Source organism: Argiope bruennichi, chromosome X1 (assembly GCF_947563725.1).
Source record: "Argiope bruennichi chromosome X1, qqArgBrue1.1, whole genome shotgun sequence".
Lineage (NCBI taxonomy): Eukaryota > Metazoa > Arthropoda > Arachnida > Araneae > Araneidae > Argiope > Argiope bruennichi.
This window is the reverse complement of record NC_079162.1, coordinates 45,430,771-45,719,128: the sequence shown is the minus strand read 5'-3', so window position 1 is coordinate 45,719,128 and position 288,358 is coordinate 45,430,771. Positions and strand designations below refer to the sequence as shown.

General features: G+C 29.9%; 5 protein-coding genes and 1 long non-coding RNA gene across 13 annotated transcripts; 4 read left to right on the top strand and 2 right to left on the bottom strand.

Annotated features, from left to right (window-relative positions):
- Positions 1-30,557: 30,557 nt before the first annotated feature.
- Positions 30,558-31,004, bottom strand: LOC129959210 (uncharacterized). Its single transcript, XM_056072033.1, has one exon. The coding sequence runs from the start codon at positions 31,002-31,004 to the stop codon at positions 30,558-30,560; it is 447 nt and encodes a 148-aa protein (XP_055928008.1).
- Positions 31,005-40,431: 9,427 nt separating this feature from the next.
- LOC129958085 (uncharacterized) lies at positions 40,432-49,007 on the top strand. Of its 2 annotated transcripts, none has more exons than XM_056070271.1 (4): positions 40,432-40,593; positions 44,031-44,099; positions 44,714-44,784; positions 46,173-49,007. In XM_056070271.1, coding segments are annotated over exons 2-4 (984 nt in total). In that variant the 5' UTR covers positions 40,432-40,593; positions 44,031-44,097; the 3' UTR covers positions 47,084-49,007. The 2 variants fall into 2 exon arrangements, with proteins under 2 accessions (XP_055926246.1, XP_055926244.1); XM_056070269.1 differs by having other exon boundaries at positions 44,710-44,784; positions 46,173-49,006.
- Positions 49,008-68,563: 19,556 nt separating this feature from the next.
- On the top strand, positions 68,564-69,340 carry LOC129959209 (uncharacterized). Its single transcript, XM_056072032.1, has one exon. The coding sequence runs from the start codon at positions 68,564-68,566 to the stop codon at positions 69,338-69,340; it is 777 nt and encodes a 258-aa protein (XP_055928007.1).
- Positions 69,341-73,069: 3,729 nt separating this feature from the next.
- Positions 73,070-96,826, top strand: LOC129958084 (synapse-associated protein 1-like). Its single transcript, XM_056070268.1, has 8 exons — positions 73,070-73,706; positions 79,107-79,189; positions 83,623-83,763; positions 87,018-87,157; positions 87,465-87,556; positions 90,397-90,450; positions 92,307-92,465; positions 93,286-96,826. Exons 1-8 carry the CDS (start codon positions 73,337-73,339, stop codon positions 93,417-93,419), a joined length of 1,173 nt encoding a protein of 390 aa, XP_055926243.1. The 5' UTR covers positions 73,070-73,336; the 3' UTR covers positions 93,420-96,826.
- A 13,003-nt stretch (positions 96,827-109,829) lies between these two features.
- Positions 109,830-266,986, bottom strand: LOC129958091 (uncharacterized). Of its 5 annotated transcripts, XR_008783133.1 has the most exons (6): positions 266,853-266,986; positions 252,339-252,571; positions 238,032-238,115; positions 128,973-129,063; positions 125,291-125,353; positions 109,830-109,961 (listed from the first exon to the last, which is right to left on the bottom strand). It is a non-coding gene; the product is annotated as an uncharacterized LOC129958091 (long non-coding RNA). The 5 variants fall into 5 exon arrangements; XR_008783135.1 differs by lacking the exon at positions 252,339-252,571 and having other exon boundaries at positions 266,853-266,950; XR_008783132.1 differs by lacking the exons at positions 252,339-252,571; positions 266,853-266,986 and adding an exon at positions 240,831-241,086.
- LOC129958087 (uncharacterized) lies at positions 157,269-210,503 on the top strand. 3 transcript variants are annotated; one of them, XM_056070275.1, is made up of 3 exons: positions 157,269-157,395; positions 206,188-206,526; positions 209,170-210,503. In XM_056070275.1, exons 2-3 carry the CDS (start codon positions 206,308-206,310, stop codon positions 209,554-209,556), a joined length of 606 nt encoding a protein of 201 aa, XP_055926250.1. In that variant the 5' UTR covers positions 157,269-157,395; positions 206,188-206,307; the 3' UTR covers positions 209,557-210,503. The 3 variants fall into 3 exon arrangements, with proteins under 3 accessions (XP_055926250.1, XP_055926249.1, XP_055926251.1); XM_056070274.1 differs by lacking the exon at positions 157,269-157,395 and adding an exon at positions 200,731-201,023; XM_056070276.1 differs by lacking the exon at positions 157,269-157,395 and adding an exon at positions 205,971-206,075.
- Positions 266,987-288,358: the final 21,372 nt, after the last annotated feature.

The following is a 288,358-nucleotide window of genomic DNA, read 5'->3' as shown; positions in this document are numbered from 1 at the left end:
AATAATTTATTTTTAAACTTAAAACTCATAGACATTTAAGCCGTGTTATTTTAGTAGGTTTACACTTTCTCTGATTATTGTGTACATGAACCTTCCCATTTAATTCAAGCCACATCATAATCTCATGAAAAAAATAACTGCCCGCGTCTTCTAACATCCAGTTGCAAGTTCATAATTATTTATTGTATTTTTAGTGCAATTTAATTTTGTGCCATCATTTTATTTATAACAGCATTGTATTCGAGCATATTCAGTATCGTTCAAATTTCATAGCATTTTTTTTAATGTATTGAAATTTGTTCAAAGATCAATATGATACAAGTTTCTTCACAATTGTCAAATTAACTCTCAAATCAAAAGCTCAGAAAAATTTTGAATTAGGGCATCGATATTAGATGAAAAAATATTTTTTTTAACCATTTGATAAAAGAATAAATGAGATACTGAAACCATCTCTCTTAGATGTGAGGCACAATTAAATGTTTTGTTTTTTCAGTTCTTCACAAAATTTGGTACTCAACAACTGTATGCCAATATTAAGATAAAATTTAAATCAACAAAAAATAGTCTGGTTTTGGAAGTCAGAATTTTAAAAAAGTTAGGGAAAATCTACATTGCATAATGGTTTCTACAAGTCTTATTGTATAGGCAATTTCAATGATATATTAGTTGAATTGAGACATGCTGATAAAATTTTTAAAACAGCAAGTATAACCATATAGAAATCCAAATATATTACTCAATTGTTAGAGAGTTTTGTTTATAGATTTAGCAAATATGAAATGAAATTAAAAATCAAAAACTTCTTTTATCATTGCCAAATAATATTTTAAAAATAAAAAAATTTAAAAAACAGAGTCTTCATTCCTGTGCTTTCAACAACAGAAGAAAACTGCGCGATTAAATATTTATAGAAAAAATAAAATCGATTTAAGTTTCATTGCAGCAATAAAAAGTATTATTGCATATTATACATAATTTAAACAAAATTCTCACAAGACTAAAGAAATACTATGCTACAAATAAATTGGAATTATTGGAAACATAATATTTTGAAATTTATGTTGTTGAAATATCATTTTTGTATCAAAATAATTACGAAAGTTATAACCAAAAATGTTAAAATTTTGCTAAGTTTTTTTTATTATTATTGATTGAAAATTCAAAAAAAAAATCCTTTAGAAATGGACATTGCTTTCCTGCAAATTATATTTGCGCCAGTTTGGTTTGTTTTAGGTCCAATGGTGTCTGACTTGTACAGTGCCATTAAACAAATAAACAGAAAAATTCGCAAACATACAAATACACAATTAGCTTTAATAATTCAATCAAATGAAATTAAAATTGCATCGCAAATATGGTTTGTAAAAAACAATATTTTTGAAGAAATGGTATTTCCTTTTTCAGAGTTGCTAAATATCCGGTTGCTGCGACATAGCCATACTTTGCCTTTGTGACAAAAAGCCTTAAAACCCATTCATCCAACTATCCGATTACAATGAATTTGAATTTATAAAAGAAATATACTTAAAAAAAAAAACGACTTCTTTCAAATCCATTAAGCAATTTATGATCAAATAAATAAATAAATACTGTTTGTATTTATGCGTTAAAGTAAAATAGCAGGAAACCGCATTTCTTCAAACAATTTAACGTCTAAACCTTAAAGAAATGGTTTAACTAAGATTCGTAGAAATTTAATCAAAATGAATGAAAAACATGAAGCACTAATGGAAAGCCAAATCTAAAAACAATGGAAGCCAATTCATGTGTACAGTTGCATCATTAGTGTACGGAAGTTAACCGCAAATTTTAAGAATTGCAAAGTGAATTCATTGCATAACTTTCGAGGAAATAATTCACAATCTGAAATAATCAAAATATGTCTCTAAATGAATGAAGTAACTGACAGAGAGGTCCTGAAATTCATATTCTAAAACTTCTATTCTTTTGCTTTGCTGTTTAAAAAAAAACCCAGATTAAATAATGACTTAACAAATGCGTAATACGTCATATAACACAATTAATAAATTCTTAGTTTCAAAAAAAGAGTTAAAGGCTTGTGATTTCATGTTCTAACAGGATTTAAAAATTGAAAAAAGGAAACTAATTAAATTATGAAATAAGTCTTTCTTATATAACTGGAAGATGTACCTGTCTAGATGAGCAATTATTAGTGTGGATTCCTTAGAAATCGATTTTGAAATAGCACAGAAAAGTTGTGCAGTAGCTCCATGAAAACATTCTAAAAATTACATCAATTTTATATAATAATTAGCCACTTCTATTTGACATTAAAAAATTGAAAAAAGGCAAAAATCTGGGGGGGGGGGGTATTAATATCAAACTTAGTTTTAGCATAAAGCGGAATATATATCAAACAGAACTCAATGTATCAAACAGAACCCTCAAAAACGTTCATCAATTTCACCCATTATTTAATTACAATATTATAAAATTAAAGAAAAGTAATGTGAAAAATTGCGTTTTTTGAAAGAAATAGAATTTGAAAAGTAATTTTGAAACTAGCACTCATTAGGAAATTTGTATTTTGATGGGCAGACAGATGAAATTGTTCACCAGTTATCTGGTCATCGAAAATTAACATCAGAAACGGAGCATCTTATTGATAGTCAGTCATGTAGAGATAATAGAGCATCATTAATAGAGGATCCAGCTAGTATATAGGTCATATATCGTTAACTACTTGTGAAAATACAAAAAATATATAGTCCAAGGCATTATCAAATTTACAAAAATGTATATTACCAATTTACAGAACTTATCGGTTATCTGATGTGACGGAACAGATGTTAATAGTGATGAAAAGGAGAAATAATACCGGGTGGGCAAAAGTCTGTAAAAACTTTAAAAATTCATAAAACCCATAAAATTAAGCAAAAATAGTTTGCAAATTTAGCATCGATAAGTAACGGGATTTTTTTTTAGATAAGAAAAAAAAAAAAAATCAAAAAACACCGATAGGTGTCGCTGGTATGAATGACTTAGTTGGAAATTTGCAAAGGAGACAGGCGATTATAAATAATTACGCTCTTGATCCAGAATCAGTCCTCCGTTGCATGCTATGTAAGTAAACAATAATGCTATGTGGAAAAGATAAAGTTTTGTGGGTGAAGCTGTTTTACCTGAACCAGGAATCAACAAATGTTGCATTCCGACTTCAGAAAAATGTGACGAATGGGAAAGGACCTTTAACAGTGGCAGGCCTCTTAAAGCTTGTTCAGCGATTGGAGGAAACTGAATCGTTGGAAGATCGTGTAAGATCCGGACGACCAGGTCTAATGCAGACATATTCGGAGCGTGTTGCAGCCGAAATGGAAACATTAGCTTCCGAAACCGGGGCAGGGGCTAGCAGTGCACGAGAAGCTGGCAGACGCTTGGGATTACCACTATCCTCGATACGCAACATTCTTTATGGAGTTCTTAATCAATATCAATACAAAATACAGTCTTGCCATGAACTTTTAGCATCGGATATTGTAGAGAGAGAGAGAGAGAGAGAGAGAGAGAGAGAGGCATTTGCGAGGTGGGCTCTCTCTAAAATTGAACAATAATATCTTGTGGACAGATGAAGCTCATTTCTCGCTCCATGGCGACGTGAGTACACATAACTCTCGCATCTGGGCGACGTTCTATCCACGAATTTGTTGGTAAACTTGACAAACATCAAAGCACCCCAGGAAACCGCAAGAGAAGGTCAGGGAAGAACGCTTATCCCGTCTGAAGAATCACGGGTCGTTGGAACATGGCTTAACATACAAGCACTTTTCAAGCAGTATTCCCTTTACGGCGTGTCGCTGGACTCTTTCAGGCTCAGGGGCTGTTACTCCCCGCGGTCCAAGGTAATAAATCTGTCATCGTTCTACTTTGAGCAATTGCCTTGTGGTTTTCCGACAACGAGGTGCCTTTCTACAGACCTAAGTGTTTCATTCTAAAGCGGCGGTCCAACGACCTGCGACCTCACGGATTTGGTCATAAATCTGACATCCAACCCATTAGGGGACCACACTCCCCCGTCGCCCGCGGTACGCCTGTAGTACGCCTGTAGTTTCCCGCAAAATGTCGGTAGATGGATAAACATCAAAGAACCGGAAAATTTGTTTGGGCTATGGGGGGGAAGTGAGTCAAAGAAACTGAGGGTTTTGAGCGGTCGAAAGGGGAACGCGTGCCGTCTGAAGATTTCTCTGGTCGTGGGTCCGCTGCCACAGGCGGGGGTGGCACCACGAAGGAAGGGGGACAGTTTTATGACCACATCTGTGAAGATCATCCGGTCGTTGGACCGCGGCTTTAAGCATTGACATTTTCTGCTGTGAAGCATTTCGTTCGTCGACTTTATGGGGTATTCTTTTACTACGAAATATTGGAAATTTATTTTATAATATAACCTAGAAAATAGTTTTTTTTTTAAAGTTTTATATTAAATTTCCAAACCATTTAAATCATTAAAATAAAAACTGGTATTAATATCAATTTCAAAAACATCTTTATTTTTCATCTAATTTTCAATAGATTTTTAGAATATTAATTCAATTTTTTGGAAAAAATAAATAATACGTCATATATTAGTATGTAATTTTTTTACATAGTGTATATATCAAGGCAATTAGGATATTTTTTACATAGTATAGATGTCAATGCAATTCAGTGATAGACGAAATTATGTTTTAAATCTTCATTCAGTACTGAAATAAAAAACATCTGTTGAATAAAAAAAATTGTGAAAACAGCAGCTTTTGAAAGTCATTTCGAAAATAATACATTCTTTTAACACTTGGCTAAGAATTTTTTTAAAATTATTATTAGCTTCAGTATTACATTTTTTTAAATATAAACTGTTATGCTTATTGAATTTTTGAATATAAAATATTATTTTAAATTTTCGATCGTAATGCAAAAAGATTTTTTAGACCTTTAATTAAATTTTTAAAGACTTTTCCACATTTTGTTTCTAAAAACCTTATGCAATCTTGTTTTTACTTAAATCATCAAAAGAGAATGTGAGCTAAATATACATTCCAAAAATATATATAAACTGTTATGCTTATTGAATTTTTGAATATAAAATATTATTTTAAATTTTCGATCGTAATGCAAAAAGATTTTTTAGACCTTTAATTAAATTTTTAAAGACTTTTCCACATTTTGTTTCTAAAAACCTTATGCAATCTTGTTTTTACTTAAATCATCAAAAGAGAATGTGAGCTAAATATACATTCCAAAAATATATTTATTTTGCTACTCATTTTTACTAATCTTTTAAAAATTTTGTAAAATCAAGAGACTACATTACGTCAAACGATATATATCTCATCTATCAAAGCAATTCGACAAATGAGATAACATGTTTTTAAAACTTCATTTAATAATGACATATAAAAAATTGTTCAATAAAATCCGAGGGAAAAATTTATATTTCGCGAATATATTCCTTCAGTTTTCATCCTGAACATTTCACTTTAGCTCATCATAAATATTTCTTTTTTAGTATAAACCGTCATGCTAAATTTTTGATTTTAAAATGTTATTTTAAGTTTTCTTTAGATTTGTTAAGGCAAGATTTTATTACAATGAAATAAAATGAATTTTTGAACGAAAGTTCCATATTAAATTTCCACAAGTTTACTCATGAGTGAATTACGCATAAATTTTTAGTAAATCATTTATCGATCATTGAAATAAAAGTTAGGACATTTATCTACACAAAAAATATTCTTATTTTTATTAAACTTTTAAAATGTTATTAAAACAGAATCGTAGATAATATACCCTATATGACTGCTTAATTTTTTTTTTTTTTTTTGTACATCAAATTAGAAATTAGATGAGATGATTTTAAAACTTCATTTTACAATGAAATAAGAAAAATAAATGAAATTTGAGAAAATGTTTCAAACAATGAGCTAAAACATCATTTTTTGACCAACCATCATCTTCGCTTGACAGATCACTGTCGCCTTCATCAGTAACAGGTAAAATTGTTTTAATTTCTTTATGAGTGAATTCAAGTTTACTTTTACTCATAATGAAGAAATAATAAACGTTTAAATAAAAAAAAAATTACTCTGATAATGCAAAAATCGATTCATAGAACGTAAAATAAAGAGAAGAAATTCACAACTGATAAGAAATTTTCAGAATAGCATTCGTACAAGGAACTCGGCATTTATATAGCTTATCTCGTTTATAACTTATCACAAGCAGGAAAAAGAAAAGAACTCCCAATCTTTTTGAGGTCTTTTAATGGTATTTGAAAGCCATAGTTTGTATCCATCATCAAAAATTCCGATAGTCTTTTGATGATAGAATAAGACTCTGAGAATATAAAACGACTTCCCTCCACAGTAGCAATAGTTGCTACCCATTTCGTGAGAAAATTGCGATGTGAATAGGCCGCAGTGGCAATGCAATAGTTTGTTTTTATATCATTACAATAGTCTTAATAGTGAAAAAAGCTTCTGATGCTTATCAGAAAATTAAATAACGTGTTGGTATCATTATATATCATTCATCGTTAATAGAGCACTTCAGTGGAAAATTTCTTTTATAAATAGCCATAAAATCTTTCCATTTTGAGATAACAACACGTAGAAACAGAAACTAAAACTCTTTCAAAACACAAAATATGTGCAAACAACCTATTTCATGAATCCCTCCCTCCCCAACCCTACCGCCTTAAGGTACAGGGGAATCTTTGAAAAAGCCGCGATCGTCAGAGATAACTCGGACGTCCTCGAGTGCCTAACATAGTAGCCGCTTTTAACACCCATCTCCCCTATAACGGAAGCGGGCGTCCGAAACCGACCCACTTCGACGTTAAAGGAAAATTCCCCAAACGCCCTAAACCACCCCGCTGGAAGTGAAAGGGTTAAGAGGTTTCTGCAGACATTCAGTGCTGCAAATAAATTCCATATGTAATATCCCTTAAACGGATATAAAGCCATAATTACTGTCATATATTTAATATTTTTCCATGACAAACGATTTGATATTCATATAATTAATATGTGCCCGGTTAATATGAGAATTCCGCTGTCGCTAATTAGTGCCTAGTTTTTTAAACAGATGTATGATTTATTTTTATGTCCTTTTAAAAATAAAAGTGATATTTTAAATAAATTGCCACTGATAAATTTCCCATCATAGATATTTAAATGCATCATGGATGATGCATAGAAATTCATCAAAATGTGAATATTTTTTTAAATGTGTAACAGAAAATGTAAATGTTGGCATAAGGTATATATCAATGATTTTTATACATCATTAATAATATGGTTGGTATTTTGGTAAAGAAAACAGTTTCATTTATTAAAATTTCTATTATAATATTCATTTTCAGCGTAACATGGATTCTTCCTTAGAGAAAAAAAATTACATTCAAATTAAAATTAATTTTTTTTTTCAATAAACTAATTTTTTTAAAAATATTTTTAATTGCAATGCAAATAAATAAATTGCCACTTTAACATAAAGTTTCTTATGTTTTTGTTGCTGTTGCTAAAAATTATTTGATAGGTACATAAAAGAGAAATGAAATCATTGGTTTCGTGGACTCGAAAATATAAATTTGCTATAATTTTTTTTAAAAAAATGCCGATAATACTTGCTAAGTCTTAGTATCTAAAAAAAAATCGAATAAAAACGAAATTTCTGAAAATTATAGAATCGATGAAAAAGGGTTGTAACTTGCCTTTTGACTGTCAGTCAACTACATTCTAGTTTGTATAATGTCTACACGTTATTTTTGTTGGAACTTTATTTTATTTTTTGAGAAAAAGTTTTAATAAGAGAAACAAACGCAGAGAGTATGAAAAAAATCATATTTCATTAATTACAAAATATTTATTTGCAAAATAAAAGTATCTTCAAATTAACAATTTTAAATGTTCAAATAAATGCTACCTTAAAAAAAATTCTTTTGTAAGGTTCTTGCAAAAGGTTCTTCTTAACTATGTTTCATAGAAATTTTTTTTACAAATTGGTATCGTGTATAAATAAGGACAGCAAAATGTCGTGTTTGTTTCCTTCAAAACTATATAGTTTTATAGGATTTAAAAGAACTTAACACTAAAGTTAATACTGTATTTCGATAATATAAATAATAATTATATAAAATTAATAATTTCATATTTAAAAAACCTAGAATTGCAAAATACTATTAAACAAACTCATAAAAGATTTTAAAGATCGAAATTTGTAAAGATCTCCTCCTTCCTTTGTGTATTTTACCCTTGAACGAGATAATTCAATAACGAGAATCTCATTCTATTAATATAATTTTCGAAAAAATTTGTCTTTTGTTGCTTAATGGCTCAAATATTCAATTTGTAAATAAAAGCACATTATAGCGGTATTAGTAAAAATTATGCTATCTAGGGCTTGTTTATTCATTAAGAGTCTAAAAATCAAGCTGCGTCTATAAGATACTCTTATGTAACTCACGTAGCACATAAAATTAATTTACACAAATTTAATATATAAGTTAAATAATCCCCAAGTTTGGTTTTTGCAAACTTTAATAAATCTGATGAGTTAAATACTATAATATTGTTACGAAATTTCCGGGGTTCATTTGGATAGTGGGGGTTATACGGTGTGAAGAACGCTCAATCACCAGGCGGCAGTAGAAAATAAAACAACGACGTTTATTTACACGAAGACACACAGGACAGCACAAAGACGAGAACTATATACAGCACAGAAGACGATTATCTTCAGCTGAGACGTGCAGCATACAACAGACTCTAATACAGCCAGTAGCACGCAACTTAGTTCAGCACTAGCTTCACTCCATCGCTGCTCCGCTTATCTCTGGAAGGTCGGTTCCGACTACTCTCCGATCTGGTTCACGACCACTCAATTCACTGTCGATCTCGACTACTCTTCGACTCCACTTGTCCACGAGTACTCAATTCACCACTGGTTCACCACTCAATTCACCACTGCGTGGCAGCTGCGGACGCTTCCTTTTATAGGTCTCAGGAGGCGGGGCTAGAAGCCTCTCAACCAATCAGGAACGTTCGAGGCGTATCTCCGTTCCTACTGGACGGATCGGGAAAATTCTTGATGTTTCGGGTATAATCTATTTTGGCACCAAAGTCGCCAAGTTTGTCGCAAAGCTCTGGGACCTCCCATGTAACCAACTATGCTGGAAAGCCGCATCGCAGATTCGTAACAATATTATCTATATTTATTATTCACATACAGATTTCTAAAAATTGAAAGATATTCAAACCAAAATTTAAATCAGTTAATAATTTAATTCAGTTGAATTTAATGACAGAAAAGGTATACCATCTAAGAGATTTCTAATCTCGAAATATCAGATTTTGTCAATATCAATAAATGATAAATAGAAAAAGTTTTCTTCAATCATTTACTATATATATATATGTAACATTATTTGTTGTGAAGCAGGATGCAGTTTTGAAGACAGTGAAGAGACTTTTTATCTTTTTAAATTCTTTTTAATCCATCGGGAAAGCACAATTATTTACAAGCAAAGACGCGGACATTGCGCGTCCGCCACAGCGCGGCACACAAGCGGAAGTGGGAAAGAAGGGCTGAAATAAATTATCCCTCGCCTTATATAACCTTAGATTTTGATAGGGAAAATATTTCGTCATAGTGCTAATATATTAATAAGATTCTGATAGGGATTTCTGACGTATGTCAATCACATGTAAGGAAAACACAGGGATCTTTTAAGAAAGAATGCCCTTACTGGACATTTTTACCCCTTCACGCCGAGTATGTGAAAGAATCGGCGTTTGGCCAATTCAGCAGTTTTATAAAGCTTATCTTGAATTAATTAAGTAGAGAAAGTGGAATTGGATCACGAAATAAGAGAATATTTTTAGAATGAAGTTACTATGGGCCAAATTAAGATAAAATCTTGGAAAATAATTAAGTTGAAATTAAAGTTTAAAATATCATTATATATATATATATATATATATATATATATATATATCTTTTGCATAAAATGGTTAAAACATTTCTGATGTTAATGGTAATAAAATGCATTAAAAAATTGTGTTATTTAATTGCATTTTTCTGGCAAATGTTTTATCTGGTCGGCTAAACGTTTTCACTCGTGTTCGATCCTTCTGAGTTCCCATAGAATTAATTGACAAAACAATGTATCAATCAATGTCAGGGAACTAAGATCCCCACCGGTAACATCTACCATCAGAAATCGCCTCAGACCAACACCTCCGAAAGAAGTGAGTGTAAGAAGGAAATATAGGAAAAGATATTGTCCCCCGCAGGAGGAGAGAGAACGCCAGGAATAGAACTTTCAACCTGAGGGAAACTATTCTCCCATCCCCTTAATTGAGGTCATAAAGGAAAGGGAAAAATCTGTGGATGGGTTGGAAGGTGGACGGACCAGTTATTTTTAGAATTTCAGAATCATTGAAATAATTCGAAAACGTATATCACTGCAATTGGTGCTATTCACAGGAAGTGTTTGTAAGAGTGAAGTCATTGTTTGCTCAGTGGTATCAGTGATTTCTTGACTTCAGTGACTTCTCGCTTGACAGTAGGAGTATCCCATAGATATAATTTTTAATTTCCTGTGAAGTGACCTTCTATTGGCATTCATTTTGCAAGCACTATCTATTGGCAGAATATAGAACTAAAGTGATAATATTAAAGAAATTACACTTTTTTTTATTTCAATTTTTTCAGAAAATACTTTATTTCAATAAATGAATTAAATAAATGGTTTTGAAAAAATATCAAAATTAAAACTTGAGCTCAAATAGATAAATTAAATCAACCTTACAATCTTAGTAAATTAAGTATTAATTACAATTAATATTTTTTTATTTAAAACTAATTAATAATTTTTAATTATAATATGACTGAAATAACAGATATTTGGAACAAATATTTAAAAAAATGACAATATCAAAATGATTTTGTTATTCAAAAAATCGTGGATTATTCATCTCTAACGGCCGTATTCACCAACCGTAGTGAAACATCAGCTGATGATTAAGCACTGCTCTGCGGTCAAATCGGTATTCGCCAGACCAAACCGGCTCCCTGTTTTGAGTAATTATTATTATTATTATTATCCGACAACGGATGATCACATTCTCATCAACTGTTTTTCGAACGCAGTTGCCGACTTGTGATGATTTCGAGATGGAGAAGTTGGTAATGTTTAGACTAATAAAGATTCTAATATCATTGTTTCCGTGTATTTAAACTGAAATTGGTCGTTTTTGTTCATTACAAGAAAAGTATTAGAATATTATTTTGAAGAAAATAAAAATTATGTTTGCTATGTTTTGATTGAATTTAAATTATACTTTTTACAGTTGCAATTGCTTATTTGGATATTCTCATAAACAAAGGGCATAAATTAATTTGAATTAATAAAATACATTTATTTCTGAGATTAAATAGTCAGATAAAAATTTAATTTCATTAGGAAACTATTGGTATTAATATAAAAAAAATGCTATGAAAATTTACAACCTACCTGCTTAATAAATGAAGTCAGAGAAACAATCCCAAAAAATGCCGAGTTGATACCATACAAGCTTTTCTATGGGATTGTCACTTGACACTAGTGTAGCTAATACATTGCACATGGAAATTTGATTTCTTGTCAATAGAATCGATGAACGAAAAAAAATAGCAAGCGTATAATAACAATAACATTTTAAGGCGCCAACATCCAGGTAATAATCATGTGACATATTTGGACTAATGAAGATCCACTGCCGGAACAAAACTAGGGATGATGAATACTTTACGAGCGGTTATTACGTAACCAATATCAAAAAGTCACACATACCCGTGATCAATACTTTTCAAAGAGGGGTGTGATTCAAATCCTTGATGAGATCTTATTGGTTGATATTTCAATTATAGGTCTTGGATCACGATAGAAGGTAACAATCGATACGATCTGTCCAATGGAAACTCTCGAACACGAATTCAATCATGGATAGGGAAAGTCACTAGCGTCTCAATCGCAACGTAATCCCTATGGGATGGGCGAATCCAACATGAACCGTACTTTTCGCAGGTAGGTACGTTTGCCTGAGAGGGGCAGCAGGGATAAACGTTGGCTTTTAAATGTTGAGTTGTAGCTCAACGCTTATCCCGGTTCAGTTGAATCGTTTTTCGTTGATCACGAGGGAATACGTTGTCATTACTTTAGCATGTGAATGTGGATATAGTTTTCCTCTCTATTAATGTCTATTTTTAAATCACTATTTCTTATCTTTGAAAATGTTTACAAATTTGTTCTTGTGTTGCATTTCATAAACGGATCATATATAATTTTTAGAAATGTATAAAATTACATTGTGAATGAAGAGGTAATGTGATATTGATATTTAAGTTTCATAGTATGTAATATGGAAATAAAGCAAATCATTAACCATTTCATTTTCATACTTGTTGATTTTTTTTTTTTTTTTTTTGTCATTATATTACTTTTGTGCTTTGTAGTTTTAAGTAAATGCATGTTAAATTCTTGTAAAGGTAATAAACTAACAGGAATGAAATAACTTATTGAAATTAAATAACACGTTTTGCGAGTAGAAGACATATAACCAAAACTTAACCCTCCAAGCGGCAAACCCGGAAAAAGACGGAATCTTTTCTCCCTTCAAAACTGCGGACCCGTCTATAGACGGAAACAAAAACTCCCTTAAAACTGTCACTGCCCGTATTTTTACGGGTTCCAGTTTTTCCCTACCCCCAATCTCAAGCTGTGAGATAATGAGAAGGGAATGTGAGATAAGGAAAAGTGAATCGTTATCAGTGGACGATATGATTGATGTCTTCCTGCTCGCGCCCTTTTAAGCATGTTAAAATTTCGCTTACGTTCTGAGGCGTTACTTTTGAGATTTTGATAATAATTACGTATCCAAAATGAAATTTAAATAACGAGAATAAAATTGAACGTATGAAAATATATACCTTAAATGAATACATACATAAACGTATTATTATTAATAATTTGAAACATAAGATTTTAAAGCTTTCTAGCATAAGAAAATAGTTAATGTAAAAAATAAATAAAAAATATAAAATTAAAATTTGACAAGTTTCTTTTTTATAGCGTGCTTTCATTTAAGGATTTTAGAATTGACATTGCTCATGCAACTTATTTTTGAAAATAAGACACTAAACTTATTTACAGAATTTACTTAACGAACGAAACTTTTTATGAATTATTTTTTTTAGTATTCATTAATAAGTGTATTTCAAAACGGGGAGATATATAGAACCAATATATTAAAGTGCGATTTTTCGGAAAGATTAGTATTCGTTACATTAAATCCTTATTTTTATAACGTAATAAACTATATATGAAAATTGAATATTTGTTTCATTCTTTAAACCTTATAGAATTTCATACTCTTTGACAAATTCGAACAAAAATGTAAGCATTGTAGAGATATAAGTTTCATTGTTTTTATATTTTTCCTCTGGTTTTTAATAATACTTTCAAAGTTAATATAAGTGCAGTTTTTATAGGTTCTATTTTTTGTATCGAAATATTAATCTTATTTCACTGTACAATCGTATATATACATCGCACGATTCTGTTTATATGAAACTGGTTTATATTGACATTTTTACTCTTAATGCTGAGTAATTTAATCCACGAATTTTAATCCACTTGAAAGTGAGTGAATGTGTGAGTTAAATGTGAGAATTAATAATTTTAAAATTGTTGCCATTATTTTAACCCCTTGATCTAATTTTATCTCATGTGTTAGCATTTAAAAAATTTTTAATGCGTACAACTGGCATTTTAGCTATTTTCTTCTCCTGTTTGGTCAGTTCGAGTTCACTGGATGTGATTTTTAACAAACAAGACGGGATATGATCTTTGTTTTATTTTATTTTTGATCACGAGAGTAAAAAAAATTTGGAAACTCCCACTTCCATGTAATTTGAAATTCTTTATTCTTAATAACCTTTAGCCTCACATTTTAATTTTTTAAAAACAGAACTAGTGTTGAACAAGGGTGTCAGACATGAAGGTCGCTTGCGAATATTTCTATTAAAGTAGCGAATATCTCTAATTATAATGAATATCAATGTTCGTATTGGCGATCTCCAGATCAAACTGTTTGACTTAGAGCGAACACACTTTGCCATTAAATAATTAGAAAACTGTGAATGTTCACCTCGAGATGAAATTTTCAAAATTTTTATTAAAACTTCTGTTAATTAAAAATTATTTAAAATTTTACCATTTATCAGCGATAAAATACGAAATTATTCTAATATAATTTATACAATGTGTCATTTATACATTTGAATGTATCAAAAAGAAAATTCATTCTTTGAGGTAAAATTAAGATCTTGAACTTTTAGTGTCTTATTTATTGAAATGCTAATTATGGAGCATTCTCTTCAGCCACATGGTTTATTTGTATTTCAGTAAAGAAATTTTTACCCCTTTGCTTTTAGCTTAGATCTTTTTAACCTTTTAACTAAATCATCATCAATGGGTAAAAAGCCGGAATGAAATATAAGGATAACAATGAAAACGTTTAGTTTCAATTCAAAAATAAAATATATTTTTAAAATATGCTAAAATATTTTTAATTTAATTAAAAGTGGGAAAATTACATGACACAAAATTTCGCATCATTGATAAAAAAATTTGAATTCACAATTAATGTACAAATTATTTTTCTACTGTGATATTTTCGAATTAACTTTAAAATTTTAATAATGTTTATTAACCCTTTAAAGGCCTTTTTTTTCCTAGTCATGTTGGAGTAAAATGTTTTTAAAATTAAAATTGGCCTAGGAAAAGTAATTCATTCAACTTATTAGATCAATTTAATCTGATTTATTAATTAATTTTTCCAATTAATAATTAAGAAATAAATCAAGACACTTCATTTTATTTGAGATAAACAATTGAAACCTCTAACCTACAATTGAAACCTTATTGAAAAATTCGTAAGAATTTATGCCAACTTACATAATTTTATTCAAAAATTGTTGAATTTGGTGATGAGCATACTTCCCTTGTCCCTTGAAAGGGTTAATTAAAATTTTAAAGAAATGATTCCCACTGTCCAAAATATGTAGGTGCAGATTTTGGTAATTCTATTTCAAATTTTCTGGTCTGAAAAGTACCAATACAACCAGACAAATAATGACACACACACTCGTCCATCTTTATTATTAACTTAGACGAATGTTGTGCGTGGCGTCTATTAGAGCTTCCATATATCTCTTATTTCAAGATGTTTTGCTGAAGAAAACATTTAATTAAAAATTTTATATTGGCTAGTAACCTCGACGTAACACATGTGCTCATCACCGAAAGCAATAAATAATGTAAAAGTAATAAGTAAAAAAGATCAATGCAATTGTATTTGCAAAGCTTTTAAATTCAGATTTTTCTTTTTAATGATTCGTTTACCCCACGGTTTGTCGTTATCCGATTGCAAAATAGTAAGAGCTTTGATTCTAACCCGAAAAACTTAAAACTGAGATTTTTCAAAAATTGTAATTTATTTTAAAACAGTACTTAATATTCTGTAGGAACTTGATTTGAAGGTATTCAAAAAATTCCAGTTGCAAATGGTTAATTATGAATCTAAATAATCTGTATTATTTGAGGCATTTTTCCAGGCCAAATTTGTATCATGAATATTACAAAGAAATATTTTGGCAATTATTTTTATTTGTTACAGTCATAAGGCGCATCGACTAGTTATTTCAGCATTACTGAATAACTGGCCAATTAGCTTTGCCAATTAAATATTGTAAAGTATATTTAATTATAAAATTTTAATCATGCAGATAAATACTGAAAATCGATATATTTGAAAGTGAAACATCGCATGAAATTCCCTAATTACACAATTATTTTTTTGAATACTGAAGAAACAAAGTTATAACGTAGTGTTACTTATCGCAATTAAAGTTTTGAACACGCATTTTAAAATATTAAAATAAATTGGCAATGCACTGAAAGGGTTTTTTTAAAAAATTAAATCACTTGCACGTAATGTCGAGAAATAATTTCACAGTACTACGGAATAAAATAATTTGCGAAACATATTGCAATGAAAAAAATATTAGACGAGGACTTTCAATTTATAAAAACTAGACAAGTATCAAAATAAACATGATAATAACTTATTCCTAACATAAATTTTATATATTGTTTTATAAAATAATCGAAAAACCTCTAAAAAAACCAATCACATTTTCGCATTTTCAATCGATGTTATTGTCAATCTCTTCCTAAGCACTGAAAGAAAAATGCTCTTAGAAATCGAAAGACTACGATAAGAAACACCTGCTACTCACAGCATGAAATTTGCTAATCACTTCCCACCTGCAGAGCTGAACTGACCGCAAAAGGGGAAAGCAATCTTTTTGACCAAACCGCGACATTTTTAAGGTTGAACCTGTTATTCTGGCGTGCCGCTTTCAGTAAGGATAGCAATCTGAAAGCCGCCGGCAGGAGGGAAACTTAATGATCTAGGTCATCTTTATTTTTAAAAAAATAAGTAAAACAACTTTTACATAAATTTAGAAAAATAATTTTATAAAGTGCTTACTGTAAAAACAACTTTATCACAAAGTTTATTTCCTACTCGGGGTTCATAGTGTAATAATAGACATAGCATGTTGAGTAGGTATATATTGTAATAGTTATTGTATATCAAGTCAAGCCTTTATTCAAGAAACAGTTTTCTTAAAAGGATTCTAATTTTATTAATTTTTGATTGAGATTTATTTTACTATATTATAAAATTTTTATTATCACAAGTTATTTTCCTCTTCTCAATAAATAAAACAAATTGACTTTTATTACTTAACAGATAAATCTCATTAAATGAGCTATAAAAATACGAACCTTTTTAATGCACGAAATAAAACTATTTTCAATTCATATTTTATTGATAATTTAAGTTCTTTTGTAACAAATTAGTCCTACGTAAATGACACAATTGTAAATATATTTAAAATATTTTCATTTGATGAAGTTATTTTATTAGTTCAATTAGTATTATTTGAAAAATAACATTTTAATAATGTCTGTTAGCAATTTAAAGTTGCAAATAATTGTATTTTATAGTGATTTTTTTTTTAACATAGGACTATTTAAATTCAATTTTCTTATGACAAGTATAAGATTATATTCAATTCCATAAAAGTATTAAAATGTAACTCCCTGCAAATGTTTCGGAGGATATAAGTTTTTTTTTTAATACTGGTTTTCTTTAAATTAGGGTTTGTTTTTCTAGTTATTAAGAAATCATGTTCTATAGAGTTTCATGTTCATACTTGCAGCTTCCTCAATATATTTCAAAATATAAATATTCTTGAAAGATTAATATTACGGTCTTTTAAAAGATGTTCAGAATATTCACAATATTGCAGCCTGTTACTGACATTCTGAATATAGGAAAGGAATAAATCTCTATTTTTAAAAAATGAAACTACTAAATTTTCCAGTTAATAACTGAAAAAGAAGTGATATTGAACTAATATATTAGACAAATATAGAAAGCCTGAATGTTCAGCATATCACATGTTCTATTTCTAGTAGCACCAATATGTTTCCATGTCAAAACATTTTTAAAGAGGGTTAGTGGAATTTGGCTTCATTCTATTTAGTTGTAGATGCCTCCAAATGGAGAAAGTTATTTTATGGTCACCCTGTAGTTTAATTACACAAAATTTTTTGATATAATTTTTGAAGAAATAGTTATAATATATATAATCCTTATCATGAGAAAGGTTTTATTTGATTTGTCAAAATTTTTCTTATCTAAATCTTAATGCTTATCTTATTAAAATGATAGTGCAAGTTTACACATTACTAAAGTTTCTACTATTTTAATAACAAAACAATGACAAAATGAGATTCTCATCTTACTGTTTATCAAATAAAATACAAAGATATTCTTACCAAATATGAAATCATGATAAAAAGAATTAAATAATGATTAGCAAGTTCACTTGAATCACAACAAGGAAAACTAAAAGCTAAATTTAGAAGAGCCTACAGAAACAAACTGTTTTTTGAGATGTAATCTAACTGACATTGCTCACAAATGGTAAAATGTTTAGTATGTAATAAAGTTAAATATAATAGAAACGCAATATATATTTATTACGAAAACATTGTGTAATGAAACAAACAGAAAATGGATTAATAAAGGACAAGGGAATACTATGCAATATTGAAACATGACATTGTTTTCATATTTGTTATAGTCTGTTCCATCATTCTGTTATGCATTTCATAGTATATATATTCATATTTGTCACATCAGGTGACCAGTTTGTTCATCAGGAACATTGGTTGTATTTGTTTTTAGATAAATTCTTTAGATATAACTTCATATCAATGAGTCTATCAAATAGTTTAGCATTAAAATTGTGATTTTAACTGACTTACTTAAATATTCTTATTTACTCTGTGTATTGTGATCATAAACTTTTCTGATTGAGACTGTTACTTGACATCATGGTGCTGTTGAAAATGTTAATAACCCTTTCATCTATCTTCTAAATTTGAGGTATTGTAACTTCACTTTTTCTATTTGTTTTATAAATTGCTCAGATATTAAATACAATATTTCTTTACTTGACTTTCAATAATGGGCGAAAACCATGCGATTAATTACATGATGAAAAAATGAAAACGATTTGGATTTCAGGGTAATAATGTAACATTAAATGTGGGGGGGGGATATTTTTAAAAAAAGCAAATATTCGTTCTACAATTCAATTGATATAATTAAAAAATTTCAAACAATGTAAAATTTATGTTTGTGCAGTGATATTTTCAGAAATTATCGTGGAAAAACGGCGAATTTCAGCTTAAAATATTATTTAAAATTTCCAAAAAATCGGTCCAAGGTGCACACATCCACCATTCTACATATGTGTCACATTTGATACATGTGGGTCAAATATTTGGCTTGTAGAGCACCAAAACACACACATTCAACTTTATTATTAGTATATAAATATATTTGTTCCACTTTTTTTATAATTAAATGTTTCGTTATTCGTTCGTTGAAGCAAGTTATGTATGGGGTGGATTAAAAAATGATTCCGTTTTTATCCTTATAATGTATTAAAATAAAATAGTTAAATATAATAATATTAAAAAAAATTATATATATGCAAGTGATACAATAAATGAGTTTTTTTTTTATTGGTTAGATAATGCAGACAAAGATATTTACATAAATACTACAGACAATTCTGTGCACGATGACTTGCAATTCTGTTATTTGGTTAAATGTTACAAACTGTATTTTGATTTATATATTATAATTATGCTAAATAAACTAGTGAATCTGTAGAACTTCAGCTCTCAAGAATTGAATAAATTTGATGATAGTTAATAGATATTTTATAGAAACTTTTAATTTAATAAATTTAAATAATAATATTTTATAAACTTTCTATAGCAAACAACTTTTTTTTTATTATCTTTATTGAATATAGAATAAGAAATGAAATACTTTTTTTACTTAATATACAAATGAATCTAAATTTTTCAAGGCAGATTTTTTAAAAATTTCAAATGCAATTTAGTTTCTCCATTGGTATATTGTATCTATTTATTAAAAAATATAGCATTGTAGTTTTATTAGAAACAAAGATTTTTTCAAAAGCATACAATATATTTCATCATTTGAAGAACTTATTGTGCTATTTGACTTTAAGAGACAGAAAAAAAAACTTAACACAAATTAAAAAAATATAATGAAAATAGTTATTTCCATTTTTTTTATTAGTATTTATATAAAAATATGTTCTTTTCTATGAGAAGAAATATATTTCTATAATTTTATATTATTTATTTTATCGTTTTACAATAAAAAAATAATAAACACAAAATAAAGTTAACTCTAGAAACAAAGTAAACAGAATGAAAGTAATTTGATTAAAACTTGTTTTAAATATTTACATAACAGCTCATTTTTGTGAGGCAGTTAAGAAAATAATATATTTGTTTTCATTAGGTTTGCTTCGAAATCATTAAGAAAACCAAAATATGAATGGCTGATAAGCATAGATAATATACTCTCAATTAGCACTGGAACCATTGTACCTGCATATTGTGCATTAAATATGTAATTTCAATAATTGTGCTATAGGTATACGAAAAATATTTATTCACTTAAAATATAGAAATGTTACAGTGTTAAAGAATATAGTAAAAATATTTACAGATTGGTTACAGAAGGCTACACTTAGCTGAATGCCTGCTAAAAATGTCTTTGGTAAGTGGTCAGTGATTAAAAAAAATAACTATAATTTGTTATTTATTTACTGAATTATATAGGTAATTCTCATAATTTATAAGACTAACAATGAAAAATATTTATACATGAATATTTGACCGAGTTAGTCCAACAAACATTGATATTGCATAATAGGAGATGCCTTGGATGTAGAATATTTTACTATATAACTTTCAAAAATCAAATAATAAAAACAGCAAATTATTTAGCATGTAACTAAATTGAAATACTAATATGAAAAAAAATTTTTGTCTATTGAATTGATATATTTGGCTCTAATTTACAATGTAAAATTTTAATGAAAGGAATTAACATTATCAAAAGGGTTTTGCAATGAATAGACACATATTAAATGCACAAACTACATATAAAATGCTAAGCAAAATGTGTAAACTTTATTAAGAATGAGAACAACGTATAATATATAAAAAAATATTACAACTGAAAAACATAGATACCATAATTACAATTTCAGGATCAATAAAGTAAAGAAAGCGACAAGAAGGAAAAATTTACCTAAGTATTTTAAACACTAGTATATCTTCTCACAAATCATGTGATGTGTCGCATTTTATGGTTAAAAAACGTTCCAAGATTCAAATTGCCAATACTACAATAGATTTTGAATAATCAATTTTTGAATACTTAGTACATTCTAAAAGAGACACTATGAATCTGTTTGTTGTTTGTTTCGTATGGCACTTGCCACTGACAAGCCCGCTGTTACGAAGACAGCGATTTAAGCCTGAGGGAGAACGTCTCTTATTTTTTATAGCAGCGCCAACTAGGGCCAAGAGTACGACTTTGCCACTCACGCATCATTCATTCGCTTGCACAACCCCTTTTTACAGGAGGGCACATTCACACATCTCACAGATAGAACAACAGAAGAACAACCATGCCCAAACCGGGACTCGAACCCGGGACGCCCAGATCACGGGGAAGACGCGCTACCCCTATGCCAGGACGCCGGCACTAAGAATCTATGTGTGCAATATTTTACTTGGATTTTTTCTTTTTAAAAAGAATTTATCATAGCATAATTATTTTTATAAACTATATAACTGCAATTGGCTAATGGAAAATAAATGTAAAACATATGAAGTTCCCAAATAATGTCTTAAATTGTGTTTTTATGATATGAGAACATGATACAGTTTTGGGAATGAAATTTTTATTTCAGAAAAAAATTGGCCTGCTATATCTTTAAATTGGGACTGCAGAAAATGTAAAATATCAGAAAACATTCTAAATCCATTCCAAATTTATACTGTTTGAGTTTATATTCTGAATTAACAACATTCTAATCATATTATAGAAAATACTTCTACAGAAGGATTATATCAGGAAGCATATTCTATTTAAAGTATATATATTTAAGATGCTTCAATTTGTCAATGCCTTTTGTGACTATCTATGGTTTAAAAATCCAAATTTTAGTTTATATTACAAAATTGAAATGTTCTCATGTCATATTTTAAATTTAAAAATAGCAGTATACATTTTTTTTTTCAGTTCATTGTAACATATTAAGACAAATAGAAATGTGAAGTTTAGGAATTATAAAAAAATAGACATACACTGTTTTGGGAATGTAAAGGCAAATATAACCATTGGCAGAATATTTTTTTTCTCATACTATAAAGATATTATATCCATACAATCATATAATATGCACATCTTTTTTATTTACTGCAGAAATAGTACATGTTAGATGTAAATGAAAAATATGTTTCCATATTATTCCGAAATTTTTCTGTAAAGGAATGTTATCATATTACAATTAAATTTTTTTCAAACTCAGTAAATTACCAGTTTTAAAGATGATGTATTAATGGAAACATTCGTCGGGTCAAAAGTACTTTTAAATGATTTTAAGATTCATTAATATCAGGAAATTCAGAACCCTATAAAAACAGAATTAGTAATAATAATAATAAAAACAGTAGAAAACAAGTAAAAGCCACCTCAAAATGAATTGTCTGAAATATTGCTTTCGGTAAAATAAATGGTATTTGCATTAAATATCCATTGAATAAGATGAAGGTCACTGAAAAATATGTTTTAAGCTAATATGTCGACACATTTCTTGGAAAACACATCCTTCCACTCCAGCGGAAAACAATTCAATTGAAGCGGGATAAGCGTTGAGCTACAACTCAACATTTAAAAGACAACGTTTATCCCTGCTGCCCCTCTCGGTCAACGTCCCTACCTGTCGAAAGTACGGTTTGGGATGGATTCGCCCATCCCATAGGGATAGACGTTGCGATTGAGACGCTGGTGGGAAAGTCCTTTATACGCTGATGAGCGTTCCAGGAAGAGACCTCCCCCAAATTGTTGTGACGGGCTACAGAACTATTGATCACATGCAGACAGTTTCCCATTTCACAAAGAATCAGGTCCAAACTCTCCTTATTCTATCACAAGATAATGACCATCGTTGGAAGCAATGTGCGGCTTGTCTCATTGTACGAAAACAAGATTTCTTTCGCACTCAAGTCTCTACAGAAAAATATTTATTTGTTTTTTTAAAGCAATTTTCTGCAGATATTCAATGCTCGAGACAAGTTTCATATGTGATATCCTTAAATGGATATAAACACCATAATTACTATTTTTCCATGATTGAAACGGTTTGATATTCGCATAATTAAATTTTCTGTGCTGATTAGCATGAGAATTCTGCTGCTCTGAATGATTGTCCAGTTTTTTAAAAACAGATTTATGGATTGTTTTCAATTTTAAAAAAATAAAAGGGATATTTTAAATAAATTGCCAATGATAAATTTATCTCCATGGATATCTTGGATGATGCACATAAATTCATTCAAATGTAAATATTCTTTCTTAATGTATAACAGAAGATCTAAATGCTGGTATATATCAATACTTTTGTATACATATCATCAATATTTTGGTTGGCAAAGTGGTAAAGAAAAAAATGCTTCGTTTATTAAAATTTCAGGGATTTCGATATTTAACGGGAAAAATTATAATGCTCGCATTAAAAATATTTATTTATTCTTTTTGCAATAAACTGATTTTCTTTAGAATATTTTTAATTTAAATGAATTTAAATAAATTATCAATTTAACATAAAATTTCTTCGGCATTTTTCTCTCCTTCTACAAAGTGTTCTAGAAGTATATAAAAAAGAACTGAAATCATTAGACTCGAAAATATAATCTCATATATTGAGAAAAAAAATCCTTTCAAGAAAATACCAGTAATGTTTACTGAGTCTCAATCACTTTAAACTAAAGATTTTTTTTAAAAAATCGAATCGAAATTTCTGAAAGTAAAGGAAGATAAATTGCTGAAAAAAGAGTTGAACCAGCCTTTCGATTGTCAGTCATGTATATTCTAGATTGTATTGTCTACACACTATTTTTATAGAAATTGTATTTTATTTTTTCAGAGAAAGTTTTAATAAAAGAAACGCTCGCAAACTATATTAAAAAATCATAAAACTCCATTAATTATTAAATATTTACTATCAAAACTAAAATGCGTTCAAATTAATATTCATATATATTAAAATAAATTCTGCATTTTTCAAAAATGTCTATCGTAAAATTTTTAGCCATGTTTCATGCGAAATGTTTAAAAAATCGGTATCATGTAGTACATAGCTAAATACTCTGTTTGTGTGTCGCAATACTATATACTTTTAGGAATTAAAAAAAATAACAGTAAAATTAATGCATTATTTCGATAATAGAAATATTATAATTATAAAGGTTTTAAAGATCGCAATTTATAAAAGCCACCTTTTATCTTTGTGTATTTTACCCTTTAACAAGGTAATCCAATTGAAAGTAATCCCCATGAATCCCAGTGCATCTACATAATTAAAAAAAAAAAAAAACTGTCTTCCGCAGGATTTTTTCAAACATAATTTTATAGCGAAATTCGTAAAAAAGATACTATTTATGGTTTATCTTTTTCATTTTAGAGTGTAAAAATCGAGCCGAGCCGGTAAGATACTCTTATATGATTTGCATACGACTTAAAATCACCCTAATTTAATACATAAATTAAATAATATAAGCATTTCCCAGATTTGGTTCTTGTAAAATATTAAGAAAACTTAAAAAAATCCGATGAGTTAAATTCGTTAATATTGTCTGTACTATTTGTTGTTCCTATGAGGATTACAAAAAATTGAAAGCTATTCAAACAAAAATAATAAATCAGTCAATAATTTAATTTAATTTAACAACAAAAAAGAGTATCATCTAAAATATTTCTACCCCTCAAATATCCGATTTAATCAGTGTCAATAAATGATTAATAAAAAAATTAAAAGGAAAAAAAAAATGTTTTTCTTTTCATTTTTTTTTACTACAAACAGTTAAAAATCTTTTTTATATCTTAAGCATAAAATAAATTAAATCATTCCTGATGAATATCATAGAAAGCACAAAATATAGAATTATTTATTTTTTTTACTGGCAAATGTTTGATCTGATTGGCTGAACGCCTTCCAACGAGTTCAATCCTTCTGGGTTCCGACAGAATTATAATAGTTGACGAAACGGCATATCAATGATTGATAACCAATTACTGTCAAAGGACTTGGAATCTTACAGAGAAAATCTGTTGGGGGATCGGGGGGACCTGAAATCGCCTTAGGCAAGTAATATGAGTAAAGGCCCGTTGTTGCAGTAAAATTTATGCTTTCTATCATTTTTGGTTTCGCTTATAAGTTTAAACAGAGATGTGAATTTTCAGTTATATGAATTATTTTTATTACTTCGTACTGTTTATAAAGAAATTCAAAATGAATCTGAAATGAAAAAAAGGAAATTTATTTTAAACAACAATGCACGAAAAAAAAAAAGTTGCATTAGGATTTTGCATATTAATTTATAAAAATTTTGAGAGATTAAAAATAAAACAATGGCTTTGAAATTCTTTTATGATAAGTTCGGTTTATAAGACATTTGGAAATTATTTTGTGCAAATGGAATGCTTTGGAATGTTTTCTTCTAAACTTACAGCCTATAAAACTATCTTAAAAATATTTCATAACGAAAATAAAACTTCTAATGTAATGATTTAAAATAAGACAAATTCGTACCGATTAAAGAAACTGTATACCTGAAACCTTATTAATGAGTCAAATATCAAATTTTCTGAATATTTTTTACTGAGAATTGCGTTTCTAAAAAAAGAGAAGGGGGAAAAAATTCGCCCAAAAATTGACAAATATCTTCTCAACATGAAATTAGTAATAATGGACACTGCTACTTTTAAAAAAGTAAAAGTAATGGATTTTGTTTGGTTCCAAGTCAATTCTTTAACTATTATAGATTCTAGACTTTAACTATTACTAATTCTTAAATTATTATAGATAACGCTATAAGGCTATTTCATTCTGAGAATTTGTTATTGATTGGAAGAATTTGAAAAAAGTTCAGAGATTTGGTGCAAAAATTTCAAAGTTTTCTCAAATATTAAAAAAGTGTGTGTGTGTGTGTGTGTGTGTGTGTGTGTGTGTGTGTGTGTGTGTGTGTGTGTGTGTGTGTATACATATATATGAATCTAAAATACTAATTTAAATATGATAACCCTTTTATTCGCGCACGCATGTATGTGTGTGTAATTCTTAGCTTTCTTATATGTACAAACACTTCCGCACTGTATTATTGTTTACACATAAGATTGTTTTGGAGAAAAACTGAAATTACTTTTTAAATTAAATGAATTTCATTTTTGGAGAATTGGTGCTTTCTTAAAATACATATATATGAAGAAGAAAAAACACCTTTTAAAAATCAATTTCCTTCAAAACGCCAATTTTTCTATAAGAATTAAGATTTAAAATGTGGAAGCAGTAGAAAAGTATTATTTCAAATAAAATTTCGTCCTGATACTTTCCCTTCTTTTTTTCGAAGTGAGCTAAATTTGAAACAACGCAATGTTTAAAATGCCTACAGCTGAAATCGGCAAGTGGATAAAAGGTTTATAGAAAATCAGCATATGTTTTGAAGTTGGAAGGTCCGTCCTTTATTCGTCCTTTCCCTGAGTTCACTCGGCCCTTTGGCACCTTTTATGACTCGACTTTCGGGAAAAAACACTATCTGAAAAAAAGGATCAATATCTTTCGCTTAAATATGCAATTATTAAACACATGTGGAGACTTGAATATGTTTTTCCTACACCACTCTTTTTGATATTTACATTTATTTTGTTTTCTGCTTCAATCATCTTTTCATGTTTTTATTTTAAATAAAAAATTGTAACCAGAATAATTTTATTTTATTGTTCACAAATCTTAATTTGATCATTGTTTTAAGAATTTATTTTGAAAACCGCTGATGGATATATTTGATTCACTAATCTTGATTGTGATTATTGTAGATTTAAATTTAAAATGCTCTTAAAATATAATTTTGCTGACTTAATGTTAAAAAAAAATAAAGCTAAAATGCAAGATCCCTGGAGACTATACGGTTTTATGCAAAAAAAGAAAGTTAATAAAGCATTTATTAACTCCTCACATCGAAGGACCATATTATTTTCTCCTCACACCACATTCATTTTGTTAACTATCTCTACTATATAACTCCTCAAAAAAAATCACGCCATGTTAGACACACACATTTATTACAACACAACACATAACAGAGAGAAATATACATCAACGCATTGCGTCAAGTGATTACATCGAGTCACATGATTACATTGAGTCACGTGATCAGACCGGATGGAGAAAAGCGCGCGAACATTCTCCCCCCGTTGATATGTTTTAAACATTCAACTAAACACATAATATTACAAGTAATATACAGTAGAACTCAATATGGTTATTTGAACAACAATCAACAATAATTCAATATATTCACATATTATGCACAAATATATTTACAAGAAAGTCATTTTTGAATGGGTAATACACATATTTTAGTCACAAACCTTTTAAACGTGCCAAATTGGGTTTTTGCCTGAACTACTCGGATTTTTTTTATCTTCCCCATAATAAATTTCTTTAATTCTACTCAGAGCCCATTTGTCAATAGGCAAATGGTTTTCTACTGGCAACACGAGATCTCCCACATGGACATTTTCTTTCTCGAATACCCATTTATTTCTTTGTTCCAATTCGTTTAGGTAACTTCGGTGCCATTTTTTCCAAATTTGTTGCACTAATTTAGTAACTCTTTGCCATTTTTTAAGTTGATGTACCTTAAAACTGGTTAAATCAGGCTCGATAATCGAATTCATTGGTCTTTTGATCAGGAAATGAGCAGGTGTCAAAACTCCAAAATCATCTGCATTGGCTGATAATGGGTAGAATGGCTTCGAATTCAAGATTGACTTTATTTGGATTGTTAATGTTAGAAATTCCTCAAAAGTTAAATTAGCTCCCCTCGAAGCTTTAATGAAATGAAATTTGAACGATTTGACAGCAGTCTCCCAAAGGCCACCAAAATGAGGTGCCCTGGGAGGGCTGAATTTCCAGTCTATTCCTTCTGTAGACAAATAATTGGCCAGAATTTCATCGGCATTTTCCACTAACTCAAGAAACTTTTTAATTATGTTATTGGCACTGTTAAAATTTGTTGCATTGTCGGAGTATAACTTTGCACACTTGCCTCTTCGCGCAATGAATCTTTTTAAAGAGGCTATAAAGCACTCAGATGTCAAGTCTGACAAAATTTCAAAATGAGTCGCCTTTGTTATGAAACACACAAATAAACATACATAAACTTTATGTAATGCACTCTTTCGCTGATTATGGGGTCAATTCATGTGACGTAAAAGTCACATGTAATCTGCGCATGGCATTTGAGTTACATCCGCACCGCTTTCGTCGATTAATCTGCCATTAACGTTCTCCGCCAAGTATGAAGCGGATTTTTTTGTTTACATTTGAAGTTATAATTTTTGAGTCATTTTCTTTCCTCTTATTATATGTTAAAAGAGGAAATACTGGTGTGCTGATGGATGCTTTAATGCGAAACACTAGAGTGACTGTCATGATAAAATGTGTTCTTATTTTCCTTTCAACAGTCCTGCCTAGGGTTGGTACCTTTGGTATAAATTTTTTCAAGCCTTCGAAGTCGGTGATATGCTTCGATCATGCTGAAGAATTCATTCAGTGTGTGTTCATTTATTAAATCGTAAATGGAATTCCAGTAATCGCAAATGTTTCAGTAATTTTTTAGAAAAATTCTTCGAAAAAAAAAAAAAGAAATCGGTAAGCGATTTGCCAACAAAAACAAACAAACAAAATCGTGAGAGCATTTCTAATTCACTTTATTCACATTTGATGAAATTTCTGATAATTTTGAATATGCTTAGAAGGTTTTAAAGTGTTTACATGAATATTACATTGCATTTTCTAAAAAATCTTATCTAAATTTAATTAATGTAAGTAAACAAACTCCTGCTGCAAAAATAACTGCTATAATGCTAAACTTAGGTGGAAGTGAATAAATTTCTTAAAGATTTATTTAATAAGTGAAATCTTTACTAACTACTGAAAATTGAATTTTTTATTGACTGTTATAATATATATATATATAATTTATTAAACGTGCTCTTAATTTTATTAAACGTGCTCTTAATTTGATAAATTGAATGTAATATATAAGAAATATATATATATATATATATATATATATATATATATATATATATATATATATATATACATGTCATTTAATTAAGTATATAAATTAGTTAAGTATAAAAACCATTAATTAACGTCAAATAATTTTTGCATTTGATTCTTAGTTTTTGGCATTATAATAAAATGCATTATGAGGTTTTACTTTTTTATTATAAACCTTAAAGTTTTCTTTATCTTTTAGTAATTCATATTATTCAGTTATTGTTGGGTAATCATGTCTAATAACAAAAGAGCAAAATGGATGGCTCCAGAAAGCCTTATTACTATTTTTCTAATTACATTTGCAGATTTGTGATGGATTCAAAGTGAATTTATATCAAACAACTTTTCTGTTGTTAAAAATGAAATGTCAATAGTTTATTGTATTTAAACTGAAATTGACTTTTATCATAATATCATGTTATACCATTGTGCACCTCAGTGATTTCTGTTTTAATAAATACAGGTCTTTTCATTGAAAATCAATTTCCATATCAGCATTTATTATATAATTTTTATTCCCAACTTCATTGCTACATGCATGTTTCACTCTTTTTTTTTCCCCTATTTTTTTAACATATCAATTTTGAATTATAAAATTCTGTAAAAGCATAAAAGTGTTTCTCCTAACTCATCTTTATATCCTATTGAATGAACTTTGGATGAGCTTTGGATGAACTGTTTTAAATCTATTGGTTGTTTCTGGAGCCACGCAAACACAATAGTACAATCCGACCAATAGTAGATACTAGTCACTATCGTTTTGATTGCTGCCATAACTTTTTTCAAAAGTTTTGACAAAAAGACTGCGGCGTTCAATTCTAGCCGGGAAATCGTCAAGCTTTTAATTGGTGCTACTCTGGATTTACAAGCAACTAATTTAATCATAGTATTTCCTTGTGCATCACTTGATTTGCAGTACACCACTACTCCATAGCAGCGCGTTCTTGAACGTCTGCAAAGCCATGAAGCTCTACACTCGTTGGCTGGTCAAAGACTACTCGTCTGTTAATGAGAATTTCATTTAAGGCTTTGAGAGCAATTAAAAAACGACGCCATTTTCGATATTCTGATTCAAGCAGAACATCATTCCAATCAATGTTTATACGCCATAGTTCTTGCATGATCATTTTGGCCTTAGCTATTACCGGACCCAGAAGGCCAAGTGGGTCAAATATTCGGGCAATAGTTGACAATACTTCCCTTTTAGTATACAACTGTTTTGGCTTGACATCTACTCGAAAAGCAAAACAATCTTCCTAAGAGTTCCATAGAACTCCCAATGTTTTTGTTCCCTCCTCTTTATCAAATTTATAACTATCTTCTGATGGCCTTGATTCATTCTCAAAATTGGTATGCCACTTATGTAATTTCAGACCCGCTGACTGCATAACTTCAATAAGTTGACGCTGTAACTCCTTGGCACCCTCTATAGATAAAGAGCCACTGATTATGTCATCCATGTAAGTGTCATGCAGTAGAATTTCAGACGTTAAGGGAAATCTGGAATTCTCATCTATGGCCAATTGTTTAAGAGTTCTTATGGCAAGAAAGGGAACGCAAGACGTCCCATAAATTACAGTTTCCAACTTATACGTGGTAGGCTCATCGTCAAAATTTGTTTTTTATAGAATTCTCAGAAGATCGCATTGATCTGATTCGATGAGTATTTGCCAATACATCTTTTCTATATCTGCGGTAAAGGCAAATTTGTGTCTCCGAAAACCAGTAATGGTCGTGAATACGTCCTCAATAACTTCTCCTTTCATCAGAATGTCATTTAAGCTAATACCGTTAGTTGTAGGAGACGATGCATTAAAAACTACACGAAGTTTAGTAGTCGACTTTTCTGGACGAAAGATTCCATGGTGTGGTATATAATAAGAGGAAGTTGGTTCAGTTGTCTCATCAACCTTCTCCATGTGACCTAACTCCTCGTATTCTCTCATAAAGTCTAAATATAACGACAAGTAATCTGAATCCCTCGACAGACGATTCCGCAACGAATTAAGTTTTTTTACAGCAATGTCCTTTGAATGTCCCAAGCAAGAGGGGTCCTCTTTCAAAGGCATTGTAAGCACATGCCGACCCTCCTCATTCCTCCTATGGGTTTTCACAAAATGCTCCTCTCACAAAAAGGCCTCCTGACTCTTAGTGACCTCATTATCTATATTTTCAATTTCCCAAAATTTTCTCATAGTACGATTCAAATCAACATCTAAAATTAATCCACAATGAACTTTGTTCTCTTTCACCTCATCTACACTACCACTTGCAACATAACCGAAAACTGCACTCTGCAACAACAATGATGAATTCAAATCACGGATTTGTCCAGGTCTCAACAATTTATAAAATACTTCAGTTCCTAAAAGTAAGTCTATCTTTCCTGGGATATTAAAACTAGGATCAACCAGGGATGGAAACCCTAATACCTCCATATTTACATTAATTACCTTGTTGGGGGGTAACATCAGTAATTTTCTCGCTCAAAGCTCCTATCCTTATTTGCAACAGTTGTTCTAACACAATTATTAACCACCATAGTTGCGTCATTCACGCATGATACAACAGTATTTATTCTTTCCAATCTTAACAGAAGTCGTTCTGCGCAAGCTTTCGTACACAAACAAGACTGACTTCCTACATCCAATAAACATCGAACCTCCACAAACTCTGAATATTTATTTTTAACCAATGCACGGACAGTGCTAAGAAGGACATTTTTGCTTTGGCTCTTTTGAAAACTCGTCGCAACTATCTTAGACTGGGTATTGGCCGATGTTTTTTTATCGTTTGGCTCTGCACTACATCCTCGTTACGGATGGGTTCACGAATCGCAATACTTTCAGACGATGAACTAGAATTATTATTTCCCTCGCGCCGAAAATGTAGCATTCGATTATGAGATTTGCCGCAAAAACAATTTCTATCAGAGCGACAATCACGAATTTTATGGGGTAACAAGCAACGGAAACACAAGTCATTCCGTTTCACTAAATCAACTCTTTCCCATCACTAAATCAACTCTTTCCCCATATAGAAAGCTTCTTAAACTGGGGGCAGTTATAAAGAGGATAATTGGCACTATTCTTACACATAACACACCTTAAATTTTTTATTTCTGACACGAACATTTTAGAAACGGTTTTATCAGAACGCTAATTTAGAAATTTTTGCGATTTATTTCCCATAAATCTTTTTGTTTCCCCTGCTACGATCTTACTATTTATCTCACTTTTACATTTACTTTTCGATGATAAGAAAATGTCACACTCCCTATCGAGCTCATGGGGTTTTAAATAATTTTCACCTTGTTTTACCGCAATGTGAGTCATTAATTCTCGATCAAGAGTTTCGAAAATCCTATCGGAAACTATAAGCTCGCATAGAGACTGGAAATCTCTCATTTTGCGCAACTGACAATAGTAGTCAAAAGATCAAATTAATCTGGATGCAAATTGAACAACACTCTCCGATGGGGATTTTTGAACTTTTTTAAAATTATTTAAACATTCCTGATGGGTGGGCTCAAATTCTTTTAAAACTAAAGTTTAATTTTTTTTTAATCATTTAAATTTTCTTGATTAATAGAAACCAGCAAATTACTGACTTTTTCACCCAAAATATTCAACAGAATTTCTGCTTTTAAATTTTCTGAAACATTTTTCTTTTGGAATGCTTTTTCCAAAGAGCTGAAAAATAAATTAAATAATTCCGATTGACAAGGTACGGGGATGGTTAATGTTTTAATGCTTTTTATTAAGCTTTCTAATTCAACAGTTGATGAACTCTAATCCACGATTTCAGTACTTTGAATATTATTTAATGATTCTTTTTTAGCATTTGCTAACTCGATTTCTTTCTCTATTTGACACAATTTTAACTTTTCTAGTTATAATTTCAATTCATTTTCTATTTTTTCTTTTTCATTTTTTTTCTTTTTCTTGCATTAGTTTTGCCTGAGTATCGGCTATTACTTGATCTACTAGGCCCTGGACTACTTCAGTTTGTGTTTTAAACACTTCACTTTTCTCAATTATCTCCCTCAATTGAATTACTTTAACATTATCAGGAACGGAAAGCCCTAACTCTTCCACGATAATTCGCAACTCCTCTTTCTTTAACTTAGTACTCAAAGGCATGGTTGATATACGTGAAAATAATATTTACATACAACCTCTCACAAATTATACCTTTTTGTACCGCTAATTTTGCAATCACAGGGAAAACTTTCAAATCGAAACTACGACACCTTTAATAATAATTCCACTATGAATTCCAAAACGAAACCGAAATCAACTTTGTCAGAAATGCTACTTTCAAATATAAATCACAATTTGTACAACAAAATACACTGATAGGAATTACTAATCCTAATCCGAAAGCAAAACAAAAAATAAAAATTTCATAACAAATACCAACAAACCAAAACTATTTCTTACATAACAAAATCTCAATCAATCTCAATAAAAAATCTCAAATTCAAAATTAATTCCAATTTCACATAAACAAAAAATAATCCACAATTAAATCATACAAATTATGAATATCTCACTATAATCTCTTTATCCGAAATTCCATAACTCATTACTTCTCCAAAAATATATTTCCGGATATCACCGTAATAAATTCTGTCACACATCTCAATCCTTTTGATTCCAACGAAAACGAAACTAGCTATTCAAAAAAATCCCAAAGGTCGCAAATATTTCTCCTGGCTCGTCATATGGACCAAAATGTTAAATCCTCACACAACACATCGACGGACCATATTATTTTCTCCTCACACCACATTCATTTTGTTAACTATCTCTACTATATAACTCCTCAAAAAAACCACGCCATGTTAGACACACACATTTATTACAACACAACACATAACAGAGAGAAATATACATCAACGCATTGCGTCACGTGATTACATCGAGTCACATGATTACATTGAGTCACGTGATCAGAAGGGATGGAGAAAAGCGCGCGAACAGCATTCTTAAAAAATGTGTTTAAATGACATTTGGATGGACACTTATTAGTGATATTATTAAATTAGTCGCTTATTGTATAATGCCACTGCATTATTCTAGAATTTCAGATTGAATGCTTCCTCAAATATTTCCAAATGCTTTAAATCACACCAGAAAGATTACTTAAAGAAAATGTCTACATATTAAAACTGAAAATGCACAGACAAAAGAAAGCAGAAAAGGTTTACTGCCAAATTTTTAGCAAATAATGCACATTTTTATTTAAAACCATCAAGTGGACGAATATGCAATAGGATAAATGGTATCTGAGACATAGCCATCATTTGTTCCATTTAAATAATTTGCTTTAAAATATGAAATAAACTCATTACTATTTCGTTTTCATAATATTCCTCTCTCAGTGCTAACTCTACCATTCCACCAAAACTCCACCATCTTGATTTTTAATCAATAGCGGATTTGGGTACTTCGCAGTCATAGGCAATTGCCTAAGGCAATGCACAGAATGAGATCGCTTTTTCTGATAAATTGGTCAATTTAACTTCAACGCAATTTATTTAGTTTAAGTTCATCTTTTTTATTTCATTAACTTAATAGAAATATATTTGTTTTTATTGATTTATGATGACACTAGATTTCCCGGCTTTCACATTTCTGCACAACAGTATTGATTCAAACCTTCGGTGTTAATAAATATTCTATTAAAAAAGTAAACATAATGAAACATATAATAAATAGCCCATGACTGATACATGATAAAGTGTTACTTATTCTAGAATTTAATTTCTATTCTAGAATAGTAATTTTATAATTTTTAGAATTTGTACTTTTTACAAAGTTATCAACTATGCAACTAGAAAGTCAAAATCACATCTGTGAAATCACATCTATAAAAGTACGAGCAATACTTTATACACGATAACATTTTTTAACTTATTTTCAAAATATATTTAACAATAAAGAATTTAAGACCTCTTTGTCGTATAATACTTGGAAAATAATCAACTAAAATTTTTTTTCTTTTCACTTTATTAATATAAAATTTATCATTCTGAGGTTAATGTACCATGAAACCTCATGATAAGCACTCAGTAATGCTTTGTTATCAAAAATAGCAGAAATGAGATGGAATTACCAAAAACTGCAATTACAAATTCAAGTAAAATGAATCTCAAGTTTCCTCAGTATTGATATTTTTACCTTGAAATACTGAAAAATGTATTGAAAAAAATGTATTCATAATGCTTAAAAATTTATACAGGATCGATCATTCTTAGGTGGATGCACCAAAAAGACATCGAAGGAGTCAGCCGATTTCAATTTTATGCACGATATTAATGTAAAATCTTAGTCTGTAATAGGCAAATATGTTGTAAATGGAAAAAGAATAAAAGGAGTAGTGGATTTCCTTCAAACTAAAACCGCAAAGGAACAACTCTCGTATTGACATTACGCGGCCCGAGACATCTGAAAGAAATGAAGGGATATCGGCTGATCCCCGACTTCCCCGGGGGAAGAAGGGAAATGCCAGAAACACAAAACATTTTTCTCTTATGTCCTCAGGGAATGAGGACATAAGAAAAGCTCAGTCAGCTGAAGTCATAAAAGAGAAAAGCAGAAATCTGTGAATGGGTTGAAAATTGAACGGACCGGTTATTCTTCGAATTACCGTATCATTGAATCGCACATAACTGAAATTGGCTATCCACAAGAACGCTCCATTAAGCGGTGTGGTGACTTGACAATGCTACATCCTATAAAGATTATCGGCCGTATTCACCAACCGTTGTTAAACATCAGCTGATGATTAAACGCTGATCAGCAGTCAAATCGGTATTCACCAGACCAAACTGATTGTCAGTTTCCCCCCGTTTTGCCCCATTTTTTGATTCACGGACTTCCGATAATCAAATTTGATCAACGGTTTTCCGCATGCGCAGTTCTCAAGAAGGACAAATGTTACATTAGTTTTCAAACAAACATGGAGGATTTAGATACATGGAACTATTGCAGTTGATATCAGATAGGAGGTGAATAATTTACACTGACAGAGTATCTGATTTGGATTTGCTAGATGAATATGATTTTGTTTCGAAGTACAGACTTCCCTGTAATTCTGCTGAATGCATTTTATCTTTGAGAAGGAGAAATTAAGCACCAATATTTTACGAAACAGTGCTGTAACTACTGAAGAGAAATTGTGTATTGCCTTACGTTTATTTCCTTCAGGAAGTCATCAATAAATAATTGGCGATTTCAATCAAACTAGCCAGTCATCATGCTGCCGGGCTATAAATGAAGTATCTAGATGTATAGCTGAAATGAGGCCAAGATTCATTTACCTACCAAATAATGAATCTGAACGACTTGAGGTATGTTTACATTAATCTATTTTATATCCTTCATATGGGAATCCCTTTTTATTATTATTATATCCGAGTCGATTTTTGATTATTATTTTCTAGAATTAAAACTAGAATCTGTCCTTTGTATAATTCCTTGAACATTCAATTTTTTGAAGCAAATGGATTATAATTAAAAGAATTTGCTACACTTATTAATACCTTTTAGATAACTCATCAAGTTTTGTATGATTATACTGTTTTTTGTCAAATGATTGTTCCTTATCCGCAATTTTTAAGTATGTCATGTAAGTATTATTGTTAAATTAGCAATTTTTTTTTCATTACAGTTATTTATAATATTATAATTAATTCTTATTTCACATTTCTCAGATTAAAGACTTGTCAAGATATGGAAGAAATAAGGAACAGCTTTTTCCTTTTGAAAAAAAAAGAGAAGAAGAAGAAAAGTAACAAACAAAGAAATCTTTTTCATCTGTCTGGTGATGATTATACAGGATTGCTTTTTGTATTTTTGAAACTTTCCTGTATGACTCATTTCCATGACTGTACACTGTTTTCACATGGATATATCAGTTTGTTTTAGTAAATTGATTTTTTATGTTATTATTTATATTATAGAAAATGAATTATTGCAGTTTTTATTATGATTAATAATAAGAAATTTAAAGAAATTACTATTGTTACTTATAAATTGTGTGATATAATAATGTGCTTAGTTGCTCAATATAGCTAATCTCTTTTACAATATCAGTTTACTTCAGCTTTAATCTTCAACAATGTGTATAAAATTAACATTTTTTAAAGAGATCAAATCATGACCTTCGTATCTGCTGAAAATTATTCCCAATTTTTATTAATGTTTTCCTTCTCATTATACAACAAATTTTAACATTACTTCTAATGACTCTACCTAATTATTTTTTGAAAGATGTTATTCTATAATTTATCTGTATAGAAATGACTAAATAATTCCTTATTCAAATCTTTGAAAATCAAATATATTTTTAATTTGATGTTGTTCTTTTTATGATTTATAGAAAATGACATACATTTATGGCTCATATCAGTGTACTTCTTTCCTAGTGGTTTTATGTGCTCATTATCTGATTACAATATGTATATGTATTAGAGAAATAAAGACACATGTAGAAGAATTTTGTATTAAGAATCAGCATTAATGTTGCATTTTAAAGCACCTTTATTGACACTTCCTTGTAATTCTTGTAGAAGAATTTTGAATTAATAATCAGCATCAATATTACATTTTAAAGTGCCTTTAATGGCATTTTGTTTTAATGCTTGTAGAAGCTGTAACTTCAGAATTTTCTTTTTTAATTCGTATAATAAGTTACTTTTCGAGTCAGATTTGAATAAAACAGATTTTTGTATACAGAAGTCCTTTTTTAATTTTGCATATTTTAAGATATTATAAGAAGTGTGTAAAAAACAAAGAAAAGAGATTAATTGGGATTTGAAAATTTTCGAATTTTAAAAACAAGTGTAGATAATAACTTATCTGAGTTAATTCAAATGCAAATGATGCAAATATAAAATTTAAAAAAAGAAGTTTTTATTTAAAAAATTCATTAACTTAACTGACAGTTTAATGTAACCTATTAGAATAATATTTAAGATTATTTCAAGAAAAATTTTTTTGTGAAAAATTCTTTTACTTTTTTGAAACATTTCAATTCGGATCATCTTTCATCATATTTTAAATATAGAAAGAGATTCCTTGTTTAAATACACATGATTCTGAGTTGAAAAATTTGACAATTAAACAAAGGAAATTATGCTGACTTAACAGTATTTAGTTAGATAGTTGTGCTCATAGGTTTATGATTTCAGAAAGTAACGATTGTCATGAAGATATGAATAATTAAAAACATCATTGGAAATTAATATAATAAAGTGACAGATATTATTCAAGTATTAGTAGAAACTTAACAATAAAATATAAAAAAATTACAATAATTCATTGTTTACAAAAAGTTTTAGATATGAGGTATAAATGAGCTTCTTCACTTCCACAATAATAATATACTATACAAATTTATTGTATGAATATTTATTTTGGTGAAACAGCTGTTGGTCTTCAATATTCATATACAATTTTCACTGACTTTTGTTTATAATTTGAATCTTCTGATTTGCATTATATATTCTGAATGTATATATTCTTCTAATATGTATATATTCTGACATTTATATCTATAAATTTTTTTAACGATTATATATGTAAAAATTTAATATTTTGATAATTAATAAGCATATTTTTTTTCTGCTTTGAGAAAAGAAAGAAAAAGAAATGTTATTTTGAAAACTACTGAAAATTTAGACAGCTAATACATATTTAAATATTGACACCAAAAGTAATATTACTATTTTTTTCAAATATGACATATTGTGGAAATATAATACATATTGCTAAAATAATACATATTGGAAGTATAATACGTATTGGAAGCTTATACATATTGTGGAAGTTTAAAACTTATTTGTTTTCAAATAAATGCTGAAAGTCAAATAAAGAGAAATTTGTAATATACGTTATAAACTTCTTACAAACAATTATATGGGATTGTCAGAGATATCACTGCTTTTAATTGCAATTAAAATAGCCTTTGGAAATTTAAATGTTTTGTGTAAATGAAAATAATTTACTAATATGAAAGTCATAATACTTTGTAAGCAAGAATTTATACACTACATCCCCCCCCCCTCTTTATTATATTAAAAATTCAGGATACTAATTCATTGCTCATTAAAATGCATTCTAACAAAATAAACATTTTAAACAAAAATGTTATAAACATTGTGTGAATTCCTTGCCAAAGACAAGGAAGTTGCTGTGTTTTAACAATTTGTATGATTATAATTCATTACAATATATATTAAAGAACATGGAAAGATCATAAAAAGGAACAAAGATCAATATTATGATTTGCTGGTAATACCATTCAACTAATAAAATTTTGATGTTAACAAATCAAAAAAAAAAAAAATGCCATATTTTGTAAAAAATGCTGAGGTCTGAAAAAAAATCTACCAAGCTTCAAATTTTTAACTAGTTTATAATTGATAAATGAATAAAGTTATGCTTTTTTTTTTTTTTTTACTTGTTCAAATATTCGTCACATTTCTCAGAAATATAATTTACAGTTAATGATAATTTACTCGAAATACAAATTTTGTTAAATTCATTGTTTAGAAGAAACTACAGTGAATTCTTCACTTTCAAAATCAGTTTGCAGCAGTTTGTTATTTGTATTGTTTATGTATATATTCTATTATTATATATAAAATATTTCCATATGTAAATGAACTCAATTTGGTTAATCTGCATTTCTTTTAGAGATTTAATTTTCAGATAGACCTTTTGTAAAAGTTCAATTCATTTGAAAACTATTCGAAAAGCAGCTAATATGCATATTCTTAATTCAAAAGACAGCAAATGCTCAAATGTTTAGTTACATAATACAGTGGTAATTTAAAATATGCTTGCTTAACAATGTATATTCAGAGAAACGATCCCACGAAAAGCTTAATAATATCATGTAAGAAAATCGATGAGTTTATCACTAGACAACATCACATTGTTTTCTCGCTTGATCGTCCCACATTTCTCATACACATCTCGGAAAGAAACAAAATAACAATAAAAACATGAAAAAGAGTCAACCATCAGCTGATAATCATGTGATATATCTGGACCAATGAAAATCCATTTCTGGCTGAAAAAGGCAGAAAAAGCTGCCTTGATGCTTAGTCGTAAAATTAACGTTCGTGAATACCAATGATCATTGGTTGATGATTTGTCGTTGATCATGGGTTGAACGATCCGATGTTTAGCAACCGGTTTGGTGAATACGGAACTTGCATACCAATGATCATTGGTTGATGACCTTCCGTTCAGTTCTTTTTGACTATGTTCTGTCACGTGACTATAATAAATCATGAGTATAATCAATTAGTTATTACAAATACAAAGTAATTTTTTTTTAATTACAGCAAATAATTATTCATAATTATTTATTAGCCAGTTATTAAATGCTTAAGTCCGTTTGATAAAATATATATTAATTGATGTGTGCTACCTCGAAACTAAATTAGAGAAATTTTGCCTCCTCCTGGCGGATGATTTTTCCGCCGCTTCTCTATTTCAGATTCTCTCTCAGATTCAACTTGCAATCTGTTTGTTAGAATTGGAAACATTTTGAAACATTCCACATTTGTTATTCATTAAACTTTTAATAGTAATATTAAAAATAAATTAGCTAGGGCTCTGAATATTGCAGCAGATAAAAGTAAGTGAAATAAGAAGTTTATAAAGTAGATTTTAAATTCATATTGAAATCTGGCTATCATTGTTTATGCTACAGTGAAATGTGAAAAATGAAGAAACTGAATTGTTGGTTGTAATGTGTTATGAAAACGCTTAAGTGCTGGAATTTTTTAATCATTCGTATTAACCAAAAAGAATGATTTGTTTATGGGTTATATATTTCTTTTCGTTCATCAATTAAAATAATATGCGAAAAATTCATACTTTTATTTATGCTAAAAATATTTCAGTGAGTATAACACCACTTTTTTGTTTTTAGCATTATTTTTATAGCATATTTTTTATCAATTTCATTATATATAAATCATCTCAAGGGAAATTTCAGCCTATTCTTGCCCTTAACTAAAAATTCTTGTCAGAGAAATTCTTTATTGTTCTTTTTCTCTATTTAAAAATTTACTGAATTTTATATTTCTTATTCGTATCTTATACTTCTTTTTCTCAACTTGCTATACGAACTTAGCATTGTTAAGATATCAAATGCTATTTCATTATTTCCCAATCTATTTTTTGCAAGATGTATTTTGAAAGTGAAATCAAAGACTGTTGAATGAAGTATTTCATTGAATTTCTGTAGAATGTTCCATGAAATCGCATAATCAACTGTCTTTCTTATCAGTTTTCAGGTCACCAGTCATTTTTTTAATTAAAAATAAACATGCAAACTACAAATCTTCTGTGCTGTTTTCTAGCTTGTCTTATTTTGAATGCTTTGCATGTTTTAGCAGTTTGCTGTAAACATGGAATATCGTAAAGAATGCCTATCTACAGCATGCGACATAAACTTATCTCCTTTTAATTTATGTTTAAAAAACATGAAATTATTTTATTCAAAATATTAAGAAATGCACACTTACAAAGTACCTACATGTGTTATTCTTAGTTATCAGATTTCTTAAATTAATTAAATTCGATTTATTTTTCTTTCCAGTACAATGGTTTTCATTCTTATCTACTTAATAGTAGGAATTATTTTTCCTTGAATTTTTTGATGCATTAAATATTACTTAGTATGCTAAGAAGAAATAATTTGTTGTATGCTTTTTAGTTTATTTTTATCTTGAGGTAGTGGCTTATTATTTGTTCCTTGTTTTGTTTATGTTTGTTAAATTATGTAATTTACTTTTCTTGTTGTGCAAGTTAAATATTGATGTATTCAACAATTAACCTGTGTCTTGCATCCCCTTCTTTTTAAATATTTAAAATTATTTAGCATTATAAAACTTTTAGATATATTTTTAAATAATAAAATGCGCATTATTTTTAAAATTTTAGAAATAAGTTGTGTTGAAATATATAAGATAGAATGCTAAAAAGGATTCCTTTTTTGAAGAAATTTATTACAATGAGTAGTGTCTGTACATTAAAAGCTTTCTTGTAATTATTTTTCTCTTAGGTAGAATAATTAAACACTTGTAATAGCATTGTATTGCAATATTTAATGTCTGTATAAGGTGGGGGGGATCTAAATATTTAAACATATTGTAAAACATGGAAAACAGATAGAGAAAAAAAAAAAACACTTCATTTAATATCTATGAGCGAGCAGAGGAAGATGTTATATCTGAACAGTACCATCACAACCAGTGCATGCATAGTTTTATGGATTTTGCCTTTGATCTTCATATGCAGTAAGCTAATTCAAGTTCATTCGTAGCATCAAATTTTCCAAATTTATTTTTGAAGCATTGAAATGTCTTGGGAAAAAAAAGTCAACACTTGTCTCGCATGTTCTATGACAAAAAGACAACTTGTGATAAGACCCCATTATATTTCTATGAATTATTCTAATAAAGAATTCAAAATGTATTTAAATTATTTATGCTTTTCAGTTAACATTTGATATTAAAACATGTAAAGTAAATTTTATTTTGAAAATATATTTTATGTAACTAATATTATTTGAATTTATTCAACATTTTTGAATTATTTAAATGCAAAAACTGAAATGAAAGAAATATCATTTGGTTTAGTTATTTCACTTTTACAAGAGAAAATTGAAGCTTATATGAACATTATAGTCCTTCTGGAATTGAAGTAATATTGAAAATTACAAAATTATTTAATTTTTAAAAATTGTACAATTTCCTGAAAAATGCGGAATAAATATGTATTTAAGTGTAGCTGTAATTTTGTGCTTATGAACGTTTTGCTGGAAAGGAAAAGAAAGGAAATGTCGAAAAAAGTTTAATCCTATTTAGTTTTTTACTTGTAGAATTATATATATAAATATAACCTTTATATATATATATATATATATATATATATATATATATATATATATAAACTTTGTTTGTTAGCTTTTTCTATGGTTACATTAGCATTCTACAACAGTTTTTCATTTATAATCATGTTTTGGGTGAAAATTTTTACGATGTCAAGAAATGGAATATAAGGATGCGAATTAAGGTGCTAGATAGTGATAATTAAAATACAAATTCAGTTTAAAATAGACATCTAGCTACAAGGAAATTTTTTATATATATAGATAATACTGAAAGAATTGTAAGAAAAAGATTTTGTAAAATTTTTGGTGGCCCTGATATTGCAACCCCACTTCGCATCCCAACCCCTTGCTTAAGAAATTTTAACCATGGTCATGAAAATTGCTATTATAAGAGACAGCAGGGAAAAACAGATTAGAAAGTAAGTTGACATTGTGATGTACAGTACGTGTAATTATAGTTACATAAAAGAATGATATTTTATTTGTTTTGATATGAAGTCAGTGCATGTAAGTTCGATGTAAAAGAAACCTTGCAAAGGAAGAATTAAACTAAGTGGTCCATCCTAAAGTAATTATGTTTAATGATTTCTTGCTGACAGCTATAAATAAGAAAATGAATTATGAACATAATGTTTTCAAAGATTTTTTTAAAAAATTGATCTACTGACAGGTGATAGAAAAAAGTATTTTTTGTGTTATGGAAGTTTCTGTTTTGTAATAACTTAGTGTTTCGTCGATTTTTTTTTCTTTCTATGACTGTTATAAAATTCTACTTACTGTTTCATTTATAATGATACTTTTCATGAAATTTTTTACGACGTTAAGAAATGGAATATAAGCATGAGAGTTAAGGTGCTTGTTAGTGATATATTAAATAGAAATTCAGTTTAAAATAGATAGATATCTAGCTGCAAGGAACTAATTTTTTTTTAATCGGTAAATCTTAAAGAACTGCAAAAACAAAATTATGTAAAATATTTGATGTCCCTTATAGTGCAGCCCCAATTTGCAACACAATTTCCGATTTTAGAGATTTAAACTCTGATCATGAAAATTTCTATTACGTAAAACATTAGACAAAAAGAAAAAAAGTTTAGAAAATATGATGACATTAGAATCTAATGTAAGTGTAATTAGGATTACATGAAAGAATTTTTTTCTTCTTTCTTTAGGTATGTACTGAGATTTGGAGGGAAAAGAATCTTTCAACAGAAGAATGAAACGAAGTGGTCCATCCATATGTAATTATATTCTTGTTATTTTTGCTAACAGCTATGAATAAGAAAATGAATTATGTACATATCAAAGGTTTTATTAAATGATATACACTGTCAGGTGTTGGGAAAAAAAGTATTGGTATGCCTTATACTTCGTTACCAATTGGAAATTTCTGTTTCAAAATAACTTAGTGCTTTGTTGGGTTTTTTCTATGATTTCATTAAAGTGCTACATCACTATTTCATTTATAATCATGTTTATGGTCAAGTAAAAAGTTTTTTGTTGTATGAAATTAGAAAATGAGGCATGACATTTTAGATACTAGCTTGTGAGATACAAAATATAAATTCATTTTTCAAATATTCAGGCATTTAGCTATACTGAAATAATTATTTATTCATTATCATTAATACTGAAAAGACTTCAAGATGAAGATTCTGTACAACTTTTGGTTACTCTAATTTTGCAATCCCAAGTGGCATCCTAACTCCAGGTTTAAGAAATTTTAACGATGGTCATGAAAACTGCTAAACAGCAGGGACAAAAAGTTAAAAAATTAAGTTGACATTGTAATGTACAGTACATGTAAATACAATTACATAAAAAATTGATTTTTTTTTTTATTTTGTTTAGATAGGTTTGAGAGGGTGAAGAGGGACGAGTGCCCAACTTGTGGACAAACAGTTCAAGGAAGTGGTGCATGCAAAAGTAATTATGTTTTCATGATTGTTTTTCTAACAGCTATGAATAAGAAAATGTAGTATGTACATATCTCTGATTTTTTAAATAGATATACCTGCCAGGTGTTAGGAAAAAAAGTATTGGCATCCCTTACACTTTGTTATCAATAGAAATTTCTGTTATGAAATAATTTTGTGCTTTGTCTGTTCTCTCTCTCTCTCTCTGATTTCATTAAAGTACTACATAACCGTTTCATTTATAATCATGTTTATGGTCAAGAAAAAAAAATTTTGTTCAATGAAATTAGAAAATGAGGTAAGACATTTAAGATACTAGCTAGTGGGATACAAAATATAAATTCATTTTTCAAATATTCAGGCATCTAGCTATACTGAAATAATTAGTTATTTGTTCATTATCATTAATACTAAAAAGACTGCAAGATGAAGATTCTGTATAATTTTTGGCAACTATAATGTTGCAATCCCATTTGGCATCCCAACCCCTGGTTTTAGAAATTTAAACCATGGTTAAGAAAATTGCTATTATTAAGAAAAAGCAGGGAAGAAAAGATTAGAAAATAAGTTGACTTTGTGATGTACAGTACATGTAATTAAAATTTCATTGAGGAATGATTTTTTTTTTTTCAGTTTTGTTTATATATGAAGCCAATGAATCAAATTTACAAGAAAATTTCATTTAATCAAAAAGAAATTCAACAAAGTGGTCCATCCGAATGTAATTATATTCTTGTGATTTATTTATTTTTTGCTAACAATTATGAATAAGAAAATGAATTATGTACATATCGAAGATTTTATTAAATGATATAAACTGCCAGGTGTTGGAAAAAAAGTATTGGTATGCCTTACACTTTGTTACCAATTAGAAATTTCTGTTTCAAAATAACTTAGTGCTTTGTTGGGTTTTTTCTATGATTACATTAAAGTATTTCATCACTGTTTCATTTATAATAATGTTTATGGTCAAGAAAAACATTTTTTTTCCCAATGAAATTAGAAAATGAAGTATGACATTTAAGATACTAGTTAGTGGGATTCAAAATATTAATTCAGTTTTAAAATATTTTGTTATCTAGCTATACTGAAATAATTTATTTTATTTTTCTATCGTTGATTCTGAAGAAACTGCAAGTTGAAGATTCTGTGCAGTTTTTGTCGACTGTAATGTTGCAATCCCAATTGGTATCCCAACCCCTTGTTTAAGAAATTTAAACCATGGTCAAGAAAATTGCTATTATTAAAAGACAGCAGGCAAGAAAAGAGTTAACATTTTTGTGTACTGTACATTTAATTATAATAACATAAAAGAATGTTTTTTTTTAACCCAAGTGGAGAATACCTGAAGGTAGCACTTTTGATGAATTCGTGACTTTTTATTTTCCCCCTTTCTAGGTGAAGAAAGCTCTGAAAGTGAATACATAGAAAGCTCTGAAAGTGAAGGGAGCTTACAATACAGAGAAAGCTCTGAAAATGAAGGGAACTTGCAATACATAGAAAACTCTGAAAGTGAAGGGAGCTTACAATACATAGAAAGCTCTGAAAGTGAAGGGAGCTTACAATACATAGAAAGCTCTGAAAGTGAAGGGAGCTTACAATACTCTGAAGATTTATTGAAAGCAGAACGCGCTAGAAAAGAGGCAGAAGCAAAACGCGCTAGAAAAGAGGCAGAAGCAGAACGCGCTGTAAAAGAGGCAGCTAGAAAAGAGGCAGAAGCAGAACGCGCTAGAAAAGAGGCAGAAGCAGAACGCGCTAGAAAAGAGGCAGAAGCAAAACGCTCTTGGAAAAAGACAGTAGCAGAACGCGCTAGAAAAAAGGCGGAAGCAAGACGTGCTAAAGAAGATTTCGTAGCAGAACGCTCTAGAAAAAAGGCAGAAGCAGAACGCGCTAGAAGAAATGCGGAAGCAAAACGTGCTAGAGAAGAGGCGGAAGCAGAACGCGCTAGAGAAGAGGCGGAAGCAGAACGCGCTAGAGAAGAGGCGGAAGCAGAACGCGCTAGAGAAGAGGCGGAGGCAGAACGCGCTAGAGAAGAGGCGGAGGCAGAACGTGCTAGAGAAGAGGCGGAGGCAGAACGCTCTAGAGAAGAGGCGGAACGCGCTAGAGAAGAGGCAGAACGCGCTAAAGCTGAGCGTCTTTATACTCTCTTTCGTTTTTGGAAAATTAAATTTCAAGTAGCAGAGAAAGAAAAAATTGAAAATTTGAAAGAAAGAATGCAAGTTCTGAAAAAGAAGCAGAGACGTCCGAAACGTTTGAGACAGGGAGCACGTACAAGCCCAGTCCTCACACGGTCGAGAAGCTTTGCATAACTTTATAATTAGCTGAAAATTTAGGCTATGTTTTTTTTTTTTTTTTTTTTTTTGTTTTTTTTAATGTCCTGTGAATATGCAGTATTTTAAGAAAATCAAATGAAAGAACAGTCTTTGTGTTTGCAGTGAACTCACATTGGTAACCATTTAATCAATATACATTGTGTGTCAGATATGGACATTGTTGGAAAATTTATAAAATCTGTAACTGTAAAATGAGGACTTAAATCCTCAATATCCTCGGTTGTGTGCATTGCTCCCTACCTCCACCCATCCTTGTGCATATCACTGTCTCAAAGTTGTCAGGAAACTGTGTAATTATCGAGCTTGCTGACTATCATCTCAGATTTGTACATTCATTTATATTCAACAATTTCGATTAGAGTGTTTTAGCTGGAACTGTTAGTTGTGTTACAAAATTTTTGTGTTTAGCTGTTATAGTGTTACAAAATCTTTCAAAACAACCTCTTGTATCAATATCCTCTGTTGTATACATTTCCCCCACCTCCACCCATCTTGGCATTTATCACTGTGTCTCAATGTTGTCAAGAAACTGTGTAATTGTAAAGCATGCTGACTATTGTCTCAGATTTGTACATTCACTTATATTCAATAATTTCAAATTTGTTGTTTTAATTGAAGCCAGAGGATATTCAACTGTTTTCAAAGACTTCTTTCAGTTTCTTAAAAATAGAACAAAGTTATTATCCTGATAATAAGCTTGTTTCATTTGTTAAATGAAATTTATACCACCAATGAGAATTTTTCTTGAATTTTAAATGTAACTTCTTTTTTTGACATAACAATTTTTATCTCATTTTATTTTTTACTTTTCAATATGTTAATTTAATTCTATTTAATATAATATAACTTTTAATTACATTTTTATCGTCACTAAAACAAATGATGGATGTATTTCAAAAGCTATATTGTTTTTCATTGATATTTCAGACCATTATAATTTCAATTTTTTACTGACTATTGAATAAGAATTTTTAATATTTTCCTTTCCTCTGTTGTTTTTTGCAAGCAGAATATTCATTGTTATTTTGCTGCATCTATTGTCTTCTAAATGCTCCATTCACCCAAATTTTATTCTAATTTATAACAATTTTGTGAGAAATTTCTAGACTTCACTCTTAATAATGAAGAACTTAACAATAATAATAAAATCTCTGAACTTTTTAGTTGATATTTTTATTAAATCCTCTGTGATTTTAAGCTTAGTTAATTTCTCACATTTGCACAATTGTTTTTCTAATATTGTGAAGACAAGGCATACATGACAGGTATTATGACATACGTTTGTTCTTTAAAAGATCTGCTTCTTTTTATTGCAATATAAATTGTATTATTCTACGATGCATATTTATCGATAAATTAGGCTTGAAATAATTTCTCTTCACAATTCCTTTGAATTCAAGTTTTTTAGAAATACGGTAAACATAACAGTTGGTTATCAGAAAAATATTTCACCGCACTTATTTTAATTTCCTGTCTTTGATGATGCTGAAGCCTTATTTGCTATTAATAAAAATATTTTCCATGAATGGAGATTCAAATTTTTTACTTAACACATTCTTTATGTTGTTTAAAATGTCAAATTGTGTTCATAATTTTATGGGGATCAATATATGTGATCATCTGATATTTACATAAGAGCATTTTATTTTTTAATATATTGTCTCTGAAACATTGCAAATTTATTCATGTCTGCTTTTTGTAGTTTTCATTTTTGGCATGGTTTTGTACATTTTAATGAAAGTGCCATTTTTATTCTTTGCTCTGTCAATTGTTTGCATATGTGTAATTTTTAAGATTGTGAGAATCATTTTGTAATTTTTAAAATTTGATATAATCAGAATGTATATTATAATGTTTAACTGTAGTTTCTTTTCTGTACCTGCTGAATTAGTAGATTTAATTAATAAAAAAAATACGAAGAAGTATGGAATTAGTTTTTATTTTTAAGTTTAGCTTTTAATAGATGTGTTTATTGCACAAAATATTACTAAATGCTCCACATTTTATAGAAAATTTTATATATAATTAATATTAGTATAAATTCAACACCCAGTTTTTATATTCAATATTAATTTCGAATTTAATAACTATTTCAGTTATAATGAATAATTACTTGTAATAATTAATTATTTGTATGATAACGAGACAGAATATTCTGCTGAAATGAAAAACAATAATGAAAAAATTAAGAACTTGTTCTGGAAACAAATTTTCACATTATTCGAATCTCGTAAGAATATAATAGTCAAAACGAATTAAAATAATGAATTCATTATTAAATTAGATTATTGATATTCTCACATTTTTACGGTTTAGTGGATACATCTTTGGCTAAGGATCATTAGTTTGACGGTTCTACCCAGAGCCAAGACTTTTGGTTTGTATTATTTAGGTTTAATTTCCGATATCTGCAAATTAAATGTATTTAAATTCATTATGCATGCAGATTAATGTAATTTAAAAATTTTAATTTTTCAGTTGTATATAAGGAGTTATCAAGCTGATGACAGTTCAGTCATCTGAATATTTACTGCTCACATCTAGTGAATAAAGGTTTCTTCCTTCTCAAATTTGACTATGCATAATTCTGCATGACAATATTTTATACTGGATGGAAATGGATGTTATATGTTAAGAAATCAATTAAGTCAAATATTAAAGAATTTTTCAAAATCAGGTTTAAATAGTTCATTTATTACCCTTATTTTTGGAAAAGTATATGTGAATGAACTATTTAACAGAAAAGTAAACTTCTGAGAAGTTTCCTTGGATTGCTATCATGTTTTATTCAGAATTAATTATCAAGTAAGCATACTAAGCAACTGCTTTGGTGCCTCGAAATCTATATATGCTCTTTAGCTATATTTTCTGATTATATTAATGTTATGCTTTTATTTGATTCACAAGGAATGTGTAGTCGAATTGAAATCAAGCATCAGTTAAATGCCAAAACATTATTCTGATATTTTTTTTATATCATTTAGAAGTTTTAGACTATGGTGTTAAGAAACTAAACTAAAAATATAAGGGTTTATGTGTGTTCTTATAATGAAAATTTGATTCTCTTTATTTTAAATTTTATAGTTTATTTTTTCTGTATTAACAAATTACTTGAATATGCCATTTGTGTATATTTTTAAACTCAAACACTTTTTATTTCTAACTAACACGTGCATACCACTGTTTTGACAGACAATATTAAAATTTTACCTTCATTCATTGCTATGCAGTATTAATTCCCTTTCATTGCTTTGCAGTAATTCATTGCTAAGCAGATTGAATTCGCTTAATATTTCTTTAAAAACTGGACATATTCGCCAACGTTGTGGTAATCGATCAGTTATTGTATGGATTTAAGGCGGCTACTTCGACTGCTGTTTGATTTTAACATAGATTGATGTCTTATTAAAATTTGGAATAATTGGACTTCAGAATGGCATTTGAATATGGTTATATTTTTCCTGCTTCAAATTTCATTTCTTCATTATTAATTTTTAATGTATAAAAATGGATTTTTTGTTCTGTTATAATAATACAAACTTAATTTGTAAATATTCAGTAATTTCATTTATATAATGAACCTTCAAATGCGGTTTTGCACAAAGGCAAATAAATTCTTGGAGAAATAATAAGGTTTTTTAAAACTCTTGGAATTTTAGGCCAATTTACATAAAATGGAGTCTGGTGAGTACATCAAAAATAGGGCCCCTCTCCAACTTTTATAAACTTTTCTCTTTTGTATATTTCACTGTGAAATTTTATGTCATTCAGAGCTAGTAATACAAATGCAATTAAGTCTAAATAGTAATGTATAAAACATTTTTGAACTGATATGAAATGTTACAAATTAGACGCTTCTGGCTACAAGCATGTTCTCTTATCAGATTATTTATATTAATTCCATAATGTGGACCAACTTTAATTTAGCTGTTGAATTTATTTCAATTTTTGGTGCACTGAAAGCATTAATAACTATAGCCAACTAACATAAAAACTAGAAACTGCGAAAAAATCCTCAAAAATATATTACTGTTTGAAATAAATTGATCATATAAACACATAAACAAAACAAAAAATCTGAAAATGTTTGCAGTTTTACATTGATAAGTGTTGGACCTATTGACTTTCTAAACAAGGAGGTTTTATTAAGATGAAGTCTAGTATGAATTTAATTTTAGTTGCAATAATTGCAAAGTACTTAACTAATTACAAAGTATAGATTTAAACAGATAACATGCAATTGATTAAGAAATTAACTGTTGTAGATGCTTTTATACTGAAATTAAGAAAATTTTACTATCTTATGAAATGCAGAAATAAATAGGTCTAGAAATTTTTTTTAAAAAACGTGAAAGAAGCCATTTAAATCACTTGTCTACATACTGAATGCATCGAAAGCCGAATAGAATTCTAAAATATAAATTATATGTCCATGATTACAGCATAGAAGAAAATTAATATTATGATCTGTAAAATCTCTAAATCATATTTAATCTAGTCCTATCGTATAAATGAGTACCATAATGAATAGCTGCAGATATTTAACTTTTGATACAAGAAAAATTAGCATTTTTCTTATAAGATCTATACTTATATAAAGCTCAATGTGTGTGTGTTGGCCCTCTACAGGCCAGACCGTTTGACCTACAGCTACCAAATTTGGTACATGTATACCTTGGAAGTCGGGAATGTGCACCTGGGGTCCCTTTTTCTTTTTTTTTTTTTGAATTTTTAATTAGAATTTTAATTATTAATTAAAAACTAACTTTCCCGTCAGAAAATCTTTTCATTTCCCCACCGCCAAATGAGTAAGGCTTCAGTTTTTTTCTTTTCCCACGCAAAAGAGGATAGGCTTAAGAAATTTTCGGCAGATTATTTCAAAGGATTCTGTTTATTTCCTTAAGGTTTGATGCATTTAAAGTTAAACATTGTTAATTAATCGATCTTTCAGATTCATTCTGAAGTACTTTTGAAGTAAAATAAAACAGAATAAAGGAAATTAAAAATTTCTAATCTGCATAGCGTTACCCCAACTGGCGTAGAAAATTCAAGCATTTGCGTTACCGTAATTGGCGTTGGAAATTCACGCATGCGCATTGTGTTCTGATTGTTGACAACGGATACGGATTTGGTTTTGAAGGCTTAATATGTTTTCGACAGATTATTTCAAACGATTCTGTTTATTTTTTTAGTGTTTGATCCATTTAAAACTAAACATTTGTTAATTAATCGATCTGTTCATGATGAACCTGAGAAAATTTTGTTGAAAACTTCTTGAGATATTATATAAATTAAGAAAAATATTCTTTAGTGCCCATAAGGTTTAAATACTCATCGACTCTGTTTTCAGTACTCATATTTAAAAAAAAAAATGCTTCGTTTCAATATATATATATATATATATATATATATATTGCATTGCAGTTTAACCAATTCCACTTTAATTTAAAGCATAAATTCTACGGGAGCTAATAGAAAATTTGAGAGATACATATTACGTTATGGCTGAAGGCCTTTATAATATTATGAGTGAATTATATGACTATTAAAATGTGAAGTTTTAAATATTTTAATGAAGAAGCAATTAAAATGGGAGTTCTATAAATTATTAATTTATTAAAATTTTAACGTGCATTAAGATTGGCGAACCGGCTGGTCGCCAAAGGCGGCTAGTATACAATAAAGCAAAGCTATAGCTTTAGAAGTTACAAAAATCTATTAGTTAATTCATGCACATTTAATAAATCTAATTCTGAAACAAAAATGACCTTATTTTTAAAATCACAGAGAGAGATTAATATTTGTAAGTTACAAAATCACTCACCATCTTTTCATTACTTAAGAATACTTTAAAATTCCTGATTCAAAAATGAGTTATAATGACGTTTTTCAGCAGGAGAAGGGACAAAAAAAGATTTAGATTTGATAAAACCATGAAATAATTTTGACTTAAATTTCAACAATGGAATTAGTTATATTTACATTAATGCTACAACCAAGAAAAAATTGCACTTCTAAATTTATATCTTTGGAAAGATAATTTTTGAAATTTTAAGACCCTTTAAGAATATTTTTACACAGTAATATTTTCAAAAGTTATCATGTTTAAGTAATTAAATTTCGCTTAATTTTTAATTAAATTTACTTAAAATATCTACTAAAAATACCTTCGAGATAGACATTCCCACTCTCAACAGTATAGATGTACCAAATTTCGGGACTGCAAATCAGTAGTTTACCTTATTAAGCACTAACAGATAGACAACAGACATATACATTTGCTTTTAGTTTTGTTAAAAATAACGATACAATGAGCATTAAATATGTACTAAAAAATTTAAAAAATAAACTTTATGAAACTATTTCGAAAGTTTTAAATGAACCTATTGAGAAAATTCGATACGTCTTAAAATGAACTTCTGAAAAAGAATTTAATTTAGAAATTAGAACAGTTGTTTTTGCTGCAATTTTGATAGAAAAATATAAAGCAAATATGAATTTTATTGCTCTCGTACTTAAAAAATTCAAGTAAGGCATCAAACAAATAACGGCCCAAGTAGCACGCAGTATTGTGTAATATTTGGTAAAAATAATATTGTATGATATCGTTTGATATTATTGAACCAATGTTAAATGTTTGACTTTTGCTATATTCATCGATATTGTATAATATAATTTTTTCGGTATTCAGCAAATTAGTTCCCAGTGTTATAAATTTTCTGGAAATTATAAAAAATCGCTTCACTTAATTATAATTATCTATTCGAGTATAAACAATTACATTTCACTTTTTAGAACTCCTAATTATTATTTAACCTAAATTTACTACATTTCTGTTTTGTACATCCAGATCCAAAGACATGGCCATTCGAGTTGTGAACAACGTGTTATCTACAGTCTACCGAGTCGGCGAGACCTTAACCTGTTGAGGACCGTGATCACGTGATTCTTCCTTCAGGATCCACGATATCGTATATGTGATCAGCGTTTCCAACTCCAGGAGCCCATGATCGCGTATACGTGATTTCAATTTGGAATGTTTTATTTAAATTTTTAAATGGCACTAGATGGCGGTTGAAGTCCGTTATAATTTCGAATAATGTTTCACAGAACATTGACCTTCAATACGATCATTTGTTTCCGAGGGCTTTTTTTATTTGATCCGGGTATTTAAACATATAAACAATTACACTTTTTGGGCTCTCTCTAGAAATTGGGCATTTAAAGAACCTTGACTGCCTGCGCTCTGGGTTTACATTTATATTATGTGGATGTAGATTTATGGTTTGCATTTGGAGTTGCTAGATAGGTTTTGTATATTTTGTGTCAGTTTTATTTTAGTCACTATGGCGAAAAGCGCAAAATATTTAAGTGAGAGTGAGATTTCTAAATTGATGAATGAATCAGATAGTTCTTTAAAAGAATAAAAACGGAAGTTATTGTAAATGCACAACTTTCAACGTCGGGCTTTGTCCCAAAATATATTTTGAAATTTATCATAAACTTCAAACATTTTAGATATAATTAGGTAATTTTTTTACATTAAATTTTCTAATATTTTCCATGTTTTGAATATTAGTAAGCAAATGTATGTCATTTTCTGAAAATATATATTATACATAACTTTATTTATTAAAATATTACTCTAATAAAAAGGTTTCTTTATTTTATTTCATTTGCTTTAAATTTCGCAATTGTTTTTTTAAATATCGTGACAATTTTATTACAGTATATTCAGATGCTATCAATCATAATAAACTATAAATTTCAATGTATTTATTTGCAGTAAGGTTTTTATATGAATTTTTAATTAAAATTCGGCTTAGCGGGGAAAAAATCGCCCTGGCCTGTGGGTGCGTACACTCTCGGAGCGCGTGGACCTGGGGGAATGCTTCTTTCTCCTTTCGCCGATCCTGAAGAGGTTAAAAAGTGAAGCTCGATTATGATAGTTGAATTCGCTAGGGTTTTATACAGTTTCGTATCTAATTTTGGCTCGATAGTTTTTATCCAGTTTTATTTCGCACAATAGGTTTTATACATCTAATTTTGGATTGTCCTTTTAATTTAATGATTATTTTAAAATTTCGAATTAAGTATGTGATTTGAAGTCAAAGCGGAAGCAATTTCACTTATAACTGAGATTTCACATTTATGGGAAATAGATTAGATTATGGAAATTAGGTTCAAATGTAATAACTTTTAAACGCATGAGAAATAAAAACGAATTATTTTTCCGAAACTATTTGCCTTTCTTTAGTTTATGAAAATTAAAATTTCAAGATTAAGAAAAATATAAAATAAAGTTCTCTATGAAGTAAGGACTGCTCATCAAAATTTTGAACAGTCTTTTTAAACATATAATTTTGGTATGTCGATTTATAGTAAAAGTTAGATGAAGAATTTTCAAAAACCATTTTTTAATACGTGATTCATTATTTTTAATTCTCTTCATTTTCTAACGTTCATTAACTTTATTTTTAATAAATAAATAGATACAAAACAATATATCAAAAAATATATCCATGTTGCCTGATCATTCTATTATAGAAATGTATTGTTTAGAGTTCATCATCCCTTCAACTAGTACTTAGCTGCCAGTTCTTTCAGAAGTAAAATAACCATAAACCATCTGTTTCTGAGGGTGCTTAACTGTTTGAATAAGATGTTGTTCCCTGATGGGTTCTCCACCACTTCGCCTGACAAATCTTGGTCGAAACCCTTGCACAAGAAAATGCGTTTTATCGCTGAATACAACCTTCTTCCAATCTTTTGTAGTCCAGGATTGATATTTCCTATCCCAATCCAAATGTTTTTTTATTCATTGCAGGTGTTAATAACTGTTTTTCGATTGGTTTTTTTGCAAATCTCCCAGCTTCACTAAACCTTCATCGAACTGTCGATGAATCCACGCTCACACCAGTAGCTAATAATTCTCTCTGAAGATATCTACTTGTTTTGTAAGGATGCATTGTACTATTTCGTACAAGAAATTTGTCTGTTCGAAGTGTGGTCTTGCGTTTGCGTCCACATTTACTCTTTCATTTTGGCTACACTGCCCCAAAACTCTTTTGCTGATTAATAATCCTAGAAACACTGGATTTTCCAACTCCAATTACTGCAGCAATATCCCTCACAGCCATAGAAGTATGCTGACTAAGGGTAACAGTTCTAGTCCTTTTCCTGGGAGTGATATCCATATTTTTTAATACACGTCAGAAGGAGACAATTCAAACAAGCGACCACTTTTTACAGCAACTGAAGGGAAATTTTTTCCGACATGTCATTATCACGTGGTCAAACCGGTTTAGACTAGTCAAGGGCAGTCACACCTTCTAAGAAAATGCAGTTGAAAACGGTTTGAGGCAGAAAATCCCCGAGAAAGGAACAATTTTCTTAAAAACTCTGTTTGTCCCAATTAATTTGCATAGTACTGTAGATAAATGTAGTATTTACAATGTAGATTTCATAATATTGTTCTACATTGTTCGTTGTAGATTTTTCCTTATTGTTTCCACAATATCGTACATTATTATACAATATTCTTCTTTTAATGAAACATTATTCTAGTTAATATTTTGGAATAAAATCTGAAATTAGATTAATTATTAAGCAATAGCTATTGTTTTTGGGCCAGAATTTTACTACTTCAAAGCTAATGAAAATTTCAGTGCCTTTTGAATGTTGCTACGTATTATATACTGTTGTTTATAAAGTATTCGGTATTCTTCGATATTCAAAATATTCCCAAAGGTTATACAATATTGTGGTTCTCTTGGGCTTGGGGTGGCAAAAACAAGTCTCTGAAAAGATCAGCATTTCTAATTGACCTATCGCAAGATTCTTTAGATTTTGAAATCTCCGATTTAGTTGCAAATGATCGCCATGTTTGACGTCAAGAACGCGAATCATTAGTTCGGCATCCATTCAGCATACATCAGTCTTCCTTCACAGGAGACTTACTGCTCTGGAAAGAAATATTACAAATTCGAAAAATATTTTCAAGGTAATACAGTATTGGCTTTTCAATAGATTTCTAAAGGTCATGATTTGATTTATTCGAGAGTATTCAATTTATGTATCGTTTACATTTTAGAACATAATTCTTTTTTTTCTTCATGTTTTCAAATTTGATGTAGATTAGTATGGCCCAAATCTTTGCAGATGGCTGACGAGTGAACAGCCCAGGTAAATTTTGCATTTATGTATTTAGAATGCGTTAAAATTTTTTGTTGTTTTATTTAAAATTAATTTTATAAATTTTTATGCGCGAAATATTGAACCCAATTCTCTTGAAGGTAACAGGAAGTTGAATGTTTAAATATTTCTATTTGTCATAATATTTGCTTCTTAAAAATGCTTATATATACAATAAGTAAAAACCTATAAAAATATCTTGTTTCAAATCGAAAAGAGGCCCCAAATTTTGAATAATTTATGAGCCCCTACATATTCGTTTTTACAAATACGTGAAAGTATTTCTTGATTTTTTATGCTCTTTAAAAATAGGAGTAATGCCATTTTCCGATTCCCGTATTTGAATACGATTTTTAGAAATTTAAGAATCTAGAAGATAAAAGTTTAAAATCCTACCTGTTGTAATACGTGCATGACTCGGTAGTTTCGGTGCGAAGCTTGGTTGTCTTTCTTCGGCCGTATTCACCAAACTGGAGTTAACGTGAAAGGCAAGAAAACCACAGTTACAAGTTGATTCTCACTTGTGAGTCATTCTTATTCTCAAGAGCGAGTTCCACGTTTTGCCAAAGTCACACTAGATGGCGTTGATTTTATGCATTTCATATTGCCCCATCGAAATCGAAGTATATTTTCATTGGTCCAAATGTCTGACATGATTCTCTGACATTTGGTCCCTAATCGGGCTAATGATTGTTCTTTTCACTGCTGTTAATGGCAAATTACTAAAAAACGGACGTAGGACTATCAACATGAGATTTGAATGTGTTCGTTTATTTCTTTCCTCAATATAGGATACTGAAATGAAATTTCAGTAATGATAAATATGCAGACTTTTTAACTTTCAGGTTTCAGATGCTAGTTTGATTACTTTTTTGTGGCTAAAAGCACCAGAAGTAATATTGAATGCATCATACTATTTATTGGATACTTATTAGCTAATATATGTGTTTTAAATAGTTATCTAAATAAAGTCCTAATTTTACAAAGTTCATATGACAATCTATTTCTGTAACAGACTCATTTTACCAAGTTTAGTTTATTAAACATATTAATCAGAACAATTAGCTAGATGATATGCAATTACCAAGATATATGCATTAAAAACAATTTAAATAATAAGCTAAAAACTGTTAAAAGTTCACTGAATAATTAATTAAAGGTACTTCTAAAAAACTGAATGTTTGGTGTTTAATTGTTATTTTGAGGATATATATACACTTTAGTTCTGACAAATCTAATTATGAATGAAATAATTAATCATTGGGATACCTTATATATTTAAAAAATTGCTAATATCTTTACCTGAAATAAATACTTGATTTGTGAATTTTAAGCATCTAGAATTACACAAAGAAGCAGTGCACAATCTATAGTTAGACAGCATTATTTAAAAAGAAAATTTGGATTTATGAAATTTAACTCTTCCAATACCAATATATAATTTGAATACTAAATCAATATATACATATATCAGTATATGCTTTTATATTAAGAGTGATAATTTGAACTCGTCTAAAACAAAAATCTTTTATTTCATTTTTATCATCCATCAGCCTGTAACTCATTATAATATTTGAAACTGTCTATAAAATTAAATATATTGCAATTGTTTCAGTTCAACTATCATCAAAAATGCGAATTTCCCCTTTGGTATTTCAAAACAAAATAAGGTATTATTTTTGATATGTTAACATTAAAATTCTTCTACTTAAAGAATATATGCTATTTCTCATAAAATTATCAATTAATAATGCTTTTATTTGTTTATACTCAAGAGTTCTTCAATGCAGTTTGTTATATTAAGGATTCCTTAATTTAACATTATTAAAGCACAGCAGTTTTTTTTTTTTTTTTTTTTTTTTTTTTTTTTTTTTTGGTTTAGCCAACAAATTATTTAGAGTATTTTAATTTTTTTTTAATTTCAACAACAGTGGAAGGTTGAATTTGAAATATTGTTCAAATTAAAAGTTTTTATGTTAACTTATTTTGATTTAAAAAATTTTATGCTGTTAATTTAAAACTATCATAAATTTCTATTATGTATCATTTACCTGCATCATTTTCTTTGCACCATAAATATTTTATTTCATATAGATTAGCACAAATAAAGAATTTATCTTTTAAACTCTTCTTTCCCTTAAACATGATAATTTATTTTTTGATTTCTAATCACTGTTAGATAACATTACAGAGAAGCTTCGATATATATCTATTGGTGATCAATAGTGGCAATGCATTTATACTGCAGTAACTGAATTCTGCTCAACTTTTTTTTTAGATTCAAAAAGAAGTAAAAAAAAAAATTATATAAAAAATGCATATGCCTAATTTCATTATATATTAGCTCATATTGTGGTATTTTATACTAAAGTCCAAAATGCATATCTGTAATTAAAAGTTCTGAGCCAAATAAGGGTTTCAATCATCATATTCTTAGGAACAACAGGTAATCATGTTCTGATTGCATAGAATAGCACTGAAATTAGAGTTTTTTTCATTGTAATTGAAATTAAATGGGACCCAATTCTGCCATAATATTTCAATACAAACCATGTCTTTGAATGAGTTATTCAAAAAAGTTAAGCAAAACAAGTTGATATAAAAGCACATTACACCAATCAGAACAACTATATTAATAAAATTACAATATAAATTTACATTGAGATTTTCAGTGTCCTGATGCATATGAAAATGTTTTATGTCAACTGCTTAAAGGTTCACATAGAAAAAAAAAACTTTATTTATATCTAGAATGTAAAATCATTAATGTACAATTTTTATCATTTAACCTGTTAAAAAATCAAAACTGCATAGTTTAACAAAGAAATTTAAAAATTGCAAAACTACAGCTAAAACATCGTTATAGGAACTAAGCATTGAATTTCACTCAGATGAATGTATTAATTTGAAAAATTGCTTACTCTACAATCAGACATAAATATTATAACACAACATAACATAATGCTAAACATATTTCCTTCCACTGTAGTACTGTTATATAATCGAATTTAATCTCACAGTGAAAAATATGATACATAAATCTGCAGTACATTTAATAAATGAGGATATTAATTTAGCACACAACAGAAAAAGTTCTATTAATTAATAAGTAATTTTCTGAACGCTTTCTTTGATTCTTTTATAAAATTAAAACACACGAAAGACAGAAATAAATTTAATGATATTAAAATATATATTAATTTTATATCATTAAATAAAGTAATAAAAAATTCGTAGTCATTGAAATGAAAATCATGAAATATGAAACACAAAATCAAACACTACAAGAAATTTAATAAGCACGGATAAATTTTTATGAACTTAGAAACACACCACAGCAAAAAGCGTCATTATACATAAAGGCAGTTTTCTGGATGCATTACCAAGTAAAGAAAAATAAATCCACATTTTAGTAATTTCATCAAAAAGAAGCAATTCTTTTACAAAATATAAAGCACATGAAAAATATATTTAAATAGATTTCAAGATATATAAAAAAGACATTTATTTTAATTTTTTCTGACTAATATGAAAATTGTATTCATTGAAATGGAAATCATGAAGTATGAAACAACAAGAGAAATTTAATAAACAAGGGTGTGTTTTTATGAACTTAGATACACACAACGAAAATGCTTCATTACATATAAAGGCAATTCTCTAAATGCATCACCAAGCAAAACAAAAAAAAAAACTTTTTTTGATAAATTTAAGACAAAGAAGTAATTCTCATGGTATATTTACATTCTACATTCTTTTTTTCATGGTTTTTATTACTTGGAAATATAATTAAATTCAAATAACAAAATATGTATATGTTACGGCCAAAGCCCGAAATCGGCCAATTCGCGTTTTGGCCAATGTTGCTGTAAACTTATCGGCCAATGTCCGATCTTTTCTGGATATCGGGCTTTGGCCGGCCAATTCGCGAAGTGACTTGGGACGATCGGCCAAAGTAGGAAGAACGAAATCAAGAGCAGATTGTTTTACACACTGTTAAAAATGAAGTATTTATAAATGAATACTTCAGTGTACTGTTTTTTTTAGTACAATTGTTTCAGAAACTGGTTTAAATATAAGTGACACCTCTGAGTTAAAAATAAGCTTGTAATATATAAAAATATAATCTCGTGTTATTCTGTTCTCATATTAAAGCCATAATAGAAATTATTCAGTGAATGTATATGCTGTAATAACATGAAGATTAGATTTGCGCCCTTCAAAATGACGAATTATATCTTGAGCAAATGCGTTGCGTATCGTGTATGAATACAAAGGCAAATTGAGTACTCAATTTGTCAATTACCTTTAAGGATGATCCTTAGTCTTTTTCTGCTCCATAGACCTAATGTTAAAGATCCTAGATCACATTGTCTCCCGAAATATCGCTTCAAAAAATATGAAATTTTTTACAAAGGTAAATAACAAGTATTAAGGCTAATTAAAACAAATATGAAGGAAAAATAGTTTTGTTGTTAATATTATTTAAATACATTTCTTTGTTGGCGCCATCTGTCGAATTTCCCCTACAACTTGTCCTTATTTATATTTTATACATAAATGCCATTATTTTTATTTTTATTTACTCTTAATATTGTTTTTTTTTTCCTTGTAAAAATGTTCGTATTTTATGAATCGATATTTCGGAAGAGAATGTAATCTGGAAAATTTAGTATTAGGTCTATGGGGCAGAAAAAGATTTACGAGCACCCTTAAAACATTTCTTGGAATACACCGTTCTTGTGCGAGTTAGCCTAGATGGCAGCGCAATGGGCTGCAGGTCGAACGATCTGTGTTCGCATCCATCTGGGTCAACCATGTCAGTCGAGATTTCTTTTTGCAGATTTAGGTTTGCATAATTTCATCAGATTCGAAAAAAAAAAAAAAAAAAAAAAACCACATACTCATATTTGAATCCCTGTACGTATTAAAAAAGTGAGTCCATGCATATCTCAAATTTAAGTCTATCTTACTCGGAGCTATTATAACAGCATGAAGTACTCAAGAATGAGTACATTTTACTTATTTTTAAGTATTCTGTTTTAATAGTGAATTTTACTATTTTCAAATGATGAAAATAATTACGATAGTGTTAAGCATCATTTATTACAACAAGTTGAATTTACATGGCATTTCAAATTGCATAAGCGTTGATTCTTCCTACATTTACAGATATTTGTTCCGCTCTTCGTTGTGCAATTACATCTACCATTATCACATCGGGCTTTGGCCAAGAATTTCCAGCCATTTCGCGAAATGGCCAGACAAAGTAGAATATACAATATTAATTGTAAGTACTTCGGACTTTGGCCAAAACGCGAATTGGCCGAACTTCGGGCTTTGGCCGTAACATATATATAGAATATGTATTTAAATTTATTTGAACAGCAAGCAATTTCTATTGGAGAAAAAATCCTTTTAGAAACAATGTGAAATTAATCGTATACTTTTCTTCAACACATCAGTTTATTATTCTTAAAATAATTAGGTATTAACAATTAAGATTGTTGATAAAAATCAGTTTGATGTTCAACACTTTTAGAAAGTGGAAAAGTTCTCTTCTATGATCAATTTATATATATATATATATATATATATATTTCTTTGAATGATCAAAAATGTCTTAATGGAAAGAAGTTTATTGAAAATCACGAAAAATCAAAGACGTTAAAATCCAAAATATTCCTCTAGAACGATTTCTTTTGCACTGGGCTTTGAAAATTTGCGAGTCAAATGTCTGACACGCCAAATAAGGTGAATCGAAAATCGGAGTCAACTCTTGACATTTAACTCGCTCCTTTGGCGATAAGAATAACAAATTTGTAAGTTCTTGCAATTGTAAGTTCTTGCACTCTTTTAACTTACAAGTCAAAGTTAACTCGGGTGGGTGATTGGTGAATACGGCCGCGTATCATGCCGATATTTGGTAGACTTGAGTTTATCGAATCCAGGGGGCTTGCGAACGATCTAGGGGAGTAGAGAAAGTTTTTGGATGCGAGAGAGTGAGAAAGAGGGAAGAAATGGAATTTAAACAGCAAAAAAAAAACCAAAAAACGATTAGAGAGAGAAAGAAGTAAAATTAAGATTGATAATGGAATGAATGCTGAACTTGATGAGAAACGGAAAATTGATTTGCATTCTAAAGTACAAAAAGTTGATCTGAAGGTTAGTGATGTGAGCTTCTATTTAATTCTTCTTCAGAGACAAGCAAAAACAGCAGATATTCAGAAAAGATATTGGTTTTCACATCCAATTAGACTATTATCAAGTGAAATGGTATTTGTATGGTATATAAGAAATGGTATAATATATATTATTACAAGAAAAAGAAGGAGAATTAACGGAAGGTTTTAATAATAAAAAAGCACTCTTACAGAAAAGATATAAACTGACACTAGAAAGATTTCGACAGTTCGTAAAGAGCCTCAAGTTACGGGGAATGACTATACATACGAAATAACGATCTACTTCTAACGAGTAGATTCTTTGAGTCAATGTAAGAGCTTTTAAGAGATTATTCAACTTATTAATAACTGAACAAATCAAGAAAAAAATGATCGGAGATTTACGATCCCTTTATTGGTGAATGGTCGCAGTTAAAGACAACAGAGGAATTTGGAAATCAGCTGGATGACTAAAAAATGTTCAAGTAGAAAAAAAGAGACATCTGAGAGAGATCATTCATATGGAGACTACAGCAACGACCATGAGGAACAAAGAAACCGAAAGATTCGCTTGTCTCCGGTAAAGCAAGAAAGATGCAAAGCTCATAGAAGTGGTGAATACAGTGCCAGAAATAATGCTGTCAAAAGATTTTTTTTTATCTATGGATTATCCTATATGGAAAGGGATTATCCCAACATATATCAGTGATCAGCATCAACGAAAAGGGAAAGGAATCAGAAGTGAGATGTGTTAAAAGCTGAAGTAAAATCATACTTCGCGAAATGAGGAGGAATAAAACTACCCGAGAATTCACTTCAGTACAACATTACTTCTGTAAGCGTCATACCAGTTGCAACTCAACTCCACATGGTATAATTCATTCAGATTTCGTTTTCTCGATGTAAATATGCTTTTGAAATTTTTTATGTAAATATTCGCAGTTAAAGTGTTCTCTCATATCACATCCATAGTAATTATTGAAGATTTTTTACAAATTATAATTTTAGATATTCCATTGTCCGCGACAGGATTATGGACTATCTAAAACGGGAGAGAACACAACTCAGACGATTATTTACGAAATCGCTGAAAGAAGTTGAAAATGCTGTGAAAACGGAACCGGTAAGTAATATTGAATTGATATCAATATTTAATATTTTAAGTGATAAAGTTGAAAGGTTGTTGTTGTTTCTTATGGCACTTGCCTTGGACAAGCCCGCTGTTCAAAGACAGTCGATTTAAGCCTAAGGAGGAGCGCCTCTTGTTTTTATCGTAGAGCCAACTTGGGCTAAGAGTACGACTTGACTACTCATGCATCACTCATTCGCTTGCACAACCCCGTTTTACAGGAGGGCACATTCGCACATCTCACAGATAGAACAACCATGCCCAAACCGGGAAGCCCAGATCACGGGAAAGATGCTCTACCCCATGCCAGGACGCCGGCAGTTGAAAGGTTATTTGAATTAGATGAAAAAATTAGAGTAATATGGTCCGAAAGGGAAAATATTGAAGAAGAAGAATTTTCTAATGACATTGATTTGACGGAAAATTATCGCAATCAGTGGATTGCTATGAAAACGAAAGTTGATTTTATTTTAGCTACGAAAGAAGAAAATTGTGATACTTCCGGTGTATCAAATGCAACAAACGAACTTTCCGCTTTCCCAATATAGAATTAAAACATTTTGACGAAGATATAGGATTTTGGGGACAATTCAAAAAATTTCTTGATGATGATAGTATTGATTCGGATGATAAATTTCAATATCTTTTGCAAGCGACAGAAAGTGGTTCATCGGCAAGAGATTTAGTAGAAAGTTTTCCGCCGTCGGGCACAAATTATAATAAAGCCATTGAACAATTGAAATCGTGCTAATTTTGCTAAAGATGAATTGTTGATCCAAATTTATGTTCGTGAACTCTTGAATCTTGTTTTAATGCAAGCAAAGAATGGAGAAAATTTCACTTTACGTGCTCTTTATGATAAATTAAAAACCCAGTTAAGAGCATTGGAAACATTAGGATTGACATCTGAAAAGTACGAAGCAATGTTGTATCCATTAGTAGAGTCAGCTTTTCCAGGGGATCTCATAAAAGAGTGGGAACGAACACATAACAGAGTTGAAAATAAAGTCAAGCCGAATATTTTGGGAAACTTGTTTGAATTTCTTCAATCGGAAGTGGAAAGTGCTGAGAGATTAACTTGCAACTTCCTCGATCCGGTTTTGCAAAGGATCAAGAGTTCCAAAAAATTAAACAGAAAGATAAAATTCCTAAGGCAGCTTGCATTGTATCTAGTGAAAAGAAAGGGCAATGCATATTTTGTAATAAGTCATTTCATAATACAACAAAATGCTTTAAATCTCCTGATATGTCACTGGAAGAGAAAAGAGAAATATTAAAGAAGAAAGGTGCGTGCTTTATTTGTTTGAAACCAGGTCATAATTCGAAAATTTGTATGAACTATTTGCAGTGCATTATATGCAAGAAAAAACATCATAGTATTATGTGTCCAAATATAAATCAAGCAAAATAAAATCCATCACTTGAATTAGATACCAAGATTCTCTTGTCACCAAGGAATTCCTCTACATTATTGTTAACGGTATTAGTGAAAATCACCAATAAAGACAGATCTTTAATCCTCCGAGGATTATTCGATACTGGAGCTCAGAGATCTTTCATAAAAAAATGATATTGTGGATAAACTGGGATTGGAACCAGTAGATCAAGAAATTTTAAGTCATGGACTTTTGGGGGTAGTGAAACTGAACAGAAATGCCATAATGTTTATGACATTATATTGCAAAGCTTGTGTTCGAATTTCAGGCACAACATTTCCGTTTTAGATGAAAAGAAAATATGTGGTGCTATTCCTCGTGTAAATGATTTTCCCCATTTTAAAGAGAAAAAATATAGAATTAAGTGATACAAAGGAAGACACTCCTGAAATAGGTTTATTAATAGGAGCAGATTATCTTGGCGCATTACTGACAGGATCAAGTGAACACATTGATAAAAATTTAGTAACCATAAAACCAAAATCGGATGGACACTTCACTGTAAATAAATGAAGCAGTCAAAATCTTTGGTGAATAATATTTATGTTTCCAATTTAGATTTGACATAATTATGGAGCCTAGATGCCATTGGTATACGAGATCCTGTAGAAATTAAGTCAAGACAGGTAGACGATGAAGAAATAGTTGAATTTTTCCGTAAAATTATTAAAAGAAACGAAGACAAGAGATATGAAGTATACTTGCCGTGGAAAAGTGGATATCCAGAGTTAGAAATCAACAAAAAAATCTTATTCGATCAGGACATTTAAGCGAGTATTATGACGTGTTTAATGAGTGGATTCGAGCGGGAATTATCGAAGTTGTAGATAAAGATAAGAATAAAGGACATTATTTACCTCATCATCCTGTAATAAAGACCGGAGATGCAACTACAAAGATTCGCCCAGTTTTCGATGCCTCAGCAAAAGACTTTATAGGAAATTGCTTGAATAATTGCTTAGAAAAGTGTCCAAATTTATTAGAATTAGGGCCAAAATTGATACTGCAATTTCGTAAAAATGCTATTGGAATAACATCAGATATCAAAATGACTTTTATATAAATCAGCCTGAACCCAAAGGATAGAGATTATTTTAAGTTTTTATGGTGGAAAGCTTTTTCAAGACGAGGGGAATCGATCACCCTGTGACATTGTCGAGTGGTATTTGGTGCTTCTCCTAGCCCATTTTTACTTGAGGCAACGATAGCTCATCATCTAGAGATTGTTCCAGATGGAAGGAAGGAAACAGTTCGTCAATTTCAAAAATCTTTTTATGTAGATAATTGCATAACTAGTTTAGCAACTAGGGAAGAGGCGGCCAAATTTATTTATGAAGCTAAAGAATTGATGTCTGCAGAAATATTTGATTTACGAGGCTGGGTTACTTCTGAAAAAATTGTAGAAAAAACACAAAAGAGATATATTCCGACATTAGGACTTTCCTGGAACACTGAAAACGATGAAATTTCTTGTAACAGTGCTATTAAAATTTTAGAAGAAAATATAACTAAACGAACATTATTATCTGTTGCTCAACGAATATACGACCCAATAGGATTTACGAGCCCAACAACTCTAATTCCAAAGATCATTCTACAAAAAACATGGAAAGGAAAATTTAATTGGGGTGATGGGCTTCCACTAGATATATGTAATGAACTTTTAGCCTAATACAAACATATAAATTTGCTAAAAGATTGCAAGATTCCACGAAGACTCATTTCGAACCCTTTTAAAGATTGTCAGAAAAGTCTTCACTGTTTCAGTGACGCCAGTGAAGTCTCTTATGCCGCATATATTTTTTTGCTTGTGGAATATAACGGGAAAATTTCAGCTCAATTAGTAGAGAGTAAATCAAATGCGTCACCAACAAAGGAAATTACAATTCCTCGATTAGAACCGTTGGGAGCTCTCATGTTATCCCGATTATATTGCCAGGTGGCAGATGGACTTGAGGTAAAATTTAATGAAGTATACTTTTGGACTGACTTGAACATTGTCTTAACTTGGATTAAATGGGATGGTTCTTGGAATACATTCTAAAGAAACAGGATAACAGAAATAAGAAAAAATACCTATTCTGATGACTGGCCTTTCGTGCCAGGTCATATGAATCTGGCAGACCTTCCTTCAAGAGGTTGTGATACAAAGATCCCATTGAAGAGCAATTGATGAAAAGGTCCAGAAAGATTATCAAAGTCACAAAAATTCTGGCCTTTGAATGAGAAACAAAATATTGATGAAAATTTAGTTTAATCGAATAAAAGGAAAACAATAGTAAGTAGTGTGGGGCATGGACCAGTTCACTTTACTGACAATTTACTTTATTTCTCGAAATATACGAAGATTTTAAGAATGCTGGAGTGCATACTACATTTCATTAAAAACTGTCGCCTTAAAGCAAAATGTAACGAATTCGAACTAACCTATGAAGAAGTCCAATTAGCTGAAAACTGTTTGCTAAAGCTAATTCAAAAGAAAAGTTTTGCTGGAAGAAAAATGAAAGTATTGAAAAACATGCAAACTTTCAAAATGGGTAACCATGAAATCATTCCTCGATTGATACAACAGAAACATTGTGGGTTGCAGCATGCCGGACTTCAAACTTTCATTTTCAATTTGAGGGAAAATTACAGGATTATTTCTGTCAGTAAAATAGCAAAACAAGGAAGCTCTCATTGTATTACTTGTAAAAGATTTAAAGCCAAACCTACTGAGTCCCTTTTAGCACCTCTTCCTAGAAATAGAATAAAAGTCAAATTTGAAGTCACAGCGTTTGATTTGGCAGGCCCATTGTTTTTACGTTCTGGAGAAAAGGCATCGATTGTTCTTTTTGCCTGTGCTATTTATAGGGCTGTTCATCTTGAGTTAATCGATTCCTTGTTCACAGAAGCCTTTAGAATGGCTTTAAGAAGATTTTTTTACTTCTTTAAGCTTTGGAGAGGTCGAGTTAGCACTATCTATACTGATAACGGCACCACCTTCGTTGGTTCAAGTAATGCCTTGGAAAATCTAGATTGGGAGAAGATCATGCCGTTTTCCACTATCAAGAAGATTAAATGGAATTTCAATCCTCCAACTGCTGCATGGTGGGGTGGATGGTGGGAGCGGATAAACCGCATGCTAGAAGAAATGCTAAGGGGAATTTTAGGCCGAAAGACTATTGATTATGAAGAATTGGAAACTCTTATCTGTGAATGTGAAGCTACAATAAATTCCAGGCCACTCACATATATTGAAGATAATTTAGAAGGAGATAATTCAGATAATTCCATTGGCACTAGCTTGTTTCTTGCAAGGCATTCCTAATAGTGATACAACTGATTTAGACGAAATCGACAGTAAAAGCCTTAATAGAAGATTACGTTTTATTCAAAAATTACGACATGATTTAAGAATGAGATTTCGAAATGAATACTTAGCAATGTTAGTGCATAAAGGTCACAACCGAGAGGAATCTTTGAGTGTTGGAGATGTAATTCTCTTTGAAACTGATGGAAAACGCCTTCTTTGGCCATTAGGAATCGTAACTGAAGTCCTCCCTGTAGCAGATGTGCATTCAAGAGTCGCAAGAGTAAGAACAGTTCAAGGGGAAAAAGTAAGACCATTTCAGAGACTTTATTGCTTGGAAATCAGTAGTTCTGAAAAATTACCATTCATTGCTCAGCAAAAGGACAAAAATATAAACACTCAACTTCCTGCAACTGCAGTTGTTTCAGATCAAGATTCCAGTGAAGTTGATGATTATATAACCAAAGTAGCTCCTGATGTTGTCACTAAAGCTGGTCGACGTATTAAAATTCCCAATAGACTCAATTTATAGCTTTTGTTGCAATTTCAGGTACTCCATAAAATTTCAAGGTGGGAGATTATGTACGCGTCATACCAGTTGCAACTCAATTCCATATGGTATAATTCATTCAGATTTCGTTTTCTCGATGTAAATATGCTTTCTAAATTGTTTATGTAGATATTCGCAATTAAGGTGTTCTTTCATATCACATCCATAGTAATTATTGAAGATTTCTTATAACTTCAATAAATAACCGATCATTATGAACTCTGGTATCAAATTCCTATCAACAACACAAAATTGACTACTTTAAAAAAACGTTTGCCCAGTTATTCCATATTTTGGTAAGTCTTAATAACCTAGATAGCAAGAAATGGATGGAATAGCAAGAAATGGTAAAAAAATCATATTTTAAAAGTGTTTTACAACTTCAAATGATTTCTATATGCTAGATTTTGACGGGGGGAAAAGTTACTCATATGACAATTGTTTCTGGAAGAACATCATATTCTGATAAAAACGTAAAATTAAACAAACATTTTTAATGACAATTACAGAAACTGTATTGTTAAATAATGACAAAAAATTAAATTACATTTTAACGGGAGTACAAAGGTACATTTTAAGTAGCATTAAAATTGTGCTTTTAAAAAGAAATGAAATAAATGACTGTAAAAATTTAAAAGCTCAGAAACAGATACTGAATGACATCAAAATATCCCCCACCGCAAAAATCCTACCCCCCCCCCCAAATTCCTACCCCCACCGCAGAGAAGAGGAGAATTATCAAGCGAAATGGGGTCAATTAATGTGACGTAAAAGTCACGTGTCATGAGCTTATGCGCATGGCATTTAAGTTTTCATCCGCAACGCTTTCGTCGATGAGTCTGCCTTTAACGTTCTCCTCCAAGTATGAAGCAGATTTCTTGTTTACATTTGAAGTTATAATTTTGAGTCATTTTCTTTTCTCTTATTTTATGTTAAAAGATGAAATACTGGTATGCTGTTGGATGCTCTAATGCGAAACACACGAATGATTGTATTCATAAAATGTTTTTTTTATAGTTTCCTTTCAACAATCCTGATTTGAGTTATTAGCGTTGGATTAGAAGGTTTTACTCCTTCTACGAAATCGGTGATATGCTCCGATCATTTTGAAGAATTCATTCAGTGTTTGTCCATTTACTAAATATAGGAATTCGGGAAATAGATCATGATAATGGGCAATTTCGGGAAATAGATCATGATAATGTTGCTCGGCATTTTGTGCTAACCAGGTTTAAGAGTTGTTGATATTCGAATGATTGGAGCAAGTAAAAATAATTGAACTGTAAGAAAAAATAATTCTTTCATTTATTCCTTTGAACCCATTCAACACTAATGAGCGTTTCCCTTATAGACAGGTCCATTAACATCAAAAAATGTTATTCACAATAAGTACTATCTTTAACTCTGTCGCTGCGTATTACTTTAAAATCACTATTTTGATGCAATGTTTGCAAATAAATTCAATTACTTTTCAAAGAAAGTGAACTGATACTATATGTTACACAATAATATAATATAATAAAATTCAGTAATAGTAAAAATAAACACTCTAAACTTCGAAAAACGCGGGATGCAACAGAAAATGTACTAAACGCCAACCCGCAGAAATCTCGGGATACGCAGCTGGAAGGTCAATTTAATTTTGTATATATATTTAAAATTAAACTTGGATTATGAAATTTTAGGCCATCGAGATTTCATGAAATGAACCAGTGCTTTTATCTATGTGTCCGTTACTACTTAAACGGAAGTAAAACAAAGATTACTCTTCATATATTTATGGGGTCAGTTAACAGTGAGATTATAATTGCCCCAAATCATCCCCACTAACCAAAATTTCAACGCTTTCGGACATATCAGTATATTTGCTCGTAATGGTAAGCACTAAAGTTTTGTTTACTTCACTACGGTAGCGAAGCATATTTAATAAGATCTACGTTTCCATAATCAATTTAATTTTAAATCCCCCCTGTAGATCATGACTGCAATTTAATATGTGTAAAAAGACCAGATTATTACGAGAAAATTAGAGCTCAAAATTTCAAGTTTGTTCTTGAAGTTTCCGCCTTTTCTACATAGCCGGCGATTCACTGGATAAACGCTTTTTTTGAGAGAGCTGAAGTCCCTGAACAGGCTACTTTTAAATTTCTTATTCCATCTTCTACATAATTATAAAAAAAGAATGTCACGATTTTGCAAATTATTGATACTGACTAATGAGTGCTAATTAAAAAAACAGTTTGCTATTTTCATAGTCTTTCTTCATAAAAATCGAACCTTATCTGGAATTTGTTGATGTAATTATACATCAATAAGGCCGAAAACATACATTCTCTGAGACTGCTACACAGGACCTAATAATCTATCGACAGAAGCATTCGCTCTAAAACGTATTATTTTGTTTCTATGTCTATTTTGAGAAGCACGCAGCAGATTAAAAGAAATTTCTAACAGCGAGATTCGATCCAGGGACCTTGCGTTTTTACAACGCTGTTCTCACACACTGGGTATTAAGATGAAATATACTGCGTAGATAAGATGAAATATACAAACACACTTGAATTCTTTTTAACTCGACTTTGAACAGGCTGCAAAAAAAGTATCACAAAGTATTTACGTTCTTGGCATGTTCCACGTATGCTACAAAATGAATTGATAGGGTGGGAGAATTTAGATTTTGCAAGTAAATGATTGATATAATTATTTTCTGCCTGGAGTTTTCTGTTGAAACTATAATATTAGTGTGCGTTTTATTTTTTAATAGGTCTGAACTTAAAAAAGGATTTCTATTTGTCTATTCTACATAAAATTAAAGTTTTATAAATTGGTGATCAATTTTATTTCAATTAATTGGTCGCCGGCACTTGTCTATATCTGAATATCACGAGTACAATCCAGTAATAGAATAACATTAAAAAGTCACATGATAGTCAGTCTACAAACCAATGAAAATGCTTTATTCGTTTGGAAATAGCCCTCTAGTACGAAATGTAGCTAATATTGAAATAAAGGACTAGAAAATGCTGATAAATTGAAGGAGAGAAGATAAAAATCATCATATATTTCCTAAAAAAATATAAATATTTTCATAACTATTTTTTTATTTAGTTTAACTAAATGTTAGTGCTATTGCAAAGCCAACAGAATGACCACACGAATTTTTGTTTTTTTTTACGATACAAGCAGAAATTATCGGAACTACCAGAAGGGACGGAACGACTTTTCAAGACAGAGTAGTCGCAGTCAAGTCAAAACAAACATATTTAATCAAATCTCTTTTCTAAATAATGAAAGCTGTAAATCCCGAGACATTATTTAGAAAAGATAATCTTTCGCTTGCCTAAATATCAACTCCTTCACTATTTGGAGTCGGGTGAAAACATTAATAAAATATTTATTATTTTTCTTTCTGAAATTCTCTATTATATTTTAATTTATAGCGGTATCCGCGCATTATAAACGCAATGGATCTTCTGTGGAAAGTAAGCTCAAAAGCGAAAGAGATGTTATCTCAAAAAGATGAAGCCTCTGAAAATCCAGAGGAAAACAAAGGTGAATCGTCTGCAAATTTTGCTGCTGGACTTGGAAATGAAAAGCCTGTTTCATCTCTGAGTCTTGAAACGCAGCAAGGAAATTCAGACAGAGATGCATCTTCTGAGAGTGAAGGAGTTGATTCTGAGCATAGTGCTGCAACTCCTATGTCCAAAGAATCAGATCGTACTTTTGAAGGCAATGAAGATCCTGAGCGTAGTAGTGGTATAAAAATGGGCATATCAGCTGGGGATATTAAGGACGTTTCTCACAAAGCAGTAGAATCGGCCAAGACATTTGGCAGTAAGTGTTTTTTTTTTATGTTAAATGTGTTTGTGTTTTTTAATTGTTTGTAAAATCTGTAAATATGGCACAGCATATTTTCTGGTTACTGTGTGTTATCAGTTATCATTAGTGTTATATCATTAGAATTTTATAAAGGAATTAATTTCATTATACTGAAATTTATCATTCATCTGGTTATTTTAATGCTTTGAAATTTTTATATGTATGTTATTTTCACTTTAAATAATTTATTCTTTTGAATATGGACAGTAAAGGTCTTTGTTTACTTCTGATAATTCCATTTTAAATATTTGTTGTAGAATTTTTTTTTTTTTTTTTTGTCACTGCATAAAAAGGTATTTAAATAAAAGGTATTAAAGGTATTAGTGAAGTTTACTTCAAATGTGATGCAGCAGTTAAGAAATTTCTAAAATCTTCATTTAAATTGTGTAATTTCATTTGTCGTCATTTAAAATTTACTGTGATTGTTTCTTTTTATTAATGCCAGGTTTTCTAATTGTCATTATCTGTAATTTGGTGTTACTTTGAATCAGCTGTGTAAAATCAATCACCTAGTTAAGATTTTTCTTAGTAATTCTAGAAATCTTGTGATTTTGACATTTTATATGAGTGTACTTTAATTACAAAAGTCCATTTTTTAGAATAGTAAACACTTTATTAATTCAGAATTATTATTTTTTTAATATATTTTCTTTTTTCGTTTCTTAATTTTTTTTCGTATCTATTTTTTTTTTATTTCAAATAAACTTGATAATTCAGTAAGAGGGGGAAAAAAAAACCCATCACAAAATAGATATTTAATAATTTCTAGATTTGTTACAATTTGGATTGCATATTTATTTTTAACTGTTTTATTATTATTATGAACTTTATATCTAGCTTGCTCTCTCACACACACTCTGTGTGCATATTTCTGGCAGATGTGTGACTGAAAAAAAGAAACTTTTGGAAATAAATTCAATTTATTTCACCATGGGAGGTATATTTTGTGCATGAGTAAGAGTGATCACAAAGGGATGCATTATGCATTTGTTTACATTGCGAAATTAAAGCAAAGTGAGAGAAGTTTTCCCCTTGTAGATTTTATGGAACAACTCTTAGATATTTCTTGGAAGAAAATTGAATCTAGGTATCTTTGAAAGGAATGCAAAGCATTAAGGATTTTTATCTTTTTGCTCTGAATGTGGAAATGTATAAGTCATCAATTTTTTAGAGCACACACTAGAAGTAATTAAATAAAAAAAGTGGGATTCAAATCAGGAAAGAGAAAAATTTGAAAATAATATAGGCTGCTTTAAGATAAAAGTCAGGAGATCAATTAAAATATAAATTAGATTAAGAAATATCATTACGCACACATATTTATAATATAGAATTTATAATATAGACAAAACAGTCATTGTTAAGCATTTGGTTTATACCTTGCTATTGGAATTAATTTTTAAGAATTTGGAATATATGAATTAGACTCTTTTCATAAAACATGAATTCTCTGAGCATCCATTTATTTTTATTTAATAATTTAAAACTTTGATACATTAGATTTTAAAGAGTATATATTAAGCTTTTATATGTTTAATGAATCAGTGAAATCTTAAATATATTTATCTATGAATTTTTAAAGAACTTTCATACAAGTATTTTGAACTGAAATTGAAAAAGGGGAGGGGGGCTGTTTAGCCATTGAGAGTGTTAAAACAAATTTGACTGAAAATACAACTGAAAAAATATCTTTAAATATCATGTAAATTCATTTGGAAATATGGATTGAACTTGATAAACAATTTATGCTCTTATTTAATATATTTATATTCACCCATTAATCATGCTGTTCTATTTCCATTTACTATACAAATGTAAAGTTCTGATCAGTGTTACTCCAGCATTCAATACTGACTTCAAGATCTTAAGTTTTCCCTGTTTTCAGAAAAAATATTTTATCTTGAGATCGGCAAGAATTCTTTAGCAGAATAAACATGAATTAGATGAAAAATAGTACAATAAATATCTAAATATAAAGCCTATGTACCTAAAATAAAAAGAAATGTATTAGAGTATTTTTAAAATTTGTACCTCCTTTATATTGTTTGCTTAGATAAAAATTTATTACATTGAGTTCCCCCATATATGTTTTATAATTTTTCACAATTTATTATCATTTTTAATGGACATAACATGAAACTCTCATATATATTACTCAATTATAAGTTGAAGATGAATCATTTTATCTTTTAGGAAGTAATCTTTTGAATATATTATGTGATTTTCCATTTCTGGGAAGGTTTTGTCCTGCCTGGATTTTTTTGATTTTCCCATTTTTTTACAAATGTCCTTTTTGGTCATTTTGTTTTCTATCCATTTGATATTTACTGATGTCCAGAGTATAAATGTATTGCAAGCAAACCACTAGAAGAATTGTTATAAAATATAATCTTAGATTAGTAATTTATTTTCCTCTTGTAAGTGTATGCTTTCAAAATTTGATCAATAGTATAATAATATCATATATAATAATATCCAGGAATTATATATCCATAACTCCTTTACCAGTTTTATAATCTAATATCAGATGTGGGGTTTTGTATGGTCTGTTTCTAATTGATTTATCAAGATGCATTTTGTTCATAAAAGTGACATTCTTGTACTTTTTTGGATGCAATACTCGGCAATTATATCATTTGTAAACTAAAAACTTGAATTATTTATAACAGAACAACAATGTTAATGTCCAGCATCCTATTTATTGGACAATTACAACTGGATTCCATCATTTCCGAAATCGACTACATTCTATTGTTTCCTTTTTTGCATTATCTAACAAATCAATATGTTTCTCAAAACTTCCAAAGAAATTTCAGCCGGGATGTAACTACCCATCAAGCAAATTTTAAAGTTAAACTATTATTATTTTGAATTTTTAAAATATTTTCAGTGTTTTTTGTAATACAAGGAATTTAAAAGTAATTTTGTTTTATTATTATTCACACACACACATATATATATATTTAATTCAATATAGATTTAATAAATTTTTTAAATAGTGTAATATGAGTCATGTATTCTTGAAAATGATGAAAAATACTATGCGCACACATGCACATAAAAGTCAAATATATCTCTATTTTAAATAAATTATAAATTTTTCTTATTTCCTAAAATATTTTTAATTTACTTGTATCTCTTAATCAGCCAGCCACAGGAGCCTCGTTCTTTTATTTTTTTTATTGTTTACAAAATAGAGAGTACCAATCTAAATTTTAAACCTTATTATTTTAACTTTTGGCCTGTGCCCTTGATGAAGGTCAGTTTTGCCCCTTCCATACTGTCTGGCATATCAGTAGGAATTAAAAAAAAAAAAAAAAGCTAGATTTGTGCTAAACAACCAATTTTGAACTATATACATTTATTGAGTGATTTTATATCATGCATAACATATTTGCATAGTAAAATTTTTAAAAATGAGGACTAGAAAGCAGTCAGACTTTTGCTTTTCTATCAGTAATTTTTTATGCTCTAATGTATGACCAATTTATAACCATTATTGGTTATTAAAAAAGAGAGTATCCTGGCTCCATGATCAAAAGCAAAATAATTTAAAAGGCTTTAAGGAAGTTTACTTAGTTAAAAGTAAATATAGTTAGTGAAGGGAAAAAAAATCCATCATTAGCAAGATTCATGAAGATTCAATATTTACAATTTATTCTAAAGTGATTGGAAAGAGAATAATCTGGTTGAACATTGTTAAAACATTAAGTAAAAGAATTTATAAATTTTCTGTGGCAAGTAATGTATAGTGTTTCAAATTTGTTTCTAAAAATTGTATGATTTCAGTAATAATAATTTCATTTTAGAGTTACAGGCAGATATTTTTTAACTTTATTATTTAAAAAAAATTAAATTCCAGACAAAAATGTTAATTTTTAATTTAAAATTCTGGAGGAGTTGGGAGGAAAAAAATTAATATTGTCATCTTCTATTTGCTATTGAATTTTGAAAATTAAATTTGTATTGCTTTGTTTCAGGTTTAATTATTTGTCAGTCAATTCTTGAACAGCTTTCTTCAGTTGTTTATCTAGTATGGATTTTTTTTAATGGAGAAATTGTAATATTTTAGTGGAAGCAAAGTGTATCTTAGTCTAACTATAAAATTACAACATTTGTAATTTCTGATCATAAAAAAAAATCTACTTGTAAATACAAAATACATAGTTCTTATATGAATCAATTCTTTTTTCAAGTAATTGCAGATTATAATCCAGGATAATTTAAAACAATAACCATGATTACAAAGGTATAACTTTCTCATGAAAAATTATAGAAAGGAAATTGAGAACATAATGCAAAAAGAAACTTAAAATTTTGTTTGTGTTTGTGATAATCGATCTATATGATTTCGCTTGGTACACAGGAAACATCCGTTTAATATTTCATTTCATACTAGAAAAACTGTGAAACAAGTTTGTAGCCATGGATTCATTTGATAATACATGCATATCCCACATATAGCTATCAAAATCTTCTGAAATTATTTCATGTGTCGTCATTTCATGCAGATATATCACAGATTCTCTCTTACACTTTCTGTACATGCAACTATGAACAAACTGAAAGTACATATAAGAGTGCTTCACATGATAAATGAAATTGTTTATGACTGAGTGTTGTTTGTGTGGCCAGTGATAGTCATATTAAACAATTATTATTCGCACAAGCAAATTTTTTAGTTTTGTTCTGTATTATATTTATTTTTTTGTTTTTAAAATCATTTCAAGAAAACTTTATCTATTTATAATCGAGACAATTATCTTCAATTACTCCTATAGAAGAACTTATACTGTCAGGATGTAATGCCTAATTTATAAGGAAAAGTCTATTGCTATTTTGAGTTATTAAGAATTTTACTAAGTACTTTAGAATTCTGTATGAAGATGAGGTGATCTACTTATCTTATAAAAAGCAGGAAAAGAGTAAAAAAAAGTTTTCAGTATATTTTTAATATCTCTAAAACCTTTTTCTTAAGTTTTTGAGAAAAGCGTAAATTAAAATTATTTATCTCTATTGAACTAGCATTGCAATTAGATTTATTAAGGAACATTTAGCTTGTATATCAATTGGTTATTTTGAATGCCTCAACAGGAAAAAAGTGTAGCATTTTTTCTTTGATGAGAATTTTCACCATCCACTGAAAAATTATTATCTTCCTAACTGCTTATCTATGTTTTGCCTTTATTGGAGCTTATTTGTAATTAAATTGCAGCAGTGGCAAAAATTGCAAAATATATTTAAAAGGATATTTAAAGAGTTAAATGTACTATGCATATAGAAATTTATGGATGTGTTGAAATTTTCAAAATTTTTACCTTGCTACTGTTTCTATAAAGTTTATTTTTATTACAGGTTTTCTTTATGGTATTGCAAATAAAACTAGTCGCACTCTTACTGAAACAGCTAAACAGTTAAAAACTACAGTTGAGGAAAATGTAAGCATAGTTCTTATCTTAATTGTTTTCTTTTTATCTATTAAATTAATAAGCTTTCCTCTAATTTATTTTTTATGTAGGAAATATTATGTACTGTACTTTATAAATATGAATATGATTCCTAGTATACTGTTATCTTCCTCTTTGTAAAAATTATGGACACCTTCAGTGAAAAGATATAAGCTTTAGGTTGAAGGGTTGTTGGTTCAAAATATGATTTGAAAACATGAAACATCATGTTTTTCAATCATCAAAGAGCACATTAAATATCCCATTAAAGATCAAATGTACTCCTTTTAATGTGATGTTGTAATGTGAGGAGTAGACTGTTTTGGTACCAGGTTCATTCTATGTCAAGGTGTAAACCTCACCATCTGAGATTTGCTTTAAATTTGACACATATATACTATTGGTACAGACTTGGAAAAATATGAAATTTTATTGTGATATGTTGAGTCATTTTTAAACTACAAATTTTTAAAGTTCTCATAATTTGGGCTTAAAACAGCAAACTGCAATTTTTTCAATTGTTGTAGAAACTTTCCTAATTGAACTAGATAGCTAGGATAGGCGTCATTTTACAGCATTTTTTATGCTGTATGTTATGATATGTAACACTATAAAAATTCAGATAAGAAAAAAAAATTCTTAAAATCTAATTTAAAATTTTAATTACATTTTTTTAAAAAGAACATAGTGTAAATTTTTCAAATTAATTCCATGAATAGTTTGCATTGTTGTAAATCATTTGACAATGTATAAATTTGGAGTGATTATAGCTTCAATGTTGAAAAAATTAAAAACTAAGTTTTCTACTAACTTTGAATTAATTTTAATTAATACAATAATGCTAATATGGACATTTTTATGAAAATAAGCATGAACACTGATATAAAGATTCCATTACTAAAAAAATGTATTATCAAATAATAGGATCTGTTTATCATTTTAAACTTCATTTGATTGGTCTTGCATCACTATCAAGAAAAACAGAAGTTCTTCCTTTTGGGGTTGCAGGATTTACTTTTGCCAGAACAGTCTTATCTGAGATCTACAGAATATCAGCATTTCTTTACTAAGAGAAGGATGGAGATGGCCCAGATGAATGAAGAAAAGTTACCTTTATTTCACCAAGTTCATTTTTCTCTAAAACATATCCAAGCTATCAGTTTTCTTCCTAGACAACAGTGATGTAGTCTGTTAATGTAAATTTAATAGGAGATTTTGACACATCCTTTTCAAAAGCATTTGAACCCAAGAGAAGTTTTTCATTAATATTTTAGAAGTAGATATGGGAATGGATGCAGGGTATTTCTGCATTCCTTTGTTAGATAATACTTAATCAAAGTAATGTTTCAAGAAGCTTTCTGATTCAACATAGTCTTGAGTTGAATTTGAAAAGTCTACATTAGTAATGTTATGAACTGCCCATTCAACAAGTTATAATGGCATTTGAATTTGGTTTTTCTATGGTCTTTGCAACGAACTGGCATGAGCTGCCAGTCTCTTTTCAGAAATCCCTACTCCATCATAAGGCCCTTTACCAAGATCTGTTACAAGAAGTACCATTCTCCTTCTACTTTAAAATCTTCTTGATGAAGGAAAGGATTTAAGTTTTTTGTAATGAGCAGTAGATCCAATTGAAAAAAAGGTCTTTTTTTTTTTTTTTTTTTTTTTTTTCAAATTTGGCTGTCAAAAATGGGATAAGTTTCTTTTGAAAGGTGTACAAAGCAACTGTTTTGTGCTCTAAGATGTCAGAAGTATTTATGTAACTGACATGTTGAACTTAGTTTTTTTCTTTGAAATATGTAATCAAAAGACAGATTGTGACCTGTTGGCTTGCCCAATGGGAGCTCTATGCTTCATCTTGTTGGATTATGCTGTAATTTTTGGAAAAATCACAGATGGCAATGCACTCTGATTCTTTCAAATTTTCTTTTTTGTTGTAAAAGACGATTGCTGCTGCTTAGCAGTGAAATCATACTGAACTAAAGAGGACAACCTGCTGCAAGGCAAATCAATAAATTCTTTTAAATCTTTCTCTAAAATCTGTTGGTTACAACAGTCAACTGTAACCCATTTGTGGAATTGTATTTTTTCAGATGAATTTTCAGCAAAGGATTTTTCAATAATTTTGCATATCTCAGCTCCATCTGGACAGTAAGCACATTTTCCCATGTTGCAATCAATAGATTAATGGATTACAAAGCATTTTTGCAAGGCACTGCTTGTAATTTTGCATTTTACCATTTGTTACAATATTCATTTTTTTTTTTTTTTATCATTTGTTTCATGTTTTTGGCAAGTAGTGCATACACAAACAGAGTGTGTGCCATTTTGACCAGTTAACATACAATGTTTAGGCCTCAATTCATAGTGATACCTATTTTTTATGCTGATAAACTTGTCCTTTAAATGTTTATATTCTTCCTTAAGGTTGCACGTTACGGGTCTTTTTGAAATTTTTGATTTGCTTCCATCTGTTTTAGTAACTGTTATGCAATCTCTAGTACCTGGCATTGCCCTTCTAATTTCATCATGCTCATAAAATGAATGTACAATTCCAACTGTCTCTTTTGGAAAACTTTTCTGTAGTTTATAATTTGAATCTTCCAAAAGGCTTTTTTTTTTTTTTTTTTTTTACGAATTCTTTCTGATTACCTGACCATGTTGTTTGGTGCATTAAATTCATACATTATCTTTCTAATGCTGAAATTTTTAGATAAACATGTTAGAAGCATTAACTTTTTTGTCCTACTTGTACAACTGGAAAACTTAATTTTCAGATTTTTAACAACTTCCGATTTCTTAGTGTCATTGTCACTTTCTAATGAAGAACTAGCAGCAGCAGCAACAAGAAGTTTGTTTCATAGTTGAGGAAATTCTTTTTATTTTCGATGTTCCATAAATCTTGCATTTCAATTTCCTTTTAGCACTGGGGGACTTACCTGACTGTTCAAGAGACTAGTCCAAGATATTTTTTGAAGAATCCTCAACATTTTCATCACTTAGATACTGTGCATTTTTAATACAGTAATTTCCTTTATACATTTATCACCCATTTTTGAGCCATTGACTGTTTGGAGATATAATTTATGCATCCATGCTCTGACATTTCTCACCTTTTTATTGTTGTTTCTAACTGGAATGATTTGATTTCTTTAATCAATTTACAACATTGAATTCTCATTCTATTAGTTTCTATATCTGATTAAGACATACACACTTAGCATTAATCTATCAAATCATTTATTAAAAAATTACCAGAAACATTAAATATGAATTTAAAAAAATTATTTTTTATATTCTCATAATCGATTTTAAGTCACTTTAAAATTCCCAATAACCTTTTCACTTATTAAAACTCTCAAATAATAACAGTATTAATTTTAAATTATAAGAAATCTTAAAATAGTAACTTATTGCACACAACCAAATCAGATTATATCCTCCCAGGAATGTTTTGACTCACTGAACTTGTTACAACGAGTTTAAACAGACTGATATCTCTAACATGACTGTTCTTGCAAATTGATTTTAAATTTAATCAATTTTTTTGTTTTTTTACTATTCTATTAAAACATTTTATTTATTATAAATTATACATCATAATAGAATTATTGGAATTATTAATTTAATTAATTTATTATTTAAATTTAATTAAAATCATTTCATGAAAAGGATATTCAGTTTTCATATTTTTAACAACGAAGCCTTCATCATCCAACATTTATATTTTGTTCTGTTTTTTACAATAAATCAAATTATTTATGGAATTAATTTTTAAAAATTGTAATTTAAATATTTAAATTTTTTATCTAATGCTGAGAAATTTGATCGTATCTGAACTTATATAGTGTTGCTTAAGATAGGAAAAAGCAAGTAAATTGCTGTAAAATGATACCTACCCTAAGCTTCTAATCCAAATTAAAAAGTTTTTACAGCTGTTTTTAAAAAATGTTGTTCTAATGCTAATGTTAAAAAATGTTGTTATTTTTATTGCCATTTATGAAAACTTTAGAGCTGTATTAAATGATAGAATAATATACTTATTGTGTTTTGCAATCTTATGAAAAATTGCTATTTTAAGTAGTTGGAAGATAGTACTATTGTTAACAATAAATTTATATTTTTATGTTGCACAAATGGAAATAATCACTTTCAAGAAGAAGAGATTTATGAATGGGGTTCACTTTTTTATGATAGATGTTAGATAATATGAAATCAACATTCTTGAATGGGGATTATTGCCCATTTACTGAAGTTATGCTATATTGCCACAAAGATTTCATTTTAATAAATAATGCTTGAATAATGTGTCTGGGGTTTCTTTAATGGTTGCTTGTATTTAAAGTTTCTCATTTTAAACCTATTAAAATTATAATTACTAAATAAAAAAATAAATATTTATTCTTTGCTTCTGTCTTTTAAAGAGTATATTGGGAGATTTCAACAAAGAGCAAGAGGCTTTTGTTACAAGTAAAAATGCTGACTCTAAAGATGAAGCTCCTCCACCCTGGGCTGGTACAGAAGATGAAGAAAATGTGAAGCAGCAAATTTTATCTTTGTCAGCTGTTAGTAGTTTTTTTACCGTCAGTTTCTAATATTGTGTTGAATGTGCTTTTGCAAAAGTATTTATTGTTTGATTTTTCCCCCTATTTCTTTCTCTCCATTATGCATATATTTTCTAGCCATATTAAATGATTTTAACTTCTATTTTAATTTCTTTTTTAGATATCTTGCAGTAAATGATTCTTGAACTTTTCTGTTTTACCAGTCTTTTGTATTTAAAAACAAATTTTGTTCTTTAATATCAGTCACAGAAAAAAATCATAACTCTTTAAAAAAAAAGAAGGGGGAAAAAACAACAATTTCCTTTAAATATTTTAATTTTATGGATTATTTTCACATGGTTTGACATGTAAATATATAATTCCAAGAATTTTCAGAGCTATCCTGTAGTTCTGTAATCTGGCTTTCACAGAAGCTCCTTGCAAAGTTTCTCAACTTTGAATTAGCATTTTAAACCCTTCCTATATTCTGGACTCTTAAGTCTTTTAACTTGTATCTAGAAGAAGACAATTCAAACTTGAAATTTAACCGGATCCAAAAATCAGTTACTTAGTGGGGGAAAAAATGCATAAATAAATAAATAATTAAAGTAAAATAAACATTTATTGAAAAGTAGACTTTTATCTCAGGGAAGAGTGAAAATAAGGCTCTTACCATAGTACAATTTATACTTTTTCCTTGACACCTGGCAACATTTTGCTGTAACCAAATTTCCCATCCTATAGGAATCTTAACAACTAATATTTTTGTAACTTATCCAAGGTGAAGGACTGATTTTCTTTCATGCTAATATTCCCTTCTTATTCTGATAAATATTTCCAAGTATGATAATAATTTCAAATGCGAATTTTCAATTGTTTTTAAGTTGAACAGATAAATGCTTAAATTTCAGTCATTTAAACCTCCTTGAATTTTATCATCCAATCAGCATTAACACTGGATCTACATAACATCCATTTCCATTAGATTGCATATAAACGAAGAAAATGTTTCATCTAAAGATTTAAAACTTCTAAGCATTCTGCAAATTTTCCTGTTTACTTTTATTGCTCTGTAAGATTGCAATGATATTTTAGGGCTGAGGTGACTTCCAGCCCTTTCGAATTTTCGGGGCATGAAATTGTTGTAACCTAATTTAACATTCCTAGGCCTTTAACAAATGGCCTTTTGTGAAAGGTTTTGTTTATTTAGATATTAGTTCCAACAAAACATGCTTTAACCATTGTTTCAAATTCATTCAATAATGTAAAAAATAGAAATTGATCATAACTTTGAACTCTGTTAATTTATTTTGTTTCATCAGTCTCACAATTGTTTTATCCTGAGTTATGCTGCTGATAGCTCTCTTTTGTGTTTTCTACTTATTGATAGCATTCTTACAAATTAAATAGACGATTTTGACTTTGATTTTTCAATAAATAATGGGAAAATTACTTTAAAGAACCATAGTTTGTTATGAATTAATGAATTAAAATTTATTATTCATTCTTTTTCAAAGTTGTGGTGCCAAGATCCACCCGTAGCAGTATTTCATCATTTGATTTAAGAATTGGATTCAAAACAAGTCCTATTTTGTGGACAATTATTTTGATTTTAATTTAGTGTAATACTACGGCTAGCACTCTTTATGGGTGGTATTTTTCATTTGACATAGAAAAATGTGTTTCTTGTAATGTATATTTATGATATGGAAAATCATTTCTGTACTAGGCAAACATTGCATAATGAGTAATAATAAATCAGATGTTGCAAAAGAAATTCCTTCATCTATTTTTATTTTTAATACTACTCAAAGTTTATAATAATTTTCATATATTTCGCAAATAAAATCTCTAAGTAACTCGTTAGTTTTTTCCTGAGTTGTAAGTTTCTTATTAGTTTAGTTTTCTTCTCATTAATTTCTTTCCTTTCCTAATCTAATAGTCCAACTGTGTCAAAATGCATTATTACTTGTAATGATGTTATTCTTTGTGTGAAACACATTATTGTGGTTGAAATGTAGTTCTTGAAAGCCTGCATTTATCATTTTTAGTACCATATGCCAGTGTCCTGTCGTTACAGCTTAAATTTCTTTGAATAGAAGTATTAGTTAACACCAAACGCTCACCTCCATGCATAGCTACATAGTTAATTAGGGGGCACAAAATATACTAAAAGAGGTGCCTCTCTGGATGGGCTGTTATCTTCTTTAAAATATCTCAGATCTAATTGGCACAGTTAACGAAATTTGTAGGAAATTTCATGTACATGGGCAGAGTGCTTAAGAAATAAAAGAATTATTCATTGTAATTTTCTATATGAATATCATAAGGTTAAAAGTTTTGTTTCCTTTCATTGGAATGTTCTCCATCTATAATGTTTACAAACATTCAAATCAAAACTAATAACTAAAATCGGATATAAGCGAATAATAATCTACTAACAGAAAAAAAAGTTAATGCCTAATACAAATTAAAGCTAATGTTGAAAGAAAATATTAGCTGTAAAATTCCAGTTAATCAGTATAACTATAAAAATTGCAGACCTCGATTCATTAACCTCTACCCATAATTTTTATTGGTGCTTTGGTTTATTCACACTCTGATAAATAAAAAAACTTTGAATTTCTCATCAAAATAGGATTTTGTGCATTCGAATAATAATGCAAAATGAAGGATATATTTTAAACTCCACCCTGTGTTGCAGGTGTTGCTACTTGATTCCATTATAAATGTAAATTGTTATCATTTGATGATTCAACCAAATGTTGTGTAGAATAAGATGTATTTCATAATTACTGGGTCGGCATTACTGCTATAATTTAGTTTTGGGTATTAAGCAGTTTAAATTTTACTAAAATTAATTACTTTTTAGTATTTAATTTTTTTAGGATGTAATTATGAAAATTAGAAATTACTTTATAAATATATGTGCAAATGAATGATTTTTTTTCAAATAAAATTTTCCCTTAACAAAATTATTTTAAGTAAACTCTTAGTATTAGAATGTACATTTTCTGTTTTAGATTTAAATCAAGTTTCTGGTAATTGATATACTTGTTATTGCATTTTTCTCAATATTATACTGAAATTTTTTTATATATTTCTAAATTAGTTAAAATTGTTAGAATTAGTTAATTAGTTAAAATTGATTTTTAAAACTTGGCTGGAAAACATTTGTTAATTTTTAATAATATTTCATAATCTAATTTCATATTTAAAAAGAAATAGATTGCAAATAGACATTCAGAAATATTGTTCTTTTTTTTCTCTAACAGGATAAAAGGAATTTCTTGAGAAATCCACCAACAGGCGTAATGTTCGATTTTAATTTTGATAGCATGTACCCTGTTGCTGAAACTATGTTAAAAGAAGACCCTGCCTTGGAGAAAATGAGATTTGAAATTGTTCCTAAACTGTTAGTAATTTTTAAATATACTAAAAAATTTTAGTTAAAATGTCATTATTCTTTATATTTGACAAATGATGTTTTATATATTTTAAATGACTTGATAAATGCTATTGGTAATTATATTATTTTAAGCTTCTCTGTTTGCTCCTTGAAGTACGATAACACTCTCTTGTATTTTGCATGTGATGATCTTAGTAGATTTGAATTTTCTTATTTTTCTCTCTTTGCTGCTACTATGTATCATTTTTTTAACTCTAATTATCTAAAACTAAAATATATGGTGTATGTAATATATATATATTTCTTATTTCAGCATTAATGAAGAAAATTTTTGGAGGAATTACTTTTACCGGGTGCAGTTGGTGAAAAATTCCTCGAAGCTTAGTAAAATGGCACAACACAAAAGTATGCTATAAAGATTTGCTTTCCCTTAATAGAATAAAACTAATTGCTTCTTATAATTCTATTATTATACATTAAATAGTCATTCTGTATTTTTCATTGACACTCACCTATGATTACCTATGAATTCATATATCAACTCAATTTTGTTATTATTTGATAATGTTTTTTTATACTGTGCTTGATTATCATTAATCTAAATGGCCAATGATACAAACAAGGAAAATGGGATTTGTGATTAATTTTTTAAAAATATAGTAGTTTATTTAAATTCCCATTTCTACAGATCTCTGTGAGTAAAGACACGTTAGTGAACCCGTCTGTATCTCTTGTAATTTCGCAGATAGAAAATTATCAAATTTTTGTTATCTTAAGCCATTTTTAAAATTCAGTATTTTCATTTAACCTCAAATTGAAACTTAAGTTTTTCATATCAATTAAAACGTAAATTGCAGAAATAGTAAATAAAAAACAGCAAAGTTTTTATTTATTGAACATGCTTGTAAAGACAAAATTCCTTCTATATTTTAAATGATCTTGACCAAATTGTACTTTTTTGTTTTTTTACTTCTAACAAATTAAAATAATTTAAAGACCATACAATCTCTTTTTGTGTATGTGTGAGTATGGAGAGAGAAATCTTCTGGTATCAGTTTCAACTTTTGCATAAATTTTAAGAAATGATAATATTTATATTTATCTAAAGAAAAAAAACTTTTCAGCAGTTTCAAAACCAAAATTTACTTGGAGCAAATATGAACATTTACTTAATTTTAAACTTTTTATATCTATAATAATCATTGAATCTTTCAAGAATAATTTTTCATTTATTATAAGTAGCAACAAATATAGTGTAATTTGTATATGGGGAGAGTTGGGAGGAGTGGGACAGGTTTCACAAAAAAAAGGACAAAGAAAAGAAACCTTCATTAGTTTAGATTTACCACAAATGCTGTTTATAAAAATCTAATAATACATTCTTTAATTTATTTCAACAAAGTAGAGAAACAGCAAAATACAAATAACTATTTTTTTATATGGGGGAGGTATGGGACTCATGAGGGAGGAATGGGACAAGATTTCAGTAGATTAAAATTAATGAATAATGTATTTTGATACCCTTTTCATTCAATGATTTATGGTTTTTGTACGTGCTAACTAAAATTTGATTTTGAAATCTTCATTGATGCTGCCACATCTGAAAAAATTGTATTTTCTCTTTCTAGATCCTTTTTTTTTCCCATATACATGATGTTTTTGTATATATAAAGAGCATAAAATTAGTAATTTTTTTAAATTTAGAGTGACAAAAGTTTTAATAAATAACTTTCATAACTTAGCTTTTTTTTTTTCATTATTTAGTATTTATTATATTGCTTATTACTTTATTATATTTACAGTAGAATTTCCCTTAACTGAAATTGAATGGTAAACTTGATTTTAGGTAGAAAAGTTTTGAATGTGAAATGATATAGAATGAGCTACAATATGTATTCATACTTTATGTGATACAATTATTAACAAAAATAAAGAATAATAAAACATATTTGAAGACACTGCTGCTGTTAAGTACATTTTTGAAAGAGTGGAATTTCTTTTATTCTTTTTGTTTTAGTTAATAGAAGGCTAGCTTTTATGTTGTTGTACTTTATTACTTCATATTATTGAAATATATATACACAGGGTGTTACCGAATTCGACCGACAAATTGTGAGGTGTGATAGTAGGCAGCAGTAGAATAAAGAATCACCATACAACATTGGGTCCCAAACGACGTTTAGTAGTTAAAAGTCGCAAAAATATAGAGTCAGAGAACCGTTGGAAACAGTGAAAAATTTATAAAAAAAATAACAAATGGTGTTTCAACTCTGATTTAAAAAAAAAAAAAATGAAAGCACATTCTTAAAAGTTTTTTTTTTTCTTTTTTTTTTCCCCCCCTTCATGTTGGTAACACGCAGATTTGATGATCTAAGGGGTCTTAAAATTGCTGAAAACGAAAAAGTAGTTTAGAACCCATATTTGCAAAAATATTAAAATTTGAAGAAAAATAAAAGCTTGAAAATGTAAGGAATTTTATATTCTGTAATTTGATATTAATGTGTAGTGTGAGAACTGTGGAGTTTTAAAGATATTCAAGAAAAACTAAAATAGGAAACAGAAAACATCGCTACAGCATCAGTACCGATGTTCACAGAGAGCGTTGTCAAATCCAAAAGACAAATTTAGAGCAAGGATAATAGGCATTAAGTAGATGAAAAATTACCAGAAAACATAGAGTCGCAGGTAGCGTTTATTCAGTGAAAATCGCAAAAACAGACGTCGAAAAGACAATGAGCCTGGCGAAAAGAATGGCCCTATGAATGCGAGGAACAAGATAAGCGAGAAGAAGCCTTCTCGTATGTAAATTTTTCATGAGTTCGAGAAAAATAAAAGCAGGGAGTAAGTATTCATTATTAAGGAGCATTGCAGAATTGATGGTCGTTAAACTTCATTCGCAAACAACAAGTCAGATTTCACGTAGATCATGCAAGTTTAGATGTAGAAGTATCATTATTTAATGTGTGAGAGAGAGAAAGAGTACATAAAATAATTTATTTCGTCTGTTTAATATTTTATATTATCTGCAAATTAGACTCATTGCATTGTTATTAGCAGTTATTTAATCTAATAACATATTAGCAGTTATTTAATCTAACATGTTACTTATGAATGCAAAGTTTTAAACTTTTCGCATCTTTTTGAATACTGTCATTTTCCAGATTTGTTCAGCACTGACTCTGAAATTAGTTTAAAACCACTGTAATTGAATCTGTGATACTAATATTCAAGTATTATTATTCTAGGTAGTAGTGGAGACTCGTCCAGTGAGAAAAGTTCTTCTAATGACAGCATAAAAGGTACATGAAACTATATTAATAACAGACAGCTCTAATTATTATTATTATTATTTTTTGGATAAAACAAGCATTAAAGAGTGGAATCCACTATAATCAAATGAGTGCTATCTAATTTAACTTTGGAATTTTCTTTCTTTCCGGGAGGATCGGATTTTACATCCCCTTTATATAATCTGGCATATTATATAAAGTAATGAAATAGAAATTGTAGTATTGTTACAAGTGAAAGAGTGTGGTTTCTAAACCTTAACTTACCCTTTCAGAATTATTATTTCTTGAAATCGTCAATTTCAGATTCAACGGAATAGAAAATGAATTTCAAGAATCCTTAGTAATATCAGTTGAACATTGTTTGTAATCTTATTTTTATTACAGTCTGACATTATGTAGGAATCTGTTCTTGATTTGGTAAAACTGGAGTCCTTTTTCCCTGACCTAATTTATTTGAACTAACTTTACACATCAAATCATGGATATTGTAGTGCGATAATTTATAATTTTCTGTCTGTTACATGGTTTATGGATTATAATTTTCTACAATCTGCTCTTAATTATCAAATGATAATAACATTATTTATCACTTTCTTTTGTTCTAAAAATTTTATGATTATAGTTTAGATGTAAATGACTGCAAAGCATGAAATGAGGGTTTATTTTCTTATAATTTTGTTAACCCTTTATAGTTCTCTGGTATATATTCTTACCACCTGTAAAAGATTTTTTATAAGGATTCAGAAAAATATTTTAAAGTTATAAATAGGGTAATCAGATATGTAAAGTTCAATTGAGCTACCCTAATAGCTCTGAAATACATCAAGTCTATAATTAAATATCATTTAAATTTAAAAGTGGTAAATATACTTATCACTGCCCGTTAACGATATAAGGATTTTCGTAGCGACATTAAGTTCCAGCGTTTGTCATTAAATTTTAACTTCTAAAAAAGTTTTCAGACGTGAAACAACACTGTATTGTGTTCCTTTGTCTGAAATATTCTTATATTTAATCATCATAATTTTTTTATTGAATTTATTTAATTTAAATACAACATTTATTTTAAAAATAAGCAAAAATTCTTGATGCAGTTGGAATTTCTTAAAATTCCGAATCTTTCTGTTAATGATTTTATGCATATTTTTTGACCTATAATTTTAACGTATTGATTATTTGAATACTATAGTTTATGATATTTTAGTTTATTTCTTAAAGCAAAACGTGGCTAAGATATTATTAATAAAATTGCATCTGATTGAAACAGTTTTATTTCTAAACAATGTAGCAATCTGCCCAGCCAGCCTAATAAATGCAAAATTAGCTCCAAACTTTAATGTAAGATATTACTTAGTCTGAGTTGTATAAATTATAAATAAAAAAAAATGTATAAATTACCACAGTAGAGTGGTAAGTACGCTTACCTATGAACATTCGATGATATTTTTACCCTTAACACTCAGTGATAAGTATGCTTACCACTTTCAGTTTTCCCTGAACGATCTCTGGTAAGTATATTCATCACCTCTTATTCATAAATTAAAAGACAAATCAATATGTTTTAGTATTTACATCATCAGTTTAATATGATATAACACTAAAAAAAATTCATTTGTCAATGCCCTTGAATTACGGCCTTTAAAGGGTTAATTTGTACAGTGAAATTTATCAAGTTACCAAATATTGTAACTATTGTATTTTTGCAGCAAATTTCTTTCATAGGATGATTATTTATTATTTGACCGAATGCTAACATTTTTTGTAATTTCAAAAACTATGTCTTCAATATAATCCATTAAAAGAAAATTTTGTATCTAAAAATATTCGCTTCAAAGCCTTACTTTAATACTTTATTGATTAATCAGGTATGGATAAAACAACTGCTGATGGTGGTCCGGATTCTGATGTAACAGATAGTCCAAATCATGAATTTGTAAGTGATGCATTTCAGTCAAACCAAGTATCTGAGGAAGATATAAAACAAGGAATGAAAATGTTGGGTGTTACTGAGAAGAATACGAGAGGTAAGTGTACTCAAGCTATATATAATTTAACTAATTTTCGTGTAAAATTTAATAATTTCTCTGATTATGTTTTTAAGGAATATTTTCTGCAATGAATAGTATCTTTTCTTTTTTTTCAGTGTTGTTTTGTAAACTTTATTATTAAGTATAGTATTTTTCATTTCAATAGAGAAAATTGCAAATAATGTATTACATATTTATTTGTTCTGTAATTCACACTCTCTATTTTTAATCGAACCTATTTGATGTGGTGTTTTCTATTGCTAAAGTTTTTTAAAAAATGAGTTCTATCTTTTGTTGTCCTAACATCTGCAGATTTCATGGTTAAGAGGGAGTATTTAGAGAAATTCGCTCGTCTTAACTAAGTGTTTGCTGAAGTCAATGAAATATTATTTGTGTCATATCTGTACTACTATTTTGTCCAAACACTAAATTTATATTATTAAGCTGAACTATTTGAAACGTCTCAATTGACGTTTTCTCTTTCATTTTTAAATTAATCTTCATTTTATTTTTTGATATGAAAATTACTTTTAATATGATTTGTGAATTTTAAAAAATTCCATAACTTCCTTTTTTATTCTGCATATTGTTTTTATTGAATAAAAAAAATGTATTCTGATTTGAATAATATAAATAAAATACTACTCGTTTTCTGCAAACTTTTTGGTGTGGTTGATGTAATTTTATTACTTTACAATTGTGATGTTGATTAGTTATTAATTTTAGCATAATTTCAAGAGAACACAAAATTTTCTGTAAATTATAATGCTAATTATGTCATTTGATTTTTTGGTTGCTAAATATTATATACTTGCAGAGGATGATTGGGAAAAAGAAATGCAACAAGAACTACAAGAGTATGAAGTAGTTGCTGAAGGAAATGATGAAGATCCAGATTGGGAAAATGAAATTGAGCAAATGCTTGATGACAGAGTCAAAGATGTAGTTTAGAGAAAGAGTCTCTGCTCTTAGTGAAAGTATCTCATTTCTACCAGAGAGTATGTTTATCTGTTAATTATTTTCATATCAAAAGCATCTTGTACGTGATATGGTGTCTTTTGACTCGAAAATATAAAAATGCAATTTAAAAATTGTTTTATAAAAATGGAATTAAGCACAGTTCACATATATGCATTTTTTTTTTTTTTTTTTTTGTAAATACATACAAATGTGTATATTTTCTTTTTTCTTAAATATTTAAACCTATTTCTTTATTTCTAAAAGAGATCTTATATTTCACACTATCTTGATTTGTCTTTTACTACTGTTTTTTTAAAACATTTATATGCCTTTTTAGGAACCTTGGTTTAATGAAATCTATAAAAGGGGATTTAACTTCCTGAAACATTTGGTAGTTATTGTTTGGACCAATGTTATTTCAGTTCATTTATTTACGATCCATAAAAAATGAACATACATTCCTTTGTTCATTACATAATTTTCTTTTTCTTTTTATTATTACTTCTTAATTTTAATTTATAAATATAAAAATAGGTATAAATCAGAATTTCAACTTATTTCGAAACTATCTTTTTCTATATTTTATATAAACATTTGTTCGAATATTTTTCCGTCCCTCTACAATTTTGAAAAGCTCTCAGTTTTGTATCGGATTAAGCAGAACAATTTTATCCTAAATTTTGGAGTTGTTGAATTTAATCTTTAATGCAATGTAATCATATAAATTACTTGTTTTAACTGCATTTCCTGTTTGTTTTTTTAATACTTCTAGTCGTTATATATTCGTATTGTGCAATTATTTCGTAATTTTCTTAAACTTGAGTTGATAAAATGCTTTAAAAATGCAACATGAGAAGTATTTGTATTAGCATTTTATAAACTTTGTTCTTATGAAATTTGTCATAACCTATATTTGAGAAGATTATACGAATTAAGTTCTTTGTGTACACCGATTTAATTTACTGACTGAAGTATTAACGCCTTCCTCTATATAATAGTTCAACTTTTGTCCACAAAAGTGATGGAAGTATTTTCAATTATAGAATAACCTATAGTTAGAGCATAGAAAATCATATAGTGAATAAGCTTATTTTAGCTATTGCACATCCCAAAAATGAATTAACTCTTTTGCCCTGATTATTTCTCCTGTCCTTGTGCAAATGAAAATTATCTGAATTAAAAACATCATTGAAAATACAAACTGGCTTTGTTATAATTTGATAATTCATTTGTTTCCATAAAGTATTCAGTAGATACTATCCTTGTTTCTCCATATTCTTAACTGTATATTGCATAGATTCATCTTGTGAGTGACTTCTTTGTGTCTGTTAAATAATTTTCTGAAATATGTGTCTTACTTTCCTTACTTGTAGATTTAGATACTTATTCTTAGCTGTTTAGGTTTTAGATCATTCAAATGGAAAGACAATTTGATACATCAAGTTGCTGTAAAGCCTGTCATTGTATTTACTAAGACTTCATTTATGCTGAACAAGGATTTGTTCTAATGGATTTGCTTAGTATTAAAAAAAATAATTTTTCACCCTTTGTTATGATCTTTCGGTCATAATTACCATCGACAGCGATGTTTCAAAGTTGATGATATGTCTCCACTGTGTAGTAAAAAAACCCAATGAATACTTGTTGTTCTTTTGATTTGTGTAGAATTGTATACAAATACTTAGTATATTTTAAAATGTGTGTAACTTGTAACTTAATTGTCGTTCCACCCTTATTCACCTCTCTTTTTGTATTTAAAATGTAGGTTGTGGATCTTTTCCCTTTCGATTAGTGAATGGTATTAATAAAATAGAATTGTCTTCAGTTTTTGTTAGATTAAAATATATTAATGTTTCTATGTTTTTGACCAAATATTGCGGCGAAATCTTTATTTCTAATTAAAATTATGAATTTGCCTGGTCACTTTGTGATTTATGTAGAAAAGCATATTTAAATAATGAATGGAAACCTCCCCCCCCCCCTCTAAAGAATGCTTCATGGTGTTTGTGAGAAAAAAATTAGTTTTGATTGTCAGTATTATGGAAAACAGGCTTCGGAAAATTGTGGGTTTTGCGATATAGCATAGCAACCAATAGTATATATAGATCTTCCCATTTTTTGTTAGAAAGAATTATATTACTACTTCTGTATATTTATATAAGTTTGCTTAACAATATATAAGCTTTCTTCAAGCCTTTGTGGCCATAGTCTGTTATGCTGATCATGATACCGTATGTCGGTTTTTAATTGTGCTTCCATCGATTTTTCTTGCCATAAGTAATCTTATATCTGACTGATACAAAAGATATTTCTTAAGAAGTTGCTTGTACAGCATAATTCTGTTTCGGAAACATTATAGGATTGCTGTTTTTATTTTATTACATAATCGCCTGCTTAAGTGACATTATCCAAATTTTTTTATTCAGTATATAAAATATAATCACAGTTTAAATCTTTTGACGACAAAAACAAGATATTTTTCATAGTACTATACAGGATAGATGTATAGATTTTTCGACTTTACGCTTAAATAGCTGACAAAAAAAGGTAAAAGCACTATAAAAAAAACTAGGAAAATTATAAATACATGGGGATAGTCCTCAAAATAAGGTAGTAAGGAGTTTCACACTATCCTTGTCATATAATTTTCATGCTGAGGCTTAAAGGGTAAAATAGTAGCAAAATTGAAAGGAAAAAAAAAAAAAGTAGGGCTTAAAAAATGACTGAAATAAGAAATTTGTCTTAATGCATCAATTTATGCGTAATAAGCACTGAATTAGTTTATTGTATTAATAATCATATATTGAATTGAAAAAATTGCTATAATTTCAAAAGTGATACCACTGTTTGATGGTCACGGTTATCATTTAAAGATAATATCAAAATTTTCTCACTGGTGTGATTAATACCATATGCTCTTTAGAATTATTTTATATATATGATAAAAGTTCTCTGTGAATAGCATAGGCTTAACATAGTTCATATGTAATCTGTATTTTTAATATTATGGCTTTTTTTATATTTTTATAATAAAAATGAATCTGATAACTAGTCATGATACATATTGTTTTATATTCTGTTTTGTAAAAATTTTAAGTGACACTTTCTGTCTTGTATATCTTCATCATTGGTATTATATTTTTTTCATATAAGGTGATTTATCAAGCAATAATATCTTTTGAAATTCAGATACAGTTAAAAACTTATAGGTGTTTAGAAATGCATATAATTCAATGGAGTGTATTTCTATAGTATTAAAATAGACAAGACAAATCAATGGATATTTATATTGCACATTTCGTGGTGTAATGTTGGTTATTATAGATACTTGTAAAATTGTTATGTATGTATAAATATATATATATATATATATATAAAGTATATTTCTTTCTGTAAAAGTGTAAAATATGTATTAAAATTTGTTTTACTTGAAAATGCAATTTATTTAATCAATGCACAGTTGAACATTCATGCCATATAATGAAATATAAATCGATAGTTTCCATGCAGATCATTCATGAAGTCTAAAAATATATCTACTTACTATTAATGAAATAAAGGATTTCCATTATTCTGCAAATTTATGGCCAAGGAAGAGGATATGGTCTTTGATGCATCCCTTATGGAAGTAGAACTATGTAAAGAGAAGAAGACATTTTCGTTTTATTAATAACTACTCTTGATCATTCAGATTTCTGGAATTTTCTGAAGGAAGTCCAGGTCAAATACAAAACAGACCACCCCACTTTCTTTTTTTTTAAACCAATTTTCCTGTTCTACCTATCGAAACTTTATGTTGGTGGGGGGGGATTAAATTTAAAACATCCTTTTAATTAATATGATCCGTCTTCACTACGTTTTTCGCGTTTCTTTTCTTTCTTTTTCCTTCATCAAATTAATCTAAAAAATAATGCATCGATCGATATCGCAGCCATTGAAAATATATATATATAATATATATATATATATATATATATATTTAATCAAAGAGTGCCACTTTGAAATTAAGATTTTGGCACTCATTTTCAGTATATGAAAATATTTAGAATTTTCACGTTTTATTGCTGTTTTGTAAATATATAGAAGATTTTCGATTAAATATTCATTGCAAATACTGTGCAGTCTATAAATAATATATTCAATCTTTTTGCCTATAAAATTTCTTAAACTGAATCAGTTTGTAAAACAGCTGCATCTCCATCAAATAATTCACTTTCAAGCCCAACTTTAGTCTTTTCATTAAAAACTTACCAAGATTTCTTTCATTGTTGTTCTGTTATTTGAACATGCAATGAAATAAGCTCAATCATGTCTCAAGAAGTTGCCAAAAATACCTGATTGATAATTTTTTATTCTGTCCGGGGCTTCCAGTTTGTCACTTATGTTGACTAATGGGAGTGTTCGATAATCAACCCTAAAACATGAAACCTTATTTATATCGAGTTCGATGTCAATTTTTTTTTTTATCAATATAAAATGCATAGACTAGAAAATATAGTTTCAATAAATACTACTTGCATTATCCTTTCCTTTATATCACGGCTATGTATCTGCTTTTGCTTACTGATCCAAAAATTTATTTTAAACGTTCATGACTCATTTGTCAATATTAAAGTTTGAGTAGGAAACTTCGTAATTTGAATTTTTGAAGTTTCGAGATTAATCAAATATATTGATATATTAAATTGAGAGATAAGAATCTGAGGAATGAATTAAAAAGAAATTTTATTCCTTAATTTTACACCCTTTGGTAATGCTGCCCAGGGCATTTGCCTTGCCAACTTCACCTTAGTTACACAGCTGTAAGAAGTTCTTGTGATTTTGGAGTAAAGATATTCAACTAAATTATTGGTATTTAATGGAGCTGAAGAATCTTTGGTGCAATGTTGTACTAGTCATTTTTCTAAAATTTAAAATCGTATTCAGTTATTAATAATAAAATCTCGTCATCTTTAGAAGTTGTTCCAACACATGGGGGTTCAATTAAAAACAAAATTAATACGATACCATACTAAATTAATATATGTAATGTTGTTAACCTGTACATATAAATATGAAAAACCACTAGAAGATTGCAATAAAAATAATTTAAAATTTTTTATTTGTCTTCACATGGTTTTTAGAAGACCAAAGTTATTGAATTTAATGCTTTAGATGGTCCTCGTTTACGATTGTTTTGAGAATAGTAGGCATGAAGCAATGTGTGTCACCTGTGAACTTCAAATTGTGACAGAACTATTTCACACGAGGAACACTCTTAATTTAGGATGGAATAGTTAGTTCACCCTTTTAACCCTCCGGCTACTTTTTCCGAGATTTGGCAATCGGTCCATTTTCTATTGCATCCCACGTTTTTCGCAGTTTAGTGTGTTTAATTTAATGAATGCAGATTTTTATTATATTATTATCGTGTAACATATAGTATCAGTTCACTTTGGAAATAAATTCAAATATTTTTCAAACAAACATCACATCTAAATTGTGATTTTAAAAAATTACTCAGTCAGAGGGTTTAAAGAAGTTCACTGCATTTATTGCAACTTGGCGAATGAACGTTAAAGTAATTAAACTTTGAATGCACAAGTTGAAAACAAAGATATCCGAGATATGGTTAGAAAATAACTGGTTTGGTGCTTTAAAACTTCAATTTTTTGTTGTCATTGCCTTCAATGTACTAGCCTCCTCAATCCACATATTTGCTTCATACGAATTTTCCATCACCTCCTCGTTTTTGCATCTACAATCTGAAATCTAGTCCTTTTAGCATTGACTTCCCTACAAATACTACGATCCTTTACCTAGACAAACATTTTGACAGTGACTTCACTGTTAGTTAAGAAGCCATAATGTGAATCTCTGTTGATCAGATAATCTTTTTTGAATCTATTCACACAGAGCTGTAAAGATATTTGTTCAATATTGCTGTTAGACTCTATGACTTTCTGGTATCTTGTCGACTTGCATAATTTCTCTGAGGATGAGAAACCAACCACAACTATCACACATGCCTATATATGAAATTTATTTAACGGGGTGAGCTGGGCTCTTTCTGGGCATTAATTAGCTCTCAGTTTCAGGATCACAGAAGGTTGTCCCACAATGGATTGCCTCATTTAAAATTAAATAATTCGACAATAGAGATAGATGAATGAAACTACTGGTATTTTTTTTTTTTTTTTGAAAGCCATAAAAGTTTTATGGAGTAGTTACAAATATTGATGACGGTAACGCCGTATGCTGCAGTTGCAGAGTTAGACAGTTACAAAAATGCTCTGAAGCATTTCTTGCAAGACACGATCGTTACTGAAAGTGCATTACGGTTTTGCAATTATATTTCATCACACTATAAACATCATATGATCGATAAGCCTGCATGGTTTATGCAAAGTGGGATCCGCCACATCGTACACCAGCTGTTTTTGTCTTTCTTGGGAAATATTTCCATGAATACAGAATAGAAAACCGTTCCATATTTACCAGAGCAGACATGAATTGGCATTCGTGCTTACCGGATTTTTATGGTTCCGACTACATTTTGTAGAGCACATTGAAGGACAGTGTTTTCCGGAACAATCACACAACACTGGAACAAACAGTTGATTTATGCGGTATGTGCATCTATTTTCGTTGACACACTTGAAATGATGCCGGCGTCCTTGCATAGGGGTAGCGCATCTTCCCCGTGATCTGGACGTCCCGGGTTCGAATCCCGGTTCGGACATGGTTGTTCTTCATCTATATGTGAGGTGTGTGAATGTGCCCCCTGTAAAAAGGGGTTGTGCGAGTTTCATCTTCATATGAACTAGAAGTCAGACTTCTGCCCTCGGGTGCTCAGGGGTCTTTACCTCAAGAAGCTAATGCACCCCCTTTCAGTGGTAATGCGGGCACGACATCATCAACACTTCACATGATGACTGAAAATTTATTTCTTCATATGCGCTATCTCTATGCTGAAGAAAGCTCATATTTTGAATCGATTGTGTTATGTGTGCAAACAGTTTTTAACCTTTCCTCGAATTCCTTAGGGTACTGTGACTACAACGCATAGCGCCATTTTTTAACATCATTTGTAACTAATTTTGAAACTTCTGTATCGAAATTTTACGACTTTAAATATAAATATTCAATGTTCTGCCGGAAATGTGAATAAAATTCTTTCCCATCTTTCTTCAGTTTAGATATAAAATTTTTAATTACCGACTCTGAACACACTTTTTTCATGTTAAAACAATTGTGCATAATCTGTCAAACATTTCTTGGTAGATTCAGACACTTCTCTTATGTTCAAGCGGCAGTTCTTCCTAATAATATTATCAACTTTTTCAATGTTCGTCTCTATTTTCGATTAACTGCGTCGACAAGTACATGGTCATTAGACTCCTTTCCAGTATTTTGAAACTAATCAATACGATAAGCAATAATCTCCGTACGCTTGTTGCAGAAATTGTAAGTTTTTTTTTTTTTTTTTCGTGGGTTTCAAAAAGAATTTCGCGTTAATGCTGCTTTTTCTGAACAATTAGCATCTTTTCCAGTGCGTCGTCACATGATTATAAACAATAATTTAAATAAATCAATTTCCTGATGATTAAAATTACAGTAGATAAGAAATGTTTCGTTACATAATTTTATGTATTATTCATTGATAAAAAATTATAGTATATTTTAATTTCTGTAAAATCAACTGCTACATCCAGGAAATGTTTTTTTCTGAAACAAGGAGACTGCTACAAAAGCAATGCTGAAAAATTCATGTATAAGCCCAACAATTTCTTAGCGGAGATAATGCCATGCCTCGGCTTTTTTTTTTTTTTTTTTTTTTTTTTTTTTGCTCTCTAACAACGTATAATCGCACTACTATTTTGTCTCCATGGTGCTCTATAAGATTGGCGCCGGAGTGGTTTGCATAATCCCCGTGCTGACCGGTCACTACGCTACTTATGCCCCTAGTCTATTTCCATCAATCAGGAAATAAAATTTATTTAACTTCAGTGTTTCCAGTTGCCTTGATATTAAATATTGAAATAAATTATTTTTGCAGTTTATATCGTTAATCGTATAATTCAGTATAGTTAATAGATTTTCAGTCACCTTTTTGAAAAGGCTGTGGATCTATTTCTTCACTTGAGACAGAAGACTCGAAATTCAAATAGTACGTACATTAATTTTTAGGAATAATGTTTGCACGGCTGCTGCATTTATAATTCTGGGGGCAATGGCATGGCAACAATAAATGTCACCTCAACCGCAATTCTTGATGATGATGTCGTGTCCACGTTACCCCAGAAAAGGGCTGCTGTAGCTTCTGAGGGTAAAGACCTGTGAGCACCCTAGGGCAGAAGTCTGACTTCTAGCTCATATGAAGATGACACTCACAGAACACAGGGAAGGAACAACCAGGACTCGAACCCGGGACGCTCAGATCATGGGGCAGACGCGCTACCCCTAGGTCAGGACGCCGGCATCGCAATTCTTGAAATGGCAGATTATGGTAAGTCTGTAGCCGTGTTCTTGCGAGTCTGCATACAGGGCACATTTTCCTCTCTTGCCCTTCTTTTGCGGTTTTCCGGGTTTCTTTGATGCCTGTCCAGTTTACCGACGTCTGCAAACTGAACGAACATCAAAAAACCTCAGAAAACCGCAAAAGAGGGGAAAGTGTGCCCTGTCTGCAGACTCACAGGTCGTTAGAACACGGCTTGTGACATACTATCAAAGGAGGAAAAGAGGAATTCTGATTCCAGAAACATCAGGGTGTGCCGCGAAAACAAAAAACGTAACAAATTTATTGCGCTAAATATGACGAGGGATCGAAAAAAATTATATGTTGCATCATATCATCTTTGCTTTGCCACTGGTGCAAGTCTTCACAAAAATGAAGAAATTTATAGTGTCTGTCAAATATGTATCTTAAATCCGCCTTTCTTCTTTATGCCAATTAAGGCGCTCGCCCACCAAAAAAGACAATTTTTTTCATTTACATTGCATTTTAAAAATCAAATTTATTTTTCCCCATCATTTTAAAAATCAAAGGGGAATAAACTGTAACCCCCCCCCCTCCCCCCGTGCTATCCATCCTTGCACCACTACTATGTATTCCAATCTTAAAATCATGTGGAGATGATACATCTAAATGTAACAGCATTTCGATTGCATATGGAAAAAATTTTTGTGCAACTTTTCAACAAAAAATTTAAATTTATACCTTTTTTTTTTTCCATCAAGCATCTTGATATCCCGGCAATCAACATGAATCGCATTCAGTAACTTGCATCTTCAAAAATCGCTTATGAAATAAATGGTTTGCAAAACCTTTTGGTTAGTAACTGTATATTCAAACTGAACATCCAAAACGTTGAATTTGCCGTTCTGAAAAAGAAGGGGGGGGGGAAAGCCTCACAATGAAAAATTAATAAATAATCGCATTATTTTTTCGCTTTGTTAAATAAAAAAACGAAATTTATTTTATTCACTTTCTTTAGAATCCGAGGAATAAGTTCATTGATGATAGTACCGCCATCTAGTTTTATTTAGGTGAAACTCATTACTTTATTTAAAGCGAAAGCGTGAATATTTAAGTTACTTCATCAATTACTCGTCATTATACCAATTAATGTGAAAGTTAATTACATAAGCGCAGTTTAAAAGTTAACATAGAAACGAGTTTATAATTGGATTTGAACAGAGGGTGAGCTGATTTATCATCAGCTTTAGAATACCGAAGAGACCGTTTTTCCGACCTTCTGTAGAAATAAATGCATATTGATTTTTCAATTTAGGGGCCAAGTACCGCTTCTTCCTTCCCAAAAAAAAAAAAAAAAAGAAGGGAAAAAAATTCATATTATAAAGTTAAAAAAATTCTTGATGATTTATTTTGCAAGTATAAAATGATGAGCTTAAATATTTTTTGGTAAAAAGGCTTCGTGACAGCTATGAAGAATATTAAAATGAATATATTATTCTTTAAAAATGAATATCTTTACAGAGGGAAAGTGGAAGTATTCAATCCCTTCATATATAAACTGAAAATGTTATTTATTTTAATTGGAACTATATTTCAAGATTATAAATATTGTAAAAATATTTCCGACAATAGCAGAATAAAAATATTGTTCAATAATTTCGCATTGCCCAATGTTTGTAATATCGAAAAAATTCGCAGCTATCTCGGAAATCGTCATGCACTATTTGGGTCTGACAAAAATTTTTAAAACTGTTCATTCATTATGAATTTCTGGTTTTATTAAATTTACACAAATTCATACAAAACTTTCAACTCCTTCTTTATATAGACTCTTCAGTGTTTCTGACAAGAGCAATAATGTAAATAAAATATTAAAAAAAAATAGCTATTTTAATTTTTTTCTATTTATTACAAGCCACCTTTAGTGATCGCCATGATTAATGATCACTAAAGTTTTTTGTTAAATATTTTATATGATGCTGTCTTAATGGCTTCTTCAGCAAATACTTTTAAACTTCAAATTTTGATAGATATATAATTCATACAATTTTAGAAGCCTTACACTGTTCTATTTATTTTGTTATACATTTCTGTTATTTTCTGTCAGCTCCTCTAAACTTCGTGAAAAAAAACAAAAACCACTTTGTTATTTCTAGCCACAAAGTAACCTAATTTCTGACCTAAAACGAAGTAAAATTTGGCATTTTTCTTCATGTTAATAGTATTTTAAATATTAGTTCCGGTCTTTTATAGGTTCTGCCGAGGATCAAGTTAATATAACACTTGCTTTTTTGAAATCTGCTTTGCCAATAATGATTTGTTTTAAGGACAGGATAGTAATTCGGATGGTAAAACGAAAACGAAAAAATATCTGCAATTTTAATAGTGGTTTTTAGGAAAATCTTGTGTTCTTCCAGAATTTTCACTATTCTTGTAGGGGAAAAAATTGCTTACAATAGTTTTAGTAATAGCTCTAGCTCAAACGATCAAGTCTATAGAGCGCCAACACACATATTCATCTTTATTATACATAAAGATTACTTTGGAGTTTGATTTTCTTTATTTTACAATCATTTGATCATGTCAGTATTTTTATTTTATTTATTTATTGACAAAATAGATTTGAGAAAATATCTTTCACCTGAAAAAGAGTTCACGTTTAAAAATATATTTAAGAAATTTTATTTTAATTAGCGAAAAATTATATTGAAAATTCACGATATTAACAGCCTTATTTTTATTCTCTGATTTCAGGCAATTTATTCACTTTTCCTGTATAAAATCACCAATTTGTTGAACAGCTGTTTATAATAATATTTACAAATAAGTTCAATCATTTCTGCAATGAGAGATTGAGATGATTTATAATAGAGTTTCCTGTTAAATTATATGGAATAATTAAGAGGCGATTTCGTTGGCTGTGACTTTAACGCCGCGATGGCCTGGTGGTAAGGGCCCGGTTTCGGAACTGGAGGGTTTCAGGTGCGAGACCCGATTCTACCGAAGAACCGTCGTGTAAACGAATCTGGTGCACGTTAAATCTGTTGGGGTCAAACGTCCTCCCTCTGGTGTGGTGTGGAAGTTTGGAAAGGGTGTTCCAGCTCAAGTGTCATCCTCGTCATCTGACCACGGCTCAAAATTACGAGGCCCATCCCAAAATAGCCATAGTGTTGTTTTAAATCGGGATGTAAATCTAACTAAACTAAATTTAACAACACTGCACGTCCCTGCATCTAGAATCATGGAGATTCCCAGTTAGTGGGGATGAAAAGGGAATCGTGTCTTTCTTGAGAAAGTTTTAGATGCCCAAGACTGGTGTTAAAAGTTTATAATATTTAAAAAAAAATGATTCACTTAAAAAGCCTCAAAGAGAAAGCAAAATCATAATCTGCCTATCTGCACCCAAAGGAAAGTAAGTGTACAAAAGAGAAATGGTTTCTTCCGGCCATTGTTTTCGTGTGTAGCCTTTCTACGTGAAAGATATAATGTTAGTCAATTTAAAATTATTAGAAAGCACCACTGAGCGAACAGAACAAAGCTAACAAACAAATAAATGTCTTCTGAACTCATTTTCTAGTAGCACTAGTAGGGTCAGCTGGAGTATTTGGAAACGAGTTTTGCAAATGTAATCTTTTCTTTTTTTTTCACTTTAAAGTGATAGTACGAGAGGGAGAAAACGTTTATATGCTTTGCCAGTGCATAATCCTGTTATTCAGGGTTTATTAAACAATGCCCTTTCCCCGCATTGTCCCCCCAAGATTTTTTTAAAAGTTAATCACGCTTCTTAATTGGGTCTCCTTCTCTGGAGTGATTGAGATTGTTCCCAATACCCCCAGATACCGTGCGTGTAACTGGGAGCAAGTGTTTCGGCTTCTGATCCTAGTAACGAATCGATTTGGAGAGAATAAATCTGAAATAATGAAAGGCGACTGCATGTCGCCTGAGGATGTATTTCACTGCTTATCCCCAATTATCCCAAAACTTTTTTTTTTTTTACTGCCTTCCTTTTGCCTTTCCAAAATACCTTTTGTTTCATGGGCAAACCCCATATAAGTTTTCATAACTAAAAATCCTCGATTTGGAGACCTTCATTATCATTCTACCTTTAATTTTTTGGAAATAAGCCTTTATCAGCAGAAATGACTGTGTATTATGATATCCGAGAAGGAAATGTTTCAAATTTAAGAACTCACATTAAAATTAGTAAAACTTAGTATTTCAGTTTAATAATAGATGGTAGAACTTTTACATCAAGTAGAATGTTTAATCTACTAATCCATTTTTCTTTCACATTTATACTTTCTGAAAAAGGCAAATATTTCTTTCCTTTTATCTATTTCAACTATAGAATTCGAGGGGGAAGCTTTCAATCGGGAACTGGTCTGTTACCGGCAAAACAAAATTTGATTTAATCACATTAACGTTATTCAACTTGTCATATCTAGTTTGACAATGAAATGATCCACTAATCTTGTAGACGTGCGAATAATGGTTCTTCATTCAGCCTTCAACGCTGTTGATCAAAATATAATTATTTGTTGAAAAATTAACTATGGATGATTCGAAATAATTTTAATCCTTTATCTACATAGATTCCATTTCCTGTTGAAAAGAGTCATAATTATCGTCTTTAGATTCTTTCATCCGCATCACGTTTTCTGTTTCCTCGTCAGTCGCATCCTTGTTTTCTTCCATACTTTATGTAATTAATGAATAATCGTTATTAGCAGCTCACTTTCATACGTGAAAAAAAAATATTTACAAGGTAGTTAAATTCAAGTGACCTTTCTCAGATCTATGTAGAACCAATTCTGGGTGACATACTTGAGCGTTATATAAACCATAAAAAGAAAACTGCAAAAAATTTACATTTTTACCACTAGATGGCGAATTTCATGCAAAGTGGGTAAATCGTTATGCAATTTAGAAGCATTTAAAAGTGCCGGTAGTCAGTGCCACAAAATCATTTTTCTCCATACTTTTAAAGAAGAAAGATCGAGCTTTATTGAGCAAGTTTCTTTTATCAGAAGTACAATAATTGTTTAGCTGCATTGCGAGAATACTAATGCTTGGAAGGCTTGAGAAAAGGGCTTATGTCTATGGATTGAAAAAAAAAAATGATTAACAAATTTGAAAAGACTGAAGAACTGGATGTGCTGTCAGGAAGAGGACGGAAATGGATTTCAAATGAAAGTGTGGAAGAAATCACTATTTCTCCGATCTCTCCGATAAAGCGGGCCCGGTTCGCGATATTCTTTGACAAAAACCGTAATGGTATTATTTGATTCGTCTCTCCCTTGTGTACGGCATGAAAGGGTCTGTGATCCATTTTAAAGTGGTATGCATACAAGATCCAATTGGTGTAAAAACTGTACCTTCAAGACCTGGAATAACGCATTGATTTTGTTTACCGATTTCTGGCCAGAATAGCCGTTCACAATGCATAGTTTTGGAACATTGCGTGGTCAAATAGTTTTTAATTTCCTTACAAATGAACTTTTTCAAACTTGTCTTCCGCTTCTAATTTCCTCATGATATTAATTTTCTTTGAGTATTTGCCTAGCAGCTGTGCTTTTATTTATTCCATTGAAAATAAAATTCACCATCAATAATAAACTTCTTTTTAAACATTTGCATGGTTTTCATGTTTTTTTAAATACTGTTCTTTTTTTCTTTCTATAAGCGTGTGCTTTATTTGCGTTATTTATTTACTTTTGTTTCTTTTTATTTCTAAAAGCAGCTGCTTTCAAACACTCGAAAAAGGAAAGCAAATCATATAACAAACTTAATGTACTGACTCTTAGGGTTGCAATAGTCCAGAATATTTTTTGCAGCATTTCCATTGTCAGAAATAAAAAAACAAATAATAATCTGTCTATCATAAAACAATATTCAACTTATCATAAAAGAATAAAAAGGTGAAACAGTAAACGAGGCATTTGTATCTCATTTAGGATATCCGTAAAGTTCGTGAACAATTTTAAATGACTTTAATTTTATTCTATGTAATAGAAAATAAAGAATCTGTAAAACAAGTAAACGCATAAATTTATCTAATTGTGTTTTACTTTTTTGGTTTCAAATTTTTAATTTTAGAAACTACTTATTATTTAGATTTATTGTTAGCTTAGGACTCCACTGAAAGAAAAAATAAGTGTATTCTTTGGTTGGTCTTTTAAAATTTTTATATATATATTTAGATGCAGAACTCCTGCATGTTTTTTCCCCGCTGGTATAAAACCTTCTTATACATTTAAGTTCAGCTACCCCCCCCCCCCGAAAAAAATACACACACACTCTCAGCGGATAAAAAAGCCTCGATGCATGATGTCTAATAAACTTTTATCACAATTTCTTTCGATTCCATTGTTACAACCACTTAAACTATACATGAAGTTTATAAACACCTGGTATGCAAGGTGACGCAGGTGAACTTGCTAATTTAGAAACAGTAAGTGATGTAGGAAACTAAAGAACGAAGGTACCTTCTGGAAGGCAACATATTGCCCTTCATTCCTTTAATGTTATACAATCTTGAGTCGAAAATGGTTTCGTAGTTTTAGCAAACAATATGATTCGCTTTGTAATCTTTACCAATAAAAGCTGTAATTATTTGGCTGGTCATGGTTCATTTTATTCCCTCGCATTATGACTCGTTTCTTTTCACTTGTGTCATCAAAGTGTGAATAGATAATTTTGAAAAATCGAGTAAAATTCTGAAAAAGATGAAAGTGGAAAAAGAGTGAATACACCAGAAAATTTTGCAAATCGTCATCAAAAGTTCGATTTTAAATAACTCTACATTTACTGTTGTATATAGACAGAAAGCATTATATTTGCAAATTGATATAATTGTTTTGAAATATTTCATGTATATAGATATTTTAAACAATTATATCGATGTGCAAATATAATACTATCACTTCATATTTTTTTCATCCAGTTGCAAATAAATAAATGCCAGTGGTTTTACACATTTAAATTCTTCAGTTAGGTTGCCACATCTTATACATGTCAGGAAAGGTATAACATGGATTAAATTAAGATTCTTTTAATTGAAAAATAAAGTATAAGACCTTAATTACTTTCTGAAAAAATTTTCATGATTGTAAATGAGAAATTTGAATTCTTGATCAATTGATGATATAAAAAGAAACAGCATCAATATTGTGAATTAACATGTTTTGGTGAAATAATTTAAGCCATACTGGTTTTATTCTCTATTTTTGCAATAAATAAATAAATAATGAAATAAAATAAAATAAAGAGTCTGGCAAAAAGTTCAAAGTTTTTGACAGACTCTTTATTTTATTTATTACTCCCCAAAATTTACTCATGTATCTTATTTAGGGTTTATATCCGAAATAACAGAAAAAATGAATCACAAAACAGGTTCTAACTAATAGGATTACATATCAATGAATGCAGTATGATAGAGACAACTGTGAAATGATGAAAGAAGTAACGACTCTCGCTTTACTTATTCTAATTTCATTTTGAAACCTTAATCAGTTGGAATTATCTTCACATATTTGCATTTCTGAAAAGAAATGTATCAAAATAAAGGTATACTATTACAATAAAAACTATACTATACTATATAAAGAGTAAAATAAATGTTAAACAAAGCGATCAACACATTAATTGCTCATCAGGGGATGAAATCAATTTGAATCACAAAAAGGATTAGAGCATTATCTGCAAACTGTATCAAGGGCTTAAGGGAAAAGATACTGCCTTCACTCCAAATATTATAATGGATCAATATGGATAGGATGTAAAAGGCAATGCAAAACTGAGATGCAATAAAATAATATAAAAGAAAAATATATAATACACCAAAGTAAATCAAATATAGGTTCACACTGGAGATAGAAAATGAAGAAATTGGAAATATATATATATATATTACAAAAAAGTAAATTTGTTAAAGACATGCCTCTTTCCAAGTTGGTGAAACTGTTTATCGGTTATTCACTGTGCATATAGCAGTTACGAGACTACTGAAGTGCGCCTGGCGAAGTCAAAAATCTGTAGAGTATGTGCGACGAAGATAACAATACAAAAAGTTTCATCTGTAATAAAAAGATATTCATTAGAAAGAAGTTAAAATAAGAAACTTTTGATATAAAAGTTCACTGGAAAAAATTTCATACGCTTAGGCACTTTTCATCTTTACTCTGGTTTACATTCGGTTTTTACTTTATTTTATTTTTGGTGTTATATTTTTACTTGGATTTTCTCCTTCCTTTGCATTTTATTTTGTATATTATACATATTGGATGCTTCTGAGAATCCATGTAAGAATTTCTTCGATCTCATTAGTGGGCAGTGGACTTGTTGGTGTCTTTAGATCCCCAGGGCACCAGCATGGGGCTTTTGAGTCCCATTCGCAGAAAAGATCAATTGTGTACGTGAACCTGGCGCATGTTAAATCCATCTTAGTGGATATCTGATATTAGTAATGGAGCAACGAACATTGGGAACTTAAAATTCAATATTCCAATAAAAAGTAGAACTTCAAATGCCTCGAGGCAGAGTTTGAATATTGGAGTCAGAAAATCACAGGCTGGAGATTCTGTTGCACAATATATTTTTCGTATACTAAGGCCTATTTCAGGTTAAATCCAAAGACAGTCTACCCTTTTTTCGCTGATATGGCGTCACAAGAATTTACATGAGAAAAAAGAGTTGTTACAAAATCTTTCACTAAATGCAACTAATTCAATGTTTGCAAATGTTTCTCTCTTTAGAGTGATCACCGTCATCGATTCACTAAATTCACATCATTGTGTTTATACACAAAATGGAATCACCCATGCAAGATCGGAAACATGTCCTGATAAAGATGGTTTAGGTATTTTTTTAATTACAGAGATACCTTTCTACGGAAACCACATTCTTATAGAGTATGTTTTATATATCAAGTTTCTAAACACAATCAATCGTACAAAAGGGTTGGTTGCTCTCCAGATGATTTTAAGACAAAACATTTATTTAAAAAAAACTAATTTATTATTTCACACACAGTGAAGTGAATTTAAAAACATGTCTAAAAAAGAAGGTCTTTAATCGAAGATTTCCAAAAACAATTTTGGAAAAAAGGATACAGTTTGTTTTTACTTCAATCTCACATTCTTTTAGTTTTGTTTCTTAATCGAAAAGATAAATCCCTAATCGATTTTTTTATTAGTTATAAAGGAATGGCAATAGCATCATTAGTTTTTCTCAAAATCTGATTAGTTAATGGTTTTGCTTGCATTCGCATAAAATTGAAAAATTCGGCTAAATATCCTTTATCATATTGACTCAATATTTCAGTACGTTGGCCCAGAATAAGAAAAAATACGCATGGGCATATTCAGAAATCAAATGGCCATGCTTGTGGCAAAAATGGCTACTTGTTCTATGTTTGGTAATTAATGCTGCTTGAATCTCCACCACACCACTGAAAGGCAAAATTGACTTTTATTTCCCGCCTATATCGGGAAAGGGATGATTAATTTCGATATGATTCTAGAATGTTGTGGGCGCTCATGTTTATGTTAATTGATCATCTTTCCTTTTTCTTTTTTAGTAAAAATGCCCACAACAGGAATGCAAAAGAAATGCAAGAAAATGAACTGGCAACCACATTTGAGAAGGGTCGACTGACCTTTCTTGTTTTAACATTATTTCTACGACTCAAAATCCCAGTGACAAACAAAAATCGCCGCTGAATGCCATGCCCACTAAACAGGGGTGAAAAATTATACTACAATAGATTAGGAACGCATTTTGAAGTGAAACGGGTGTTATTTTTGAGAAAGATTTCATAAATTTGAGATGAATAAATCATTTTGATATATTAAATAAGCTGCAGAGCAATTGTATACGTATATATGCATATTATTATTATATAATTTTATATATCTATCGAAATATATGAAATTTTAACGAAATCTTTATATCATAAATGAAAATGCACCTAATTTCTAAACAATTAATTCTAGGCATGTACATCTAATAGGAAAAAGGGTTTAAATGAAATATAGAATATTATTTTTTGCACTTTGATTCAATAAAAGTTCTGATGAATTACGAATTTTATATTTTTGTACTGACCCTCGGACTTACAAGACTTATTTAGTTAATTATTCTTGAGAAATTAACTTTTCAAATAAGAAGAGAGATCCACAAGGCTGCAATTAAAACTAATAAAGTTGTGAAAATTTGAATATTACTATTTTATAAAAACGCGCGAATTTAAAGTAATCGATTGACCAACTCAAATAAGATACACCAATCAGCTTCCGGAGTTTCCCTAAGGTTGATTAGCCTAAAATTATGAAATTGTTGATTGTCCTAAATAATGTTATTTAAAACTTGATAATTTGGTCAGACTTGGTCGCAGAAAGTGGAAATGCTTTTTTAATTTAAAAGTTGCATCCCAGAATGTAATTGAAATTTACAGCTTCCTTAGGATCAGAAGACTGTATAAAATTTAAAGTTCATAACTTTTTAGAAATATATTCATTGATCGAAACGAAATAAAATACTATTTACGTCATTTAAATCCATTTGAAAGTACAGTTAAAAACTGAATTTTATGATGATTCAGAGATTTTTTTTTTTTTTTTGAATAATTCTTTGAGATGTTATAAAAAACAAATTATAAAAAAATATCCCATAACAAACATAAAATTTCCACAATGAACGATTACGCTTTCTGTACCCATATCTTTAAAAAATATGTTCGGCTTCAGCAAAAACGTTTTTGCATTAATTGAAGTTTAATCTCAGCTGACAGAAAATTAAAGAGATACATAGTGCAGTGAACAGAACGGCGTAAGGTATAGTAGTATGGGTTAATTGACTATCAAAATATAAAGCTTAAAAATATTTTGCTGAAGGCAAAGTTATATAAAATATTTAATTGAAAATTTTATCGAACATTAAGTTGATTAACTGCCCATATAAGAAAGGTAGAACAAAGAAAATTAAGCTAAAAAGAATGAATTTTTATTAATTTCAAAACGAGAGAATAAAGTTTGCAACTGATCAAAACTCTCAATCATCAATAATCCTACTTCCGAAATTTCAAACATTTTTTTTTAATTTCGAAAAAACTTGCAATAGAAATGTAGTTTCTATGATTTATTTAATTACAAAGGTAAAATAAAAATCGCCAATGTTTAAAATTCTCATGATTAATATTTGATGAACGGAAATAACATTTCCTCTAATTTTATGTTATAACCTCTGCATTTGATAAAGTGCCGCAATTTCTAGCCCATTATTATCTAATAAGATAATATTTTAAGTGATAAAAAAAAGTAGAAGAAGGAAAAAAAGTACTGTATGGCAAAATAATAATAAGATTTGGAGATGAATATCTTTCTCTGAGTTGATAATTGACACAGTAAATGAATATCATAATATAACAGGCTTTCAGGAAGTTGACATTGAATAAATGCAAAAGCATTTGTCTCAGCAATTCTTGGAAGGAACTGTTGCATCATAAATAAATTGAAATAGAAATTTTGATTTAGAAATTTTGCAAAACTATTCATAATTTCGATTTCTCTTTCTATTATTTTCTTCATTGTTTATTTTTATTTTACTTTATTCGTTTCAGTAAAAATTGCTAAAATATGAACAACAAGCAATATCTGAAGATAGAATTTTAAAACTACAACATGCATTATTCTTCGGTCAACTAAAGTGGCCAGAATTTTTGAAATTCAAGATAGGAAGGTATAGAACAAGAACTTCCAATCCTTTTCAATTTTGTGCCACAGAAACAATGCTCAAATATATATGTATCATAAAACATTTTGTAATTAAGAATCAATGTATCCTATATGCAATATTTAAAATCGAAGAATAAAGCTTCTAAATTCAAATTATTCAATTATGATCGTAAATGAAACTTTTATATCAGAATGAAATATAAATATACAACATACTACAGTTAATAATTATTATAAATTATTATCTATTATTAAGATTTATTAGTGATAAGGATAATGCAATGGCTTGGCCTGCTTCATAATAACCAGTTTCGACATGACGGGTTTTGTATTAATTTCAGTTATAAGTTAGGTTCAAGCTTCAACCATGTCCTATATTTATTTTTAATCAAAAGCATGTCTAAAAATGAACTTTCTCAAAGATCAGATGTGTTTCAAAGATTTGAAAAGCATTAAAAATTTTATTTTGTAAAAAATGTACTGTTACGGAAAATAATATAATATTACGGAAATTTCTTCAAAAAAAAAAAAAAAAAAAAAAAGCTGCCCGTATGTTGTATGGCGAAAAAATCCAATATGTTCTATAACAAATAAGGACGCTTTATTCTACGCGAAACATGAATATACAGGCAACAAATAACACCCGAAGATCAGTACTTGCAGTAAAAAGTATCGCACAATCAGCAGATTAATATAAATCAACCGTAACAGCATAAAGGGCTCAGAGAAAACTGGCAAGAGAGGGATTTCGCTCAATACTCACTTCTTTCAAATCGTGTGCCACTCTCAATTAACTATTCAGTACTGTCGTCAGCCCTTTTATAATTTCCGTAACAGGGAAATTCTTCTAGAAAGATTGTCGAAACTCGTATTCTAATGGGTTTATTGCCAAGATTCTAGAATATTCGGGATCCATCATTTTTGACGTCAAAGTCTCCAAATGGTAGTCAAGGATGGAAGTCATTGACTCGGTATCTATACAACATTCATCAGAACCAGCTGTAAAACTATCTTCCTTACTAGGAGACTTACTGCGCTGGTACTAATATTAGAAATTCTTAACAATACCAATGTTTATATCGTCTTTTCATTCAAATTAACACATTTTTAAAAAATATCAATACCAAAAGAATAAGTTTTTTTTTTTTTTTTTTTTTTTTTTTTTTTTAAATCTAGCACAATATTTTAGCTTTCAGTCAGTGTGGTTGCCGCCATGGGCAATAATTTCAAGGAGGTACCAATTACGAAATGAATATTTTAGAGCTAAGTGTTAAAAGAGGACCCATTTTACATGCGTTTCAAACATTTTTTTTGTGTTAAAATTGTACCCTTAAAAATAATGCAATGTACCATTAATGGTTCATGTGCTATATGTTGGGAACTTCTACTCTAAAACCCTGGCGAGCAATTAGCGGAGCTAGATAGGCAGGGTATTGAATGAAATTAGTCAATCAAATGAATAAAGGGATGAATAAAATGAAAAATATAAAAGAATCAATAATAATAAAGCAGATAATTATTTAAAAAGGAAAAGACAAGGCAGTAATATACAAATAAATGAAATAAAAAAAATATAGAAACAATGAGAAATTCACTGTTATAAATGCAGGAAGAGATAAAGAAGTACAAATAGTATAATTTATTATTGTTTTTACTATTTTTTTTTCTGGCTGATTCATTCACAATGCTCATATTAGCGTGATAATTTCTAAGTTATAATAAAAAATTGGAAAGAAAATCTTTTAGAACTTTTAAAAAATAAAATATATCCCATTTTTCTTTTTTAATATCAACTATTTACTGATAAATAAAGGAAAACGAGACACTCCGGGATGTTTAATTCTAATTCAAGACAAAATCGAGACAATTTCTCAATCCAAGACAACAACCGAAAGTCTTTGGTAATCCTAGACGTCTAGTCACTTTAATTGATTAAAATCTATCGACGTCATTATAATGGTAAATAAAAGAACTGAATAGATTTTTTTACCGAAGAAAAAATAAATCTCTTTAAAAATTAAAATAATAACTATAACAATACAACGGGAGATTTAAAAAAAAATGTCGCGTGCGTTAAAAAAAAATAACGTTTATTCGTTATGTATTGCATAAAACTGCGCTTTGAATACTTAATTCAAGCGATTTCATTCAACTAAAAACAAAAAGGAAAGAGAAAGAAGAGACGCCAAGGAAATAAAAGAAAAATCGATTCTTTTGCGCACTATCATCTTCCATTGCAGATAATAAAAATAAAACAAAATGTTTACAAACAAAGCATTCGCGAGGAAAGGAAGTTTGTCTGGGAAAGGTACGTACCCATACTCCAAAGCGAAACAAAAACCGCTCAATTGCGCAACAGAACTATTGCGCAGCGTCTCTCCTCTCTCTTCAGTTTTATTCTTTTCTTTTTTTTTTTCTCTCCCGCCTCGACGGATTATACAGGATGAAACTATACGGAAAAATATTTTGGATTCTATTGTTTGCTTTTACTGTAAACTTCGACTAATATAGGAAATCCGGAGGAGAATCAATAAACTTATTGAATTTCCTAGACAGTGCGCGCTATCGCAATTTTTGGAGAGTTTTTTTCTTTGCTTTTTTCCCCCATTTTAATTTGCGATTTTAAAATGCAATTGCATAAAATTTTGTTTGTTATGCGATTAGTAAATTGCTGCTGTTTATAAAACTTTATAATGCTAGTGAAATTTTTATTTCTTTGTTAAAAAGGATAAAATAACCTTGAAATAACATAATAATGAAAACAGTAATCTTATTTTCTAACTCTGCTCATATTCTGTGCTTCTTTTTTTCAGTCGGACTCCGCAATGAAAAAAGTTTGAAAATAAATAAACTTTTTAAAAATTATAAATAAGATTTCGGATTTTTAAAAGAAGAATATGATTAGGTGAGAATTTCAGATAATCGATCGAAAATAAAATAATTAAATGAAAGTATAATAACACTACATTAAAAGCAGTTAAAACTCTGAAATAACAGAAGAAAAAAAAAACAATACATCTTCCAAGGTTTTTTTTGCCTGTCTTCTGATGAAAAGTTTTTGTATAAACATTACAGATATGACGCAGTATTTTGAAGTTGAAAACGTTTTGTAAAAAGGCTTAAACATTGAAAAGGAGATACCTTTAACTCTTTCAAGGGCCATGGGAAGTATACTTCCCACCAAATTTATCAATCAACGAATGAAGAGATTATATAGATTGGGATAAATTCTAACGCATTTTTCAATTAGACAGAAACTTAGATGTTTTAGTTCCTTTATCACACAAAATACCGCGTTTTGATTGTTGCTTAATTATTAATTAACCAAATTAATTAATCAAATTAAATTTATCTCATAAGTTAAATGAATCTCTTTTCTTAAGCCAGTATCAATTCTAAATATATTTTAATATACCATGACTAGAAAAAAATGGCCTTTTAAAGGGTTAAACCGATAGACAGACGCATTTGCCAAGGTCAAAACACTTGAAAATCTTCGTCTCTAATAGCATATATCATTATTTAATGTGCAAAAAGTCTTAAATCAAAAATTCGACTTGTTTAAAATCTTCTAGTTGCCCCCCCCCCTTTCATATCGTCCACGAATGTCAAGTCGCCACTAATATTCCATGTTATTTCATAGTATTGCATGCCCTAACAATCAACATGCAATTTGGCATCCGTTGGCGGCATGAATTGTTACCATTAAGGGGATTTCAACTAAATAAATTTTTGATATACGGTCTTTTGCACTTTGAAAGAAAATATATATAGCATCAGCTTTATGAAATACTTGAGAAGAAAATGATTCAAAGATTTAAAAAAAATCAGATATTACCATGCTAAAACCTAAAAGGAGATTTTTTTTGGTACCGTTTCAATGAAAATTAAATAAATAATAGCCATGATAAGATTTAATATTTCTACGTTGCTGTCTTTTTCATATAAGTATTAATTAATACATATAAAAACTATAATAATTATGGAGTCAATTATGAAGGTCATTATGGGGTTAATCATTCCTATACAATTTGATATCACCAATATTCGGTGCATAAATACACTAAAGATCAGATACTAAAAAATTCATTTATCCAGTTTGCTGCCTCTTTTAATTATAGCGTTCACAATTTTTATGCATATAGACGATAGACTCTACAAACAGATTTCGTCAAATATGTGAAACAAATCAATAATTCTAAGGTAAAGACCATATAGCAAATTTCATTTGTCTATCTTCTCCCATTTTTCAATTAGCGTGTTGCTGCTATTCGGATAGGCATCATTTCTTACATTATATCGGAGTGAGATTAATTTAGAAAGGTCATTGAATTTCATCGAAATTCGAGGTAGAATTTTTTTTACTATTATAATACTTTTTCTTTACATAGTTTCGTATACGAGAAAATAAAAGTTTTCTATTTGTTGTTATTATAAAAAGCCCTCTATTTGTTGTAGTATTGTTGATGTCGTTTTTAGATACATTATTATACTTTTAGAGTAAATGCGCATAAGTAATTTACTACACAATGCACACTGAGTCCATCTTCTAAAGAAAAACTATAAAATACTTTTACCAAGAAGATACAGACAAAATACTTCCTTCTTCAATTTGTCTTGAAAGAGACGCTTCTTAAAAGGTCAGGCAGTACCCAAACAATGAAATAAACATCGATCCGTGATTAATTTTCGTCTGGCTACGAATATTTATCTATAAGTATAGAAAGGATGTCTACGGACATGTTTAATCTAGTTAGTTTGTAACGTACACTTTCGACTTTGTCAGAGGTCCCAAGGTCATCCTAGACAAACAAGAGTTAATTCTATACGCAAAAGATGTTTTACGAAAAAATTATATTAAATAGGAAATGATGAGCCGTAGAGAATTGATAGGAAAATAATTATAAGATCAACAAACCTAATATAAATGACTTTTTAAAAAAATATATTTCTCTTATGTATTATTTATTAATATTTCTAAAGAATGATACTTAAATAAAAAATATTTGGGTAGCATTGGTTTAGCGGTCAAGTCTAGATATAATTGGTTATACCAACATTTGGAACTAGCTTTAGGGCTATTTCGATACGAATATCGTAATTTTGAACTCGATCAGATGACGAGGACGATACATGAGCTGACATCTCCTTCTCCAAACTTCCGTACTACGCCATCGAAAGAGAATTCATCGAAAGTCAGATGATGAACCCGAAACCTTACCACTAGCCCCCGTTACTGTGAAAGTCTCTGTTTTTCTGGACCTGAGAGTTCCAGGTTCAAAACCGATTCCACTGAGGAATTGCGCCGGCGTCCTGGCACAGGGGTAGCACGTCTTCCGCGTGATCTGGGCATCCCGGGTTCGAGTCCCGGTTTGGGCATGGTTGTTCTTCCGTTGTTCTATCTGTTAGATGTGTGAATGTGCCCTCCTGTAAAAAGGGGTTGTGCAAGCGAATGAGTGATGCTTGAGTAGCAAATTCGCACTCTTGGCCCTAGTTGGTGCTACTATAAAAACAAGAGACGCCCCCCCCCCCCAGACTTAAATCGCTGTCTTCGTACTGCAAGTTAAAATATCTTTTCGATGGTACAGTGTTGACGCTTGAGAAGGGATGTCGTCCTCGTCATCTGAGCAATGTTCCTAATGTGGCTTCAAAACGGAACATTAATATGTTAGTATCAATATTAGTATACAAGTTAAACTATTACCATTATATATTAGCATAACTAAAAGTATATATGTTAGAATAGATATTAGTACTAGCTGCATGACTATCAGTTTTCTGTAAAAAGGTCATAAATTTGGTTATAAAAAATTTACATCTGTTAAAATGTATTTTAGCACAATGCATTTATTATAAGACAGTTTTGAGTATCCAAACAATCTTGAGGCATAGGATATATAATTGTTCGTAATGTAAAATTAATGAATTCTGAATTCCATGGAAACTTCAGATGTGATAAACTAAGTAAATACAACTAAAATTTTACGATCAAATTTCTATTATTGAAAGCAATTTCAATTATATTTTCCATTTTAAAAATTTGGAATTTTTCAGGAAAACTTTTAAGAAATACTCGTATTTTCAAACAGTTTTTCTTTTTCTCATAATTAAAGTACGCATATAAATAGCGGTGCTCATTTAGCAAGCAGAAATATATTCATGACTTATTTTCGGTTTAGGTGATTCAAGGTAAATAATGGAAGAAAGTGTGCTTTTAATTATCCGGAAATCATTTTTTCTTTCTTGTATACGAAGAATACAATATTATAATCGTCAACAAATTCGAATTCTAGATTTTGACGAATCTCTGTATTTCAGACCACCCTGCATTTGAAAAGCACATTTTTACAAATATGTCCATTTGTGAACAAGAGAAATATAAAACCCTTTGAGTTAGACGAACGTAATTTGGCATCAGGTCTTTACAACAAATTTGCACATTTCTATCAAATTGTAAACGAAATCCATTTACAGAAAATTTGTTTTCGTCCGAGTGCAAGTGAAAACGATAACTAAAAAAAACGTAAAGAGCTAGATGGATAAAATTTGGCACACTGTTTTAATTACTAAAATTTAGTCCTCCATTAAATTTTGACACTCTACAGTGACTCTGACAAGTACACTCTAAAATACACTTGACCCTCTACCGTACCCGTACTTTCACAAGAATGCAAACAAAAGCAATAACTCAAAAATACAATGATTTAAATAAATGATATTTGGTATTCGATTTTCTGCCTGCAACCGTAGTTCTATGTCAAATTTTGATTGCAATCGATCGGAGAAAAAGTCGTTCAAAATATATTTTCGATTTTCAGGTACTTGTGCATTAACCACATGCCAAAGATTAATCGCCATAAAAAGCAGCGAAAGATATCACGATGGATTCAGTAAAAATGCTAAATTCGTTCCAAAGATCTTTTTTTTATAACTCTTGATCGCCTGTACCATGAAAGGTATTCGTAGCCTTACCTTTTATGTAGGGGAAGGAGATGACACTTTTATTACAGTGTGTGGGAAGATCACTTCCACTGGTTTAAAAGAACTTTAGTATCACTAGAAAATTCTTGAATTATTAAAAATTTAATTAATTCATTAATTCTATCATTTTGAAGTTTATTTTTTTAGTTACCTATGCAGTTAAATTGCTGAAATATTCTGTTACATCTCTTTCATTCATTGTCTTAATAATCTGAAAAACTGAGTTTTTTTTCACTCCTTGTCACACGATTCATTTCTCAGAGAAGCTGTAATCTCTCCTTTTTTTCGTATTAAGATTTCAAAACCAAAACACGCCATCATGCTACCAGTAAGATAAATCGATTCCAACCGTGAACAGAAAGAAGGTATTTTTAATAACAGATATTATTAACTAATATTCATAACTGATTAACAAATTTCTCTTTCCATCCCTTACAAGAAAAAAAAAATAAACGCTTGTAGACAATGTCGATTTTTTTTTTTTTTAGTTTGTGGTTTTTGTCCTTTGAATGGGAAAGATAGCGTCACCTAGGGCCATGAATGGTAATTAGGTTTGTTAAAAGGAAAGAAGAGTAGGTACATAGGATGAAAGAAAAAAAAAAATGGTTATTACGAACCACTTAAAGAGACGCAGTAACGGAAAGGGAGGTAAATGCCCTTGAAACCAATCTTTAGGGGAACTATGAAAAGAAAACGTTACAATGTTTATGTCAATTTTTCAGCTAAATATGATGAGGCGAAAAATAATACCATGTTCTGAGTACCGTTTGCCCTTTATAAGCCATTAATGACGAATAGGAGCGAAAAATCATATTATACCCCAGGCGATACTTTCGTTCACTACGCCACAGGCACTAATGTACTTTCTCTGCCTCATCTTTTTTAAGTATGAGATATATTTATATAAACACTTTCGAGAATGAATATGGTAATCAAATATTTACGAGGGATATCCAGAAATCAAAAGTTCTATTTTCAATTTTTGCCTCTGAAGTGCCGCGTTTGTGATTACTTTATTGAATAAGTGGTAAACAATAGAAGTCATTTTTAGATCGATGGGTATTGCGCAGACTGCATATTGAGAATTTAAAAGATTTTTTAAAAATTGAATATCCCACCTCAAGCAAGTTACGTTTTGTCGTCAGCTTTCTTAATGCTAGAAACACAAAACCAACTGAAATCCACAGACAAATTTGTGAAGTTGATGAGTAATTTGATAGTAAGGAGGTGGATGCGAAGTTTTAATATAGGATCTGAAAATGTTCCAGATGAAGAAAGAAGTGGGCGGCGGTCTCTGACTGAGGATGGTTTGCGTTGAAGAAATGATTAAGAAGAACCGAATATTCATCATCACGACATTGTCAATGCATTTTCCTTAAATTTCCTTTTTTCATTTCTTCATAATTACGGGTGGCCTCTTTCTACGATGAAAGCATATAAAAATAGTTGCCCCTCTAAGATGAGCACTTCATCAATGGCGGTAACAACTTTGAAAGATAATCTAAACATTGCATTTCATTGTATAAAAAAGTGCTTTCCTAATAACCATTTCTTTTTTTTTAACTGCTTATCGGAATTTAGCTTCTGGTTACCTTTCGCATATTTTAAGATGTACGAATGGCATCAACACGTTTGAAACATCGCGGGAAAGATGGAATTAGTTAATTGTAAAAATAATCAGAAATTTCTGCAAGTCTGAAGCATTCTATTAGACATTAATGACTAAGGTGTGCACAAAAATCTATATTTTGAAGCTCTCCTATTTGAGGCATGATATGTATCTGTTGTTCGGGTTCAGAATTAGACAAGAAAAAGCAGTTGTTTAGACAATTTTGCGGACAGTTTTTTAAAAGAACTTCCTTTAACCATGAATTGTTTTTAAGAATTCGATGCTACTATTGTTCTCTTCTACAAAATGTTCGGTTCCATGCAAGAATCTCCTGTTCGGACAAAAAGTTTTCAGCTTTGTCAGAATAATCAAAGTTAATAATGAGATGTATTTTCCGACTGAAACGTAAGACTTTTGTACCTCATAACAGAAATTTCATGTGAATTGATATAGGCAGTTTGTGAATTGCCAACATTTTTTTTACTAGAAATTGATTATTCAAGTTATATTCTGGTACATCGAATAGATCAAATAAATGCATAAAATTTCTTGATGTTGGAACTATGTACATTTAAAAAACGAAGACTAATACCTGTACCTAGTTGGCAGTTCCTATTTGAAAAGCTTTGTGACATTTTTTTCGAATATGACTTGCAATCACATAACATTTTGAAGGCATGAAAGAATAAAAAAAGATTTAATTCTGTAACTTTCTACTATTTTATCGGCAAGTTCTGATACAAACTTCCTTTTTTTGCCCTTTATTTTTTTTGCTATTGTCTATTTTTGTAGCTACCCAAGGGTTTAGTTGGAAGAAATTTGTCATTTTTGTAATTTAAAACTTCCTAAATTTTAAGTTTCAGTAAAGGTCATAATAATTTATTAACATTATACAAACTATAACTAGTTCTTGCTGTAGTAAGTTTTTTGTCTAAGAGACTATAAAATAAAAATTTATCAATTTTCATTGTAAAAATTCCTGTATTGTTATTTATTTTTTAATTTCTATTTAATATGAAATTTATTTCTATATTTGTCATTAAAATATATTCTGAATAATCAAAATCAGTTTTATTTCCCTCTTCCTGTCATTTTCCATATCCTATTACTTTTCTATCTATTTAAAGCATTCACAACATTATTCAGTTTCAAAATATTTTATCAACATAATCTATGCAACGTGGCGTTGTTGAACAAATTATTTGGCTTTGTATGAACATCTAACTCATTATGACCTCTCGTTTTATCCTTTGAGCTGAACCTCGTGATTACGATCGTAAGGCTATGAACCATTTCTTGATAAAACTAGTTATCACTGTATCAGTCAAGATTTTCATATCATCACTAACCTACGCTTTTAGATATTCTATTATCAAGAGTATTTACTTCATGGTAACTGTAAACGAAATGTAACTATCATGATGACATACTGATTTAAATTTTACACAAATGAGGCTTTGTTGACATTATCATATCTTGACTTGCAAGAGATAGTAGCTGTTGTTATTACTTAAAGAATTTGCATCTGCTTTCAGAATGAGTTAACATCTGCTTTAAATTACAATATTAAATAAAGATAAATCGTCACTTTTTTTTATCGATGTATTTCAATTGTCCTAAAGCAAACGATTTTATGATACACGGCATTTTGTTTATGATATAAATATGCAATAGTACTCTGTCTGATTAATACATTTGCATGATTCACATGATAATTCTGTCCTAAAATATGTCAATACATTCTATCTCAAAATATTTTTAATTAATCCTCTTGCTTGACGTAATGCAGATATATATCATATTTCAGTTATTCCATACAATTTGGGGATGACGCTAGTGTAGCTTAATATATAAATAACAATTTTGTCATTGAAAAAATATTTCAACTCATTCTTAAAGCGTTTCTTATAAATAATTCCAGAGTTTTTACAGGAAAAGCAAAATAATCTTTCGGAATATTTCAGTTTGACAAAGATAAACTTGATACGAGTAAAAGATAACAGTATAAAAATAGAAGTTCCGTTTTTACCGATATGTAACAGAAGATGAAGAAGAAAGGTAACAGGAGATTATCCGCTGCAAGAGAATTGCGTAATTCCTGAAACGTTTGAGTACAGGGCTTTAAAAAATATTTCCAGATTATTTCTAGCGGGAAAAATGCTTTTAGCACAGAATTTCAAAAAATAATTTGTTGATCTTTTGTGCAAATAATGAAAATAAATTGATAAGGAATAATTTAATTGCTTTTTTAAATTTATATACGAGAGAAATACACATTAAATAGTTATAAATTTTACTTTTACGAAATCATATTCGTAATGATACAAAGTTATATAAAGAAAACAGTACTTGTTTTTCGTATGCATGACGCAATAAAAATAACCATGCAATGAAGTATTTATGATACAACTATATCGTAACAATTTACCAAATTTCTAAGTGCAAATTTTATTTTTAAAATGCACCTACTTCTGCCATAGCTTGGCACTTTTCATTCGAATATTATATTATATATATATATATATATATTCGTTAAAAGAAATAGTGGCATATATTAGGTAAGGATTCTTTCGAATCAGTGGCGTAGGACTTTAGGACAAGGGGGATTTAAAAGCGTCAACGTCAATTTGGGGGACGCCGAAAAAACAAGATGCACTTATTTCCCCTTTTTTAAACCCACCTATTATGGCGGAGGTGTCGAAAAAATTATACTGACCTCCTCCGGACGCCACTTAGTTTTTCTGCGCCACTGTGTAAAGTGAATATTCACATGAATTTCCCTTATTTTTTTACCCTAATTGCACTGATTAATTATTACTTTTTTTCATGACTACCTATATTATTCACTTCATTACTGATTGCATGTAATCTAGGTCTGAACTAGTATAAAATTCTGCACCGTAATACGTTGTCATCTTCCGTTCGAGTCAGGATAATCATTCGAAATATTGTACCAAATAATACAAAATTATTTTTTTTTAATTATTAAATTATTAAAATTTATTAAAAATTAAAAAATTAGTATTAGCATTCTTTAAGAAAATTATTTTAAAAAGATAATTCAAATATCTAAATTACTTACCATTGAAGAAAATTCTAGATAATGTAAGGTTCCTTAAGAGTTTGGAGCCGTGGTAAAAACAATCTGCAATTGTGAAAAAAAAATCAGAAAAGAGAAAAGGAAAAAAATGAACTAACGAAACAATTTGTACAATTTTCAGTAAAATACGAACAATTAAATTACCGTCAATTTTCTATTTCAAAATGAAACGTAGTTTTATTTTGAAATAAAAAATAACGTGTTTTACGTCATTTAATTTGCCAAAAATACTTCCTATTATATTTCAAAATATTTTATTCGAAAGAGAGAAAATAAGAAAACACGTGGTTCTAATTATAATTTTACGTTTACAATGTCAGCCATTTTTATTAAGTAAAATTATTAAGTAAAATTACTCATTTTTATTAAGTCCATCTTCTCAAGTTTCAAATGGGGGGAAACAAACGTAGAAGTAGAAAAAAAAAAGCGAAAAAATGAGAAAGAGAATAAAGCTTTTCAATTATTTAATTGTCTAATAGTCTGACCAAATGATTAAATCTACCTACGCAATTATAAAACCAAAAGGAAAAATTAATAGTAAGCGAGAAAGAGATTGTTTCCAAAAATTATTTTAAAATAAATAACAAATAAGGTTTTTTGCTTGTATGGATCATTTTAAATGAATTAGATTGATTTTCAATGAAAGCCTCGTTTTCTTTTTTCGAAAATAACGAAAACAACGCAAACTTTATATACCAGCGGCTACGTTTTTATTTTATTTACATAAGATTTACATTTTATTTTATTACATTATCTATATTATTTTATTATTACATGCATGATATTTTTTTTTTTTCCCTTTTTCGCATACGGTATAAAAATATTGTAATCGTGAGAAGAAAAAAATCACACTAGAGATTTTGATTTATCTCCATATTTCAGACATCTTTGAGTCCAAAAACATTTTTTGGAAATATGTCTGTTTATATATGTGAACTCAAAAATGCTTTGAACTAGATGCATGAAATTTGGCATGTGGTCTTTATAGAACGTTTGTAATTTCTATTGAAATTTGAACGAAATACATTAACAAGAAATTTGTCTGTATTTACGAGTACGAAGAAACATGATAATAACAAAATGTAAACAGCAACATAGATGAAATTTGGCTCATAGATAGACAAATCAACTTTATATTGATGTTGAAGTTCATTATAGATCATAAATCTAAAATCTTCTTTAACATGAATCAACTTTTAAGCTAAATCAATCAACGGGTTGTCCATCTGTCGATCTGCGCATCTGCATAAATATAAACGCGATAACTCAAAAACGCAGCATGAAATTTGATATGCATTCTTGTTATTAAAATTGTAGTTCTGAGTCAAATTTTGATTTCAGTCGGTTTACAAAATGCATACTCTATTTTCTTCACTATACTACGAAAACCGATGCGCGGAACTGTGGAAATAAAATCTGAGCACTAGTGGTATTCACGATCTTGCCCTGGGGGGGAGATAATATTTTTATTAGGTAGTATGTAAGAATGTGTCGGAAGATACCTTCAGCTAGTTATAACATTTCCTACTTTTCAAGAAACGGCGCGCTTACACTTTTTGAAAATAATCGAACTTTCGAAAATAACCGAGATTAGTAACAATGGTCATAAAAAAAATAATAGGGATGAATTTAAACGAGTAAGTTCAAAAGTATTTCTTTAACCTTCTTTGACTCTAATTCATAAACAGCACTAATTATGAGTAAGAGCCGATTTCCATTATGGAATAAATAACAATGTGCACAGCACGGCAAACAGAGCTTCTTGAATTAGCTATTAATGGACCTGGAGCGTGCTGTAATGCACAGTAAAGATTTCGCGATCGGAGGATTGCGTGTTCGATTTTTGATTGCTCTTTAGGTATGCCTGGCAAGTGGGTGTAGCGCACGCTAATTCGGGTCTAAGTTCAAATACCCCCACTGTTCCACGGGAGCGTGGAAAGTGGAACATAAACTCAAGCATCGATTACGTCGTCATCAGTCCGGGGTTTAGAATTACAACTCCACTTCAAAAGAAAATGTTTATCTTTTTGTTCTGCGTGTATTAACTAATCAATTATTGGTTATATAAAAGTGTTTTATGATAACAATATTCAGGTAATTGTTATGTTTTTCCAATATTTGAATTTTTTTCTCGCCTAATTGATTTTGATACTGCCAATTTAATTTTGGATTCCATTGTACATTTTAAAGAATGTAAAGGATGTGGCATTACTGCAAAAGATAATACAGTATACAATTAGATGTAAGAAGGCAAGAAAGGCATGGCCTATGTTACAGTGAATTCAGAACTATTAAAAATGATAAATATACATTTGTATTTTTAAAGCTTTTCGGCCAAAACTTATTTCATTTTATTCTATCAAAATGTAGTAGTTACTTCTCATAACTGTAGAAAATATTTAATTTAGACAGATTTCAGTTTAAAATATAAGTTCGGTTCCAGTTCTCTTTTTAGCTACAAATATTTATATAAATATGCAAATTTTATTGATAAATGTAATGCATTTTAAAAGCTTAAGAATTTTAAGCAACTAAAAATATTGCCTATTGGTCGTTTACTGTAATTTTCATTTATGATACACAGTCTTTTTCATTAAGTAATTGAAAGCCATTTAGTGGTAGTGGCAGAATTAACTAATGGACTACCTGCTGTTTTTCTGTTTCAACCAATCACCAACAGAACTCTGACTGTAAAACGACCATTTCATATAACACTTATTTTCAGATGGTTATTTTAACATCATAGCATGGATGATTTGTACTTGAAAACATACCTTTAAATCCTTAAAGTATTCCACCAAATATGTATTAGTTTTGCTGAGTCATTTTTTTTTCTCCCAAAGAATTTGCATCGAACGCCATTCGAATCTCATTTGCTCTGCTTCGAAAACAAATCATCTGCACTTTTTGTTTTCAATTTACATCACAGATGCTTTATCCGGGCATAAATAACAGAAGGGAAACAATTCTGACTCATGTGATACAAGTCAAATGCACCCAGCTGATTCAATTTTTCAGACTCTTTTGTACATCTCGAAGGAAAAAAGAAGGGGGGGGGATCGTAACAACAAAATAAGAGAATAAAATAACTTGATAAAGAGATGTTAGATGCCATGTGACTATCGCATCATGTAAGCAGATTTCATTATCAATAAGGTATAAAAAATAGTGAATGTAATCATGCGCAACTGAATTGCTTTAATTAAAAAATGTCTTATTATTCGACAGATAAAAGGTTTTCGTATAGACATCTCCATTTCAAAAATAAGATTTTTGAAGCAGAACTTGCTTTACGGGATGCTATATTTTATTGTTAAAACACTATAAAGCTAAACTTTGAAAATTTGCTTTTTCCAGAGACCAGAGTGCAATGATTTACATAAGAAACAATTTCAGATTCCAATTACGAGTACCCTAATGAAGCCCAACAATTACATCATTTCAAAAAATTAAAGTATAAAAATAAATTATCCATATTATATATAGGGCGACATGTAAAGTTTGAATAAATCATTCCAACTTTTACCAGAAATTAACTCCATAATCACAAAATCAATTGAATCACTAAATGTAAGAAGTCATGTCTCATGTCTTTAATTTTTAAAGGAATTTTCAAGCAGGGATGATAATATGACGCTCTATGTTATAAAAGATTAAGTCTCACCTGTAGCTGCTGAGAGCTTTATGTTCATCCAACTGCAAAGTAGTCTTAATGGCTACAATGCGCAGGAGCATGGGGCGGCGGTTTGCAGATGCTGAAAAAGAAACAAGAGGATAAAAAAGAATCTTATAGGAAATATTTCGTGACAGTCAGACTGTACACAATGGACCATTATGTGATCAAAATTTATTACAGAAAAACTTGAAAGTAACAACATAATCTATTTCAAATGGTCATCCAATCCACGTAAAAAGAAAGTCTTAAGTCTCCAAAGCAAGGGAAAGAATGTTTCCAAAGAAAAATAAATTGATTCTAAATTACCAAATACCATAAATTCTCTCTGCACGTAAAAATCCTATAGCCTGAAAAGTTCGCATTATAACTATGATAGACAAGATATTGTGTTGTAATATAATTGATTGACAAGATATTGTGTTATACATTGTAACTATGACAGTTAGATGGACAAGAGTTGGTACCCAACTTTAGCTTCTAAAATGGAGATGTCTTCAAAATTTGAACCAAATCCTCACTGATTTTACTCTGTCGATATACACATTTGTATGCAAGTAAACGCATAACAAATGCATGCTCTGCTTTCTTCATTATACTACGAAGTACAAAGCGCCCATGTACGAGGCTCTAAAAATAAAATTTTGAGCACACGGGGCGTTTACGACCTTGCCCAAGGCCTTCCGTTTTTATATGGGTAGCAGGAGTATAACACCTTCAATAGGGAGCATGCAAGAAAATTTAATGGGGACCACTTTCGCTGGTTCTATTTAGCGATTCAAATAGCTCAACTATCAATTATTATTAACCAACATTTCTAAACAAGCCTATAATAACAAGTCATTCATCTATTCTGCATGAATTTCAATTTTGTCAATGAGTGTGACTGGTATTCGGTATGCATGACATCGAGAAAAGCGGTTTCTGGTCATGCTTTTGTGTTGGTGTTTTTATTTTTCTTCATCTCATTTTTTTTTTTTTTTTTTGCCAATATATATTTTATTATAAATAATATTTTAAAACATACTTTGAATCTCAATAATTTAAACTAATGCGCTCAAACTTATTACTGGAATACCCTTATAGTTTACGTATACTTTAGCTGTCATAATAGCCGATATTATAGCCCGAGGGTTACACAAGGTTTTCCCTTTCATGAAGAAGTAACTTGACCTTGAGAAAAGAATCGATGACCGTTTACTTTCATTTCACATTCCATTATTACACGCTTTTTTTTTTCTTCTTTTTTTACAATTGATTAACAGACTTAAAAGAAAATAAAGAGAAACAGAAACAAAAGATCAGACTTTCCTTAGGTGATACCTTTTCTCATAAGCAAAAAAAAAAAAAAAATGAAAGCATCCATTTAATGCCGATGACGCCAAGTACTTTTTCCGTATTAGTCATTTAATCATCTGCTTGTTTAAAAAAAACAATCGCAAAGGCAAGATTGGAACAATTGGTTTTTGCAGGTGGTAAGAGATTTTCTACTCTTTTAAGTTAAGTTTATTTTCTATTTTGAGATGCTTATATAATTATCTTAAAAATGATATTTTTTAAGAATATATATAAAAAAATATATTCATCAAATATTCTGATTTTTTTTTATTTCGATACACAATTATTTAATTTCACTCCAGATAGTGAGCTAATTTTTAAAAATCAATATTATTCACTCGCAATTCATTTTTAAACTGAATCCCCTGTTTTTTTAAAGTAATTTTGCAAATTTTAAATATACAAAATTCTTAGTAATCAAAAAACTTCTTCCAAACTTCTAAAATATATTAAAATTTTTAATCTACATTTGGATCTGTCACATTTTATTTCAGATGTGCAACTAACAAAAGCAGATGCGAAATATTATATTGCAGGTCGATTGAATAGAGAATCCTTTTTTCCTTTTATTTTAAAATTCTATGTATAAATTCAAATTTTCAATGAAATGTAATGATATTTTCAGTTTTTTGAATTCTGAAAAGTTCTTTTTCCTGTCTCTAAAAAGGCTTAGAGCTATTGAAACACAGAAAGCAAGGAAAGAGAATTAAACTTTTAAGATATCAGCTGATAATTAATTGCTTTTGTTTATAGATTTACATCACCCAGCTTATACACATTGATCAATATTGCACAATATTGTGGTATATCATATTATCTAATATTCAACAATATTACGAATATTGTTTAATATCATATAATATTATACTAGTACAATATTGTATATGTTGCTACCGGGAATTTTTGTCGAGTAAGCGCTTTTAATGAATCCAAAGGACTCAGTGGCCAAACGCCCTTACTGATATAAGATTAGATATATCTAAATTTAAATCATATTATCTAAGAGGGCTTGAAATCTAATATCTGATCTGGGCAAGGGCGTGAGAATTGCATTTTTTTTTAATGATTGGTTGCATTTAAATGATTCGAGATATTATCATTCGTTCAAAAATCCTTGATCATCAGTCTTGTGCGCCATTTTTATTAGCACTTTTCGATGACCTCTCTATAATGTCGTATGTTATATAAGTTTTGGACGATGAGATACAAAATTCAACTGATATCCTCATTATTTTATCTCAATTCAGAATCATTTGGTATTCGAAACAAAATAAAAACTGGTTTCAGAGTGAGACATAATTTATCAAATCCCTTTTTCAAGAAGATGTAAGCGACATTTATTATATACTAGCCGCCTTTGGCGACCAGCCGGCTCCCCAATCTTAATGCTCGTTAAAATTTTAATAATTAAATATTTTATGTAATTCCTACTTTAATAGCTTCTTCATCAAATATTTTATAGCTTCAAATTTTGATAGTCATGTAATTCACTCATAATAATATAAAGTCCTTCAGCCATAACATAATATGTATCTCTCTAATTTTCTGTTACCCCTCGTAGAATTTATGCTTTAAATTAAAGTGTAAATGATTAATCTGCAATTAATATAATAATATTTTTTACTGAAACAAAGCATTTTTTTTAATAATATGATTACTGATAATAGAGTCACTGAGCGTTTAAACTTTATGGGCACTAAAGAATATCTTTCTTAATTTATGTAATATCTCAAGAATTTGTCAACAAAATTTTCTCAGATTCATCATGAACAGATCGATTAATGAACAATGTTTCATTTTAAATGCATTAAACACTAAGAAAATAAAATGAATCGTTTAAAATAATCGGTCTAAAACAGGTTTAAAAAAACTACTTAAAAAACGATGTACTTAAAACTATAAGCATATACAAAAAATATATAACTAACATAAATACAATTTACTTGCAAAAGCATGCAACTAACCTAAAAATAATTTAAATCATCCGTTGAAAGTGGTTGTCATGATAACAATCAGAACAATGCGCATGCGTGAATTTTCTTCGCCAGTTAGGTAACGCAAATGCGTGAATTTTTCTACGCCAGTTGGGGTAACGCTATGCAGATTATACATTTTTAATTTCCTTTATTCTGTGTTATTTTAATTCAAAAGTACTTCAGAATGAATCTGAAACATGGATTAATTAACAATGTTTAATTTTAAATGCATCAAACATTAAGAAAATAAACAGAATCGTTTAAAATAATCCGCCGAAAAATATTAACCCTAGCCTCATTACTGTTGGAGAAAAAAGGAATGAAGCCTTACTCATTTGGCGGTGGGGAAAATGGAAGATTTTTTTTGGCGGGAAAGTTAGTTTTTAATTAATAATTAAAATTCTAATTAAAATTTCAAAAAAAGGGACCCCAGGTGCACATTCCCGACCTCTAAGCTATACGTGTACTAAATTTGATAGCTGTATGTCAAATGACCTGGCTTGTAGAGTGCCAACACACACACACACACACACACACACACACACACACACACACACACACACACACACACACACACACACACACACACACACACACACACACACACACACACACACACACACACACACACACACACATTGAGCTTTATTATAAGTATAGATATAGATATAGATAGATTACATACTCTTGTATCTTTGAATAATCACTACTCTTAATAGGCACATTTAACATTCATTTCGAATGATCGAAAATGTTAATCTTCAATAGAAAATTTCGTTGATAGCTATTTATAGCAATACTGAACCAGGAAATTAAAACCAATTAATTGGTAAAAAGCTAAAGGTGCAATTAGCACAAAAACATATGAGATACTGACATCCTCACAGAAATCACTGAAAGTTAAAAAAAGAAAAGAATGCACCAAAACTTGGAGGGGGGAAAAAACACGTTAGAGCTCTAGTTTAAGACTCGGAATTAATTCACCGGTTTGAGAATTTTAAATTCTAATTTTTTTCGGTAAAGATTTTATAAGATAATATAACCTATTACCGGCTACTCCGATCCGCCCGAAGGCAAACGGAAAAATCCGAATGACCGGACCACCGCAATAGCAACACGGGCGGGAATTGTGGTTGAGTCCGAAAGACCATCACTGGCCACGGTACAACCCTTCCCTTGGGAAATACGTGCCGTCATTGATGGGAAACAGCCGACTCCCTTCTTTTTCTATACCCACAAGGATGGCGAGAACCAACCACCATACATTAAGCTCCTCATCCTCCATTATGAGGTGCCCCCAATGGGAGTATAAGAAAATATAAATGAAACTTAAGAATATCTAAATAAATTATTATAAGTATCTACCTAGAAATGAAATACAAGTAAATTAATATACTAGATCCAAAAAAAAAAAAAAAAAAAAAAAAAACCCACACTCTTATTTAAATAGGAACACATGCAATAAACTTTGTTTCTTGTGAACTTATGTGCCTTAAAGTTAAAGTTTTTATGTAAAGCATACGATTCCACGGTATCAGCCGAATTAGATGCTAACAATAGTAATTCATATGATGTCATAATAAATGCAATGTAACTGACAGTTTTCTTACTCTTAATTGCGATGTCACATCTTTTCCCCGACTAAAATATGGGCAGTAGTTTCCGAAACAGAACAGTTACAGCGCGCTTGAGGTGGGTCATGTGAGCACAAAAGGACTCCAGTGCAACTTATTACATCTTCTTTCTAGAATAAAAATATCAAAAATTAAGCTTTAATAAAAGCGCCAAGCTTACTGTAGCACCCTTTCTATCGAGCCGCCGATATTCGATTGCTTCAATATGCTGACAATTGGAAATATATTTAAGATTGCATATATTTAGGAGCACTATTTAATGATCTTCACATTAAAATCTATTAAAAGAATATAATTTTCAAAATGTATATCATAAGTCAATAATGATTAATGCAATCTGAGCGAAGATTAGATTGGACTTCGCTAGACACTGGTGACTGACAAACAGAAAGTTCAGTATCATGTGACTATATCCGGTGATTCATATGGCACTTATGTCATTTGTGATGTCTTCACATTTTATGTTTATTTGTTTGTAAATTTACTGAGATTATAAAACCAAAAGACTTGACATTTCCCAGTTCTATAAAGCTAACCTTCAGTTATAATCAATTGTAATTCATTCCTAAATGTTTCTGTTACATAATTCTAGCTCATTGCAACTTTATATAACCTTTTTTATCACTTTTTAAAATTTCAAATCTAAAAAGAAAACTTAAATAATACTATTTTAAAGTCAACATCTTGATAGCTATATAAAAAATGCTTCATTAAATAGGATGAAAAAAACCATGAAATTCTGTTTATGAAAACAGCGTTGAATTCATTACTTTTTCGTGAGTTGATGGGGCATTTATTTTATTTAAATCCACTCAAATGGAACGCAAAAAAAGAAGAAAAATAAATTGTACTAGAATTTAATTTCGAAATTAAAATTTGGTTTCTTACTCGGTGATGCTTTTTACTTAGTAATCAACACTCATTAATAGCAATTTGTTATTAATATAGAAATAAAAACGAAAATGTCTTACAAAATACGCTTTTATAAATACTATATAAGACAGAAAATATTTTTTCAGCAAAACTGTGGAATGAAAATCGTAAAAGCGTGAAGTGCTGATAGAAGATCTCTAAATAAATTGGAAATTTAATCACATTTATAATATATTTTTTTTAAGTTTGAATGAGTGTTTAGGAATTTTGATTTATATGATACTCATTATGGTTTAATTTTCTTGTAAGTGTTAACTTCATTGCTTTAAACTTTAACGATATTCCCTTTCACAGTTTCACAATTTTATAAAAGAATATTTAACAATCTTAACCGTCATCATTTTATAAAAAAAATATTTTCTACGATTTATTCGCATGTTTCTCAAAAGTTTTTCTTTTTATTATTATTTTCTACTTTTCCGTATTTAACATATTTGAAGACTCATTAGAAAATAGTAACTACAAATTTAGTTGATTATTATAAAAAATAATTCGAATTCATTAATCAGGTGTCTTTCATATAGCATTCAGTTTTAATTACATTTTATTAGCTAATAATTAAGCCATCGAAATATTAAAATCTGCATTGGAAATAATGCACAATTGTACAAAATGTCAAAATTGTAGTATACTAGGAAAGGAGTTAAAATCACTTACAGTTTTCCATTTTCATTAACATGAAATTATTGAACATAAAACAAGTCAAATTAAATAAAAAAGTGATCAAAAATGAAATGAGCTGCGGTAAGATATTAATTACAAGATATCTTAAGTAGCATGAGAAAATTATACTTTCTTTATAAACTTGACTAAAAGCTTATTCGATCACTCAATTTTCCAGCAATAAGCATGTTCTTGTTTTAAAAAAAGAAAGAAAGAAAAAAAGAGCGAAAATTTATTTTAGCACTTAATATAAAACGTATTTATACTTAATATAAAACACTTAAATATACTTAATATAAAACACTTAAATACACTTAATATAAAACACTTGTTGTTGTTTGTAATGGCACTTGCCATAGACAAGCTCACTGACGAAGTCAGGGATTTTAAGCCAAGGGAGCGTCTCTTGTTTTAGTAGCGCCAACTAGGGCCAAGAGTACGTCTTAGCTACTCACGCATCACATTCGCTTGCACAACCCCTTTTTACAGGGGGGCACATTCACACATCTCAGAGATAGAACGGATGAAGAACAACCATGCCCGAACCGGGACTCGAACCCAGGACGCCCAGGTCACGGGGATGACGCGCTACCCCTATGCCAGGACGCCGGCATAAAACACTTAAATATACTTAATATAAAACACTTAAATACACTTAATATAAAACGTATAAACCTTAATATAAAACGTAAATCAAATCTTCTTAAGTTCAAATCAACTCCTTTCAAAAGTTACTACATATGAAGAATGAATTGAAAAATTGCTCCAAATTTTTTCTTCATATCTGTTATGCTTCAAACATAACTGTACGAAAACCGTTCTGGTATTTAACTCGTATTTCGCTCAGAACGAGTTCCCTCAACCGTTTTCAAAATCGGCTTTAAATTGTAGGGCGTTCAGGAGCGTCAACTCAGAATCACCCCTCTACTCGTTATGAATTGCACACTTTACATCAAACCACCTTCGCCAAAATCATATGATCCTTTTATTCTCTTTTTACTTTTATCCTACTGTTAAAGATATCCTTTATTCTTTAAGTTCGGTTCAGTTATATTAACGTCCCGTTTTAAGGCTCCTAAGGCCATTTTAGGACGAACCTCATTATTCTGAACCGCGGTCAGATGACGAGGACAACACCTGAGCTGGCATCCGCAACACCAAATTTCCGCACCACACCGGTGGGAGGACGTTTGGCCCCGACGGATTTAACACGCACCAGACCTTCTTGCACGGCGGTTCACCGGGTCTCGAACCTGAAATCCTGCGGGTCCGAAGCCGCGACGTTACTACTTTCAACTTACTTCTGAGAAACTAATATTTTGAAATTGTGTATAATATAGTGTGTCTTCAGAGGCAATATATTTTAATATTTTCGGAATTTATTTATTATTTGAATGCTTACTTTTATTTAGTTATGTTTCAAAACGAAGGCACCATTTAGTAACAGACATATAAAAAAGTTGCAACAAGGTTTCATAATAGTTGTGATAATGTATTATAAAATATAATAAAGATTAAAAAAAAGAGAAAATAATAAAAGTAAAAAAAAAAAAAAACCCTTTCTGAAAACAACTCTTTTTTTAGAATATTAAAATATAGAAAAAGACTTTTTTTTAAATCAAAAATCCGGAAATCGAAACAAAAATAGTAAAAGCTTGGGGCGCTAAAAACTATAAGACAAGGAAATTAAACTATAATGAATTTGAAAAGAAAAAATATTCTTAACCATTCACTGAAAACTAAAAATGTGTTTATTATGTCAGCGCTTAATGATTTTATTATTTTAAGCTTTGATTTCCAGATTTTTGATTTAAAAAAAATTCTCTGTTTTAAAATACAATGAACACGTGGGTTTTAAAATCTTTTTATTTTCATTATTTATATATCATAATTTTATTTACTTTTTTTATATTCCAATAACCTTTAAAATTCTTCCCATTCTTAAGAATTTTTTTTAAATAAGCAATAAAATATGAAGCGTATAAAAATTTAATATTTATCTTTGTTAACAAAAAAATTTACTTTATCTCAAAGATCTACTTTTCCAATTCAAAAATTTCTTATTTCATTACATCCGCTTTAAAGCATCATCATTCTTAAAATCACCCCAATTGTTTTCAAATTAAGTAATAGGATATGACGCATAGAAATTTAATGCCAGGAAATGCAATTTATTTAATAACTTTTACACGCTAAATATTTGGATTCCCATTCATAGAATCCTCTATTATCGAATTTTCAAAATATTTTTTTATTATTTTTATTTTAATTATTTATTTATTCGTAACGATCTCTCTTAAAAACCTTATCTTTCCGCTCTCAAATAAACTTCAAACGCTTCGAAAGTAAACGAAATATCACGTGTACAAAATTTACGTTCAAAAATTGATATTTCCTCCTCGCAAAAAAAAAAAAAAAAAAAAAAAAAAGCATTCCATTTCTTGCAAATAAATGTTTTTTTTTTCTTTTTTTCCAAAATACACTTACTACTTTCATTGCTCTTCTAATTCATTATTTATGAAGAATATATTCTTTATTTATGAATTACTTTTTGAATAAGAAATAAAATAATGATGAACAAAAAAAATTATTATTTTTTTTTTTTAAATAAATACTATCCCCTTTCCAGGGAAAAAAAATTTAGTTGATTATATTTCCGCTTTAAATATTTGACTTTCTACTCCTCAAAAATACTCTACTTTTTTTTTTCTTTCATCTCATTCACAACGAGATTCCTTTGAAAAATTACTGAATTGAATTCATGAATGAAAAGAAATGTTCCAAATAAGGAATAAAATATGCCAAATATTTGACTTGCAAAATAAATAATGAGTCAGACACGAAACATTTTAATTTCGACTCTTCAAATACTGTGTTATTTTTTCATTGTATTTTATTTTTATTATCATGGATTTTTTTTTCCTTTTCACTTTTTTTTTCTTATTATTTCCGTGATGAATCTCTTTTAGGATCTCTTTTCTTTTCTTCAGGGAACTCTAGATTGCTTCAAAATAATCAAATATGACAAAAATAAAAACTTTGACTCAAAATTTCAGATTTTGTTTTTGGCAAGAAGCATATTTTGTTATATTCATTTGATTTATCTCTTATTAGAAACCTATAAATTTCCTATCCCACTCATGACCCTCTTAAAATCTACTTCTAATATTAGCTGTGATTTAAAACATATCAAACTAAGCAATAAGATATAAAGAAATATTACAGATATTTCAGCTAAAAATTTAAGAATTTATTGATGATTGTTTGATTTTATATCATTTGATTCAAAGAAACATATTTTAATTCATTCTAACTATTTTAATGCTTTTTTTTCAAAAAAGCTTCCCATTTTTTTTATCCAAATTTCAAAAATACCTCTTCTGAAATCAGTTCAAATGGGCTTCAATCTTTTAAATAAATTATAATGCCATCAAAAATTCCAACTTACAATTTTATAATTCGTTCTAACTAAAAAGCTAGATCAATTTCAAAGTAATTTTTTTAAACTAATTAGAGATGCAGTGACCTAATGATAAATTTTCAAGATCAGAAGATTGTGAATTCGAGATCAGTTATCACTAAAGATTTGCCCGTTATGACGGCCTGGCATACTTTAAATTTACATTTGGCATATTTTCAGTCCACTTGTTGGCATAGCATGGAAGTTTGGAGAATGGCCTCTGGCCATGTTGTCGCTCTCGCCATCTGACCACTGTTCAGTTTTACGTGGGCCGGAATTACTTAATAGCTAACAGCCGTAGACATTTAGAGTAGCTAAACAGAGGCGTCCTCAAGAAGGTCGATTAAAAATTTTATTTTCCTAGTTGCCATATTAATACACTTATAAAAAATATAAACTCTACAAATTATAAAACATTATGATAATATTTACGCTGTAAGGTATAACTGATCAGACGCTTGATTACATTCAATTAGTTATTAGAATACTTATAAACATTAACCGACTGTTTAAATAATACTGTGCGTAAAAGTAGATGTCGGGCAGTCAAGATTCATAACAGATTTATGTATATTATATATATATATTGTTTTCACAAAATTAACAAAATGAAAAAACGTTAAATAAATTATTAACATGTTAAAAATGTCTAACTAAGTTGATCATTTTATTATATTTATCACGTGCGCTGCCTAGGGCCGCGAAATATCTAAAACTGCCGCTTATGAGGCCCGTTCCAAATATCTTTCATGTAGTTTCGAAGTGGGACGTTAATCTGAGTAATGAAACTAATTGACTTTTCAATGCTTAAAAAAAAATTTTCTAGTTTCTTCTCGTGCATTCAAGTTGATATAAGTCGTAAAATCTAGTTTTCATTCATAAATTTCTAAAAGCAGTTTAAAAATAAAGATAAAAAATATTTTAAATATTTGACTGCCCAATAAATAATACACACCAAATATTTGAGTCAAAATAAACAACACATCGAAAGCCAAATATTTGACTTTATTCATTGGCATTATTTTCGCGACAATAATGTTTTTAATATCTACTTCCCCCACACAAATATGCTTCAATTGTTAACGAAATTTGAATAAATATGTTACGGACAAAACTATTTTCTGAATATATATTTTTTTTTTCCAAAAGAACATTTTTCTATCCAAGAAAAATATGTTACTTCACCCTCAAACATTTGACTTTTCTCTCTTCCAAAAAGGAAAAAAGAAAGGGGGAAAAAAACTTAATTTCTTCGCATCCCACTCACGACAATATCCCTTTTAAAAACCTGCTTCCAATTCTCAAATGTTGAAACGCCTCTCAGTTTGACTTAATCTCGACAAACACGATTACGCATCTAAAAAAAGAAGGCAGCCAAGCCAGAGGCAAAGCCCTTCTTCCTCGTTTTTTATCTTCCACCACACCATTGGAGGCGCTGCTCCGAGGTAGAGCATAGCAACCGACTCTTGTGGTCGAAGATCTCCTTGGAAGTTGAGGAGGCATTGCCCTTCATTGATTGGAGAGCCGTCTACAGACCGTCTACCCTCTCGATCGAAGGAAAGAAAGGAAGGATGAAAGAAAAGGAGCAAAAAAAGAAAGGAAAGAGGGGAGATTCACGTGATTAAGTATTGTGCACTGCGGGATATTGAAATACCGCCTTTGGGCTGCCTTTAATAACTCTCCCCCCTTCCTTTCTACATCATTTCGCGACGCCTTTAATGTTTTGGAGGACTTCACTTTCGGAGTTGGATTCCGAGTGATTTTTATCAGTGTTGCGGTTTGTAGCCGTCATGCACCACGACTCCGGAGGTTTCTTTTGTGAGATCTGATTGCGGAGTTGGAGTTGAAGGAATTTAAATATCTTCACACCCTTTTTATTTGTATGCTGCTTTTTATTTTCCATTCTTTAAAGTTGGAATAAAATGTTAGATGGAATTGGGTCCGTGATTCGTTTTGTTAAAGTGTGCGAGGGGTAAATTTAAAAGTTTTTTTTTTCCCCCGACATACCAGATGACTTGTTTTCTGTATTACTTTAAAGATTTTCTGATATGTCTCGAACAGATGAAGAAAAATTCTGCAATATTTATTTAATCCTACAATCCCGTGATTTCCTCGGGCTAGTAGTGCGCGTAACTCTATTATAGCGCTGCATTTAAATAACATTCATTCCATTTAAAAAAGAATTATTTGGGTCTATCTATAAATATTCCATCTAAATTGAGTTTTTAAAATTGTTGCATTTGGAAGGTTAATAAATTCATGACTTTTCATAAAATGTAAAGCACACTAGTCCTCCAACTTCGGCGACTTTTGAAAAGCTTTTTTGCATAAAATTGACGGTTAATTTTAACCAATTTATATTCCAATTTTGCTAAATTCAAATAGAAAGCATCGAAGCTAATTGTTATTTATATGCAATATTGTTATAGCGTCGCTAGAAAATTTGTACGGAAATATAAAAGCGCGATTTCTACGTCGTTCAAGCCAAGAATGTTAATTTTACTCTCGTGTGTATCCAAAAGATAGTTCCATTTTGCTTTCTTAATTAACAAGATATGCGTTTAGTTGGTACAAAATAATGGATGAAAAACGAAATTCTAGTTCATATAACATGTTCATTCAAAATTATCAACATTAACTGCAAGAAATTTCATCGATAAATTCATAAAGAAATATGCTATTGTCATCAGCGTCTCCTTTTCAAACCCCTTTTCTACACACACACAAAGTGTTTCTGGAGTTAAAACAGTTAATTATTCAAAAAAAAAATGATTTAAAATACCTATTTCACAAATTTCAATACATCTTTTTTAATTATGATGTTTTAGGTGATTACTTTTTATTCTGATTATTTGGATAAAATCACGTGTAGGAAAAAGTTTCGCCATCTTATTCACGGTCGGCAATCTTAATGTAAGAAGCTCTGCTATAGATCAGCTACTGTGTAGACAAATTAGAAATTCTGCTTCCTAGTGTGTCATTTCATTGCTCTAGATTGAAGGTTATAAAATGCTTTGTTCTTTTAATACAATGTTACAAACGAACAAAAGATTTGTAAATTTTGTTTCGCCCTGAATGGAAACGTGAAGTCATGATAACTCTATCTCCCACTCCAATTCTAAATTACAAAGAGGGGAAAACTTCACCCAGCTGTGCTAATTACAGACCTTGAGTGAATGATGACAGCTGCCGTCTGTATACTCTGCTCTGTTATTTCCAAATCTAAAGGCGGATTTTCAAACCATATGAATCAAATTGACGTTAAGGGGGGGAATAAAATTCATCCATGGGATAAAGTTCAACATTCCAAATGTCTTAAAAACACTTTTCTACTTTCTCATTTATGAAGTATAGAGAAAATATTGTAATCGTCAAAAAATTCGTATTCAAGATTTTGTCGAATCTCTTCGTATTAGACCACCCTGAGTTCAAAAAACATATTTTTGGCATTGTCATCAAAGTTCCGTTTTTACTTTCACCGTCTTTTACAATCTTTTACCCCAAAAGGAACAAATTTCAAAAGTCATTAAAAAGTAATGATCTTTTTAAACTCTTGCTGCAAGATGAAGAAAAAATGATATGAGTGAATCTGAACAGACTCTTTCGATGACGAATTTAAAAGCATTATGAAACACAGAATTTTGATTATTTTATCCGTGGTTTAAAATATTGTTCTTCATAAAAGAACAAACAGAAATCCTTTTTCATAACTACAAAAGGCTGGAGTATCAGCTCTTGATATGTATTAAAATGAGCAAAACAACGAATATTCTTTCATTATTTAAAAAAAAATTCATATAAAATTTCTAACATCACATTTACTTTGAGAAAACTGGTGTTATTGTCAACGGGCAATATGGCATTTTCATCTCACCAAAGAACATCTGCCACTTTAATTTGACGCTACATTTCTTTTTAAAAAAATTATTCATATTCCTTTTTTTTTTTTTTTCCACCTGTATGTGTGTAACTCTGCACCAAAGAAAGGCACAATGAAAGCACCTGCGTATTTTGAGAACAGATAAATAAAAATGAAATTCGAACACTGTTCGCTCAAAAAGGAAGCTTTGTTAGAAAAAAAAATAACCATCAAGGGGTAAAAAATTACTCATTGTAAAACTGTCTGACACACTCCGTCTGAGGATTTCCGCGTATTCAACACTTTCTTCTTAACAATTTTACCGCTCTCCTGTTAGAAACAAAACAGTGACACATCCAGCTATTTTTGGAACAAAGTGGAAAAAGATTTACTTTGCAGTTTTGGTTTCTGCATGACTTATCTTCCTGTTTCTAAATATCTTTATGCTTGGAGGAAGACTTGAAAAATGTATGTTTATGGACCGAGGAATGTCTGTCTAGTTCACACCCACACGAAATACCACCAGCAGGTGAACAAAATTATATCTTTCTCACTTATGACATTCTCACTTGGCTTCTGAATGATTTCATCAAAAATTTGGGGAATAATTTTTCTCTCTCTCTCCGATTAGATGGCAGAATAGTTGTCACGCATTCTTATTAATTTAAATATTCGAGCATGATGGATATTTTCCTAAATGAATACTCTTTTATTAAGTTAGGTTAGGTTAGGTTCTTAAGGTTAGTTTCAAACTATCGAATATTTTTCTGATGCTAGATATGAAGAATATTTGAATGTTTGTCTGAAGGAAAGACAGAAATATTTCTGTACATGAATGAAAATTTAATATTTTAGAGCAGGAACCTAAAATCATACCATTTAAAATAATTACTAAAAGAGCACAGTTAAGAAAATCATTTCCAAATTTGCCATTTCTTCTACAGTGCTAAAAATCGGTCATTGAACCTGGACCAGTAACTGGAATGAAATATTTTTAAGCAAAATTAATTGAAAAGTCGAGTAAGGTTTTTTTCTTTCTTTCTAAAGAAAAATGGCGCTAATTTTTTAAAAATTCTTTTCAGACTTTAGTTTTTCATTCATTAGTCTATTTTGAAATTTCAATTTACCAGATCAATGAACAGTGATTGATCATCACTGTTTAGTAATTTCTTTTCCGATTTTATTGTACTTCCTTGGAATTAAAGAATAATAAAAAGCAATAAATTCCAAAAGTCATATTTCATTTTATTTAAAATAGTCTCCAAAATAAAATTGAGTTTCCAGCAAAAATGGAAGAAGATTTAAGAAACATTCAATAGTCTTCAAGTATATTATTAAAACTTTGTAATTCAATTTCGATCTAGTAACTGCTGTACAAATTCAACATTCATAAATGTTTAATTAGTATTAGAGAATTCTTCAAAACCAATTCATATTAATGTAAAAATTGGAATAAAGAATTTTGCAGAAGATTTATTTTAGACAGATTTAAACTTCACTTGAAATAGTTCATATAATCATTAGCCTTCATGTTTCAATAATTATGTCTAAACAGTTTTCTCAAATTCCATATATATCATTAGAATTAAATTTACAAATATCACTTGTTTAGTTCTAACATAGGATAATTTATCATCATAAAGTTGTTCTTAATATTGGTTCTTTTTAAGGTAAAGTTTTAAATGAGTGTTTTAAGTTTTTTTGCATGTACATAGGCTGAACCACCATTTTAAAATTATATACTATTCTGAGTTATTAAAATTCAGTAACATATCAAAGGGAAAAATAAAGTCGCCAGGACTATAGAATTCCTGCTAATTCGTATAAATCCCAAAATACTCTTTATAAATAGAATTACCAGTACAAAAGTCTTAAATTGCTTTCTTAGAAAACTATTAAAATTAACCTTCAAACTTGCTATGCTTTCTTAAAATACAGTAATCATCTTTCCATATTTCATTTGAATTGTCGATCGTTCCTGTACAAATGTTTTCTTTTGCACGCGCAGCAGTGCTGCGGAGAAAGCAAATGAAAGGCATAAGGGGAAGAACGTTATTTGGGTCAAGAGCACTCGCAATTTCTAGGAAACAGCCTAAAAGTTAAGCTAAAATAAGAGAAAAAGAATAATAACAATACAAAGATTCGCGTGATGCTTGCTTTCTGCTTATTAACACGTGCACGTGACTGGAATTTGTTGGATAGGAAATGGATTTTCTTCGCTCAAGATGAAAGGTTGGATATTATTTTCTTGATTTGTTTGGTTGGAAGCGCCTCCTTCATAATCGTGAGCTCATGATTTCGAACGGAGTCAATATTAATGGAGTCGTTTTTCATGATGATGAGGGGACTTTCGGTTCCCGAGGGGTGAGAAGTAATAAGACGCACTATTGCAGAAACAGAAGAAATATGGAGTCATCAGTCATTCGATAGAAGACTGATGATGAAGAGAGGAGGTGAGAGAAACGAATAGACATTTTATTTGGACTGCCCATAGAAATCTTCTCCTTACTTGCTTAAGAGGAGGATATTAGATTTCCGTGATATATAGTAGTTTCGGAATACATTAAGTATCTCACAATTTGCTTATTATGGGTAATTCATGTTTATTTTTTCGTTACTAATAATGGTTTAGCTATATATGAAACTCTTAATGAGCAAAAAACGGAGGAGAATTTGGGCGTAGTTAAGCATGCGGGAGTATGCCCTCAATTTATGCATTGCGTATTCGCTACAGCAAAGTGTACCTACGCCTGTATATCTTGCTGAGCATAAGTGATGCAACTCCTACCCTTTGCAAAACAGACCAGCTATAATGCAAACTTTGATATCAGAAAAACGCAGCATTAGAAATAGTTTCAATAACCTTTAGCCAATACAGCTAAATCTCAAAATATGCATTTTGAATATCGTATCCAGTTGCAAAACTGTATTTATTTGAGCTAGGTTACTGCAAATATAAAGACTTTGGAAGAAATATTAATTAGATTTTTTTTTCGAATACATAACGGTTTTGGAAAATCTGAATTATTTAGACATTATAGATTATTCATTCCAAATTTATTTTGTTGCCACTAGTATTTTAGAAATGTATAAAACTGGTTTATTGAAAAATTAGGAAAGAGAACAGAATCGACAGTTGATCTGAACTATAATTTTTCAAACTATAAAACGCATACCACTAATAGTGCATTATATTATTTTCCATGGTAAAATTTTTGTATAAACGATTTAAAAGAATGCAAAATGGTGTCGTTTTGAATGTTCTGTTTTAACCCTTTCCACTCGAGAAGCGACTCATGGTCACCATTCAAGACGGTGCATCATTTTGACGTTCCATTTATTTTTCCATTTTGATTGTTAAAAATACCTACAGAATGGTAAAAAGATGTAAATTAACTTTTCAAGGAAATTCAACTTGCAAGAATTATATATATTTATTTTTTGGAACAATAAACAGCCCTTGTATTAGGTGAATAATTTTGCATCGAATTATTTTTCCGAGAGCAAAGGGTTAATCTTTATTGTTCTCAGACACACATGTGAAATACCTTTTCTGGGAAAGGGACAGGTAATGAGTTCATTAAATAACAATTTTATTGCCTTTATCTTTTTAAGAAAAAATATTCATTTTCAGACGCGTTTAAAAATTTCTTTGCTAAAACCATGACGAGGTTGTGACACACATCAGCGGCAAGACAGAAAGTAGAAAGAAAACAGGGCGTATTCAGAGCTCATATAGCTTCAAATGGTTTTTTTTTCCTTTAACACATTCAAGGACAGTACAGTTATAACCGTCATTTCCATGCAAGTAATTTAACTGCACCATAAATATAATGGCAATACTCACAACTAAAAAAAAATACAAGAAAGCGCTTTTTGTAGTTATTACACCCACTAGGATATTGCCCTATAAATTTTTCAGATAAAAAAAGTCACTTTAACCCAGAAGATAAAAGTATGACATTGATAGCTCTGCCCAAATTTTAAAACTTTTCGTGAATGTGTTAATTTAACTTAAGTAGCATTTTTATTAGAGCCCGTGTGTGTTTTGACAACATGGGAAAAAAACGTGTACAACACAGAATTTAAAGTGAGGTTTGAAATCAAGTGATAAGTAAAGTAAGGTGTGATAAGTAATCAAGTAATAAGAATGTTGTTAAATTGAAATTATTACATAATGATATTTTTTATCCATTTTTGGCCCTCACATCCTTAAATTGAGGATTTATGGCGGTGGACTTACCACGGCATATAAATAGAATGTATATTATCTCGTATATTTATATTTTATTATAATATAAAAATACCATTTACGAATATTGTTGAATAATATAAATTTAAAAAGTCCAATTTTTTGGTTAGGAACACTGAGTGGGGAAGCATTGGTTTTTAACCGGAAAATGCTTTTATGATGAAACATATATATTTGATTCCAATTTATTTGATAGAAAATTTTAAAAGTTTTAGAATCCCTTTTCCAGACTATCTACAAGTATCTTCCATCGACCACCGTATTATTTACTTTCGTAAAGATCTTTTTATTTACCATATTTACTTGATATCTGTTTACTTGTTGGAGAAGCGGATACAAAGTTGCTGGGATTAAAAGTAACAGCGGAATATTTTTAAAAGTTTATAGATACTGAGATACAGATGATTAGATTCTCATCTTCGTGTTAATAATATTTTAAGAATTAGACTACGGAAAATGAAATATATTAATACGAATAAAATATATGACGTTTTTTAAGACTTGATGACATACAAACGTGCGTGCATGCATGCATACATAATACATACATTGCATAACTTTTAATACTATATATAGTTAAAGCATTCAATTTGATCGTATTCATAGGTAAACTACTAGAAAATTACTCGTCGTTAAACTCTGAACTGGCTCACAGGTACTTCATTTCTTTAAATAGCGTTTAGTTTAAAATTACAGAATGGATCATTTCAGATTTTCATCATTATTTTAAACAATTTTCAGGTAAGGAAGACTTTATCTAAGCTGCTATCCTAAATTTCTTCAATAAGGTAAGTGAGGACCTCTGGTGAATCCCTCCCCCTAAAAATAAACTAAAATATCCATACAAAATATGTCTATAATAAAATCAAGATTTAACAGTTTTCAAGGTGAGAAGATGCTATCGTGCCACCAGGTTCTAATCAGAAATAGCTCGTCAGCACAGAAATTAGCACTGCTGGAGAAAAAAAGTGTTTTTTTTTTGTTTTTTTTTATTACGATCTTTTAAAAAATATATTTTATACATTAGTAATCTAAAATATTCTTATTTCAAATCCACATACGGAGTTTTTTACTTTTCAAACACATTAAATAATGAGTATCTATCTTTATGTATAAGAACTAAATGCCTATTTGTTTGAACCTTATACAGATCCACACACCTTGACTGAATCCAGCGAAATTTGGCACAAATGATCCTCAGCATCTAGAAGGATAAGGGTCTATTAAAAAATGGTTACGTCCCTCTTGAAGGGGTGGAATGAGGGTAGGAACATTTTATGTTTTTCCGCCATAATCTCGAACCCAGTAATTATATAAAAATTATTTTTACACTAACTTAAAATATAAAAAATTAGCTTTACAGTGACAAATTTCATTTTTCTATGAATAATTCTGCAATTTTAATCAATTTTTCAAAATTAATTTAAACCCAATTTATAATAATTCATTTTTTTTGTTGAAATATTAAACATATATATGGGCGAAACGCTGTAACAAGAGTTAGCATATCAAAAATCTTTAATATTAATTATTATTCTCATTAAGGTTGAGGGTTCTAAAGCATTTAAAAAAACATTTGGAAATAAGAATTCGAAAATTATTTGTATTTTGTTTTTGTTTGCATTTACAAAAAAATAAACGTAAGTTTGGCGGCTAGTACGCTATAAATTCCTTGTAGTTTTGTCAATTACGAGAGTATTGTAGTGATAATTTAAGAGCTAAAAGTATAAGAGGCTCCTTCTCTACGCACATCTTTATCTTCGTCTTATCAATGCTCCTCCAAACATGAGTAATAAAATGAGCGAATAAATGAGCAAAAAAAAAAAAAAAAGAGCAATAAATGATTATAAACTTTAATCATATTTAAAATGTAATAATTAATAATAACCGATTCCTCATAAAAAATTTCATCTGAATAACGTTTAGGAAAATTATCCACCTTGTTTTTAAGAAAAAGAAAATGGATATTAAATAATCCAGATGTGTTTCTATCAAGGAAAGAAAATTTGAAACCAAAACTCTTGAACATCAAATGAAAGAGATAGGGTAAAAACCGAGAGAAGGATTGCGAGCTTTGGATGGGAGTGGAGAAAATGATCAGCGCTCCAAGCCCAACTTGCTCTAATTGCAGCTGCAGCGCCTCTAAATTCAAAAGTAGGAAAGAGCTGTTTTTCCTTTCAAATCAATAAATCAGTAATGCGTAATGTGCGCAATGGGCTTTTATGGATTGCGCATATATCGCCACGACATGTGTTTCTCTTGCTTGTTGGTCTAATTAATTGGTCAATTTTTAAGTCTTTATTACTTTTTTTCATGTTCGTTAGTCTTGGAAATCATTGGTTAAACTCTCATAGGGGCAAATAAATCAAATACCTTTAAAACCTCAAAGTGGGAAAATAAGAAAATTTGATTAAAAAAAAAGAAAATTTAAGTTTTAAAAATAAGTTCAAGGGGATCTGAAACTCTGCAGCCCTAATGGACGAGTCGCACTACTCTTGAATCACGATATACAGTAGATGTAAGAAAAGACAAAAAATAAAATAAAAATTTATAAAAACATGGTTTTATATAATTTTTGAAGAAAATCAGCAGCTTAGACCGTGTCCTTTTTTTCATTAATTCTAACTTTTAAAGTTTAATTCTGCATAAATTAGAAGCTATATATTCTTAATAGGACTTTATTTTAAACTAAGTTTTAGGAGCTAAACACACAAGACCAACAAACTATAAATTATGATGAATTATGCTACCATATACGGAAAAATTACGAATCAAGGTCATTTTTACCAGACTAAAATACCGCAAAACATGAAAAAATGATTCATAATAAAATTTAATGAATATGGGTATCAGATATCTTAATAAATTAACTGTTGATGAAAGAGTTTCGCAGAACTGACACCCACTTCAAAGTTTGAGCTATGATAAGTCTTTCAGATTCTTATGTTGGATTAAATATAGTGCAATGTGTTTAAAAATTTTACTTATATTTTTGACAAAAAAATTTGACAGGAAACTAAAAGATTTTTAAAAAACGTATTAAAGTGTTCTGAAAAGCAAGCAACAACATCAAAAAAAAAAAAAAAAGGAAGAATTTAAAAAATGTTAGATAATATCTCGGTTTCAATTAATTCAATACATCATATTAGCGACAATGGAAAGATAGTTGAACATTTATAGTATAATTCAATCGTCCTTGCATAAAATTCGGTTATGATTGTGACCTGTATTAATTTCGAAATGTTAGCGGTAAAAGCGTCCAGCAAATGCCAGTGATTGTAAAACATAGAAACATCAATCGGAGTAATGAATATAAAGTTCAGAATACTGACTACATTACTTTGATTATGTCAAAAACTCGAATGCAAAAAAAAGACTCGTTATATTTATCAGATATTTCTTTTCTTCTTACTCTCGCTCTCTCTTTTGTTATTCATCTCCTAATATTCTGAAACGCTTGCTGCTCTGTCCATCAAAGATTAACTATATACGAGAGTATAGTGCGAGTTCAATCCGTCGTAAGGTAAACACACCTCCACAAATTTCCACGGTGTGGTGTGGAAATTTGAAGCAATCGATCTCGGTTCAAAATTACAAGGCCTGTTCAAAATGTAAGTTTTATCTTCTCAACAGGTTGTTAATGTAACTAAACTAAACATACCACTGAGGTCTGTCGTTCTTAATCCCATTAATTTAATAATAATAATAATAAGATAAGGTGACCCCTTATAGAAAGTCGGTCATTTAACATTTTTAATTTGCTTCAATTCGATTTAAAAATGGTGCCAATTCATGCTTTCATGATGCACGTCAAAAGTGCCACATCAGTTTAGTTTTGAAATTAAATGCGTGTCTTAAAAGATATGACATCATAGCTCAGCGTAGACAACGCACAGTCAGATGTTGATAGCATGCGTAGTTACGTTTATCGCGTGATTATGACGTAACACAAATTTACTTCAACTGGGGAAAATCCTCATACAGCATAGCTTTCGAGAACAAAGTTTGACATTAGTGCGATTTAAGAAATCCTTGAATATAATAATAGGTTATTAAAGCTCAGAAAAAATATAAAATAGCTCTTAAGAATTAAAATTATCCTTAAAATTAATGAATTTAATTCTGAGAAGTTACAAGAAGAGCCATCTGAAATATGTTATAATCCAAGAATAATTAAGTAGGTTAAAGCGAAGTTTATCAGTTTACTCTAAAAGTGTAAAAAAATGCCGCGAATTATCTCAACAGTTGTAGAAATATGAAGATCCAGCAACTGAAAGAAACACAAAATTTAAGAGAGATTTCACAAGAGTTTTTCTCTTTATAACGAAACTTATTAAGACTTCCCAGATAAAATCAAGTAATCTAAAATAAAAGATTATTTATAAAGTGTACTGAAGACAAGATAATACTGAAGAAAATTCAACATCATTTTGGATAAATATATCTTGACAAAATGAAATGCTTTAATTTAACAGCGCTTATTAGTGATGACGATTAATACATTTAATCCGTATAACCTCTCATAATTTAGGGTAAATCTCTCATAATTCTCATAATTTAGGGTAAAAATATTCTTGACAAGAATATTTTCATTAATTATAAAAATGGGATGTTAATCATTTTTAAATTTTTTGAACTTGTCCGCTTTATTTTGTTTTGTTTCGTATAACTAGGATCTGGAGTCAAACTCAGTGCTGAACTAGAGGCCACCAATAAATATTTTACAAATTTTTTATATTTTATTTCCATTCTGAAATAAAATTTTTAAAAAATTAAGGATACCGCTGATGAATTTTTAATTTATTGAATATTTATTTATTAAAAAATCTATAATGTACAGAATTATAGCTATTTATTTTCCTTCAATAAGTATAAAGCTATAATTTATAGATTTTTTTTATTCCTTAGACACGTTTTAATACTTTAAATAAGCAGATGCGTATTTAATAGTAAACTACGCAATAATCATAACTAAAGAAAGTAGCAAAAAGTAACCAAAACTTCACTTCCAAATCAATTATTAACACACTTTTTTATTAAAAAACTTTTTCAAAGCGTGAAAATTATATTTCATTTCAATAAATCATTTTCCCATCCTTTAAATATGTCTTAACATTTCATCCCACGCCACCTCTGGCATTTTGACAACAACCGCAAATGGTTATAAATACGAGCATCTCATGTCTAATAAAGCGACCATTTGAAGGCGGCCTGATATATTGTGATGATTTAGAGCAGTAATTAATCATCGAGGCTTCATCAGCCCCACTTAATTCCTAGGGGCGACTAGAAAAACGTCGTCTGGTCCTTAAGTTCCGAGAGGATAACCTGACAACAGTGTTTCTATGGTAACGGCGTCTGCGACTTGTAGGCATGAAATGTCAAAGGTCAATCGGAGTTTCCTATCCCAACCATCACCCACATTTTGTTAATCAAATTACTCATTCTTCGTGTTAATTTTTTTACATTCCTTTTTTCTCTTCATTTTTTTTTTCTTTTTTTTTTTCCGATTTTTATCTACGGCGGAGAATCCGAGGCGAGTTCGAAATGGATTTCGTTTTCGGTTGCGCAGGAGAAGGAAAAAGTAAAATAGGAATGTATTCCAGAGGAATATAAGTTGATCGAAACTGAAGGAATTTGTGTCAGTGTCGTATCCAAGGGCCGATTTAGTTACAATATAATAAAAGAAGTAATGTCTCCAAATTGCAAATATTAATACACGAGAGTTTTCTGAAGAACTCAATATACTTCAAAACTTATTGTTACGGCATGGGATACTAGTATTGGGGAAAATAGGTAGAAATATTAAAAGATTAACGAAATTTTTCTAATTTACGAAATAAGATTGGTGTAATACGATAGCTGTAACATAGTTTTACGAAATTGCGCATAACTTCAATGTTTGTAGCAAACTGACATCTTCCGAAACGGATGTTTACAAGGACAATATGCTTCCATAATTTATCCAAAGATATATCTATTCAGTTTATCAATTAAATTATTTATCTTGTTAAATGCTTCGGTTTCCTTTTCGTACCTTCAATCGTTATAATCCTTCTTCTTTGCATCTTCTTAGTTTTTTTTCTCCTTTTTTCCTCCCTTTATTGTATTATCTTTTTTTTTCCCTTTGAATTTTTTTAGTATCTTTTTTTTCTTCTTTTCTTCGTATGTTTAATTTTCCCTTTATTTTCAGTTTTTTTTTTCTTCTCTTCTTATCTTGTTCTTTTCTTCTTCCGCGCATTTTTTTCCTTCTTTGTATCTTCTGTTTACTCTTTTTTTTCTATCGTTTATTTCTTCTTCTTTCTTCGTATCTTTTGTTTTCCACTTTGTAAATATGGAAAGATTGTACGGATTTTAATAAAAAAATATTCTACAATATTTTCCCATATGATAACTAGTAATCTCCATCTTTCTAAAAAAGTTACTTCTTTTTCGAGCTGAAACCTTTTACTTCCTTTTTTCCGTACACGCTTTTTTAATTTTTCCCATTTTCCATTCACGGGGAATAATTATCAACTAAAGCCAAAATAAGTTTTGGTTTTACAAAAAATCAGTTTAAATATTACAAAATTTCCACACATCATCAATCAAATGTCATAAAAAATATTTTTCAAAACATTGCTAGGTTGCATTGCAATTTCGATGAACCAGGCCAGAATACTATATTGAAATATCTAGGTGTGAATGACCTGTATAAAAAAATGAGAGTTTTTTTTATTTCGTGAAACAAAAAATTTTATAAAATTAGATACAATTCTTATGAATGTATAGAAAAGTCACAAATGCAGAATTTGAAAGGGACAATATTCTTCACAATTTTGTTAATTAAACAATTTATTTTCCATCTTTAAATTTTTGATTCTCCCTCCCTCCCTCCCTCACACACACACACACACACACACACACACACACACACACACACACACACACACACACACACTTTTTTACTCGTCTACGGTGAGGAGTTTCAAAGATATTCTTCTGCGCGATTTCTGCTTTGTTGTGCGATATGAAAGTAAGTTTAAAAAGGGGTGGGTATTTCCTACAAATGTTTGATTCACCTGAGTAAGAAAAAAATACCCCTTAATGATTGCATTAGTCTGCCATATATTCATCGAATTATCCCTCCTTTACTCTCTTCCTCGTTCGTTTTTTTTTTTTTTTTTTTTTTAATTTCTAAATTCTCCCCACTATTCAAAATTTTCTTTATTCTTATAACTTAAACAGATGTTTTATTTTAGTTGTAAACTTCATTCATAATGTAACTGACCTTGTCATGTATTTATCTTTAAACAGAGATTCTGGGAGGTTAAGAACCGTCGAGTTCGAGAACTCCGTCCCCTCTACAGCATATAGGCATCGAATTATAGCTTATAAGTTATAATTAAAACATTCAGACGCTACAAGCCAATACAAAAATAACACATAATTCCCACACACTTCAAGTACTCTACGGATTTTTAATAAAATTATAGACTATTATCTAATTTGGTGACGCATTCCTCAAAGGGAAATTGCTTTCTAATTAGATAGTACACTAAATAGGTAAAAAGTTGATGCAGACTAATTGAAAATTTCTTAGCAAAAGCTGACGTGCATAAAAAAAATCAGTTCCAAGAAAATTTCTATAAAAATATTCCAATATAAAAATAATTAAAACTCATTATTACATTATAAAATAATCTGGAAGACACAATCTAAGGATAAAAGCAACTTTGCATGTCATCTAAATGAATGTTGCCATAGCTATGTCAAGACATACAGCCTTTTATTCCTTCTTCAAGTATTCTAAAATTAAATTGATGTAACTCATTTGATGTGTATCATCTGAGCAGGAACGGAATATACTGAAGAACGAATAGAATACCAAAACATTAATTTGCAAATTATATTTGAATTCGAAATAACATTCGGTTGGTGTAAGTTTCATGGCTTTATAAAAATAACAATTTTTGAATATTTTAATAGAATATAACAATATTTTCCCGTGTTTTAGTCAAGGATTTCTCATTTTTTTAAAAATCAAATTACTTTCTTTTCATGCTCAAATGTTTTAGCTTTCCGCCTTTTTAACATGATAATGTTTTTAGGCTGGCATGCTTCCTGTAAACTGCATGACAGTGATGAAAAAATGTTGAAAATGCTCTACGGAACAGACTTGAAGCCACTAAATTTGAATTATGAAAATATCATTAAAAAAGGGAGTTTTCAAATTTTTACTGTATTTTAATTAATTATTATTTGAAATTTCAACACTTTGCCTCAATAACTTAGGAGAATATGATCGCATAAAATCACTTTTATCGCGTTTGAAAATTTAAAATACCAGATATTCGGTTGTACAAATTTTATTTCCGTGCAGTTTTTTCTCTTACTTTAATAGTTTATTAAATTTAATCTTAAGGTACAATGTGTAATAATGATTTTTATTGTTGTAATAAAATTCAAACCGATTTTATCATTACATCAAACTTTTCAAGCGCGTCCTTTTATCAGAGTTAAAAAATACTTTCTTTGGAAATCAAAGAAGAAATTTCCCTTTTATGAACACGATAAAATTTTTAAGCTGGCTTTCTTTTTGTAAACTGCCTGATACAAAATTCGTTACTTACAGAATGCGACAGCTAATGGAATCAAACTAGACGAAGGGAAGAAAGACGAATTCTAAAGAAAGAAGAAAGGCGAAAGACAAATATTTTCATGTTAAAATGTTGCAGAATAAAGTTTCGAAAATCCCTTAATTCCTTTCACTAAATTCCCGACATCTTTTTATTATTTACTTTTTCCCAGTTTTGATCTACGGCTAGAGACATCGAAAGCCGATTTTGGATTATGCTACGCATTAGAAGAGAAAGCGGAAAAGATATTTTATGAAATATTTTCTTGGCTTTGCAGAATATAAATAGATAGAAACCGATAGGCAGTTAGTTTATATTTGATAAAGATGAAAGTTTGTATGGAAGTTGTTTCGCCATCGTCTGCAGTCAGAATGGTAGAACTGAAGAACGACGAATTTTTCGTATTTAGAATAATTTTTTAAATATGAAATTTTCATTTATGAATCAGTTGATCGATGGTGTTATAAAATGTGGCATAACGTTTATGACTGCATAAAATAGCATCTTTAATTTTAAGAAAGATAAATTATTTATTTTATTCAAAATCTTCCAATATTTTCTGATCCAGGATTTTAATAAAAAGAGTCATTAGACTTGTCATGCCACAGAACGCTTTAGATGACATTGCCATTGTAAGAGCAATGCACGAAAACGGGCTCTAACAATTCAAAAGAATTGAATAGACAACCAATTATACAATACATTACACTTACAATTACACAACAACAATTCTACATTTAACCAATATTTAAATTTACAGCTTAACATGATTAATTCTCGAGGTCGGTAGGTTTACATGCTCACAGTCTTGCAGCTATCGTACTGCCTTGCTTTAGATTGGCGAGAAGATTGGCGCTTGGTTGGTGCATTGGCATTATTGGAGAGCGTTACATCTTTGAATATTTTTATGAATTTAGTGAGACAGATTTAATAATGCCAGAAATAACAATGCAAGTTGTTAAAAATTTCACTTTTTATTAAAATAGTAGACTAAATCAATACATTTTTATTGTTTTTTAATTCAATGAAAAAATGTTAATTTACTTTTGACTTGTACTTACATGTTTTAGACAAGAAGTTAAAGTTGTTTCTAAAAAAATTCATTGCACTTTGTAGAACGATGTTTAAATTTGTTTCAGAGAACATAGAGTCTTAATCAACACTGTTTAGTGATGACGTGTAATATAATATTGCTCAGAAAAAGCAATTCGTTTCGTTTCAAAGCTTTTTGAATTTATTCGGAAGCCATATGTATAAATAGCGAATTTAAACAGCCCCATTCATTTTCACAGAAAACGTACAAAAAATTCACGAGATTGGAATCAAATTATTTATTCTTCTTCTTCAAGAGCTCTTTTCTCTTCTTCTGCATCGATAGCGAGATGAAGAAAATTATGAAATGAGATGGAAATTGATCTGAGTTGCTAGCGTGCGGTAGAAGTAAAATTGAAATAATATTTATTATTCAGGTTCATCAAATTGCATAGAGTAATCAGACATTCCAACAATAAATTCGCTAGGTTATTAGCAGATGTCAAGTGAAAGAATCGTAGAGGAACATGTTGTCGCAGACAGCGTTTTGAAAATGCGGTAATATGTATGCAGTACGCAGTGGCGGTTTTTCGACTAGGCAAACTAAGCAGCTAGCTGCCTAGAGCAGCTGAGCTGAAAGGGGAAGCAGGTAAATAGATTAGAAATATTCTCAATCTAGTTGCCAAATAAAACTCAGTGAAAAATAAGAACTATGAATTATAAAATATTAAGACTACAATGCGTGTTTACTTTATTTAAAAATGATTATAGTAATTTAATGTATAGTTCATTATGTATTTATAATATACTGGAATATTAATTCTTCATTTAGCTGGTTATGTTATTTCCACTTGACAGTAGGTTCTGAAAAAATAATACTTTTGAAGGTTATATTTGTTTGAAATTTATTATTTCAATATATTCTATCTTAATAATCTATCCTTTTATTTATTATATTCTATCTTAATAATTAAGTTTATTAATAATTATATGCAAAAGAAAATGAATAATAAATGTGGTTATCTTTTAAATATTTTATTACTTTAATTATTTTTTCATAATGTACATTTTCAAAAACTAAATAAAAAAATATTTTCACAGAGTTACTGAAATGAAAACATTAGATTAAAATAAATTATTAATATGTAGATTTAGTCAAAAATGTGTTGAAACATGAAACGAAATTGACTAACTATTTAAGAAGAAGACGCAAAATACCTTAATCCTCCACTAGCAATAAGCACTCCAAAAATCAAAATTTAGAAAAAAAATCCTGTACTGACCACGAAGGGATAATTTATTAAGATATTTAAAGCAATATCTGCCGAATATAAAGTTAAATAGTTAGAACAAAAGTTACTGCGATGGAAAAACACCTGCCTTCAAAACTGGCAATTTAATTGAGATCATGGAATTAATTATCTGCTGAAGAAAACACCTTTAACAATTGCTTTAAATTTTTTTTCTAAATTATTTATTATGACTGTAAAGTAAGTTTGAATTTTTTTCTAAATGTTAATTTTTGAATGCATATTGCATAGGTATTTTCGTAATTTTTATCGACTAAGCTTTGTCTAAGGCAACAGATTTTATCTTAAGTTTTGTTCCTCTTGGTAGTTACTTGATAGCTTTGTGTTTGTCGCCTGAGTGTCTGAAAGCTATTCGTCGTGAATAAATGAAAGTTTATCAGCATTTGATATGACATGAAAATGGAAAACCAATCCATGAAATAATAATAAAAAAAAATTACAAAAGACTTTTAAAAATAACATTAAAAAGTTGTCAAATTTTTCACTGCATCTTGGTATTGAACTCGTGAAGTTTGCGTTGGAAATCGGATAACAAAATAAAACTTGAAATGATTTAGTGAACTGAATGTGAACGGTTTTATTGCGAGACATAATCCATTTTTTTATGTTACAACTTCCACGATTTCATTAAAATAACTTACAAAGAATTTAATAAGAAAAATATTCTTCGTATTTTATTTAGATTTCACAGCAGGAATCTTCAAATTATTTATACTAGTTTATTATACTTTATTTAAATTTCCAGTATCGCTTTCCTTTTCCCTACCATCCTTTATACTATTAACTTCTAAAAACGTGACATTTGATACAAGATCAAAATTTGGGTTGGTTATTCCGTTTTGAAGAAACACGAGAACTATCTTGAGATCGACCCCATAATGTTGAACCGCGGCCTGATAACGAGAACGATACTTGAACTGGCAACCTTCTTCTCCCGCACTACATCAGGTGAGATAGAAATGGATTGTCGTTTTTTTTTTTCCCTTGCAAATACGGAAGGAAGTAAATAAAAAATATTTTCCAGGTTTATTTTAATTTAAATTGATCGAAGCCAAGAAAATAAATGGCTGAATTAAGAAAAAAAAAATTATACAGCATTAAAAATCTGAAAACTAATAGCAGTGTAAATGAATAGTATAGAGCAAGGCTCCCCAACTTTTTAAAAACTGAGATACGCTTTCTGAAACCGAATCAATAGCTACCAACTTTTTCCTCGGAACTTTGAATTTTTTCAGACACAAACAGTACAAAGTTTTAGCATCTAAAGTGTAGATCAGTACAATATTTTGAACCAAATCCATCAGAAGATTGACCGCTTGCCGGTCTGTACATTCGCACGCATACAAACACAATAACTTAAAAACACAACGAGTGAGATAAATGAAATTTGAACGCTCTGGTATTGCGAGACTTTGAAAATAAAAATCTGAGCACTTGGAGCATTAACGATCTTATCCAAGGTCCATAATTTTTAAGCGGTAGGAGAGTGGAAAACACATTTATTAAAGAATATGCAGGAAAGTTTGGTTATTATTTTAGTCCGTATAAGAATCTACGCGATACCCGAGATACTAAAGCGTGATCAAATATTTTTTATCTTTTCATTTTATTGCTATTTAGGCTTAATTGCACGTTTAAATATCATGAAATCTATATTTTAATGTACAAATCAAACAACTCATTATATGTGAAAGGAACAAAATAGTAACCATAATGATTATGTGGGATTTTAAATATAAAAAGTATAAATCATGAATTTCCAAAAATGTAATATCCATATGAAAAATTCCAGAATTATTTGTATATTTTTGCACATTCGTTATCACGGCTTGCACCTGCTATTCGGATCATATATTTAATTAGATCATATATTCAATTTGATCTCTTAAATGTAGTAGAGAAGGGGCCATCAGATATTAGTTGTGAACCAAAACCAACATGTTATTTTTCAAATAAATCCACTTAATGCAAATTTGTTTTGAATGTGAGACTGCAGCAAAGAAAATACATAAAATATTCTAAAGTTTCTTAAGTAGCTATAGAAAATATATTGCTTGTAATACTTTTTTTTAAATTTATGTTTTCACTATTTACAATATAAAAATGCATGGCACAGAAAGTAATTCGAAACCTTATGATATAGTTAGAAACTGGTTTTCTTAATAAGAAGAAAAACTAATGAATACAGGAAATATTTTAAATTTTTATATCCTTATACATTGAATTAATTATAATGCATACAGAAAAGTTTTAAAATGTGCATATAAAAATTATTCTGCATACTTATGTAATAAAACTAGGGATGCAATATGAGCACATATTTTGTAATATGACGATGTAATATATGGTGAGCCAATTGTTGCTTTCTGTTTAAAATATTTTTTGTTACTTTTTATTCATTTTACACATTTTGATGAACATTTTTTTTTATAAAACCACATTAAAAAAATTGGGCACAAAAACTCATAAAGAGTCTAGAAAAACAAATTTGACTGCACTTGCTATTAATAAATCTACTTAGTATTTAATCTGTTTACTCTTTTTCTTGATTTTACTTTTTTTCTCCCTCTAAAAAAAAAAAAAGAGTTTTCCAGTAAAACTAAATTGCTCTCGGAATTTCATTACGTATTTAGAAGAAAAAGTCGGAGAATGAGACACGACGCTATTTTATTCACAAAAGCTTTTTTTTTTCAATGAAATATTTATTTAAGAGCTCTGACTTAAAAGACATTGAAAAAATGGTTATTTATAAAATAAAGTACTTTAAACTACTGAAAAGTATTTTTCCCCAATGTAGACTAGTTTAGGTAGATGAGTATAAATATAAGAAATAGTGAGAAAAAAATAAAGGAAAAATGGTGAATCAAAATAATTGATTATAAAATTGTATAAGAACTCAAAAAATATTATTCAAAATCTCTCCTTAAAATTTCACTTACTCGCATTGGTATTAACTAAAAAATTCGTAATCTAGTTCGAACTGATCATAGGTATAGGTGCTGTCCCTTTGAACAATTAAAAAATAATAATTTGGGTAAATACAAAAGTTGCGCTATTTAAGCTCTATAAACCCAAATATTTTAGAATATATACAACAATTTTTATATGTATTATATTTCATTTAAAAGCAGCAGAATAAAACTTTTCACAACCCTGTAAAGTGTCCCAAGTTGTAACAGATTGTAACTTGGAGCTAGACACGGAAAATAAAATAAACACTTAATTAAAAAAACATTACATTTTTTTTACAACTTTATTAACTAATATAGTAATTATTAGCAGTTTTGATATTTTTAACAATCTAAAGAAAGCCAGGGGTTCGTTGTAACAAACGTTGAGCAATAGTTTTTAAAATTTTTAATCAAAAGTTTTGCTAAACATGATTCCTATGATGGGCCCTATTACGTCAGCACAATCAGTACCCAGCCAAAACTAATAGTGAAAAGTTATGAACACATGCTCCGTTTTAGCTAGTAAATGGAAAAAATGTGATTTCGCAAATTTTGGTTTGATTTAAGATAAGTTCATTGATTTTTTTTCAGATTTTTTACATATTTACTTTATATATTCAGCTTTAAAATGCAGCTTTATTTATTTATTTATTTTACTAGTCGCAATATTTTTTTTTATCAGTCAGCAAAAAAGAGCGAAACTATATGATGGGCAAGCTGTAATATATTGCAATTTGCAACACTTATCTTGATTTGTATTTGATTTATATAGCTAAACTTTTTGCTTTTAATATTAACAAACGTCCTCAAATATCATATTTTTCCCCTAAGCATTCCCCCTCCTCCTCTCTGAAAGCGTCTGACAGAAACCTCATATAATAAAAAAAAAATAAGAAATAAAAAAAATCCTAATTAACCCTCCTGATAAAGAAGAAGTGGGGAAAGAAAATGACGATACAATTATTAAAAAATGAAAACAACAAGAAAGGATGAGAAAAGGGAAAGAAAAAAATCCGAAGAAGAAAAGTTAAAGAAGAGGATTTCTAACTAACATACAGATTCCGAAAAAGGAAAAAAGATTTCGTTCTAGTTTGCACAGATGCCTATAGAAACAGACGAAACATTATTAGTATATTACATTAACATCTCGTTATAATGATAACTCTTTCCTCTCTCCCTTCAACCCCGATAGTTTTAGCAGTGCACTTAATCCGCTTACACAACGGAAACCAGGTACACGCCTGGTTTGAAACAGCCGGCAATTAAAAAAATATTTCTGGTGCTAAAATTGGCAAAACTGTTGAATGTTTTTTGTTGCCTATTATGAATGAATGGCTGCATTTTGAATAAATTCGGCGAGAAATGAAATCTAAGAGTATGAGGCTCTTAAATTAAAACAACAGCTCAATCTGTACAAGTTCCGTTAATATGAAGTGATATTTTTTGCAAATGCATATTCGATTTTCTTTATTGTTACGCAAAAAAAGAAAGGCAACACTTTCAAAGATATTTTGATATCTTCGTAGTAAGTCATGTTGAATGAAAATGTAATATGCATATATAATTATTGCATTTATTTGCTTACACACCACTTCTAGTGGAGGTGTCAGTTATGTTTTATTTGTAAACAAATTACAGTGGCTGCAATTAAAAATTACTGTGGACATCAAAGAAAATTTATCGCATGAATAAAATTGGTATCGATGAAAAGAAAATTGTTTGCATTTACCCCTGAGTTATTCGCATTATTTAATAGATATGAATGCAATCTGAATAAGTTAACCTGTTTGCGGTGGGAGCGTTTTTTTTACAAAATACACATTTACAGTTTCATAAAAACACAGTGATATATATATCAAATCCTGAATGACGTATCAGAATCTATTTTATATCTGCGAGATACATTGGGATCTTTAAGAATTAAAATGATTGCTACTTACAGAAGATTAAATGTAGCATAAAATTTGTTTCGGCATAAAAGAAAGACGCATTTTCCGATCTTCCTGTTTTGATCTATAACAGGATAATGAGCATCCTATCTTCTGATCTTTATGAATCCTGACGATCAATTGGCCATTTTTTAAAGGGTTTTGTTAAACTGATAATAAATATCAAAATTTTTTGTCAGTAAAAATTTAAAACAATCTAAACAGTTAATTTAATAACACCCTAAATTCTTCTTAGCAAAAGATAAATATTTCATTAGGGCGTCTGCTGTGCTTGCTTATAGTGATCCTCGCACAGACAACATAAATGGCAAAAAAATTCCCCTCGGCAAGCTGGAAGGCAAATTTAGATTACATTACATCTAAGTTATTAACTGGCAACATAAATTGTTGATGTTAGAAAAAGACAAAATGAAGGTTTGAAAATCCCTATTCAGCCCCTACCTTCTAAAATATTGCAGTTACCGAAAAACTTCCAAACAAAAATCCAAAATCCAAACAAAATAACTCTAGTTTTCCTGTTGACAAGATAACATTGCTAAACCGTTATACGCATATTATATATAAAAACTTTTGAAGGGTGGTTTGGGGTTCTATGGACCATGATCGGTGAAAAGCTGAACAAATTTTCCCGAAGTCTTGTCATGAGAACCATTGTAATAGGTAGTCTTCCAATAAGAATCTAGGTTTTCGAATATAAAACTTAAAAGGCCCTGATATAAGTCATTCTATTTGAGGCCGGGACCTCCTTTAGAAAGCTGTTATCTGTCTATTATGTGAGATATCTTTGCATTGCATGCATAGCGTAAATAGTTTAACAAATTTTCCCCCAAAAAATTGTAAAACCCTGTAAAGGAATTAATGAATAAAACAATAATTATGCAATTATATTGATTTATTAAAAAAATACCAGTTATACGAAAATAATGACTTCATCTTTTAAAACTTTTAAGACCATTCTACGCCGGAATTGCACTATTACGCTGGAAAAGGGTTATGTTGCAATACAAACTTCACGCTGACATCACTGAATTCATTCAGAAAGATGCAACGGAAGAAATTACGAATTTCCTCCTCACGATGTTGACATCTGTCATTTCTCTTCATATTTATAGGTCAACTGTCATCGCTTTAATCAACATACCATCCAGGCTCCATCACAGCACGGTTCATCTTCGTCTACACGTGTAGATGAATCTGAAGAAAGTGCCTGCGTCATGTATGCAATCATAGATTATTATTTTGGGACTGGTTATTTAGTTTATTGCCTCTATAAATTTAGAAATGCGATATTAATGCATTTATTCGTATGCAATCACTCGCCCATTATTAGCATTTTTGTAATGCAGTTATTGCGCTTAATCAGTGCCTAAATAAAGCAAACCGTTCTTTTTCCATTTTATAGCTAAATTTAATCTAAAAACCAACATTAAAATAGTTCAGTTCAATTTGATTAAGTGGACTTCATCTGAATTAAACTAATATCAACAGAACAAACCAAATTTTACAGAATGGTGATCATCTCATGATTTTTGAGACTTCTGAAGCAGAGGAAGGGTTAATTAAAACCATGAGGGAAAAGAATTATGATCAAAATTCAATTAATTTTAAATTATAGACAACTAGTCACTCATAAATAAGTTCTTATTTCAATTTTTGACCATAACTGAAATAAAATTTGATTGGTAATGAGTGATATAGCATCCCTATCGGTAACATCCTGATCTAATTAATGCTATTATCTAACAATTTACGTGTTGTTGAATTTTTTTGTTATATTTTTAGAATGAATCTTATTAAAGAGTCCCATTAGTGTGAATTCAATCTTTTCGGTCTGCTAATTTATTCAATATCTTAAATGATATATCCTGTTTCGGACTATTGTTATTTCAATCAATATATGAACAAATACGGTCTCGAGATACTAAAGAATGTCAAAACATTTATGCTCTTTAAATTAATAACTGTTTTTATTTAATTACATATGCAAATAAATTATATAATTCGATGCTCAAAACAAAATGTTATTGCACTCGAAAAGGTAAATTCAAACATTCCAAAATCCACGAAATATTAAAAAAATATTGGTACTCTTTTTCAAAATCAGTTAATTCTACAGTAGAATAAAAGTTACCCCTTTCTGTCGTTAGAGTACCGCAAGAAAGTAACTTTTCAATTGTCCAAAGAAGAACAAATACTAATTTTGTATTGGAACATATTCAAACAATTATGATTAATTTAGTGACGCCTTATCTTTTATTGAAAAAAAAGAAGAAAAAATGATACGGTTAGAATTTTTAACCTTTGGACAAAAATGACATGTTTAACTTAAGCACCGAAACTGATATTTAAATGGGTTAGTCAACACATTCCAAGCAATGGCTCGCGCGTTTTATTCGGACCATCTATATAATTACATTACTCTTTCTTAGCTATATTTAAACTGTAATTGAAAAGGGGCCATCTAATCAGACAAGTGTAAATTATAGGTGAGTCACACAGCAGTCAACTTGTTAATATTGTGACAGCCAATGTCTAGATATCTCGGGTGCCCATTGCTTCCTTATATAGAAGAAAATAACAATAAATGCACAAAATAAAATGTGCCATCTAATTAGGAGTTTGAATCAATTCGTAGTTCAGTGTTTTAATCATTAGTGAATAGTTTACATTAAAACATGTTTATATTTTGATGATTTAGATTTAATTTTTAAAAAATCAGCTTTTGAAGATTAGTTCTAATTTTTATCGTTCATAGAATTTCATCATATTTTTGTAATAGTAATTCAATAACATTGTAGGCAGTTCAATATCCGAATATTATTAGTCTTCTTTATATGTAGGATCGTTCTATTATCAATAATAGAAGAGATCAAGGATCAGACATCCAGGTTTCTGATAGATTTCATTTGCCCGTAAGAAGCCTAGAACAGAAGCTTACAAAAATCTGATCTGCTTAAATTAAAGGAAAGTGATGACAAGCATTAAATTTATTTTTTCTGTTACTCTGTTCATGATGACATGGATATCACATAATTCAATTGAATCTCCAAAAGTACGCACCTGCTCAACTTGTTATGTCTGCTAATTTATCTCAAACGTTATCATAGTAGTGCGTGCATCTTCCACCTTTTGAAGCCTCTCTCGCATAATAAAAATGTCCAAGGATTACTAACACAAAATTTCTCAAAGACTAAAATAAACTTCATTTTACACATCAGACACAGTGACACCTGGTAAAGTCCATGGAAACTGATAAGGCAAGGCTGTTGAAAGCGGCTCGACTTCTGGCGTTACGGACATGAAATATTGCAGTATCCCCATGATTTGCGGTTGATCCTTTTACCCTCTTAACAGAAACAGCGTCAAAACATTCCCCTTCCGTTGCCATTCTTGGATCTGATGAAAAGTTACCGTCCTCTTTCCTTTTATAACAATTTTATTTCTTTGTTGCTAACTTTATATAGAGTAGGAATTCTGTAACTTGTACAACTCTTGGCGGTATTTTCGTGTAAAAAATAATTCAGTAACCACAAATGAAGATATTTATAGAAATAATAGTATTTCAAATACGACTTTCTTAACGTACTTAAAATCAGAAAATACTTTTTATTAAATATACGAAGCTCAAATCAATAGGCGCTGATCCAAATACTCTAAATAAATGAGAATTTTAATCATATTTATGATTCATTATCAATTTTTAAAGATCTTTTGAGAATTCTTCATGATATTTATTATAGCGTGATTCTCTAGTAGTACTATTTTCAGTTTCATATTATTACGATTTTATTTTGAACCCTATATTTGATTATTTTTTTTAATTTAACTTTTCTACACATCGATAAAAGAGTGTTTTTAATAATTTTATTGTAATTATTTTCTTTTTAGTCTTAAATATATTTCATAATTCATTATTATGAAATATATTTAACAGGATATTCATATATAAAATATTTCCAAAACATTTTTTTTTTAATCCTTTCTCAAAATTTACAACCAGATGGCGTCACTGCTATGATATTAAAATTAATCAATTAACTGATAATTAAGTTCTTAAAATATTAATGTATTGTATTTCATCAGCAACATGCATCTATAAAAATTTAAGAACTATTGTAAATCAAAACATTATTGGAAAATCGATAACATGACTACAGTTTTATAAACATGAAAAAGGTTAAATAGAACCCCGGTAAAAAGCAGTTATAAAAATTAATATATATAGAAAAAATATCAATTATATACATCATTTAGAAAAAAATTTATTAAAATCATAGATTTAATTCATTTTAGGTAAACTTAATACTGGCCATCAAAACAAGTAGGCAATATCGAATTGCGAGTATTTTCGATTTCATGCATTATGATTACGCTCCATAGTTTAAAGAGATGTTATGTAAGATCATCGCTGAACAAAAATAAAGTATTGCTTTAGACAATTAAAAGTTAAGCAAAGTTTACAAATGAATCAGTACAAATTTTCGTGATGCACATTATACATTCATCTCGTATGTATATTCATTTGCATTATACATATCTTCATTTAAAAACAAATTTATTGAAACTATAGATTTAATTCATTTTAGGTAACTTTAACACCGATCATCAACACAAGCACGCAATATCAAATAATGAGTATTTTCGATTTCATGCATTATGGTTGCGCTGTTTGATACAAGGTCATCGTTGAACAAAAAATAAATTATCGCTTTAGACAATAAATTGTTAAGCAAATTTTACAAATGAATCAGTACACACTCTCGTGATACGCATTAAATGTATTATGCCAGTTTAATTCTATAAACATTGCGATTCTTGCAGCAGGAAAAAGACATTATGTGTTAGTTACGCACAGGTGGATGTTAGATGATTTGACTTTATCTTTTGTTAGCTATCGCTAACTCAGAAAAGATCGTGACTACACAATGGTAGGCAAAACTATGCATCCATTTTAAAATTTCAATTTATAAATTTGATTTTTTACATGCAGATGCGTTTTGCATGCAAATTCTGATCAAATGCAGATGTTTGTGTAACATTTAAAATATAACAACATGCTGAATGAAATAAATAAAAAATGCAATGCAAATAATGATGTTCTAAGCATGCCATTAATTATAAGAGAAAACAAAAAGAAACGGATACGACTGACTTATGAATTCATACCAAATTAACCCCATGGCCAAATCAGAATTTTTGTTATTTTAAATAGCATTAATCTAATTATTTTTTATTTAAAAAAAAATGTTTATCCCTTCTGTGTTAACCCTTGAATGCAAAGCGATGTAGATCGTGTACTTAAAACTTCATATCTCTTTACGTAGCAACCTTTGCATAGTGATTTTTTTAAATTTAATTGTACCCAAACTATTTTATTGTTTCCAAACGCAACTAGAATCTTTGACAGTTTATTTTTTTATTTGTGATAGTTTTCATTGTTGGTGCGCTATCTGAGTACAATTTCATTTCGTCGGGTGTTACGATTTATGATTATTGATATAAAAAGTAATAAAAACATACAGGAAAAAATTTATTTTCGGATAGAAGCAAGGCAAAAGTAACGAATATTTATATGTTTGCATATACTGATAAATTTATGCAAGAAAAATGTAGCTTTTTTTTTGTGATGTAAAAATACATCAATATGCAAAATCGGTTCTACATAAGTTCACTAAATTTAGAAGGTCATCTCAACCTTTGTCGTCTATGGATGTACTAAAAGACAACGTTAGTCACTCTCCTACATTTTCAAAAAAATTGAAATGTAAAATTCCACTATGTAAGGGTACCACAAAGTGGTCATGTAGCAAATGCAATGTTCCTTTATGTTTAAATGTTAAAAATAATTGTCTCATGAATTTAATGAGAGGTATTTGTTTTGTTTGAAATATTGTATTATTGTACGCAGTACATTTGTAGAACTCAAGGAGTGATTGTTCACGATAATGTAGAAATACATCCATATGTTTTTTTTTTTTTTTTGCATATTTTTCCCATTAATTGCATCCATTTCCCTGCTGATTTTAAATTTTATTCATTAAAAATTTATGCATTTAAGGTGTACGTACACACTAGAAGATTTTTTTTTTAAATTTTAACTTTGAAAACCCAGTTTTTTCACAGTAGGTAATTAATATATGTTTAAACTCAATTCAGTGAAAAAAAATCATATTACACAAATTATTAATTAATTAAATAATATTTAATGAGCTAATTAGCATATTTTTTGAAACATGATATCTTAAATTCTAATTTGTACCGACACACAATTCTAGTTGGAAATTATGCCTAATATTAGTCTTCATGTTGTCTGCCTCAATCAAGTTATAAAAATATATAGTTTTTTTAACAATTTTTTCATCAACGATGAATAGAAAAAGCGAGATTTTTTCTGTAATTTTAACTTTTAAATAGCTATTAAAAATTTATTTCTATAAATTTAACTTTGATTGAGGCACAAAACATCTGCTATTTCATACAGATTATTTTGATAGATAAATAATTGTATTTGGTTAATTTCTTGTGGAGTTATGATTGTTTGAATGAAGCAACATAGTGGAAAAATATCATTCTTCATAAAATGAGTTTAAAAAAAACCATAACTAGAGTTTTTAATGAAAGCACCTAAAGAAAAATAATTATAACTCGAGAAATATTTCGAATGTTGAGAACATCTTGGTATCGTTTAAAAGGTAAAGGATCAGGGAACATTATTAAGCAATAAAAAAATATTTGATATTTTGAACGATTTTCGAAGTTTCAAGTGTGTACATACACCTTAAGGGTTGAAATATAAATCTTATTCCGATGAATACTATCAACAATAATGTTTTGGCTATTATTAATATTTCTTTAACAAGATATTTTTCAAAATAACAAATACACATAGCAATAATTATACATTGAGGAGTTATTAAGCGTTATTATAAAATTGCATCTTTGCACTTTTTCCTAATTTTAATATGAAATTTGTCCAATCAGAACATAATTATCATGCTAAACTACATGCACACATACGTTAAACTCATATTAACATACGAGTCTTTAGCTATTTTTAGCATATGAGTCTTCAATTATTTTTAATGAGTTTAATCATTGTCATTCTTATGACAAAAATACTACGGTCGTTTTAAATCTGTTCTTATTTTGAAATCATTATTTAATTCTTTTTAACGTGTCATATGAACAGGGAATTATTGTTCTTTTCAAAATTATAAATTAAAAATAAATCATTCAAAAACACTATTATTCGATACAAATAGCGCATAATTCCCAAATACCTTAAGTGTTCTATAAACTCTTGAATCAAAAGTACAACACATTCTTGAAACAGAAAGCGTCATCTAATTAAATAATAGAGAAAACAAAACAGTTAAGGTGTTAAAATGGTATGCAGACCTAAAAAATACCTGTTAAAGCTAATGAATGCTTCTAATTCACATTGCATCTCATATTATATAAAACAGAAATCATTCAAAATGGTTGAACCTTTCTGAAAAAATCTACCGCAGAAATATAAGGATTGTTAATTTAATCAATATCATTAATTTCTATCTAGAAATTTTTAATTCGCTGCCATCGATATTTCTTCAATCGTTTGATCAGACTGGATGTGCATGAAATTTCATTCCGAAATTCCCATCAGTTTCCAAAAAAAAAAAAAAAAAAAAAAAAAGATCAAATAAATTTTAAATTAAGAAAAATAATCAAAACAATCAGACACGTTGGATAAGGAACGATTATAAAATTATGTTTTTATTATTAAATTATAATAAGATTTCTCCATTTTTCCCTAAAAGACTGGAAATCTTTTGAAATTTCTTGATAATTTTTATTTCAAACTTATGAAATTTAATTATTTTATTGCTTTTTATCATAACGGGATTTCTGTGTAAAATCATCCAAAAAACTTAATCCAATCAAAACAATTGTGGCCACCTCCGTTCACCCCAGTTTCCAAAAACCAATCAAGTGGAACTGCCTATTTTAATTCCTCCCAACAATAAGAGAAAAGTTTTCATTTGCAAATAAACGTAAATATTTAACCAATCAAACTGCATTACCGAAAAACATTCTGAAAGTGGAGGAGGAGAGGTGAATATTTTATAGGGTTACTGTACTTTTCTGTACAGGAAAACTGAAAATGATTTAAAGAGAGTTATTTCAGAGTATATGATTTATTTACGTTTTAAATAAAAAACAAAAAAAGACGGGTAGTTTTTTTTGGGGGGGGGGGAAGCAATCAGCTTTCGCCATTAAAAAAAAGTAAAATGATGTATTACTTTTTGGTTGTTTTACTGAAAAAAATTTTCCGATGTTTATAATTTTTAATGTACATTCAAAATATGATCCAATTTCAAAAAAAAAAAAAAAAAAAATGGCGGAATGATGGAGCTTTTTCAGAAAATTTGTTGTTTATTTTCAGTCTGTAAATTAATTGCCATTTAATTAGATGAGTTGCAATTAAAAATTAAAAAGAGATTCGAGAATTTTCGATATGAATGTATTGAAGAATTAGCTATATTCAGTTTTTAAATATAGTGCTTTATGAGGAAGAGATTAAACCATACATTTTTGTTTTTCAAAATCCCAAATCCAGTAAATACCGAATATCAAAAGAAATCTGAAGAAATATTTCATTTAACAAGAAGTTGATGTTGTTTCAAAAATAGAAAAGTAAATGATTTTCAACAGAATTACATTCCATGCATTTTTTTTTTTTTTTTTTTACTTTTTTTTTCTTACTTTATTTTTTTTAAAGAAATGAGAATGAAAGGAGAATCGGATAAGTTTGGATTCCATATTTAAAAAAATCTGACCTCTCGTGCAGTCAGAAAATACTTCTTGTCTCTTTTAGATATAAAATAACAAATCAGGATGTATCAAACGTCTTCAAAATTGTCACTCGTTTCCAGGATTATCAGAAATAAATTATTCGAATGAAATTCGATCGTTTTTTAGATTAAAATTTCAGTTTCGTTGCAAAAACAACTTTCAAATGGAAAAAGATAATTTATTTGCCTTGGAATTATTTTTTATGGAATGTATTTGGTATGCATTTTTATGCTTTTATTTTCCTTTGTAAAAAAACATTTTAACAACAAGTTTTAATCAAAAATCGTTTTTGGTATGGAAGGCAATAAATTGCATAAAAAAAAATGCAAATACAAAAAAAAAAAAAAATGAAAATGAAAATAGTCGAACAAACAAATGGTGTATAAAACTGACTCTGTCCTTTAAGTTAGAAAAAGACCCTTGTTTTTATAAAAATTAAAAATCGATTTATTCAAATTATTTCGTCTTAGAAACTACATTTTCCCATCCTTTGGGTAAAAAACGTATTCCGTATATCAAGTTGCAATCCAATTATCAAATCAATTTTCAATATCTGCATCGAAATTAAAACTCTTTAGGAATAAACAGAACTCTGCATGGGAAGAAACAAATGTAATCTGAATGAGCTATAACTGATGAATACTACGACTGGGACAAAACATTCCTGCGAATTATTTCTGAAGTTTCTTTCACTGATCTGGCAATGTATGGCGAGTATTGCCGAGTTGGAAAAAAGTTGCCATGTCTTTCGACATATTCTGAATTTATATGTTTAAAAGCTTTTCTCTAACGTCTTGATGACATTTTAAATATAATTAAATGTATGTTACATTTAGTACAAAATTAATTAAACTAGTACATTAGTAGTTAATATGGTTGACCTAGCCGAAACTTTGTTAACAAAATTTTTAAATTTAAAAAAAAAAAGACGATTCAAGGGTTATATTATGACAGAATAGCGATTATCAGGAAGGTCAATTATATCGTTCAATCCACTCAAATGTTTATTTGAAACAGTAAGAATTCCACTGTATATATGGAGAAGGCTCAGACTACAAAGGCACAGTAAAAGATGCGAAGACATAAAAAAAAAATGTCAGAAATCTTTGAAATTAAAGTAAGAAAAGCCGGCGTCCTGGCATAGGGGTAGCGCGTCTTCCCCGTGTTCTGGGCGTCCCGGGTTCGAGTCCCGGTTTGGGCATGGTTGTTCTTCTGTTGTTCTATCTGTGAGATGTGTGAATGTGCCCTCCTGTAAAAAGGGGTTGTGCAAGCGAACGAGTGATGCGTGAGTGGCAAAGTCGTACTCTTGGCCCTAGTTGGCGCTGCTATAAAAAATAAGAGACGTTCCCCCTCAGGCTTAAATCGCTGTCTTCGTAACAGTGGGCTTGTCAGTGGCAAGTGCCATAAGAAACAAACAAACAAACAAAGTAAGAAAAGATAAATTTTGTTAATGCGAAAACATAATCTTTAAAAAGATCAAACTCGCACATTTAGTACAAAAGCTCATAATACAAAATATCAAAATTCTTTTGAAGGGAAATGTGGCTAAAACTGATATTGAAAAGTCAGAAAGAAAATTTACGATCATTCAATTGCGGCTAAATGACATTTTATACACTTCACAAGGTCATGGGCGAAAAAAATCTCAAACAATTCTTCCAAATTCCATTTATTCTCTCAAGAAAATTTCAAAAAGTTTCAATCATCTTAGTTATCACTATGCAAGTAAACATACAGTCGCTACAAGCCAAACGCGGACACCATAAAAAAAATACTTGCTCTGCCAAAATATTTTAACTAAAAGGAATTAGAAAAAACGGGAAAAGATTTTTTAACAGTGAATTTATTGTACAGCTAAAAACAAAATCAAACAGCGCTAATTCATAAATTATAATTAAAAATTTAGACATAAAAGTAAAATTTGTGAAAAAGAGTCCGCAAGCCAAACTCGGACATTTCACAATTAAGCACCAAATAACTGCAACCCTGAGTAAAAATTACTGCCACCTTCATGGTTAACTTTATAATTTGTTCAGGGGAGTTTCTTAATTTTGTTATTTTCATTTACTATGGAATTAAATATTAATTTAATTAAAATATCAAGGCAAAGGAGCGAAACGTGCATTGGGTTAAGAAAGGTGGTTATTAAGCATGATGAAGATGGAAAATATGTGCCAGAAATATCAGAGACTGTCCACAGAAGTCATTAAACGATTAATAACCTCATAAAATGCTTCAAAACCAATAATTAGGTGGGAAATAAGATTAAGAAAACCCATAATAAGATTTTCAAAGAAGCAGATGATCGATATTTAATCAGACAACAATAAAACAATAAAAACAATGCTCATCAACAATAAAAAATGTGCTCCGTAAGGCAGATCTCAATGGAAGAAAAGCTAGACAAAAGCCTTTCATAAGTAAGTGAAATCACACTAAGACTTAAATTCACAAAATAAGGACTTAAATTCACAAGGAATGTGAAAGCAAGGATTTTTCTTTTTGGAAAAATGTCTTATTTACTGATGAGAGCAAATTCGACACTTTTGGATCCGATGGCAAGCGTTATGTCTGGAGAAAATCGAAAGAGGAATTTCCTACAAAAAATATTTGAAAACAGTTGTGAAGCCTGTAGGTTGATCAGTAATGGCCAGGGGCTCATTTTCAGTTACTGGCCCCGAAACCCTGCATTTTATTGAAGTGACAATGGATCAGAATGTATACCTCGACATTTTAAAGAAAAATTTATCACAATGTGTGTTGAAACTTTCTCTTGGCAACAACTGGCTATTTTATCAGGATAGTGATCCGGAAACATTAAAGCTTATCTAGTGCGTTCCTGGCTTCTATGTAATTGTCCTCGCCTCATGGACACTCCATCCCAAAGCCCTGATATAAATTCAATCTAAAATTTATTGGAATGCCTTAAGTAAAAAGTCCGGAAACACGCCATTTCCTGTAAAGACGAATTGAAAATAGTATTGTTGCAGGAATGAGAAAATATTGAACTTAATTTTTGTGAAAAATTTGTGCAATCTATGCCTAAAAGTCTTAAAATGGTTATAAAAAAACAAGGAATTACATACGAAATAATAATTAATTGAAAGTTCTCAAAATCTTCTTATCCGTTCGAGTTTGGCTTGTGCATTATTTTGTTTTGTTTTGTATTTTGACCTAATTTCTGATAAAAATCAATTAATTTATGACTTTTGTTATTTGTTTTTATAATTGCAATAAATATACTATTGAAAATTCATTTAACTATGTTTCTTATCATTTTTAGTTTACAAATTTTGACTATATTAGTATCTTTTCTTTGATGTCCCAGTTTGGCTTGGAGCGACTGTAGTTCTCGCTCAAACTACACAAAAGAACCCCGCTCCCCGAATTCAGCCCTCAACGTTCGATTCAATTTTCTTTAACCTCTAACGTACTTCTCGATAACAATTCAGCTATAACCCTAACGTAGGCCCTTGAGATATTATTCAAGTATTATTAACGGTCCCAGAAGCGGCAGGTGTTGTGAAGAACCCAACAGCGCTTCCCTGATTCAAATCGGTTGAACGTGTTTTGGATATGCAATCACCCGGAGAGAGTTTCGCTTCCGGTTCAGTACTTAAGGGGCCAATCTTAAGTTCAAATAGCAAGTAGTGGATCTGCGGGTTATTATACAAAACCACATGTAAAGTTGTATATAGATAGAGCAATGAATTGTCAGCATTTTTCCCAATTTTGTAGTTGTTCTTTGCACATGCAACAATTTGCATCTTCCACAATATTAATAGTATCAAGTTTTTAGATCTGTAAAAAAACATTATGTATCCTTTTTTTTTCTGCCATAAATCTATAACAGAAAAGTTTACCGAAAAAATATTAAATAGAACTTTAAAAAGGTCTTAATTTGCAGTTCAATTAAAAGAAAAGGCAACAATAGCTTATTTTCTTTTAATTTATATTAATTTTTTTTTGTATTTGTCTTATTTTTTTTTTTTTTTTTAATTTTCTACTTTTCGCACACAATGATGTTTATGGTTTAGCACAGAATTAAATAATTTTATATTTAAATTTTATAATTAAGGCAAAACAATAATTTTGAAAACAACAATCATTCAAACACGAATGAATATCTCGGAGGATCCCTTACCTTCTCATAAATGAATCAACAATAATAAATCTAAAATTAGAACACGTCATCTAGTTAGGAGGTTAAATAATTTCACTGGTAAAGTGGTTAAACAGTTGAAAAAAAAGTGTGTATAAGATATAAATCATAAAAGTTTGATAAAAATCTTACTAACATCAGTGAAAAAACAAAAGAGGTGACTATTATAATTTCCCTCTATCTACCAACTTGCATATCCCTCAATATTTATTCAAACATCAATTTCAAAAAACAAACATGAGACACCCAGTAAAACGCCCACTCCATTATAAAAGACATATTTTCAGCCAAAGCTCTTCCAACAGAGCGCAAGGATATAAGAAATCTTCCCTTCCCCAGTAACAATAAATGATATTGCAACAATCGATAAATTCACTAGAGATTTCAGATGTTCTATTTGGGATCTAAAAATGTCAAATGATCTTGGACCATCTGTTTTCTCTCAGTTTTATTACCTGGAAAGCTTAGTTGTTGATGATATCTTTTCCCAGAAATGTTGCTCCGGACTTTTCGGAAATCTTATTTAAAGAAACGTAAGGTGTTTGAATAAGAAACCTTCAGTAATAACTTCATTTCGAGATGCTCTCTTCTTTCGCTCGTCTAATCGTGCTTTTAGCTTCTGGCAATACGTGATCAAAATCATTTTGAGCTTCAATAATTGGAAATGTTTCCCTTATTGTATGCTGTGCGGGTCTGTTTTTATAGCCAGTATATCCGTGTTTGTTTCCTTTGTTTTCTTCTTATTACTTATTGTGAAATATAAATATTTTTTTCTTTTTTAGTTCACATTGAAAGAAAAAAGAATAAGCTTAAGTATCATGAGACATGGCTAATTTTGACGTTATTAATTCGGATTCGTTGATAATTCGATTATTTTCTCTAGTCCCTTGTTCAGTGTTAAAAAAAAATTATAATTTGAATTTATTTTGGGTTTTTTTTTTCGATGTGAAAATTAAAAATTGTCAATATATATATATTATTCCTGTATTGTTTTTGTTAGCATACTTTTTTTTAAGCACAAAAGGTTTATTGAACTGTTGCTGCATTCAGAGTGTTGTATATTGTTCACTTATAGAAGTTTACTTATTTATAAAAATTATTGTATTTTAAGGTGACTATTTTTTAAAATTACAGTTATTATCACTTTACCTATTATTTGTTATTTAGTATTTTTTATTCAGTAAAACATATAAATTAATCCTTGCTGCCCTTTCCAGCTTAAACTTTGTTTTCTGTTGCTTTATTTCTTTCTAAACTCAACTTTTCTTGAATTTTTAAGCCACGTCACAACAAAGAATTCCAATTTTTGTTTCGATTCTCTCAAATATAAATTCAATTGTAGAATAAATTTTTTATAATTATAAGATGTTGGTAGTGATGTTTCGTGGAGAAGTATTGCCTTTCATTTTAGCCTTAAATACCTTTTTATATGCTCTCCGCGTATTATTTAAAGATAGAAAGATCTTGGATTAAGCTTTTAAGATAAAAATTTAACTCCTCCCAATCGATAATCATTTTAGGAATATTGGGTGTGAAACTGTACGTATTCATGATCGTCAAATTGAAAAAACAAAATGTCACACCAGTGACTGGCCTTTTATCTTTTCGAAATGGATCGGGTTTGAGAGTTTTCTGGCGCGGGAATTAATTTTAGCCATGCTGTGCCGGATTCAAAACAAACAGATTTTTTTTTTAATGGAATAGTTAAGAAACTGCTGATTCGATATTATGAAGAATTTCGAAAAATGTGACACAACTTGAAGGCCAAAAATAATAAGAAAAATTTCAGCTTCAGTAGTTTTACGTTGAATAGCGCAGATGAATAATTTAATAAAAGCAGTTTTCAAAAACACTCTTGTATCAGTGTATAGCTTTTTTTTTACTTCTTACTGGTTTAAATTGTAAATTTAGATTCATACGTATTTTTAAAATTTATTAATATGAGTACGATGGAAATTTGAAATGAAAATTCACCACCAGATGGCGCTATTCGTATGGCAGGAAAATTCAATTATATTAATCGATTGACCGAAAATTAAGTTCTGAAAATGTTTGAATAAGTTATTTTTATTGAAAACACTAAAGTGTACAAGTTTTCAGAACTCTTGCACATATGGAAAAGAGTGAAAAAATTGATAAAATCCCAAATTTACAAACGTGAAACAAATTAAATAAAGATTCCAAAAAGTATGTAACGTACATGTAATTCAACTGGTTAATAATTTCATAGTATCTAATATAGTGGCTATACTATTTATGATATCTCTTTAGAGAATAGATTTTTTTTAAAACACTGGTCAATCGTTGTCGCTTCTTGAAAAAAAGAAGAAAAAAAAATATATATAGATGCCATTTTTGTCCAAAATAATGTATTCCGGCTCTAAAATTTAGAAAGTAATGGGAAAAAGAAGAACTCACAAATGATTAAAAAAATACATTCAATTTAAAATAGTCATACAACAGACTTTTATGAAATGTCCTCAGAAAAACTGATTTTCTAAGAATGTATTTAAAATTGAAAGAAGAAATCATTGCGATTTTTAGCTACCCAATAATTTTTTATACGATCTCAGTAGCTGTACAAGACAGAGCACCTTTTAAGGTCCCTCTTTTAATATAGCCAGTCAATGTTTCCCATTTCAACATATTTTTAATCAGGGATTGAGTTAAGGGTAATTTTAGTTTTATTTCTTACTTCTGTTACTTAGTAAATAATTTTTTGTATTGTTAAATATGTGAATCAAGACAAAATGATTAAAATAAGGATTTTTTTTTAAATGAACAATAATTGAAGATTTCCTTAAAATGAAAGCGTTTAATTATTACTATGGACAATAAGGAAATAGCAAACTTCAAATAAATATAACATCACAAAATATTTTACAGAATCAGACAAGTCGGATGCAACATAATCAGTTTACTAAATAATGTTACAATATATTGTAATTAATAATGCGTTAACTTATTTAATAAAGGTTTAATTATTCAGTGTAGACCTAATACAATTAGGGATTGCAATACCGGTATACCGGGATACCGAATACCGGTATTTTGAGCCATTTGTACAATTTTGAAATACCGGTATTCACAAGTTTAAATACCGGTTTTTCGGTATTTATTAGAAATTTTTAAAATTGTCTCCATTATATGTTTAGATATCGCGAAAATAGCAAAATAGTATACGATTTTGTTTTTATGCCTCCCTAACGGGTGAAATTAATTAGCTAATGAATGGCTTAATTAATTACTTAGATATAAATTAGCGAAACATGGATTATCCCTGAAAGAAAATATTGTATCCATAACGACTGATGGAGCAACAATTATGAAAAAAGTTGGAAAGTTGATTGGTGCAAATCAGCAGTTGTGCTATGCACATGGAATTCAATTAGGAGTAATAGATGTATTATACAAAAAAAAAAAAAAAAAAAAAAAAATAAAGAACAGAAGAATCAAAATACTGTGGATATAGAAACTTCGGATTCCAACTTTGAAAAGAGTAAGAATGAGAGTGATATTGACAAAAAATATAATGACAATGTAATTGTTGAAGAAGATATTGTTAATGAGGATGAAATATTAACCTATCAAGAATTGCTTCCTATAATTTATAAAGTTGGAAAAAATGTTAAGATATTTAATCTTTCCCCTATAAAAAGGATATATTACTTAAATATATACTAACTGAAAATAAAACAGAATATATGTTAATATTAGATTCTAAAACACATTGGAACAGTTTACTTCTAATGATGGAACGATTTTTGAAACTGAGAAATCCAATCCAAAAAGCAATAATCGACTTAAACCTGTAAATTAATTTTTCAGATAGTGAATTCGACTTAATATCCAGAACTATATCAGCTCTACTTCCAATAAAACTGACTATTGTGGCATTATGTCGGAGAGCTTCTAATTTATTAATAGCTAATGCAACAATAAATTTTAGGTTGCAGTCACTGAAAGAACAGCACACATCACTATCTGAAGAATGATATATTACATTGGAAAATCGCACAGAAGAAAGGCATACCGAAATAGAAAATGTGTTATGGTATTTACATAATTATAGGGATTTTAAAAATGAAAATGAAAAAGAAGAAAAGAAAATAACCAATTCAAACCTGATTAAGTTTAGAGTAAATTTTCCTAAAATTTTTTACCCACAAACCTATCCACATTCAGAAGAATTCGGTTCAATTATCGAAGATTATGATATCACTACTGTCGATAGTGAAAAGGAATTGTCTCTTGAACAAAAATTAGAATTAGCGATAAATAAAAAAAATTCTACGAACCAAAATACAATGCAGAAATCAGCTATATCCAAAAGCATCCGATGAGAAATCGATTTATTTGAAGATGAGGGATTTAGAGGTAAATACTTGGAAAAAGTATATCGCGCATTGCTAACAGTACCACCAACTAGCGTAGATGACGAAAGAGCGTTTTCGACAGCTGGTAATTTTTACATAAAATTATTTTTCAGGCCTAATGACAGTACAATTAATGCATTATGTTTTGTAAGATCACATTTCAAAAATCTGTAATAGTACCACAGACTGAATAGTGATATTTACACTTTTTTGTGATTTAAATAAATAAGATGTTTCTTTACTTTTTTGTGATTATATACTGTTATAATTTATAAGTTACAAACTATTTTTTGTGATATTTACACTCTCTAACAAAACTGGCAAATAAAACAAAGAAACACCTGTGTTTTCTTTCTTTTTCTAAAATTTCTAATACCGGTATTAAAACCGGTATCCCGGTATTAAGATTTAAAAAATACCGAATACCGGTATTGAAATTTTGGTCCGGTATTGCAATCCCTAAATACAATTTACATAATTTGTATTTTTTTTATGAATTTATTTATTAGGCAGCTAAGCTAAAAATATTTTTAATCATACCTGCGCCTCTCCTTAAACTGCTCAGCCTTAGGCAGCTACCTATTCGGTTATCCACCATTATGTGACCCCCCCATAGTGTTATCATCTATAAAATGAAGCATGATTTAGGATATGTTTAAAATCTGACATACTGTAAAGCAATTGTTTTACAAGAGAATTAAGGCCCCCTCCTTTTCCTAAAGCTCGTTTCGCTGTTGCAATTATGAACTAAATTTCCGCCATTTATCTCGACGATATAGTTAACTGTTTTCATTTTTTTCCCTACCTTCCTTGCTTCGGGCAGTATAAGAATCGTGTCTCACTCATTTCACAGAATTTAGTGAGGGACGTTATTATAACTTCGCATATAACTAGTAATTCGCTGCGGTGTTCGCCTTGCATGCAATTAACGATTTAAATTGCCTGATTCATAAGGAAAATGTAAAAGAATTCGCTCATGGGTGGAAAGGAAATATAAAGGTTAAGGATGTATGTGTTTAAAATATCGTTCAAATGGAGCTAAAAAGGTAGAACAGTAGCTTTGTAAATTTAAAAAATCTAATTTTAGAACATTTCTTTAATAAGAATAAAAGACAATAAATTTTAGTAAATAATTGTTTGTATTAATACAACCGATAAATAAAATATCTATCTAATATCTGTTTTGTTATGTTTCATGTATTGTTAATTAATAATATTCAGATCTTAATTTACGTCATGGTTACGTCAGAAAGGCAGTTAATTTTTATTATTTAAATTGTATTTTCGATAATTATAATATATTTGATAATTGACAACTACAACCATTCAAACCAGTGGGTAAATTGAATTTTAGATAAGCTACTTAACTATAAAATGCTATTTTATAATGCTTGCTTCATCGAAAAACGCATACTTCGTTCTAATGTAAGTTATTATAATGCTCATATTTGTAAATGAACAACTCATATTTGTAAATGAAAAAAATGTGCCTGGCAAAATTTTTTTTAATGTTTAAATATTTCACGCATTTATTTTATTATTCAAATGTAGTTGCCATTACTATCGCAACCACCTGTAGGAGAAAATTTTTCGTGATTGATTCTTGTCGATTTCAGTTATTTGCTACAATCAATTAGTGCTCACTATTTTATTTGCTGGGCAAATTTCTTTGTAAAGACAGGATTTGTAATACGAAAATTTGAAAATTTCAAGATACGGTATCCTATGAAATTACTTTAAGGTCAAATATTTCGTTCATTGATTCTTCACCAACTCGAGACTTTTGAGGTAAAGAATAAGATGAAATCTCAGCGAGAGACGCGGGACATTTTGGTACTTTGTATGTCTAGCAAGATCACTGCAAATCTGTCCTACTCTTTCAGAAACTGAATCGCTAGTTTAATGCATAAAATATTTTTTAGATCGGCTGAATACTAAATTATATTTTATAATAAGGTTGCCAATACAGAACATGGGATTATTATTGATATATTCCGTAAAATTCGCAATTTAACAGTTGGTTCTTTTAGCTTCAACTATTAAAAACTGTACTTGCTTTTACCATTTACTTGAAACATCTAAGCCAAATACAGTTCATTCTCCAAGAAACAATTGGAGCCTTGTTCTGTCAGTACGAATGGCCATATTCCAATCCTTAATAGGGCTTTTAACAGGTGAAGAAAAAAACAGAATTTCTTCTAACAAAATGATAAACCGGGCATTTGAATGCACATTCGGAAGTTATTCTCAATACACGTCTGAGGAAGGACATATTTTGAAAATGGTTTCTTGCAAATGTGCGGGCTTCTCTTATACAATAGGATAATTGGTCCGTAGCCAAGCAACGCCACTGTTTCAAGGATACCTAAAAAATATTATAATGATTTCGTTTTAATTTTGAACCTAAAAAAAATGCAATGCGTTAAAAACAAAAATATGAATCTTTTGAAACTATGCAGCCATTGATACTATTGATGATGATGATATTGCTTCAACGTGTATATCAATTCAAAAAATATTCAGAGTCAATATATTACATTTTCATATTTATTATATAGGCATTAAAGTTGATCGTGCATGTGATTTAAAGTGGCGAAAGCAGACTTGCAAAATCCCATTTTGGAAAGGTGGGAATTTACAAAATGGTAAGATGTTTATCAGGGAACCGATGACTTTTTTTCTGCTTTTCAGTTATATTATTAGATAAGCATTTTCTTTGGATAATAGACTAACAAATTTCTTATAATGATTCTGATAAGGCATCGAATTACTCCAACTCATATTTGTTAAGATAGCCCTAAAAATGCTTATACTTCATGAAATGTAGAAATTGCACATTCCATTTCGTTTGGCAAACTACGCAATTATTTGTGTGCATCATCAAGACTTTTATTGCCATTTCTGAATTGAAAGAAAATATATAACTGATTGGACCTATAACTCTTATTGTAAACCATAAAGACATAGGAAAGAGTAATAAGTAAATGAATCTGAATCCAAAGAGGCTATAGTCGATAGGGCCAAATACCTTGATTTGTTTAATCGTACATAGAGCAGTGCATTCATATTTTATTTTTTGCAATTACTTGATATAATTTAAAAGTTAGTGAATAAAATTACTTACTTGCTACCTTTTTTAACTTGAAGAAAGAGTGTTATATAAAGAAAACTTCATTTTGCATCCTGACATCAAGGTACCATTACATTAAATACTGTAGACATTTTCTAGTTCACTATAGTAAACAAATATCGTCATGTTGTGATGTGCAATGTATATTGAGCTGCGGTGACATAATTTCTTTTGAATTTTTACAAATTTCTGATTGGTTCTTAGTAATGAAGTCATTTCAAAAATGGTAATGTGTATTTAAATCTTTAGATTATATAAAAAGTTTGCATACATCGATGATTCACTTTAATGCTATTTTTAGCAGCTCAAGTTGACTTCGTTTTTATATTTAAATGCCTAATAAAATATTATTTAAAAAAAAACAATTTTAGGCTCCTTATTTTTTATCCCCATAAACACGGTACTCTGCTTCATCAACTTGTTAGTAAAATATTTTAATTCAATTAAAAAGGCGCAAAAATAATCTTCTGGAAGCAATAACAGAATTTTTTTTGCAACAGAATATAGGATCGCAAACACAGAGGTCGATATCTACAAGGGTAAAATCCTAGTTTAGTGCGCTCCTTATTTCGCCACGGATGCCAACAGTACAAAGTCGCCAATCAAGATGGCTAACCATATAAGTAATACTATGAAACAGTTACAATTACCCATCATTTTTATTAAAATTGTGAGATTCATTGATCACGATTGTTTTATCTAGCACTTACTTCTTTTTTAACTTTTATGGGTCACAGTTGCTGAATCTGCTTTGAATTCTAAAATAATGAGCTTCTGCAAACCGGCTAGGCCGGCCTCTACTTTAGACAATAAAATTCGAACAGCGATGCCTTTGGCATCTGAAGAAGGCATCGGACAGATTTTGTTAAATTAAAAACATCCTACGGCTTCAATAGCAGCGGGAACCTAGTAGCTTCGCTAGCTCAATAAACTTACGGATTCTGAGAATAACAAGAACAGCACAAGGATAAATGGAAGCATCCTTTCCTATAGTCTGTGTATTTTCTGTAGACGGTTCAAGGTCACATTTTCTACCTCGCAACCACGTAACCTGTTGTCTGCCTCGCAACGCTGAGGCAGATAATAGTGTCACTTTTTTTTTTTTTTTTTTTTTTTTACAAAACTGTAAGGTATTCCAAAGGTAAGGTATTCCCGAAACGTACTGGCGTGGGGAAAAAATAAGCTTTGTCGAAACTATGGCAACGGAGAAGGAGAAAGAGTGAAGAGTAGGGAAAACGAGTGTCCTTGAAACGCCTACAGAAATTACACAGACTATAAAAGCTTCGCTGCTAGAGACTGGTGCTCTTCTTAAGAAGAAATTTTAATGAATAAATACACTTACTTGGTTCGACTAATTCTTCATTTGAACAGCAAACGATTTAGGTACTCTCATAAAGTAATAACGGAATTTTCCAGTGATGCAAATATTTGACGGCGCCATATATATTTCGAAATGTAGACACTGAATTCTCAAATACAATATTCCTCACAATATTTGTGATCATATTATTTCTGATTATCCCAATCAGCAGACATCGGATTATTGAACACTCACAGACTCATCGATTAATCACAGGGAATCCACGAAAAGAACAACAAATCTCAAAGAATTCCATTCGAATGTTAAGATAATATTATAAAGACAAACAATTCAAAAAGCTCTAGCAGATTTTTTTAGTTTTTGTTCTGATAAAATTCGTAAACATACTAGGTTAATTAAAACAAAATAATTCGGTAAGAATCGCAAAAGGATATATTTTTTCCGTTCATAGTTCACTTTAAAAATAGCACAGAATGTTTTATTAGCAGTAATTATATTTTCGATTATAAAACTTAATTTAATTCTTTAATGCGTGTTTATTTGTCAATTATTTTTAATTTTCATTTCTTATAAAATTACTGTAGTAGGTGTACAATTCAACAAGCGAAAAAAATTGTAAACAGGTTAATACTAGGGTTACTAGAAAAATTATTCTGCTTTTTTTTTTTTTTTTTTTTTTTTTGGTTTGCCATACTGGCGACAAACTTGGGGGCACACTAAACTTGGATTCAACCCTCTACAAGGTATCTTTGACATTCACTTAAAAAAAATGGATGCATTTAAGTTTATAGTGCAGGTTTAACAAGATATAAATTCACAAAAACACAATTGCACTTTATCTAGCGAAAGCAGTATTACAGGCACAACGACAAGCAGAATGCAGATTCAACATCAAACCTTTGGGGTACTTAAAGTAAGATTAAGCAATTAACTGTTTTTGACGAGATACGACATCGTCATGGAAAAAGTACAGCATTTTGCGTTATGACGAGTTTATTCATCAGGAGTAATAAGTAGTGACATTTTCTGAATAGGTCGAAACAGTTAACTGCTTAAAAGAAATCGTCGTCTGAAGCTATAGAGGCTTTGAATATTCTAATTCATAAATTTGTGCTGTTGTAAATTTGTATTCAATTAAACTTGTATTCTACATGCTATTTGGTGTATTCTTTTTTTTTTTTTTCCATTTAATTCTCCGGCCTCTTGCAATGATCGCCTTTTGCATTTGTGACAATATCTTATAGAAAAATGACTTGTTTTGTATATCTTATATACTCTAAGATAATCTGAAAACTTTTGAACCACCCTGTAGATTTACATTTCTTTTGGTGGGAATAAAATCATCCAACACAGAATTCAATAAAACTCAGAAATAAAAAATAAAACGCAAAAAAACAACTATATTCTAAAAAAGAACAACGATAATAAAATGAATACAAATCTGTTTGATACAGTTTAAAATTTTTTAAACAGAATATTGCCCACTCATTGGTCTGGAACTATGTACGACAAATAAACCATTCATCTTATTTACAGGAAAAAAAATTCAGATCTTTTATTGTAGAGTTAAATTTAATGCAAATGCAATTTTTAACGTCCTTTCGACAATTTGGGCCTTTCTATATATCTTCTTTAACCGATCTAAATTTAGTCCAGTTTACTGAGAATAGTTCTACGCCAGATGTTGACAGGTCTGGACAGGAAAGAGTAATCGCCCCCTTTTCCATCGCTTTATCCATTTCTTATCTTTCTATCGCCCGACGCTCAGATTTTGTGTTTTGTTTCTGGCGACTGCACGTGTGTCATTGCGTGTCCATTAATAGTGCGAGATTTTGAAGGCACAAGCTACTTTCGGCTCTGTTGAACTAGAATGTTGGACTGTTCAAGAGCATAATGGTAAAACTTACTCTGACGGACTTGATCAAACTGACCTGTGAAAAGGTTAAACAATTGCAGAAAATGTAATATTTATGGATATTCGTAAATTTTATTTTCCATTTCAACAGATGAATGAATGCTCTTATCGTTACCTTCAACATCGCCTTCTCCTAAGTCAACCAGAAAATAATGAAATCGTTCTTTTCAGGACCGTCTTAATGACTGTTTTTTTCTTTCCCTTTTCGATTTTCTCGTCTATGAAAATATACAAAGAGAGGAGTATTATAAATGTCAAAATATTTAGTCTTGATTTAGATGAATCTTCCCGTCTTAAACCTTCCGAAGTCAGACTAAAAAAGCCCTTTGCGTCTATGTATTTGTCAATCGATCTGTTTATGAAAACGAAAACTCAAAAGCTCAGCAAGCTAGATGGTTGAAATTTGGTATTAGATCTGTAATTCATAGTTGTAAATATGTATTAAATTTTAAACGAAATCTATCAGCATGAACATTTTCTGTTTATCCGTCCATGGAAATAGGAACACGAAAACTCTAAAATATAACGAGTTAAATAAATAAAATCTGACATTTGGTTTTACGATAAGAATTTACTGAATTGTTTAACTAAATCCGTTACAACTTATTTGTGCGTCAATCTCATTTATTCTCTAGCATGTTAATGTGTAACTCAAACACTCAACAAGTAAGACGCATGAAATGTGATATGTAATCTTTAAATCAAAACTGTTGATCAATATCAAGTTTTGGATTCGCCAAGAGGTTCCAGAATTTTCATTTGGTTCAATACACTGCACGATGAAACTAAACACAAAAAGCTCATCTAAGGCTATTTCATTATGAATTATCTTAAGCAGCAAGAATCTGTACTGTAAAGCATCTTATTACCATATACACATTTGTTACTTCAAAACAAAAAGAACAAGCGGAAATGGTCTCCCCGAAACTTTATCGCATACTCTCTAATAAATGTATTTGCATATTATTAACCCTTATGTTCATTTTGTATAGTATACCATACATACAACTTTATAAAAATATACTACCACTATAAAATAATTTTCAATTTAGTTTTATTAAACACATGACATTCTAGATTTTTTTATTTATTTGTTTATGTTTTTTATAGCGTAAAGAAGCTACTTATATACATTTTTTTTTTTGTTTTTCTTCAAAAAAGCAATCTTGCCACGATAAGGGTTAATCGTACTCCATTAGTGAACAAAAGAGAAAAGCCTCATAGCGTGGAATCTTGGACGATTTTAAGGGCGATTCATCACTGGGATGCTGTTAATACACAAGTAGCAGAAAACTAAATGTGTACTTTGGAAACCTTTTTTTGGATCAAATAAAAAAAATTATTCAGAATTAAAATTGTCACAAAATTCCATACTAAATTTCACATATTTAAGTCACTGCATTTTTGAGTTACCGCGTTTGCATACTTGTGAAAGTCAGACCGGCAGATGACGATCTCCTTGACGGATTTAGTTCCAAATTAGATTCCTATCTACACCTTAGATGTTAAATCTGTGCACCAAATCTTATCCATCTTGATCTCTTCGTTTGGTAGTTATTGTGTTCACTTATATTTAGACAGACAGACAGACAGACTTCTTCTGAATGAAATTCATTCAAAATTCGTTGGTAATCTACAAATTTGGTTAAGGATGTATATCAGATTTCATCTCTTTAGCTCAAAGCGTTGTTATAGTGTTTCCGAACGGACGAACAGACAATTCCGAAATTGCTTTTTTTTGGATGCGGAGAGGTTAAAAGGTGTAGATTTGTCAAAATCTCGAATTGATATTTTCTGACGATTACTTACTTTCTCTTTTCTTTCCATACTTTGCATACGAGAAGGTAAAAATGCATACGTAGTTAAAACGACAAAATCTTTGTTTTAAAGCAGATAAAAAAGAAGAAAATAGCATGCAGTGTAAATGAAAAGAGTTTCATAGAGAAACATTATGAATTACAAAATATGGTGGAATATGAAGACTTAAAGGAAACTAGCTGAAACAAAAGAAACTTGCTTAAAGGAAAATTTTGTTCGTACTCTTACCCAATAAGACATGTTTTGTGTTCTGTTGCTTAATTTAGAGGAGAGAATCGATCGTGCATTTTATACGTGGACTATGCTTGTGCTCTGATACAGAATTACGATTTGGTGTCACGATTAGGCATTGAATTTTATTTAAGTAATTAATTTCGTCTTTAAATTACTGTATGCACAGACTAAATTACAGAATTCCAAAAAGGGCATTTTTAAAGTTACGGAATTCTGGTCAATTGGAGACAAGAAGATACGTCAAAATTTCGAGTTCAATTTTTTTCACCATCTAATTTCTATTTGTTTTTTCCCTCCATCTAATTGAATTTCCATTTCTAAATCTTCTACCACCCAAAATAGTCTATCATAAAACTTATACTCTATATACAGGGTATATATGCCAGACTAACATTTTTATTTGTATAAACAAAAAAAGAAATTAAAGAAAATATTATATACTTAATATAAAGAGTAATAAAAAATCAAATGCGAGAAGGCGATAGTATTATATGTGACTTTTCTCATCAAAATTCTACAATTGTTTATGGTAGGTTTAATTTTAAAATGGGTAAAAGTTTGAAATATTTAAAATCTAAAGTTAACCTTTCACTTATTATTTTTGGAGTTCATTCTGAACCCTCTAAAAACATGTAAATGCACTTTCGTGTAATTAAAAGTCATATTTTTCTTTCGACTTCTAGAATTTTTTTAAGTCCTCGTTAGGAGTATCTAAGTCACGGTAGTCATTACACTTCAGATCTCCAAATCGAAACAAAAAGAACAATGATTCCATGTAGAGTGGGAGAATTTTCTAGAATGTATCATTTCGATCTAATCAAATTTTTACGACGAGACAACAATAAGATATCATAACTACTTTAGGCTCCTATCAGCAACTACTTCCGCTGTTCCACTCAGATAAAAATTCAGGATAAGGCCTCAAAGAATTACTGAATTATGCATGGAAAGTTTAATTTGACTTAACTAAGCACGTACTGTCGATAAGAGTTGTTGCTGGTTTCCGTAATGAAAACCAATGAGTCTTCAATGCATTCATTGCTCTGATGATAGCATTTGTTTGCATGTAAAACAAAATCACGTATTACTCGTCTAATCGCTCAAAGATGTGATCGGATGAAGTTGTTTCACTGTCATTCAATGTGTTATTTCATTCATTACTTTCCAGTATAAGTACTAAAGGAGAGAAGTATTTTCAAAGAATACAATGTAGATATTTTGATGAATCTTCGTATAGCTCATGGGGTTCAAAAAATATAATTTTGTTACTATACCTATTTCAGATTACGACGATTCAAAAATTGAAAGCATTTGATATGCGATCTTTGAACCGCAATTTTAGATAGCTATCAGATTTGGAGTGAAATCCGTCATCTGGATGGATGGTTGGTTATGTGGTTGATTTTAATGGTGCAAGAGCCTGGTTAATTTATACTGCGCCATCCGTCATCTGGAAGACTATTGGTCTATCTGTCTATTCCTGTGCGTGTGTGAAGATACAAATTTCCTTTTACTAAATTGTATTAGGAGGTTTCAGTAGACTCTGCAGGCACTTAGTGGGAAAGAAAAACCTTTTTCTTATTTTTTCCATTATTATTATGAACCAGTCAATAACAAATTACTTATTTCGTTAAATAATGAGTCAAAGTATTAAAGGCCTTATGTTGATTATCAAAAATTTTAGATACACTGAATTTATCATTACCTGTTTAACTTTAGGAAGAAAATATGCCTTTACAAATTAAAATGCATTATTACGATAATGGGATCATTACTGAATATTTTCTGCTAAATAATTATCAGAATGTTAAAATTAAATGTATACCTCATTACATATTCAGAATATAACAGTATTTCTTCCGAAAAATATTATTTTAAATGCTTCATATTTAATGCAAACGAATAATTCACTCTCTAATTTTTTTCAAAATTTGATTAATCTTTCTGAATTACTTAATATTTAATAACAAGTTGCTGCTAACACCATTTGAATCACGACTGTGATTCGCTTCTATTGACTTAAATTATACCTGTTTTTCTGTAGTTAAGAGACAATAGAGAAAGGACAGAACAATTTCACCCTTATACGTCCTCATTACTCTAATTAAGCTTTAATCTCTGCGCCATAAAACATTTGGAAAAATCACAAACTGTTAAAAATTGAATAAAAGAAGACAGAGTATACGATGCGTTTTATCTTTAAAGAAATTAAAAGAAATAATGTGATGATTTAAATTAATAAAAAATAATTGGTGCTAACCTTCTTAAACAAAGTAAAATCTTAAAAAATATTCTCTTCATGTTACAATTCTTTTCCAATTCTCATCATGTAACAATTCTTTTCCAATTCTCATCATGTTACAATTTTTGAAAAATTGCAATGCCACATTGTAGACAGAGTTCGTTTGAAAAATCTACAATTTTACATCTCCTAAAATAATATTTGTTAATATTACTCGCATATAAAAAATTATAATTCAAAACAAAACTTCTATTAATACGTTAATTGAATTTAAAACATTCTTATTCTTTTCTTTAAATTATATTAAGAAAAGAATTACCTACTTTCATACTTTCTTCTATATATATATATGATATAAAATTGAATAAATATTAGTAGCAACATTAAAATGAATTAAATAGAATATGCTTCATCATGTATAGAATTTGTTTTTCAAGTATCAAATCGTATATACTGCTTTAAACATCTCTAAAAAAAGGCTTCCAGTTTTTGTATCTAAGCTTCCACAGTAAAAAAAGTTTTCATTCACACACTTAAATCCTCTTCATGGAATAAGACTTACGAAATGTCACCTGTTAATGGCACGAGGAATATGTCTAAGCTTTTCAATGAAGATTCGTGTCATATGGATTGTAAAGTTTTGTAAGCTTCACGGTTTGTTGGTTGCAGTTCACGGTTATTTGACAAAACCAGTTTTACCGACCTGTAAACAAACAACCGTTCAGTAAATACAGGGGAACACTTCAGTTTAGTCATCATTTCGGAACTACGAATCGTTGACTTTGGAATGATCGGTTATTTTTTACATGTTTCCTTTGTCTTTGTTGATACCTGCATAGGTTAAATGGCTGATTAATGACACTCCACGTGACTTCGGAGTATAGTTGTTATAAAGAATCTTATGAGAAAGTTTAGATTACGTTTTTTTCCAGTGATAAATGAGAGTATTTTAACGCGGATTAAAGTTTAATGCGTTTATTGACTTTGGAGTTTAACGCTTTTATGAGGAAATAATAAAGTTTTTTTTATTATTTTTTTTATTTCAAAATAGTTCATTTAGCGTTTTAAAACATTCATGCTTTTTTTTTTTTTTTTTTGTCTTAAACGTAAAGGGAGAATGCAGCTTCGAATGGTTTCTCTGAATTTTATGGCTTAAATTTTTAAGAAGTACCTATTTATTTTCCATACTAACAGCAAACTTTTGACAAAATCGCTTCCCATTTCTAAGAAATACCAAGGAACATAAGCACATTCGAAAAAGGAAGTGTAAAAGGCGTTAAACAACCGATTAAAAAGTCTGAGAGTAAGCAGTAAAATAAGAGTGCAAAATATCTTTAAATCTTCACTTCGTGTAATTTTTAAATCCAAAATCATAGACATTTACTAATTAATTTAAAAGTTTCCTTAATGTTCTTTCATTCTTTGCTGGCCAAATTTAATCAAATTCTAAATATATATTGCATTTATGAAAAAAAGTTACGCAGTCAAATTTATATATACAATGGAAATTTTGATTTAATGAACGTTTCAAACGAAGTTGAAATAAAATCAAATTTGAGTTATTTACACAATGAAGAGCTTTAAATCATAAAAGTAACCCTTTATTCAATATTTGTGGGTTCATTTGAAGCTTTTATAATATCTCCATCTGAAGTGTACAAAAATATTAAAATATGAAAACAATTAGAAAAATTAAAAAAGTACTGTAATTGTAACTAAAAATCTTTCTGAGCTAAATTTTTGTTCAAGCCTGTCAATTTAAAACAGTTTTATTTATTCTTATTTTTATAACTGATTTTAATCTTGCTATCTATCCCGTTCTCTTTATAACATTATAAGCCCTTATTCATGCATTCAATTACAACGGACGATTTTCCTTAATTGCTATCATAAAAACGCCAACATAAAAGAATTGGATATATAAAGCACTCCCACCTTCTAAGTGATCAAACTGTGCAGCACAAGTCATTTCACCATTTGAAGATAAAATAAATGAAAATAGACATTTGCATTGTAATAAAATTAGGTCTTCGGTTCGCTTGAGACACGCGCCTCCAAAAAAGACAACGGAATTCACTCAAAATAAACTTTCAAACATCCTCCTTTAATTGTTAATTTCGAGCGTTTGCGTGTAAAAAAAAAAAAAAAAAAAAAATCCCTCGCCCTTATTCATAGTTACCCTTTTCGCTTTGTTTTTGTGCGACAGCTGCACAGGAAATGGTGTATATTTTTGTTTATGCTGTCGTCACGCAATGTAATGCATTTCTTAGCAAAAAGAAAAAGGGGCTGAATGTGATGTTTTGCAAATGGATGTCACAGGCAGGTGCATGAAACAATTTGATGGAACTGATGTTACAAAGGTCTAGAGAGACGAAAATTTATTACATTTCTTTAGTGGCGAGTCTCTGGGTACAGACTTAATAAAATGATCCGAGTTTGATGACCACAACCTCATATTTAATCATAAATTGTTGAGTCTAGACTAAATAAAATGCACACTACCAGACACTCCTAAATCCTTAAACAAATTCAAAAATAACAATAAGTGTAATGTTGCAGCAACATAGAAATGATATAGTTGTAGATATTTGATTTGTGGCGAGCATCAAGTTGATTGGAATAATTTTTCCGAAATGGTGGATGACCACAAAGTATCTTCTTGTTTTTAATCTTTCTTTTTATATGCTTTGATCTCAATATTTTTATTTAACTTCTTTAATTTTTGTTATTATTAGGCGCTCAAATAAGGGACTTTTTCGTAATCTTTCATAAAAGTACTACTGTTCTTTGCTACTATGAGATATAATATTTAATTTAAAGAATATGTTATCCTACTTTCGCATATTTTCTTAAAATAAAATAAAAAATAAAATAGTAGATTGGCAAGGATTATCAAATGCAGTCGTTTGTTATTGTTATCGTTTTCATTGATTATGACCATTTAAATAAAGTAGTTCATAATGCAGGAAGTGTAGATCATTCCACAAATATAGTAGAATTTTAAAACTTTATTCCATATGAATATTTCTTCTTTTAATTAATTTTTTTTTTAAAATGGGGGAGAACTCCTGATTGCCACAATTTCTTAAATTCTCGTTTGCAAATACTTTCATCAATGAATTAAGGTTCGGAAAAAAATCAACTTTAAAAAAATTTAGTCAAATGTCTTTAATACAACTGTATTTTTCCCTCTTACTTTATCATAAATCTGAAAACAGTAGGATGCCTTCAGTATAATAGTTCACGTAGAATTCATAAATGGACCATTACAGAACATGCATGCCACAACACTCAGATGACATCAATAAATGATAACCTGAATCTCCGAAGATACTTTTCTAGCATTTTGCCCAATATTTTACTACTACATAGACTCGTATTGAATGAATAAGGTGGATGTCCCATGATCTCATAGAAAACTCCATCGATAGAAATGTTATTTCGCTGTTTCAGTTTCGTAACAGATTGCACATTTGTATTTTTTGGGACGTTAGAGTTCCCCCAATATATATTAATTTCTTTACATTCTTTCTTTTATTTCCTGATCCCATTCCACTTTTTCTATTTAATTAATTCAAGAGAAGCTTTGTAAAATGCTTTCGTCAAGGATTCCCACGCTCCAAGTGAAGAGATAGAAAATTGTCTAGCAAGCACATTCTTTTAAAAAAGATCCCTATGTTTCCCTTACTTGTGATTGACATACATCAGAAATCCCTATCGGAATCTTAATAGCATTAGCACTGTGAAAAAATATTTTCCTTATCAATATCTCATGTTATATAAGAGGAGGGATAATTAATTTCCTTCTCTTCTTGCCTAATCTGTTGCTGTGAGCGGATGTGCTTTGTCTTCGCCTCTTGTAAATAAATTATGCCTTCCCGGGATGGATTAAAGTGAATTTAAAAATGCAAAGTGTGTAATGCTTACATTATATATATATAATATATATATATATAAACTTCATTTCTAAAACAGCGAAGTGCTCATTTCAGACAGGCTAGCTCCTAAGATTTTTTTTCCTTTGGTTCCTCTGCTAGCAAAACACCTTTTCCCCTTGAGAATCCAACAAAAGATATGCTTATCCTATTCACACACACAGAACTAAGTTAAACATCCACCTCATGAAACCCAGATATTCCAAGGTCGCTTTGATCAACAGAAGTTCCCATACTTCCCATTTATAATGAGTCTTGATCCATGGTCTTAGCTAGAAATGCTACGAGTAGAAATGCTAGATTAGAACCATCATCAGAAAGACTGATTGTGTATTGCAATCTTAAAGTGATTGCAGAAAGGTGAGAGGAAAAAATATCAAAATTAAGAAGTGCATACATGGATGCGTTTTCATAATGAATCTAATTTAAGGAATAAAAAAAGGTTCAATATATTTAGAAAAAATATTGCATTAAATTTTGAAATTGTAAAAATTCTTCTGCAGTTTTTCTTGCCTTTTTTGTATTAAGACGAACTTTATTATTTCTTCAAGGCTTTTCAAAAACATTATCCATCCTTCAAATAGACTTTTCAAAGCATGAAATGGAAACTTTCATCTGTTCCGGAAAAATTTCCAATACGGGGTTGATATTTGGTTTCGGTATGTGGACAAGTGAAGTGAATATCATAAAAATAGTTTGATTGAAATTCGCTTATTCATACATATGAAAGAGTACCAAATTATATATAAAAGCATTTTATTCGTACAGTACCCTTTAATCAAAATCACTCCTGTTTAATGCAAAACATTTTATTCGATTTCCAACATATTAGGTTGCAGAAGCATTATGATGCATTAGTGATTGGATTATTTGGGAATACACTGAAAATTGCCGATAGCCGACACTAAAAAAAAAAAAAATGTAGCATTTTTGCTTAATTTTGCGCAAAACTCCCTTATAAAAACGTAACTTGGTCACTAATGAGCAATTTGTTTTGTTTGTTCCTATTCGGCATCAGTTTCCTTACGATTCATAAGAGTATATAACTAGCAAACTTTCAGTCGGCTTCAAAATCTAAGGATAGTATAATAAAATATAGGAAGTGCGTTTGTTAGATAATATTAGTATCAATTTGACAAGTGGGATAGTTTTATTGATGTAGGAGCCAAACAAGGACATGCCTTGCCGATCCGACAAGTACTTTTTAGACAAAAGGTCTAAATCGCAATAATTTGAACTTTAATCCATTTGTTACATTTTTTAAAACTTTTTAACGATATAAACACATGGCTGTTAAAACTAAAGAATTCCGAATAGTTGTGTTGATTATATACGAGTGCATTAGCAGATTTTGCTGATTTTAATTTTGTCCGAACGGAAAAGATTAGAATAGTGTGTTAATACATATTTAGAAATAATAGTCGATTCTAAACTTGAATTTAGTAAAGGATATCACATAATTTTCAATCTATTTAAACAGAATATAACAGAAAAAGACAATGGCGATTTTAAGGGAGGATAGAAAATAGTAGAATCAACAATTCTGAGGATACGTGTAACGTGATTATAGAAACATAATAAGTACATAGAAAACAGAACATCGTTTCAATCGCAAATACTTGAAAAAAGAAAGAAAAAAAAACGTTTCATATTCACCAGAATTGTTTCAATGAATGATTAACTACCATCACACTACTGACCACAATAGCAATGGAGTAACTACGTTTGTTTTACAGATATCAGACATGTCACGTGCTTCTGCGGGAGCGACGCTAATTCAGCAGATTCACTAAGTTTATTCAACTTAGTGCATCACCGCCGTGATGCAAAAGTTGCACTCGCTTATCGTTCATTTGAGCAATTTATGCTGAGATACAACCTTATTTCTTGGAAATATCCATGATTAAAAACTTTTCGTTTTCACTGTTCTTTGGACTGACTATGTTTCCTAATTCAAACTATTGCAGATATTGCATGTTGCCTCTACTGTGTTCTTAACATTCTGATGCTTTTGTTTTTTTGAGTACATTTCCCTGAATTAAATACGATTCATTTTAAAATGTTTTTTTTTATTTTGTTTCATTTGATCTATGTTTAATCAGAAATTTATTTTAAAGAGGTTAAGTCTGGAAAAAGAAAAGAAATATTTTGATCTTTTTTTAACTCTGTGACCAGAGCATCTTTTGAATGCCCGTTATATTGTATAATTTTTGTGATCAAAATAACCAATTGTCCGGTTAAAGTATAGTGTTAACTAGAGAGGTATTTGGTTTGTGCAGTTTTTTGTTTTTTATACATCTGTTGCAAAATATGAAATGGTTGCTTTCAAATAAATGATGTATTCTTCATTGTCTTCTATTGTCGAAGTGTTTTGTTAAACTACATCTTTAAATAATGATTGCATGGAGCATTATATATTTATGAAAACGGGCATAATTAAGATAAAATCTGAACCATTAAATAAAGTTAACATTTTAAATTAGATTCTGTGTAAGATTTCAACTTCCCGGTTGTTTGTTGCATAAAGCTTTATGTTTACCTATAGATTTCGAAATATTATACATGAGGTAAAAGATGACAAAATATTTATCTAAATATCACCAACGGCATATTAAAGCGATTTGTGGCTTCTAGAAGTGCACCTAATTAGCACCTTTTAATAATTAATTTAGTTTCACATTTCCACCATTTTTAACATAATCAAAATGCTAATAATTAAAAAATTAGTTTTTTTTTTTCATTTTAGTTATTTTGTGAAAGTATTCTTTTTCATTTACTTACATATTTTTAATATAGTATATATCATTAAGTAGTAAAACTCCTGAAAAAATAACCATAATTATTTGTTAATTATTTCCTTATTTACAAATAAAAGCATGTCATTAGTATGATAGATTATAATGAAATAATAAACTTTAAACCAATATAGCATTAAAAATTATTATTTTACAGAAACTATCAAGAAGAATTCAGCATTAATCAGTTAAATGACTAAATTCTTACATATTATATATAATTTGTTAATTACAATTTTTAAAAATTATTTTACTAATTGAAATTAGACATATATTCTAATCCTAATATTTTATAATTCATAGAATTTGTTTCTTTTATAAATCTATTTACCAATAAAGCTAATATCATTTTTAAATCAATATCGTCTCTCCTCCAAGTCGAGTGATCCAATTGTTTAGTCAAAAAGCAGCACTGGTCATTTCTTTGTGTTGAAATTGTATTCCAACCACTTTATACATATTACGATTAAAATAACTTTTCTGGCTCAGGTTGGTTTAAATCATTATTACAGCGTCTTCAAATATTGTATCCAATCGAAGGTTAAACTTTCAACTGCATTTTTTAAAAATTGGTTCGACGAAACGTTCGCAAATAGGCCCAAATATTTTTGAAAAGAAGGAAATTGTTATTTATATGCAAAGTTATTATAGCGAGAGGTAAACAGCTCATCGAAATCGTGTGATGCAGCGGGAAAAAAAGAAGATTAATTTTCCAAATTTTCCATCCTCGCATCCTCTCGACGCAAGGTTAACGAGCTTTTAATTTCCTGACTAAAGTAGAAATGGGGAAATATTTTCAGAAGCGTTCCAGTTTTTTTGGGGGTGGATGGGTGGTGGAGGGGAGGGGTTAAGGGACAGTATAATTTATTATGAAACTCAATAAGAGCCAAAAAATATATAAAAAGTTAGTTAGTTCATATCTAATGTGATGAATAAATATGAGACTATGTTTCTAAAAGTTAAATTTTAGAAAAGTATAGCTTTTTACTATAAATTCAGCCTGTGTAATAGGTAGAAAAAATTTTATATAATTTTTTTTTTAAATTTGCGGTGGGCCAGATTGAATTTTCCAACTGGGTCATATCTGGCCCACTGATCGTAGTTTGGCTATCATAGGATTAAGGCATTTACTTCCCTCATCGCAGCTTTGAAGCTAACTGTTCCATATTATAAGTGAAGGGAAGTTAAATTCTCGTTTTTACGCCCATGGAATGTAGTACTAGTAATATGTTCCTGTGAGATCTAATTTTTTTATTGCAATGCAAATAGTAGATAGACTCCGCTAATATAACTCTTGTAATTTTATTTTTATTTTTAATCGCTATTTGATTTTAACCTTTTAACCATCATGAATCTCTTAATGTGCATCGAAATATACTATTTCCGAATTTAATAAAATGAAATATTGAGTCAATGAAGATCTCAAAAGTATGTAGACTCTTTGTTGTATCAATATCACAACATATTACAAAAACAAAAAAGTGTTATCTTGTTAGATATTGAGAAAAAAAAACATAAAGGTAAAGTTCGTGGATTTATGAGATAAGTAAACAAATAAAATTTAAATTTTGGGATCCTTTATTTACTGCGATAAAATAAAAGTACCGGAAACAGATTTTTTTTATTCTCCTACAAAATTAAAAAGAAAAATAGTTATTCGGAAGAAAATATTTCAATGAGTCATCTTCCATGCACAGTCAAAATCTGAAAGATATAATAATTTAACTCTGATATTCATAACTATCCTAGTGTATACTATTACCAAAGCAAAATGCATTAAAATTATAATACCTTTCTTACAATCGTTATTAATCAACCACTTTCTTTTATTTTGATACCCAGACTTTTGCACTCATTATATACAGAATGTTTCAAAAAATGTACACACTATCGAATGCCGGTGAATAAGGTAGGTAAAGTAATAATTTTATCCCAGACTGAAAGGAGACTTCCACATTATCATTTCGACGAGGATCTTCCAAACAGACGGCCTGGACGAAGAGGTCCTGTAGAATGCCTTGCTCACTTTCCGGACTTGACGCCACTCGACTTTTTTTTGTGAGGATACCTTAAAGATGCCAGAATGTCGTCGACACTGGAAAAAACTAAAAGCTGCTATTGAGTAAGAATGTGCCACAACACCAAATGAAATATTTGTTGAAATTTGTGAATCAATAGTTCATTGTTATCACCTGTGTATTGACCAGATATTTTTGAAAATCCGCAGTAGGTGGAAACCTTATGCATTTCATATGGATTCTCTTGCATTTTAAATATTAATTAAATGTGAATAAAAATTAAAGTTACAATCATTTAAAACTATGCATATATTTTTGAGTCGCTCTGCATTTTTAGCACTCTATTCGTATCATTAGAAAATACATATATGGTTAACCCGTATTAATGATACAGGCATTTGACTTTTCACAATTTGATATAATTAACTACAGATGTTTGGATGAATAAGTACACAACATATTTATGGTTGCCACGTATCATTGTGATACAGAAGGTACATTGGTGGTCTCACGTTTTTGAGATACACGAGGAACATTAGTGGTCTCATGTTTTTGAGATACACGAGGAATCATGGGGTATACATCTATTGTATTTGTAAGATATGGAATTGTCTTTTTGACCAGCCTCTCACGAAAAGAAGAAATAAAACTGAGAGATCTGATACGAACCATTGCAATGATTATATTCTAGAAATTTCCTTCTGGATTAGTTACAATGTTACTAAATTATCGGGTTCGGAAATGTTTGGTTCGAGTCGGATCCTAATTTTATTTTCTTGTATGCAAATGGTTTTAGTTGAATCATTCCGAAGATTTAATGTGAATGTATCGATTTATCTATTTCATTTCAATTCCTTATGAAGATACACAATTCACTACTGAAAACGATCGTACTTAAAAGACTCGAAAACGGTATAGCATAAAATGTAGGACAAAACTAAATTTTATAGCTCGCGGTTTTAAACATTGCTATTGAATATATACTTTATTATAAGAGCAATGAGAATTCATCGAAATAAATTAAATAGAAGTTTTAGCTTAAACACTGATATGACATTTCATTCTAAACAGTTTATATCGCCATTCTCATACATTTTGTATCCCCTGACGGCAAGACTACTCAACAACAGAAGTTTTATTTCACCCAAAAAATATATGCGAGCGATGTTTCCAATTTATATCGTGACGACTGGAAACACTGAATCAGCAACACGCCTAGATAGAGTTTAGGGTTGCTGGAAAAATAATTGAACCGATTCGTACATAAAGTATCACACAAGCTAATGGTAAGTATTCATTTAATAGTATAAAATTTCTTATTGTAAATATGAACTCAAGCTCAGTAAGAAGAGAAATTATGTAAAAAATTAGTTACTCATAATATTGGCATGAATTATATATATATATATTCTTTTTAATATATATAAGTTGTTTCTGGTAAAATACTTCTACATGAGTAATATTTAACATAAATATGAACACCGTTCCTTAATTGCAGTTTCGTAGATTTCGAACTTCGTATTTCAGCTTTAAGATCTTACAAATCGAAAAAGTTGAATCATTTGAGATAAAATGTTAAATAATCCCGAGAGATTATGTAAGCCGAGAGGAAATGGATTTCTCGTTAGTTGCGAAGTTCTTGATCGATAAAAAAAAACGAAATATTCGAAATTTTAAATCAGTCCTCGTGTTTTTTTATTTTGCTTTTTTACAATTTCAGCTTTTATCATTTAAAAGTTTCGTTTTACTTCACTGCGTAACATTTTGAATTATATTGCGATAGATAAACAGAGTTCAGCTCGCGTTTTAACTTTTTACTTGATGCAATAACTATTTTATTCAGAAGTTCGTGAATTTTTTTTATTCGTTTCTTAATGCCTCCATGAAGATTCAATATTATAATTTTATACTTAAATAAATTATTTGAATTATTATTTAAATGCTGATGAATATTTCATGAAGAGCAATTTAATAATGCGAAATAAGGCTTAAATAAATGGATTTTTTTATTATCATTATGGAATTTATACAAATCTTTCGCCATTTCATCACCTCAACACCAGACTTTCCTCTTAGTACTATTCTTATATCTAATCATAATTAGTGAAAGAAATTTTAAAATTGATTCACACAGACTTATGTAACTACCTTCTTATTTTTAGGTTCGTATATCATCAAATCTCTCAAGATCAACGCTTAGTTTATGAATAAAGTACAAAGGGTGCAAAAACTCGGATTTTGCTTAAGTGGTTAGATGAGTGATATCATCAGCAACAAATATCTTCAGAAAAAAAAAACGAACTAAATTGGCACTATTTGCCTTTATAGGTTAATACACACAAGATTTCCAAGACTAAAATTATTTCAATAGTCTGATATAAACCAATGTTATGAAACCAGTGATAGAATCTTCTGAGCTTGTATAAACTGTGCAATTAGAGAAGCTCTGTATTTATTACATATTCAAAGCTCTGGTGCAATTTCTTTTTCAAAGGTCCTAAATAAGATTTCTTTAATTTTTTTCTGTTTAATGTTATTATGTTTGCCAACCTACTTCGGGTAATTTCATGGATCTTAAGATCATTCATGTTTATGGAAAGTGTCTAAAATTATCAGCTGAATTATTATCAAAAAATACAACTGAAAGTTACAAAATGCATCATTTAGAAAGAGTAGAATTAGCTCAGTTGTCTAAGACGCGTAAACGTAATTGTTTAATATGTGCCATACAAAAGGGGTAAATGATTTCATCCCATCAAAGGTATAAACCCTTCGCAATATACTTCAATGAATTAGCAAACCTTGGAATGTTTGTTTCGGCGAAGAAAAAGCAATCGGTTATTTGTCCAGTTCTAAATGCATTTATCAATTTGATCTTTTTTTTTTTTTTTTTTTTTTATTTTCCTATACATATGTAACTATTTCTCAGAATTTTCCAGTGTAATAGTAGAAATATAATTCTATTAGAAATAAATTTGTCTGGACAAATTTTACCTTTATAAAGTACTATCATCGAACAAAATCTCGGGAAAAAAACAAAAAAACAATGCTACTACACTATCAATAAAAAAGATACAAAAGAATAACATCAGATCAACTTCTTATTCGTAAAATGATTTTAAATATCAAAGTGCAATACGCAGCTATTTATGCGATATATTTATATATAATTTATAAATAAATGCATCGATGTATCGTGATCGTATGCATCATATTATCGTATCGATGTATCATATTTGTATATAAATACATATCGTTGTATCGTGATGTATTTATATATAATTTGCAATCAATTTCTCAACAAACATTTCATTGCAATATCTATCTAACAAAAGATTATTTGAAATCATGATTCTGAACACTAAACATTTTCCATGGTTTTTGAAATAAATGTATTAGTGTATTTTCAATATAATAGCCAAGTGTCTGTTAGTATATTTTTAGATAAAAATTTATAAGGATATAATTGTAACCTAGTAAATTATAAGCTAAAATTTCTTCAGATTTATAACTTAATATTATATCTTCAGTTTATTGATGTTTGAAAATAAGTTACTCCTAGGCTCATTTTTTAGATTGGATATTTTGGATTGGAACGGTATTTTAAAATTAATATCGATATATTAATATAATGATTACGCATCCATACAATGTTGTACGTAAAAAGAAATCGGGTTATAGGGGACATGTATTATTGGACAAATTCATGAATATTCAAACATATTTCGGAATTGTAAATATGCATTGCGCTAATCAGATGCTATTTTTTTTAAACTGTCAGCAATTGTCCATATATAAATAATAGTTAAATGTATCTATTTGCTTTTCGAAACAAAAAATCAAACTGCGTGAAAATATTAAATTTATATTAAATAATACCAGAGTATTTATCACGCAATGTGTATCCTAATCTGTTTTGTTTATGTTATATGAATTCATATTATATCATAATCTATTATATTATAATGCATCAGTCTGATTTTTATGCAATATATCCTTTCTTTCAGTGAAAAGTGCTTTATAAGGCTGATGGTTTGCCTTCCTTTTCTTAAATATGTGCAGCTTCCTAGTCGTTTCCAAAACCATTGTTGTAGCAATGGGGGGCTTGAGCCTACAGACTCCCCGGATGGCCAACTTAGAGGGTGCCGTGAAACAAATTAGTCATACATTTATTTCGCTTTAGGGTGCCAAATATGATGAGGGAGAAAGGGGAAATACTGTGCTCTGAGGGTTCATACCCTTGCTGAAACTGAAATTTTATTTAGTATAATCGAATTGTATAATAAAATTAATGTACGAATTGCACCCTATTCTTCGTGTAGGATTGCGAAATTTGACTCATGCGTTCAACCAAGCTACCATTGTGAGAATAATTATTTGAAAATGCAATAATTTTGAAGCAATAAAAAACTGTTCTATGATAGCCCTTCGTAGACGATAAATTATGGGAAAATGAAATACAGAAATTGCATATACTCTCCGTAAAAAGCAATATAAAAATTGAAATCGGAAGAAATTAGTATTTATAACAGTAATAAACTACAACCTGCGACCCAGTTCTGACCCACTTGGAGATTCTACCCGACCCTTCATAGTATTTAAAATAATGATATAGATTCCTAAAGTAATCCCCCATCTATAGTAACAACTAAAAAAATTATCATCCCTAGTTTAGAGCAACGATGGGTAAACTACAGCCCGTGACCACTTGGAGGTTCAATCTGAACCACCGCAGATTTTAAAATAATAGTATTGATTCTAAAAGCAACTCCTCCTCTTATAATAACAACAAAAACAGTCGCTCATTCTTGGTACAGGACGACGCCTTTTCATTAGATAATGATGGGAGTATGATATCATCATAAGAATGGCAAAGCTATAAAAATGTAAGGGAATCGAGAAAGCTTGAAAATGGTTTCAAGTTCTCAATAATAATTTATTAATAATACCGAGTAACACTAACAATTTATTATCAAATGCCGAGTCAAAAAAAATACATACGTGGTAGATTGTTAATGAACTATGTCACTTACAGAAATGTATGAAGCCACCAGATTCGATGGTTTTGTGGAATGTTCTGAATTTAGGGAAACATAGGTAGTTCAGATTGGCACAAGAAACACATGCCGAAATAAAGAGTTTAATACATTTTTTTCATTCATAAAAAATTAAAGTAAGTAACAATAATTTTTCAACTTTCAAGGAATTTGCAGGAATTGGATTTCTATTTAGTTTTATGATTATTAATATGAAATGTTATAATCTTTTATTTTATACATTTTATTTCCGATATGGCATTTACTTATTACGAAAAAGGCATACTTTTACGTGCCTTGCCAAAATGTGTTAATAACTAATTGGGCAATAATTTCTTGGATACTAGTCTCTATTATTTTGAGCAAGTTTTACTCAATTGCTTTACAGTCTATGGATAAGCAGCGTCCGTTGGATTTTAAATTATTGCTTATGTCCAAATTTTTCATCTGTTTAATTTTATATTCTTTATGAAGTTCACAACTACTTTTATTGAAACAAATATGTAATACAGCTAGCAGGTTCAGCTGCACGGTGTTTAAAACAAGTCCGTTTCCTCAGTGGTATAGCATTACCTGTACCAGATTACACCACCAAATCATTTATTTGAAATCAATATACATAGGATATATCAACGAAGTCATTTTTATAGGATATGTTAAGAGTTTATAAGGAGACTGAAAATGAGTTGACCAAGCATTCCTTCTATTCGCACTTTATCTTTGGATCTTAGTACGACTAAGACGCGTATTTCTTATTCCTTATTTGTAATGGTCATAGCTTGATATTCAAAGTGCCTTTAATTGATATAGTTAAAATATGAATAATTCCTAATTGAAGAGAGAAGAAATGGAAATGAAGCAAATATAATTTAGAATTCTGAATTCTTCCTTACCTGATCATCCTTATCTTAGAAATAGTTAGCAGATGATGTTTTTCAGCTGAAGATTAAAAGACTAGAATTCCTAATTATCTAGATTTTTCAACTTCTTAATCCGTTTACGGGGACTGACGAAATATCTCGTTGTGAAACAAATTTAACACAAATTAGTACCTCGGACAACAGTTTTAAGCGGAATCTTTTATATTAATTAATTTAATTTAAATTAGATTCCATTAAATTTACATTCAAGATCGATCCACGAAGGAGATGAAAACACGCGCTTTTGGATTGCAGCAAGGGGAGGAGAGAGTCCTTTTCAGATGGAATGCAAAATTGACTATAGCTAAATAGCCACATTTTCTCTTATGGAAATTCGTGAGGGTTTCCAATCCTGGAGAACTTTCTTTGATAATCTAAATAAGTAGGAAAACTAATCTTATTGCATTTAAATTCTAAACAGCAGTGAAAGAAAAGATTTATCAGATATGTATTTTTAAGAATTTCTGAACTAATGTATGAAACTATGTTTGCAGGCTCACTCAGCGTGGTCCAAAGATAAAATCAAACAGTTGATTGAACTTTTGCACGATGCACCCGCCTTGTGGGACATCAAGAGTAGAGAATTCCACGATCGAGAAAAGAAGGCGGAAGAAATGCAGAACATTGCAACTCGTTTAAATGTTTCTGAAGAGGAACTTGCCAAGAAAATCAAGTCTATTAAAACTCAGTATCGGAGGGAATACACCAAACAACTTCAGCATGAAAAAAATGGTTTATCTTCTTCAGCTAGAGAAAAAGAATGGTTTGGATACAGACCATTAAGTTTTCTGCGTAAAAATATAACTTCGAAAGAAACTGATAGTCCAGATCAAGTAAGTACTTACTGTTTTGATTTATCGAGCTTTATACTAGTATTTCGAATTGATTTACATTTTCTGAATGTTATTAACACTTGAATTGTTTCAGACCACCTTGAATCTCTTTATCCAAAAAGTAGAGTTTTTTGTTACTTCACTAATTTTATTTTATTTCGAAGGAATAGAATTGTTTTCTATGAATATTATGCATGTGATACAAAAAGTGGTTCAGAGCTCACGGGACACATTTTAAGATATGGCAAAATTCATGGCATTCTACGGCCAGCAATTTTTAAATGCAAGAATGAATATTCCCAAGTGAATGCTTTATATACTAATACAAGGAATAATCATAAAAAAATATATATAAATTGTTTACATAGAGCATTTGAGAAGACAAATGCATCTTACAGAAATGTTCACAATTTTTACTCAAATTGTATCTGCAGGCAGATATATGTGCTTGACGGCGACTACGGCGTGATACGTGTAGAATTTCGTAGTTGTTAAAGTGTTCAAGAGACGAGGTTCTGAATAAGATTATTTAAAATGTCATAAACGATAGTATTCAGATATGTGTATAGAAGTAGTGCAGACTGAATAAAACGGATGATCAAGATGTAAACATTGTGACAATTGCTGTTAAGAAGCATTTGTCATGGATAAACAACAAATCAATTGTATGCTCTTTTGTGTATCCGTGCTTCAATGAGTCGCTTGTATTCATATAATACAACACAAAAAAATGTATTCAAGAATACACTTGCCTCCCATTGAAGTTTGACCCATTACTGAATCGCTCTCTACTTATGCATACTCTGTATACTATTTCTTTTTATATAGTAATGATGTAGAATCTCATTTTTAAAAGGTGCAGATATTTTTACTTATTTCATCGCATGTGGTCTTTCTTGTAGTTCACAGAAAACTTATCAAATGAAGATCCTATCTCTATATAGCGAGATCCCTACAAAGATTTTGCTTGGATCTGCAGTGAGTGTGTAAAGAGTATCAAGTTATTTTTTTTCTTTCACAATATTTGAAGCCGTTATAATATAACATAGGAAATGCGCTATTAGATAGGCTATGTTAAAGAAACCATTTACTACACTGTGTAAAAAAAGTAAGACACTGAATTTTGTTAAAATCGGAAATTTTTATTTTTTATTTCTATTGAAATTATTTTTATGAGCAGCATGACAACAGTAATGGATTCTATCATTTGAAACTCCGTAAACAATAAAAGGACAAAAATACAATGAATAAAATACAAGTGGTACTAGTAAGGAATACTTTTCAGAATAGCTTCTATGACTTCGAATAATCTGTTTGGTAAGCAAATCATACAAAGTTTGGATTTCTGTTTTGCAAAAGTTGTTCCATGGGATTTCCAAAACTTCTCGAAGCTCATTCGTGGATTCAGACTATTTTCCACTTGCATATACTAGACGAACAAGCATTGCTCAGATGTTTTCCATTATGTTAAGATCGGGGGATTTAGCTGACCATGCTAACATCTGTACATTATTTGCAATGAACCAGTTTTTAATTCCATTGGCGGTGTGAAGGGAGGTTTCGTCTTATTGAAATAGCCAGTCTTCCCATCGTAATTCGAAACCACAAGGGAGAAGCTCAAACTTTAACGTTTGAATTTAGTCTGTAGGATCTTATCTACCATTGAGAAAGACCAGATTTCGCATTTCTCTTTATCCAACAGCTAATCAGACTGTTGCATTGCCCCCCCCCCCTCATTTATCGACCTGAAAAAAATTCTCCTTTATCCTTCAGACAATGATAAACATAGTATTCATAACCCTATGGGCCCTCTAAATTGAATTTCTCCCCATCTCAAAATGTAGAAATCTATTCTGTGACCCATGATATGTGTTTCTTTGCCCAAGATAGACGGCTATTAATACCATTTGTTTGATTCCATTTTGGATGATATTTCCACTTTTTGAAAATGAATTTTCTGGATCTTTTTATGTAGTTGCAAAACTGTTTACCAAGACACATGAGTAAGGCTTGCTTGATTTGTGTTGGAAGTGTTGTCAATCGAACCTTGACAACACTTCCACTGTTCTTTTTAGGCTGGTGAGCAAGATTCCTGTCCTCATGATCCGTTAACTTCTTATACCTACCCGATTTCTTTCTCTTTCTATTTCTATATGGATTTCTGATGAAATTAGAAATTAGCTGTGTTAGGATTGACATGCAGTATACGAGCAATCTTTTTAACAACTTTACCATCAATTTTATATGCAAAAATTTAGGTTTTCCGAATATTATTTAAGGGCAATCCTCTAGGCATTGTGAAAGAAAAAATTAGCGCAATTTTAAGAAAATAAGCTTTTCTTAATAAAATCAGTTGAAGAAAAGTCTATGGTCCTTTCACTTGTGGACTATCAAGCAAATACATTTTAAGAGATGTCCTTTACCTGTTTTACTCAATGTAAATCACATATAATGTTTTTTTAAATCATCATTAGTGGTAGACATTTTATTTTTGCGTAAAATTAAAGTAAACGTTGTTAAACAAAATCTACATAAGAATTTAATAGTAGGGAAAAAATCATAAGCAGTAATTTATGAAAAACTGTTGCCCTTCTAGAATTTTTACGCACTGTATAATTTATTTTAATATTTCATTATTTTCAGGAAGACACAGGCGAAGAAGATAACGAAGAAAAAGATGATGCTAAGAGCAGTGAATCATCTAGTGAAGCGGAGAATTCAGTTGCGTGCCCTACAGAAAAGACATATTTAAAGGCTCGTATTAATAGAGAGAAGATTCAACTCCCAGGATCAAATAATCAGAATTTAAAACGAAAAATACACGACGAACTATTTAATTCTACACCTAAACAAAATTCCCCGCTTCGGGGTCAAGAAATAAAAAACCATCTGAAAGATGATTTGCAAATATACGGTGAAAACGTAGCAAGCAGAATGCGAAATTCCCTGCAAGGCTATCGTGAGATAGCTATTGCTAGACATGAAATAGATAAAATTTTATTCAGATTAGAAATGGGTGAATTTCGTTGAGTTCTTCGCTGTTTTGTGATTCTGCTCACCTGTATTCAAAGCATTACCCTTTTAGGTTTCTTTTGCGTAAGACAATCTGAATAGAAAGCAGATTGCAACAGTTAACAGCTTGCTAATTGATTGCTAACAGCTTGCAACTAGCATATTATGAATGTATATTTCATAAAAAAAATTATTGCATCTAAATTCCAATTAATTTTGTTGGCAACACATTTTTCCTGCTACGAACTTTTTCAGAAGAAAATTATTTGTTTTACTTTCGAAGAGCTGAAAAAATATGGCGTTTCTTCATTTAATATTTTACATTACAGCGGATTAGAAAAAAGACTGAACATATCCAGGCCTGAATTATTCTTGCAACTGGCATAACTATCAATATTTGTACAAATGAGTCAAATATCGAAGCCAATAATTCATTGTTTCTTTGCACTGCATTTTTTTCCCCATATGTTTGTAATGGTTGTTGAAAATCTAATTTATTTATTCATCTCAAAAGGCTATAACTGTTTTATCTGATTATTTTCTAATTATGAATGTTTTCCGTAGCCAGAATGGATCTGTTATTTGAGTCATCAATAAGTCATTTTTTTTATTAAGACGGTCAGTTATCTAAAAAGTAAAATAAACGAGATAAAAAAAGGCTAAAAATTCAAGAGTTGAATGTCTAACAAGATTTGAAATTGAAGAATTAGACTCCTATATTGTATAATACATATAATCAATCAATTGCCATTGCATGGCGAAAATATACGAATTAATTTTTATATCTGTATGGTTGTTACAAAAATGTGTAGTTCCTTTATTTTGTTGATTACCTTGACTATTTTAATGTTCTTTTTAAAATGATATGCTTCAATTGTTGAAAATGGTTCAGTTAAGATATGCCACTAAATAGTGCCGCAAATTATATAACGCTATTGTTTTACTTGCATTCTATAATTGTTTGAGATGTGTCATTTATATCTATAAGAAGTAATAATTTATGAAATTCATTGTATTCATATTTATTGTCTTTTTTGTTATATTGAAGTTAATTTTTTAATATGAATAAGGAATCAAAATGCTCTAAATTGTATAGTTAGAAAGGCAAAGTGCTTAACTTTGCTTATAATCATCTGTCTTTCATTAAGTTTAAAAATGCATTGTAATTAAACGGTGATGAATAAAATATCATTAATGGTGAAGTATATCTACAATAAGTATAATCATTTTGCTTAGTAGCAGTTGTTGTTGTTACTTACGTATGGCACTTGACAAGCCCTCTGACGAAGTCAGCGATTTAAGCCGAGTTAGTGCAGTAGCTTCTGAGGGTAAAGGCCCCTGAGACCCGATGGCAGAAGTCTGACTACTAGCTCATATGACGATGACACTCCCACACGTGTTTGCACAACCCCTTTTTACAGGGGGCTCTTTCACACAACTCACAGATAGAACACAGCGCCAACCATGCCCGAATCAGGAACCAAACACGAACCAGGACTCGAACCCGGGACTCCCCTATCACGGGCATTGGGTTTGGATTGTGTGATCAGCTTCAATATGGAGTTTGATTACTTCTAACAGATATACAGGCACATTGGTTTGGTTTCGATTTATGGCGCAAGAGCCATCTTTGGCCATACTGCGCCGATACAGGTACAACGGATAGGCTTCTTTCTTAAAAGATAGTTTTTAAGAAATAAGTTGGCAACAAATCATTGATGCATCAACGCAGTTCGAAAAATGGGTGGATTCAGTGAAGCAACGCTTTTGTGCTAAACATACCGAATTGGATTTGAATCTTGAGAATGTGCTGAACAGTTTAGTTTAGTTTAGTTTAGTTTAGTTCAGTTTAGTTATATTAACGTTCCATTTTAAAGCAACATTAGGGCTATTTTGGGACAGATCTCGTAATTTTGAACCGCAGTCAGTTGACGAGGATGACACCTGAGCTGGTACCCGCTATCCAAACTTCCACACCACACCAGCAAGATGTGCTGAAGAAACCCTATATACAGCATTCTAATCAGTAAGGTAAATTTCCACTTATTCACCGCTTTGTGATCTGGCATTAACATCTTGTAATATGAAGGCGCAGTGAATTTTCTTAAAGAAGAGCAATAGAATTAAGAATATCTCCGGCATATTACTGAGCATAAATAGTGCCTCTTGGACCGATCGAATCTATTTCTTTCTGATAAAAATTTGCAATTTCTTAACAAAAACTATTTACCAAAAATTCATCCGTCTAGCTCGTTGAGTTTCACAAATAGATGCAATTCCAAAATAGTTCTTTTAGGGCTCAAAGAATTCCATGGATTTCTCAAGATCAAGTCTTTTAGCCTGCAATAGAAAACTATAAATGGTAAATAACCAAGCACCCAAGAAAAAATCGAACACTGTTTTACAAAGTGCCAAATGATTATTTGTCAAATGAGCAATGCTTTATAATGAGGTAAAGATGAAAAATAGCTGATAATCCTCTAAATAATACGAAAGTGTGTAAAGAATTCGTTAATGACGTTCGTGTGGGCTGATCGGGTATTATTTTGCAGTTTCGCAACATTTCTTTTTTTAACATTCACTACTATTTTTTGCGATTTCCCAATATTTTCTTTACAACATTTACCACTTTAATACTCAATACTTACTGTTTATATAATCTCATATACCAGAAGAAAAAATGAGCAAGCAAGTTAGGTTCTCAACAGACTGATTATTTATTATTAAGAGGGAGAGTGGTCTCTCTGAAACTTTCTCGCATGTCCCTAATAAAGATGCTAACAGCAGATCAGATCATTGATAACAGATCAGAAAAATTGATCTCCTTGAACAACGCCATAAATGCTTCAAATGCTCAGATTTTTATTTTGAGAGTCAATATATGAGCGTTTTGTTCTTGGAACTACAGTTAAGAAAGCCGGATATGCATTTTGGGAGTCTTTTCTTCGATCGATCGAAACTACAGCTGCAATTTCAGTAACAATATTACATGCCAACTTTCATTTATCTATATAGTTGCATTTTTAAGTTTTTACATTTACATGCATGGGACTACATAGACCGACAGACAGTCAACCCTTGATAGATTTAATTCAAAATTTAATACAAATCTACAAATGCTAAAACTGTAGGCTCAGTTTTATCTCTTTACTCTTTACGTTTAGTAATCAGACTGTCAAACTGATTTCTTTTGCAAATTGCAAAATGAAAATTTTCAAATTTTCATAGAAATCTACAGAATGGTGTAAAGACCACATACCAATTTCATCTGTCTAGCTCAAAGTGTTTTAAGTTACGGTATTCGCAAACAGAGCAATAGATAGACAATTGCAGAAATGTATTTTTCAAGTTCAAGGGGTTTTAAAACAAGGAAATCCATCAAAATATCGGATTCGAATTTTTTTGGCGATGGTAATAATTTGATTTTGCATATATCGTATACAAGAAAATAAAAAGCAAGTGAAAATGTATTGCAGTCGCCTTCTCATAGGTTAATTTTCTAAAATTAGTTTCTAAAATCAAATTCTTAAGATGATTTATGAATGCTGGAAAATTCCAACAAAGCGAGTTATTTGACTGGAGTCAACGAACTGATGATTGAGATTTAAAAATTATTCAACATTTCATCATTCAGAGCAGATGAAATTTAAAAAAATCTTCGAAATTTTCGTAATTTAGATCGAAACTTGCATAACTCCGTGTGGGAAAGAAATCAACAATTCCATGATGAATTTTCCTTGTTATTGATATTTTCCACCATCTAATATTTTCATAACATGATGATGCAATTTTTAGTTTTTCTGAAGAGGACATTCCCTCCTTTCTCAATAATGAAACAGCGCTAATGAAGAAAAATATAATAATAAAAAACATGAAGACTATAATAATCAACAATTTCTATAAACAAAGAAACTGTGCTAATAAAGACTATAATAGTCAAAAATTCGACAAATGTATGCGTTTTTATAAAGAAGGGATGTTTAAAAAAATGCTTAATTGCGCAATGTTAATGTAAATAACTATTAAAATTTTTATTATCATTGGGTTTTACTCTTTTTCTTCGGAAAAAGTCAAGGAACTGAATTATACAGCATCTAAAGTCATTAGTTTCGTCTTAAAAATGTGTTACGGGATTTTTAAATACTTTTTACTCTCTTGTTTGAGAAGAGAAACTGTTTTAATCGTCAAGATTGTAAGGAATTTCTGTTATAGACCTCCTTGAGATCATAAAAACATTTTTCTAATTGTGTCTATCTGTGAACAAATGCTATAACACCCAAATCCAATGAAAGTTGGATTAATAAAATTTTGTATATGGTCTCAATATACCAAATTGTAGATTTTTGTTTAATTTCGGTTGAACACTTTTTATGTAAAGTTTCTCTATCCATTTATGTGAATGTAAACACGATAATTCAACAATACAACGAGCAAGATTGGTATTTTTCATGCGCTTTTATTACTAAAATTACGTATCTATATCAAATTTTGGATTATATCTATCAGTAGGTTGACTGTTTATTCGTACGCTTGTGAAAGCGATAATTAAAAAAAGACACTAACCTCAATGGGTGACATTGAGTTTGTAATACTTTTTATCAAAATTGTAGATATGTGCCTAATTTAGAGCTGAATTTGCCAACAGGTACACTGTCTATTTGTATGTCCATGTGTCTATAGGAAATGATATTTTAAGCTAAAAACATTGATTGTTTGAATTCACGAAAATTGTAACAATGACCGTTGGCTTAGAATAGGTAAACGGAAAGCAGTATTTATTTTTTAAAATTCCTCAAATTTTCAATCGTTAATAAAATACTTTTTATTCATCCACTCATGTTCAAATACATTTTTTTACACTTGTAGTAGATGACACTTGATGTGAATACAGTTTTTTCAAATATGAATTCATTAATTATTACATTTAATTAATTTTTAATATTTTATTTAAAGTATTAAAAGAGTTTTAGCAGTTTATAATAAAAATTGAAATCAACAGGCAGTAGCTCAATTGGTAAAATGCAAGGATTTCAGTATTTTTCACGTGATGGAGAAGAATGCGAGTTCAATTCTAGCGAAAGTAGGAATTGACTTAATTTTTTATATATATTACTTGTTTGCTCAGACGCTGAATTTTGTTCACAAAAACATAAAATGTATGCAAAAATATGCTTTCGCAGCTCTTTTCTGGATTGATTCTTGAGACACCAATATTTTTTTGACCCAGCCGTCACCAGTGGCAATGACTATTGGTTTTCAGAGTTAAATTTCAATTTTCATCTAAAATATCATGACTGTCAAGCTGTTTGTTAAAATAATAATAATAATACACCTGTTTAAAATTTTAGATGAAGACCTTATAACTACCGCAGTTTCAACAGCGACTCAGCTGGTCGCGAGTGAAAAAATGACTTACGTCATGAATGCATATTTTAAAGCAACATTTTTTTTTCTTTTTTAGATTCTAATATTACTTTGATCTCTCCATTAAAAATGATTTTAAAGTTTAGCGACACGCGAAATGCGATACCAGTTGGTGATAAATCACAAAACTTTAATATAAGCCGAAATTAACTCTTTCGTCATCAGAATCAATTTAAAGCAGTTTGGCCACATCTTGCTGTTGTGTTATCAAATCTCAACGACCAACCAAAAAATCATCAAAATTCTTTAAGACATCGTTTTTCTACCCTTTGAGAGCCAAGGATGATGAATGCTCAAATAATTTATCTTGTACTTAAAAAAAATACACACGATGAAAGCATTTAATTGGGATCAAGCATCATGCCACGGAAGTGGTACCAGAACCAATTTAAAAAATAAATAAAAAGGACTAAGACACATTAGACTGAAAAACCAACAACGAAATCATCATGATTATAAAGATAATAAGAAGCACCCACTGATTTTCATCCACGATAAGAGAATGAAGCGTCGAAAGCGTGCTTCTAACACTCTTCAAATGAATCTCGACCGTTTTTCATTCTTAATTTTTCGTGGACTTAATAAGCAGCAATAACAGTACTTATCACTTATTTTTTTACCCCTTCACTCTTTCTACTTAATTCAAGTGACCTTCCCCACAGGCAATTTGTGGCGATTGACTATTATTCCAAAGATCCAAGGTGGCGCACGCGACTGGTCCAAACCAAACCGTCTGTGGTGAGATTTGTCGACGTCACTGGTGACAACATAAGTGATAAACTGAAACCAATGACGTCACAACTGATTCTCATCAATGGCAACTTCTTGACTCTCCGTCCCCCTCGCCTCAAGCGCTCTGTTTTGAAAGGAAACCGAATCTGAGTGACTAATCACCCTTGAACAACATCGCTTTCATACAGGAGGTTGACTTTTTTATTTTTCTTGGATATCATTCACGCAATTTTTTCTCCGAAACTGCACGATAAACACGTATGAAATAAAGGGGGACAATAAATGACGTTGTGTTGGAACTTTCTCCGTCAAAAAGGGCCAAATTTTAACACTATTTATCTTTGGAGGCTGATGCTGCTGCCCCATTAATTGAAGGGGGGCGGCATTCTGACAAAGGCTGCTTATCATTGAAAACAATGGAAACAAGGAGGGTACTATAACATCTTTTTTTCAAAAGATATTGATGAAACACCAGAAAGTTATTTTATCAAAATTTCTAAAATATTGTTTTTTCTGCCAGCAATCAAATTTATAACTCATTGATTATCTTATTTTTCTTTTTATATTTTTCCATGTAAATCATAAATAGCGAAAATATTGCAAACGTCAGAATAACTGGCATTGAGATTTCGATGAATCACAGCGTTTGAACATCTTGAATTTAAAAAAAAAAATGGTCTGGTTGATTGCAGAGACGTCAATTTAAGATTGGAAAAGGAAAAAAGAAATTACATGTGGTCTTTACCCAAAATTGTATATCGGTGTCAACTTTTGCGAAATCTGATTTTTAAAAACTTTCTGCCTGTCTACCCGTGTTCATATAAACACGATAACTCAAAACCACAACAAAGTAAACGAATTAACTTTGCCAAATAGTTTTATCACCAGAATTATGGATCTACAGTAAATTTTAGATACAACTAGACTTTTGCTTGAATGTCTATCGGTCTGTTTATTTGTGTGTGTGTGTGTGTGTGTGTGTGTGGTAAACGCGGCAATCCAAAATGTACAGCAAGCTAGAATATGAAATTTTGTTTATGGCTATTATATTCAAATTATAGATTTGTGAACATTCTCGCGTTTCAATCATATGATTCATTTGTATAATCATAATGGAAACTATTGCATGTACTATGCATCCAACTAATGCATGCAAACTATGCATGCCACACTAAATTAATTTTGAAAGACATAGTTCGTTTTGCAATCGAAGAAGGTACATCATATGAAACCTCAGCGTAAAACTATGACATTAGATGTTATGCACAATTACATTTAGCACGTGTTCCGCCCTTTCTGTAAATATTTCGGCGATCTAAAAGACAGTGATCTTTTCTTTACATTGCGAAAACTTTTCAAGTTTAAATATTGCCTACAGTGTCCCTTAACTAGGCCGGTTCAAAAACAGCATTACTCAAGTATTACGAAAAGTTTTAAAAAAAGGGGGGAATTCAGCACATGGCTGTTCAAAACTAAAAACAGGACATGTACTCCAAACGAAGGATCCAGCAAAGTGTCAATTACAAGTTGTGATGCAACATCCTGTTTGTGAATTATTATTCCTAGGCTGGAAAGTTATAAATTCGAGTCTCGGAGCACCTAAATCAAAAAGAATGACGCTCGCTAAATTTGTCTTGGGCAGAAATTCTTCACGTTCAGTTTGGGAACAAATGGCAGCCAAAATGTCGTTGCCTTCTTCGGACTGTAGATTCGGATCTATTTATCTATAAGTAGTAACTGGGTAGGAACGTGAGTAGGAGTATGCAGTCTTAGTAACTAATAAATCATTACTGAGTCTCATTAACTTAAAAGCAACTGCGGTTCACAATTTTACATTTTAGGCAACATCATTTCATCATTGCATCTACTGTAAATCAGGACCGATTTTATCATTAGATGAATGATACCACAGAAATACCATAACAATGTTGAACCTGTCCATTAAACTTTTATCCATTAAATTTAACGTTTATTCAGTGATCTTCTAATAATTATTTCCCCAATAAAATTGAATTCCTTCATGTTTTTAAACCTAAGTGTAAATATATCATTAAATATGTTATACTTATTCATTCCTAAAATGTAAGTTAATGAATAGCACTGCAATTCATTTTTTTTTACTCTATTTAAATGTAGCATTATTATTATTATTATTTTAATTTATACTTTTTTTATTTGGCTATGTATGTGAATATATTGATTAAATAGGGGGCATACATTTTTCATGCACCAGTTCCTGGCCCTGGAACAAACCGAATGCTAGTAGTGCAATTTCCGTTAATTCATAACTTCATTTCATTCAATTGAAAAAAATTATAGAAATCCTACCCAAAAGAATAAAGAATAAAGCTGGGAGAGCTGGAAGAGGTCAAGAATTAAACAGAAGAAATTAATAAAAATAGTTCTAAGAGTATAGAGAGAAGAATTCCAATAAATAGAAAAATGCAAGCAAATTCACCGAATTGGAAATTTTTCTGAAGTTTTATTACTTCTTTTTATTGCATCCTTAAATTGCAAGTGACTTTCTGACTTCGATCTACGAAATTTTATCTATCACATTAAACTTATGAGATCCATATTTTATAGATAGTTAATTTTATATACGCTGTATATAGCTATGTCGTTATATAGATATTTGTACGAACATAGAAAGTTAAAGTAAGTAGACCATGGGCTTTCAGCTGAAATCCATGGTAATGCCTCTGACGACAAAGGTTGGAAGTTAGCAAGTTTGTCTTGAAGACTATAAAAGGTAATGAAAAAAATCTATTGTTAATGCGAAGAGCATCATCGATTAAGTATAAAAAAAATCTACTATTATCCGAAAATTAATTAAAAGGTCTGAATAGCGCTTATTTCAAATACTCACATATTATTGCAATTACTGAAATCAAGGGCCATATTTTTTTTATTTTCCTTACTTATAAGGCCCTGTGTATTTATATTTTTAATATTAATTTTATTGATGATTTTCTACTTCTTCATTCGCTTTGAAACGCAGTTGTGTTAGTGATCGGATGCTGTGTGATTTACATTTCAGAGCTGTTAATTAAGTTTTTGGCACTTGCAAAACTAGCAAAGATCTATAATTTTACAATTAATTTTGCGCTGTCTTTCAAGATCCGGCAATAAGGGTGCTACCGTCAGTCTAAGATGAAAGTGTACAGCAACATTGCTTAAGTGGATATCATTTCGAAAACTCAATTTTTCTTTTTTTTCTTTTTTTAATTAATTTCGGTTTGAAAGAACATAGTCAGATACTTTGTACAGTAATCTGTAGATGTATGTAGATTTCACTTGCACATTCGAGATTTAAATTTCAAAATATTTTTAACGAGGCAAAGGAAAAACAATTGGTTTTATTTCTTAATAATAAAAATACTTACCATATTGCATCATTTGCAAATAATATTGTTCATTTTAATTACAGAAGTCGTTTGAAGTTAGAAATTAACCATAAATTTGTTATGATTGTATTAGGACCACAAAAAGTTTTTAATGTGAATTTCATTTAAAGCTCGATGGAAGACTTGATTTTACAAATTATTAATGCCCGGAATTTTTATTTAATTCTTGAGAAATTTATTTAAACACGAAATGTAAGTATGCAGTGGTACGACCTATAAGTATTTATTAGATATAGATATAAGTATTTATTAGATTTTAAACTATTTTAATTAAGAAAATTACTTATTTTAATAATTTTACAGAAATCATTGTTCAAATTATACATTTTTTTGTAAAAAAATTAAATATTAAAAAACACCATTTAGAAATGCTCCATGCTTAAAATTATTAATTTAATCTAGATTAATTTAAAATTATTTATTCATTGATTATTTGGATACAAATCATGTTGCTACTTAAGAACATTTTAGAGCATTATAAGCACATGAAGATAGCTGTTTATTATTCAAAGCAAATTAATGACATCAGCGGTATCACCGAGATGGAATGAGTTAAACAGGACTTTTTAAATGAGAATACTTGTTAACTGAATAAAATAAATAAGTGAGTGGATTTAAAAGTCCCGGCATTTTTAGACTCTTTACAAGATTCAAACTGGAAATGATGTTTTGAAGCCCGTCACATGTTTTTAAACTAAAGATTTCGTCATTATTAATACTCTTAATGCAAATTTATAGACTTTTTTTAAATATTACACCCGAATTATATTTTCTCCACTCTCATTTTTGTCGTTATCATTGAATTATGAATAATTTAATAACAGACAAGTAAAATGATTTAAGGTAAAGCAGGTTTAGAGGATGCAAGGGCCATCTGGAGGTCCCCCTAAATGTGAATGAAGGGAATTTCCAAACTTCATATTGGCAACACTCCAAAATAACTATCAGATCACCAGTGGCATAAGAGCAGTTGAAATTGCTCATAAAATGGAGAAATTCTGCTGCTTATATCTTTAGACACTACTCCACTCAAACTATTTTAAAGAGTGTAATTTTATAATAACAATTGAAATAATTAGATCACATTATACTATAAATGTAATTTCCTTGTGATTTCACTATTTTATAGAATAAATAAGTCATAAAAGAATGCTCAGTTGCCCTAGTACTAAACTGATTTGTGGCAGCTGGATACTAGACCTTGGAGATTTGGAAAGGGGCAAGGCCCGATTAATTCTCCCTTTAGGGCATCTTGACAATGCAAATATTGAGGCCTCTCCTTTCTTCTCAACTTCCTCCCTTAAATATTTTAATGGGTTACAATTTTAATCTATATTTAAGAAGTTTTAAGTAAACTTTAACAAATGGAGATTACAAAACATTTACTTTTGTATCGCTTTCAAGAGAATTTATTTCAGTATCTTGCCTAAAAAAATTTAAAATTAAGATTTAAAGGTAATTTTTATTAATTCTTAAAAAACATATGAAAACTTTTTAACAAAATCTAAATACTTTCTTTATATTTAAAAGATCCTTTTTAACTACAAATCTAAATATATTTTTTAAATTAGGAAAATGATAAAAAAAAAATTTATTAAAAAAAATTAATTAAAAATGTTATTAGATTAATGTTTAAACGATACTTAATTTTATCCGAACAAATTCGAAAACACGACTCTTTTCATATCAGCACTCAATAGGACAGACCATTATAGCAACTAAATTCTGCACAGATATATTTTAGATATGGAAAAGAGTTATCTTGAAGCGATTTTATTCGAAATTTTAATTAATTAAAAATTAATTTTTGATATTTTTCACCAAAAATATTTACAGTACAAATTCGAGTTTTACACCATTTTAAAATTAAAATTTAAAAAAAATTATTATTTAATTTTAAAATTAAAAAAATTATTATTTAATTTTAAAATTAAAATTTTAAAAAATTATTATTTAATTTTAAAATTAAAATTAAAAAAAATTATTATTTAATTTTAAAATTAAAATTTAAAAAAATTATTATTTAATTTTAAAATTAAATAATATTATTCGACATCAGTCGGAAAACTCCTTGTAGCATTAATTATAAACAAGATTTTATACAAAAAAAAAAAGATTTAATTTAAATTAAACATAGCCAATACTGCCAGTGAACCAACTGGTCGCCAAAGGCAGCTAGTAGTTTAAAATAAGAACATTATGACAACCAAAATTATTAAATTCAAAAAAAAAAATCTTGATATCATAAAACCTGTATCAACTTAATGCGCCTTCCCATCTTCGCTATTTTCAACTTGAAGCAGGGAAGATTATTAGAAAATATATTTTTAATTAAATATTTTTTGTTAATTTTGATTTTTTTTTAAAAAAGCACAAAATTAAATTTTTTTATTTTTTCCTGAATTCTTTGTTTATTTGCATGAATTTACATAGTTTGGAAACTAAAAACTCCTATATTCTAAGGTGATATTTTAAAAATGAAATATTTCGTATTCAGAAACTGGACTACGGTTTTGAAATAGGGTAATCTTGGGAAGTTTCAAATTTAAATTTCTTTAGAGATAAAATTTTTTATATTGATTTTTCATTGTGTAATTATTATATTCAATTGTTTCAACATTGAAATTAATCATTTGTAAAAATCGATCTATATTTAAAAATAATAACCCTAACTATAGCATTTTACTAAGTAAATACTGAATTCCAAATTGTATAAGTGTTATTAGAAATTTATTTTGTGAAATAATATTATACCAAGAAAAACTGGACCGTTAAACTAATAGTTCATTTATTTCAGTATTCTTTTCCCGAATTATATTTATAGACTACTTCAAAACTCTTATAAATGTTTTAAATTATAAATTTTAATAAGTTTGAATTCATTATAAAGCATTTATTTATTTTAAATGTACCATTTATTTTTTAATTTTTCAATTCGATTCTGTTAATTGATAAAAATAATTACAATGAAATTATGAAAAATAACATTAAAAATTTATTATAAACTCAACATTTTAACTGCAGTTTATTTTAAAAAAAATAATTAACATTTCTTTATAAGAAATTTATTCCCATTTCAAAATATACCATGTTAATTATTGTATTAATTAATTATTAAACTATTTAAAATTAATTTTAAAAAAGGCAAAAACACGGACGATGAAAATATGAATGAACAGGTAATGTAATTTGGAAGCATTTGAAATTTATAATTCACAATATTTCGATTAGTTTTAAATATTTATATTCAAATTAGAAATCCATAGCTTATATTTCAGAAGTAACTATTACTAAACTAATTAAGGACAATTCTATCGATTGATTCAGCTCTTCGATTTCTTATCAACTGGTTTTTAAAAATATTTCAAAAAGCATTCACCTGTGCCACATCAAGACAAATTTTATTTAAATACCATAAGATTGAGGACTATAAATTTAAAGGTAAAATCCTTGTCAGACGATGTTTCGATATCTCGAATTTATTTGGAATTATTTGATATTCGTATCTGCAGTAGAATCTTTGAAACTTCGATGCCATCCCTATACAATCATTTAACTATTTCAGGTTCAAATTATTTATGTTAATCCTGCATATTTCTAATATTTTATGTTCACATTAGAAATTCAAAATCTTTTTCTAAAATTATCAATCACTAAACTAAATAATTAAAGGCGTTCTATCAACATATTTTGCCTTACGATTTGTCTCGATTTCTTATCAATTAATTTAAAAATTCACGAAGTTTTAATAAGTACAAAGGATAAGATAAACTTCATTTAAATACCTAAGAATCGATAAAAAATTACATGTCTATCAAAGATTTTGACTTTAGATATTTTAATATATAGAATTTGTTCGCAATTATTTGATATTCGTGTCGTTAGTAGGATCCTTAGACTTTTCGTGACTAACTTGCGGTATCATTTGACTGTTTCGAGTTCAAATCCTTTACAATATCCTTGTAAAAAAATTAATTTTCTTTTGAAGATAATTCCGTAAAATCCACTGGATCCATTCATAATAATAGTTTGGCTGCATTTTTTGAAGGTTTTGGTTTCATACTTTTCGGTTGCTGATTTTCTATGCTTTAGAACAACCGCCTCTTCTACCTATTTTCTGTGACATGCTTCCCTTCTTTCCCTCTTCGTATTTCAACGGTCCGTGGTTTTTTATGTGGATTCATCCTTTATTATAGTGTCACACTACACTGCTTATATATCCGCAGTATGCATTTCGTATAAATTGGTGTGACGCATGGATATCTTCCCAAAAATGATCGTTTGTTTTCTTCTGAAGAAAATAGAGAATAATATGATATTGCTACAAATGAAAAGATTTTTCTCGCCACTGCAATTAAATGCAATCCATACACCCTCATTAAAAAGGTATCTTTGCGAAATGTCATAGAAATAAATCTTGATGCTCTGCAAAAAAAGAATTGAAATTGTTACTAACTTGAAAATTCTGTAAGATTCTATCAAATTTTATTTATATTTCTGACAAATTTCGAGATTTAAAAAAATAATTTTGATACAAAATTCCTCAAATCATTTTGTCTGTTACAGTCTCAGAAATAAAAATTGCAAAATTCAGTCTTAATAAAAAAAAGAGGTACAATCCGTTGTTAATGCATCATTTTCGAATTTATTAAGGGAAATATATGGCATAGTTTAATTTATTTGATCGTATTTACATGTTAACAGGGTGAAGTCAGTGCGTGCCTGCCATCTGTTTCTCGCATTTCCATATCGATATTTTCAATATTTTAGTGATAAAAACTTTCTGAAATCAGCGGAAATAGTTTTCCCGAAACTTTCTATCATACTCTCCACTGAAGGTCTTATTCCCCCCCCCCCCGCATAAAACTATGGCTCTTGAGTAAGGCCACAAATACCTTCCATGGTATTAGAGAACAACAGTTACGAAATATAGATTTTTGGCGCGAATCTAACATTTTTACTGAATCTATCATGTGAATATGTGTTTTAAACACCAGCCGGTATCCTGGCATAGGGGTAGCCCGTCTTCTCCGAGATCTGGGCGTCTTAGTTTCGAGTCCCGGTTCGGGTATGGTTGTTCTTCATCTGTTCTATCTGTGAGATGTGTGAATGTGCCCCCCTGTAAAAAGGGGCTGTGCAAGAGAATGTGATGCTTGAGTAGCAAAATCGCCCTAGTTGGCGCTACTTAAACAAGAGACGCTCCCTCTCGGCTTAAAATCGCTGAATTCGAATCCGCGGGCAAGTGCCATCAGAAACAACAGCAACAACATTTTAAACACCCTTTTTCAGACCGAATAAAACCAAAATTTGACAAGTAACTACAATTGTAATCATAAAATAACATACTGAATTTCATGTATTTAAGTCAATCAGTTTATGAGTTATAAAGTTTGCATGCATGCGAAAGCACAGACCGACAGATGGTCAACCCTTTGGCAGATTTGATTCAAAATTTGATGAGAACCTACATTTAAGATGTTAATTCTGTGTGGCAAATTTTATCGACTTATCTCTTTGCATTTTGGAATTATAGAATTTAGGTTACAATCAAATAGCCAGACGGACTTCCTGTGAATGGACTTCATCAAAATTTGATAAAAATCTACAAATTTAGCCGTTAATCCATATACCAAATTTCATTTGTCTAACTCAAAGCGTCTTTGAGTTACTGTGTTTACTGAGTGTGTGCCAAAAAATGTATTTTTCGAACTCAAGGAGATCTGAATCGTGGAGATTCGTAAAACACTTTTCGAATTTTTTAACGATTGCATTATTTCCTCTATATTTCGCATATGAGAAAGTAACAGAAATTGCTGACGAATGTTGTTCATATTTTTGCGTAATAGATAAAAACTAAAAGTTTGTTTACTGAAATCTAAAACTTTTTTGAACCTAAATTAACAAACATGTTCATCTTATCAATAGTAAACTATAACCACGATTGACGCAAAAGAGACGCAATTTGCCCACGTCAGTCTCAAAGATTTAAATCATTCGGAATATTCTTTCCTATTCTTTTTTGTGTACTTACACAATAAGAAACTATTTGTTTTTAGCTTCGTAGTACATTTACAAAAACAGAATACACATTTAGTTATTTGCGTGCAAAATTTACTGTAAATTTGTAATCGTGATGCCAAAGCTACATTCGAAATTTCATTTATATAGCTTGTTGCGATTTTAATTCAGCTTGTTCACAAACCCACGAATAAATACGCGGATATACGCTCCCTCACCCATAGAAAGATTTAGACCAAAATTTAACACACATTTCCAGTCCTCGAGACAATAACTCAAATGTTATCTATCTAGATTTACCATATTCACATGTACATATATGGGCTGACATATAATCTTCCCGCTAAAAAGTTTCGTTAAAAATTTGATAGATATCTTCGGGTTTTTTTTTTTTTTTTTTTTTTTTTTTCAAAAAATACCTTCCAAATACCAAACTTCTAGAGTCGTCTTTTTTAATTTATGCTCACAGATAGAAAAATAATAGACAAACGGAAATCCAATAAATTTAGTAAAAGCAAATTTTAAAAACCCAATTTTATTAGTTTATTAAAAAGCAGAATATTTTTGTATCTTAATCATCTTTTACTTTAAAATGTTTTTATCATATTTTACTATTATAATCATTAAGAATTTTGAAATAATATTTCTCTAATATAGGACTCACTTATAGTTGGAACCACTAATGAGCAATCAAAATTTAAAGTAATTAGCTTAGTGTAGTTATATTTACATACCATTACGAAGTAATATGAGAATTATTTTGGGATGGACCTCTTAATTTTTAAACAGTGGTCAGATGACGAGGGCAGGCAGCAGACAGCACTCCTATTTCAAACACAATAGTGGTAAGACATTAACTAGGCCCGTATGCGAAAGGTTTTTTTTTTTTGGTGTAATCGGATTTCAAACCGGTAACTCTTAGTCCCCTAAGGTGATACCTTTCCACCATGAATGAATTTCATTGAAACCTTTAACGAAACTAATCGATTAACCGATAATTATATTCCGGTAATATCAAAATGATGTATTGTCACAGAGAACACACAAATGTACAAAATTTAGAGCTTTAGCACATCAGGAAGAGAGTAAAAAATCTATTACAAAACGCTGTCTGCACATACATGGCACAAGCAAAGTTTATTAAAAATATATGAAAACCTTTTTTTTTTTTTCCTTCAGGCTCGAGGACTTCTAAAATTTAAAGTTTCAATAAAATCTCGAAGTCATTTTTTTACACGATTACAGTACTTTGAAGCAAATTATTAAAAAAAAATCCTGTCACTTCAACTCTTTTTTTTTTTTTTTTGTCGGAAGAATAGCTTTAACAAATAGCCTAAATTTAAACTTATTAAATGTCCTTGTTCCATATCTTTAAATAAATCTTTAATCCTTCTCATTGATTTTATATTTCAAATCGGTACAATCTGTATTTCTCGTTGATTTATTATTTCTTCATATCTCCCTCTTGAATAATTTATAAGCATTTTGATAAATTTTAAATGACTCATTAAATATGTGTTGCATTCCTTGATTGAAAAGTAGAATGATAATTATTTTATTCGAAAAAAATAATAAGCTGATTCCCCTACTTTTTATATTAATATTTCAAACTCTAAAGAGAAATCAAGTTGCTTGTTTTAATTTTTTTTTCTTTATTCGCACGGTGGAACTCATCTCTATTATTTTTAATATATTTAGAACTACCAAACTCGCAAATAATGCTGAAGTTGCTCTGAAATACAATATTAGAATAAATGAGAATTTCTTTAACCAGTTAAGTGCATTCGACGTGTATATTCGTCAATTCAAATCATCATTTTGGCGCGGTTGATGTGTAATTTTTTTATCTAATAAAAATAAAATTTTACTCGTTTTATTATGATTTTTTTTTTTTTTTGCAAAATTTACTATTTGTATTGTGCAACCATTTGTATTGTGCACAACGTGTATATGCGTCATCGCTTGACTTTACAAAGAGGGCTTTTAAAAAAATAACAGCCGCGGTTAACTGATTCATTTAGAAAGGAACCATCATTGTTGTGAAACTTCAATAGAGATCTATCTGCAAAGTTTGAAACATCAGCATTTTATAGACATTTTCGTGCAAAATATGAAATATGATCATTATTTAACCCTTTAAAGGGCCATTTTTTTCTAGTCATATTATGTTAAAATATCTTTAGGCTTGAAATTAGAATAAGAAAAGAGATTCATTTAGCTTATTAGATAAATTTAATTTGATTAATTAATTAATTTGGTTAATTAATAATTAAGTAATAAATCAAGACACATCATTTTGTAAGTGATAAAGAACTGAAGCATCTAAGTTTCTGTCTTTCTAAAAAAATTTGTCAGAACTTACGCCAACCTACATAATTTCATACAAATATTGATAAATTTGGTGGGAAGCATACTTCCCACGGCCTTAGAAAGGGTTAAACATATCATATGGTTTTCTTAAGCGTTATATGTAATACGTAGGCATTCTGTTGAATAACAGATGCTCTTTAGACAATATAAAAATGTGCTATTTGAAACGAATCTGCAAAGTATTTCATTCATTGCCGGTTTTTCATTTGGCATTGTATAGAATTCTTAGGAAATGTGCAAAATATTAATAGTTTCATTTTTCGCTTAGAATTTCTGTAAAATGTTGAATTCCAAAATGTGTCGGTAACAGAGTCATGTAGTCAGTTTGAATCCTATTATAGGATTAGCGCCATTTCAAATTGCTGCTCTTTTTATAAGGACAGAAATTTTAAAAAAAAAATTAAGTGTTTTATATATAAATTGCATACAATTATTATTTTTTTAAAAATATATTTTTAAATACTCAATAATTAGAAGCTGCAATGTAAGAGGAACTTGAACTAATTAACTTTACCGTCTGACTTCTTTACTGTTTCAATCAATTTGTTGAAACTAATTTTACTGAGCACTTTTAGAGTGCTGAACTTTTTTCTGTGTATGTGGGGTCGGTCTGATTTATTGAGTTCCCAAAACTTCCTGCTAAACTGTTGATATCAGATCCTACAAGAGCGAAAGCTCGTCCTTAACTGCTTTTAGATCTGTAGACGTAATTGCTAGGAAAGGGAGATGTACCTGTCTTATAAAAACAGGTCTCTTGTAGAATCACCACAATAATCTCCATGGCTCCGCGTTTTCTTTCCAAGTTTAAGGGAACTAGCTCACATTCATATTATATTAGAAGAAAAATAGGGAAATTCATCTAGTAGTGGTCTCTGAATTTCCTTATTTATGAGAGATGAAAGATACATCGCAACCTTATCTTTTATTTCATAGGAATGCATCTGATAAACCATTACTTTTCGGACCACTCTTTCGCCATTGGACTTAACGATTAAAAATGGAAAATAAAACATATGATACATCATAAAACCCATAATAAAATCCTTAAGAATAACTCCATAAATTTAATTCCGAATTAGTGGTAATTAATTTTCATTCACCAACAGGTTTCTATATGGTGGAGTAATTAAACAAATTTCATTATAATAAAGTCTTCTTACCAATTATCCCACAAAATAAGTTCAGATGAAGGGCAAAACGTCCCAAAATAATTTGGACAGTCCCAATTTTACAATCCTTGTACCTGATTTGCATAAAATATACCGAAGTGGGCCATTTCTTTAAACCAAATTGCGCTAGGATAATACTCGTTCACTCACTCTTTAAACCAAATAATTGGTGTAAAAATAATTTTATGAAAAATATGTTTTTGTTAATATTATAATAATAGCTTTAGAAGAATTTGCTATTTTTACTATTCAGAAAATATACTTGACCTGTTCTAATAACTAAGTACAACTCCATATCACAATTCTTTTGAATATTATGGTTTTGTGTGTACCTTCGTGCTGTTGTTTGTGATGATGGTTCTAATATGAGTTGGTGTAGCATATCTAACCAAATCCATGAAATAATGACTCGTGACAAAGGGGGAATCAACGTTTGCTGTAGAAGCCTTGGAGCATCTAAATTACTCCTGAGGTTGATACCTGACTCAGCTCCATCACATAGAGGTAGATTATTTTCCTGAAGGAAGAATTGGCATTTCACATAAAGGAAAACAAAATAAATATATGTAAAACATAATTTTGCAGATGCATAACCGAAAAGAAGAAATTTTTTTTGAAATTTTGATTTCGATTTATTTCACCACGGAAGTCATAATTTGTACAGAGAAGAAGCGATAAGAGATGCGTCAGACTAAATGGCGACACAAGAGCAGAAAAAGAGAGAAATTTTTCCCTTCAGTGATTTTGCTTTGAGATTTTGATAGGGATTTCTTTGGCAAGATGGGTAAGGAAATCTTACGTAACTTTAAAAAAATGTTGAAAGCAATAAAGATTTATATCATTTCGATCAGAGCATGAGAGAATGAATAGTGATCACTTTTCTAGAACGCATGTTAAAAATAATTAAATAGAAAGTGGGAATTGGATCAGGAAATAAGAGAGCATTTTAAAATGAAGCTAATATGGACTAAATTAAGATAAAAACTTGGAAGTCAACTAAGATTTAAATTGATTTTAAAACGTCATTATATATATATATATATATATCAATAGACAACCCGATTTGAACAAGAAATTCGCTGCTAAAGAGCACATCGGTCTGCCAGTTTCTGAAAATTGCTAGTTACGAATGTATAACCAGAGGACAGAACCCATGACTTTCTTCCTCCAATTCATGTTCCTCCGCCATGCCATGCCACAACTAAACTTGCTTGGTCACTTGTGGGCGTGTTATTATTAATATCAATGATACAGTTATTAGATCAACGATAAAAAAAAGACTAGATGCCTCAGAATATCAGGAGTACTATTTTTTATTCTCACAGTCCTGTTTGACATTTTCCCCCTTCTTAATCTATTCTGTGTTAAAATTCAGACAGGCCGTGAAATGAAAATTCTCATTTCAAACGTTTAATACGTTAGAAGTTAATTTAAAAGATAAATAAGCATGAAAAATAGATAAGTAAATCAAATGCTGAAATAGATATTGCTACGGAAACTCCGTTCGGTGAAAAATCCAACAACTGGTTAACAACGCTTTTTTTTTCATAGAGAAGGAGAAACACAGGTAGAAAAACACGGCAAAAACATATGAAAAAAAGACAGCACTTACAGAAATAAATAACACACTGTAAACAGCGAATCGCTAATTAACATGACAGCACAAAAACACTCGGATTGGGGTTAGAGAGTTTACTTCAAGCTCCAAAGAGAGAATTCACTAAATTCGATTAAGCCTCTTCCTCTTATATTGCCTCCCGAACAGGATATAAAATTCTTTAGAAGGATTTCGGATCTTAGCTCCTAATAGGGATATCATCAAAATTCTTGTATATTCTAAAACTCTTATTTTGTAGCCATGGTATGGTCACCAATGCTGGAGGCGAATGTCTGGCATTTGCTCAATATCCTTTAAAAGAGCTGTGAAACTCTCTTCCGTACTATGACACCAAGCGCGCAGAGAAGCAATTTACAGATTCGTAACAATGTATTCCTTTACAGATACTTAAAATCTCTTCCAATTTCAAGGCAGTAGAAAAATTCTCATTTCTAAATATTCTCCAATGTATTCAATAAACTGATTTGTTTTAGTGGTCTTTATAGAGTGCGCATTCATACATCAATCAGCTCCATATTAAATCATTAACCGTGTAGTTTTTTATTACAATGGCATTTGAAGCTTTAGGTTCAGGTAATATGAAGTCATTTCGATTCAACTAAAAGAACCGAGAACTTTTACGGTGTTAATGAATTTTGGGTACTTAGTTTATTTTTTAAATCAAACTATGTCTATTATAAATAACATAATTTTAATTTCTAGGCATAGAAATTCGATAGTTCACTGATATATTACTCACGGATAACTTTATCACGTAGCTAACAATTAAATTCAGTATTATTAATTACTTATTTTTCTAATGAATCTTCCTTTGCGGGCAAATTACAAAAAAAAAATGACATTATCTATGATCGGAATATCATTCCAATTCAGAAACGACCCATTCCTCCTACATAGAATACATCTTTCATTGCAGGAGTAAAAAAATAACAATGCAATGGGCATATGTTGTTTGTTGGTTGGGAAAATATGTGTCAAATTATATTACCTCGAAACAGAAAGGAAATAAGAATGCAAAATTTTCCCTACGTCTAACGAAATGCTCCATCAACATTGGTAAGATTCCATTGTTGCAGTGGGGAAGCAGAATAGGAAAAACGTAACGGTAAGAGTAATGACCTATCATATGAAAGCAGGGAACTTATTTATTTTACCTGCAGCTCATCATGGGCAATCTATTTTGTTCTGCCCTTAATGATTTATTCAGAGCTACTTTATCATGATATCGCAGAGAAATAGATCAGCTTTGGGGTTCGGATTCTGAAATTAGAATTGCCAGAGAATAGCCGAATTTTATTGTGTAGAAGGCGTTTATCATTTCGGTAATGCGTACACTTGAAAAAATGTTGGAAAGTTTCTTTTCGTTCTTTTAATTTGTTTTCCAAAGAACTTCGAACGAAGGTTAATTTTGAAAATCTGTTGGTGCATGTTTCAAAAGTTTAGAAATTTTTTAAATATCTTGTAAATGGAATAACGAAAACGTATTTTTCTATTTTTTTCCCCTATTCTAACGGAGGGCATATTACTTCTTTATATACGTAACTATCATTATTATTTATTTCAGGTAAGAATGGTTTTGAAGCACTTGCATCTAAAATTTCGGGAGGCTTACATTTTTTAATATAATTTAGACCTTCCTAATGCGATCATATCTTTCTTTACAATTCTTTCTATTCCCTTTCATTGAAATGGTAAAAAAAAATGGTGATGAGATTTAAATTTTAGCATAAAAATTCTACAGTGACATAATATAAAAATATACATAACAAATCTTAGTATGAGCATTTATACACTCAAAATACACTTTGATCTATTATGTATGTAGATATCTTATTATCTGATATCAAGGCAGTTTTTAATTCATAAATTTTGAGATGCTCCTCGTTCTTTTCAAATTTTAATGTTCTTTTCTGTTAAAAGCAATTATTAACTTCCTTTGGATATTTCATACCTTTTTCATTAATTATATATTGAATTTTTGAAATAGTTTTATGACTGCTAATTATACTAAGAAAAATAAGTTACGATTTATAAATTTTGAATCTATAAAACGGGCATAGAAGCTCAATACATCATGGCAAGTATAATTACGACAGCTGTTTTTCATTGGGGACTGACAAAATATATCAATATTGTTGTGGTTACATCGTGCTGTAAGTAAAACAAGTAGAAAGCAGCTGGAAATCGCTGGAGAGAGCAGCTGGGAATCGCTAAATACCACATTCAAGAGGATACTGCTCCCTATTACAGCTCGCGGCAAAATTATGGCTACCTCCTCCACAAGTAAGTGACGTATTAATTTTTATAAAATTTTCATCAAATAACTTCATAATCGAAATGTTGATTATTGTTTATCGATTAATTTAACTTCTGAAGAAATTATAATGTTTTTATTAAATCAATACAAAATTTCTGTGAGAATGAAATCCTACTTTTGCAATAGCATATACCTTTGTATTTTAGAAAATCAAATGTATCATTGCGAAATCATTTTCGGAAACCAAATCAATTCTATTCATATGTCTTTCATTGTGTTTAAATCATCTAAAACTTTCAGTATTATCTAGGGCAAGCTTCTAAAACTTGTGAGTCGTGATCTTAGTGAGGTCGCGTAGTAAAATATTGGGATCGCGAAAATTTTCACAATATACCTTCTTTTTTCTGATTCTTCAGTACTGAACAAAAATTATCAAGAAGCCTATTATGACTTTCATTTTAAATTTGCTGATTAATTAAAATCTGATAAATGCCTATTATAAATTGAATTTTTGATTTAACTCTAATTACTCTATACTCTATCCTGTTTATTTTAATATTTGTAAGTAAAAATATTGATGAAAACTACCAGGATTTGAACATTTGATTTAAAAAATGTTAAATCGCTATTTAAATTTAAATTCTTCTCTTTATTTCATTCTCATTAATTCATCACTCATTTTCTTATTTATGTTAAAACTTCGGGTGTTTTTTTTTTTGTTTGTTTGTTTGTTTTGAAAATTAATCCCTAAAATGGAAAATAGGGAAAAAATGTACGATTGCTTTGTGAGAAATTCAAGAATAAATGTGTTTTCAATGAAACTATATTTTTCGATAATACAAATGACATTTTATTAATAAATAAAATGTCTGAGGTGTCATATCTTTGTGAATATTATCATAAAAAACTTTTAACAGGAATCTAAAATTCTCCTTATTTGATATTAGGATTTACGGAAAAAATTTCAAAATATATTTAAGATATTTAATTTTTTACCGCCATGTTTGTTTTCAAACACTGGGGTTGTATCCATGGCTATTGTTTACAAAATATGCGCTATCTTACACACGCAGCTATCTTTCGCAACATTCTTTTCCCATTCACAACCAGAAAATTGATCGTTTATTTTTATTTCAATTCTTTTCCTATTTCGATATGATAGGTCATGAGTTTATTCGCCATTCAAAGGAGTGTCTTTTAGCAAAATGGGAAGATATACATATCACATGATCCAAAGATAGAAAGGGTCCAACACGCGACTTCGCATCCTGGAGATAACGAAAGTAGTGTTTAGTCTGTGTTACAAAAAGTCAGACTAGTTTTTTTACTTACCAAAATAGATTTTGGATTCAAAGAAAAGAAATTATTCGCAGACTGCGATATTTTTATTTTTAGTCCGTCTCCTGATCCTTTTGACGGAATGTCTTATCTCAGACTAGATTATTTTTTTCTTCAAGTTTTTCTAATACGTCTGCTGATTCTTCTTTTTTTTCACTTGGACAAATGTTTGTTATATGAAGATTAATGATAAAAGTTGAAGTCTTAGAACTGACTATCTGCGCACTAATTATGTGAACTTGTTGATTTTTAGAAGATTTGTGATGATGTTTGCCGATCTTGAGATGATTGCACTTGAATTTCTTCCTGAAAGCTTTTTAACACAGAATGCTTTCATTTCATGGGTGAAATTCTTAAATCGTTAGTCATCCTTTTGGAAAAAGGAAAGCACAAACCAAGATGTATTCTTTAACAACTGATGACTCAAGAGGACGAATTTAATTAGAAGAAGAGGTCAAAATGCATTAGATTTATGAAGAGATATTTTAAAATTATGCGAGACAGGTTTTTAAAAGAAAAATAACTGCGCAACACGACTTCAGAATTTGTATTTTCCACATAAATTAAAATAACGCAGCTCAGCAATAAAATCATTTTGAAAATTCTCTTTGTTTTGATAACTGACTTTTTTATCATTTTCTGTGCTGATGCTGATATCAAAAATGAAATTCATTTATTTTTCTGATACGTAAGACGTTTTCACAAAATCATTTTATATTTTGGCAAGAATAACTCAAATTAGAATGTTTTCTCATTTTTATTTTTATTTTATCAATTCATAAATATATACTTTACATATATATTCCAACTTTGTCCGGATTAAAATGTTAAATGAATTTTATGACAAAGAATTTTCTGTTTTTATTTTTTCTTTCCAAAATTTCTTTTCTGTTTCTCTTTTGATGACCTTCCCGGAGATTGTTTCCTTTCAAGTTTCAGCAGCAATCGGAAGTGAAGTCGATATTCCACCTTTCTTGATACTTTTCCCTTATGTCTTGGTGAATTTAATATCACTACTCACTCACTGCGTCTAAATTTTCAGTTTAATAGTCCAGGAAAGAATAATGAAAACAAATGCTTAAGCTTATATTATATCCTATTACCTTGTAATGTCCCTCCAATAGTAGATTTGAAATTTGAGACTCTGTGATTTACTTCTACTAGTTACTTCTACTGAAAAGCAGTAAGAAATATTTCAAGGATTTTCATTCGTTCATCCTCATTTTCTGCTCAAATTTTTTATTCTTCGTAATTTTTGTAAGGTCAGATTTTACGAATACCATTTTCTTCCGCTTTGCTTTGGATAAACTTATAAACTGTTGATGAAAGTGTTTTTGGTATATTTTCTTCATTTTGATAATGCCTTAGCTAACTGTTTTATAAAATATTATTTTAAATGAAATGGTGTAGTTAAAATCTTTTTAGGACTAACCAAACTTTCTAAACGTACAGAATATACTTGTCTGGAATCCTTAGTTTGTCTTGATCCTCCAATTTCTTGCCAAAATAAGTAAAATACACTCTCTTTCACGAAGTCTGAAAATATTTTTCTTACTTTTTTTCCCTCCATAGTTACTACAAATATAGCAAAATCAGTTAGATTAATTAATTTTTATTTTGAAAACCGTTTCTCTCAACCGCAAATCAAACTAAAAGCAAAAAAAAAACCACTTGTATTAAAAGATAGATATTATATACATGTGTACAGCAATAAGCAAAGACAGATATTGATGGGGGAGTAAAAAATAAATGCTGAAAGTAGAAAAGGAATTAATGGGGGGGGAGGCTGACCTGTACTAAAAGGCTGGTGAACCAGTTTAACTTTGTTTTCTTGACTTTATTATTGTATTTATTGCATTTTAAATCAGAATGGCTTTATTATTGTGCTTAGTTTATCAGTCTAATATTTCTTGAATACAATTTTTATCAAGCAAATTATTACTTAAAACTTAAGAATGTATTTAATAAGGTCATATAAACCATTTTAAGTTTTTCTTAAACATACAAAATTCGTACACATCAAACCTGTCGTTTATGATAAAACTGTAAGTGATGGAATTTTTTACTTTTCCTATAATAAGCATCCAAAAATTAAAACACTGATAATTATAAGACAATTTTTTCATCACAGACCTGTGAAATTATAATTACTGGCAAAAGCATAGTTTTGAAATTCAACTCTTCACGCATTTACATTACAGAGAAGCTTGGTCAATTCGAGTCTGACGGGACCACAGTAAAAATTGTATTTTAAAACATACAAATCACGAAAAATCGCGTCTACAAATTAGTATAGGAAGGGAAAAGACCATCTTTAACTATAAATAATTTGAGATTTTTTAAAAACATTCAAATTTTAATAAATAATACGCGATTAATAAGTAAATGATGAGAAATTTTTTAAATGAAAGTGATAATAATTACAGTCAAACTTTTCTTGAAATTCAATAAATAATAAAAATTAGAATGTTTTTGCATAATAATATTAATAAACAAATAGTATAAATTATTTTGAATGCAGCTATAGCTCATCAATAAACAGAACAATTTTTTAATCGTATAAAATAATTCATATCTCTCTTTTTTAAAAAAGAGTGAAATTTATTGTCTTTTTTTTATCGCATACATTATAATGCAGTAACGTCCTCGAATGAATTACGAACCCCAAAAAACTATTCCCTTACAACTACTGAGTTCACAAAATATGGAAGTATCCAATCAAGCAAAACAATTTATTATAATTTTCGGCTTTGATTCCCAACTATAGATCACAATCCAATCTATAGACAATATTTAAGAATTATGTTAATAGGAATTTCAAGGGGCCAGAGAAAAATTGGGACAGCCGACAAAACCAACTTAAAAACATTCGAATCAGACATGCTCCCCAGCATTAGAATAGCTTCTAATATAAAGATGGTTTAATCCATGAAATTTCAATGATCAAAATTGTCCTGCTTTTTCATTTCCACCATTTATCTTTCAAGGTGAGACGCAGATATAATACGACACCATGCATTTTTACACATTTTTTTTTTACCCTTAAAAAACATCAAACATTATATACACTAAAAGAGTGACCTGCAGAGAGAGTTACCGGTTTCCTTTTTACAGCCTCTAGAGACTGTTACCAGTCGTTTGCAAATATTTACTTTCCTTTTTCTAAATTTGAACAAAGGTAAATTTCTTGGAAGATATGATTGTTGTTGATGTGCTTAACACTACCAGCCATTTATTAGACATACTTCCTGGCAATTTAACATGAATTCAAAAATTTCAATTGACGTTTGTTTTTGCAATTATATCAAAAAGATAATTCGAAGTATTGTTAACATTTACGTTTGGGGAACTATTCATTACAATCGCACATACGACGATTGGATTTTCTCCTAAATAGTCCTTTTGCAATTCCAGGATCTTTACGCCGTCCCGAAGTCTAGTAACTTAGCAACGAGATTCTGAATTTCTTTGATTTGAAATTTCTTCATTCATCATAAAATCCTTTGGGTAAAAAATCATGGAATTCCCTATGGAAACAGATAAAGGTATGGATTTTTTTAACAAATTTTTCATAAATTTTTGGAAACTGTATAGAAATACTATAGTCAGGTTATTTTCAGATTTGATTCGTTTTTTTATATTGAAATAAATAAGAAATTATGATTTATTTCTTTTTATTTGGGACTTGCTTTGAAAATACAAGGGGCTAATCGGAACGAATGTTGTAATTTAGTTTTTAAGCTAGATGTAAGTGAATTTTGAAGTTTTATGGTTTAAAAATTGGGTATTAAGCGGAGATTGAATATATATATTCAATGCAATATTATTTTTAATGTTGTTTTAGATTTTTGCATTTTGAAGTTGTTTCATTTGTTAATTTATTTGCTTTGGGTTTCCTGTAGCTTTAGTAGAAGTCCATTTCTTTATGTACAAAGATATAATTTAATTCTGGTTCAAATTGTTATAAACTACTTGTTTTAGCTGTACAAGATAACGATAACGGTCTTCTCTGTAATAATCGTTCATAATCGTTTTCATATATTGTTATGATTACATTTTAATATATTATAATCAGATAATATGGTTATAATTAAAATATTTTATAATTTTAAAAATTTCAGCTTTTTTTTAAATGATTAAATGTATGTAATGATACTTACAGCATCTTCATTGCAATGATCCTTTTTGATTAACCATTTGTAAATACTCGTTTTTTTTTCTTTCTTGAATTTTCATCACAGAACCTATAACAAAATACAACTCACATTATTAAATAGCTTGTGATATTTTAGATCATTTCATTCTAACAAAAATTAAAATTATTATTTTTATTGCAAGAGCGCTTGTTTGTTTTTTTACAAGTTTTCAAGGAAATGTTAAAACTTTAATTCTGTTTCGAAATACATTCACTTCATTCCTATTACTATGTCATTTCATTTCGGATTCTAATTAAATTACTATGGTTTGGATTCATGTTCTTACAAAAAAAAAATCTCCTTTTCAAATTTTCTCCTCTTTCTCCTTCTAAAATTTTCTCCTTTATCTTCTGTTTTCTTTATGTCACAGAAGAGCTCTCAATATTGTAAGATTTTTAAAATAAATATATGCATGACGCTTTAATAAAATAAAAATTCGATCTAGATAAACAGTAGTTGTGCGTGATCTCCATTAAAATGTCACATTACCATAAATATATCCTATTGATTCTTTAAATTCTTTAATAAATTATATTTTGTTTTTTTTTAAAGAATTACTACAATGTAATAAGGTTAGATAAATAAATATTTGAAAAAGTTTTCATAAATTTAGATAATTGCTAAAAAAAAAGGAAAATGAAAAGTTATTCTTTGTGATGTTTCCCCTTGCTTTGCCATTGTACGGTGTTATTAAGAAGGTGGCTCCATTACAGTTGTAACTAAGAATTAATTTCTATGGCAAAACGAAAATATCTACGTTATAATAAAATAATTGAAAAGCAAAATCTGTTCTTGGTAAAAATTTTGTACATACAAGATTTTCAAAAACATCATACTCCCACTCAGCTTCCTCTCCTTCATGATAGCAGGTATTATATATTTTAGAGGTTACATTATAAAAAGAATTTTTTTCTGTTCAACACTATATATTGATTTAATACTAAAATATAGTAATATATACTTAATATTTAAATTAATATAAAAAATCAAATATCAAATTTTTTCATTTTATTTTATTTAACATTTGAAAAATAATCAAAATAATTCGCTCAAAAAATGCAATATAATTTATAGCATAAAAAATATTATTCACGTCGAAAAATTTCGTATGTTTAATAATATAGAGTATAAAATATTATAACAATAATTTGTGCAAACATTCTGTAATTTGATTTACATTTTACCCATTATTTGTTTGATTGATTTGAATATATTTATCTTAGTTTCTAAATATTTTATGGCACTTATGTGTTGGAAAATCATCAATAATTTTGGTTTGATCCGCATTTTCTAAAATGCCATATTTCATGGATAAGGATTATTTAACTTGGATTGTCCTAAAGAAGATTATTTCTTTATTCTATTCAATTTCGAAATCTCTGTCGCTGTCTTGTTACTAGTACTAATCGTATTTTTTCTTAAAAGATAATTAAGATTATAAATAATAAATATTTTACGACAAAATTAAAAGACAAAGTTTTAGTTTCCTATATTAACGTCTCGTTTTAAAGCAACTCTAGAGCTATTTTGGGACGGACCTAGTAATTTTGAACCGCGGCCAGATGACGAGGACGACACCTGAGCTGGCACCTCCTTTCTAAACTTCCACACCACACCAGTGGGAGGACGTTTGGCCCCGACGGATTTAATGTGCACTAAGCCCGCTTACACGATGGTTCTTCGGTGGAATCGGGTCTCGAATCTGGAACCCTCTGTCCTGAAACCGAGACTTTTGCACCAGGCCACCACGGCCCCAAAATTAAAACAAAATAAACTTTTTAAGATCATTGACGTTTCATGAATAATATGTACTCTAATTAGCCAACTGAACAAGATAGCAATTAGCATGTTAAGAAAACAATCAGTACAGGTATAGATATGTATAGGTTAATCATTTTTAAATAAGTAACGAATCAAAATTAAGTAATAAGTATTTGGGCAATTTCGAGGCACAAAAATGATATATTCAGTTTCTGATTGCATTTTAAATAATCACAAACGTAGCTTGATAGAAAAGTAATTTTACTAGCAAAATTCTGAGTTTATATTTAAGGTGATTTCTCTTTGTTTGAGTATACAGTCAACAACAGCTCAAAGCTGCAACGCCTCCATTACCAATAAATGATGTAATTTGTAATTTTTATGCATCTTAAAATTAAGAGAAAAGCCCGGTAAAATTAAACAGATTTCTTTTTAATTATTGAATCTTAATACACAAAATATTACTTTTAGAAACCTGAATCAAAATGTGTTTAAACTAAAATCTTTTCTAATATGGCAATTACTCATAAATATATTAAAATTATATCCGGGACTGTTGAAAGGGAATATGGATGTGGGACTGTTAAGTAAATGTAATGTGGAGCTTTCCTCATGCTATCAGTTTGAAATCTCATTGACTACATTTAAAATTATTTATATAAACAACATAAATTTTTAGTAAAATTATTTCAATAAGTAATATAAATTATGCATAATTTACATGACTGAGAGTAAAGTAAAAACTGGATATTAAATATTATAAAGTAATTTTATATCAAAATAAAAAAATAACATAACTATTTGTTAAATGCATTACTGTATATCGTTGCTTTATTTAAAGAGATATAGAATATAAATATAATTAAAAAAATCGAGATGCCAGTAATAAAAACTCTAAGAAGACAATTGATCCCCCTTTAAATTTTCTTTTTTTTCCCTACAATAAGGTTTCTATTTTGATTAAGAATGCATTTTCTAAAGAATAGAAATTTAAATTCTTACCGGTATTGCTTTTTCTTTTCTTTTACTAAGCAAAAATATTTTCACTAAGAAGTGGATTTATATTGCGCTAGAAGACGAGTATTTTTCCTTGCATGAATGATTTAGCCCTAAAACTTCACCAAAGAGATAAGTTGAGAGCAAATATCTTTTTCTTTAGTTTTCGAATTCTTCAAATAGTTGTGGTTACTAGTTTTAACCACACCTTTCGCTTGCAGTTTTGGCTTGTTCATGTTTTTACTTGTTATACCGAGTTCAGGTAACGGGAAGTCAGAGGGAAAGAGGAGACTTTCCGAAAGGCTGTGGTTACCTGGGTTAACCACAAACTTGTTTAAAATTAAACGGAATTTGCATGTACAGAAATAACTCTATCTGCCCCACAAGAAGTAAATAATTAGAACTCGAGGATTACTTAATAAGTGCATTGTTCCGATGAAATGTATGGCCTTGGCCATCAACCGACCTTTCTTCCCATCCGTTCTGATTTAATAGTAATAAAATCTGCAATCAAGTCAATGACAAATAAAATTGATTGAACAGGGAAAGGGAGGTTAATATAAATAAGGTTAATATTAAGGTTAATATAAATAATTCAAATGATAATTATCAATAAATCATAGTTTTATCTAACAGTACTTAAAATTATAGGAAATAAAATATATAATAAAACTCTGTATTCAAATCGAAAGTTGCTAGATGCCATGAAATAGTTTCTATAAATGTAAAATCCGTAGATGCATGGTATTGTGATTGCTCATAGCATTCATTCTAAGCAATGCTAACAATTCTGTTTTTATCTTTGACAATAGCTTATGACCATAGACTTGACTATGACCTTCAAATCTCACTATCCTATATGTTCTGATACAAATATACTGCTGATATATTATTTTCAGGATATTTATGTATTTACTTATGCTTCAACTACTGTATTTAGCAAAAAATTTGTAATATGTACACTTTGAGTACACGCTGTACGATAGATATGTACGCTAAAATCTGTAGTATGTGAAAATCTGTACGCTACACATTATATGAGAATTTAAAATATCAAAGTGGAATTCAGAAGAAACCACAGATAACAATTTTGGAAAAATGAAATATGAGAACAAATAAAAAGTCTTGTTACTGAAAACCATTCCTGAAGTCAGCCTCCAGAACATATTTAGGGTAGTAGAAAAACAAAATTAAGGCTGATTTATTTAATTTGAAAAAATTATACACAAAAATTATTTTCTATCACTAGAAAAGCTTCAAAATATTTCATCTTTCGAAAGTTTACTTTAGTAGTAAATCGAAAATTGTGACTATATTATATACTTTTTTTGTTTTGTTTTTGCTTTCGTAAAAAAAATTATACAAAAAGATCTAAATAAGTTGTATTTTCTAGACGAGACAGGTATTAAATAAAAGATATTTAGAACGAAAAATCAACTTTCTGAACAGAACTCAGTGTAAAAAATCCCCTTTTAAGCCAGTGTCTTAACTCTCTCTTTTTTAACTGTGTTGCCTCGATGTCTTTGCAATTTGTTTTGTTACCTTTTATTTTATCCTATTCTCTAAAATAAATCAAGAGAAGAGAAAGGAATAGACTTTCGCGTGCTTCTGCCATTACATGTTTAAACACAGGGCATTATTTTTTATTCATGTTTTAATTAAATTAAATCTTTCGCTACGTAATTCCGTCGCACGCTTAAGTAAGCAGCTTATTTGTTCTGAAGATGCCACAATTTGCAAAGGAATATATATTGAGGGGGAAAAAATAATACGAAAAGGGATAAATATCATATCGTAACAATAAACAGACATTAGAAACAATCATCAGCCAGTAAATTTTCGAAAGCCATTTTTATTCTTTGACGAATGTAATCACTAACCCTTTCTCCAATTCAAAATGTGTGGGTATCGTTTACATAAGGATTGATAAATTCGAGACAGCTCGACATAATTATCCGAATATTTTTCGCTCGAAAAAATATATAGTGCTTAAATCTAAGTTTTGCAGTATGCCAAAATGATAATCCTATTCGCTACTTGAAGCATTAAGCAGTCTATGGCGCATTCTTTTCTTTAAAACCTTATACATTCAATTATTGGGCAAGAATACGAGGTTTTTATCAAATTTTTATGAGTAAAACATATATTTGGTGATATGAGAGCGCCATTTATAAATGTTACTGTTACTTCAGTGTAGCTGTGTGATTTCATGTTTTAATATATTATAAATAAGAAGTAGATTTTTAACATGTTAAATTTAAATATATTATAAGTCATTCACATTTAAAATGGTTTATTTCTTCTGCCAACTGGTTTCTTAGTTTTAAACATCGCATCATTTTGTTTAATGGTTGTACTACATTTTTTGAACATTTTGCTATGTTTTGCATCAATGCTTAAGAAACGTTCAAAAATAAAGTACAATAATCGTCAAAAAAAAAAATTAACCTCAAAATTCCGATGCATTTACGTGTTTTAAATCAACATAAGTCCGAAAAATACATTTTTGGATATATGTCTATCGATCTGTCTGTGAATACAATGATTCGAATACTGGACAAAATAGATAAATGAAATTTGGTCCGTGATCTTTTCACCCCAAGTAAAGTTCTCTATCAAATTTCGGAAGAAATCAGCCATAGAGAATTTGGTCTGTCTGTCCATCCGTTTGCGTATGAACGTGATAACTCTGGCTGATATAGATTGTTTCATCCAGATATTGTATTTCTGGCCTTCCCTGAGAACGTGGAGACAATCACTTAAAAATGCAACAAAATAGATTTATGAAGTTTAGCAAATTATTTTATCGTGAGAATTATAGATGTGTAGCAGTTTTAGACCAAGTGCATCAGTTGATTGATTGGTCTGTTGATTCGCGGGTATGTAAACACAATAACTCAAAAACGCAGTTAAGCTAGATGAATAAAATTTTGTTTAAAGTCTTGACATAAAAATGGTAGATGTGTTCCAGATGTTAGGCCGCCCACTCAGTCAAGAGTCAGAGGTCTGAAATGCATACTTAATCATCTTCACTGTGGTACAACATTAGACACAAAATCGTCTATACTGTGTAACTGAAAAAGGAGCTACTCCCGCCCTGCCGATGCATTCGAAGTAATGTCAAAGGTCTGATTGCTACAACTATAAATCAGACACTGCAATGAACACTAACTGGCCATCATTTACGGTGCTGTCCATACGTCTACTACCCACGAAAGGGTATGAACCGGCATCGGCATGAAGGCTATTCAATCTCACATCATTGTTATACTCATGGGGAGGGAAGGCAAGAACCTGCTTACTTATACGGCAATATCTCATCTCTCTATCTGAATGCTCCTCATTGGGATTCTATACTGTGTAAATATGTGAGATAGAGGGGAGAACATTCCTGCTGATTGATTTTAATTGCTAGGATTGTTTTGAACCCATGGTTTATTATTATAGGAAATATTTTTTATACTTTTACGAACTATTTAAAAGACAAACATCGTTTGCATTGAATTTTCAATTATGTTGATTTTTATAGAAATTGCAAGCTTGGATGAAAGCTTTTACTTAGCAAGCATGCTAAAATCTATGCTAAGCAACTGATAGGGAGTGAAAAGCTGGTTGCATTCTGTGGTTTTTGTTATGTAGGCGCTCAGTGGGGTTTTCACAACCACTGTCATCCTTGGAGCAGCTTCATTTCTCAAAATGATTTCACGAATGCATGTTAAAATACCATAACAACCAATTCGTAAATCATCTGAATCGATGCAACTGTATATTGCAATATATTCCCACGCATCAAATTGACTATTCAAAATCAAATTAAAGGCGAACCATGGTTAGAGTGAATTAGATGATTACCATAGATAGCCGGAGAGAAAATGTGAACAAAAGAAAAAAGCATTTATATCTATGAACTTTATATCGTTTTACCTTTCTATACCACAAAGCGAAGATGCTATTAAAAGCAGTCTCATTGCATTTGAAAAAAAGATAATGCTTAAATGCGTACCGTTGATGAGGCTTAACGGAAAACTAAAACTTGAAACATTCAACAATTCAAGTATCTGCTTCCCAATGTAACTTTACATTTGATTGGATTAAAACATAAGATATGTTAAATTTATGATCGTGAATTAAGATATTGATATCTGATTAATTTAGACAAATGTAGAATAGATTATGAATTAAAAATGAGTACTAATGATATTATTGGTAGAAACCTTGCCTTTCAATTTACTTACTTAATTTTTGTATATGTGTACATTAAATAAAGTCCCATACAGCATTTAGGATTCGCGATTCCAAATTGTGAAATATAAGCAGCACCAGTTTATTTTCGTTAATTCAGCTCCGCTGTTGCTCAAGGAAAAAATTGACCTAGTTGATGAAAACTGGTCATTCTAGAAGTAGCAGGTTTTGTGACATAATCTCACACGATAACTCAGAACATAAATTTTATTTCTTTGGTACACAGTCCTGATTTGTTCTTCTATATGATGTAATCAGTAACCTGAAATTTACAAAATTTTAAACTATGTTGTTCCTTTTAATTTATCAGATATTGCATCCTGGACGGTAACCTAGCTCATAATAGCATCATCCTGAAGATTTTGCTCCGGATTTCCATTGTTGTCTTCTAAAAAGCGTGTCTAGAATTTATATTCAATATATAACTAGATAGGAAGTTTTGTGGCATCGTAGTTTAAAACATTTCTGAATCGATTTTAAATATGTAAGAATAACGAATGATATTTTTAAAATTAAGTTTTAGTCGTTATAACAAAGTGGTGGCTTAAATCAAAGAAAACAATTTAAGTAAAGGGAAGCAGATAATATATCCTAATAAAGATGTTATTCCCCCTACCGAGCATGAAAATTGTAAACCTTGAAGCAGGCTGTAAGTGCCACATATGTTCAAAGTTTTGCAAAGAAATTGGAGACCGAAACAATGAGCAATGGTGACAACATTGCACATTGTCTCGGTCACATTGCATTGTTGTTATACATTGTCTTGTATAAATGGAGTGCCCCTTCCCTCTTCTTTCAACCCTCGCGTAGAATGACAGGTCCCTCACATGAGCGTTTTATGCTTCTTATTATAGTAAAGAAAATGAATGTTTTTTTTTACCCCACCAATTTAAATGAAAATTTTAGCTACAATTAGGATTTTAGTGACTAGTTCATATACCAAATTTCATTTATCTAAGTCTTAACACTTTTGTGTTTGGTACAAGGCGCAAAATACTTTTTTATTTTCTTTTTTAAAAAATTACGAACTCTAATGGGTTTTTTTTTAGTGTAAGGCATATTACAGCATTCGGTCAAACAGTAGCTAGGGTATTTCTTTTTTAGCTTCACAAGAGTGTGATTATGGTAACATCAATGTTTGTAGAATTGAACAAAATTAGAGCTTCTGAAAATTTTCCAAGAGTGATCTCTTTTCGGATGGAAAAATACCTCTCCATCACTGCATTTGAAAATATTTCGCATGTATTGCGTATAATTAAAGACTTATAAAACATTCATAAATATTAAACTTAGAATTTTCTATATATTTGAAATATTTTGAAAATAATTTTTTTTTAAAAAGTTGATATTTTCAGTTATTTTTTCTTGCATATAAAATTGTAAATATACAATCATTCACTGACAATATTTCAAGCGTCCCACTTGGTGACAGGTCCCACAATCGAAGAAGCTCTGTATCATTTCATTATGTCTCTAATCAATCTCCTATTTATCTCGAATCAAATTTTCTTGGAAAACATGAATAGTGATCATTTGATGCCGCCTTTTATCAGCGCTCCAGTAGGAACAAAACCATTTTCTATTTGTAACTCGTGAGTTAAAGATAAGTCACTAACGTCATTTAACTGGAAGATTCAGCTTTCACTGAATTGTGATAAGATCCTATTATTTTGCATTAGTTTATTTAAGTATATATTCCAATTGCCTGGCATGAGAAAAAATCTGTTTATCCTAACATTTACAGATAATCAATTCATTGCGTCAATATGCAAACAAAGTGTTTTGAATTATCTTCTAAAGGCGGAATAACACAGTCATCAACCACTGAGACGAATTTGCTACGCATTTTAATTAACAGCGTTTTAGCTTTTGAATGCATTGTCGTAGCAAAGTTCAGTTTGTCAAGAGGGGTTTGTTTATAATGTAAATCCTTCATCATTAGAACAACATCTTGTGATATTTATCTCATTATCTGTTATATAACAGATCATGTATCAGATGTTATCTTTCGACAATCGCCAGAAGACGAAATTATCATTCGGAAGTTAAGTACGAAGTTAGGTATCAATACATCAACAGGACTGTTCTCTAGGGCTCCCCGTATATTTTCATCATATAATGTGTTTTGCGTCTCATTTCTCGTTCAAATCAGCGAAGAGTGGTCTCCGAAAAACTTTCTCGCATACTCTCTAATAAACTTTTCATGTCAGAGAAAGCCTTACCTGACACTAGAGTACAATAATTACGAAATATTTTTTGGTGTGAATTTGATGTTTTTTACTGAATCTATCGTGTCATCCTTGGCGAATTTTTTGGCGATTTATCCCTGGCTTGCGGTGAATAGTAACCGAAAATCGAATTTGTGTTTTAGAAAAGTTTTTCTCAATCGTTTGAAACAAAACTTCAACTCAAAACTACATTTGTAGTCACAAAATCCCATACCAAATTTAATATATTTAAGTAATTGCGTTTTTTAACTATCACGATAACATGTTTCTGAAAGTACAGACCTAGAGATGGTCAACCCCTTTTTAAATTTGGCTCAAAATTTGGCAGGTGTCTACATTATAGATCTTAAATCTTGTGCTTAAATTTATTCCTCTAGCCCCCTTTCGTTTTGTATTCATCGTGTTAAATTATATTCGAACAGCCGGACAGACCGACTTCCTCTGAACGGATTTAGCTAAAAAAAATTGATAGAAATCTGCAAATTTGGTAAGAGACCGTATTTCAAATTTCAACCGTCAAGCTCAAAGCGTTTTTGAGTTACATTTGTCATAGATTGACAGATGGACATTTTTCAAAAATGTGTTTTTCGAAATCATGGAGGTCTCAAACGTGGAGATGCGTCAATATCTCGAGTTAGAATTTTCTGACGATTACTATACTTTCTCCATACTACAAATACGATAAAATTAAAAAAGGGAATTGTGTTTGTAATTCATACCTCTTCCTGTTCTTCAAATGATCCAAAATTTGAGGCGCACAAACTGGTAATAAAATGTATATACTAAATTTCATTTATTTAATTTGTTGCAATTTTGATCCAGCATGCCCATAGTTTTAATTTAGTTTTATTTATATTAATCTCCCGTTTTGAAGCAACACTGAAGCTATTTTGGAAAGGATCTTCTAATTTTAAACTGTGGTTAGATGATGATACTTGGGTTGATATCCCCTTCCTAGACTTTCGTACCACACCATTGGGAGGACATTTGGTCTCAATAAATTTAACGAAGACCAAACACCCTTGTTTACACGGTGGTTCTTTGATGAAAGTGGATCTCGAACTTGGAACCTCTGATCCTGAGATCTTACCTCAATTACACCGCAACCTCATCCAAATGAATATACCTACCTTCGTCTTTCTTTTTTTGAAATGGGTGTACAATTCTGGCTTTAACCCCTTTACTGTGTTACTTGAGTGTGGATCGTGCATCTAATTATCGCAATTTTAAATTTGTGATTTAAAATTAAATCATTCCCAGACATTGTAATACAAAAATAGCTGATACTCCACAACCATTTCAAATGTTCTGTGGATATTTCGTTGAATCAAAACGGCAACACATTTCCAGAATAGAAAATCTCATCTTATTAGACAAACAAAAAATTACACAGATAAGGGGTTAAAACCGCATGTGAAATTTCTTCTATCTATTTCGTTACGTCTTTGAGTTACCGTGTTCACATGATTATTGAAGGACCGATAGATAAACTTCCCTTCTACAGAAAATCTGATATTAAAAATTTTAGTACAAATATCAAATGTCATATTTTATTCCTTTCTTTCCATTTCTAAATTATCGTAATCGCAGACAGATAGACATAACTATAAAAAGGGATTTTTTTTCTTTTAATTTAGACAGGTCTAAAACATGAAGATACATCTAAATCTCTACGCCTTCTCATATTCAGCAGGCACGTTTTAAAATCTTTTAATTCAAACTGATTTTCTGGAGTATGTTCTGCAGCATTCCAAGGCTCGTCAACAGATTCTGTTATTGCTGTTAATAATTTAGTTGAAATAATTATGAAGTCTAACGATAATTTCACTACCGATAATTGGTTTATTAGAGTCCCATTCATTCATTCAACATCCAGGAAAGCCAGTTTAACCCTTTGGTTCTCATCTTGCACCTTGGAAAATGAATACCCTCGAGCCCCCCAGTTTACCCGAAAAGGATGCAAAACCAACAAAGAGGACGTTGTCGTCTTGCACCTGGGTTTTGGTCTGCCCCACGACGACCCGCATACCCGAAAGGGTGTCAGACCTTGGAGGTAACCGGAGTAGCCATTTTGCACCTTTCAAAAGATGGAGTTACTACTGTCGGAACTTGCTTTTTCCTGAAATTATGATTTACAAGTCACCTTTGGCAATCAGCTGACACGCCGGAATCGGAACTGGAGGGTTTCAGGTTCGTGACCCGATTCCGCCGAAGAACCATCGTGTAAGTGGGTCTGGTGCACGTTAAATCCATCCGGGCCAAACGTCCTCCCGCTGGTGTGGAGAGGGGGCTGACAGCTCAGGTGTCGTCCTCGTCATCTGACAGTGGTTCAAAATTACGAGGTCCGTCCAAAAATAGCCCTAGTGTTGCTTTAAAAACGGAGCGTTAATATAACTAAACTAAACTGGCACGCCGGAAATATTGGATATGTTTACTTTCAATTAAATCTCTTATGCATACCTTAATATTCATGACTGATTAAAAAAATATTTTTAAGCATTAAATTATTTCAGACATTAAATCTTGTTATTTTAATAACCTTACATGTATTCTGATCATTGAGCAAATGAACCATTTTAATAGGATCGAATCCCATGACATCGAAACACTATTTTTAATAGCGGTTATAACTGCTAGTTGCCAGTTAATTTATCTTCGAATTTTCGCGTTACTGTAAATTCTAATTTATCATGTTAAAAACACAAATATTAAACAGTGTTTCTTCCTTAGCTTTCAATAATGGAAGAAAATAGCTGAATTAAATATTTTACAAAATGAAGAAAGTGTCTTAATTTCATTGCAATTATGCAGACTATTGTTAGAAAGGTGAAAAAAATATATTTAAAAAATTGCCAAAATTTAGGAAAAATTCGCATGATAATTTAAACATTTTTTTAAAATTTTAAACTGATATAAATGCCAGGTTTCTGCAATATTTTCACGAGTTATTTCATAGAAGAGCCAAAATTTTGCTTAATTCATTAAAGTTCCAAAAAGATTGTTCTGAAGGGCACATTCCCACTCTTCAAAGTATATTTGTGCCAAATTTGGAAACTGTTAAGCCCGTCTTATAGACACACACACATATTTTCCTTTATTATCAGATGAGATGAAACACCTGTTTGCATTTTAATAAATTAAAATTGTTACTTGGATTCTCTCACAAACATTTGCAAAATAAGCCTATCTTCAGATCTATCTTATCATTTTTTTTCCTTTGAAAAATTGCATCCATGATGTTTTCATTTCAAGATTAAACAACATGTAAACGTTATTAAGATCGATTCAGGATAAAAATAAATTATTATTGCCTCCGTTTTCTGAAATACAGTCACTCTTCAAAAGAGCAGTGCTAACTTTTTATGTTATCATAGACCAGACGGCCGGGAGACATGTTGAGCGCCGGTGCAAATACTAGCACGCGCAACCCCCATCCCCTCCACACTCCACCCCTACCCCTGACTCGCGCCCAAAACTTTAATAATCCTTTCCCTTACTTTTCCCGGGCCTCGGGAATTTTGCCACACATACACATTCACGGCGGGTTTAATCACAGATCGATGTTTCAGATTCATTTCTGCAAAATTATATTTTAGAGTGTTTCGAATTCAAATGGTATAACTATTTTAAATTTTTGATTCTTCTAGAGTTGATAGCTCTAAACTATTTGAAATATTAAAAGTCTTTATTTCCGAAGAAATTAATCACTCGTGGTGACACTCTAGGCTATGAATTATGCTATATGACGTCGAAGCAGGTAACATTGCTAAATTATTTCTAGTTGTCTTGCATATTAATAATACATATTTTAATAGTACTACTTTGATAGTCTTTCGCCTTGAGACTGATATTTTAATTTTTTTATGTGTCAATAATTTTCCAATTTTCATTTTTTTTTTAATTTGCAGGGTTTTTTTCCCCTTTCCTTTTTAGTAATTGTAACAATTAAAAACAAATTGCCTTTAATTCTAATGTTTGGAACACTATAACTTTTGCCTACTTTCAATTGGTTTTTTGCATAATTTAATGATTGGTTTATAAAGATATTCGTGTATTATACTTATGAATAGAAGAGAAAAGTATTTTAGCAAAGAAAGCTTAATTGAATGATAATGTTTTAATTACTTAATTTTAAAAGATTTGATTATTTTCCTTGCGTATTTTACTTTCCTTACAATTATTCATATATGTTAACACAACTTTTGTCAAAAAATAATTTGCAAAGTTTTTAAACACAACCTTTCAGTACTCTTAGAAGTTTTTTTCTTTATTTTAATTGCTTTCTTGTTTTTAGCTGCCTTTAATTTATAACTCATTATTATAAATTATACAACAGTGAAATCAATTTTTTTATTAAACAGCGTCACTTATATGCAATCATTATTTAATTGCATTTATTGATTTCCTCATAACTGAGCTATGAAAATATTAAATTAGTGCATTATCTTTGAGCATCCATGAACGACTTGGGGGTTGTTGTATAGCTTAAATAAAGCTTTTTTAAAAAATAAATTTCGAATATTTTAATGTTTTTAAATCTTGACTTTTGACTTGACGAAAATTATTTTCAATGTAGAAATTTTAACTGATAAGTTATTAATTTTTAATTAATTTTATTCAGAAAGCATAGCTTTAAAATAGCATTTTTTAATTATTTATTAATTAAATTCATTCTTTTGGTTTCATTTCGATCAATAATTTTTTTCCTAAATGTTCATGTGACTATCAAATCACACTTAGATGCACACAGATGGATATTTCGTCCAAAATTTGATCAGGTCTACAATTTTGGTTTTAGGACATCGCACTTTTGTTAGCTGATTCGGTTTCTGAACTATCATGCTCAAATCACACGGACGAAAAGATATATGTATGAGTTCCAATATTTTTGGGGGAGTTGGAGACTCAATCAGCTTTAAATCTTAGATATAATTCAAAATTTCGAAGTCGAACATTACGGTAAGCGCTATGGTTTCTCTTTAATTTAGTTTAGTCATATTAACGTCCCGTTTTACAACAACACTATGGTTATTATGGGACGTACCTTGTAATTTTGAACCGCTGTCAGATGACGAGAATGACACCTGAACTAGAATCTCCTCCCCAAACTTCCACACCACACCAACGGGAGGACATCTAGCCCCGACGAATTTATTGTGCACCAGGCCCGCTTACACGACGGTTCTTCGGTGGAATCGGGTCTCCAACCTGAAATCCTTGGATCCCGAAGACAAGACCTTACCACCAGGCCACCGCGGCCTGCTTTCTCTTTGGATACTGTGAAATAAAAAGAGAAAAAAAATGCTAAATTTATATTACACTTATCTACAGGTGCAGTGTTGTGCTTTTCAACATGAATGCACTTATTGGTACTGTTTTAATACTCTTCTCTATATTCGTTCAAGTATCCTCCATTTTATTCTGGCACAGATGTGGTACCAGAACTTCTGTATTTGCTATTCATTAAGAAGTATTCTTTAAAACAACCTATGCTTGTTTCGCCCCAAAATTAGAGCTTTTTCACGACTTTAAATAGGATAGTACAGAATGTATTGAGAATGTATGTACAGAATAATATTGAGGTTGCAGAAATTTTGAAAGCAAGACTTTTCCTTTCAGACTTTTAAGCTTTAATAAGTTAAAAACTGTCGAAAAAAAATCATTTTGTAGGTTAAAAAAATCATTCAAATTTTTATACAATACATTTTTATTTATCATTAATTATTTCTTCATTTTCCTCTACCATTTCTTTATTTTCCAATTTCATCTTGCAAAAGAATTTTTCCACAGTGTTAAAAAGGCATTTAAAACTTAAATTTCCTTATCGGTGAATGCTCTTTCGTTGACAACACTTTTCTCAGTTACGTGCCTTACTATTTTCTCGTATACAAAGTGCATATATAGAAAGCATTGTAATCATGAAAAAATTCGATCTGAGATCTCCCTGCATCCGAAAAACACATTTTTTGGAATTATGCCTGTCTGTTTCAGAATACGATAATTCAAACACCCCTTAACCCTTTAAAAGACCATTTTCTTCTTATCATGGTATATTAAAGTATTTTTTAGGATTTAGATTGGCTTACAAAAAGTGATTCGTTTAGTTTATTAGATAAATTAAATAAATTAATTTGATTAATTAAGAAACAATTCAAGACACACAATTTTGTGTGAGATAAGTTACTAAGGCATCTGAGTTTCTGTCTAATTAAAAAATGTGTCAGGACTTGTGCCAACTTTCATACCTTCATACAAAGACTGATGGCCTTAGAAAGGGTTAAGTTAGACGGAAGAAAATTGATATACGGATTTAACATCAAATGTGTATATTCCTATCAAATGTTGCACGAAATCCGTTTACAGAAAATCCGCTTGAACGGTTACTCCGAGTACAGGCGAACATTATAACTAAAAATCTTAGAGCTAGAGAAATGAAATTTGGTATAGAGGGTTTAGTATCTAAAATTTAGCACGCAAGCGCATTAACTCCAACACTCAATGACTTCAATAAATGATATTAGGTATGTAAAATTGTGAGTACAATTATAGTTGTCTGTAAAATGTTGGTATCAGTTAGTCTGGAAAAAAGCGTCTAAAATACATATTTAGTTTTCTGGTACTTGCGTATTAACTGCATGCCTATGATCTGTGCCAAAGATTGCACATTAGAATTACGCCAACGACGATCGATATTTCGCAACTATTATTCGCCGATATCACGCAATTAATACACAAGGACTCGTTTTATTTAATATTGTACGAAGCACACAATTCACATATGTGAAATTATGAGCACTCGTGAAATTCGCAGTCTTGTATAATTTTATGTCAAAGGGGGGGGGGGGGGCAATACTTTTATCAGAGAGCTTGCAAAAAGATTTTATAGAGATTACTCCCTTTGGCTAAGAAACAATGAATTAGAGAATGGATAAGCAGAAGGAAATAAGTATAAAAGGGAAAAAACAGTACTTACAGGGATAAATTTCTCTGAAAGACAAATGATAGAGAAAATTCCTGCTATTTATCTTGTTCTTTTTCCCTACTTTCCAGTTGAAGATGAAAGAATCAAAATATTAAATTGTTGGTAGATTCAGATATATGTTGCAAAATAAACTACTTTAATGTTTAAATTTACTATACCTGGAAAAAAAATTCAGTGTGTTGTTGCCCCACAGTCCCAATCCACGAGGCGTCCTTGTACGAGTTACATATAATATTTCAAAACTAAAGAGCATGTGGATGAAAACACGATTACAAGATTACTTCTTCACTAACATGAAATAAGAAAAGTTAAATAAAAACAGAAATAAAGTAGTCCAGTTTAAAACAAAGCTATTATTAAAAGTTAAATTTTACGAAGTGATGATGGACTTTAAATTTTTAAAAAGCATTAACATAATATGAAATTTAGTTTTTAGCATTTTACCAAAAAATATATGCTTACAAATCATGGATTCTAGTTTTCCCTTTTAGATAGTTATAAATCAATTTTGGTTCAGAAAAACACAAAATTCTAATGAAAATTTAGTTTATATGTATAAATATTTCCAGAAACTTCAATGTTAAATAAAATTACTAACTTGTACCAGTTTTATGCATATTTATATGTATGCTATAATAAGTAAAAATTAAACAATTAAAGAGACAAACGTTTCAAAATTATTAAAAATTAGAATTTTTTTATTCTTTTTAAATAAGATAATTAAAAAGTTCATAAAATATATTTAACGTATTTGTGGTATAATATATGTATATAAAAAATTTCATAACTCTAAGTCGATAATTACAGAGATCACGATTCCCTTGTACAAACTCTAAATCGCTATTGTCAAATATCTGCCTGTAAAAATATTTAATTTAAAAAGAAAAGGACACAAATTTGAATGTTATCCTTATACTATCACTTCCACGAATTATTCTGTTAAAAAAATTAAATTTTATAGTTGACTATTGGATTCCATGCAAAATTTTTCATATCTGGTCTTTGCACGTGGCTTTTACAACAGAATTGTTTTGAACACATCATCATTTTGTTTGAATACAAAAGATGAAAACATGAATTTTTTTTCACTCTGTTCCTGTGTTTCTATTGAAATGTCACTATTTGTTTGGAATAGAATTTTGAAACAAACACAATAAAAGTGGAACACTAAAAGGTCAAATCACCCAGTGCTACATAAATTTCTCATTTCGCATTGTCTCACATAACCTACTTCCTTGCAGTGTTTTCTGAAAACTCATATTATCTTGCTTCCTGCGATTTTTAAATTTGGTTTTTAGCATTTTATATACAAAATATATGATTATCAGGAATGAAATTGAGGTTTCACTTCTTTTTAGATGGTTAAAAGTTAACTTTAGTTCAGAAAAACACAAAATTCTAATAAAAATTCGTCTCATATGATTTCAAATGAAATAAAGTAAATTATGAAATCATTTGCTCGGAGTTATGTAATATTTATCTGATTCATTCTTAACAGATCGTTCCTCATATAACAGAGATAAGAATTATAGAAATGTTGATAACATTCAACTAAAACTAGACTTTGTATAAAGTTTTTAATTCTTAGACAATAGCTATGATGAAATTGGATTCATTTTTGGAAACAGCCAGGATTTATTAGTCAAACTTTGTTCAAGGCCCAGATGTGCAATTTTTTTAGCCTTCAAATGACTGAACTGTCACAAAGTTCGATTTTTCCAACCGTCTCATTAAATAACGCATTCTGTTTCAAGTCATGTCTCGTTGCTTTGATGCGAATGAGATCAAATAGAAAATTTGATACGTTCGTTTAAATGTTCCATGCTTATTTTTTCCTTGAATTATGATGCTTATGAATAATTTTATGAGATTTATTTTGCAAATTTATTTTGTATTTAAACAAATCGTTGTGATTTGAACAGACATCAAACATTTATTTTTGATTATAAATTTAATAAAAATATATTTTAAAAATTCATTTAGATAAATGTACTAAAAAGTAATATTTCTTATTTTAATTAGTTTCTACTTTTTAGCCTTTAGTGTATAATTCATTTTTATAAATATCATAGATTTTGAGAATCATTTTTTTTTACTACCATGTGACCCCACACTTAGAAATAAAATTGATTAACTGATAATTAAATACTGAAAATATATAAAGTTGACATTGAGAATACTAAAATATACAATGCATATAGAAAGTGATAGAAAAATCGAAAAAAAATTCCGTTTTTACAAACCTGAAACATTTCAAGTTAATTAAGAGTGTATAAAAAGATATTTTTTTTTCAATTATAACTTTAATATACTGATCTGAGGTAGAATTTTATACTTCGGAATTCGGAGTCACCAGCCCAGATGCATGGTATTTTACTTCTTTTTTCTTCGTGGGAATATTAAAAAAAGATATTAACCGTTCAACTGCGTTATTTTTTATTGAACATTATTTAAATAAATTATTTTTATTTTGTTTCGGAGTGTGTTTTCGCATTGATTTAACGCGCAGTTCACAGAATATTTGAAATGGTTATGAATGATACGTCATTCTGGAGACGAATTAAACTGTCTAGGAAGGATTTTAAAATTTCGATAATTTAATGACGCTGTGCCAAGATTATACACTAAATTCCGTTCATTTGATTAACGGAGCTTCATTTGAACGGAACTAAATTCCGTTCATTGGATTTTTGAATTTTCCGCGTTTACATGAATAGACAGACTAACAGACAGTTAATACTTTCATAGATTTGGTCAAAATTTCACCCAACTCTACAAGTCTGCTGATAAAAAGATGTACAAAATTTCGTCTCTCGTTGCGTGTTTCAATTATTGTGCTCACTTGCACATGGGTAGGATGCCAATTTCCTGTTCGCGTGTTTCGTCCGAAATATGATGCAGATGTGCAATTTTCTTTTGAAGATCGTATAACAAATTTTATTCTGTAAGATTTCTTCGTTTTTGATCTATCGTGTCTACAAGCAGACTGAACTGACATAACTCAAAAATGGTTAGTTGGGACTCAGGAGATCTCAAACATAGTGTTTTCCAGAATATCTTAATTTTTCGACAGCTACAAAACGTTCTATAAATCGTATGTGAGAATCAGACGAAATTATCCAGCCTTGGCAAATGGTAATATGATATATGAATGATCGACCAAAGCGAATAGTAACACAAGTATTAAGGTTGTTTACAGTTCAGCCATTACTGCCCCATGCGCCAACCAATCTGTCAGGAAGCATGACCCATAATTCGAATTTAGACAACATAACATTAACATAACTCTTTAAGGAAACGAGTGCCCTCTTACTTATATGGCGACTTTGCATCCACATATTTGATGCGTCCCTCAGAGAGCATTTGGATTTGAGAATCGTACGAAAGCTACTCTAGACATGCCGAAGCACCCGGAGTAATCTTAATAACTATTATCGTGGCAGCACGAGAGCCAGCGTCGAGTCCTAATGTCCTTCCTTAAGAAATATGTCAGTCATGGAAGTGGAGGTATTTTATATAAGAGAAAGTAAAAAGATAATTTTCGTCATTTATTTCAGGGAACCGAAATTCTGTCGTAGGGCTTTAAAAAAGTAAAATCGAAAGTTTAAAGACAAAATCGAAAACTTCGAGATGACTACCATTGGTCTAACCAACCTAATCTAATTTAGACCAGACTAGAGAAATACTTAATTCTTTACTTTACTCGTCCTTTTTAACTTGTGCAAATCTTTTAAATAGATTCCTATAATAAGATTACCTATTGCAATTAATCTCATGACAAGACTTCAAGAAAAAATTTTCAGTTCTTCACTGATCATGGTTCCCTAGAACCCAAAGCCACCCTTCGCTCAAAAGTTTATATATAGCGCGCATAATCCTTTGCCCATGTTATCTTATAAACAGGATAACTAGAGTAATTTTGTTTGAATTTTAACTGGCTTGGAATATGTTGTTAGAAAGGTAAAAATCTCGGACGAGTTTGTAAAGGCCCATCTAGCACAAAGGGATTTTCTTTCGATATAACTTTCTTAATATTGAAGATAGAAAAATAAATCTAATTAGCCAAATTAGCGTCTCATTAAGACAAATAACTTTTTTATTTAAAGTTTTTCAATAACTTCAATATATTAGAAATTAGGGCCTGGAAAGTAATTTTCGAGTCCTAATTTTCATTGTTTCTAACATCAAGAATTTATGCGCCGGCGTCCTGGCATAGGGGTAGCGCATCTTCCCCGTGATCTGGGCGTCCTGGGTTCGAGTTCCGGTTTAGGCATGGTTGTTATTCCGTTGTTCTATCTGTGAGATGTGTGATTAGTTTAGTTTAGTTTAGTTATATTAACGACCCGTTGTAAAGCAAAACTAGTGCTATTTTGAGACGGACCTCGTAAGTTTGAACCGCGATCAGATGACGAAGACGACACCTGAGCTGGCACCCCCCTCACCACACCACACCACACCAGAGGGAGGACGTTTCGCATGACGGATTTAACGTGCAACAGACCCCATTACACGACGGTTCTTCGGTGGAATCGGGTCTTGAACCAGAAACCCTACGGCTCAGAAGCCAAGATCTTATCACCAGGCCACCGCGGCCTCGTGAGATGTGTGAATGTGCCCTCCTGTAAAAAGGGGTTGTGCAAGCGAATGAGTGATGCGTGAGTAGCTAAGTCGTACTCTTGGTCCTAGTTGGCGCTACTATAAAAAAACAAGAGACACTCCCCCATCGGCTTAAAATCGCTGTCTTCGTAACAGCGGGCTTGTCCATGGCAAGTGTCATAAGAAACAACAACAACGGAATTTATACTTGCAGATAGTAAACTTAGATATAAAGGAATTCACCTTTGCCTTCCAGCTTGCCGAGATGATTTTTTTTTATTTGTGTCTCTTTTACTTGTTCATTAATAACTGTGCATAAACATATTCATTTTTTTTTTCGTTCACTGTAGCCATTTTTAATTAATAATTTGAAAATTACCGCTGAAAATTATCATATGTGTGTCAAAGGCGTAAACTTTTCTCTGGAAATTTGTATTGTTGTCAATGCCAGTTCTTAAAAAGTGAAATATATAAAATATGCCAAATACAGTGATGTTATTTTAGTATATATTCGTTTACTTTTTTACGCTATTTTGACTTCGTTTCCATTCATTTCTATTCGTTTCTATATTTCTAAAAAAAGACTTTACAGAACCACGAGTATTTAACATTGCATTGCCCACTGTTTTCTTCACCCTGGGGTATCTTTTTTTCCGCCCAGTAGAGCTATCTAAAGGACAGATTGTATTGAGTTAGCCAAAGGACAGTGTCTTGTATAGAGTTGTTGACAACCTACAGGCGAAAAGAGTGGGAGGACAACGTGACACGGAACATGGAGCTGTCGGGATCCTTTTATATATTTTTCAGACCATCTGTGTGAGAGAAAATTACTTTTTTCTTCCCCTTTGTCAGTGTGTAAAATCCTGTTTATCCCTGTCAGTAACAGTGTCGGGGATAGGTGATCGACTTTTTTCAAGACGAGGGGTTACAATAAGGGATAGAGAATAAATACTGCCAACTGTTCACACACCGTGAAATTCATTTATACAATGGCTAAACATTTTAAAAAAATTAAGAATGGAGTAATTTATTATGATCATATAAACATGATAATATACTGAAATATTGATTTTTGAATAATAAATAAATTACTAATACATGATACTAAAAAATAAAAAAATCTATTATATTGTAAGGCTAAAGTAATAAAGTAGTTTAAGAAAGCAAATAATTAATGCATTTTAAGCCAAGGCGCAATAATACAACAAAACAGTACCGTTGACTGATTTTCGGGGTATTGTGATTGAGTGGCCTCGAAAATTAAAATGGATACTGTAATGAATGCGCAGACATAATAAGACACAGCTGATATCTCCATCAACCACACAAAAATACGGCCCATCATCAGAATAAAAGTTGACTCCCATTATTTTATCTACCGGGAAAATGAAAAATAACAATTATAACAAATATTTCTCGTTCCCCTATCTCAGGTGGTTCTTGATCGGATAAGATACGATAAACACCAAGTTGGAGTTACCCGTACTGTCCTTACGCATTGACTGCAGAGTGAAATAATAGTTGTCATGGCGGTAGCACGGAGATGGAAACTAAGGATCAAACTTAATAGCAACCAACACCCTCGGTACAACTCCTCAGAAAGGAAGTATGTCCTGTCATAGAAGTGAAGATAACGCGAGCCTATAGCTTTAACATACCCATAAGATTTACGAGATAATCCACCATACCGGGAGCCCTTCACTCTTATATTTAAAACGCCCACACACGATGGATAAGATGTTAGAGTGCCGTAAAGACGAAAGCATCACCTTTCCATGAAGTTTGGAGTGAATAGTATGACCATCGTCGCGACAACACAGAAGTGGTGTATAAGTTTGACTTCTAATTGCTATGCATCTCCCGTCATGGAAGTGAGGACAACTCGACCCCACTGCCTTAATGAACGAATTAAGGAGCAAAAATCAATCGCCATACCCAAAGCTTCTCGTCCTCATACCTTAGATGCTTCCCAGAAGGATAAATCTAATAGTACAATATAGAAGAAACTTCAGTCTTAATATGTGGTGTATAAGTTTGACTTCTAATTGCCATGCATCTCCCGTCATGGAAGTGAGGACAACTCGACCCCACTGCCTTAATGAACGAATTAAGGAGCAAAAATCAATCGCCATACCCAAAGCTTCTCGTCCTCATACCTTAGATGCTTCCCAGAAGGATAAAATCTAATAGCACAATATAGAAGAAACTTCAGCCTTAATATAGCGTCTGAATGACAGAACAACCGTGACAAGTCATCCGACTCCCTACTCGACCCATAATCACACCATTATGAGCAGCACATGTACTGAACCCTCGTACAAAGGTCTGCGATGGACCCAGACAGCAACGCCACAGTTGTTAAACCCACCAAAATGGTGGGAACCAATTACCATACTTGGAAGTTTCTTATCCAATATCTGAGAAGCCCTCCAGAAGGATAAGAGGTGATAGCACTCCTTTCTCTTGAGTACAGTAAAAATCCGACTATACTAATTCTACTTATCCATATCAGTTTGAGGGAAAAAAACTCAATCAGAATCTTCCCTAATTAAAACGAGTAATGACAATTAAACAAATAACTTTGAGCAGTCTATTCCAATAGTAAATTTCAATGCAACTTATAATATACAAAATATAGACAAGATTGTTTTTATAGTCATTAAATTAAAGCGTTATAAGATCATTTTTTTTTCCTTCTAAGCAACAATATTTTTTTCATCAATTATTAATTATACGCATCAGTTTGGTTCCATTTCATCTGAGTATATGTCGTCATACTTTATGTCCTTTAGGAAGGGTTCCTTGAACGATTTTTTAGGGAAATTTAACTGCATTCGGTTATAAAATTAAAAAAAAAAACATTCTGGGAGGTTTATTTTTTAGCATCTATAACGAATGGATCACACACACACACACAAACAAACAAAAACAAAAAATGATTTTCTTTGTTTCACGTCAGAGTCCCCTCATTCCTAAAAAGAAATATTTTCCTCGGAATAAATATTTTCAATTTTTCTCTTTTTGTAATTTAAGATATTGCTTATGGCAGCCTCTTTAATTTAAAGCCTCGATCGAAGTTTATGAAAAATGATAATGGGTATTACCTTAGCAGCCCGTCGAAGTATTTACTACACCTAAATTTATCTTTTCCAGCATGAAATCGGCGTTTTCTATAACATCTAATTTAGCATAGGGAAAAAAAAAGATTAAATTATTGCCATCAGTTAAATACAGGCCCCTGCGTATAATCTGTAATATTTAAAAACAACAAATGAATGTTGCTCGCCACAGGGAATGATTTTGTTTTTATTATTGCTCAGATGAAAGGCGATTATCTACCTTCAGTGTTTTTAGTTTTCAGCGCTTTCTTAAAAAAGAAGTGTTAACTGAATTATCTAGAACAAAGCTTTTCATCTTTTTGTTTGTTTGTTTGTTTATTTAGTTTCTCTCTGCATTTCTTTCTCTTTTTTTATTTTATTTATTTATTTTTGAGAAATTGTGTAGGAAAGGGATGGTTCGAGGGTTCTTTGCTCTCCTGATCGAAAATCTGTTATATTTGCATTCCAAACTAATTGAAAAGAAGATTCAGCAATCAAACCTAATCTATAACGAAAGAAAAACAAATAAAAATAACATGTATAAATGAAAAATAAAATAAATCTAGAAATTCATACAAATTTCGTTAGTATATTATATATTAACCACTTTGTTGATTGTCATTAATTTTATTTATATTTCTTGTGCATAACTTGATGTTGATGATATCATCAACAAAGTATTTTTAAGCATCAAACTGGGACAGGAATTAAAGTTGTGTTATTTTAAATAACTTTGCACTTGTTCTGCTTATTATGTAATTGAACCTTCCTAATGGAGTCGAGTTCCTGGATATCATTCTATGATTAAAATTTTAAGTGTTTGAGTAATCTATTTAAAACTGCCCGTTGTCATTTGCCTTAATGTAATTTCCCTTTCAGATTCTTCATGTAAATTGTGCATATAATAAGCAAAATCTTTGATCTTAAGATAAAATATTTTGCTTATTATCTGCACAGTTTACATGAGGATTATATGCATTTAATCTTGAATTTAATCCGTTATGCCACTAAAGTGTATTTAAAACTCCAGGTTTGTATTATCAAATGAGCTGAAAATCAGTCTTTATTTAATTATATAGTATCAATAAAATCAAGATTCTTAATTTTGTACTTTCTCGTGTACAAAGTATATAAAGAGAAACGTTGAAAAATTCGATTTCGAAATTTTATCCGATTTCCATGTTTCATACCTCCCGTAGACTGAGAAACATATTTTTTAGAATTATGCCGGTTTGTTTGTGAAAACGATAACTTGAAAGCGTTTCGAACCAGTCAGAAGAAATTTGGTGCATGATCTTTAAACCGAATTTGTAAATTTCTATCAAATTTTGAAAGAAATTCATTAAGATAAAGCCCGTCTAAGTTAGAACAACAACAAAACAAAGGGAGCTTGAAGGATAACATGTGGATACCTATCAAATTTGCCATCCACCGAGGACTTGTTGAAAATTTGAAAAATTACTAATGTTTAAGTATGCAAAACCAAATCGTACATATAATATAGATTAAGATAGCTAAAACATATATACTTTCCTGTAAATAAAGTTTACAGTAGATAGTTTAAAAATTCAATTTCAGATGAAAAAATAATCCAGTCACTTACCTGAAAAGAAAGAAAAACATAATTGGCAATAATGGAAAAAATTTGGCATTTAAATATTTAATGAAACCATGAAAACAGAATTTCATTACAGGAACGAATCTAATATATGAACATTATGTAAAAAAAAAAAAAAAAAAATCTTATCAAAATTAAGAAAAAAATTGCACGGCATTTATAAATTGGCATCATTAATCACTTAAGGACAAAACCGAGTTAATTCCTTCTACTTAATTTCAGTTGTCATATGCACATACATTAACTTGGTTCTTAAGCAGTTAAAAAGACAAAAGACAAAAATCAGTTTTGTGCAGTGGCATTTTCGAAATTATTACAAAAAAAAAGGGGGGGGAAAACCCGTCACCCATTTTTTTTAATTAATTGAAATTTCACACAAAAAAAAAGGCTCCAAAGTGCAATTCCCAGCAGAATATTTTTGCGTCAAATTTGATAACTCTAGGTCAAACGATCTGACCTGCAGAGCGCCAACACAAGCAGACACACATTTCCCTTTATTATTAGTAAAGACAAATTCCAAAAGAAAATCTGTCAAGGCACAAACTATTTTTTTTTTTTTTCGAATTTAAGAGAAATTCTTAATATTTTTCAAAAAACGGAATAATAGCAAATGCATTCAAACACTTTTGTAACAGACTGAATTGCTATTTATACACATGCCACAACCAGGAAGGAGGCCCTTCGAGTGTGAGAGGAGATGCTGTAATATTAATAGTAGTATTAAGTTCAACAGGAAGTAGTCAAAAATAGTTAAATTGTAGCATTAAATTCTCAGCTTATTTGGGAGGCACATTAAGGATAATGTGGCTAATTAACCTCCTCATACGGCTGGCTCCATGTAACATGCTCGTAAAATAAAATATTTTTTCTTGGTTCTCAGCATCCCCGTTATTAAGTGCGGCGATTTGAATATTCATATTCGCTATGTGTTCATTAAGGTAGGGTGGTGGGATTTTTTGCGATTAAATGCAACGCTATAGCGGCTTCTCTCACTAAACTGTATAACTTGATTAAGACACCCTTTCCTCGTTTTTCGATAATGCCTTTAAGAAATTTAAGAATCATGTGAATATAATAATCAACAGATACAAAAAAAAAAAAAAAATGCTATGAGCATAAACTATAAAAAAATCTTCTAGTCTGGAATGATATAATCTGAAAATGGAGATATAATCTAAATACAGAAACCTGATTTTTTAATTTGATGTCTTTATCTCTCAAAAAGCAGAATTTTGTAAAACTCTGTCCGGATGCAAAGTTTAAGTAAATCTAACTACTTAAGAAACAATGTAAATTGTTATTGATATGCAAAGTTATTCGTAAATCCAATTTCACCTAAAAATGGAACTAAATAAAATTTGTTATAAATCAAAATAAAATTCATGGAGGTTAATATAAGATAGTTTCAGAAAGAATGAGTTAACTTTCTTTCGCTAAGGTCTATTCGGCCGCGGTGTCCTGGTGGTAAGGTCTCGGGTTGTGAGCCGTAGGGTTTCAGGTTCGAAACCGGATTCCAACGAAGAACCGTCGTGTAAGGGGGGTCTGTTGCACGTTAAATCCGTCATGCCAAACGTCCTCCCGCTGGTGTGGTGTGGAGAGGGGGGTGCCAGCTCAGATGGCGTCCTCGTCATCTGACAGCGGTTCAAATTTACGAGGTCCGTCCCAAAATAGCCCTAGTGTTGCTTTACAGCGGGACGTTAATACAACTAAACTAGACCCTAAGGTCAATTCACTGTCACTCAACGCCAACCAAACAGCATGGTGGCACTTTATTTCATTCCTTTTTATTAGCATAACCGTTTATTAGCCTAACATTCACTACATTGCACTCCAACCCTCTCTGTGAAAAGCAAATAGCTAGAATATATCTCAAGACCCCCCCCCACCTCCTTCAATAAAACACAAATATCTCCCTGCCTATCTGCATTCATCGAGTGAATAATGTTAATATCATAAATTAGTGCAAATTAGGGCCGGTTTTATATTCAGTCTTTGGTTCCTCTCCATGCCAATTCTGATTGGTTTCCATGATCGGTTTTGGCGAGGAGCGGTCGGTAGAGTGATCAGAAATGACTAGCTTAACATAATCGTAGATTCTCCGTTATCATTTGAACTTTAAGAAAATCAGTGAAGTGATATCAATTGCGCCAATTCATATCACACGATATATACAACCCAAATGCATCACACAAATCTAATTTTAGGATCCACTGCGTGTCTTGTAAGAAGGAAAAAGTCATGATATCACAGCGTATAATTTGATATTCGATATCATATGCATTTCCACTTATTACATGTCTGTGATATTACATGCATTGTCTACATTTCAACTGAATGTGAATTTTAGTAATATTGCATGATCCCTTAAAACATGGAGTCAGTTATTTTAAGTCAGAAATTTAATGTGACTGCCTTTTTTTAAATAAAAATTAAGAGCTTTATATCCATCAAGTAAATTTTTGCTTTCTAGCCTATTCATTTTTATTGATTTGTATTTCAAACTTTTATTTTTATAAAATTAAAAATGCAGTTAAATTTAACCTTACGTAATGCAAGAATGATTTCATTTATCAATCCATGAATGGCATTTTAATTATTATGACCAGATTTTCCGAGTTTCAATCCGAGATACTCTAGAGCTTAGACACACAATCCAGGACTCTTGTAAGATTTTGGAGTAATGACATAATAATAATAATAATAATACAAGACAAATAAAATTTAAAGAATCAGAAATAATAAAATTATAATTTTTTAAAAGTATAAATAATATTTTTATTTATTTCATTTTCTCACCTCATGCTGGTTCATCGACCCGATTAAAGGATTCTGTACTAACGCCAAACTATGATTTTTCAAAGGCGATAATTCGCTAAATATGGCAACCTAGCTATATTGAAAAGTTTTGAAGTTTGGCTCGTTTTCTAATATTTAGTAAGATTTAGCCGACATTGGCAAAGAGTCTGTATCGAATTCTTTAATTTTACCGAAATAGAAAATTTTTCAGAAGCTATACTTCCGAAAAATAAACTTAATCTTTTTTTAGTATGAACTATTTAAAGATATGTAAAATTCGAGAGAGTCTGAGAGATTTAATTCGTCTCAAATCGGAGACACTTTTTTGTTCCAGGACAGACAGTCAAAACTCAGGGCTTACCTGCTAATTCGAGACGTCTAGACATGTCAGATTAACATATTGCTGGTTTTCAATATAATACTGATAATAAAACTACTTATATTTAGGAAATAATATTTAATACTTACTCAAATTGTCAATTCGGTCTGTATCAGTAATAACTTACTGTATGGTATTAAAAAACTTTGAAGTAATAAGATTATTTGTTGTTGTAGAACTATTTTGCTCCTCTTTAAAATCTAAATGATTATATGTGGGTCCATATACCTGGTGACGCAACAACTTGGCGAGCTTTTTGTTTTGAAGAACGCCAGCCAATAGTACTTCGACAAAACTATCTTCGCATCCATTTTGAACACTTTTTGATTTACCTCCAGTAAAATAAAAATTGAAACTGCACTCTTGATCAGGAAACAGTTGTTCATCATGTGTCCCCTCTTGAAAACGAAAACATCAAAAAAGTGACAAAGACAAAATAGTTCTGCAACAATAAGTCGCCCACGTGTTTCTCGCCTAATGGCATCTTGCCTTTATTTTTTTTAACCGGATGGTTGCTGTCGACTAACTACCATCCTGTATGCCATCAGCAGCATAGTTGGGAAAAACCACAAGTTTGAGAAATAGTTATGGGATTCAAATTTAGAAACAGAGGGTCTAAGGCTCAGACATGAATTAAGGGTAATTTAGAACAGGAAGTTTGAAAATTTTTCAAGATCATATCCGGAATATTAGACTGACTGGAAGACTTATTCGACAGATGTTCATTATAGACAACTGGAAGTTACACTTCAAAGCTTTTCATCTAAGAAGAAAAACTAAGTAAAAAATCATTTTTTTTCTAACTTTGAATATAAAAATACTGAATTCTTAGTCTCATCGGGTATGTTCACTAATTTTTTTTGGGCATCAATAATGTATTTCTGTAATATAACGTTTCTCATAGATAGATCTAGAATCGTGTTCGAGGATGTGAAAACGTTCGAATATTGTTCTCATAAGAATATTGAGATGCTAAAAGATGTTTTCATAATCGTACTAGAATTGGTTAACTGGGATTTTGCAGTCCTTGGAAATGTCTTGTCCGAAAAATTCGAATTAAAACTGTATCTAGACAGAGATAAGATAACTAAAGGAACCTTGATGATAAAATGAGTTTTTAATCAAATAATGACTGCAAAGAACAATAATTTTAACTAATGGTACTAATAAATGATGCATAACTAATAAATGAATAGTAAATAATTTCAATAAATAAATAACTGTTAATAAAATATCAATAGTTTAAAAGAATTCAGATAAATAAGTTATTTTAATAATAACTTTTTCCAATATTTCACTGTTACATTATCTCATAAATAAACCATATTTCATTCGGTCTTTTGTCATAAATTTCATTACATTTGTTTCTACAATAGTTTTTTAATTGTCATTTTTATGTACCATATTCTATACTTGATTTATACTATGTGTATGACGCAACATAATAAAAAATGGTTTTTACACCATAAAATCTCAAACACTCATTGTATGAAAAACCTCTGGTCTATACGAGCCAGGTATAATTTAAACCATCCTCCCACTAGTGTGGTGCGAAAATGTAGAAAGGAGGTACAGACTTAGATGCTGTTCTCGTCTTCTGACAAGGCTTCAAAAGTACGTGCATCGCAATAAAGCCTTCGTATAGCTTAAAAATGGAATATTAATCAGGATAAACTAATTTTAACTCTCACAGAAGCTGATATTCGTGAGAATCCAAAAAAATAAACCTATGGATTGTTGAAATAGAAGTGTGTATTAAAGTATCTCAATTACTTGTTTTGTATTTAATTTAGTCTCTAAATTAAAAAAAAAGTGGGGGATTCAAACCTCTGAAGGTATTTGAAATGTTCCTTATTGTTGCTTTCCGACAAAGTATCCTAAAATAAATCGATGAAAATGGTAATATTCAATTATCAGAAGTCAATATTATGTAATAATTTTACATTTGTAAAACCTTACGTCCCCAATTAAAAAATGTATATATTTACTCATTTTTTCATCACCTTCAAGTTAAGCAAGAAGAAGAGAAGTCGAAAATTCCAGAACTATTTTTAAAGAAAAAAAAAATATTTTATTCGTTGAAATGAATCGTCAGAATGAATCGTCAGAATTCGTTAAAATATTTTATTCGTTATGCATATATAAGAAAGAAATACTTACCAAAAAGTCACTTACAAATGAAAACTTGAGTATATATATCTATATATAATCAGCTGACATCTTTCAATATATCTATCTCATTGTGAAGCGCATCCAATTCTTCACTGTCAGTAAACTGTCCGGTTGTTAGCTTATAAAATATGGAATCTGCACAAAATTTATTTCATTCATCCTGACTGTCATCTAGCTTCATGGGTGCAATGGCTCATTAATTACAGCTGCTCATCGTCGAATATTTTCAATTCTATACACCATCTTTCACTTATAGAATAAATAATATTTAGTTTGAGGTAAAAAAAAATATTATAAGGTTGGTTATAAATGTAAAAATTAATTTTATAGGAAAAGAATATTTTCTATGAAATTTATATGTAAGTAAATTTTTCTGAACTATTATAACAAACCCGTTAGAGATAAGATACATTACACATTGATGTTTTTTTTTTTTTTTTTTTTTTTTTTTTTGAAGATGGGATTTAAGTGATCAGGTAGTAAAAATCATGGTTTCGATATCTGTCTTGTCCTTTCTTCCGTCATGTGTATAGATCTGGTTCTTGTTCAAATTATCAAAATGGGTCAGAAATTTTGAAAATTGAATGCTAGATACAAAAGAGAAATCTGCTTAACCGAAGATTTATATATATATATAAGAGGGGGTGAGGTCGCTCTTCTTTAGAGGTGAATCACTCTTAACGAACAAAACATGTATCTCGAGTATTCAAAAATGCACATTTAACCTCTTCGTCGTCCGTAGCGCGTTCAAGTAAAACTTCAGCAGGGCGGCTGTAACGCGCTTCAAGCTTTCTCCTATATTTTAAAACTTTTAAACGTTTCAAACGCTTTGTAAATGTTTAATTGTTTGAGTTTTTATTTTTGTTTGTTCTAATGCGTGAAAAACAGAAATTTTCTTTGATAGGAGAGGACGGCGAAAGGGTTAACGAAGGTACGGTTAAAAATTCTCAAAGATTTTCGGGCTGTTGGAGTACTTTGCTTGTAAGGGGATTTTGGCCGCTTCAGTTTTGAAAAATCAGTTAAATCACTAATTATATGTAACGTTTATAAATATGTCCAAATACCTTTGAACAGGAAAGAGTTGTAATTTATACTCAGTGTTATATAAGGTAAACACATTAACCTATTCCTAGAAGTAGGAAAAGGGGTAGCAGAGAAGACTTTGCCCAGTGCAATAAAAATTCTTTAACTTTGGCATTATCCTTATTATCTTTTATAATGCATTGTCGACGAAAATTTATTTCTTTAAAACATAAAATTTTGTTTCTTGCAGCTTACATAAACTTTGATTTTGCTTACATGGCGAGTTGCTTTTGAGTGTGACATTCTTGATAAGAATACATACTTAATAATCTTAATTAACATACTTAATTGTACACATTTTGTATCATGGAAATATAACTCGAATATTTTACATTATAAATATCATAATTTGCACATGGTATATAAAACTACAGCTCGAATATAGCTATATTTTAAGACTTGAGCTCTAAAAAAGTATTTGAAATAATTTATAATTATATGACTTAAAAACTCTTCGTGAAAAAAATTAAATAAATTCATCCCCAGGTCTGTATTTTTTTTATCAGATAATTACGTGAATGCAGTAAAAAAGTAAAATTCCGTTCAAAACATATAAAATTAGGTTACAAACGCAACGATTCACATAAAACGTTAAGATGTCCTTTTTCTAATGAAAATCAATTAATGCAAAAGAATATATCTTTTCGTCTACATCATATTTCTTCAATGTTGAAATAATTCTATCATATCGAATTATATCAGTATCAATTTAATTAGAATATTTTATCTTTAATTCAATATATTCGTTATGAGTGCAAATTATTTTTATTGAAATGAATGTAATCCAAACTCAAGAGTAAATAATTACAATCCAGAAGTTGATCTATAACTTAACTATGCGAAATACATGTGTGAAATTAGGAGGATGTGAGTTTTCTTTTTTTAAGTTCTCTTATTCTGCCCAGACTTGAAAAATAAACAAAAAATGAGGTAACTGTTTAGTCTCTCTCAATTTCATGGTGCAATAATTTAAAAATCTATGTGAATAAAAAGCTTCATAAAATCTCGTACAAACATAAACAAAAGCTTTAAAAAAGAACTTTTTTGTCATTAGAAGGAAGTATTATTTTTTCCTCCATCCGTAGCTCTTAATAATAGTTTATGCATATTCAGTAGAATTTGGTTAATTCGAAATAAAAGAGACCACAATAATAGTTTGAATTATCCAAAAGTTCAAATTAAGAAAATTAGAGTTTAAAAAAATGAGTACAGCAAAATAACATCAACAATTTTTAATTAAAAACAGCTGTAAAGATTTTTTAATGATAAGTATAATATAATATTATATAATTCTAATATTAATATGATATTAATTTTAATATATAATGCACAATGATAAGTAGTAATTTATTAATATTTAATTAATTATAATTTAATATAATTAATATTTAATCAATTATAATTTAATATAATTAATATTTAATTAATTATAATTTAATATAATTAATATTTAATTAATTATAATTTAATATAATTAATATTTATTTAATAAGTAATTTTAATTAATTATTAATATTAATAAGTAATTTATTAATATTTATTTAATAAGTAATTTTAATTAATTATTAATATTAATAAGTAATTTATTAATATTTAATTAATTACAATTAATATTTAATTAATTTAATTTATTATAATTTTAAAAAAATTTAATGTTTGTAAAAAATATTTCAACACGCAAAACATAAACAGTGTTCAGAATGCATAACAAATGTATACAGTAAAATTACAAAATAAACAATATCGCAGGAATTTTTTATAGCTTTTTGATTAAATAGCAGCAAAATCTTGGAGTGAATTATGCTGCAGTGAGGGCACAAGAAACAGTATTCAAATTATGAAAATAATTAAAAAAATAAAAGCAATTTTTAACATTTCTTTTACTTCGAATGAGCCAAAATAATCTCGAATTACTGGCGATATTTTAACATTATTTTTATAAGGAATTCAAGATCTGAGTGTAATTCAAATTACTAAAGAATTCGAATTAAAAACATCAAATTTATCAAGTTCCTTTGTAAAGTGCTCATCATTAATTCTCTCTCAGTACACTTTCCAGAGTATCTCATTTGAGCCATAAAATGAACTGAAATAATTGAGGAATGAAACAAGTCAATGATAAGTTTCAAAACTTCGTATCCTAGGGAATGTATTCCGATAAAGTAAATCTAAGTTTTAAAGAAGTTATAAAAAATACTCATAATTTCGCTTAGAAAGGAGAGGTAATTTAATAGTTAATGTTTTTAGAATTAAGCTATTCATTTGCTTAAACTAATGATGTTAGTACTTGTTCAATAATTTAAGAAATTGACTTACTAAAAAGCACTTATTTCAAATGGACAAATGAAATTATTGAGTCAAAATCGAGTTTTTATTTTTTTGCATCGAGACATCCTGGTTCCCCCCCCCCCCATTCTGGATCAAGAATTTTCATGCTTTTTTCTCTAATGAGCAAGCACTGTGCTGTAAGAAAGGATCTCTATGCCCCAAAATCCAAACTACATTCGATAATGAAGCATCAATAAGTGATTTTTAAAAAATTATATTAAAAGGATTTATTCAGCCATTTTTACAAAGGTATATATAGAAGAAAAAAAGAATTATATTTGTTTTCAAATAGTGAAGAATCCCTACAAAGAAGTTTCCTGGTTGGCATTATTTCCTTTCATAAGTCTACCTTAAACTCATTTTATATGAACCATAGACTAAGAGGATTAAAATTGTCACTAAATCCAATAGTAAATCTATTAATAACCCGGCCATTTATGCAGAGAGGATGACGACATAATGAAGTGGTTGGGGACAGATATAAGCTAAATCTCTAAAATTGAAGAATTTTAAATTTAGAAAGAAAAGAAAAGAAAAATCGGACTCAGTCCGGTGACGAGACAACAGGGAGAAAAAAAGAAATTAGCTAATACAGACAAACCAAAACAAGCGGTAACTTTAAGACTATGACTGATCTACACATTAAGGTAAGCACCAATCAAAGATTCCACCTTTAATTATCAAGAATTCGGCAAAATTCAATAGTTATCTTTAAAAGAATTATCGAAGTTATTTCATAAACTTGTAACGCCAAACTTCCTAGGAATTTTATCAGAGTATACTACAAATTTAAGATAATCGCCACAATGCAATTCTGAGTTTGTTTATTAATCCTGACAAAGCACGATTCTGGTTTCAGAAACAAGAATCCCTTTATGCAGTTCCATTTAATACCAAAAAAAAAAAAAAAGATTCTTATCCGTATTTACGACATATGGACCAACCAAGATTGCCTGCTACTGCAATATTGGCACCGAGGCTAAATTATGCTACAGTAGCAACGATCAATCAGCCGTCATATTTTAGGGGGGAATAGTCAATCATTAATCTAGCTTTGTTACGGAACACTAACGGGGTCTTTCCGAACCCCACTTAGTGTTCTGTTAAAGAACCGATACATTAAATGTTGACAGAGATCCCAGTGGTGAGGAATCTAGAGTCAGATAATATTCATCAAAATCAATAAATTGTAAGAATAAAGAATGTTTTTTTGAAGTTTTACATTACATTTTTTAAAAATCTTTTGTACTTTTAAAAAATCGCTATTATCTTCTAATATCAGTACCTTTTTTTTTTTATCCATTGTTATTTATCTCACATTTACTCACATTACAGTTACTCAAATTTGCGATGAAGTAATTTCTAATAAAAAGTATATAAATAAAAATTAAAATGTAGCATGTTAGAAATTCTTGTTTACATACTTTATCAGCTTGCATTTACTATTTAAAGCACTAGAGGAATTTATACTGAAAAGAAAAGATATTTGAATCAATTGTAATTCTTAAACATGATTGTTCAAAATGTTTCTAATGGCATTTTGCAAGAAGTAGCTTAGTATATGTTCTGTATAATTTTTTCCATGAAATTTCCATTGTTCCATAATTTAAAATATATAAATATTAAATGATGAGATAAGAGGGTAATTGATATTTAGAAATTATGATAAACTGTATTTCTGGCTCCTCACGTCTGAAGAATATATAACTCCAGAAGATGCAAATTACTGAACTGAAGGATGGAATAAGCTGATGTCAATAATTTCTAGTAAATTTCTTTCTAGTTAAATTTCTGACAAATCACACGAATAAAAAGGGAATTATAAAGGTAAATAATGGATGAATTAAGGATGTTGAAGAACTGATTTTGCAGATGAAAGCATGTGATCCCCCCCAATACACACGCTTCCCCCTTCGTCCAATCAACTCAATAATACTCGTCCAAAAATGAATATCAACTGATGCGTAAGGATATTTGTTTATCTTTAAACTAAAACACATAAAATACAGTTTAGCTTAAATACAGTAAAAAGGCGAAAGTTTTAAAACAATGTTACGCTCTTGACAAATACAATTCATTTTACGCATTATTTCATTGCAGCATAATTCTACTAGGAAATATTTTTATTTTTAATCTTAATAACTGATTCATCCTTATAAAAATTTTCACCTGAATGTTTTAGAAAATTATCAACCGACCGTTTTTCGAAGAGTGACTTCTAACAAAAGAAAACGAATATTCAATGAATCAGATTAGTTGCTGTTGAATAACATGAAGCGAAACCAAAATCCATAAACAGCCAATGAGAGAGAGCGAAGAAAAACAAATCGAGACAGAGAAGGCGAGGTTTGTATGATAATGAAAGGGGGAAGGAAAAGAAAAAGAAAAAAAAGTATCAGCTGGTTACTAGCCAAACCTGGACTAGGGGAAAAACAGCTCTTGCATTAGTAAATACAAATGGAAAAAGGGTACGCCTTTCATCTACCTGTTCATTCCGCTGTAAGCAGTGAGCGAATTTTGGTGCTATTTAAGGCTGCTCACTGAGCAGCTCTAGCTTTTAATGCATTTTGTCTACTTTTCCCGTTTTTAAAGCTTTTTTTTGTTGATCACTGAATTTACAGAATAAAAGTAAAAAAGAAAGATTAAAAACGAACATGATAGTTTTTTGAAATTACATCAGAGGATTCTGCATCCTAATGTACAAATCGCCACTGATTTTGCACAATTGATCGAAATAGTCCACTGTTCTACATTTCAAATCACCAGCTAATCAGATATAGAGTTGAAGTCAAAAAACGTAATTTGAAACAGCGGGTTAAAACAAATCTGTAGATGTGTGATATTTATATTAATTGATATAGTGTGTTGTAGAATGGAAGAATGTCAACTTATAAGTAAAACATCTCATCAGAAAGCTTTCAGCAACTCGTGCTTCTCGACGTTTAGTGTTGTGGATCTCAAAAGAAACTTCATTTAATTTACCAGTTCTTTTTTAACGCATATTGCTATCATCATCAGATGTTGTCACACACACTCTCGCAACAGGAGTTGATTTTTGTCTACTTGAACAGCAAATTATATCTTAGCTTGAAGTTCTATTATTTATTGCCATTGCGAAACATCTTCCGAGTGCAATCGACGTACGTCAACAATCCAAACAAGTGTAGATTACCTGCTATTACATATCCTTGTCATCACAACATCCCCTTGTGGCATATTTCAATACAGTAATGCATGGCCATAATCAGCAATAAAAGGTGGTAAGATTTTGTAATTCCTGACGATGATTTTGTGAGCTAACAATGACCAAGCATTTAATCAATGGAACATTTGAATATTATTCCTACATATCTGCTGTGTATTGATTTGTAATTTTGCAACAAGATTGAACTACAGCAAACATTTAATCCAAATTGTGAGTTGCAGCAAAGTACAGCATTTGTCTATGTTATCAGGTTGTTCTATGTCGTCAGATTGACCGTCAATCGTTTGGATAAATTGTATCTATCTGAGCCTCATGCATCGTTGGTAACTAGGATGCAAGGATAAGTGATGCCCAGAGCATAAAGTGATTTTTTCGCACCCTATTCGTCATCATCGGTATGGCAAGAATAATTGGGCATGACCTTACTTTTTTGTCCAATCATGATGTTTCTCTTTAGAAAGTCATATATGAACGCATTAATGTTTTTCCTCATGGCATCCCTAAATCTTTGGGAAATAAACGGGACGAAGCATCTATATTCCTTGCCACTACAATCGCTACGCCACTGCTAGAATGGGAAAATTAAAGAAAACAAAAAAACAAAAACAAAAAAAAAGCAAGTACCCTAGCACCATTGTCAGAAAGTGTACGGTTGAGCTTAAGAACTAAAGAAAGCTGACGCTTACAATTTTATTTAGTTATATTTGGGAAATGTAAAAATTGGAAATACAGTAATTACCAAAAAATTCGTTTTCGGGATTTTAATGATTTTTCACCTTTTAGATAGCTTTAAATCAGGAAAAAAATATAGAATTACTACTGTTTATGAGCTTGACAACTTAAAACCGAACTAAACAAATTTTAGCATTTGATCACAACACCAAAATGGATGTAAGTATAAAGAGGTTCTAGGCAGTGGGCATTGTAAGTCCATTTTCTTAATAACATAGTCAATTTAGTTTTGCATTTCGACACAATTAAACATGTTAATGAATTATTTAAGGATAATATTTTTTATTTTATTAATTTTGTGAGTATGTATTTGTTTTTGTTATCTATCAGACCTACATCCCCTTTTGCCCTACATCCACTTTTGCACGCAAAGTTACTGAGGCAGATATTCGGTTTTATGAATATTCTAATAGCTAAGTGAACTTATGAAATATATAAGAATCTGGTAAATTATACTTGATGAAGTGTTAATATTACTCTAATATTTTATCATTCATAAAATTTATATTTTTATTTTTTACAAATTTATTTATTTGGGAACTTCGAAAAATAAAGTTCTTTAATGGAACTACTAGCGGTCTCCTCTCAGGCTAGCGGCCCTAGACAGCTGTCTAGTTTGCCTAGTCGGAAATCCACCACTGCGTAACACCAAAGTTGTAGATTTCTATCTACTTCTGGATGAAATCCAAAAGTTTGTACTTCGGTTCCTCCGTGAACATGTGGACACGATAACTCAAAAAAACACGGACTTAGATAAATGAATTTTGGCACGTCGTCTTGCTACCATAATTCAAGATCCGCAGAAAATTTTGGATCCAGTCGATCAAAAAAAAAAAAAAAAAAAAAAAAAAAAAGACGCTCAAAACGCTTACTCGGTTTTTCTCCGATTTTCTTACACATATGAGAAAGTCGAAGGGTGCACACTCCTGTTGGTTTTTCCTTTTTCTCTTAATTCTAAATTTTTATATTCCTTTTTTTAATTGTTGACCAAAATTGCTTTTAATTTCAAAATTGTGTCCTGCATCTTCTAGACCAACTCTGCATATCTTTCCATGTTTATGACTTGAGAATGTTGACCTAAGTGCTCATTTTTTGTGTTGAAGTGTTGGACATATAATTGTTACAAAAATGCATCAGTTTTCTTTTCTTCTTTTGTAAAATTTAACGAACGGTAGTTTATTAGTGGGTCACGTTTGATAATAGTAACGACATTTATTGTTTTGTGTCACTTCTACCAATACTCCTCATTTTTACTTATTTGTTCTCTTTTTTTCTTGGAAACTTCGAAAAAAATTCAAATTTTTCAGTACTTTATTTGAGAAAACAAACACGAGAGAAAAAATATCAAGGAGAAAAGAAATGTGATGAGAAAAATTAATATATATTTGAATCAAATTTCCAACAACAAAGCAAACATTTTAGTTTTTGTTTTTTGTATCTCTGAGCCAGAAAATCGTACAAATTCAATCATAAAAATTAATTTAAATGACAGCTTTTTCTTTTTTTTTTTTCAATTTTGTGTGAAAATGATAATAATAGTATAAGTTCAGTTCATTACTTTTATAGATTGTTTAAATAAAACCAATTTAAGCCCTAAAACTGATAGGGGGATATTTTAAAATTTTTGACTAAAACGAAAGTAATTAATCCAAAAATTTCTTTTTTTTTATAATTATATTTTGTAAAGAAAATTGCTTTTTTCACGGAAAAAAAATTTCTCATCATTAATTTAATTTTTTTTTCCCCTTCTATTTCCAATTTTCATAAATTGACTCTTGACAAATAGCGCAGCATTGTGTGTGAATGTTTCCAACCACAAGAGATGATAAATGAGATTGAAGCTCTTAAACAAATAGAATTGTTTGACGAAGTTTCTATTTAAAGTTTTCTACGACTGTCTATTCCATTTTGAAGTAAAAAGTAGCTACATTGTTTCAATAAAGTTATTTAATATCGAGCATTTCGAAGTCGAAATGTTTCAGTATATCATTGCAGCTGCTTTTATCGCTATAATTTATTTCAGTTATCAAACAAAACAGTAAAACTTAAACACTTTTATTGCATAAACTGACGAAACGAAAAGATTTTGTACGAAGAATCTTTAACTCTTTCTTTTTGGATATTTAAATATTATAGAAAACATGTCTCCTTTCCAAACAGAATTGTGGCGTGTTCACAAATTTTCTTAATAAAAAATATCCAGCCAGCATTGTACATTTCTTTTTCAAAAAATGTCATCTTAAGATTTTTTATTCTTTAATTTAAATCGAGGTTTCTTAAACTCTCGTCTATCTCTTTATAAAATGAAAAAATTGTCAATTTTCCATTTCTAAAATAAAAAAATAAAAAAAAAATCGTCACCATACAAATGTTAAAAATAAATAAGAAAAGTAAACGCTAATTAATAATAACTGAAAAGAAATTCTTACTTTGTGAAATTTACTATTAACGTATTACAATTAATACAATATTCTGTGTGTGTTTTTTAAACATTTTAGGATTTGTCGCATGTTTTTTCCCTTACAAAACAAACCGACAAAATATTTAACACCATATTTTTTATTTTTTTATTTAAAAGGTATTTATCAGTTCTTACTTCTATTTAAAAAATCAATAAAATAATGGACTTCATTTTGAATGTGTTAATACTCGTTCTTGTTTTAATATCTTAAGCGGCTACGAAAGACAATATAAATGTTAAAAAATATCGAAGTGCTAAAATCTACTTCCAAAATTATTTTTAGAACTCCAGTCGCTGGTAAATATAATTTTCGCTCATAATAATCCTCCACAAACATTCAGAATAAAATATATATTCCAATTTGAAAGCAACTCCTTTTTTTAGAAGGGAGCGGGAGATAAAAGAGTTCCAAAACTGATTCCATAACCGCATGATAAAGAGGGTGTGTCTCTATCGCGCCTTCCTTGAACCTGCCACTGTGGACGGTAGTAACTAACTCAAATTCTCTACGCAAATGTTCGGTGGCCAGTCATTCAAAGCTCGGAGTAAATCATGATAATGAGACAATGCTCTTTCACAAACAGCAGAGTTAAATTTACGTAATATCAATATTCGTATTCGTCAGAAAATGAAAACGGCAAGCTATACCGTAAGAAGGATTGAAATAAGTTTCGCGCCTCACAAATTTGTACGCTCGCTATCCATAGCTGGTTTCCAAACGGAACGGAACAAAAAAAAAAAAAAAAAGAGAGAGAAGAGAGAGGGAAAGAAAGAAAGCGTTCGTCTCGCCTCAGTTGCTTCTGCGGTCTTCACACTTTGTTGCTAAGGCCGAATGCTCATCTAAAGGACGCTCCTCCAACCAATAGGGATCGCCGAAAGGAGGCCTATCAGCCAATCGGCTTCCGGCGACGAACAAAGCTGTGTACCTGTTTGCGCCTCTAAACGATGTCATTGCGCTCGTTGCTTGATATGACGCGAGCACCGTCATAGTCATACAGCAGCGAACTTAGGCGAATTTTAATACCGACGGTTCGGCTGGCGATTTGCTTTCATTTTCGCGAAGACACGTGTCCATCTCATCTTGAGCTTCATACAGAAACATAAATTAATTTCGTTGGTTCGCTAGCTTTGGGTTTCTAACTTCATCTAGGCTATAAGGGAACTGATGCTAGACTTATTTGAGATTTGAAAAATATTAAAGCCTTTACCTATTATTGAATAATATATTTTTTCTTTTATTCCAGTTTTATTGAATTTCATATTCGCAATAAATTAACTTCTCGGAATTTCTATTGTTATGTCTTTATCTTTAACTGAGGGAACTGATACTATACTTGTTTCCAGTTTCGAAAATTTTATTACCGTTTTCTTAGTGAAAATTTATTTCTCACGTTCTAATTTTCAAAACTAAATATTTAATTTGAAATTATGATTTCCGATGATAAAGTCCTTAAGATTTGGCCTTATATGAGTTTGATTAAATGAAGCAAAAGTTATTCGCAATTATATTAACCAAATAACCTTAAAACATTGTCTCTTTTTTTGTCATTTAAACATGATTGCTCTCAGAAAACTTAGTTTTCAAGATTGAAAATTTTAATGGAAAAATACATACATCAAACCTATTTTGATTATTATAGGAAATATAACAAGAGAGCCCAGTTGTAATTTTTTTTTCTAATTTTGCGCTTAATTTGTAAATGGCTGAGAAAACTGCTACATTATAAAGTTCTGAAAACTTAAATTTTTGTTTACTTTATTTTAAATTAATTACATATCATTAGATAAACTTATAAAGATTAAGTATACTTTGGAAAAAGTAAATCCCGCTTTCGTTTCTTTTGTGGTGGTACAGCTGTTACGCGCATTTTTGCCAGATTATATTCGTATAAAGAGAATTGGTTATCTATCTTTAAGTAGTTACAAGTTCATTTTAAATTTGCGTTTTCATACAGTGTGAAATTAATTATCAGTTTGGAGAATTCTTCTTTTAAGAGATTTTATATATTTATTTTTTTTATTTGTTCTTTAAAGAATATTTCTCGAATACTGCGCTATTCTAAATATCATTTTCAAGTACTAATCTATATTATGGTTCTTCACTGTTTATGTTTTGAAAGCAATATAAATATTTCCTATTCTTCTGCCAATTTTGGCTTTCGTCTGTTTGTCATTTAAGGAAAATGAAGAGCTTGGTGAATTTCCAAATGGAAAAAATCTATGTTATAAAGAAAAGCCTTTAATCGAAGGTCATTTATTTTTATTTTTCATAGACAGGGAAAGAAACGTTACATTATATTGAATGAATTGCTACCAAGTAGATTAATTTTATTATCGTGAGGCCCAACCCAAATTTTGCGTTATGTATTTATTCTCAACGGTGGGGACACCCCGTAGTGAGCAAAACGCATGAATTACCCTTAAAAGAATGTCAAATATTCTAGAAAACAATAAGCTGACAGATGAAAAATTGTCTGCCCGGAATACAAAATAAAAATCAGAAAAAACGGATATAATATGTCACAAGTGTCATAGGGAAAAAAAATTATGCTAGTTAGCACGTTATGGAGAATTGCAAGGTTACTATTGCGTTTCAACTTCATTAAAACTTTTTGTTTGATATTACAATCATTTAGTCATTTAATTTTCAATCTATTAAAACAAAACAGCTGCTGAAAAAATAAGACTAAGAAAGTTCACAGACGTCTAGAAAAGTAAAACTGAAAATTAATTACCTATTTAATGAAAAATTAATGTCATAGGGATATTTAAGGTGTTTCATGAGCATTTTAATTAGAAAAAAAAACCTTGAAGTGAGTGTAAGAACTTATTTTAATTTTTAAAACATTTTTTTTTAATTCTGAAAATAAAGGAAATGAATAAGAAAAATATGCTCTACATTTAAACATAGGATTCAGAATGGTAATATTTCTATCATATAAAATTTGAAAAGAAAAATTATTCGAACAGTCTTTATAAAAATACCATGCCTAAAATGAATGGTTTTCTTGTTACAACAAGATCCATACAAATGGAATCTTAAAATGAATAAAAAATTTGCCCAATTTTGTTATATGAAATAAGATTAATTCTGGTTTAGTAAATAAATCATTACCTAAATAAATGCAAAAAAAAAAAAAAAAAAAAAAAAAAAAATCTTGATGCATAAAAATGCCGTGTAATTCTTTTTTACGTCAAATTTTCAGTAGTCACTCAAATTTTCAATGCTGAAAGTTTTTTCTTCCCTGTTTTCTTTTCAAAACTATCGTAGATTTTTGTTATTTACGACGAGCATCAAATAACAGCATTAATAGATTTATATTAATTTTTTTAATAAATAAGGCAGTAAAAGGTATAAAATATTCACAAATGCAGAATTGTGTATTGATTTTTCTTGAACTAGAAAGAAAACAATCAAAAATCACGTGTAGTAAACATGATAGATAGATTGCAAAGTTCGTTGGCATAGATTAGAAGGTAAATAATAAAAGTTCATAATGAAATGACGAAGGCAGAATACAGAATAATAGAAAAAGCAGTGAGTTATAGATCTCAAGAATTTGCAAAATGAAAATTCCTGTTGGAAGACTTCCTCACCTAAATGGTGTTAAAAATTTATGGTGCGACTTTGTGTCCAAAACAAGAGAGATGGTATTAGAAGTAGTTTACAGAAATTCGTCTGCTCCTAATATTCTAAGAAAGAGCAATAAATGTAAGTAAAAACAAATTGGTGTAATGTGAATGTTTGAATTAGTCATTTTCTTTTCTTTTTTGTAATGATTATACTCAAGGAATTTATATTTATTTAATTTTTCTTTGTGCTCTCAATAATTTTCACTTAAAAAAAAAAATTTAGATCAGTGTTCTTTCAACAACCATGTAATACAGGTTTTGAACATTTTCGTGAGCCTAGATCCTTGATCAAATTAATTAAAAGAACTACATCGAAATTTTAATTGAATATAATACTATGACTTATTTCTTGCTATAAAAGTAATAAGAAAGATATCATTAAAAGTTCTATTATAATTGTAAAATAAGAAGATGCTGTAAATGCAGACTGAATGCATGACACTATCCGATGATATGAAATCTAGATAACGAAAAAAGATCTAGCTTTTCTCTTTGAGCACTTCAGAACTCAGTCACAATCGGATGTTGCTCATATTTTGATAATTTTTCATTTTTATTTCCATATCACTTTCAGACAATGGTAACAATTATTTATGTTAAAAAATGAACACCCTCGGCGTAACTAATTGAGAAGTATTTGGGACTCCTTCTTATTCTCTTATTCTCGAAACAAAAGTAAGTGAATACACAGTAAAGGTGAAAACAAAAGACCAAGTGTAATTACTTTTTCCAAAAGCTCTTGAATTTTCAACGGTATTCTTTTTCCAACAGCTTATATTCGCGTTTTAAAATTATTCAGTTTCAGTCCTTCGTAAATGTAAAAGCCGAACAGCTTTCCTTTTGAGTCATGCATCTGCCTGTTAACTGAAACATACTTTTTCCCCCTGCTAATTTTCACCTGCCTTTTCAGTACACACATTCATAAAATGAAAAGTAGAAGCATTCATTTTAACGGACAAGTTCGCCTTTTATTTTGACAAAGGTTAGTGGGCTTTGTAAAATTTTATGAAGAAATATTTTTTAAAAGGAAATATTTCCATGCCATTAGTAGTCTTGGCTTAGTCTGAGTAATGTCTACTATATATAATTTCTCTGTGGGAAAGATAAATGGATGTCTTAATGCTATTAACGAATGCTTTTCAAGATAATGAAAGCTATTAAGTTTATCTTTCAGGATGTTTTCGAAATTATGAAATAAAACGTATGAGCAATGATATGATATTTAAAATCTTTTACCAATGCTTCTCGAAAAATTTCATTTATTATTTTATTTTCTCTCGTTGATAATCGTATTTATAAAAAATATTTCGGAATTTAACATTCTAAATTTTTTTTGAATAAAAATATCCTTTCCCACTTATTCTCAGTTATATTGAAACTTCTTTTTCTACTTATCACCATGCCTTTAAGAATTCATTTTAAATCTCAGTTGACCAGTCGCATTTCGATTTTATAAAATAAGCTTCGGATAAGCATTCCAAATTTTTACTTTACGAAACGAGTAAAATTCATTAAATAGAAATTAAAAAAATGGATGCTTTATCAAGAGAAAATTAAAAGAACAACAACAACAAAAAAAATTGGTAAAAGTTTACTTGTTATTTAATATTTTATATTGTTATTGTAATATGTTACTTAATATTTCCTTTAACTTGGATAAATGTTAATTTAAGGCAAAAACGTTTTGAAATAATTGCAAAAGGCGCAATTTTTTAAAAAGGGATTGCAATTCAAAATTACCATATAATCTTGAAATACATCAATTACTTCAAAAAGGTATTTTGAGAAACTTATAAATTTCTAATTAAGAAACAATTTTCTGTTGAAGGGGAAAAGAAAGATATGACTAAATTGCTTCTTATCTTGTTCATAAAACTCCAAGTTAATTCGCATTTTGAATTTAAGTGCCGTAAAATATCGACCGACATTTCGTGATTTCTGTAGAACAAGACTACTTATCAAATCGTTAGCTACGATATGTTGTCGAAGGAAATCCTGCAAATAGGCATTAGGTTTTTTTAATGATCAAGAGAGTGAACTAATTTAATTGGGATGGCAGAAATGACATTTTGAAAGTTAAGTTTTGAAAAATAACAAAATACTTTCCTCTGAAGTGAACCGAATACTCATTGTAAGAAATTTCGGTCATTGATTTGGTTTTTATTATTATTTTTTTTTTCGTGCTGAGTTATTAAACCTAGTAGCTAATATTTCTAAGAGCCAAGTTTAATCATCTGAAAATCAGAAAGTCAGCCAGAGGAAGAGCTGTATTTAAGATTAGGAAATTGGTTTTTAAAAGAATAATAGGACGAATGTGTCAATACAAATGAAGACGGTAACTTTAAAAATAAGATTTTATGTTCATTCTAAATTATTGATTTGTCAATTTAGCGTTCATTTCTAAAGAAAAACCAGGGCTACAAAGTATGGACATCGTCATTTTGAAACATCGGTCATACTTCCACACTATTAGCGTGAAAATGTTTACTTCAAGACCAAATGAAGCAGGCACTAAATCAAGCTTTACTGAACATCGATGCAGCAGAAACAAGAAAATGTAATTTTATAGCATGGAATAATTGGTACAAAAATCGTTTGTTAGTCCCGAAATTTGTGTGTTCTGTTCGACCGAAAGTTTGCAGGGAATTGAGAATACAGCTACAATTGTTCCCACTAGGATCCATAATAAAAAGAACATTCCGTCCTGAAATGCTTTGGTCAACCAGTGGTTTATTGAAGAGTCCCTAATTAATGGATACCTCACGGTGATGAATAGGCTTGCTGCATATGGCACTATTGGGATGATGTTCGATACCAGATGGCATAATGGAGGGAAGACTCTTGCATTTCTTCTCTGAGGAGCTCAGATCACTCCTCCCCCCCCCCTTATGTATTGTTTATCTACTGTTTTTAATATCAGTACAATCTTATCTTAACTGTATCCAGCTAAACGTTTGCCTATATATCATCTGAACTTTATTAAGCAGAAATTACTTTTTTTTATATATATACGAGAAACGCAACAATTAATTCAAAAAATCAATTGGTTTTAGCACGTTAAAAAGCATGCCAAACATCGATAATCGGCTATAGGATTTCTTACCACGTTGCTTCGATCAATGGTGATTGAGAACGTTTGAAAACTTAAGTTCTCGTTATCACGTAATCTAAACAAAAGGACCAACAAAAGTTAGGCATTTAACATGTTAATATTTTACAACTTCTTTTTTTTTTTTTTTTCAAATAATAAAGAGCTAAGCACGATTGGAAATGTTATTATTTTTTAACACATCAGCATGCATATATAACGTCGGGAGCATAGAGTTTTTAATTTTTTTTTTCCCTACCACTTTCTTTCTCTTCATGATAGTCGACTTAAGTGTAATGAACAGAATAATAATTTGTCATCCAGGGTTTCCTGCAGACTAAAGACTAAGATATCAATATTTTCGTTTCTATTTTGCTATTATATAATTTAGATATAATATTTCAAAAAACAAGATAACCAAGTATGTTAGATTTAGCTGCAAAGTCTGATTTCTGTCTGTTATTTTCTCTTATTTGACAGCTATTTACCATCATTCTAAATAATTAGAGGATACTCAGCTAAGCAATACTATTTAAATATGTACTTTAAATATGCTTCTTTTTGTATTTATTTTGAAATTCCTCATTTTTTCCAATATGATTAGTTCCCAACTCGCAGGCATCATCCAATTGAATATAAGCGTTTTTCCGAGATAATTAGTTTGATTTTTATTAACTCCTATTAGGTCAGATAAAAGAATAGCGATTTCGAATGGACATGTTTGTTTTTCTTAAGTCTGTGGTACAAATGCATTACCAACAGAAATATTTGCTTATATGTAAGGGATGGATTAACTGCTGCACTAATAAAAGTTTAGATCTCACTTCTGCCATGGAACCTATCAGTCTTTTTTCTAATCATTCTTTAGATAGCTTTATTCCCTTTTTGTTTACAAATATATAGCGTTTGATGAGAGAAATGGATGCTAATAAAGGAAGATCAGAACAGAAACCTAATGGATGTTGTGAGAGAAACAGATTTTATTTTTCACTTATTCACATATTTGAAACGAAGATAAAGCTTCTTCAGGTTTCTTCCACGAAATTCTCGTTTTTGAGATATTTTCTAGTCTTTCATTTGAAGGTCTCATCAAATTTTTTTTGTGTCATTTTAATATAACAATCTATAAAGAAATCCATGATTTTAGAACAATCGCATCCTAGAAGAAAATAAATTGGCAAAATTATTTTAATAAGACAAGAAATACTTTGATATTTTAACTATTATCCAGGACAGAAAAATCACATACCGTATTTTCATTGTTTACCAATTCTTCAAGGGAAAAAAAAAAAAAAAAAAACTTATCAAATTAAGTAGTCGCCGAAGTAAAATGAAATAAAATAAAAAATCGAATTATAAACCTTCTTTTAAGATTAATATTTGCTTGTCTTAATAAATAAAATAATAATTTATATTTTTATTAATAATAGTTGAATATTAATAAATGTTAATGTTCTTACAGCAATTAACGAAATTAGTTATAATAAATAATTAATAATATATTTGTTATGAATAAAACTATAATATAAAGCAAGAATTGTGATAATTAATAATTATTAAAAAGAAATAATAATTATTAGTTTTTATCTATTTTCAATGAATAAAACAATAATAATAATCAATAACGATAATAATTAGCAATGAAAAAATGAAGCAATGATTATTATTTTTACTAAATAATTTGTGTTACATTTTAATAAATAAGATCATAGCAATTAATTATAAAACATTAATCTGTATTATATATTTATATTAATAATTGTGCTTATTACGAACGATTCAAAACTATCAGCAACAAATCGCGTCTCTCAATAATAAACTCACTTTCACTCCGAAAGTATTCTCTGAATCAACAACTACTTTCTTTCCTCCCCAAGCGATTTAGCTTACATCTCGATCCCAGAATTACTTTTAATCCGATATAAAACACAGATCCTATATTCATTTCTCCTGCCATCCCCTTCTCTCGTCAACCTGTCCCCCCCAGCTACCCATACTCGTAAATAGAAGAGCCGTATTTCGTTGGACAAAAGAGAAGGCATAATCTTCTATGGATTCTTTTTAAATCAAAACACGGGAAAATCGCCTTTGCGTCCCGAATATCCGATTTCTTCCTTTATTCTTTTATATCTGGGTGTGAAAGAGCGAAAAAACTGAAGAGCTTATTTCCGCGTGATCTCTTTGTGACAAAGGAAGAAAGAATAACGATAGGAAAGATACTTTGTATCAGTTTTATTCGAGAGAGTGTTTAGTTAAAAATCCAACAAAAGGGGAGTTAGGTTTCTATTTAGTTTATTCGGACTTTTTAATGGGATAGCTATCAATTTAATTCAATCTGAAATAAATGCTTAAGGAAAGACGGTTTTTCTTTTTGATGGAAGTTAATGGAGAGATTGTTATATATATATATTGGCGCGGAAATTTAATTTTATGATTTATTTTTTATTTGCTTGTTGAATAAGCATCCTAGATTAAAACTTCTTAATTCTTTTTTATTCGCGACCCTTTTCCCTCAAAAGAATTTGATTGCTACCAAAAAGTTGGCAAATAAACAGTGAAATTACATATCAGTTAATGATGAATTATAGGAATGCCAATTAATGAAATTTTTAGTGAATATGAGCTACATTAATAAAAAAAGAAATTCGTTGTGTAAATTTTCAAGAAACTCCAACATTTTCCCAAGAATCCTCTAAAGGTTGTGACCAACAATTTAGAAATTCTGTCATAAATAATTGTTGTCAGACTTTATAAGTCTGAACCGAGCTTAGAAAGATGACTTGTGGTGGTAGTAAATCCTAATATATATATATATATATATATATATATATATATATATATATATATATATATATATATATATATATATATATATATATATATATATATATAT

Bases quoted from the DNA above. Each gene is read 5' to 3' on its own strand.
- LOC129958085 (XM_056070269.1), top strand. From the start codon at position 44,075: ATGAAACGAAGTGGTCCATCCATAT. The intron at 44,100-44,709 runs GTAATTATATTC...TATTTTGTTTAG, and splicing joins ACGAAGTGGTCCATCCATAT to ATAGGTTTGAGAGGGTGAAG. The intron at 44,785-46,172 runs GTAATTATGTTT...CCCCCTTTCTAG, and splicing joins AGGAAGTGGTGCATGCAAAA to GTGAAGAAAGCTCTGAAAGT.
- LOC129959210 (XM_056072033.1), bottom strand. From the start codon at position 31,004: ATGCCTTTGAAAGAGGACCCCTCTTGCTTGGGACATTCAAAGGACATT.
- LOC129958087 (XM_056070274.1), top strand. The intron at 206,527-209,169 runs GTAAGTACTTAC...CATTATTTTCAG, and splicing joins AAACTGATAGTCCAGATCAA to GAAGACACAGGCGAAGAAGA.
- LOC129959209 (XM_056072032.1), top strand. From the start codon at position 68,564: ATGGGTAACCATGAAATCATTCCTCGATTGATACAACAGAAACATTGT.
- LOC129958084 (XM_056070268.1), top strand. From the start codon at position 73,337: ATGGATCTTCTGTGGAAAGTAAGCTCAAAAGCGAAAGAGATGTTATCT. The intron at 79,190-83,622 runs GTAAGCATAGTT...TGTCTTTTAAAG, and splicing joins AAACTACAGTTGAGGAAAAT to AGTATATTGGGAGATTTCAA. The intron at 83,764-87,017 runs GTTAGTAGTTTT...TTTCTCTAACAG, and splicing joins AAATTTTATCTTTGTCAGCT to GATAAAAGGAATTTCTTGAG.